The sequence below is a fragment of the Python bivittatus genome, unplaced genomic scaffold (genome assembly GCF_059951505.1).
Source record: "Python bivittatus isolate LINGU-HERP-01145 unplaced genomic scaffold, Pbiv_v1 ctg000700_np1212, whole genome shotgun sequence".
Taxonomy (NCBI): domain Eukaryota; kingdom Metazoa; phylum Chordata; class Lepidosauria; order Squamata; family Pythonidae; genus Python; species Python bivittatus.
In genome coordinates, this window is record NW_028277098.1 from 9,014,140 (window position 1) to 9,250,075 (window position 235,936).

The window sequence follows — 235,936 nt, forward strand, 5'->3', positions numbered from 1 at the left end:
CGTCCAAGCAGTCACTGCAGAGTCGGTAACAACTGAGCGCAGATTAAAAAAAAAAAATCTAGTGCAAATATTATTCTAGGATGTATATATTTCTACTATTATTATATTTTTTCCTTTCTTTTAAAAGAGGAAAAATGGAGTCGAAGGTGGGGAATGGAGAATGACAAAATGATGTGGGGAAAAAAGTGATTCCTCCATGACAGACTGGGTTTAAAAATAGGGTGTGGATCTGATAAAGTGAAAAAAAAAGGTTGCTTTGTCATGGACAGGCTAGTGAAATATTGCCATTTCAGCAATCTGGCAAGACAGTATGTTCATTGAAAGCATTTATTCTATTCTTTATCTGGAAAAGCTCCAACAATGATTTACAGATCAATTAAAGATGAGACAGTCCTTCCCTTTAGATTTACAGTGAAACAGGCAGATAAAAAATCATGCACTGTTCTTACATACACAAAATTCTTATAGAGTAATGAGTATTCGGGTGGAAAGAGTTTGGGGAGACTTCTCTATAGGGTAGAAGAAGTATGTCAGATAAGAAGCAACTGGATATTGCTTTTTTGAAGTCAGTTGCCATTGCTGTGCTGGAATACTAATGGCTGACATGGAACAAGTATTGCCCCAAGCCCAGAATGTGCTGGATTTATTATCTCCATCATGCCAAAAAGTATCCTGTCTGAGCCGGTCCCATTTCTTCATTAAAGCCACTGTACAGCCTCAGCAAGAAAAAGTATTAAGAGCAGGGATGTATCACTGAAGGTCTCACCTATTCAAAGCTTGGCTACTTTTTTTCGAAATACTATTGTGTGGTGTCTGGTCAGGAGCAAATTGTTCTATAAACCTTCTATTCAGTGAACAGTTGGGAATGTTTCATGAACAGGTGTCAGCCCCACTAGGTAGACCAGACCAGGAAATCAACTCTACTGGAAGGCTAAAACTATTTTTATTGAGATTGGCTATAATAATAGAACCTTACAAGTCTGCTTGTTCTATACATCCCCCTCCTCTTTCTTATAATTCAATGAATTATGGAGGCATCTGCCTGATCTACTTCTGACTGTTATCTCTTTCTGGACCTTAACTATGTTTCAGCCCCTTTTGCCTAGGCAATGGATCCTGCATATCTCCATCAAGGTCATCTTCCTTACTGTCTACAATAGGCAATATGATGAGTTCTGAGGCCACATTATTTGGTTTGTAGTGTTTGCCTATGCTTGTGCAAGTGTGAATGAGAAAAAAAGATTAATTCTCTATGTACAAATGAAGAGAAGGAAGCAGTTAGCAATCCCACCGTAGTGGGAAATAAATGGGACTTAATTTTGCAGATGGAAAGGAGTTTCCATTTGGCAGTTAGATAGATCAATAGATAAGTGTCACCGCAAATGCCCACTACATTTCATCCAAAAGGAAACTAAAATCTATAGCTTCTTATTGTTCTGGGAAATAACAAACTTTTCTAACTTAAAGGTACTTTCATTTGGAAACAAAGTCACTTTACAACTGACTAGACTGCACACACATTAGGTTGTTTGGTAGGTTTGGGCTGATAAACTTCATCTTTTCAGTTTGTAGATCATAATTTATGGCTTCAGACAAAAAATAATCCTACGCACACAAACCAGCACAATAAAGGAACCCAGTCACCAGGCAGTGGAAAGACAAGATTTCCAGCACTGATAATTGAATCCCTGTCATATCTATCTATCTATCTATCTATCTATCTATCTATCTATCTATCTATCTATCTATCTATCTATCTATCTATCTATCTATCACATTTATATAGCTGCCCATCTCACACAAAGTGACTCTGGGTGGTGTACAACAATTGTGGCTATCTTGGGGCTGAGTTGTACCTAGGCTACCCACTGTGGCTTCAATACTTGTCACAGTTCATTTAGTTCTGTATACCTCACCTACTTCAGTATTATGTTTGTATCACAGCTTTCATCTAAGAAGCACAAAGTGGCTTACAAAGTTCTCTCCCTCCTTTTTTTTGCCTCGAAACAACTAGGTGAGGCAGGGTAAGTCAGACCAGTGAGCTTTAAATCAGAGAGTGAACTTGAACCTAATCTACTTATCACATCATACTGTCTCTTAAATTACCTTATCTCATTAATCCTTACCAGCCTTTCAAGCAGGCCAACATTGCCATCCCAGTGAATTCACAGCTAATTTGAATTGGGGTTGTGGGCTTCTTGACTTACAGCATAAATTCATTGTCTCTGTACTATACCAATACACGCATCTCTGTATACCTATATGTAGTTTTGACAGCAAGCATTGAGATATGCACTAAATGCCAAACTCGCTCAATTTCAAGCAATCTTTCTCATGAAGTAAGATCTCTTCCTTCTCTTTTCTACCTTTATAGATTGCTTCTATGAGCAACACAAACCTTATGTGACTGACACCAGCTAAGTGACACATTTCCTTCCAAAAAGCATTGTGCCACTGAAAAAAGAGAAATCTGTCAGGGAATTGTCACAGGAATATTCCATGCCAAAGCTATTTAGGAATGATCCAACTGTTCATTTCCAGTTTAGAAAGATGGAGCTATCTGAAATCTGCATATACTTAGGTCTTGAACTTTTCTTTGCAGCAAACTTTCTGACACTTTAGTTGCGTAAATCTCCAATACATTTAAGAAATAGTAGGTTGTTTCCTTATATAGTATAGCTGCAAATCAGAGAAGGAGACACTGTGAGGTAGATAATATTGCCACATGATTTGAAAAAATTAAGGCCATGATAGTATTCAGATAACAAGAAACTACAGCCAAATAATGTCATTACTTGCATGGAATGGAAATGCCAAATATGTATTACTTCACATGTTAAAATGCTACAAAACAGGCCAGCCATGTTTCCAGTGTTTGTGGGTTTCAAACTAAAAAGAAAATAAAGTATGTTGAGGATAAAGGCTGTAGTTGTATGCAGATTCACTAATAGCACCCATCAAATTCATACAAAACTTTGCAAAATATCATCATCATCATCATCATCATCATCATCATCATCATCATCATCATCATCATCATCATCATCCATGACTGTTGTAACAGAGAAACAAGTATGGATAATTGACATTGGTAAGTGAGAAAAAATATAGAGAACTTCAAATAAAGATTGAGTGAATGTGTGGAAAGAATGTAACAGTGGTGCCAATAGCGGTTGATGCACTCGGTGCCATACCAAAAGATCTGAAAGAGCATTTGGATGCACTAGGAATGGACAGAATCTCAACTCATCAATTACGAAAAGTTGCATTACTGCACTTGAAACAGCACATACATTATGATGATATCTTTTGCTATCGCAGTTCCTTAGGAAGGGTCCAATAATTAAAGTACCAGATCCAGTCAGAACTATCTGATGGCACTCACAGCAACCACCACAACAACACTTTCATCTCCATTTTTTCTCTAAAGTAAGGCTAGTCCTTCTGAGAGAATGAATGTCCCTATTTTAAAAATAGCATTGTTTGGAAGGCTCCATAGACTGAACATATTGTTTCATACATGGTTCAGGGGTGGGCAAATCCTTAATCTTCCTTTCACCCCACTTTTCAAGAAAAAAGATGGTAACCTCTTTCCCACAAGACAGCTATATCTTTATTATCCCCCCCCCCCAAACAGATGCTCTTTATTTAGAAAAGGTCAGTTCTGTATAGGGTGCCTTTCTCTGCAGTGGAGAAGACAGAGAATTATGACTCATCACATTCTCCTGAACAGAGACAAATGCTCCTTTATCTGTGCAGAGAGCATTTTAAAAATGAAGCAATGCCTTCCTTCCTCTTTCTGTAAAACAAGACGCAGGGTAGGCACTTCCTTACCCCAAACGCCCCAAATCTTTTGGAACATAAGGGGGTGGGGAAAATCTTGAACAGACGACTTTGTGCTACAGAAGCACTTTTTTCCTGTGATGTAAAGCCTTAGTTTTTTCTTTACTAAGATGTGTAAACTATCATTACCCCTAGTAAGATGCAACTTCTTGTTTGTTCTGTCAATCTCTCATTATAAACAGCCAGTTCTGAATCTAGCAACTGAGTCACAAGTTGTCTTCTACAAGATTGCTACAGCAACTTTGAGCAATTCAGAGGGAACTGCAGGTCTGCAAACTTCATGAGGCTGTTGAAAGTGCAACACCCAGTATGAATGGAGCAACAGAAAGAAGAGGGGGAGTAAAGAAAAGTCATGTGAGTATAACCACTCCTTTGCAGAGCTCTGTTGACACCTGGTACAATAAAACCAATGTATATTTTCTTGTTACTTTGTTATAGAATTTTATAGCTCATCTTTCCAATTTCTCAATCTAGGATGTTTCAAGAAATTTATTTTGCTACTGTGTTCTGTCTTCCTGCCCACCAAATTGCCAATAAAAAATTAAGAAGTTGCAATCTCCCAATCCTACTCTATGCTGACAATGCAGTTCTTCTCTCCCTGCCTTCTGTAGGTATGAAGCAGGCACTAAGAATCCTGGCATCCTACTGTAATGAGGAACATTTAGTTATCAACTATGATAAATCTAAAGTTTTAATTTTTTCCAACAAAAGTCAAAGGCACAAGTGGACAATTGATTCCCATGAATTAGAGCAAGTCAGATGTTTTAAATATGTGGGCATAGTATTTCAGGCTTCTGGGAAATTAACAGCCCAGGTAAATTATGCCACTTCTACTACCCAAAAGAGCGCACTAGTAATAACTAAATTTTACAGGCAACATGAGGCAAATACATTACAGCAGCAATCAAATTGCTTATGGCTAAAACAGTTGCCCAACTATTATATGGGATAAAACTTGGCCCATATACAAACCTAAGGGCTTATGAAACCATTCAATCGAATTTCCTTAGGACTTTGTTCGGTACCCCAAAATGCACCCTTAATGTAGTCTGGAGGCTTGAAGCGAATGTGCCAAGCATTAAAGCCCAGGCCTGGACCAGGATTCTAATCTCAGGACTCAGAATCATTTTGACCCCACAGGCCTGGTGTCCCTGCTGCTGTCAGACAGCTACCAATCTCACTGGCACTGTACCTGTATCGAAGAACTTTGCAGTCTTGGCCTCCCTCCTGAATATTTAAGCCAATTAACCCTTGAGAAGGTCAAGTCAATAGTAAAAGAAAGAATTAGGGACACTGATCACCAAAATGATATCACCAGTGCTCCTGAATTCTATGGCCAAATGTTACATAGCTGTAAGCCCTCTACTGCAGGGTATCTGTGTAATCTAACCCCAAGCAAATATAGATGGGCCTTTTCCAGGGTTTGATGCCCTCCCTTCAGCACTGCTGGCAGGAAGATTTCATGGGACTCCTTTGCCCTTGTGGATCCAGGGAGGTAGAAACTCTTGCCCATGTCCTCACACGGTGTCCTTTTTATGATGCCCCAAGGTGTGCTCTGATCTCCCCAATCATCTCTAAATTTCATACATAATCATACTGATAAATGTTATGTTTATTACTTTTTAAGGGACGCTAATTCTACACTTGCATACCAGGTGGCCAAATAACATCATCAAGTCATACAATTGTGCAAAACTTTTAATTAGATATGCGGTCTTACTATCTTACTGTTTTCTTTTTTTCCCCTGATAATGAATTGCTGTACCAAACTATTTCTCTTTTCCTACTGTAAAGGCTGGTGAAAGACTGTAATAAAGATATTTGATTTGAAAATTGCAATACAAGCAGGAAAAGGCTGTTTTTGGTTGCCCTGTTTTACTATGAATCTTCAGACCAAACATCAGAAATATTGTCTGAAAGCTACATGTAGAAACACAAGAAAGCTACATGTAGAAACACAAGAAGCATGTCTCTATTTTCAGGTCTCTTCAATGGATCCCAATAGACTTCTGTGTCCGATTCAAGGCATGGGTTTGAATCTTTAAAGCTCTATATGGCTTGGCACTCATGTACCTGTGGGATTATCTCTCCCAGCTAGAATCAGCCTATGCTGATTCATCCCACGAAGCGTTCTTGAGGGCCTCCACTGCACATGGAGAAAAATGATTGGGGGCCCAAAGATGCACCTACTCAGTCCCATGCTATGGAATATACTCTGCTCTGAACCACATGGCACTCTCATCTTATCTGCCTTTGACAAAGCTGAGAAAACCATCCAGTTATAGCAGGATTTCAATGTGAATGGCAGATTGGCTGTCTTTGTAATTTATTGTGGAATTTATGGTGGAGTGATTTATGAGTTTATTCTGTTATTGTAATGGTCTGTGAGAATAACCTTGGGAGACAGGAGGAAGAGCCACAGCCTAGACAATGGTCTGATAAGAGAAATCTCAGTCCAAAGGAGGGATGGGGGTGGAGAAAGCATCTCAGAAGGGACCTACCCTAGTTCTCTGGAAAGTAAAGGCAGGGGAGGGGGGAGTGGTTTCAGAATTGCAAGATTCTATTACTGTAACCTTCCAAGAAATGTAGTGTTAGTACTCATAGTTTTGGTTCTTGTCGGGACTACCTCTTAGGACTAACATCAATCCGGTTGAAGTAGGGAGGTACAGAATTGTAATAAATACATATATACATAAATGTGCTATCAGTTCAGACTAAGATCAGTTTCAAGATCTGCTAATCATAATCTGGAGTGCATAAGCAATATTGTTTCTGTATATGGAAGTTCCAATTAGCTATTATGGTAAATAATACTGCTGAGCATATTTTTCATAAAATGTATCCAGCTAAAAGCCATTTATTCAAAAAGTCACAATGTATGTATCCTTAATTATGTATTAATGAGGAAAATTGCTTATATTTTTCCCAGTGAAAGGACCACCAGTTTTGATGATCAAATAATAATAATAATTTTAAAATCCTGATCATGTCCAATTAAATGATTGAATATTTCCAAGGTTTTTTGAGGGGGGAGGGGGGTTAAACTTATATTCATAGTTTTATTTCATTGTTAAAATTTGTATATTATTCTTCAGACCAGGCTTTCTCAGCTGGCTTGCAAGATTCTAAAATGTCAAAATAAAAAATGGACAAACAAATAAACAAAATAATATAACCAATCAAACTATGAAAGGAACAGCCAGTGAACTGAAAATGGGTTTTAAACACAGGATGTGTTTAAAATGAAAACATAAATGGATAAAAATTTCTGAGAGAGTAAAAACATATTTCATCCTGAAAAGGCGATAAGGGTGGTGCCAGGCATACTTATAACATACAAGGTTGTTTCAGAGTCTTCTTTGTTCCTATTACAGTGGTACCTCTACTTACGAACTTAATCCGTTCCATGACTCTGATCGCAAGTTGAGTTGGTCGCAAGTTGAAGTAAATTTTCCCATAAGGTTCAATGTAATTACCGTTAATCCGTTCCGGCATCCGCGGACCACGCATCAGGGGCAGAAAAACGGCCGCTGACCACGCGGCAGGGCGGAAAAAATGGCCACGGACCACATGTCAGGGGCGGAAAAACGGCCGCTGACCACGTGGAACGGGCGGAAAAATGGCTGTGGACCACGTGGAATGGGCGGGAAATGGCCACGGACCACGTGGAACGGGTGGAAAAATGGCCGCAGACCACTTGGAACGGGGCGGAGAATGGCCGCGGACCACGTGGCACGGGCGGAAAAATTGCCACGGACCACGTGGAACGGGTGGAAAATGGCTCGTAAGTAGAGGCGAATTCGTAAGTAGAGGTAAATTTTTGGGGCCGGAGCTGATTGTATCTCGAAAATTTCGTAAGTAGAGGCGTTCGTAAGTAGAGGTACCACTGTATTTCCTGAAAAGAAGTACGAGAGCTTCAACTCAGCAGTTTCTTTTTCATGCAGTGTGATCCCCTGCTAAGTTTTTTTTGTTTTGTTTTTTGCCCTACACTAAGAAAATCATTGTTTAAAGTGGAGAACTTGCATTCTAGTTTTGGAAAAAAGTAATCATTCAGATTCAACTATCTACTTCAGATGAGTCTTTATGAGACTATGAGACACTTACAATTCTATACTTTAAGGCGTAATCTATACCAGTATTTCTTGGCACTCTACAGAACCTCAAAGTAGTTTTCTACTCTCTTGGAAATAGTTAAGAAACATTCAGCAAAAATCTGATCTGTGACAAAACACAAAGGGAGCCGTTTTCTTAGAAACAGCATTCCAGTATTAAATTCCACCTTCTTAACTTCAGTTCCATTATGTGTATGATATAGTGCAGTTTTTATTTTTAAACATTCTGGCTTTTAAGTTGTTTTTTGTTGTTTTTATTGCTTGGCTAAAAAGACAATGGAAACCAATTCAGTGTTGCTGCCAAAAACAAAACACAAAAAACCCCTATTATTACATGCTGTGAAGTCACTAAGAGTTGATCTTAACTTGAAAGAGATTTTACATCATGATCTCTTTCTCTCCCTCTGACTTTACACCTGTACCTCTATTTCTATTTCATGTATTTTGAATGGTATTTTGATTTATAAGTCGATGTAAACATTAAAGAAAGGGAATGGGACAAAACAATACACAGAAATCTGGAGTTAATATTTTTCTGGTCCCAGTTGTTTTGAGCAAGAAGCTTCCTGTCCCAGGAAAATGCCTCTCAATGCGTGGAGAATGTATTTCCCCTAGCAACAGCATAATCTTAACCTGTTGCAGTTGTCTGATGTGATAGACTAGAGGGTAAGACTACTAGTAAGTGTGGTGGAAGGTAGGAAAAGCCAATGAATTAACCTAACAAATCAACAAAGTAGATAAGGGTAAAGCTGATTCCAGAGTGATTTACAATAATTTTATATCACAAGAGAATAAATTCTAAAAACCCATTAAAACTAGTCCAACCTTATCTATTTTGCTAGCTTTATTACTGTGATTGTTTTTGCTGATGACTGATATCCTTTAATCCAGTGTTGTGCAAACTTGGCCACTTTAAGATGAGTGGACTTCAACTCCCAGAATTCCCCAGCCAGCCATGGGTCTCATCTTAAAGTGGCCAAGTTTGGACAACACTGCTTTAATCTAAGCTTTATACTGAAAAATCACTGGGCTACATCCAACGTTACAAAAGCTGACTTCTATATTTATGTTCTAATCTGCAGCAGAACCTTGCTCTCCCCACTTCCTTTGTGCATACCCCAGTCTGGCTTGGATGGTCACCCAATGCTCCGAGCAAAAACTGGGGGTATCCAGAAAAGCGAATAAAGAATTATTTTGGTGGTAGGTGCCATTCCAACTGTGGAACGACTTATTTGGATACAGCATCTTGTAGCCAAAAGGTTAACTTTCATTGCCCAGTGCAACAGCTTAAATGATATCCTGCTTTGTTAATACCAAAGACTGCCTAGTTTATTCCTCATCTTTTTCCACTAGCCAAGGGAATTGTGTATCTCACATAAGATGGAAACAGGTTTGACAATGGCTGAAATTTGTATCTCCAAAAATGGGAATTTGCAAATATTTACTTGTAAAATAAGCAAACTCCTGAGTGCAACCTAGCACTACCTGGTGCCTTATAAGGCCCAGTTTGCGTAACTGGAAGCTCTAAATAATTTCTCCATCTAAGAATGTAACCTGATTCAAACAAAGTTCTAATATCAGTCATACTTCTCCCTCTTTTCTGCCTGCTAATGATTTTGCCCAGATGAGTTCTTGGAAACATAGATCCTAATGATGATTTTGACAAACTTCAGCTGACTTAATAAAGATATTGTCTTTAAGGATTTTGGATCTCTTTTTCATCATCAATATGCTTTCGATGGCACTTTCATAAAGTTGTTGTTAACATAACGTCAGGCCCATTCCAAGAACAACAGTGAAACAGTCCAGTTGAGTTAAGCTCCTTTATTTGCTTACACCATATAGACAGAATCTTGCCAGATTAAATCTATGCTACTGCAACTAGTGGACATACCCTGGGAGATTCTAGGGAGTGGCTACCCTGAACCTCTTATGCTTCTCATGCTCCCCTGCGGACTATGTTGTCTTTTGTCTCCTTTCCTTTCCTGGAATGCATCCCCCCCCGCTTCCTGATAGCCTTGCTCTCTGTTGCTATCCCCCACATCCCCTTCCTCTTCGTAGATACATACCATCACACATAATTCCCCTAATTTGATTTACTTATTGTACACATTTTCCCTTGATAAATTGAAGGTTATGGAAAGGATCTGTTTGAGGGCTGGAATTCAAAACTCTTTTATTCAACAATTTTTCCCTATGAAGCAATTTCTTCTGTAAAGGGTATGTGATATCACAGGATGCTGCTAGGAATGCAGAGGGAACAAGAGATGGTGTGAAATATACATTGAGACTTTCCAGCTCTCCAGTATGATGGGGACCCCTCTTAGTTCTCACCCACTGGACCTGTCTACTATCTTCTGTCTACAAGAGGCAGCCACTGGCCAGATTCACACACTAATAAGCCTGTTCATAAGCCCCTCTGCCATGCATGAGGTCACAATAAACTAGATGAAAGTGGCAGATACACAAAAATGCTTACCATTTTCACCAGATTCAGGCCTCTGTTTAAGCAACTGTGGATATGAAAAGCCTAGACAGATAGATACTATAGAAAGGGGGGGGGGAGTGGGTGAGTTTGTGCAGGAGTAAGCAATTGTCATTCCTCAGAACATTTTCTCTGCAGCACACCTGATTTTTTTAAAAGATTCTTTAAAGTAAAGGTGGAAAACGGGAAGCTATCACCCTGCAAAGCAAACCATCAGGATTGTCTTTTGAGTGGCTGCTGCTCAGAGCTTTGTTCTTCTACCCATAGAGGGGGAAAAAAGCCAACGTTAAACTGGGATGCTTACCTGACGCGTTAGGGAACTAGATAAAATATTGGGGAGCTTTCTGGTAAATGACTGGTCATAGCATTCATGTTGTGAATAGGGAAGTTCCCCAAGGCAGCTATTTTGCAAAAAGGCCGACAACGTTCAATTTGAAATGGACCGTCCATCCTGCCCAGGCCTAGCATAAAAACTGGCAACTAATTAGATTTACTTTGCTTTGTTTCATCTTAATCCCATATAAGGGAAACCTTCCAATCTCCTTCCCAGGAGACCAGATTGTTGTCCTTTTAAAAAAAGTTTTACCCAGGCAAAAGCCATTTTAGGTGGCTCCACATGACTGATTCTCTAAATTATTCTAGTAGCAGCAGTAGCAGCACACCTCTGAAAGCGTACATCTATAAGCAGATTGTAAGATCAGTGGTAGTTCATGCATATAACGTTAGGAGTCAGACATGCTGCTCCTTATAAAAAACTTCCAAAATTCAAAGTTTGTTATATGTTAAAAAAAATGTTAAAACTGAAAGCTTGCTTGTAATTTTGTGCTTTTTGCCTCACCAGATGCTTTTCATACAGGCCTCTTTATCCTTGCATATTTTATCTGCTGTTATGAGCAAAATCTTATTTACACAAGTAATACTTGAAGAAAAATTCCATGGATAGCAACAATGTGGTATTGATTGACCAGATCTTGTCTCTGTTCTGAAAAAGGCGGCATGGAATAGAAATAACTTTGATATCTACAGGCCGTATCAAACTCTATGAATATGCAGATGTTCTTTCTTGACAGCTGCATTTCAACCTATGTAGATTTTCCCAGATAAATGCATTCTCCATTAACTAAGAAAAGGGGAAAGGTAAACTAGCTTTATTTATTTTTTTACAAAGCTATTTCATAGTTACAGGGTATGCATATTCATCTGTTGGTGGTATAGACATGCAGCTTTGTGACATTTTCCAATAGGTACGTCAACCCACTAATAGGAATTAACACTGGATAACTTATCCATTAGAGAGCCAGTCAGGTGTAGTGGTTAAGGCACTCAGGCTAGAAAGTGGGAGACCGTGAGTTCTAGTCCCACCTTAGGCACGAAGCCAACTGGGTGACTTGGGCCAGTCACTCTCTCTCAACCCTAGGAAGCAGGCAATTGCAAACCACTTCTGAAATCTTGCCAAGACTTGTCCAGGCAGTTGTTAGGAGTCAATGCTGAGGCACCAAAAAAAACAAAACAAACCCAAAACAAAACAAAACAAAATAAACAAAAAAACAAAAAACAACCACCAACTCACAACTCAAAAAAACCACCCTTCTCAATTGCCAATAAGCTATGATAAAAGTAGTTCATGTTTTTGTTCAAATGCACAAAATTAGTCATCCCCATGCTGGAATTAATAAGAGGGGGTTATCCTACTGCCTATTTAGAAAGGTATGTTACCCATCTATACACCCAAGAGTCCAAGCTGATTAAAAGGCACTATTTATTTATCAATCCTGGCCCCTCCCCATTTCAGGAATATGGAGTTGGTTTTCTATTGTTAAATATCTGAAGGGTCCTTGCAATGCACATACTGATTGTTTATATAGTTGTCTAGTGCTGTGGTTTCCAACCTTCTGTATCTGAAGCTGCACCACTCTATCAAAGAAAATGGCTCCTGCCTTCAGAATGACCATCACTTTTTCCAAGGACACGTATATATTTATATACATTATTTACTTTGTGTTGTTCAGTTGTTAAGTCGTGTCCGACTCTTCGTGACCCCATGAACCATATTGCGCCAGGCCTTCCTGTCCTTCACTGCCTCCCTGAGTTTGCTCAGTTTCATGGTCATTGCTTCAGTGATGCTATCTAACCATCTCATCCTCTGCCGTCCTCTTCTCCTTTTGCCTTCAATCTTTCCCAGCATCAGGGTCTTTTCCAAAGACTCCTCTCTTCGCATTAGGTGACCAAAGTATCTGAGCTTGAGCTTCATTATCATTACAGTAGGTTTTAAAGATTTAGTTTCACTGACTTGCCTATGTCTCACCTAGACTATTTCCAAGTCTAACTCATGGTCCATGAACCATCAGATGAGAACCTCTTTTAGCATATGCACATAACTTAGAATGATTGTATTTTATTCTAATTTCTTCCATACCTTAAACTAGGGATCAACCGGCCAATTTATCATTGCTTTCAGGTCCCCTCCCAAAGTTGCATCCACGTTAATTTTTAATGTGTAAGAAGGAGAAAATTGTTAAACACATGGGAAGTAACTGTATGAGCCGTACTAATTACAGTTAATTTATATGTAAATTAAATGTAGTGGTTGTGGTAGCTTCATCCACCTTTGGGAATGAAAGGCTAAATGCAGTCTTCAGCCTGCCAAATGAAGCACATTAAGCACAATGACACCTCATCAGTCTTTCAGATCAGAGCTTCTGGTTGACCAAGTGTTGTCCCATTGGCATGCCAGAATAATACATCCACATTACATCTGACTTGTGATCTGCAATGAATTATATATTCTGCATATTCTCCTACTTCAAAGCAGCGCTAGCACCAGAATTTCTTAGTGGTACTTTTCTTCACATGGATTACTGACAAATTTTCTTGCCATTTTTTAGTGTTTCTGAAAAATATTTTGTGAAGATTAGAGGGGCAGTTGCCCATGATATTGGAAACATGTTTGAATTCTGGAGGAGAAAGAATCTATGCACAAGTCAAGCTGTAACACCTAAACACTGCCCAGACTTTCACGAATTTTCTGTAGCTGTTCTTTGCAAACCAAAAGCAATGATGGTTTTAGAAAAACTGTATAAATTGGACATCTCCTCCTTTTTTTTTAATGCATATTACCCATTCCCATTTGTAGCTCTTTATGGCTTACAAATATTTGTATTGTAAAACAATACAAATTATTACAACCTAAGAAATAATCCTGTGACAAGTTGTTCAATAGTCTAGGTCACCACAGAAAGGACAGAATTGTTAAAAGAAAAGCATATCTGTGGCAAGACTTGCAAAAAAAAAAAATCCAATTAAAAGAATTCAGAGAAACTAGACACAATTTATTTAAATGTCTTAATTTGTAAAACAATAAATAGTAATCCTGTTTCTTTTCCATTATGTGAAGCCATATAACTTCAGTATGGCATCTGTGGGGATCAATATCCTTCCAGATGCTTTGACTGATGCCCATCTGGCTCTGTGTTCCACTTTTATTTGACAACTCGATTTAAACATTTTAAATGGGAAGCCAGCATAGTGCAAAGCACAGCCTCCATCATTATTTTTAGTTTCTAAAATGCCATTGGCCCCACAAATGCCTTAAGTGCACTATTAGAAAATAAAGAATGGTAGGGGCTGCAGCCCAATACTTTGTTTAGATAATGTGTCAATTACTCAGAAAAAGGAGAAAGGTAAACTGGATGTGAGATACCCCTGTGGAGTCAAAGGACCAATATTTGTACATGAGTACTTTGTGACTGGCCATAAAAAACTCACCTTCTACAGCAGCTATTTAGTGAAAGCGCTCATAATATGCTTAAACAATTCTAAGTATGTCCACTGAGGTCCTTGCCTTGCTACACAAGGAGTTGGACCAACATCCAGTAAAAACATGCTTAGACTTGTTCTGGAATGGCATGTTTTTCATTCATTTCTTATCTGCATGAGGAAAAACTTGTCCTGTAGTTTACACCTTACAAGATCTTTATTCTCTTTTCTTGGGGGTTCATTGAGTAGAGCTGTGCAGCAATCTGCATTCAAGGAGCAAAATTTGATTTACAGTGTATGTGAGCAGGCACCAAGCATATGTTGGGAACATTTTAAAACATTGGCAATTCTGGCTCTGCAACTCCTGTGCAATCTCAGGAAGGATGTGCATTGTTCAAAGTGTCCCTTAAATGCTGTGTGCTGACTAACCACACTGAATCACATTATTTGCTCTCTGAACCTGGATTACTGCACATCCCTATCATTTATTACTCTCTTCCAGCTATAAGCATATATTAGTAGCAGACAACAAAGCCACACTTTGAAAATTAAGTAATATTTAACAGTGACCATTTTATTATTTTTCATTTTACAAAAAAAGCAGATATAAAAATGAGCAAAATCTTCATAATTCCTTACCAATTTTGTGATACAAAATTGGCATCAAATGTAAATGAAATATACTAGTTAGCTTTGCTCCAAAGTCACATTCAAGCTGCTTTCACTCTGGAATGCTCTACGTCTTTTAGGAAATTCATGCTTTACTGTTATAAGTGATATTTTCTCTCCCTGATCAACGTCATCTTACTTAATACAACATGGAACATGACCATATTAAGAGCAAAATTCAAGATCCTCTAGGTCACAGTACCTGAATACTGATCAAGGAATGTCTGCATTTTCAGATAAAACTATACATTAAATTGTTAGGGGGACAATACCAACTAAACATCTCTGTGTGACATTTCTCTCACTGCTCCCATATAACATAGAGAATCTGTCGTCCCACATTCTGATATCATGACAAATTTTTATGCTCATTGCAAAATTTATGTCTTGTTATGGAGGCAGGAAAACAGTATCAGAGGATGGTGCAAGAGGTAACTCAAGTTAAGAGACTGAGGGAAAATCTCAACCCAGAGAAAAGTTCTTTGGCAGCAGCCCCAGTCAAGTGTAATGTGTAGTTTTGCCCTAACACTCCTCTACACTTATTACATTATCAAGAGGCAACTGTTAAGCTGAGCTCCCCCCAAATGCCCTGTTCCTTTCCTTAAATAACTCATCACAAAAGCAGTGATTGTAATGAATGGTTGCATTCGATCGTTATAAAAACATTTACACAACAATGCATAAACCTTTCCACAGACCTTTGCCAAGTGGTGTAAGTTTTAGCATTGGACTAAAAAATGCAAGGTCCTGTTTTTTTTTTTTCAATTTTAAGTGGTCCCACCTGCAACAGTTTACATGGAATGTTGCCTGACTAGCTAAGGAATTTAAAACATTGACCTCAATCCCCACCATCTGCTCAGAAGATTTATCTGAAGAGGGAAAGGCAGTGTCTTGTCATGATTTTCTGAAAATGTAAATCCAATGCAAAAACTTGCATTTGTTATTAAAATGCTTTGTGGGTATCTTCTTAAAAACAAAAATTTCTTTTCTATATTTATCCAACATTTAACAAAAAAAAAATTGATATGTCTATTAAGCCACAGATATGAAAAAGCAAAAAGGCAAGCCGAGAGAGACAGATGCTACCCACAGGGCAGTGATGGCAATTGGTTTTTTGGTCTTGTACCAGCATTTCCCACACCCATGGCAGAAGGGGATTTTTCGCTGGACTTAAACTGTTTTCCTGGCAGTTAAGACACGGACAATGGAACCTACACCTCCAGCAGCGAGAGCCTGCAAAGAAGAAAAACAACCATACGCATGGAGTAAGAACTCTATAGAAGACAAATATAATTATGGATATTTATGAAACGTTTAATGTGGATACTACAAAGAGGTTTAGATAACTAGAAATATCAGCAGTTCACACAAGGAATATAGTATCATATGGGATGGGGGCTGAGGCATACAGCTCCACAAACAACTTGCATTACAATATAAATCACAGGCATAATCATGTTCCCTTAGTTTATATTCTCAGCTAAATCTCTTGCTTTAATGCATATTGTCTTAGTTCACTGTATAAATTGCTAACTGGAGAAATGCCAGCAACTTTTAGAGCACAGAACATGCTCAATGGCTTAACTGAAAAGTTTATTTTACTTTCTCTAGATTGCAGTCCCTGCCACTTTTATCCAAGTCACTCTTAATGTCCTTTTTGTAAAAAGTATATAGTTTTGTAACTTTTGTAAAAAGTTGTAAAAAGTATAATGAATATACTTCTTACAACTGTGAGAGGCATTTCCATCCTCCTTGAATTCCTCCCTCCTTTATTTTCTAAAAGCTGAAAATTAATTATTTGTAATAATTTTACATTGTTTACATGCTCTTTTCATTGATAATCTCCTAGGATTGTTCCTGTTTAGAAATTATTTTTCTCTGCTTATGCAAAATATTTTCTTTTTAAAGTTGCATAATTTTGATATTTTTAAAGTTCTTCAACCCTTATGTGTATTTCTTTTTGAAGTTCTGGGCACCTATCTTTTTAGTTCTTCTATGTGACTTTTCCAGCTGTATCCTCTGGGTATCTGTGGCTATTCCTTTTTCTTAAATGTATGCTTTATAAAGAAATCCAGAATAACAGAACTTATGCTTTAAGGCATGACCTGTTCATGTGAGGACTTAAAAACAAAAAAGAAAATAATGAGATGAAAACAAATCCTGTCTTCAACCTCACATATTCAATCTGATTTTCCACTGTTGAGCAGAAGTCTTTATACAAGTGTTTGCTTAAACACAAATTAAAGCCTCAATATAATCAGAACAGCTTTATTTATTTATTTTACATCACAGAAAGGCTTTTACTCTTCTTCAGGCAAATACAAGATGCCCCTTCTCTCTCAATAAAAGAAATTGTGATGGTGGGAATGGAGGTACAGGTAGTCCCCAGTTTAGGAATGAATTCTGTTCCCAAGGTCCTTAAGTCAGATATGTATGTAAGCCAGAACAATATTATTGTATAAATCTGTATAAGTAGTATTGTGTAATTAACTTGAACCATTGTGTATTTAACTCGAACCATTGCGTATTTAATTGAATTCTGGTACATTAGGCTCCGTTCTTAACTAGAGGTTGTCTTTAAACCTGGTGTTCTTAACCCGAGGACTACCTGTATTGATGATAGGGCTTGCATGGCTATCTATGTCCCCTCGCCAGTTTTCACAGTTAGTATGAACAAGCTGAATATTTATATAGACTTACCAACTCAAGAAAGTACTTTAAGGGGTTCATTAATAAGAATAAAGAAACCTGTCACCTCTGTAAACATACCTTTTCATGCCACTGCAGCAAGACAGCGCTGCTGTTGTCAGATGGACTCTCAAAACCTTTGTAGATATATTTCATTAATAGATCAACTCCATTTTTATCCAAAGATTGCACTGCTTTTTCAATATCATTGGCTTTGAAAGAGATGAGCACCTTCAGGACAATGCTTTCTGCACGATCCTGGAGACAGAAGGAAAGAGTCACAGAGAAAGCATAATGAGCCAAAAATGAGTCTGTGTCTGGAGATACAAATTGTCAGGTTCGGTCAGCACGAGGTTTCAGGGAAGCACGGGGCTGCAGGGAAGCTCGCAACCAGACCACGCGGAATCCACCGGCGGTAGCTAGCGGGGAAAAGAGGAACCGAAAGCGCCGCTAATTAACGAGCCACCTGCGGCCAGCTAAACAGGAAAACCGCAGCGGAAGCTTTTAATTACGAACTGATAACGGCGCGAGCAAGCAAGGAACGGGGCCGCAGGGCAGCGAAACAAGATCGCAACGCAGCACAGAACCCGCGGTCTGCACGTAGCAGGGAGGGGCCAACCCAGCCGGAGGGGGACTGGCAATCAAGGACAATGGACTCTGACCGACCCTGCCATCATGAACGATCAGGGGGGACATTGGGGGGCCTAATAGCCCACAGCCGCAACGCGATCACGAGGCGGGAAAAAGCGCGGGAAGGGGGGAATATAACAAGTGATGCAATTGTACCAAGCCAGTCCTGGCTTTGCTTGTGACTACTACGTTACGCATGAGTAAACCTTCTTTGTGAACCACACGTGTCACGAGAGTTTCTCTGTCGAACGGGGCAAATCTCACATAAAGCCAGGACACACCGTCAGCGCTACCCGGTACCACCGAGGAGCGTTTTCTTTCTCAATACAGGCATGACCAGCGGCGAGGAATCCGTGGGTCAGCTGGAGCGCGAGGGATCCAGGCTCGCGGAAGGGCGGTCGGAGCCGCCCGGGAGCGACGGGGCAGCGGCCAGGGCCGGGCGCACTCCATCCGAGCGGTGGTCGATGGGCGTGAATCAAGGACCAGACGATTCGGGCGTTACGATGACCCGGGGTTCGGGGTTCCGGGACCGTGAGTGGAGCGAGAAATTCGCCCGACTAGAGGAGAGAGTCGAGCGACGCCTAGACGCCGTGGAGGCGATGCTCCAGACCCTACTGCAGAGAGTGGGGCCACCGGCGGTGAACGAGGAGGCGAGCGACAGGGGGGGCGGTCCGACACCCCCGCCGGCACCACCCACGGCGCCCCGGTCGGAGGACCAACGGGCGGCAGACGCCCTGAGACTTCGAGGTATCACTGGGAAGTTCTCAGGGGACCCCGAACAGCTGCCGCACTTTCTGACGCACGTCAGGGGGTTCATGCAGAGGGGTGGTCACCTATTCGCTAGAGACGAGGACAGGGTATCCTACGTGGCCGAGCTGCTAGATGGCCAAGCCGCCAGCTGGGTGATCGGGCTGTACGATGCCAACGCGGCGGAACTACGGAGTTTCCCGGACTTCATGCAGGCGCTCCGGGACAGATTCGAGGACACATTGAGCGCCAAGCGGGCGGAGGACGACATCCTACAATTCAGGCAGCGGGGCAAATCGGTATCGGAATATGCCCTGGAGTTCCGGAGGTTGGCCGAGAAGCTCGCGGACTGGCCGGAGTCCCTGAAGGTGAAGTATTTTAAGAGGGGACTCAACCCAGAGATCCTGGAACGGGCACTGGGGCGGGACGACCCGGCCACAGTGAAGGATTGGATCTGGCTGGCCGGAACGGCGGAATCGGCGTGGCGGCAGATCCAACAGAGCACAAGACGACGGGACCAGACGAGGGACCGGCCGAGGGAGAGGACCCCCGAGGAGAGACGGAGCGGTCGACGGCAGTCCACCGGGAGGCGAGAGGCGACCAGAGCCCCGAATCTGTGTTTCCGATGCGGAGGCAGAGGCCACCGAGCGGCGCAGTGCCCGACGGAGCGGGAAGGCGCCCCACCACGGCCCGAAGTCAAAACCCCGCGTGCGAACGGGAAAAGGACCGGTGACCGACCGCGGAAGGGGGCAGTGGCGGCGGTGACCGAGAAAGGACGCGGGGGGTGGTCGACCCTGGAGACAGCATCCTCCGGAGAGGACTCGGAGCCGGCGGGAAACGAGGCGCGCTCGCACTGAACGGCGTCCCAGTGCGAGCAGGGGAGTCGAGGCGCGCGGACCCAATAGGAGACGAGGACTGCCCACCGTTCCGGGTGAGGATACACGTCCGGGGGGTGAGATCCGGAGGGAGGCGCAGCTACGGGCGCTACTGGACTCGGGCTGCACCCACTGCTTGATGCACCCAGCGGTGGTCTCGGGGCTCGGGCTACAGCTGAGGCGCCTCCGGGAGCCCATTTCATTCAGCCAGTTAGATGGCACGCTGGCAGCGGGGGGGCCAGCTCAGTATTACACCGAGCCGGTCCAGATGACGATCGGGAGTCACCGGGAAGAACTGAGGTTCGTGGTGGTCCCGGTGGCCGACTACGCGGTGGTACTCGGCTTGGCGTGGCTGCGGCGGCGGAACCCACGAGTCGACTGGACGGCGGAGGCAGTGCGGTTCGGGGTCGACAGACCGGCGAGGGGCGAGAGCAGAGGGGACCGAGCCGTGGAGACGGAGGCAGCCGCAACCACCGGCGGACAAGCGGAGGGTCCGGGACACCGGGAGACGGGGCGAGAGCAGATGGGGCCCGAGACCCGGGCGGCAACAGCAACAGCAGCAGCAGCAGCGCCGGGACCCCGGAGACCCGCCACGATCCCGAGGCGAGGGGAGGCAGCGGCGACTGGCGAGGCAACCGCAAAGCGAGGGGCCGGACCCGGGGAACCCCCGACGGGCGGCGGAATCCCGAGGCAGTATCGAGACCTGGCGGCAGCGTTCGGGGAGAAGGAGTCTGACCAGCTCCCACCACACCGGCCCAGTGATTGCGCCATCGAGCTAGAGCCAGGAGCGACCCTGCCTAAGCCAAAAATGTACTCCCTGTCGAGGAGGGAGATGGGAGCCCTGCGCGAGTTCATAGACAAGAACCTAGCACGGGGATTCATCCAACCTGCGAAGTCACCATTAGCGGCCCCGGTGTTATTCCGGGAGAAGAAGGACGGCTCGCTCCGTATGTGCGTAGACTACCGGGGGCTGAACGCAATCAGCACGGAGTACAAATACCCCCTCCCCTGATGAAGGACTTGATGTCGCATCTGTCGAAGGGGAGGGTGTTCACAAAACTGGACTTGCGCGAAGCCTACTTCAGAGTTAGGATCCGCGCAAAAGATGAGTGGAAGACGGCGTTCAACACCCCGCTCGGAAGCTACCAGTTTTCCGTGATGCCGTTCGGATTAAAAGGGGCCCCGGGGGTATTTATGCAGCTAATTAATGAGGTGCTGCACGACCTACTCTACCGGGGCGTCCTGGTCTACCTGGACGACATCCTCATCTACACCGAGACCCTGGCGGAGCACGTGAGCCTGGTGCGCACGGTGCTCCAGAGACTGCTGAAGGCACAGCTGTACGCAAAGCTCTCGAAATGCGAGTTCCATCGAGAGCAACTAGACTACCTCGGCTACCGAATATCCAGCCGGGGAATTGAGATGGACCCGGCGAAAGTAAGGGATGTCCTGGGCTGGGAAGCGCCGCGAACCCGGAGGCAACTCCAAAGCTTCCTAGGGTTTGCGAACTTCTATCGTCAGTTCATCCCGAACTTCGCCCAAATCGCCCTTCCCCTAACCGACCTGCTAAAAACCAAGGGCACTGGGAAACCCCAAAGCCCAGCATGGCACTCGCGTGGACTGCAGAATGCCAGGGGGCGTTTGAGGAACTAAAACAGCGGTTCACCGCGGAGCCGATCCTGCGCCATCCCGACCCAGACCGGCGGTTTATAATCCAAGTGGATGCATCAGACGTGGCAACGGGAGCAGTCCTGCTCCAACCCAGCCCGGAGGGGGCCATCCACCCGTGCGCCTACGCCTCCCGCAAATTCACCGAGACGGAGAGGAGGTGGATGGTGTGGGAGAAAGAGGCGTACGCGGTCAAGTGGGCGCTGGCCACGTGGAGGCATCTACTGGAGGGGGCAACTGAACCGTTCGAGGTGTGGACGGACCATAAGAACCTCGAGGCCCTGAAGACCCCGCGTAAGCTATCCCCCAAACAGGCACGGTGGTCCCAATACTTCGGGAGGTTCAGGTTCACACTGAAACACATCCCCGGGAAGCGCAACTTCTTAGCGGATGGACTGTCTCGCATGCCCCAACACGCCAGCCTACGGGAGGAGATCGTGGACTCCGTCATCCCCGCCAGCAGGCTGGCTGCAAAGGCGGTGACCCGAAGCCAGACCAAGGGGGAGCGACGGGACGCGGCGTCTGAAGTAAGGCAAGGGTTCGCGGAGGCAGCGGAGCGGGACGGTTGGCTCAAGCAGAACCGAGAGGCGCTAACCGGCCAAGAGGGGTTGTGGTGGCACGAAGGAAAGCTGTACGTGCCCGAGGGTTGCCGACGGGAGGTCATGGAAAGAGCCCACGACAGCCGGAGCGCGGGGCATTACGGCTTCGTAAAGACACTCCACTTAATCCGGCGGCAGTTTTGGTGGCCCACGCTCCGGAAGGACGTGGAGGCGTACTCGGGGGTTGCCCGGTGTGCGCAACGGCGAAAGGAGCCAAAGGCAAACCTAGAGGCCTACTCCAGCCGGTAGCGGAACCCGACGGCCCTTGGCAAGAGGTCGCCATGGACTTCATAGTGGAGCTCCCGGAGAGTAAGGGGAAGACCGCCATTTGGGTGGTCACGGACTTATTCTCCAAACAAGCGCACTTTGTAGCGTGCCGGCGAGTCCCCACGGCCGAGGGGCTGGCGAAACTGTTCGTGCAACATGTCTACCGACTCCACGGCGCACCTCGACGTATCGTCAGCGATCGGGGCGGCAACTTCATCGCGCGGTTCTGGCGGGAGTTCCTGAAGCGGGTGGGGACGAAACAAGCCCTATCCTCCGCGGCGCACCCGCAGACGGACGGAGCCACGGAACGCCTGAACGGGGGCTCGAACAGTACCTGCGCTGCTACGTGGGGCACCAACAGGACGATTGGGCGGAGCTACTACCATTCGCGGAGGTGGCATACAACAACGCCGTCCACAAGAGCACCGGGTTCTCTCCGTTCAAAGTAGCCACCGGGAGAGAATTCGTCCCCATGCCGGAGCTGCCTCAGCCGGAATCCCAGATCAACTCCCTGGACGCCTGGTTCGCCCAAATCGACGAGACCCGGCGAGCGGCGCACGCGGCATTGCAAAGAGCCAAAGCCGACTACAAGAAGCACGCGGACCGCAAGAGGCTCCCCGAGGAAAAGTGGAAAGTGGGGGACCAGGTGTATCTGTCAACCAAAAACCTAAAGACGCACCAGGCATCGAAAAAACTCAGCCCGAGGTTTGTGGGGCCGTTCCCCATTTCGGAGATCATCAATCCGGTGACCGTCAGGCTGACGCTCCCGAAAAGCCTCGGGAAGATCCACCCGGTGTTCCATTGCAGCCTGCTAAAGTTGCACCAGCCGGGGAACGCCTGGCACAAGGCGGAGGGAGTACCACCACCCATCATGGTCGGGGGGGAGCAGCATTTCGAAATCAACCGGATACTGGACGCCCGGAGGCACAAGGGGCAGACCCAGCTCCTAGTGCAATGGAAACATTTCCCCAAGTCCCACAGCGAATGGGTGAGTAAAACCCACATAAGGGCGCCGGACCTAGTGCGGGACTTTTACAGTAAATACCCCGGGAAGCCGAAATAGGACCGAGGGGGAGTTGTCGTCAGGGGGGCGGCATGTCAGGTTCGGTCAGCACGAGGTTTCAGGGAAGCACGGGGCTGCAGGGAAGCTCGCAACCAGACCACGCGGAATCCACCGGCGGTAGCTAGCGGGGAAAAGAGGAACCGAAAGCGCCGCTAATTAACGAGCCACCTGCGGCCAGCTAAACAGGAAAACCGCAGCGGAAGCTTTTAATTACGAACTGATAACGGCGCGAGCAAGCAAGGAACGGGGCCGCAGGGCAGCGAAACAAGATCGCAACGCAGCACAGAACCCGCGGTCTGCACGTAGCAGGGAGGGGCCAACCCAGCCGGAGGGGGACTGGCAATCAAGGACAATGGACTCTGACCGACCCTGCCATCATGAACGATCAGGGGGGACATTGGGGGGCCTAATAGCCCACAGCCACAACGCGATCACGAGGCGGGAAAAAGCGCGGGAAGGGGGGAATATAACAAGTGATGCAATTGTACCAAGCCAGTCCTGGCTTTGCTTGTGACTACTACGTTACGCATGAGTAAACCTTCTTTGTGAACCACACGTGTCACGAGAGTTTCTCTGTCGAACGGGGCAAATCTCACACAAATTACAAACCAGTATACATTTACTTAAAATTAAGTCCCACTGAACTGAAACAGATTTATTTCTACATAGAAATCCATAAAACTATACTATTAATGTTTATCCTAAAATGTATAATGTACTGTATTGTGGAAATTCAAACAAGCTGCAAGCTACCAATTTTGGCTTCTTAACGCAGAAATAAGTAACATTTAGGATTCATTCAAGGCCATGTCATATTACTGTTAGATTTCTGATCATGATGTGTGGGTGGATGGAAGAAGATAATCCATGGCATATTAAGCCATAACACAAATTAGGCCACTGTGATAATCTATTATCATAAAAACAGTTTAATAATATGCAAGAAGATTAATATTTCTGATTTATTTCTCTTTTTGTCTTTCAAACAAAACTTCTGTGCACTAGGTATTACTTAATTTCAAAATATATTTTAATTTAACTTCTAGTGCCATTCTGGCTATGTCCTTGCTGATTCCTGGATTAGGTGCACGGCCTTTAAGTCCCGCTAAAGTCAATGATACACACTTTCATTAAGTACATATAGGAGAGTGGAATGGAATCTCATGGTCACAGGCTGCATCCAAGACACAGAGGCCCTTCCTTCCTTCTTTAAAAAAGATGGGCCTTACAGTAAGAATGGGAAAGCAGTTCTTCCCTACTTCCTGTATTGAGAAGCTCTTCTGGCCAAGAAAAAGCAGTGAATAGTCCAACAACATTTATATTTCAAAACTGGATGCCTATATTTATCATGCAATATCCTCACTGCACTTGGCTATAGCTCATTAGACATATTTTAATGTGCTATTATTATAAATTATTTATGATGCCAAAAACTTTCATATTCCCACTGCAAGTATTGTCAGTAACATCACCTATACTTCTGTAATTCTAGGAAAACCAGACATTCACTGCAAACATTCACTGCAAAGTTATTGTCAGTGCTACCCATATCAGCAAGACTGTGAACTTAGATTATGATTAAATACAGAATTTCAACATGCCACTAAGAAAGAACAGACAAATGAGAAACTACATCTGCTCTCTGTTCATAATGAAACTTTTTAAAAATAATGGTCATGTCTAATATTAAGTCCCAGGTTCAAGTACATTTATTGAGTATTAAATCTGCTTGTTATTCTATTTCTCCTTAAATTAAAGCTGTGAAACCACAAGTCAACCCTGTGTTCTTTAGATGTATTATGAAACAATTCAGAACTGCAGGAATGGGCTACGGTGAGTATCACATAGTTTAAAAAATATCCAGTTGCCATACCTTTACAGCTTGACTCTTTGTATTAATTGGAGGATTCTTCAGAGCTGCCTGTAAGGCTGCCATCATGTTTCCTGTGAACAGCAGTTAAGGTAATCTTGACAGGCTTTAGAATAAATGTAACAATATAACACATTTCAAGTATCAAAAGTGCTTCAGACATATTAACTGGAATTCTTGTAAGAGCCATGTAAGGTAAGTGATAATATGGGTTTTCCAGAAAATGGAAAATCCCCGTCCCAGATCCTGCACAAATCATGCTAATTTCCTAGAAAATATTATATCACATCACTAAATTCAAATCAGTATTACTTTGTTAGCAATCCTGAACTGTATTCTTCTTTGGTGGAAAGGCGGAAAATAAATTTAACAAATTATTTTATTATTATATTTATTATTAACAACTTCATGTTGCAGTGGAGACAGGAATGAGACTGAGAGTACAGTAATTTGCCAAATACTGTTTTGTGAATTTGTGGCTTTCGGTTCAAATTTCACTTGATAGTTTTGAAAAGTGCCCTCCTATGGCCCATTCTAAAAGCAGCACTAATTTATTATCATACTTAGGTAAGTGTTCTCTGAACAGTGGATCAAGCAATAGTATATTACTTAGATGTCAAAACAAATTTGGGCTGCTTTCAAACACTACACAGTATGAGTTTTTATTTGAAAGTCCACAATGCAACAAGATCTATAGGACCTGAACTAGCAAAATACCATTGAACTACAACTCAGCTATTAAACACAGAGAACATGCTGAATATATTTTGCTCCAATACCTATTATTACTTTTATTTATGAAGCCATATCCAAGCATAAGAAATGTTACTAGTATGATTAAAAATCAGCCTCAATAAGTAAAGACAAACAACTCTGTACAAGAGATACAAGAAATGAGAACCAAAATGTCCAAATAAGATCATATCAGTAGGCTCTATTCCTACATATATTTAAAATGTCAATGTCTGCTGTAGTATTAAGGAGTGCTGTAGATGCAACTGTTTCTATAAAAAGAAAACCCCTAAATAAGTCATATATTTCCGTTTCTGAGAAGAGGAAATAGGGAGACTATAACCCTCAAGACTCCTTCCTACTACTTCATTACATTAAATCTATTAAATGCGTCCAAAAGTAAGCTCCACAAAAGGTTGTCTTAAAATTCAAATTTAATAATTTGAGATCAGACTTGAACATCCATGTCACAAAAACTTTCTTTCTATACACTGCTTTCTTTCTTTTCTTCTCTGAAAAAACTATGATGATGAACCAAAACATTTGCAGATTATTGGGTTGGGTTAAATAATGAACGGGGGACACGGTGGCGCAGCGGCTTAATGACGCTGAAAGTTGCCGGCCGGCCAGAAATGGTCGACGCTTCAGCGGTTCGAGTCCAGTCTTCGTGTTAAACAGGGTGAGCTCCTGTTTCCTCCCCAGTTCCTGTCAACCCAACAGGTCGAAAACTCACGTGAGTAGATAAATGGGGACTCTCACTCCGGTGGGAGGAAAAATGCTGGTGGCGCCTTGCAAAAAGGAGTTGGGAGCAGTTGCCAGTAAGCGCGAAAAACCGCGCGCGCCCAAAAAGGGCGCGGAGCAACGGAAACCCCGCCTCCTGTGTTCGCCAGCTGGGCTCTGCTCTAGGAAGGAGGCTCTGGCAAACCACTTTCGAAAAACGATTGCCTTGAAAACTGCAAGGACTCGTCCAAGCAGTCACTGCAGGGTCAGCAATGACTGAGCGCAGACAAAAAAAATAAATAAATAATGAACTGCCCCAAGCTAGATGCAGAATATCCACAAGGTTTTCTAGTTCCCAAGTACTAATAACAACAAGTAAAAGGATGGCTTAGAGTACCATCCAAATTCAAAGCTCCAAGCAGCAATCCTTGCTCTATTAATTCAGCAGCCCCATCCACACTGCAATTTAGATGGGGTGAGGCAGGAGCCGAATGAACTTTCCAAGTCCATTCAGAGAGCTCGAACTTCAGGAACAAAACCTATCTAGGTTAAATAAAGAACTCTTAAAAAAAAAAAAAGCCAACAGCCATAGCTACAGTATTGGGACGACCGCAGCTGGGCTGCAAAAATCCGGACGCCCCAGGAGTGCAGCCAAGACCCAGCCGTTTCTGTGCTTCTTTGCTGCCCTCTAGAGGTCGTACGCACGGGCGGTGGGGAGGCAGATACGGTCGCCCTAACCCGGGGAGACCTATTGTCAGTGCTGGGGCGAGCTGCCCTCGCGGTCCGCAATCACCCTCCTGCTTCCTCGCGGGGCCCCCACCGAGATGACCTGCCCCGGCTGCCCTCCCTCCTCCGAGGCAGCGGAAGGATATTGCCTCAGGCACGACTCCACCTCGCCCTCGTCCGGCCCGGCCTGCCCGTCCCCGCCGTCCTCCTCGTCCACGAACTTGTTCTCGTCGTACTCGTCCACATCGACGCGGCGGAAGCGCGCGGAGGAGACCGTGTGCTTCGCCATCGCCGCGTCCACCTCAGTCCGGCAAAGGAAGCAGCACCCAGCACCCTCCCTCCCAAAGCGGCGGCGGCGGCCGGAAGGAGGAAGTAGCGGAACTGCCGACGCCGGCACCACGCATGCGCGACTCCGCCTGTGCCGTTTCTTGTCTCGTATGGCAAGCGGAGAACATGCGTTAAGAAGTGTTTTTTGCCGTCTCCTCTCTTCCCCGGTTTTCGCGTCGTGTACTACTAGATATTTATTTTCCTTTGTTAAGAAGGCAGCTACCGCTTCGACCGCTTTGGGTTTTGGGTGTTCCGGGCGCGCATGCGAAGAACAGCCATTTCAGCCCCACCCCATGGGCAGCCGCGTGGCGCATGCGCAGAACTTTCGGGAGAGGTCGTGGGCGATCGTGTCAGCGTAGTGCGATGGAAGGGGGGAGGTTGGCCGGTTTCCATAGAAACTGGGGCGGCGGGGGAGCGGTTCGGGTCTGCCGTGGTTAATCGGAGTAGAAGCGTAGCTTGCTGCTGAGCGATGTTCCTGTTGGCGCTGGATGAAATGTCATTGCAGAGGAAGAAAGCTTTTTCCCCTCGTCTGACGAAAATTGGAGCGGGTGGTCGAGCGACAGGGTCCGCTATAAAGATAGACTTTAGATAGCCCGATGTGGTCTCTCTTCAGTTCAAGCCACGGGTCGTCTTTTCTCGAGTATCCCCCTCGCTTCTAATATTGGCAAAGAACTGCAGCTATTGCTCGGGTTCACAGGCAGTGCTAAATCATCGTTTGTTTTAGCCTCTGTTGAATATACTATAGTGACTGAGTTCATATTTTGTGCTGAGCCGTATGTGAAATAATGACTTAATTTGATGTGCAGTCGTGGTTTGTAAGGGATAGTTTAGAACATATATGCACTAAGCTGTTACAGTTTGTTCAGCGAAGGATGGTGAAAAAGAGCTGATTTATTATATGAAAAAAAGAAGGCTGATCCTGTTGTAATAGGAAAACAGTTTTCCTCTGTCTTTGTAATGCCTTGGTGTTATGTATCCTATCTGGGGAAGGTGGTTACCTCATGAGGGCCCCCAGAAATTATTTATTTATTTATTTATGGGTTTCTCAAATTAATATAGCTGCTTATCTCACAGATGTGACTCTGGACAGTGTACAATAAAGCAACCGGTTAAAACAAATAAAAAACAATGTAAAACAATTTAAACACAAATAGAAATAAGACCATGGGAGAATGGACCAGCATCCTACACACAGTGTAACCATCAATACTGTTCATTTATTAAATATTTTTAAAAAACAGCTATTGTACTGTGCTTACATGTAAGCGCATACCAAATACTTAATCTATTTGTATGCCCAGAGGGAGATATAATCAGCAGAGGCTAGAGTACAAATGAGCCTGGGTTGCTCAATGATTTGTGATGGCAAGAGTGCAGTGAAGAGCAACAGCCATGGAAGCCGCACCCTTTCAAAATTTCAAACAGGTCAATGGCATAACGCAGGGCATCCCAGTGGAGATGCTGCGTGTGACATTTGAAGCTGTGATCTTCATGGCAGTGCAGGTTGGGAAGCTGGGGACTCTCGTCTTGGTGGAACCTGGGTTGTGTCTGAAAGAAGCAGCAGATCTTTGTTCACCACAAAAGTTTTCCTTGGCATCGAGGAACCTCTTGTCCACATCTTTCCTAAGCATCTAGCGACCTCTGAATATCAGGAAGCTGGGAACAAGCCAATTTTTCCCCCCATAATGGTCTTGAAGCCATTGAAGTCATCCAAACTCTGCAGGAAGTAATTCACCAGTGTCCAGTATGGGAAAATCCACAAGAAATAATGTTGAATCTCTTAAGCAATTATAATAGGCCTTTTAATGTTTTTCATGGATGATCACCTTAAGTTCAATGGCAGGATGTCCTGTTGAAATGTTCTCCCACTATTTTTTTGTTATTGCCATTCAAAATGCAAATTCGTGTGCTTTTCTCACCAAACCCTTCTGGTTGTAATCTGCCATTTAAAAAAGAAACAGCAAAAATATGTAGTGATTTAAGGGGATTAAGAAATGGATTAAAGTTAATAGAACAAATACATTAGTTTTAAGTTTTAAAACTATGAATGATATGTGCTATGCATAAGAAAATGGGAAACAAACAAAAAATGAATTGCTCTGTTTTCTAAGGTTCAATGCATTTATGGAAAGTCAGAAGAATTAACTATCACAAACTTAAGGGCAGCATGATTGCTGGCTTCATTGAGATTTTATTCATTAAATTTATTCTCCAGTTGTCTTTCATTATGGTCAAGATTAGTTCATAACACAACTACAGAACAGTCTACCAAAGCAGTATAAAATGATTATAAAAAAGAGTAACTTATAATAATATTTTAAAGGAAAAGAAGATAAGCTATCATGATACTTTAATTCAGAGTGGGTAATCTACGGCTTGTGGATCAGTCACATAAAGCTTGAGGGATTTTTCTGCTGCTCCCAGAGCAGCCACCTCTCTTGCTGCCAAAATTTGTTTCAAGCAGAAACTTCCTCTCATTTTGTTATTTCTGCCCTAGGGAGTTTGTATGGATTTCAGTTTTACAGGAATCTTCACAAGCCACTTTATTAATTAACACTGATTAACAGAAGCTGGAAATACACTTTACTGTGGCATTCTTGATCATCCAGAAATGCTTTTTGAAAAATAATTATGTGAGGTTCTATAGGACTTTGCCATGAAAGGTGTTTTTGCAATAAAAATGTTCAGTTTAGTATAGTTTGTTTATTGCAGTCCAGACCAGAAAATAAAAACAATAAGAAAAAAAATATTACCCAGCTCATAATCAACTATAGCAGTGTCACAAGGATGGCAAATGTACAATACACGTAAAAGAGCATTTAAACTATACTACTTATTCCTGCCCTTTCCCCTTTTTTTAGAGTGGCCCTCACCTCAGCCATGTTTTTTGTCCTAGTTCTGCCCATTTTTTAATGCACCCATCAACATATCAACAACATCAAATGGTACCCTTAGCCTGAAGGAGGTTGCCGACTGTAACTGAAAACAGAAGGATGGTATCAAGCTGGTGACAGCTGCCTGAACCAAAAATAAAACTTTTTCACATGCATGAATCTCACAGAGTTCTCATTGGCAAACTTTATTAAGATGAAAGTAAGAACGTTACAAGATTCCACCAAGTAAACTCTTTGTTAGAACCAAAATTTATCTTTGTACATTAGGGACTTCTGATTAATTTTTTCATAGCATAGTTGTGATATGGCAAGGCTGATATCTTCTCAGATTCGGGGGCAGGGGGAAGGACGGTCCACACTCTGACTTTAGGTAGCAGTCACTTGAACCCTTATCGGTTTGAGAAACAACCTTTATAGTTGCCTATTGATGTGCTGTTGTTACTGTCAGTGGTTCCGGTGGAGAAAACAAAAGATTGCCTTGGCATCTCCTTGTGCTGCTGGCAGTTGTTATTCCCTGTCTTTTTCCAATATATATATTACATGTGAGGAAAAATGTGCATGTTCTACTCCATACTCTTATCTCACTGCTGTAGCTGTTCCTTCTTATGAATTGTCCAGTCCTGCATTCCATTTTTATATAAGCTGGGTTTAATCCTTTTTCTTTCTGTAGCCTTCAGGCTCTGCAGATTTGCTGTTTAAAAGATGTTCAGTAATTTTTTCCCTGTGAAGAGATCTTCCCTTTGGAATTAATTTGCTTAATGACTCATTTGGCATGTTTAAGTGTCTGACAATGTTTCTAGGTTTGTTGTATAACAGGGGCAAAGTATTAATGGGAGGTGTGAAATGAGATGGTGGCATTCCCACTGGGGGCAATCTGCTACTTGTCACTTCTGCTGGGTAATATGAGGTTGTTAAGTAATAGTTTTGCAAACTTGGTGCAGCAATTGAAGTTCCATAAATTGGCTGAGACAAGGTGTTAACAAAAGGCAATTTCATTCCTGTTATACTGCGAATTTGTGCTGCGTTGTTTTTATCAGCCAGGGTTCTTACAGGCAAAATTGGGTGGTAGAGTCTTGCTTGTGGCATAGTATTCACAAAATTATGGAGGAGGGAATTCCAAAGTCCACCACAGAGAGGATTCAAAGTCACCCGAGGCCACATGCTGGCAAGGCTCTGCAAGGCTTCACAGTTCCAGGTGGACACAGGGAAATCCTCCTCTGTGTGATACAGCTGTGAGAAATAAATGCAGAGTGTGATGTCTTGATACTTCATCAAAAAACTGTAAATTTTGCTTATGCAGCCATGCTCTGCCTCATTACAAGGAGAATAATTTGAATAAAGAATTATATATGCACTGTTCTCCCAGTTGTGTACAACTGAGTCTAGATAACCACCCATTTCAAATAACATTGATTCTGGATGAATGTTGTACTCTATGCAGTTTGTAACATGGCCTTTTTGAATTAATTTACCTGATGCATGTCTCAACTCATAAAAGAGAAGGTGTTTATTTTGGTAATACGTTGGCCCATATGGGAATCCAAAAGCCTTCTGAAATTCTGTGTAAGGAACTCGTGCTTCTTCCCCTGTTTGTATGTGATAAGGACATTTAGTGCAGTTTTGGCTCATTGTTAGCCAATAATATGGCTTCACTATTGTACCTTTTTGTGCTAGGTATTCTTGGCAAAATGGTTTAGTTTCTAGGTCCATCATGCGTGAGAACCTTGAATGCTGACAGTCCTGAAACACAGAGAAGAAATTCCCGAGTAGTTATTTCCCTGCTTCTTTAGAAGTTTTGAAAATAAAATCACATCTACATTACAAATTCAAACCAACTTGATATTGGACTCTACAGACTCTACACGAGAAAGAGCTAAGAACAGTTCTGATTTCTATATTAATGAAGGTGTTGTTAGAGAATCCTAGGCTCTATGTAGTTGACTTTCCATGGAAACTGAGAAATATAAATTACTGTATTTTGTACTTTAACGTATGTACTGGAGCTGCACAGTGTTTCTCATCTGATTACAAAACAGCTTTGGACCACATGACACAAGCGTAGCACCTGCTTGCAACTCTTTAAATCAGCTGTGTACTTTTGCAGGATTGTACACCTGTCCAAATATATCCATCCCAAGAAAACTATAAAAACTTTACCTTGAATTTTACTGGCTTACCCTGATTAAAAAGTTATTCTTTAAAATGGTCAGAACTGGGTCAGAATTTAAGACTGTTTTGTCAAAACAAAAACAAGGAAGGATTTACCAGCAGTGGCCATAGGAGGCATTTATATTCTGTGTAATGAAGTCAGGTGTGTGTGTGTGTTTCTGCTCCCTCCTTGTGTTGGGCGTACATATATACTGGAAAGCACAGGATGGACTGCATATTGTGGAGTCCTTGGTGCTCTCTGAGCTTGGTTGTTTGCTTGCAGATGTTTCATTACCCAACTATGTAACATCATCAGTGCTAGTGAGTGTGGAGTTTGCTCCCTATTTATATACAGTAGCTTGCCCTGACAGTGTTGGTGGGGGTGTGGTTTTCTCCTTTGTAGTTCCTTGATTAAAGTATTGTTTTCTGCTTGATTGTTTTTCTGGTGTAAATCCCTGCTTATCTGGCTGTTGGCTGATGGAGAGGATGGGTTCTGGTGTTTTTGTTTCCTTCTTACCTTTTTTATTGTCTGTTTGAATGGTGTGTAAATGTGGTTTATCTCTATGTGTCTATTGATGGCTGATTTGTCTGAATGCCAAGCTTCCAAGAATTCCCTTGCATTTTTGGATTTAGCCTGGTCTAAGATGCTCACAGTTTCCCAGTTGAAACTGTGGTTGAGTCTGTCCATGTATTGTGAAATTAAGAAGTTTTCATCATGTCTTCTGACTGCTAGTTGGTGTTCATGGATGTGCTCTGCTAGTCTTCTGCCTGTCTATCCTAGATAGTGGCTGTTACAGTCCTTACACTGTATGATGTGGATGACTCTTGTTTTTGCTTTTTGGGCTACTGGGTCTTCTGGTTTCCTTAAGAAGTTTTGGAGGGGTTTAGTTGATTTGTGTGCTACAGTGATACCATGTGGTTGTAATAGTCTGTTGTTAGCAGAGCACATCCATAAGCACATGAGCAAGATCCAAAGCTTGTCCCTACTGCCCAACTTCACACACATAGGCATTCACATCCTATCATCCCTGCCTAATTTCACACACACAGGCATTCACATCCTATCACCCCAGGAATAGAGTTCCCGGTTACAGGCAGTGTTTCTTTTACAATCATTTCTACCTTTCCTCTACATCCCTAAAGTCAAGACTGTTGAAGAATTTAGGTCTGGAAAAGCCTCCTGGACCCAGAATTGAGACATCTGGACTGGAAGAGGAGTCCAACACCAAATTTTTGGTTGCCTTTTTCCTGTCACTGCTAGGCCTACATCTCCTGCAAGGTGCATTCTGCAAGATGCATTCAATGAAACTGCATACATTTGGAGGGGGGGGATGGTGGTTCCAGGCTGCCCCATGGGGGTGACTAATGGTTCCCTCATCCAGACCATCTCCCATCTCCTTTTACTGCAGTAGTTGCAGAATCACTGTCATCCTAAATAAGTTTACTGAAAACAAACACAGGAAATGTGGTAACCAATTAAGAAATACAATCTTCATAGAAAATGCATTTTACAGATTTCTGGAGACATTTTGTCATTCAGTTTTTCTTTGAAGAATAAGAACTTCTTCCTATGCATCACCTCTTTACTCAGTAGTAAGTTAGTGTTTCCCAGATATCTGAAACTTTTTAGGATTAAAATCAGAAGACAAAGCATTACTTTACAAGGATTGTTTTCCTTGACTTTTCTTTGGTTTTGGATCAGCAGCTATCAGTACAATCTCCTATATGTCTGTTCACTAATAATTCCCCTGGAATCCCTTAACACTGATTCCTAGAAAAGTGGGAATAGCATTGCAGCCTAGCTTTTTTTTTTTCTTCTTTTCAACCTATTAGGCCTCTGGGTTGGCGCTCTCCTCTTTTGGACACGGTGATGCTTCTGGAATTCCTTATGCTATTTTCTCAGCAATAGTTCTGGCTCCATTAAGGGATCCTGGGGCATCCTTATTCTCTCAAATGTAGTGCTACTCACTGTATATTTATAGGACTGTGAGGCTGGGAAAGAAACTAGGGCTCAGTGTGACCCCTCAGCCCCAACTGGACTTCTATGGTAAGACTAGTATATCCTGTCACATGGATTGTAACATTACTATCTTGACGAGTTGCATTTGTATATTTTTCATATGGTGGAAAAATACTGGAAACTTACAACTTTTCCTCCATGGATTGTTAAATTGAGCAGATAAAAGCTGGCAAAGGAAAAATTAAGTAGCCCCTTCTTCATCCACCTCTGAATCCTACTGAATGGGAAGCTACCTATGAATCTTTTTTTTTTTCATACATTAATGTAACTATTTGAAAGGTGTTGTTTAACCCTGAATTCACTTGTAGTCTTAAAAAGCACAAAACAACAAAATGCATGTAATAAAGTCAAAGCTTGCTTCCCAGAAACAAGATATGATTTGTCGTCCAGAAACTAAGCATAGCCAATTATATTTGTAATAACTGAGCTCTACTTACTGTCAAAGTGTCTCGAGGCCAGAATACCAGTAACAGTTAATCTCAGCCACAGCCTTCCTTGAGTTAATTACTGTATCCTATTGTCAATGTTGTGAGAGAGAGAGAATTCTCTTCAAACTACTTTTTATTTCAGAAGACCTTAACTTGTTTCTAGTAAACTTTCTTGTAGCTTGACGATTTACATGTGCAGTGAATAAATGCGTTGTATTGACAATTTCAAGTGCTAGGATACCCATATATAAACAGGAGACTTGCTCTTGTTTGTGTTTGAAAGACTTGTTAGTTCAGTTCCTGTGCCTGTTAGGCACTTGATCACTATTGCCATTAATGTATTCAGTAAGGTCAGTGTACATGAAGAATCACAACTTTAATTTGAGCTATGGGCCATAAATGACCTTTCAGTGCCCTTTGAGGAGGGCACTTTCTAAATAGGAGGTGGGAGCAGGACAAGCCCTGAATTTAATTTAATATCATGTAATTTACAATATTAGAATTAATGAGTTCAATATAATTAATATGACTATTTCTCACAAAGTTAATAATACACTTCTCACATGACATTAAACATAATTCAGAGTCAGGTTTTGGAGGGCACTAAAGAAACCCAGGTTTTTGAAAGTCATATCTTGCCCTTCAGATTGTTGGCTTCTAATTTATCTGGAAGAGCCAGTTTGGTATAGAAACCCAGTCTGATGTGTAGTGGCTGAAGTACCATACTAGAAACCAGGAGACCATGAGTTCTATTCCTGCTTTAAGCCTGAAGCCATCTGGGTGACTTTGGGCCAGTCACTCTCTCTCAGCCCTAGGAAGAAGCCAATGACAAGCCACTTCCAAAAAGGCTGCCAAGGAAGCAACAGAAACTAGTCCAGGCAGTTGCTAGGAGTCAAGACTTTGAAGGCTATATATACATACGCACACATACATAATTTTTAAACATTATTTTTGTAGAAAAAAATACAGAAAGATGCTCAGTGATGCTCAATTACCTGGAAGTAACTCCATGGACATAGGATGAATTTGGGGGGAGATATATATGACTACAATAATTTTGCCAGATAAATCAGTAGAATTGTATGTACTGACTATTTTTTTTAAATAGACCGTGTCTTCATCCAAAATAGAGTTTTAGGGCAATGTGTATAAATGTCAAAAACAAACAAAAGCAACAGATATTTAGTACAGTAAAAGCAGGATAAATACGAAATACCAATTATTTCAACCAGTAAAAAATAAAAATTTCTGGGTAAAATCATCTATTAGGTACCAAAAAAAGTATGACTTTGTTGCAAGAATACCAGGAATTGAAAGTCAAAAACTGCAGGGACTTGTCCAGTCAGTCGCTAGGAGTCAACTTGAGGGCACCAGGAAAAAAAAAAAAAAGTAGTATGGGAAAAGGTGGCCTTTTTTTTTTTTTTTTCATATTTAGGATTTTAAAAGTTCAGGACCTTGAACTGGGCTTAACAGCAAATTGATTAACTACGTGCCATCAGATTAGTACTGACTCTTCACATAATGTGTCCAAAATAGGATAATTTGAGCCTGGTCGTTTGTGAGAACGCTGGGTTGAACCTTAAGACAGAAGTTATCCACCATTTCAATATCTTAACTCTCAATTCTAAGACTGGTTACTGTTGTTGTTAGTTGGGTATCCTTTATATTTAATCTTAGTCCCATTTTTTCCACTGTGCACCCTGAGTACAGTTTGCAGTTCACTTCAGCTATCAGATTATGTCAGCAGCATAGTGCAGGTTTTGAATGTTTCTTCCTCCAAATTTAAAACCACACTCATCTTCTTCCAATCCTGCTTCCCTCAATATATATTCAGCATAATAGGTTGAATAAATAAGGGAAAAGTATATAGTGAAATATTATAAATATTTGCATGACCTGTTATCTTGTAATATTCTTGGTAGTGAAATATAGATTGACCTCTTCCAATCTGTTGGCCATTGTGATGTTCTCCAGATTAGCTGGCATTGTTTGGTTATAAGCTTTTCTGATTCTTGTGTGGCTTGGCATATTTCTTAGATATTCCATCAATTCCTGTAGTCTTCCAACTTGGTAATGACTGGAGTGCTGATCTAACTTCATCTTCTATGGTTCCACTTACAAGTAGGCAGAAGTCTAAAAGCTGAATTTGGTACTAGTTGAAGCATCAAAACTGTGTTTGAGGATAACATGCAGGGCTGTAATACACACTATAATGTTCAAAGAGAATAAAATGTACCCAAGCTATCCCTATTGAGGAAAATCAGCAGCAGATGACACAACTGATGCTAGTCAAAGGTATCCCAAGTTCTAAAACCTTTTGGGCCTCAAGAGACAGTGTTGTGTCCAAGGACATCAAAAACTGCAAATCAACTCTTTCAATCTCATCCATAGCAGATTATATAACAAACTGAACCAACTACATACTGTATAGTGTTTTCATTTAGTTTTATTTAACTGGCTGTCATCCAGCCCATTATTGAATCTAGGTAATAATAAAGAACTCCCACAGCCACGCTTGACTCTCTTGACAAAGAGAAATAGTGCTTCCTATCACCAGCATTCTGGTGACACCTTACTCCCACCCCACAAATTACTATCTAGTGGTTTTATTAGTAATGTTAAAGAATAGGGGAATGCATAAAATGGAAAATACGTTTTGTTTCAAGTCTAAGTCAAGTCTAAAACCAAATATTGCACCCCCAAAATTCAGGCAAATACTTTTGGATCAGTTTTGTTTTGACAGAACAGAACTTGAATCAATTAGTTGATCCATATTTACTGAAAACTTAAAACAGTTTTGTGTTTCAGCAATGGGAAGTAGTGGGTACTTAGATCAGGCCTCTCAGACTACAAAAATTTGGATGACCACTAGATAGCAGCAAAGAGATACAGATTAGTAACCTTTTTTCTAGCCCAAGTCTGGTAGCATTAGCCCTAGTCTTCCTTAAATTCAAGAGTATGACAATAATTTGTTCTGTGGATGTAGGTGTTTTCTTGCAAGGAAAGTGAGGACGTAGAATGACATTGCTTTTGAAGTCTCATGGGAGACACAAGCATTTCGGTTTAATTATCTCCTCCAGGGCAGGAAGACATCCTGGCAGAAAATTTTAAGATTAATTCTAGTCAGTACATTCAGTGATTAATTTAAATTGTTTTAAAAATGAATCTCTTCTAAATCCTGGTTGCATATGCCAAAACCTAACTTTGTAGACAGGAATATGAACTGTTTCCCTCCACTGTTGTATTTAAATGTTCACCTGCACTGCAGATTTACTATGGTTTTCCTTTCCTTTTCTTTTTGGCTGCCAAAAAACAAAAGCAAAAAAGGAAGAACTGTTTCTGCCTGGTGGAATGAAAAGATTTGGGGAAGAAAGAAATCCCCCTCTGCCCGGTTTCAGGCATTTACATCCTAAATGTAAAGTATGTCGATCTAATAGGACAAAAGAGTAATTGTGAGCGATGCACCTATTGTTGCTCAGCAGAACAACTTTTTTTTTTTCTTAAAGCATGGAGTGCTTAAGGGCTACTTCCATAAACAAGACCTCTCTCCACCAGGGAGATGGTCAGCAAAGACAATTGCCCCCTTCACCCTTGGGTCATACAGCCTGACAAGCATGAATGTTTTCTTGGACCCCCAGAGCTGCTGCAGTGACCCAGTATGAAATCAGGTTGCCCAGAGGCTCCCATTCTTGGAGTACAGCTTTTATATTTCACCAAGGACTTTTGTGAGAAAAGAACTGGGGCAAAACCTGGTTCAGCATGTTTGCCTCTAAACCTCTAAGAGGTTCAATGTGGAAAAGAAAAAGAAAGGTGCATGCACAGAGTATGCCTTGGCCATGAGCTTCTGCTCCTGGGCATCATGGAGACACATGACTGACCCTGTCAAGTCATACACAATCACCTGCTGTCCAAGGTGGATATCCTGAGAGGTCAGCTGTTGGATAGGTAGAGCTTGACCTGCTGCAAGTCTAGCCTTTGCTTCTCCTTCACACTCTAGTGGAAATAACTAGTGACTTTATACCACTTCTCTGTAACAATACTGGTGGCGTTTTTGATGCCAGCTGAGTTTATCCTGATGCTGGCTCTCTCCAGACCAAGACCATCCTGTGCAATCAGATGCAGTTAGTGAGCAGTGCAGATGGTGCCAACAAACTATGCCTAACAGTTTATTTTTGTTTATTGGCCCACTATCCATGATTACAAAGCTGCCCAGTTAAGATGTGGCTACTCCTTCAATGAGCTCTCAACCAGGCAGTTCATGACCATGGTGACATCACCCATCGTATGAGCCACATTGAGCATCTTGGCCTGAAATAGCACTGATGTATATATGGGACTTGCACTATGGGATGTGCTGGAATGTATGGTTGCAGACATGCTCTCATTCTCATCCCATATCTACTGGTGCATGGTGAGGGAGAGGTAAGAACATATGCTCCACCTTGACTGAGAATTTGGAGCCTGCTGGCCCTTCTTCCCTGCAACAGTGGTATAAGGAGGGCTCCATCTGCCAGCTGAAGATGATGATGAGGGGATCCGGTAATCAGGAGCAGCCAGATGGAAGGAAGTACTGAAATTCATTATCCTTTCCATTCTGAATGTCTATTCTTGATAACATGCATCACATGTTGGATGCTCCTCTCTCCTTTGCTGCCTGATGGTTACTTCTACCACTGAGTGGTGATCTTGCTTTATTGAGAGTAGGCACTCTACTGCTGGTGGGTAACAGTGCTGTCTAGAAGGAGGAAGAACACCTGGTTGATACATAATAGGTGCTTAAGATTATTCTGTCCCACTCTCTCCACATTCTTCCATTCTGTTCTTATCCCATGCTGCCTTCAGACCTACAGCAGGTGGTCTGCTGGCACCTTTGGGTCACTATTACCACCAAATGCTATGGACTTCCTCCTGACATTGCTTCTCAGTCCCTGAGTTGCTAATGAGGAGAGGGGTTGATTTCCTTAGGTGTCAGCACCTGCAGCTTCTGTACAGGTAATACATATTTAACCCTATCTGAGGCCCAAAAAATTAGTAGGATTGGACCTAGTTAGTACTTGGATTGCAGACCACCAGAAAATCCCTGATCTATATACTAAAGAGGGAGATCAAAATAACATCCCAGAAGAAAGCATTTTTATTGCCAAGAAAACTATCTGGATCTGCCATGTGTTCACCATGAATCCAGCTTGATTCAAAGGAGCATTTACCTAATCATAATGATTACAAAAATGTCTGTAGCATTCACTTAAATATTTCCTTTGATGTTAGTAATGTTGCAATGATTTATTTGGTTATAGTTTTTATGATGATGTTCACATATCATTTTAAACCAGGGGTTGTTAACTTTTAACAGCCTCTTGTCTTTATAAAGAGCTGCAGAAGACAGTCTGGTGGTATTGTGATGTCACTGGAAGTGGCATTGCCAACATCTTCTGGCCCTTTTGGGGACTTTAAAGAATGGGGAATGGGAGCAGGAGATCTCCCTGGGACAACCATCTACACTGTTAAAGCAATCACAAAATTCTCTACAGGCCTTTGGAGCCCATTTTTGTCAGGTTTTAAGGACAGGAGAAACAAAACCAAACCCCCACCCCCACCAACAAGGGCAGGGCATGCCACTGTATATAAACAGAGAGCAAACCCCGTTCCACTCTAGCACTGAAGATGTTACCTAGCCGGGTAACAAAACATTTACAAGAAAACAACCAAACTCAGAGAACCCCAAGGACTCCACAGTTCAACCCTGAGCTACACGTATTCTCTTCTATAAGGACAGGAGAGTTGGGAAAAAAACCTTATTTTTGTCCCAGAGACCAACTGTTTCCACATCAATCCTTAACACAACACAAAACCTCAACAAATGAGTAAAATCCTATTGCTAATTTTGAGGCATTCTGCCATCAACTTTCAGCAGTGTAATCTCAGGGTGTTGGGGAACCTGCATATGAGACATAGGTTGCCCACCTATGCTCTGTTGCATGATTAACAATCGTGTATTGAATAAATCAAAACCGGATGGGTTCAGTTTTCACACACCAAACCAAAATCAAACAAATCACATAATGGCTTATCACTATACATAAATCCAGCCTGTATGTTGCTTGTAATATTCTCTTGGCTCTTGCTAGTTGCAAAAGTAACTGACTTAGGCTGGTTTATTCACACAGGACTTCCTGAGGTCTCTCTCTGCATTAGACAATACTGCACAGCCACTGTGATACATCAAGGTCAGCATCAAATTTTTCCTATTAAAGAAAAGGAAGTGATATTATGGAAAAGTTTTCCACTTTTTCCCCTTTTAATAAAGCAAAATAGTTCTTACAATAAAGGAAGAAGAACAAGTCAACAGATAGCATGACATTGAACAGCCACACATGGAAAAGCTACAGAAAAAATTAAAAAGCAATATCATTCTTAGACTTACTTAATACCGACTACTGAGTGAAGTGGCTTAACCTTGGGAATATGTTCAATATTGCATGAGTTTAAATGGCCAGAATATGGAAGCATAAAAAAGTGTGAGTTTCTTTATTCAAAGACCTAGTAATTTAAAATTTAGGCAATCTTAAATTGGTATCTTTTTGTAAACCTTAAATCGTTGGATCTATTTTTCTATCATAAAGCAGATTTTCCTCTTAGGAAGGCTGAGGCTCTCTTACTACAGAACAGGAACCTTCCTGCTCTGCCAGCCTTGGCTCCGCTGCCAACTCCGTCCTTGCAAGCTGGCAGGAGTGAAACTGAAATGGATCCTGCATTTCAGCCTTTCAGAATGCAGCTTTCTCATCCAATCAAATCCCCTCCCAGCTTCAGGAATGGATCCTGCAGGAGAGTGGAAACCAGATGAATGGGGGAATACAGGCAGGAGATTTTGCTTTCCCACTTGCCGTATATGCTGTATGAGTCAAAGGAAGAAAACTGACAAAAATTTGTCAAGTTCATTGAACCACTACTGATCATTCATTGGTTTTGAGGAATTCGGTCTTTTATTTTAAGGTGTTTTGCAAGCAGATCATGTTTTCCCCTCATAGTTCATTCTGAAACATTTTATGACCATAGTAAATTATCTCTAAAAATAACCCAAATCAATTATACCTCTGACATTTTAAATTTTAATGCACAATATCAATGTTAATTCATGGTTAGTGGTTTTCAGATTCCCTGTATTTATTATGTGGGGCACGTAGATGTAACTTTTTTAAACTAAAGAATCTTGGAAAATTGTAATTTTATATATATCTATTCATATGTATGTGTGCATGTATATGTATGTACATGCATACATACATGACTTGACATATTTTAGAAAGCCCTTTCAAATCCTCCATGATGTTTGTTTGAAGCTTCCTGCTGTTCTTCCACACTAACTGGAAATGTGCTCTAGAATCCATCATTCCATGTAGTTGTTAATTGCACTGGGAAATTAATAATTATAGCCAATACTTTTGGGTGAAAAATGAACTATCGCTATAAAATGAATGGACCCTTTGTATGAACTACTAGTATAACAGTTAAAACATAATCTACGTAGAAAAACCTTGAAAGTAGTTTACCAATTTGGGATAAAAGTAGTATTTTCTTCAAGCTATTCAGCCATATGTTTTGTTTAAAGCATACAGATATGTTGGTGTTCAACATATCTAAAACATTTTACTCAAGGGTACTTGAACTGTAGGCAATCAAATGACAGAGTTTGTCTATTAATGTTTTGTTTAAATTAGTTCTAAATCATTTACTTCCTTTAGTTTTTATTCTTTTTTCTGTTGTCTTAAATTTCCTAAAGAATTCTTCTGTTATATCTTGAAAAATCAAGAGTTTATGATGGTTGCACAATCTGCGGTTCCTTCAGCAGCACTCTCAAGGGTGCAGTCAAATTAACAAGTTGTTCTAATATCTCAGGTGTCTCAGAAGCTGAAAATGCTGCTGGTTCCAACAAGGTTGTTAACAAATGTTGTAACTGTAAATATTGCCATTGAGTTACATGTGGTAGGTGATATTTATCTCTTAACACAGAATACGTTAAAAATAGGTGGAGTAGTAATTTTACTTTTCTCAGATCAACGATTTACAGGGATGATGACTGTAGCCCCAAAATAAAGAGACTGCCTGCTACTTGGGAATCGAGACCATGACAGTTCTAAACAAAGTGATAAAGTGCAGAGACTTCACACTGACAGTAAAGGTATATACTTCAAGGCTATGGTTTTCCCAGTGAGTCATATGTCTGTGAAATATGAACCATCAGAAAAGCTCAACCAAGGAAAATTTATGTCTTTGAATTGTAGTGCTTAAGAAAATTTCTGAGAATGCTTTGGAATGGAAGAACAAATCTTTCATTGCTAGATGAAATAAAAATCAGGCTTCACTAATAATGATGCTAAAGCTTAAATATTTTGCAAAGTTGTTGGAGAAGACTCTGATACTTGGAAAAATCCAAGGTCATAAAAAAGGAAGCCAGCAGAAGACATGGTGACCAAATACTATCACTGATGACACAAGCATAAGTTTGCAAGTGCTTCAAGAAGTTGTTACTGAAAGACAATCCTGATTAAATTATGTCCATCAGGCCATGAAGTGACTGAATGACTGAACAATATCAAGATAAAAGGATAAATTAGTACATATGTGAAGAATAATAAGAATACTGTTTTTAATCAATTATGTTTTAATTACAGGTAAATTTAAATCTTGCCAAGTTTCTCTCTTGATCTCATCTATATTTTGCAGTGTAGGCACCCAAACCAGAAGTTTCTACAACCCTGGTTTATGAGATGAGTTCGTACATACATTTGAAAGGTACTGAGTAAGTTTGAAATGGTAGCTTCACTATTTCCAAGCATCTGGTTATCTAAAATAGGCCAAAATCTGGAAATTTGAAATATCCCAGTTCTGTATTAGATCAATATTGACAATTGTGATTTTGACACAAAAGATCCATATTGACACTTAGGAATTTGAAATCTTATTTCTTAACATCCCATGATTGAGACCATCTGGTCTCTGAGGAAAGGCAAAAAGGTTGGCTCTTTTAGTTTAGAAAAACAATGAATAATATTATAGGAATCTTTCAAATTATGAATGATGTGACAGGGCTGGATTGGTGTCCTGAAGTATTATACTTGATTTCAGTAGTTTCAGAACTGAAAAAGAGAGAGTACTATTATATACCATATATTATGTAAATTAGGTGGGGATGATATAAGTGATAAACCTATAGTTTTAAAAAATTATAGATTGTAAGAGTAACATTTCTGTGTATTTTCCTCAGGGTAGCAAATCTTACCTTCATATTCAGGGGCATTATGCCCCTGATTACTACTCTGTGTTGGCAAACAATAGAAGCTGCTAATATTCTTGGGCCTCCAAGTGAGATTCTATGGCAGACTAGACATCCCTGAAGGAGCGGGGATGGCATTGCAGCAAAGATCGGCAGCCAGACAGTAAATTCTGGCCAGCACAGTCTTTCTGGACAAGGAGAGATAGCCTACCTGTACTCTGGACATCTGTTTCTTGTGAAGTGAGTGTAGGAACTGAGGTTTTTGCAGTGAACTCATGAGTTGAGTGGCTAGGGGTTGAGGGATTTCAATCAAGCTCACACCGTAATGCAGCCTGTATGGACACAAGGTTTGCAAAAGCCTCGTTTTCTTAATCACTATCGGATGTAATCAATTTACAGTTAAAGAGAGATTTTCTGAGGAGCAGGATAAAAGAAATCCACTTGGTGAGTAAACATTCTTTTTAGATTAAAGAAGAAGGGGGAAAAAGGCTTTAAAGGCTTTACATTTTCAGCAAAAAGCTTAACAAGAATTGGATAGAAAAAGTTTAAAATGGATAAAGGGGACAGTAATTTTGGAAGGTTTTGAAAATTTAGATTTTGGTGAAAGTCCTTTTGAAAATATTGGAATTAAACAGATAAATGGACCTGTTCTTCATGGAAATATTATTTGTTTAGCATTAAAGAGTGTAGACAATTGGTGAATTTTACAAAATAAAGATAAAGGTAGTATGAGCCAGATTGTGACGGTTACTATAAGTACAGAGTGCCATTTGAGATGGAAGTATTAAGGACAAAGAAAGACAATTTTTTTTTTTTTTTAAAAAGGGAAGCCTGCCTTTTACTTTCCCTCTTGTAATTGAGACACTTTCACTTTTGGATTACAATATTACAATGGCAACCATGAGAAACGTGGCAAAAACAGGAGAAGGGAGGAGGGGATCATTAGAGCAATGTGCAGAAAGAGGAATGACACCAGAATTGCTTCAGAAAATGTTTGAGGAATTAGGCAAAAACACTTAATACTCACTTAATACTAAATTGACTAAATACTAAATTGACTTAATACTAAATTGACAGCTTTTGCAGAAAGAATGGACAAAAGACTTGTAAAAATGAAAGAGATGAAAGAAGAAGTTAAGAAGATGGAAAACGGTAAAACAAGTGACTGGAGATGTAAAACAAATTAATGACAAAGTGGAAAGACAGAAGTTATAAATAGAGAGGTAGAGATTTAGATAATCTGGCATTATTAGAGTTGAGAGAGAAGGAATTTTGCTTGAGATTCAGAGCTATCTCAGAGGATTCAGAGGACATTAGAGGAAAAGTAATTAAAGCTTTTATCAAATTTTTTGGAATGGGATGAGGAAGATACAGAGGCAGAAATTGACAAAGTCTATAGAATAAATACAAGATTTGCAAAATTAAGAAAAGTTCCAAGGGATGTCCTGATGTGTTTTCTCAGGAAGAAGACAAGAGACCAAGATTTGCAGCAGCATTTTAATACAAGATTGAAGATTGATAATATAGATGTAATTGTGCTTAAAGAAAATCTGATTAGAATATTGTGTAAGAGAAAAGAGTACTTCTTTCTGACTGATAGACTTAAATAGAAAATGATTCCATTTTGATGGGACAAACTGGAAGGAGTAATACTTTCAGACAGCAGAGGTTTCAGCTGAATTCTATGTAGAAAGTGAGAGAATTTCTAGAAAAAATTAAAGTACTGGAAACAATATAAATGGATGTGACAGATAAGACTACACAGAAGCCTTTATAGGTACAACAGGAAAGTGAAAGGTATGATACTGAATTAGGTGCACAGGTATTGACTTTTCTAAAATTTTGGCTTGATTATGGATTACAAATGCTTAACATGAAATATAAATGGAGCAAATGCTCCTCAAAAGAGGAAAAAAAATCATTATTTGAAAAATTAAAGCAACATAATTTGTCTACAAGAAACACATATTAGAAAAAAGGATATAAAATATTTGACTTACAAAATCTTGGGTGAAGAATTTATGCAGCAGGAAGAAAAAGAAAAAGAAAAGAAATGCAGTTGGTTTGTATATAAACCCCCAACTACAATCAGAATTTATATTGACTGATAAGCATGGTAGATATGTAGGGGTAGAAGTTAATTTACATAGGGTTAAGACTTTGATATTGGAAATTTATGCAATGTGGGTTTTTATCTAAAAAAACAGTTAAAACATAAGACAAGAAATGTGTTGAACATTTTGGAATACTTGGAGCAACATAATGAAAAACAAGCCACATTGATTTTATTAGACACAGAAAAGGCCTTTGACAATTTGAACTGGGCTTTCCTGTTTAAAATTTTGGAAGATATGAATTTTGGAGAGAATTTTACTAAATGGGTAAGATCGATTTACACGTCACAGAAAGCACAAATAATTGTCAATGGAGATCTAACAAAACCCTGTGAGATACAAAGAGGGACAAAACAGAGATGCCCATTGTCTCCTGTCCTGTGTATTTTAATTCTTGAAATATTTAATAGTGATATGAGACAAGATGAGAGAATTGTGGGACTAAAGATTAAAAAAGAAACATATAAGTTAAGGGCATTTGCTAATGACTTGGTGTTGGTTTTGGCAGGCCCCTTAAAGGGAATTGAACTTTTATTGAGTAAATGAAAAGAATTTGGGGCATTAGCAGGTTTCAAGATTAATAAACAGAAGACAAAGATGTTAACAAAAAACATGAAAATAGAGGATCAAACAAAATGGATGAAAATGGGTTTTAAGATTGAGAAAAAAGTAAAATATCTGGGTACCACCATGACAAATATGAATTATATGTTATTTCAAAATTATTATTAAATTATCAATATTAAGATATGGAATGGAATGTAAAAAGATATGTTAAGATGGGAGAAATTGCAATTGTCATTGTTGGGGAGAATTTCTATGATAAAAATGAATTTTGCCTAGAATGATGTTTTTGTTTCAGACAATACTGGTTTTGACAACTGATGCACCATTTAAACAGTGGCAAAAGGATATATCTAAATTTGTATGGTAATGCAAAAAACCAAAGTTAAATATAAGGTGTTACAAGATGCAAAGGAAAGAGGAGGATTGGGTTTACCTGATCTGAAATTGTATTTTGCACCTTGCTGTTTGGTTTGGACGAAAGAGTGGGTGTTGCTGAGAAGTAGAAGTCTTTTAGAGTTAGAATGCCATGACCTGAGATTTGGGTGGCATGGATATTTGTGGTACAATAAAGTCAAAGTTAATGTAGATTTTAAAAATCACTATGTTAGATGTGCCATACTGAGAATATAGAATAGATACAATTCCAGGCTGTGCCCGAAAACACCTTTGGGGCTCTCATCACAAGAAGTATTCTATAGATGAGAATGAATAGATTTCAAACACAAATAGTTAACATACCGTGAGATACTAGAATTCTGTCAAGGGGAATACAAAATAAAATCAAGAGAACAACTGATGGCAGAGGAACATAATTGTAAATGGTTTTCCTATTTACAGTTATCAGAAAGACAAAAGAATTTATGGTATTGAATATTGTAAGACTGAAATGGAATTATGTACAAATAATGAACATGTGATTGCTAAAATGTATAAACTTTTATTTAAATTTGAAACAGAAGAAGTGAAAAAATGTATGATAAAGTGGGCTAAATTTTTTTTGTTATAATATACCGATGGAACAATGGGAAAATATGTGGTTGAAAGGATTGAAATTTACACTATGTTATAATCTTAAACAGAACTTTTACAAAATGATGTACTGTTGGTATATAACAACAGAAAAATTATTTAGAATGTATGAAGATACTTCAAATCTATGTTGTAAATATGATTAACAAGAAGTGTCATTTTATCATGCTTGGTGGACGTGCAAAAAAGCTAGATCTTGGGTTCAAATGCATATACACATTCAGAGGATTTTAAAGATTAATATACAACTGAAACCAGAACTTTTCTTCTTGGGACTGATGGATAAACAGTTAGAAAAATGTCATGGAACTTTGTTTTTATATATGATAACCACAGTGAGATTATTGTATGCACAAAGATGGAAAGATTTGGCAATACCTACAATGGAGGAATAGTTGGTGAAGATGATGGAACTTGCTGAGATGTCTTTTTTCTTTTGGCACTTTAGTTCATTCCTTTTTTTCTTTCTTATTCTATTTTAGTTTGACTTTTTGTGTAAAAGAGAAAAAAATGAACTTATGATCTGTGGTTTTGACAATTAGATAGGACAGATTATAGAAAGAAGAGAATCATGGTGTAACTTTAGAGAAGGAGGTGAATCTGTAATTGTACTTATAACTGCCGTAAAGAAGCCACTTCTTTATATCTCTTTTCTTTCTTTTCTACTTTTTCTACCTTTTTTCTTTTTTCTTTTTGCACTTTAGTTTTTTCTTTTATTCCTTTTTTCTTTCTTATTCTATTTTAGTTTAATTTTTGCTCTTGCTTGTAAAACTTTTAATAAAATTATATTTTTTTAAAAAGCTGATAATATTCTTTATACTCTGCTTATGAGTTTTTGAAGGAGAGCTACTTAGCCTTTGTTGGAGAGTACCTGGACCTTTGCAAATTCTTAATGACTTGAAAACATACCTAAAATTTATGGATTTAGCTATGACATACTATTTTAAAGAAGGTAAGTATTGAGCTTGAAGTGATTTTGCTTGAAGTCCTTTACCCGTGAAACTGCGAGATCATTTTAGGCCAATTACCTTCTTTCAGCTTAATGTATCTTACAGGATTATTTAAAGGATAAAATTGGAAGGGGGCAATGCAGATTATCCTAGAGTTTTTCGGAATATGGGTTGGATTAAAATATGTACAAAATATTACACATTATTAAAATATGATAGTACTGAAATATGACAGCATTCTTATTTTCAGAACAAGTTCTAGACTGTATCAGTGCCAGGAAATTTAACTATTTTAATTCAATCTATCATTAAAGCCCTCTGTGCAACATAATCAGGAAATTTGTTTGTAAAGCAGTCTTCTGACAACCTAGTAAATTGACATAACTGGATATAAAATTTCCAAGCCAAATCGTTTTATTAATTTTTAATAATTTTTATTAAACGCCATCATATTTAACACAGAAATCACTTCCTCTGTAGTTTCGTAGAAAGATCAGTTTTCACTTAAATAACATATTTAGAATAAGAGTTTATTCAGAGCAAGGCAGAAGTTTAAGGTAGTTCAGCAAGGTGAAATATAACTTTAGCTGTTGAAAGCATGTAATATCTTCCCTCAATTAAAGTTATAAAGATTATGTTTTGTAAGCAAGGTGCTGAATGAATGAATGAATGAATGAATGAATGAATGAATGAATATATGCCATCAAGTTGATGTTGACTTTTAGTGACGACATAGATTTCTTTCCCCAAGATGATCTGTCTCCAATCTGGTTCTTCTGGTTTTCTAATGATAGACCCATTGCCGCTCTAATTGAGTCCATCTGTCTTGCTGCTGGTTGTCCTCTTTTACTCTTTCCTTCCCCCTTACTTAGCATTATCAACTTCTCTAGAGAGCTAGGCATATTAGCACTGTCCCTACACTAAACTATCCCTTTAGCACCTCACTCTAAGAAATAAAATAACTCACCCATATCAAATAACGAGCAAACATGAAATGGTCACACTACCACAACTGCATTATCTGCAGCAGGAACCAGTACCCATTCCAGTTGAGCCAAGCAGACCAAACAGACATTGATGCCCCATTTGTTATAGAAGTGATGCCCACACTCAGCCTCACTTGTGATACAGTCAGAAGGCCTTTCATCCAGACCATCCTCCAGCAACAGAATGAGGTCTTGACCCGCAGGTTCCCCAGAGTACCCTTATCCACACATTAACTCTCCCCAAGCTGTCACTAGGCAGCAGATTACCAGGAGGCACATGATGGAAAGAGCTTCCTGCTGGGCAAATGCCTTCTCTGCTACTGTGATTCTCATTAAAGGATAATGTCAAAGGCAGCACATGGTGGCAATATGTAATCTTTTACTTACTTTGAAATGTGATAAGGACATCTGGACATCTGTTCAAAGTCCTGTCTTCATGGGCAATGTTAAGCACGCCCAGCTTTTGCAGACCAACAGCCCCTCAAATGATGTCATTAGCCCCTAACAATAACACCCCCCCACACACACACACACCCATTAAAGCCAAAAAATCTCTAAGTTCATTGCAGAAGCAGCTGCCCTAGAAAGACTCTGAGAGCTAGGTCTAGGTAAAGAAGATAAAAAACTTCAGTTCTTGATGACAATCAGGGATTCTTTTTCTTCATGCAGATCCTCTGGACAACCTGAAGGGCTGTGGCATCTGATGGTGACATCAGTAAAATTATATTGCTTTTATTTAAATATACAAATACAGAAGTTTGATTTGTCTGCCTCAGCAAAGCATTCCATTGTACCATGGGAAAACTGATTCAGGTTTGCTTGTCATTATAAATCATGTTAGTGCTAGAGGGAAAACAGTCCTAAGGAGATAGAAATCTGGTTTTAATGTGTTCACCAATTGTTAGAGAAAAGCATTCTTAGGTCTTCTGTTTAAAAAATTGGGTGCCAATATCTTGAAAAATAAACTTCTTTGATGTTGATCAGCCTAATTGTAGAGTGAGATAGAGAAAATAGAGAGATTTGCTTTTCATTTATTAATATTTTGACAAAGAGAATTCCAAATGAAATACATATTTATTAAGGCAAGTTTGACATACTGTACAACACAATGCCAATTCTTTAAGAAAGTAATAGACATTGTGTTTATTATATTTCATTTAATTTGTTAGATTATATTCTACCTTTTGTTCCAGAGCTCAAGGCACGGAGAGATTACTTCCTCCTCCCATATTTCCATATGTCAACAAGCTGTGAGCTGGGTTGGCCTGAGAGATGGTGACTGTCCCAAAGTCATCCAGTGAACTTCATTGGCTGAGGGTAGACTAACTGGCATTTCCCTGGTGCCAGTGGATCACATTAACTATTACATCACCCTGGCTTCAGGTGGGATGAATTTGCATATGATAACTTTCATGGTTTTCATGTTCCAGGAGCCTACTAATGTTTCAGAATTTTGGCATGTCCATGTATATAACTCCTGCTTGTAGAGATCCTGTAGGCTTAACTGAAGTAAAATATTCAAAGATTTAAAGTGAAATATTTTCTCAGTGAAGATCAGTACATCCAAGCTAGAGCTGATCTAATATCTGCCTCCTCTTTCACACTCAGGTGGAAATAACCAGCAGTTCTTATACCACTTGTCCCTAAGAGTATTGGTAGCAACCTCAGGGCCAGTTGGGATGATCAGATTAAGACCACCCCACACAATCAAAGGCAGTTTGTGACCAATACAGCCAATGACAACAAACTACATCTGGTGGGTCATCCTTCATGTGTTGGGCCCATTGTCAATGACCAGAAAAAGAAAATACTCTAGTTGCATGGATGCATGGTTTTCTAGCAACCAGCAGTGCTATCCCCACCAGTGTATACTGTATACATAAAACTAATTGCAAAGAAGAATTCCCCCAAATAAGCAAGCAGCTTTGAGCAGGGAGAAAGAATTGGAAAATGAATACAGTGTGCACTGCCTTCCAATCCCTACCATTTTGGGATTTGCCCAGGATCTTACGCTCTTCTTGAATGCCTCTTTGTTAGAGATCCTTTGGAGCAGCTGTTTGTGATTTTATATTTTTATCTCCTTCACCATTAATCCTTTTAGTATGACTACCTTTGGCTAAAAAGGAAGTGTTATATTTTCCTTTTCCTTATTTTCAATAAAATTGATTTTGAATTATGGATTGTGCTTGCCGGCTGGGGAATTCTGGGAGTTGAAGTCCACACCTCTTAAAGTGGCCAAGAGATAGTGATATAGATCCTAAGATTTTAAAGTCAGGGAATTAAGATGGTATGAACAGTGATCCCTTGGTGAAAGGATGGAGAATCTGCAGGCTACTTGTGGACTCTTGCCCTTTTCTGTGACTCTCTACCAGGATCAAACTACCATATCTTTTTAATCAAGTATCTTTTTATGGGTCAGTGAGGTTTTTTTTTCCCTTTCTTTCACTGGTCTGCAGATTTAGTGACTTAGATATTTTTATACTTTACAAATTAAATATTGGGCATACCTCAGCTGCTCTATATTTAGCCTCTATGACTGCAATTAAAGCACATCAGTGAGGAACTGCAGTGTATGCTCACTCCTTTGACATTCTTACTGTGGTAGAAAATGTTAAAAAACCTTTGACGTGTCAGCATTCTCCTCTGCTATTTTCATCATGGTGTTCTTTGGAGGAAAGCTGAATAACTACTGGCCGAGCTCCATTTTATACATAATTTACATCTTTTCTTTTTCCCTGAATTACCTGTCAAAATAGTCACCAATTGTATTGCTACTTAAGCAGTGCATTTTGCAATTTCTAGTTTACATTATAAAAAAGTAGGGTTGTGCTAAGTGGTTTTCTAAATTTGTCTGAAATGAGCTACAGGATGTTTTACTGGGCTTCTTCATGAATGTATACAATGGAGATTATAGAAAAATATAATATGTTCTCCTTGGAATGATTGATGATTTGCTACATGGTTTGATGTCCTACTTTCAAGCCCAATGTAATAACTGTACAGAGCAAATGTGTGGGAGATGTTTGCAAATGCTAGGATCTATAATGGTATGTTCCCCCTTGCTGGCTGGGGAATTCTGGAAGTTGAAGTCCACCTGTCTTAAAGTTGCCAAGGTTGAGGAACCCTGTTTTAAACATTTCCCTGCAAGTGATGAGTACAGATATATTGAAATTTGAGGTGAATTCCATCAACATCCTGAGTGCATTCAGTGTATTCACTTCTGCTGTGACATACAAGATGGGCTAATAAATGAGTAATATCATAATAACAATGTGGAATCAAGTCTATAATGTACAATTTATGGAATGCATGAGATAGGATATCATTCCACCCCCCCCACCCCCCGTAAGCTGTATGTTGTAGACTTACATTAATTGAGATAGCTTTTGAAGGGAATTAGATCTAGCTTCCATGAATTTATCCATCCAGGGGCTGTTGGGCATGATGATTATGTGAAACTTCCATGATCAAAGGCAGTACAGGTAGTCCTTGTTTAGTGACCACAATGGGAGTGGCAACTCAGTCATTAAGCGAAGTGGTTGCTAAGTGAAACTGTGACTGTGCTTATGACCTTACTTCACTTTCCTTTGTTTTACAGACTTGCAAAGGTCATAAATGTGAGGACTGGTCGCAAAGTTACTTTTTCATCACCTTCCTAACTGCGAATGGTTGCTAAATGAGGCAGTCACTAAATAAGGACTACCTGTATCCTAAGGAATACCAGTTGCTGGAGAGATTTCAGATCTTCCTTACATGCTTCTTCATAGTCACCTGACTGATTTTTCTGGATAGTAAGATATCTCAATTCAGATGAGAAAGTATCCAAATACTGGTTAAAATCTGACTGTCCCAGGTTAACCTTATTGCAGTTTCCAAATATTTTCCAAGGACAGTTGTTACAAGGGCTCCCAGGTTTGGCTTACGGTCACTTACTCCCAGACTCACAGCCTGTTGGCATGCAGATCTTGTAAGCCCCCCTTGCTTTCTACCTGAGTTTTCCAGATAGATGCGGCTGGAGCAAACAGACACACAGCCCTGGGCAACAGGAGGGAAGTAATTAGGGACATGCACACATTGCTTTTAACCAAACACTGAGGTGCAACAGGTTCTTTGGAATACACAGAGACCCAGTGAATTTAAAGTAACAGCAAAACTCTACTGGTTACATTATACATTTGTTCTTCCATACGTGTGCGTACACACTCATCCACACTTACCCACATTCTTCTCAACTAGGCTGCCAGCCACTAGCTAGAGGGATGGAAGCCCCCAAGTCTGGATCCAAAGACAGCTCAAAGATGACTCAAGGAATGGGCAGGCTTCAAGACCCCTTTTATCCCCAAAGGTTCTTGCTTAGCTGGCGGCTGCTCTTGCCTTGTTAATTTATACGTCTGGTAGCTGTTGATGGGATTGGGAAGAGGTTTCCATGTGTTCAGGCCCAGCTTCCTTTGTCTGGTTCAGGTGACATTTTTTCCTTTATTTCCTTAACGGCTTGTTTCCTTCTTATCTACCTCCTGAAAGGATCTTTTGGATAACATTCCTGGTTTTTTGTCCTCTCTGCTTAAGTGCCATGCCTGCTTCATCTTTTAGTTATGGCAGCTTCAGCCTGGTCTCACACAGTCTCAAACGATGCACTTCAGTAATATAATTCAGCAGTGCATGACTACAGCTAGATTGCCCTTTTGCAGAAAGAGACAGGTTGCTCTGACTACTGGTTTATTTTGAGGACTAAGACTTTTAATTGGCAAAAAGCTAAAAGTAAAAACAGAAAAAAAATCAATAGTGTGATAAAATATAGAAAAATGACACGTTCTGAATTTTGTAGTTCTACTCTATAAAAGAGACACAGAAATCATCTGAAGAATAATTGCTGAGGGAATAAAGGGAGAAAATCCAAGACTCAGAATATGTATTTTGCAATGTGAAATACTGTAGAATCAACCTTGTGTAATATCCCTATATCAATAGTTTTTATTTACTCTAATTCTTTATTTTTATGAGACTATCTTCTCTACCTTTCACTTGTGCTTATTTTATGGTTTGATGTCAATATTTTCAAACATAACCCAATTTCCAAACATAACCCAATACTAAACATTTTATATAAAATTTTAAACAGAAATATTAGGAAATACATCATGATCCTATATGCATTGTTTAAAAAAAACAGTCAAAAGAAAAGGAATGGGAAAAAAGTGGGGGAAATCTACACTTTTTCTAGTCTTTTAATGGGCTTCCACATTTTGAGTTAAGAGTAAATTTTAATGCTTTCTTTTTCCCTAAATTGTGCATCTAATGTATCATTGGACTTAAATTATTCCTTGTACGCTGCTCTTCATGATGAAATAGACTAAACTGGAAGATGTTTTTGATAAATTCTGCTTCAGGAATCTATCCTTCCTAGTTCTTAATGGAAATTGTACCCATTTTCAATACCATCTGTTCACCTGACCCAAAGAACAGCTCAACTTTCATTCCTGTCTTCAGGCCACCATGTTCAGCTGTATCATCTTACTTTCAGCCAGCTTTCTATCAGTTTGCCCTTAAACACTTAGTGCATAAGCCAAAATGGTTACCATGAACGCTTTTTCTTTTTTTTAGTATAGAAAACATTATGATTAGGGTCATCCGTGTACCTGGAACTGCAAAGGCAGTTCTGCAAGCATATAGTTCATTTCAGTTGGGGATTATTAAGGAATCCCCGAGCAAAAGAATAGCAAAGACACCTTCTCTTTTTTTGGCTAGATCTTTTCTTTCCACAAGATCAGTCTTTGTTGGTTCCATTCCAGTTAAATCCGAAAAGACTATGGGATCCTGCATATAACTTGTTCCCTTGTTGCAGAGAAGCCCAACTTATCATCATGTCCTCACAACAGAGCTTCCAACTAACAGGCAGCTTAGTGTGGGGATAGGCTGAAGCTGGTTCAGGGTATTCTGGCATGTCTTTAAACATTTCATTGGCTTTTCTTTTTTCACTGTCTTACTTTTCATGGCACACCACAAGCCCTTCTCTAGGTGAATATAGGTGGCATCCCTCAGTTAGGAAACTGAGATCCTCTAGATGCTTGGTGTTGAGAAATGCTGGCTGAGAAAATATACAGTACAAAAGGTGTTATGAAATTAATTCAATGAGGATACTGCAGAAGTACATCTGGCATTTTTAAAATGTCTAATTGCTGCATAAGAAATTCTTTTTACTGGGCTGGCTCTAGGTTTCTCATCAGCTGTAAGTACCTTAGATGATTCATAGAAGTACTTTCAAAGGCATCTCGGCATACTTTGGGCATGTCTGCTATCTGTCTGTGTTTGATCCTAGGTGAAAATTTTGGCAGATGTGTACATAGATAGAAAGAGAATTAGCGAGAATGTCTCCATAGCTGTATTGCTATGAAAGGCAATGGATGGGAATATCTTCAGCCTTCCAGTTTTTAAACCTCTAACCGCATGAAGAAAGAAACTGCTGGTCTGCTTTCAAAAGCTAGCAGCCAGAAAGTGCCTCTTAAATGTTTAATCTCTTGCTCAACCAATGCTTTCTCAGCAATATGGACAGAATACTGAGGTATCTGGCAGTCACCAGAAGGATTTCGGAGATAATGCATGTGCAGGGCTTTGAAAGCTCTCATAGGCTAAATAAATAAATAAAAGAACTGGATCCAGAATTACACAATAAAAAGGCCAATGGGGTTTTTCCATCTTCCACATCCCACAACAGCCTGTTGGTACCCTATGGAAAGCCTCTCTTTAGGATTGGGAGATGTGAAAGTGCAGATTGGTGCATAGGGCTGCGGTGGACATAGAGAACTGCTGTAAGGGAGCAATGGGGTAGAGTCATTTTGTCCAAATGAAGAACCTCTGCTTGAATTTGGAGGAGAAGGAAGTCAATTCCCAGGGGGATTGGAGGCCCTGTTCACAGTTTGATGGGAAGAGAAGAAACAAGGGAGAATGCCTGTCATGCTAATTCATGATTTAGCACATGGAAAAGCTAACCTTTTAGTTGACAGTTATTTGGGTGGGGGGAGAGACATGATATGGTAATGATACAAAGGGAACAGGGCTGTGCCATAGATAAGGATGGGGTGTTCCCTTCCAAGTATTTTGGGATGTATTTTGGGAGATTTCCTTGTTTTTTTTAAAACAATGTAAAGTTGATTTAGGACTAATGCTGCCATTTCCTGCTTCAAAGTGCGGGAAACAGTGCTCTTGATTTTAGCAGATGAGTTTCAGGGGTTGCATATGGCTTAAGGAGATTAGCTAGCTAACTCTGATTTAATGGGATGGTGAATGCTGCCAGTAAGAACATAATAACCAAAATGGAATACATCTTCTATGAACCCAGTTGTTATTAGCTATGTCAGACATTCCCACCAGACCTTAAGCTGTTGAGTTGTTATATCTTGAATATTTCATGTATTAGAAAAGAACAAAGGGGGGGGAAACATCACATGCATCACGTAATAGCCTGCCTCAATCAGAGTATCATGATTTCAGATTCAGATCTCCCCACCCTGTGGTGAGAATTACTCCCGTGTATCCAGCCCTGGATTAACTCTTAAGCAAAATAAGCAAGTGCTTATGGCACCAAGGGAAGTGATACACCACAAAATGTTTTACCCTAGCTATCATGCCCTTAACTCTTTCACTGCCACATTTGACTTTTATTGAATTTTTTGTCATCATCCTTTCCTGCCATGTTCAACTTTAATCTCTCCTTCCTTCCTTCCTTCCTTCCTTCCTTCCTTCCTTCCTTCCTTCCTTCCTTCCTTCCTTCCTTCCTTCCTTCCTTCCTTCCTTCCTTCCTTCCTTCCTTCCTTCCTTCCTTCAGCATGGTGAGTGACTAAAGTTTAAAAGTTTGGTTTGAAGGGGTCATCAGATATCACATTTATCTCCACTTCATGGCATGAGAGTTTTGCTGCCATTGAGAGGCACCATTGTTGGGTTGTGCTTAGGGCACCCACTGGCCTTAATCTGGCCCTGTGTGTATCTAGTGCAATAATGTTTAAAATGCTGTATTTGCCAGGAGCTTTGGGACATGCTTCCTTTACCCAGCATGATTTAAAAATACAGCTTTGGAAAACTTATTTCTAATCAAAGAGGTACTGTTTGCGGGACCACCTCTCCCTAAGGACATCTGCCCGTGCTACCAGATCAGATGGAGTAGGCACACTCCTAATCCCTTCCCTTACATGTTGCTATCTTATGGGAGCTAGGAAGCGTGCCTTTTCCATGGCAGTCCCTGCCTTATGAATCACCCTTCCCCCTAAAGTTCAGCAGACCCCCACCTTTTAGCCTTCTGAAAAGCACTCAAGATCTGGCTTTTCCCCCAAGTGCTGGGATAGGGTGAGATTGGTGAAATGAACTTATTCTGGGCTGCATGAGAAAGTTAGGCTGTGGTGCCAGGTCTTTGGTTTTAATGTTTTTTTTATTGCAGATAGATGTTGTTTTATTTTTTGGTTGTGAACCGCCTAGAGTTCAGTACAAGATGAGCAGCTATATAAATGTTTTAAATCAATACAATACAATACAATACAATACAATACAATACAATACAATACAATACAATACAATACAATACAATACAATACAATACAATACAATACAATACAATACAATACAATACATACTGTGTCTTAATGCACTCTTTTTTTAATGTAATTTTATTGAAACTTTTACAAACAAAACTAATACAAACTAAAATAGAATAAGAAGGAAAAAATAAAAAGGAAAAAATAAAAGAGAAAGCTAGGGTGCAAAAAGAAAAAAAAGAAAAGAAAAGTAGAAGAAAAATAGAAAAGAAAGAAAAAAGATATTGAAAAGTGGCTTCCAATCCTTACAGCAGTTGTAAGTAAATTGTAGATACACCTTTTCCTCTAAAGTTACATTGTGACTCTCTTCTTTCTGTAATCTATCCTATCTAATTGTCAAAACTATAGATCATAAGTTCATTTTTTTCTGTTTTATGCAAAAAGTCCATAAGAGGTTTCCAGTCAGCAGTAAATGTAGATATTCTCTTTTCTCTAATCAGACAGGTCAATTTGGCCATCTCATCTTCACCAACTATTCCTGTGTTGTAGGTATTGCCAAATCTTTCAATATTTGTGCATACAATAATCTCATTGCAATTATCATATATAAAAACAAAGTTCCATGAATTTTTTTCCAATTGTTTATCCATTAGTCCCAAGAGGAAAAGTTCTGGTTTCAGTTGTATATTAATCTTTAAAATCCTCTGAATGAATGTATGCATTTGAACCCAAGATCTTCTAGCTTTTTTGCACATCCAGCAATCATGATAAAATTACCCTTCTTGTTGTTCACATTTCCAACATACATTCTAGTTAATTTTTCTGATGTCATATACCAATGGTACATCATTTTATAAAAGTTCTGTTTAAGATTATAACATAGTGTAAATTTCAATCCTTTCAACCACATATTTTCCCATTGTTCCATCGGTATATTATAAACAACATTTTTAGCCCACTTTATCATACATATTTTCACTTCTTCTGTTTCAAATTTGAATAAAGGTTTATACATTTTAGTAATCACATGTTCATCATTTGTACACAATTCCATTTCAAAGTCAGTCTTACAATATTCAATACCATAAATTCTTTTGTCTACTTTAAATCTTTCTGATAACTGTAAATAGCAAAACCATTGACAGCTATGTCCCTCTTGATTTTATTTTGTATTCCCCTTGACAGAATTCTAGTATCTCATGGTATGTTAACTATTTGTGTTTGAAATCTATTATTTCTCATCTATAGAATGCTTCTTGTACTGAGAGCGACTAAGCTGTTTTCGGGCACAATCTGGATTTATATCTATTCCATTTTCTCAGTATGGCACATCTAATATAGTGATTTTTAAAATCTTCATTGACTTTATCATACCACTGATATCCATGCCACCCAAATCTCATGTCCTTCTAACTCTCAGCAACACCCACTCTTTCATCCAAACCAAACAGCAAGCTGCAAAATACAATTTCAAATCAGGTAAACCCAATCTTCCTCTTTCCTTTGCATCTTGTAACACCATCTGTTTAACTCTTTTTAAATCTTTAGTCCCACAATTCTCTCATCTTGTCTTATATCTCTATTCAATATTTCAAGAACTAAAATACACAGGAGAGGAGACAACGATCATCCCTGTCTTGTCACTTTTTGTATCTCACAGAGTTTTGTTAGATCTCCATTGACAATTATTTGTGCTTTCTGTGAAGTGGAAATCAATCTTACCCATTTAATAAAATTCTCTCCAAAATTCATATCGTCCAAAACTTTAAACAGGAAGGCCCAGTTCAAATTGTCAAAGGCCTTGTCTGCATCTAAGAAAATCAATGTGGCTTGTTTTTCATTATGTTGCTCCAAGTATTCCAAAATGTCCAACACATTTCTTATCCTTTAACTGCCTTTTAGGTAAAAACCCACATTGATCCTCATGAATAAATTCTTGCAAAATTATTTTCAACCTCTGAGCCAAAATCATTGTAAGCAACTTATAGTTGTTGTTCAGTAATGATATTGGCCAATAGTTTCCTGTTAAAGTCAAATCTTGTCCCTCCTCAGGTGCTATATTATGCTATATTATGCTATATTATGCTATATTAGCCTCTTTCCAGTTCTCTGGCATCTTTCCCCTCTGTAAGATAGAATTCATCGTATTTTGTAAAGGTTGTAAAAGTTTGTCCTCAAAGCATTTATAGTAAGAAGCTGGTAACCCATCGGTCCAGGCACCTTTCCTGTTCTAACCTTTTTTATAGCTTCGCAAACTTCCCTTATTATTATGGGTCCATTCATAATCTGTTTCTATTTCTCTGTAATCTTTGATAAACTTTATTTCTTTAAATATTCATCTACTTTCTCCAGGGAAATTTCTTGTCCTTTATATACATTGGAATAATATTGATGAAATACTTTTTACATAAGCACATTATCTGTTATTACAGTATCTCTCTTTTGTAATTTCAATATCATTTTCTTTTCTTTTTCTTTTTGTAATTTGTATGCCAAGCACTTCCCTTTCCTTGTTTTGCATAATTCATTTTTATTTCCATTTCTCTTAGTGTTAACATAGATATTTGTCACTGTAGAAGCTTAATTTATTGAGAAATATTTATCTTCTCTAGAAACTTCTTTAATTCCTCTTCTTTTCTTTTTATCTCATCCAAAATAGCTTGTGTTTTCTCCTGTCTCTTCTTTTTAAGTTCACTATTATGTTCTATAAAGTAACCTCTCATGAAAGCTTTACTTGTGTCCCAAACCATTCTTTCATCTGTACTTTTATTAAATTATTTTCAGAAAGCTCTTTAAATTTACTGTGTTTTTACAGTCTTCCATTATTGCTTTTTTCTGAAAAAATTGGGTTTTCCTTTAAAAACCAAACTCACTGGATTATGATCTGAAAAGGCCTTTGGTAATATCTCTACTTTATGAACCTTAGTAGTCAAATTCTTTGAAATCCAAATCATGTCTATTCTCAAGTATACTGTTTTGAATTGCTATGTTTATGTCTCCATGCATCAACAAGCTCTAAATTATGCACTGTGTTTTGGAGGGCTGGTCAACACTTCTGAGGTGGCAATGGTGCTTTTCCAAGAGGTTGAGGAACACTCACTCTTGTTCTTATATATGCTACATGAGCAACCAGACTTCAAGAAAAATCAGCAAACTTAAATTGTCCCATTATGCTCAGTCCATGGAAGAAACTCTACAGTGATGACGGAGTCACTTTGTGCCCAGATTACTCTCCCAGTTATGTCTAAGTGTTCTCAGACAGAAGGGTCATAACATTATGACTCAAAAGCCAAAGCCAAAACATTGTTTGGCTATTTTGCCTTTATCTCCTTAACAGTTTTTTTTTTCCTGAAAAGAAAAAAAGATGGAAGAAATACTAGAGGATTACAAATGGAGGGCAGTTTCTGGACTCCCATAATATACAGTGAAGGAGATAGCTGCACAAAGACACATCCTCCAGAAGCAGCCCCAGTTTGATTGTAGAACTGGGGATCATTTCCAACATCTTGGCTTTTCTTTAAATAGGAAAGCAGCAGTTATGACAGAGAAGGTTTGCCAAGCACTGAAGTTAAAGGAACTACTTCTCATAAGATGTAAATATATGAATCTTACAGAGCACAAATCACAGCTACTTATCACTCCCCATGCACCTACACTTTCCTTCAGCCTTTCAGGCCCAAATCTGTAAAAGTTGTCTATATTTTCCTGGTCCTGTGCTACCTTACTAAGCATTTGAACCATTTATTGACATTGCTCAACATCATGAACAATTACAGTGCATATCTGTTAAAAGCTTAACTTTATTGTCCAATTCCCAACATTTGTGAAGCTTCAGATTGCCTTAAGTTTGGTCTTGACTTTTTTTTTTTTTAAATTACTGAATAGAAGGTCAGCCTAAAGGCCAAGTCGGATGAGACATGGAGAGATCTGTGAAGAAATCTAATTTGATCTTTCCAAAGGAAACCGTGAGAATCTTCTAGTTTGATTGCACCAACATTGTAATTGCAGGGTTTTTCCCCCAAAAGCCCCATTCCCCCATCCCGCCCACCCCCATCCCATTTTCCTTTAATTTACTCTGCCCTGCTGCACATGACTGTTGAAGCAGAAGTTGCTATTTCTCCTACTGGAGTCAAAAAACGGATTTGACACTCAGTAACACAGTCACCAGGACCAAATGGTGAATGGGCAGTTACCGCAGTTGTTTTCTTTCTCCTGGAGCTTGGTGTAGAGTGGGAATTGCTCAGCAGTGGATATAAATCCCCAAAAAGACTGAGTAGAGCACTGTAAAATAGTCTGTTTCTATTTTTCAAATTTAATTCCAGTAACAAAGATGGTTGAGTGATGAAATACGTGAAGCCTCAGGAGAAAAATCTGTCTTAGAAAGCCATGGAATGGAAGATTCCTCTCATCCCACACTCCAAGTTTTGAGTATTTAACTGCAAAGTCAGTAAAGGCATGCATGTGCACGCACAAAGCAGATTTTTTTGCACTGACTTTTATTTCTCAGTAGAGACCAAGTTGGAGAAGAATCAAGCAACACATGGTTTTGGAACAGCTGGTGGAACAAAACCCTAAGCAGAATTCCATCTCTAAAACTGTTGCCAAATTGTTGATTTTATGTATCAGGCCAAGTTATGCTTTATTTGACACTATTCCCCAAAGTCACTACTCCAGTGTATATCATCAGTCGGGCTGGTGCCATTCCTGTGTCTTAGCAGGGTTAGCTCTTTTGCTGCGCATTCAGACTAGTTTCTGGAGTCTTTCCTCTCCTCTGTCCACACATGGAACCACTCCCAATAAATGAACTGGGGAAGGGGAACAATTAACAAATTAGAAATTCAATATTTTTGCTTCCTTCTGATATAGATATAATATAACCCTCAAGATGGGTGTAAACCTATAGAGTTGCAAACTGACATTCTGCTTTTTTCACACAGTGCTGCGCAGTGGCTGAAGAGCAGTGTATGTCTTCTTCACTGTACGTCTTTCAGCTTCCCGATCTTTATCCCTGTTCAGAACAGATGACTGGATTCAGATGCTGAAATGAAAATGCATTCCTTCTTCAGTGTTACAGTGGACTTTCCAGCTGGGGGGAAAAAAAAATAAAGTGACTGTTAAATTGCTAGTGTGAAATGAATGGTGTCAGTAATATTATAATATAATATAAATAATATAATCTCTTTAGATATCATTCATGGGCTCTCATTTGCATTGTAATCAGAAATCAGAAGTTACTGCGGGATGAATTCTGGAGAGGTTATATGTGAGATTATGAAGTTCTCTTTGCGCTTCTGCCGTGGATGCATGGAATGGAAAGTATTCAGAGAATAAAAACTGCCCCCCTAAAGTATAACTGCTGTGTATAACAGTATAAAATAAAATTGCCCACTGATTTATTCTGAAAAATCACTTTTCTATTGAAATTTTATAATGTACTACTTATGAATAATCTGTTATGTGCAGTTATGAAACATATTTCCATCTTTCTTTCTTTCTTTCTTTCTTTCTTTCTTTCTTTCTTTCTTTCTTTCTTTCTTTCTTTCTTTCTTTCTCTTTCTCTTTCTCTTTCTCTTTCTCTTTCTCTTTCTCTTTCTCTTCTTTCTTTCTTTTTCTTTTTCTTTCTCTCTCTCTCTCTCTTTCTTTCTTTCTTTCTTTCTTTCTTCCTTTCTTTCTTTCTTTCTTTCTTTCTTTCTTTCTTTCTTTCTTTCTTCCTGCAGATATTAAATTGGCATCCTATGAAGAATTAGTTTTTTTCCACCAATTTTTCCCTATCCATTATAATTTTCCTACCGCTTTCCCTTCTGCATTTAATCATGGCTTGGCTTTTAACACATGCATGGCAACCAATGTATTGCTAACTCTGAATTTTGCAACGTGGTGTTACAGCAATGTTGAGGAATGTTTTTGTCCTGAAAACCACATATCGCAATTAACAGTGAGGTCATGGGTCTTATTTCTCAGATACGCATACTGTATGGAGGCAGGCAGATCCACAGATCCACTGCCTGTATCTGGTGGTGAATGCTGAGAGTTGTAGTTGAACAATAATTAGATACCTAGAGATTCTCTGCCCTCATTGTAAAGAATTAACTCAGCACCCCTATTAGGTAAATAATCAGTGACAATAACAGCGCTTTCCCATGATCTTTTCAGTTTATGTATTGTTACGTTACAGGTTCTGTTTTTCCACTTGTTCCTTCCTGCATGTAATATTCAACATTTAAGCTTTATTCCAAGTATCACTGCAAAATATTACATGACCTGCTGCCATTAAAGCCTTTTCTTTAGAGGCCACTGTGTTGTAGGACATATTTCTAAGAAAGGTTTTATTCTGTTAGACCTTCTCTTCTCTTCTTTGGCCAAGCTTATCTGTAAACTGTAAACCCCAATCGACATGCAGCCACATGTCCCCTTTTTTCATTCTTCAGAATCCGTTGTGACTAACACTGCTGAAAACTGATAGTATAGTTTTCTACCCTCGTAAGAGTTTTGGGGTTTTGGGGGGCATGAACATGGAAGAAGGGAGGGAGGAAACCCTTAAACTCTCCCCCAAAGTAACTCAGTATGAGATAGCACCATTCATTTTTGTGACCCCATTCTTCCCCCTAAATGGTAAGTGCAGCTGTTGGCTGCTAAAAGTTTGCCTTCTCCTGAGCTAGGCTGTGAATTGGGTACTATTATTTCCAGATCTTTGCTATTTTATTTGGGTTTTGTCATTTTTATCAAACTGATTTTTTTTAATTGATGATGACTATTTTTCTGAAAACTGCTTTGATTTCACCTTGTGAAAAATGTGGGCTCTATAAATTCTGTACATTTGTTGTATTTCAAAAAATGATACAATCATGCATTAGAAGTATATAGGCATTTTATAAGAACTTGACTGAGGTAGGGTTTGTTTTTATGTTGATGCCTTGATACATGCATTCCCAAATCTTTTCAGTGAGGGCCACAGTGATTTCTTCAAGGATTGTCTGAGCAAATTACCAACAAAGAACTATGATTATTTTCTTCTGTTCCTTAGATTGTTTGAAGAAAGCCTCCTACAAAAGCCAAACATTGCATCAGAACTGTTCTTGTGAAGCAAGAGTTCTGCCCATTCAAAAGCTGGAAGACTGCCCTGTCTTAATTTAATAGTGAGAGTTTTTATTATCTCATCCTTCAAAAGCAAAAAAGTTGAATCTGTAGTCATTGTTTTATAAACATATCATTTCTGTTAAATTGTTCCCTAAAATAATAGTAAAATAGAAATGTGGAAGACAGTGTGCAGACATCAGTTTTACATAGTTAGGAATGTCATTTCGTCTCAGAATAGGTTTGAGGGTTTTAAATTGAGGTTCTCTCTTGACTGTGCTAACATGCTCAAGACACAGCAGGTGGTGGACCTAAGTGATCTGAAAATGGATCCCTGGGATTTTAGGGAATGGATTGTTGCTGTTTTCAAAGCAAATGGTTAAGATTATCCCTTGCCAGCTTTATCTATGTTTTAGAATGGATTGCATTTGGAATGTTGCCTGTCTAAAATTGTTCGATGTGATCACAGTTGACTTCATAGATAAAAGTGTCCATTGTAACAACAGAAGTGGCAGCAGGAAAGCTAGAGGCTTTACCATATGATGCATTAATAACTCCAAGGTGGAGATAATATATATGTTTGGCAGGTAGCTACAGCTGATCCTGGTTCTAGGAATACTATGTATGGTGGAAGGAATGGAGTTGGCCCCACCAGAAGCAGTAGGGGTGGAGTTTGTACACGGCATTCAGAAGTGCACCCCATTTTAAAACCAGAAATGGAGCTTGTCAGCTGACACTCAAAAGTCCACCCCCAGGACACTGGAAGGGGCAGGAACTACAAAATGATGTCATAGATTCAGCCTATGTACATATACTGTAGATTCATATATATAGGCTAATGTAGCTTCATTTTTTTCTGTTGTTTTTTGCTATGTCAAGAAATGTTAATTGCCATTTTGAGTCTGCTGCTTAAAGCTGTAATCCAGCTAATCCAAAAATTCATCATCATTTCTTGTCCTGTACCTATTAAGGTGTATCAAATCAAATGGCCCCAAGAACCAGGGCCATGGAGGCCAGGCCTTGAGAACAAGCTCCACTATTTCTCAGGTGATGAATGATCGAAGGTGCGTGGTATGAGCACAAGTGGCCTCTGAAACTGAATAAGAGTTGTGAGTGAAAGAAGGCAGGCGAGTCACATGGATGCTCAGGGACCGAAGAGACAGGCAGCTGGACTCTGCAATCTCATCCTCAGTGGTTGCTCAGAGAATGAAAGAGTGGAAGACTGGCAAGGAGAAAATGGAAAGTGGTTCTGTGTCCTTTCCCTTAGGGAATGGTTCATAGAACTCTGTATGATTTCATATTTTCATGGAAGCGTTCGGTATTATGCTGAACAATGATATTTGGATTGGAAGAATTAGTTTTCTGTTTTTTCGCAACCCTACCTAATTTTGCACTGAAATTCAGTTTTCTTTTGATATATGCATTTATATAAATTTGATGTTGCAGTTCTGCAAGCCAGAAAGAAAGGTAATGGCAGAAAGGTGAGCAGACCACATGAGAATTACGATATAGAATTGTCTTCTGCTGGACCTGACGTAGAGCAACGTCTCAAAACCTGGAAAAGGACTCACTCACCAGCCTTCCCAAGGCATTTGCAACGAAGTGGAAAAAGTCAGGTCCTGGACAGCAGACAAATACTTTGAGGTGGAACAAAAACACGCAAGCCACCAGCCAAGTACCTGCTGTTGCAAAAGCGATGTTTGCATGAGAGTGATAGCAGCTGGCCTCTGTTACACAATGCTGGCTTGTGCTGATGAGGAGTCATCACTGTTTAGCAGCAGCAAGTGCAAAATTGCAACCACATCCTATTGGACAATTAGCAACAATAAAAAATTAGGAGCAATAAAGCTGGTGAATTGCCTGTCTATTCTGCAGTGTTCCCTGTCACTTTGTGACACTAATGGGAAAAAAATGAAGAAAGTGCTTAACCATATGATTGAAAAAATTGAAAAGCTTCCATGGTAAATGAGCACATGATCTGGCTATAATGCAGACATTTGTAGAAAAAACCCAACAACCTATTGCAGTTAAATCTCCTTAGTTGCACCTGTCTTAGACTAAAAGGCAGTGAGAAAAAGTGAAGACCTAACTTATCCAGGCTAAATACTGAAGGCAGAAGCAGAATTGACTCTTTTGTGTCTTGTCTTTTTTTTTTAAAACTCTCTCAGTTCTTTGGTGAGCACCGTTTGCATGAATGGCAAACGCAAACAGAAATTCTCCTCTCCCTATAAAGACCTAGCATGGACCTCATACAGCAGTAAAACAGCGCGCAGATAAATATTTTTGGCATTGAGGAGAAAATGGATCAATGAACAAAAAGAGCCACACTAAAAGTAACCAAAGAAATAATGAATTTTAATTCAAAGATGTAACTTGTGTACATAGCTTGGACCCTTCTCCTGTTTCTTCCCTCCCTCCAAAATTCCACTCAGAGTAGAAAAAAATGCAGATGTTACAGCCTGATGACGTGAAACCACTGGTTGCTGCATTCTCAACACAAACCTTGCTGTTTCTCCAAATAATTTTTATTAATTTGATTTGGGTTAGTAATGTGGATCCGGTTCACTTGGGTTAAGAACTGAACTGTCTCTTCTTTCCAGTTCCAGTTCAGTGGGATTATATGGTTGTGTGGAAAGTTGCCCCCTGTTTGTCCATAGGTTTCCAACCACTAGTTGGGATCAGAAGTGTCCAGGGCCATGATCATGGCTCCACGGTTACCATCCTCAGGCCACTTTTGGAGGCCAGCATAACCATGGACAAAAAGGTTTTACGATCAGAGGAATCACCTTAAAAGGTTACAGTAGTCAACCAACATCTTCCTCAAGCTTTTTTAAAATATTTTTTTCCAAGTAGCCTGATATTATACCACCTCAAAATAAATGACACACCTCCTGTAGGGAGCTATAGAAGACCTCAAGCCAACACAGTCCTATTCAATTCAAACTAACACTAAGGTTTAGCACCAGAGTTTCTACCACTGTAATCCCTCAAATCTCTATTTTGGACCTCCATAGTTAAGGAGGCACAAATAGGTTTCAGAGGAACAGCATTAAAAACCCAGCATTGCCAAACCCTAAATGTACACAAATTTTTTATATTGCTTTTATAGCATTTGTCCCATCAAGCCTGGTTTTGTACTCTGACAATACTCCCTTTTCACAACTGACTATAAATCTACTTGGTGAAGCAGAGATATGCCAGCTTTAAGAATCTTACTGTGCTATTTTTTTCCATTGGCCATGTTTATACATGGTCTGTTATAAATAGAATTCTCTGAAAGTCTTTAGGTACAAATGGGACTTGACAATAACAATTTTCTCCCTTTTTAAAAAATAAAAAGTAAGGTTCACTCATGTGAAATAGCTCCAACTAACCTAAATGAGACCTTCTGCGGAGTGAAAATCCTAGGATCCCATTTTAATAATCCATTTTCTTTCTAAAGTTGTTGGTTAAATCGGCTTAAAGTATCCTAAATAGAGCCAGAGGTATGGTGTTTTTTTAAATATATTTTTTGTAAATCCTATACTGAAAAGCCCTTGAACTATATACCTCCTTAATATGGAGATATAGTTACCCTCTTAACCATGCCCCCATAATGATAGTTAAGAAGGTGACTATGTCTCCATAATTATGGGGGCATGCTTTAACTGTGGGAATACAAAACCCAGGACCGGTGTTACAGGTGGTATAAAATTTAAGTTGATCTGTGGAAACTAATTTTTGGTGTTAGTAATCAACACAGCTCTTGAATATTGCTCATTCAAAGACCGTTCATAATTTATTGTCCTATTATAACTGTGATAATTTGCATAGAAAAGGACATGGTCTGCAAAACTAATTATTTTTTAAATTTCATATGCCATTTAGGACCAGAATATTCTTAGTGGTGCCAAACAATAGAACATTAGAATACAGTGACACCAAAAATATATAAAAAAATACTATCTGAAGACACCAAAACCATAAAAAAAATACTACCTGAAACTACTGTTTTGCAGATGAGTGCATTGCTCAGTTTAGACCCACTCCTGAACTTTGGAGGGAACAGCAGAAGTAACTGCCCAGAATATACCCACATACGGTGCTCCTACCCCAGTTGTTGAGCAGGAACATCTACATCAGGATGCTGCGTGTGAAGCTCTGGAGCTGCTGCAGTTCCCCAAAGCCTTGAAGGCTACCTTGAAGGAAATCTCCAGAATTTATTACCCAATTGTAATTTGTCATGGAAGAAGAGGGGAAAATGGTGTGTAATCAGATTAGAACATTTAGAACAAGCATGTGAAATGAGTGCAATTGTGCGATAGTTTGAGCATTCTTTGGCATTGCCCTTCTTTGGAATTGGAACATAAACTGACCTTTTCCAATCCCGTGGCCACTGTTGCGTTTTCGAAACTTGCTGGCATATTGAGTGCAGCACTTTAACACCATCGTCTTTTAGTATTTTAAATAACTCAGCTGGAATACTGCCATCTCCACTAGCTTTGTTGTTAGCAATGCTTCCTAAGGCCCATTTGACTTCACTCTCTAGGATGTCTGGCTCAAGGTCAGTGACCACACCAGCATGGACATCAGGGACATTAAGATCTTTCTTGTATAGTTCTTCTGTGTATTCTTGCCACCTCTTCTTAATCTCTTCTGCTTCTGTTAGATCCCTGCCTTTTTTGTCCTTTATCATGCCCGTCTTTGCACTAAACATTCCTTTGATATCTCCAATTTTCTTGAAGAGATCTCTAGTCTTCCCCATTCTATTGTTTTCCTCAATTTCTTTGCATTGTTCATTTAAGAAGGCCTTCTTATCTCTCCTTGCTATTCTCTGGAAATCTGCATTCAGTTGCTTATATCGGTCCCTTTCACCCTTGCTTTTTGCATTCCTTCTTTCCACAGCTATTTGTAAAGCCTCATCAGACAGCCATTTTGCTTTCTTGCATTTCTAATGTACAACAACAAAAATATGAACAAAAACATTTCACAGTCAAACTTGCGGTTGTTTTATTCTCCATTTTTAACACATATTGTATATCATTTTGTAGCATAGGAAATAGATTAAATTCCTGTCGTCAGCTGCTGGGTTGTTATTTTAAAACACTAGAACATCTTTAATTAGATCAGTAATATTTGAAAACATGGGGAAAAGTGTTAGAACTGAAAAATGAACACAATCAAAAGGGTTTGAAAAATTCCAGTTACAATGAATCAACTCTAGTCACTGTTTTTCAGCTAATTAACAGTGTATTTTCTAATAGATTACTTTTGTCCATGCAAATATCACTGTGAGTTGATATATTGAATATGACTGTTTAAAATCCTGTAAACTGTTTAGAGTTATTTGGATAGAGGCAGGGTATACATTTTATAAAAATATGATACAATGCAATACAGTAGTGTTTCTCTTCATAATCACATATGAATTCATAAATATATTTGTGTGTGTGTGTGTGTGTGTGTGTGTGTGTGTACTCCTATTTTTTTACCTTTCTTTTTAATTTACTTTGGTTTTTGGTTTTTGACTTTTGATTCATATTCCTTTTTGTCTTCATGTTTTGCTCAATAAAAATATTGAAAAGTAAATGAAATGAAATTATCTTTTGGCTAGTCCCATGCACTATTTTTGTAAAGTGGCCTCTGCAATGTCACTTAGAAGTTGGGCATTGCTCATCTACAGGAGATCTGTTGAAAGAAATCTTTTTTCAGGCCAGCCTGGAAAAGTCAAGAGAGGGAACCAAAAGTGTGTAGAAAGCAAGGCACATTTGCACAGACTTCAAGCAATAATTATTGAATACATTTTCTTTCCATTTTGTAATACAACAATTTATTTATTTATTAAATTTATTAAAGAATTTACAGTTTATAAAACAACTGTACTTCAATGTACATATTATAGGAAGCTCTGTACAAAGTTAGATATATTTGTGAAAATGTATATTTTTGTTAAAGAAAATTGCAAAAGCACACACATTAAGCAAACATACACAAAATATTCGGAGAAATGCATATTGAAAGCTTATTTTTTAAAACCAAAACGTAAAACAATACAGAAATGGAAAGAAATCAACTGAGCATTGAAATTTTCTTCTCATAAGTCATACCCTTTATTCTGCAAGGAAGAAAGGAGAAATGTCTTTATAAAATGGTGCTTGCTATATGAAGTTTATGTATGTACTTATGTTAAAAATACTGAAATTTCACAACCTCCATTGATTAAATGAATAAATATAGAGCTGGGGGGCTTCAATTAGTTAAAAGGTGCCTGAACAAATTGATCAACTGATGAATTGCACCTTTATAAATGTTCATAAACACAATGTGTAGTGATGCCAAGATCAAACATTATTTATACTGCTGAAACCATCCAGTCTGCAAGTTGAAGTACAAGTCCATGTTCCCTCTAAATCAAGGAAGCAAATGCACAAGTCACAATGCCTTCTGAGTACCAGTTGCGTTGGCCTGAGCAACCGTAGGCCAGGGAGCAGCTATTTTTTTAAAAAAGTGCACAACCTAATTTACATTTACTGTATAAGCTCCCAAAATTATTTAAGAACTTGATAAGTTAGATATTTGTATTCAACTGAAAATATAATTGTACATCACATATACACATACATATCAAGTCATATCAAACAATCAAACAAAACATTTAAAAAGTAACTTAAGTAGGAATGCCTGAGTATAATACTATTTCTAATCAATTTCATCCCTCATTCATTATTTTCATTAATAGCGTGAGCTGTATGTTATATTCCAATTAATGATGATACTAGAAGAGTCGGAGATAGGTTTAGGGGAAAAGGGTCTGAATAAATGTAACTCAGAGGTAAAATTATTTTGCAACATGACTTGAATAGATGGGTGGGAATGAGGCAGGAGAGTACATAAAAAGTTATCTCTACATTTGGAGAGCCAAGGATGAATGAGAATGGTGAAGTATAGTTTAGTGAGAAAGGGATCTTAGAAAAAGATCTGTGTTTTGAGTACATTCATGCATATACATGGGAAATGAATCAACATGTGTGATTTATTTGGTTGTTTATGGTGAAACATTGACTGAATTAGTGAAGAATACAAGGATGATGAGAGGTTCTTAGTGGGACAGGCCATTTCTTGAAATGTCAAGAGTGGATCTTCAGTGACAATGGACGTGGAATAAAGGAAAGAAGTGAATTAAGCTAGAATGATAGGAGAATGAGAAAGAAGAGCAGAGAAAGGATGAGTCCTGTATGAAACAAATATTAGATTAATACAACGAATAGAAAGTGGACATAAAGAAATGTGAAAGCTGCTTGGAACGGAGTGAAAAGAATCAAGTTACATAGTAGTATAAAAGTATGTGGTGTTACACTAATGGGAAGGATGAAAAAGAATGCTTCATGAAATAATCACATGAAAAAAGCTTTGGATCAGAAAAAAATGTACAGTATATCAGAGAATTATTCCTGCAAAAATGATGATGGGAAAAACATATTGTACTGTATAATATGTATAGAGGGAAAGGATAGTTGCAAAGAATGTAGTCAAATAGAATAAATAATTTTTAAGATTAATAGAAGCAGAAAAACTGCAGAATGATTTTGATGGAAATAATTGTTTTGGAAGTGCATGAAGAAGGCTAAACAAGCCTCTGGCAGAATGAACTGAATTAAAAATAAAAATAAAAGTGACAAAATAATTTGGGATTAAATTTAAAGACAGTTTTAGAGCATAGGAATGATAGTAATATGCCGAAGAATGGGATTGAAATATTACTTAAATGTTACTATTTAAGAAAACAATTGATGAAAAGCATTAAAAAATTGTAATGCTGCAGTATAGATGGTGCAATTGGAGACATGTTAAAATATAGGTGTGATTTGTATATTTAGTAGTAACGTGAATCATTTAACATGTGTGAATACTACATCTGTGTCTGAGGATGAGAGGAATGCTCTTATTGTTCTCCTGTACAGAGGGAAAAATGTTTGGCAGAATCTACTTGAAAGAGGTAACGATGAGCAAAACTGAGAAGTACAGTGTTGCTTTTTTTGAGAGCCAGTTTGGTGTAGTATTTAAGGCATCAGGCTAGAAACCAGGAGACTGTGAGTTCTAGTCTTGCCATAGGCACAAAGCCAGCTTGGTGACCTTGGGACAGTCACTCTCTCTTAGCCCTAGGACGCAGGCAAGGGCAAACCACTTCCAAAAAACCTTGCCAAGAAAACTGCAGGGAGTCCAGGCAGTCACCAAGAGTCAAAAAACTGACTTGAAGGAACCACCCCCCCACACCAAAAAGTGTTGCTTTATGCCATGAAGATTGAAATTTTGTTTTTCAACAGGTCATTAAGAAATGTCTGTGTGTCTGTGTGTCTGTGTGTCTGTGTGTAGAAGGCCACCTGACTCCAACGTGACCCTGGGTAGCTTACATAGTTAAAGGGCAACAGAGAAAAAAAATCAGCAAAATATGGATATAAGAAAGAAAGTTTATTCTGTTATTGATTTATATAAAGTGTATGATAAAGTAAATTGGCATAAATGATGGAATGTTTTGCATGACAATGGAGCTGGAATTTAGTTGATGAATGATGAAAGTAAAGCATGCATGAAAATAAATGGAATGCTTAGCAAATGTTTCAACACTGAGCAAGGAATAAAACAAGGATGTGTGATTTCACTTTGGTTGTTTAATATATTAATGGATAAATATATAAGCAAATGATGGTAGAGGTGTGTTGGCTGGGGATCTGAATGTATGAGTAATTTTCTCCATAAATGATGCCATGTTTCTGATTTGAGGACTTGCATGATTTGCAAACAATGTTAGATAGATCATATGATATAAGGAGGAGTATGGTTCTGAAAATTAATGTATCAAAGACCAAGACTGTTGTGCTTCACAAGGAAAATGGAGTAAATAATTGCAGATAACACATAAATGGCAAAAAACGGTATACTGTGGCAGAATGGATGGAGCAAGTTTAAGATGTCTAAACGCTAACAGAAAAATAGTAGGTAGTTGTGTTCTGTTGTTGAAAGAAGCAAAACACTGGCTTCATTTAAGAGCATGCTTCTGCCTACTTTGTTATATGGAAGTGAGAGTATGTTAGGAGAACCATAAAAGTTCAATGCAGTGGGAAGAACAGTGTGGGAAAACAAGAGAGTGTTGAGAATGAATGGTCGCTGTATGAATGTAGGTTGAATACAAAAGTGAATTACCAGTATGAAAGAAGTACACTAAGGTTGTTTGTTCATACAGAGAGGATGAATAATGATCAAATTGCAAAAGAAATATATGAAAGAAGAATGAATGGACCTAAAGAAAGAGAAGACCGAGAAACTCATGGTTGGATAAAGTTGGTGTAATCCTGAAAGAGAGAGAGGAGAGAAGTTTAAAGAACAAAAAGCAGTGCATGAAGCTGTGTATGGACATGATGGAAGCAAGGATGTTTTGCAAGAACAGAAAGATATGGAGAGTTTTGGATTGATTGACTGATCCATTGATTACATATATTAATATACCACCCAGCTCCCAACACTCTAGCACCTCACTATTATCCACCACTAGAAACATAAATCAATCGCAACAGAGCACAAAATTAGTTATTAAATTAGCACAATCAATTCCTTTCCAGCCAAAACAACAACAGCTAAATCCAAATAGGAAATAGCAGCCCAGACTTATCATAAAATCTAGGATGAAAAACATTAAAATATCATAATGCAAATGTCTGTTTAAACAAAATAGACAGCAAGGCAATTTGTTCCACAGCTACTCCTTGATCTCATGCATGATTAGGGCCCTAACATCCCTTCTGAACACACTCACACAAATTGGTTTGAACAAGATGGCTGCTAAGGTATCCTGGAGCCATAAAGGGCTTAACAGATTAAAATCAACACATTGAATTAGGCTTTGAAACCTACTGGTAATCAATATTGCATTATATGACAATAGCAACTCTCTTCTGCTAGCAACCTGGCTCCTGCATTTTATATCACCTGCAGTTCAAGTTGTCTTCAAAGGCAGCCCCATGTAGAGCAAGAACCAAGCAGTCCAAACATGTGATGATGGGGGTACAACTACCTAACTATCACTGGAAGTGACTTAGAGGCAATATACGTATTTCTGGACAAACACTACCTATGTCTTAGGATTTAAGCTTGTTTCATCTCTGTCCAGTCTTTCATAGTCCCCAAACACTGACTGAGAAGTTTCACACCATCTCTGGTCCAGCCTGAAGCAGCAATAGATACTCATACTTTTTATGAGTAGCATACTAATGATATTTCACCCTAAATAATTGGTGACATCTCCCAGTGCTTTGTATAGAAGTTAAAATAGCATAGGAATTAAGGTTAGCCTGTAGCATCCCACACTGGAGCAACCATGGGCTCAACCTCCCCCATGATGGTGGTGCTCTCTACTCCTAACCCTCCTAATAGTCCAGCAGGATACCATGATTAATGTCACTAGAAGCTGTTGAGAAGTCTAAGAGGGCCAGGAGAGGCATGCTCCCTCCATCCAAGTCCTGTCATCCACCATGCCATTTTTACCCATTAACAAGATCTGAATTCTGATTGGAAGGTATCCAATCTATATCTTCTAGCATCTTCTGTAACTGATTCCCCACACTTTCTTCAGAACCTCCACCCTACAGGGAAGATTGAAGACTGAGAGAAAGTTGTCTAATACAGCTGGACAGAGAGAGAATCTCTTTAAGTGACAGTGCGCCACCACCTCCTTCAGGGCTAATGGCACCTTGAGTCCCCTCAGAGACATGAACCAGGTCTCAGTAATAGAGTATAGGATGACCCTATTGCACCATCGTTTACATGTATAATGGGAGAGGTAAGTTAACTGAAAGTCGTTGACTTTTAACATGTATTAGTTTAAACTAACACATTTTCATTGTTGGGAAACCAGCAACACATGTGCAGGACGTTTTTATATAATTCACAGTCCCATTCCTCGTCTCTGCATTCTTTTCTGACTCTAGCTTCATCTGACAGGGTTGCAGAATGTGCCCAAAACTTCCCCTGAAATGTACTATTTCATAATCTGAGCATTTTCTATAATAATAAGGATGACAATTATTCTGTGTTACTCTATGTTTAATTTAAATTAGATTTTGGTAAAAAGGTATTAGAGATAGCTCTGACTCAAGCAAATGTTGAATATAGAGGGAGTAAATATGTATCCAGAATTGAAATAGCACCAAAGCTCCTGAAAAGACAGTTCCCTTTTTTGTGCTTGTTTGTATGTAACTGCATAAATGACGGACCGTGGTTATTGATGAATCCTTAATAAAGTAATAATGTTATTTGTATTTCATGCTTTAATAAAATATTCAGGATAGTTCACTATAACATTAGTCACATTAGCTTAGTATTGAGCTGCAATTGATGTTTATTGTTTATTTATTGCATTTCTATTTCAACCAATAACTTTTATAGACCATTCTATGAACATTGACTGAAATCATAAATACATGAATAAAATGAAACCATGTAAATCTAAGCCAAATGAAACAGCCATAAAACCAAACCAGCATCAAAGGTTACAGCAGTATTAATATAAAGCAGGAGCTGGCAACCTGTTGCCCCAAACTTGTGTATAGACCCCGAGTCCCTTTTTACAGCCTCCACAGCCCTTCACTGTCAAATGAATTAATGCAATTGCCAACATTCATGAATGTGATTTCCTGCCTTTTGGCTACAATTCTTGTAGAACAGAAGCTGTAGACTAACAAATATCTCAAACTGTGGGTCTGGATCCACCACTAGATCTGGGCATTGCTACAGGGGAGCCTCATCAGTCAAATAATTTTATTAAGAATTATAAATGAAAAGAAAAAAAGCCAATACAGGCTACAAAAAATACAAACAGAAAAATACAAAAGGAAAGAAAAAAGTGTGAAAAAGAAAAAAAGGAAAAACATAGAAAAAGAAAAAAAGAAAGAAGTAACTTCCTCCTTCATCCCAGCAAGTAAAGACAATCTTAATAGCTTATCACTATCTCTAAATACAACAATCTCTTTTCACCCCATATCTCATCTATGAAATAAGAACAACAACGAAATCCAAATGCTTTGTCATTTGTTCTTTATCAGCAAAAGTCCAGTAAGGGCAACCAGATATGACTATTTTTCTCATTTAGCCCTGGCCAAATAAGCCAACCTTGTATTCCTTCCCTGAGTTTTTAAAAATATATTTTGACCTCTTCAAAAAGCATCCGAGAGCTAGTTTTCTGTTCATCTGTGTTTCAAGCCAAAAATCTTTCAGAACTTTAGCAGAATTCTTTTGTATACCCAATAAGTAAAGTTTCTCTTTTGGTTTGTCACTTCTAATAAAGTCTTTCAGAACCTTAACAGAGCTTTTTTGTATATAAAGTAAAAACAAATTATCCAAGTCAGTTTCCTGGTTTAATATTTGTATATCTCCTTTTGGGGATAAGTCATCCATTGGTTCCATTTGTGTGCCCATATCTTTCTCCATATCTTTCTTATTACTTGTTACATTTAAGTCCCCCTTCAAAGTAATTTCAGAATGCTTATATAAGAATTTGCCACCTAAGATACTAGTTAAAATTAAATTGTGGAGTGTTTCTTTAGTCCAATCTCTAGTCAAATATCTAACACATCTGGAGAAGGCTTCTTTAGAATGTGAATGACAGGTGTTAACTCAGAATGTAAAAATGGAAGCTTGGTACTCCTTTATGAATGTTGGTTGGTACCATCTACTCAACAGTAAGTGATCACGTTCATGTAGTGTGGTAAGCCACAATTTTAACCATGATTTGTTGACTAAGCTACAGTGATTAAGCCAGACTTTGCAACCCCAGTTGCTCAATTTGTCCACTATACTAAGCCATAATATAGTTTACTTGTTGGTGGCTTAGTGCATTGTGTGAATTCTGATCATCTCTCTCTTTGCAAAGCATACTGAATCAAATATTTGCTAATCACATTTTAGCTTAATGGGCTGTAAGACCAACCAAACTATGTGGCTTGTTTACAGCAGAATGTCATGGACCCCTTCCCCCATTGGACTTAATTACGTGTGGGTAAATTTGTTGTGTAAACATAGTGTCATTGCATGTTTTAATCTGGATTTCCTAATTTAGGATGCAAAAGTTAATTTCAGAACAAACTACAAATCTGTTATATAACTTGGAAAAGCCAATAGAACCTAACATGTGCTATAGTATCATAAAACTAATATTTTGAACAAATTGACCTTTTTGGAAGGAACAACACCATGTAGCTAAATTAGCTCCTTTGAAATCAGTGATTACTGGAATGGAATGACTAAAAATTAAGCCAAGTGATTGTACTTGGAGGAGGGGACAAAGTCCCTGTCCTCTGAGCTAGCTAAATATAAGGAACTCAGAGGAAGGGAATGAAAATTCATTCTTAAACAGAGAGGGCAAGACAGAAGAATTGCTAAAAATTAACTTCCCGTTGTGTTTGCAATATGAACAGAAGTATGGCCTGTGTAAGAATATAGCACATACTAACTTCTTGCATCTGTGGTTGGGTATGTTAAAACAGAAATATTAGGCTTTGGTTTACTCCAGGGGTGAGTGGTGAAGGAGGGGGCTAGAAACTGCACTTCATGAATTTCTGAAGCTGGAGATGAACCTTTCTTTTAAAGGGATAGATAAGTAGGTTGAGCTATCACTGCTTATATATACAGTCATTTCGTCTGTCCTATTATCATCTGTAGTCAAACAAGTTTTACAAGGATCGGTAAATGAATCACAACCAATAGTGGCTTATCATACCAGCTTTACTTCTGGGAAAAACAACTGTCTTTTTTCTAGTTTCAGTATTAAATGCATCAGAGAGTTCCTGTTGCATCAGAGCAAAGGCTGATTTAATCCAGGGTTCTGTTCCTATCATGTCCAACCAAATGCTTATAGAAAGTCCGTATGCGGAAGATGAACATAATAACACTCACGCTCCTTACCAACTGATATTCAGAAGCATGCTGGAATTGGAGATAATATAAAGATGTCCTGACTAGAAGCATCAATATCATTGTTCTCCCATGATTTTCTCTAATTGGCCACTTCAGTATCAGTGAATGTCTGCATAACTTGCATTGTTGGCCCCACTTAAGCTCCCATCTGCAGCACAAGCTATAATAAGTCAGAACTTCAAGTAGTGAAAAATGCAATAACCAGATGAGTCACAGAGGCACATCCAACTCCATGCATACTGTATTCATGTGGAAATAGATATATTTAAGAATATGTATTAATGCAAGCAGAGGTACCATTCCCTTGAATGAGCTCTGTAGTTTTCTTGGCAACAATATGGACGTGATTTGCCTACTTGTAAATAATTCAGTCTTGTGTAATGCATTCTTGAAAATATGCTGTTTAGTGGAGAAGTAGTATAATCACCCAATCTTCTGCTTACTATTTTTATTTCTGGCCTGGGTCCTATGCCTTCAAGAGTTCCTCTGACATGAAGAAAATAAGTTGTTTAACTTTTCTTATTCTTTCATCTCTCTGCTAAATTCCTTGTGTCCATTTGCTGTTCAAAGCACAGGACTGGGGCCAGCACAAAGCTAACTGCTCTTGCTCTCAGAATCATCTGAAAGTGTCTGCTTTTCAAGATAAAATCCTATGGAGCAATTATGTGAAAAAAAATGATATACTCTAACCTCTGCACAATCTTCAAGGGTACCATTAAGGTTGCCCATGTTTCATTTTACAAATATCAGTCTTCTTTATGCTAAGTGCACAATACTGTAAACACTTGTGGTCCGGCATGTTAGCTAACTAAATATTGGTTTCATAAAAAGTCTTCATTAATCTTGCCAAGTTCTTTGGTGAGTTTGGAATGGAAATTCCTGCATCCAACTGCAACTGCCAGGTAAGGAAACAAGCCTGGATATCTGGATATGGTACTTTTTAGCCCTGGATCCCAATTATTTCCCAGAATATTCCTTTTTGAATTAGATCACATGAAACAGTAACCAGCTGGCATATCAGTATAAATGCTGTAAATCTGTGTTTCCCAACCTAGTCATCTTTGGGGATGTGAACTTCAGATCCCAGAATCCCCCAGCCAGTATGCTGAGAAATCTGGGAGTTGAGGTCTATACATCTGGAAGATGTGGAAGATGTCCAGGCTGGGAGACATTACTGTATATCCTTTCTTCCTACCTCTCTATTATACACAGAAAGAAAATATATGCCAATGATTCATGAAATATTTAATGATATAATTAATATAATGTCAATTTTTTTTTTAATCCGCTCTCAGTCGTTACCAATTCTGCGGTGACTGCCTGGATGAGTCCCTGCAGTTTTCAAGGCAAGGTGTTTCGGAAGTGGTTTGCCATTGCCTCCTTCCTAGAGCGGAGCCCAGCTGGTGAGCGCAGGAGGTGGGGTTTCCGTAGCTTTGCGCCTTTTTCAGGCGTGCGCGGCTTCCGCGTTACCGGCAACTGGTCCCGTCTCCCATGCAAGCACCGCCAGCATTTTTCCTCCCACTGGGGTGAGAGTACCCATTTATCTACTCACATAAGTTTTTGAGCTGCTGGGTTGACAGGAGCTGGGGAGGAAGCAGGAGCTCGCTCTGCTGCGCGGAGCTGGGCTTGAACCGCTGAAGTGTCGACCATTTCTGGCCGGCAACTTTCAGCGTCATTAAGCTGCTGTGCCACCGCGTCCCCTCTATAATATCAATTAATATATAATTAATTTCATATCTATGATTCAGTCCAAAAGAATAATGAAGTTGAGTGTATGTATTATAATTAAGTCTATCATTTCTAGATGTAGCTTAGAATAAAGTCAGGTAAGTGGCAGCCTGCGATGATGGACTGAGAAAAAAATATGAACGGAGATGTTTTTCTCCATTTTTCAGTATATTAAACTCAGTATCAGCTACTGAACTTAAAGACAGGGGGAATTCAAGATTGATGAAATAAATACTTCTTTACACAGAACTTATTGAAGTATGGAATTTGACTATAACGGCTCCAATTTAGATTTTTATACATTTTTATAAATTTATTTTTATAAATGTTTATACATTTTTTTATAAAAACCATGCCAGAGAACATTAGCAGACTTGGTGGCCGAATGTTATCTCCAGAGTCAGAATGTCTTAACTTCTAGCTTCTAAGGGGCAATAGTGGAAGATAGCTATTAATCCATGATGACCAATTTATGGTTGGTCACTGTGTACCACATAAATGTTGGACTAAATAGGCATCCGGCTTGATCCAAGAGATCAAGCAATCTTCATTTTTTAAAAAATAAATCAATTTATAGACAAATTAAACATTTTGTATTTTGTTTTGGTCGTACATTTCTATAGCAGAGAAATTTCATTGTGATTGCTATCCCAGATCTTATTGAATTAATCAGATGGCAGTGGTGGGTGTATGAAAGAAGATGGTCTTTCAGTACAAAGCTATACAGATTTTAGCAGCTGTTAACATTAATAATTTCAAGGTTGTTTTTTCTCCATGAATCTATTCAAATAATTCTAACAGGGTATTACATCTGATATGTGTTTTTTTCCCCCCCCAATACATAAATGCTGGAATTTATATACATTTTTACAGTTATATTTAACATAACAACTTCCAAATTACAGTTTACTTTTTAAAAAATAATTCCTTTAAAAACTGCAGAGTTGGACTCTGGCATGTCTTTGGAGCAGGAGTTCCGTACTCCTTAGTCATATCATGTCCTATGCCTTGTAGAGTAACTTTAAATATAATAAATCAATTCTTGCCATTATCTTCTGGCTCTTTGTTTGGAATAGGAAAAATGGTTCTGAAATGTCCTTGTACTCAACTTATTAGTCACCATGTAATGGGCTTTAGATCTAGCAATTTTGTTAGATATCTATTATTACTAACTTTTCCCCCAGGTTATCATTAACATTAATTCTAGGAAGTGGATAAATCAGAGTCATCTAAAATCCCATTTCTAATCAAGTAAACATTTCAGATTAGCAGAGAAAACTATTATATTGTTGTTCTGTGTTCAGCAGTTTCCTGGCAATGCTGTAACTATTATAGCAGACCCTAAGTTCTTTCTCCAAGCCAATTTGGTCACTTCCTTTAGGACCAGATAATTGAGAGCATTTGGAAGCAAAGACACAAAATATTCTGTCCCATGTTTCCTTTTAAATGCTGGTACACTGAACTTGCCTAGAAAGCCATTAGGTCAAGAAATACCTGCTTTAAACAGCAGTAGCAATAAATATTTCAGATGTGTAATTTACATGAAGCCAGGGAAAGCAGTAAAGTAAAATATCAGTATCCTTGATTTGTACCACAAATTTCCATTTGGCCACTTTAACAGAGTTCATAATTGTTCTGCATTATAGTAGCATCTACATTACAGTACATTTGAGCATGATATATTGCTTAACCTAGGAAACCATGGTCTTCCCAGTTAGGTATGTTGGACTACAGCTGCCAAGGGAGTTAGATTTGTTGGGAGTCGTAATCAAATAACTGAAGGCTGTAAGCTTTGGGGAAGAATGATCTATTTCAAGGATCAACAACCTTTTCAGACTGCAGATGCCATTCCGTGACCTCACACAATGGCAAGACTGAACGTCAACCTTCTGTGAACACTGACCCATCTTGCAAGATTCTGCCCTTTTTCATTTTAAACAACTTTTTTAATTTTTGGATTTCTCCAGACTAATTCTGGAGATGAAGATTTCCATTGATAGGTATACTTAAGTATAATAGACGTTCTCTGTGTATTATATGGAAAGTAATAATTGGGAATCAAGAGTTTGGATTTTAAAAGGTCACTATAGATTGAGCCTGGAAGCAAAATGATAGCCACTGGTAACCATGTATGGCAGGAATAATATGAACCAATAAGTGACCACTAACTAATACTCTCACTGTGGTATTCTAGATCAATTGCAGTTTCTAAACATTCTTTAAATGTAGCCTCATGCAGAAGGCATTAGAGCAGTGCTTCTCAACCTCAGCAACTTTAAGACCTGTGGACTTCAACTCCCAGAATTCCTCACCCAGCATGCTAACTAGGGAATTTTGGGAGGAAATCTATACATGTTAAAGTTGCTGAGGTTGAGAAACAGTGCATTAGACTAAAAGAATCTCAATGCAGGTTTGATCTTACAGTACATGGAATGGATACAATTGGCGTATCAGCCCAGGCTGGACAAAGTGGGGTAAGCAACATGCAGCATAACCCTTCCTGTGCCTGCAACTTTTCCTCTTAAACTCTTCCCCAGCTACATTTCACTTTATAACTAACTGGACTAATATTTGGGAAAATGCTAAGCAGCCTGTCTGCTCCTATAAATATTTCAAAATTGGTCTCTCTGAATACAGCCTCTAATGGCTTTAAGTTTTCCACATTTTCTTGCTTCATCAGCTATTTTGCCTGAGAATTAGTAACATGCCATACAGATAGCATTTTAAAACTGAAAACATTTCTCTCTGAATTCCTTTTTTGACCAAAGTTGTACAAACTCTCATTATCCTTTTCCTTAATCCAAAATGTTTCTGTAACATTTTATATCTACTATCGCCATTGACTGACAGATGCTTATAGGACAGAAACATCAACTATTTAACTAAAAGGTAGACATTTTTAAGCCAAAGGGCATTTTATGGGTTCATGCAATTGCTGCCATGGGAAAATTTCCTATTCATAAAATGGCTGTCATTATGTTTGTCAGTGGTTGCAAAATATCCATTTATTAAAAGGGACTTTGCTGAGGGTGCAAATTTAGTTTACTCATTTTACTTTTGCCCACCTCTGAGACGCTAATCAGCTTTCAATTTACTTCTTTATTTTTCATGGGTGAGGGGTTGCTAGTCACCCACCTTGTTTATTTTCAGTTTTACATGCCTCTAGTGCATGTAAATAAACATACTGCAGGGAGCTGGCACTATGCATTGTTGTAGACATGTTGTTACCTCTTGTGTTACCGCTGCCACCCGAGGTGGTGAAAGGGAAATACAAGATTCTCTGGCACGCAAGTTAAAGAGTTTTAATTCAGGATAAGTCTGAGCCTTATTTGAGCTGCACCATAATGAAGTAGGCAGCGCAGCTAAATCTATTGAAAAATATAATCTATCACTTGATGATGGGGCTTTGCAAAGGTCTTTACAAACTCCAAATTTTTAATAAAAGTATCCAAGTTGCTATCATATTAATTTCATAGCTAGTGCATCATCTAAAATTAATCGCTATTTTTATGAATGTAAGAGTTTCCTCCCTCATTTTTTTCTTCCTATTCCTTTTCAAAAGCCTTAGAACAGTATTTTTGTTTTTGTATTTTTAAAGCAAAATCATTCACCCTATTTCTCACCTAGCCACTTAACCAGCTTTATCTAAGTCTGTATAATATCTTTGCCATTCGATTCTATAGCATAGAAACCATACACTTTCATCAAGGTCAGGAGTATATATATTTTTTGGTAGGTTCCCTTTATTTTCAGGGTGGGGATGGGGTTACCATCCAGTTGGATTGGAAGAAGAGATCCACAGAACTCACAAGCCTACTTGTAACCTTGCCTACCTGGAGTAGGCTAACAAGAGTTTAAGGCGTTTCAAATGGCAGAGATCTTGTCCCATCCTTCAGGCAGGCATGTTTATTGTGATACAGCTTTCATTGAGTCTCCTGGATCAGCGTTCCTATTTTGGTGACCACCAGATCTTTTGGACTTCAACTCCCATAATCCATGCCCAGCCTGGCAGACGTGAGCCATTGGAAGGGCACCAAACTGGTGCTGTCTGACCTGAGTCTACTTAGCTATGTCTTCTGGGAGGAGCGGCCGTCCCATTGTCAATTCTGCTCTGGGTCATTCGGCTGCAATTATTCAGAGAGGTCTCTAGCTCGCTCCAGACAATGGCAGTTTATCTAAGCCTCTTCTTTCACCACTCGGCTGCCTTTGTCGCTTCTGGTTAAGGAAAAGTGGAGGGGGAGGGGGAGATGCCCACTTGGGCACCTCGTGTTTGTCAGGAAATGTGAGGGACTGGATTTCAGAAAGTTTGCACAGCCAGCGAGGGCTCGCAGAGCTCATTGGAGGATGCTTACGCTGGCTTTATTCGAAGCCTAGAAAGAGTTCACAAGCATAAACAGGAAAACCTGACATCACTCTGTGTCTGTGTGTAGGGGAGGAGTCTTGGGCTCTGGCTGTTCTCCACTCGCCACTCTTTGTGGTCATGAATTGAGCGAAGAGCGCAAGGAAGAGAGGTGCCTTCAAGCGAGGCGAAGAAGTGCCTGTGAGAGGATTATTAAAGCGGTTCGTAGGACTCACCATGCCCCTCCGGAGCGCTGAGGAGAAATCTAAGGATGAAATTGCTTTGGAGAGCTAAAATGGTAACACCGCCACTACCAACAACAGCAACACAAAGCTTCCTTGCGTTTCTAAAAGGCTTCTCACCTAGGCAGAGGATCCCTCCTTCGGGACGAGGTTTACTTTTGCGAGAGGAAACTGCTTGGCGAATATATGTTTCTTCCCGCCCCCCAGTGCTGGCTTCCCAGCGAATGATCCTGAAGTATCTTTTTAAAAACTGCGACTTAGTGTGAATTCGAATTGGGAAATGACGCCGCCTGCAATCTAATTCTCCCACTTAGTGTGGGAAAGAACGGCGAGGGGTGGGAAGAGAGGAAAGGAAACGAATGGGCTAAGCTTTTCTACAAATCTCGGATACTTTATTCCTTGGTCAATCAAAAAGAGTTATTTTCCTATATAAATGTCTTTTAGGATTTTTTAATTTTTTTTTGCAGTCACTCAACTGTAGTATAGGAGATGTTACGTTAGCTTTCCCCTCAACTTTCCGAGATGCCTAATTAAAAAAAAATCTTTAATGGATTTCTGTGAAACCTTATCTCACTTTCTTCTCATGTCCTGATTTTTTTTAAAAAAGCACTGAAATAAACTCAGCTAATTGTTCTAGACTTACTGTAATCTGAAATGCCTGTTTAGTGTCTGCTTGAATAATTCAGGGTTTTAAAAATGCAGCTATGGCTGCAGTTTAAATGCTAAGGATGATAGTTATTGGAGATACGTGGAGGGGTATTTCCTTGTGAAATGATACTGCAAAACTATTTGAAATATGTGTAAATCCTGGGTAGGGGGCCAGAGAAGTTAAATGGAAATGCAATTATCTTGCTATGTATTCTAGCTTTGCCTCCATTGAATAGCTTGTAGCTTTGGGGTATTTTTTGTATGCTGGTTGTCCTATGCAAGGAGCCCCTTGACATAAACTGTGTAGCAGCTGGCCTAAACTTGAGGCAAATAGGAAAATGACTTTATTTCTATTATTGTTTTAAGAAATCCAAGCATTTCCTTTCTTCCTGTGGCAGAGCTCAATCCAAGACTGGGGTGAAGAGGTAGAGGAAGGAGCAGTTTACCATGTCACCCTCAAAAGAGTACAGATTCAACAAGCAGCCAACAAAGGAGCAAGATGGCTAGGGGTGAGTGAAAATGCCACTTTGACATCTTGTCCAAGTGCTTAGTGGACTTTGGAGTCCCAGCTGAGAGCTGCATTCCAAGCTGCTGCCTGTATACGATGCATTGTGCTAAAGCTGGTTTTTCACAATAAAATACTTCATAAAGTTCTTCATACTGTGCAGGAGAAGTGAAAAGTAAGGGTTTGGGCCAGCGGTAGTTTTGGTGTATATAATAACTTACCAAAGTTTCAGATCAAATAGAATTGAAACTTTTTTTTTTTTTTAAAGAAATTGGGGGGCTCATCCTCAATAGTAGCAGAGAGGCTTTAATGCAGATGATCTGAGGTTCAAACTCGAGCATGTCCAGTTAAACTCCAATGGCAGGTGTGGGAAAGCATTTGTGAATTGCTGCCCTTCCAAGTCAATAATTCTGAGCTAGGTAGACCAAATTTCATTTGTTTTGGATCCGGTACTATGTTCTTCTAGATAATTATAGAGGACACATTGGTAAAAAGCTGGTTTTAGTTTGCCAGTGCCTTGGTGGGAAACTTTCTGTGAGTGCTCTAAGCTTCTCTATACCAAGAGTGGATATGTGTCTTCCTCTGATTTGGTACCTGCATTGGTAGGCATAGTTATGTTGTGTTTGCTTGCTAGCTTTTATGCCACTAATATGTTTCAAAATGGGCAAGGTTGCACTTCCCTGGTAAATTAAACCCAATTTGTATGTTTAGTATCAGGTTGTGCTGAATCCTACTCACCTTTTACAGGAGTTGGGATTAAATGGCAACAATTCCACTGGGGGCAATGAGATATAATTTTATTAGATATGGCAGTATATTTTATAGTTGGGCCAATTTCCCTTTAGTACAGTAGATCAGAAGTTACTCAGAATTTACTTGCAGACAATGTGGCATATAAATATGAATGATAGACTATGACTTGGGAAACCCATACAAATACTTACATAGCTATGAAGCTCCCTGGGTGATTTAGATTATTCATAAGTTTCAGTCTAACCTACTTGGCAAGGTTGTTTTGAGGAGAACATGGAGACACCTATGTATGTTGTCTTGGCCTCCTGGAAGAAAGGCAAAATGTAAATGTAAGATATATTGGTACTGACTCAGAATCCTGATTAATTCAGGACTGATGGAAAGTTGCTTAAGAGATTTTCAGTATTAACAAAGTATTCAGTATTAACAAAGACAGTCTTCTGATGAAATGTGTCATCTTACTTTCTTGCTGATTCCAACAAATTAGGATTAAGAAAACAGCATTCTTTCTGCACTTTAGTGACACTGATGATTTATAGAAATTAAGATTGATTTCTTTGGAACTATTACTGCACCCTACTTGAATCATGACTCTCAGCAAAGATGGTCTGTACCAAGGATCCCCAGCCTGGTGGGCACAACTGAGATTTTAAGAGCGCATGTGGGCACTCTCACAAAATGACTTCTGAGGAGGCTTGTCCATTCACAAAATGGTCATCATATCTAGTTTTAATACATACATTACGCAGATTACTACCTGCCATTCCTTCTTCCCACTTGATACTATTGCTGCTTGTCTTTGTCCTCTTTTGGTGCAGGTGGGTATACTTCCAAAGAAAGTGCTGGGTCCAGCTGGCTTTTTTTCGTACAAAACTTGTAAACCATTATTGGAAATATAGATGATGTTAAGAATTTGGCATTTTGCTTTGCAGCATACCATTTCCTATTGTTAAAAAATTAAAGTAGGAAACCTGGCGTGAATGCAAGTTGCATACACAACAATTGAGATATCTTGGTGCTCCTAGATGCAGGGTCTAAAAACAGGGGAGGATTGGGATCATGCCTTACTCCCACAGCAGCTCTGAAACCATGGGATGCATAGATGTCAAACTTAAATAATGCTGTGTAGGCTTTTATCCTTCTGTTGGCCCTTCTGGAGGGCTGTGCACTTTGTGTATTACTATAAAAAAGTGTCCAATATGGGAACCTCATAGAAGTAGCCAAATCCCAAACTGAATATTTGATTCTATACACAGCCATCTCTGAGTAAGTCTTGTATGGTAATTGTGGGATTTACATTAATTATCTCCCATAACAGACACACACGTGTGTGTGTATGTTTGTGTATGAGAAACAAAATCTTGGGTTTTTTATTATCTTATATTGACAAAGGAATAGGTTTTCTTGTGAGTAAGGACAGACTAGGTAAAGGTAGGCAAATGTTTTGAGCTAGTAGACACACTTGGAACCTTGAACGTATTTTGTGGACATTCTCATTAACCACTTGTGATTGAAGAACTTGTAAATTTATGGCAGCTGTGGCAGGTTTGACTACTCACAAAAGCCTCATTTACCAAAAGAGAAATTGGGGTTGCTTCCTGACAGTCTGTCTTGCTCAGATATGCATTATTGAAAATAAGATGATCCTGCAAGCTAGTTAATTTATCTATACCTGTCAAATAATTTAATAATTACAGGCACTGTCTTGAAATATAACTTAAATAACATCTTAGAAGTTGTACCATGGTGCAGCCAAGTAGGATCAGCAAATTTTGCAAACCTTATAGACTGTGTTACTACTTTCTCCTTTTTCATATTCTCAAGAAGTACAAAGTGTTCTCAGCAGAACGGATGACTTCAAATCTGCTTCCTTTGGGTGGCAGATTTCCCATCCATGCCTTCTGTTTATAGGAAAAATGAGTTAAAAAAAAATAAAATATTTGAATATTTTTCACAGATGGCAGTTTTTGCTAGGGCACAAGGCCACCAAGAGTGCTGGTATGTCCAGTAGGTTAGACTCCTTTTTTGTATGAAGTTGCAGGACAGAATTTGAAAAGACTTGTTATGTCTGATTTTGGGTATGAAGAATGCCAAAATGTTTAGCTAATTCAGCATTAAGAATCATTTTGGAAGAGCATCTTGGTTTTATTGAAGGCAATTCAGCCCAATCATTGTGAACCAAGAGGAATAGTGCTACTGGGAAGAACAATCCTCTCTCCCTCTTTTAGGAGAAACTTTATTTGGCTCTACTGATTTCTCATTCTGGGCTGGAGAAACAAAATGTCCAGGGAGGATGCATACCTCCAGCCAGATTGACTTGTATCAGCTTGTAGAATTTGTGTACAACATGCCAAATCCCGCTGACTCTGGGTGAGATAAAATAGTGAAATAATAGCACATTTGTATGAGACTCTGGAGTAATTGGTGGGGAAGAGGGAGACAGCAGCAGTGGAGAGAATAGGGGGAGAACTGCATGTCAGATGCAGAATGACATGACAGTGGGGAAGCAAAGTTAAAAGTTTGTTTCTAGAAAAAAATTGCCATCTAGGACAGTTTTCTTTATACTAGGGCCACTTCTGCTCTCTACTGAAATGTGACTGTTTCCTTCTTGTAGTTAGCTTTAATGGAAGCATGAGAATTTCAAGATAATAGCTAGTTCTGAGATCAGCAATTCATACTTCCTGGCCTAAATCTAATCCTTTAAATGGTGCCACTTTGTCTCTGATCCAGAAGCAAGAATGATATCTTAAGTTGGCTTAGGACCTGCTGGAGCTTACTTTGGAGAGCAGTAACATGAAGTCTGGCCCAAGCCTTTCCATACATTTCTCAAAGCAGCCCACTGTAAAACTAATCACAGTTCATAGTGATAGTGCAAGGAGTTTGTTGCTCACTTAGTTGATTTAACTCAGTGTCAGCAATACTCAAAACTGGGAACTGCTAGTTTCCACATGGGTCAGCAAGGGATTTTTTTTTTTAGTATACTTTGAAATTTAGCCTTGTTTCTTTGGAAGCTTTCATTTCCTAGTCCTCCATAATCTTCTGTTCCAGGAAAATAACTGCTTTTATCTGTTAGCGTTGTGAAGTTAGACGTTTCTCTTTCTTTTTCAAGTTATATGCAGAATAGCTAAGCTGTGTGCCAGCTCTATCAATAGAGCTATATTTTAGTTACACAAAACTCATGAGGAAAAAAAAGATCTACTTTTCAGTTGAGCAGAAGAGTAAAATAAATAATGATAGAAGGGTTGGTAGCTTTAGAACACTTGGTAGTGCCTCGGTAACACTTTTTTGTACAATAAATTATTACTGTAGCTACTTTTCACAGTGTGGTATGAAGAGTTATAATTTGAGAGCCTGTAGAGTCTTGTATGAGAGTTGATCCACAATACTAATAATTGGATTCTGTATTCTATTTATTACAGCCAGATGCCAATAACACAAATGCTTTCTTTCTAATTGTGGTATTGTTCCTATTGTTGAGATTCAAAGGAAAAGATTATGGGTGGTCTTCCTTTTCATCATACATTCCAACTATCTTTTTTTCCCCAGAGATGTTCTTTTTTTCAGATACCTTTGCTTCATAAGGTCCTTATTTTGCCTTTCAAGAAGTGCTGTGACTGTCCCCTCCCTCTGACACACATAAACATGAGTTCTTCAGGTTTCACTTTCCTGTTGTCTAGAAGTCTCTCAGTGGCCCATTGACACATTCATTCTAGATGAATATCCATATCAGTCCATGCACATATGTCACAAAATATCAGTGTCCTTCCCTCTCGCCTACTTAAATAGTTTGTGGTGCTTAATTTGATTGTAAAAATATTATTTGCTTAGCCTCGCTGCATTGCAAAAACCACAAAACATATTATTGCATTATTATACAGTAAGGAAAAGCTAGCCATGCATCATAATATATACACACCATAGACAGCTCAATAACTCAAATTCTGATCCATCCTTTTCCTAACCTGCCTATTTGCTCACACAAATGTAGCAGAAATAAGTTTGCTTTGTAGAATTTAAAATCTCTCTTTGGGTTCTTTGATATACTGACATTAAATGTGGTTGAGTTGAAAGTATTCTACAAATATAATCAGTTCCGTTATGATATTAAATAGTTTTATACAAAGGAAAGTGTTGTCACCTTGCTAATACATCCTTGCTTTTGAAACCTGAATAATTTGTAGAGTAAATAGAAGGAACAGGAAAGGGAGAAGTTTGTAATGCGGAGAAGACACTCATGCTTGTTGTGAGGACAAAGAAGTTTATACACATACATGAGGGTTCTTGTTTTCATTTCTGAAACTCTATTTAAGGCTGTGCTTCCCACCACAGTCCCTGTTGGCTCTTTTCTGGCCTGTGTGGGACTCCTTTGATCCTGACTGATAAAAATAACAATCAGATTTGTTTGTTAGTGTGTTTGTTTTTCAAGATTTCCTGGGCATACCAGTTAATCATGAATTGAGCCTTGCTCTTTGCTAAAACAGACACATTTCTTGCAGTTTGACACTGATGGTCTGAACCTTTTGTGACTAGAAGAGATAAACATAGTTGAGTAGATATTAGATATTTGATGTCATTTTTCACAGGCATGGAGGAAAATTTTCTCTATGAAAAGTATACAAGCAGATTAGTTTTGCCACATTTATTGCCACAACATTTTAATTCTCCAAGACAATGTCATGTAGGGAGAACCAGTGAAAGGCCAGTCATCACATGAATGAAAGGGAAGGCTTCACCTTCCTTGTTCCATTCATTTACAACTTTTCTTACCTTTGTCTAACCTCTGTTTAGCTTTTTTGTCCTATATCCCTTGAGAAGGTTGAAAGTGTTTCCTGGTTCTGAAGCATATTATTTTAGTTGTTTCAAACAGTTGAGAGCTGGTTGTTGCCATTAAGGTATTGGACTAGGGTTGATGAGTACCAGGGTCAAGTCTTCACTTAACCAAGGAAGATCACTGGATGACTTCAGCTCAGTCATTTTCTCTCAGCCCAACAGACCTCATTAGGATGCTAAATTATGGATAAATTGGAGGAGGGAGTGCTATGGCTTGAGCTCCTGGAGGGAGGTAGAATACAAAAGGAAGAAATAGTTTAGAATAAAGGGTAAAGAACAGGGGACTTGTAATTCTTCCTTCCTTTCCTCCTCCTGTTGTGTTCTACTAGTTCTCATTCTTGTCTAATATCATTTTAGCACTCGGTTTCTCATCTCAACCCTCACCAAAGTAGTTCCATATATACAACTTTTCTAGTCCCCTATATGCCCCTTTTTTGCATTCACTTTGGAGAAAATAAGAGTTACTTGGAGCAAAATTACAGGGGGGAGGGCCTGTCCCTTGTTTTTAGTAACCTCAGGAATTAAGATTCAAGCTGGCTGCTATCTGCAGAACTCCACCCTTGGCTCTGTTTCTTGGACCTGCTAGCAACAGGGTATGTTGGAACTGGTTTTATATAGTGCCACAGTATATTTAATCACAATAGGATGCTTCCCATAAACAGCAAAGCTTTTAATTGAGAGATGTTTCATCCCTGGAGTGAGAAAATGCATACTTGTAGCATAATGGCCATGTTTGAATTTGAAATTGTTTGTCTATTTGCTCTTGGATATAGATATTTTCTTTATTCAAAATTGTTCCCCGCCTTCAGAAAACATTGAAAGAGATCTGTCCCAATGGTCTCATTATAGCCAAAGGTCTGTGAAGAGTTCATGGAGAACTGTTAGCCACTTTTGCATCCATAGAGTGGAAGCCAGCTCCCCAATCCCTTCGCTCCTTATAAGACGTCTCCTTAGCTGAGGTCATGTAACTATAAAGCCTGCCAAGAGCAAAAATGCTTGCAAGTTATAGCAATTCCCCCCTCTCCTAATAAATAAGTTGATACATCAATGCTGAATTCCTGAACTGTTGTTTTAGCCACAGTGTTTCTGGCTTTATACTGTACTTGTAAACTCCTCCCTTCATATTTTGTTGTACATATGTAAGGTTACAAAAAACTCTTGTCTTCTCTCTGGAAGTTTAGCATGGGGTAGAATTCACTTTTTCCCATTCTGGAATGACTTTCAAGAGCAAAATGTCCAGATAGTTATCCCAGAGAAATAAAACTTCTCATAATGTTCTTTGTTTTCAGGAGGATAAAAGATCTACCCCGCCCCACCATCCCCTAGTCTTTAGCAGCAATAAGCTTATGTTTCTTTGGAGAGGTGGGCATGGGACATAGACTACCCTTTCCCTGACTGGGCAGGAAAGTACATAATGCACAGTTTTGCACAAGCCTTTTATTAGTAAAAAAAACCAATAGAAGAGAAAGAGGAATATCCATTAACTTAATGCCAAGTCACAGATCTGCAGCTCATTCCTAGCATTGAGTGGGGCAGAAGTAGGAATTCTAGAAATCAGTGGGCCATGTTTATATGGATTCACCAACTCTTACATTCTTGTTGTATCAAGGAATCATGATGCATCCAGGTCCCTTTCACATCTCTCATACTTCCCAGAATGCATTCCCAGCTATGTTATGTTTAGGCCTGCGATATATCCCTTCCTTTGGCATGCCCTATCCCTAGCTTGGCTTTGCCCAAATCTGTTGTAGGGTTCTACAATCTGGCTGGAGGCACCATCGGCAGGTGTAGGAGATGGTATAGGTATAGGTATTGCTGCATTCTCATAGATTATGCTGGTATGTGCCGAGCACAGCTGTTTCTTACTGAAGGAAAGCTTTAGCACCATTTCTCATGGGGCATTTGATTAGGTCAACAGTGCTATTTATTCATTGTGCAGTCTGTTTAATTACACGGAGGTTTCCATGCCCTGCTTTTTAGACTTTGTCACCATGTGCAGTAATGTACATGGAGGTGTGTAATAAGGCACAAAATCTATTTAACTGTGTAACTATGTTGCTTGTCCCAAGGGTGAGTAAAAGCAGCTACACGTTATTATAAATAAAAAATAATAAAGGTCTTTGCTTGCTTTGATCCAGTATCAGTCCTAGAACTTCAGAAAGCCTTAGGTAAAGCAATCTGAATGAAAATTAGATGCATGAAAATGCAGGATTCTGTTCTGTTGCTGCTGCTGCTGCTGCTGCTGCTGCCTTAGGAGCTCTGCAGAAACGGAGAATGGTAGTTTTGTTGCAACAGTACATCATTAATTGATTTTGGAAACTTCCAGCAATTTCCAGTCTACCCACACTTAGGACTCCCCTCCTCATGCACAAATTGAAAAAAAAAAAATGAATACCAAATGTGTCTAATTTATTCCTCTGTTCTCCATCTCCTTCCATATACACTTATTCTCCTATCTTCTAAAGATCTCCTATCTTCGGCACCATTCTTTCCCCTTTTATTTCATATATTCTTTCCCCTTTTATAACTCACCCAATATTCTTTGCTCCTTTTGCATTTCGTATTTCAATCTCCAGTGCTAGGATGGCATGTAAGAGCAAAATCAAATTACATTACAGAAGTGCAGGCTTGTATCTAAAGATTTCTGCTAGTCAGTCATTGCTATATTTGGTTTATTTCTTTTCAGTGTCTTGTATATCCTTCCCCTCCATTCTGCGCTATGTGTAATTGTCCCATATATGTCAACATACAAGTTGGCTCTGGTTTTGAATTGGACAGTTTTGTTGGAATAACATGAGAAAATAAGTATCTGAGGTCTTTTTAAAATTTCAGGTTGTAATCTTCCACAGCCTACTCACATTCCTTGGAAGCAATGTGCTCCTTAAGGTTATAGCAAAAGCCTACCCTGAGATACACTTGATTCCTAGAGAATTTGCGAGGTTTTGTTATCTGATTTCTTTGCAGTGGACCAGCATTAAAACCTAGCAGCACAGTCCTATACATGTCAACTCAAATAGAAATCTCGTCCAGTTTGGTGGGGTTATAGTATTATTGATTAGATCTATCAATAGTTCATAAAATAAGTATCCAAGATAGTAATAACAACGCAAAGAGAAAAAGTGGGCTAGAAGATAAATCCACTAAGCCTTTCTTGTGGGTGTTCTGATTTGATTGTGTTTACCAGCAAATATCTAGTGGAAACATGTTTAGAATCACATTCATTTCATTTAGATTTATAACAGGCTTGCAAACAGAGTTTCCCATGGAAAAATGAAAACTGGCTAAGGCAGTTGTATAGAAATTGGAAACTCAGCTTTATGGCACGACTTATTTCTTTATTTCAGTTATACTTTGTACCCTTTCACTGCGAAGGGCTCCATGTAATATGTAACAATGTAAATAAATACTTATAAAACGTAATGCTTAGAGGAGCAAATGATTGAAACAATATTAAAATTATAAGCATGGTGTAGGGAAATATTGGATTCATGGGAAAATAAACACTTGTTTGCTCCTAATCTTTGTAAAGTTTTCTCCAAGGTTGATCTATAAAATATCTAAGGTTTCAGGGTAGGACAGTCTTCTCCTGCCTGATTCTCTTCAGATATGTGGGCATGGAATTCTGGAGGTGTAGCCCTCAAATATCTGAGAGAATCAGGTTGGGAAAAACTGGGTTCAGGTTTACTTAAATATATACTGTAAAATTTAATGATGATCGTTCAACTAAGAGTTTAAATGAGAGTAATGTAGAGCAAGAGTCAAGAGGAGAAGTACATGTTAGCAGGAGGGCAACTGACTTTCTGTAACAGGCATAGTTGGCTTTTGCAGTACCTAGGAGAATTCCTAAGGAAGACACCTCAAAGCTGAGTAGATCTTAACTGTGAAGCCAGCTTCTGAGTGCCCAAGTTAGTATTCTCAGTTAAAGGTAGCTTAATAGCACAGAACATTGTCTTAATCTATACGTTCTGGCATTACTGGAATAGTCTTCATATAGACTATCCATCCTTTTTAACAGAAGTTTACTGGAGAATGCATCAGTGAACCTTAGAGCTTAATGAAAATATACTTTATACTTAAAGTGCTTCCCAATTTAGTATAGTGGAAAACTGCACAGTTTTCAGCATTATAGCTGCCTGACAGGTGGCATGGTTGGAGGAGGCTCTAGGAATTGTAGAAAAGGGGGTCAGGAGGACATATGAATCCGTGGCTGCAGGTTGCCCATACCTGATGTAGAAAGCAAATGGATATATAGTGACAGTTCTACCAATATAGAGATGGGAATATGAGTTTAAGTTCAGTTGGGAATATAGCTGATTAGAACCTAATTATTTTGAGGATGTTATAGCCCATGTCTTCCAAATCTATATTAAAAACCAGAATATTTTAATAAATAGAAGAGGCAAAGTTGTATCTGCGATTGTTATCATATTATGGACTTGATTTTCAACTGACTTGTCATTACTTTTTTCTTAAATTCAGGATTAGCCTTAAGAATGCTTCCAAATACTAGGGCTTCATTTCTTTACCTTTAAAACAACCATTTAAAATGTTTTTGGTTTTTGTTGTTGTTAATAAAGTGTAGCATTAATGTAGACTCTAGATGTCTGTCTATATATTTAATTTCATTCTCTGAAACTATGAAAGGTGGTGTCTCAAATAACCCTCTAGTAAAATAAATAAGAATTTTAATCATAACTTGTTTACAACTTAATTCTTCACTGAATTGTTCTAGAATTTTATACTGTTCTCCAGAAAGCCCAAAAATGGTAGCCAAGTTCTTACCATTTTGGTGACTCACTTTATCTGTCTTCACCACTTCCATAGGTTTTTCCGTTGTAGGCATTTTGTGCCACATTTTTAAAGTGGATTGTTGGACCAAACTCCATAATCCCTAACTAGCACGGGCTAAGGATTATGAGAATTAAAGACCAATATCTGGGGGGCTCCAAACTGAGGAGGGTTGAGTTCTGGCCTTTCCCCAAATTCAGAAAATTCATAATTATATCTTTTACCCTTTGTTTTATCTTCTGAATGATCTGTAAGATACAGTTCTGAAAAATATAACCACTAGTTTGGGAGCCATTTCTTAAAAATATCAGGCTATAAATAAATAATTTAGAAGTAGCAGCTGGAATTGAGCAGAGCATCCCCCTCCCCATGTGACTTAATGAGTCTCTTGTGCTACAAAAGGATTATCTCCTTTATGGTACGTGCAGTGACTTCCTTTTATAAGTTATGGGACTGTGTGCTGCAGTGAAGCATGCTTGCAAGATTTAAAAGGACACCTGCTTTTTTTCAGCTACACATGACCTTCTGTGGGTAATACATTATTTTTGGACAGTATTCCCTGAATCCTTTGATTTCTCAGCTTTTAATTATGAAACCCATAGGTTGCCCTTTTTCCCAGTTTATCAGAATGTGACCACTTTTTCAACTTGAATAGGAATGTTTGAAAGAAACTAAACAGATGGAGTAAAATTTGATAAATGTGTTGCCATCAAGGTGTGAATTCACTGTAAGGCTAAGGTGTAAACTACATCCTTTTCAGTGCAGTAGTGAATCTTGAATCATTCAGCTGAATGTTGCCTTTAAAAAAATATCTACGTATATTGATAAATAAAGCCAAGCACCTATATTGAATCCTATCCCAATTTTGGTTCAGGAAAGCTCCAATTTAAATGTCCTTTTGGATTATTATATTTTTGTCATGAGAAATATCTACCGGACAAAAGAAAATAATTTATCTCCTATATGTAAATGCTTATTTGAGCTTGACCAGAAATTATTATAAATATTGCATGCACCGATTACATTATCCAGAGAAGTTAATGCTCCTTCTGAATGCTAACTGCTGGAGGTGATGTGCAAATTGCTTTGTCCTTCCAGCTATCTTTGAGGGAAACTACTACATGCATCTGCTGTGTATGTCTCATTTGTAAACCATAATATTTCCTCTCTGGTTCTGTTGGTCACCTTTATTAGCTGTAGTTGTTTATTTCTTTGATTATTTATATCCATGCATACAGTATGTTTATATCCACTGTTATTTGTTTATTTTTTAAATTAATTGCTAGAGACCCCCTTAATGATGCAGAAAACCAGCAATTGTAAATTTGTCATTTTAGCTCCTTAGTCTTTAAAGTCCTTTTCATACAATTTTATATCATACTATTATAGTTCTTATAGTTACAATATCAATATTACATAGTTTACCTGCAGAGTTTTGTGATTTTGTGTTTCACATTAGCTGTTTTTATTTATTTTCCTTTATTATTCTATAGGTTTACCCAACTTATATAAATTTCTACCATATTCACTTTCATCTTTAAGACCTTAAACATACAGTCTTAGTGGTATTGGTATCATGATTTTATAGCGTGTGCCAGCAATCTGAATTTATAGTACTTAGGTTAGACTGCTACACAATGGGATGGCTGTAATTTTATCCTTTAGTGATATGTTATGCTGGCCAATAACCAAAATAAAGAGACTACGATTACTACTACATCAGATTGGGTATGAGTGCAGGATTCAAATAAATAGAACAAGCATTCTATTTATAATCACAGAAATGAAACCATAAATTTACATATTACAGTTTAGTATGCACTAATTTTCATACAATCATACTTCATACAAGCAGCAATCAGGTGTGTGAAGTAATAAAACTTCAGTGTCTGTTGACAAGGGAAGTTCTAAAATATATTTCATGCATAACTGAAATAGATGCTGATGAATTTCAAGGGCGTTTCAGCCTGTCCCCATTTTTATTCCCCATTCCTACCCCACCCCAATTTTCAAAGCCAGATGTAACATCAACTCCACTTCTTCTGATCTCAGTACTATTATTGGCAATAGTCTGGGTTCGACAGCTTTGGCTCCAGTGGTGTTTCAGGTCCAGTTTTAGGCTGGGTTTGGAGCCAGAAGAGGCTCCCAGCTTCAGCTGCAGGCTGCTTGAGGAACCTCTGCTCCAAATCCAGAGCTGTTCTGAGCAGCTTCAAACTGCTGTTCCAGCTGAGGCTGTTTTTACCAGGTTCCAGCTCTGTAGTCACAGGGGTGGGAGTGGGGATGGATGTAAACTAAATGTAATATCGTTATAAGCTTAGTAACATTTTCTAACCAAAGTTACTGGATAATAAATATGCCAAAGATAATTTAGTACCAGTTCCAAGCTCTGTTCCAGCTCCAACATTCCCAATTTCAGCTCCACTTCAGCTCTGGAGCATAGCAAAACAAACAAAATCAGCCAAAATCAGCCCAATAGTCCCTTATTTCAAGGAGACACACAGAACCACCTTATGCATGCAAGAACTAGAACCCTACTAGTTCTGCTCTTGGTCCAAAGCTTGGAGCTATAACCCTGGCCATACCTACTCAGAATGGTATAACAGGCAGGGAATGCCTTGAACCAATTAGTGCTGCTTTCAGCTAATCAATATAATTGTTCAATTAGTGCTCTGTGAATTAGAGCAGCACCCAAGTTAATAAAAGTGCAGGTGTGATCAAGGCATACAAAATTAGGTATGTTGCAGGAAAAGGGATGAACTCTTTCTCTCTCTCTCTCAAAAAAAAAAAAGAATTGCAGGGCTAATTTAGCTAAATTATAAGTGATTCAAGACTGATCAAAGTGAGAATTTCATCTCACAGTTAACCTATGGATGTCACCACTTGATGATGTAGGTATTGAACAGTTTTAAAAGAGGATTTACCAAATTCACAATATGTAAGACTATTAACTAAGAATGACTATAGCATCCAACAACAACAACAGAGGCAGTGAGTCTGTTAGTACCGATTTCCGAGGAACATGAGAGAGTGATTCTGTTGCTTTTGTGTATTTCCCACTGGCATATGGCTATACCACTTTGAGAACAGATTACCAGGCTAATCCAATAACACAATTCTTTTTTCCCCATGGTATTTGAGTAGCCAGCCTTTTCTAGCTGGATCTCTGGCTTTTACATGTAGAGATGCCAAAAAAGAGACAGATCATTTGGCTCTCTTTTTTCATTGATTCAATAATCTAATTATAACCCATTCAGAGATTTAGCATGTCCCCATGGAAATGGATTGTCCTAGCCTTGTCTCCTTCTAGTAAATCATATAGAGGAAAACTTCCTTCATGGGTGGTGACTCTGGATTTAAGAAACAATTTCATTAAATTTTATCAATTGATTTAAATTAATTCTTATATACTAACAATTCATTCAAGACATGGGGTTTATTTAATTTATTGATACTATTAGGCTGCTAATAATATCTGTAGTAATTAATAAATTACATTACTGCCCATGTAAACAGACCACTTGTAAAATATTGGGCCCCCAAATATCAGTGATCAGTGACTCTCCATTGTAGATACTGATTGATTGATTGATTTTAGATATAGGTCCTGCAGTCCACTTTGAGAACTACTCAGTGCGTAGAGGGCCATAGGATGGAGCAGAGGATAATTGAATCTTATCCATCTGCCTTCATCTTTCTTACAGAACATTGGGGTTGGGGTGGGGAGGAATCACTCGGTTAGAACAGGTACTTGGCATTGCTTTTGCCAGCCTGACTCCCATTGTTGTTCCCATCACATTTTGTGGTTGAAATGCACCAATTTATTAGAAATTGGTAGCTTATATTTTTTGAATTAGAACCAAACCACAGTTATTTATTGGTCTGATCCTCTGCCATGGAATGCTGACAACAACAGTAGTAAGCAAGGAGTTGCTAATTCAAGGCAATCATTTCCATAGTACAACTGTAAATGAGTTCGTTGCATCTTTTATAACAAACATGTTTCAAAATAATTTCATCCCTTTCTACATGACCTCTGTTATAGAAGGAAAGTAATTATCCCATAATAATTATCTTCATGTTATTTATGATAATGTATGATTATAGAAGTATCTCCAAATGTATAATAATACATTTCACTGAATCCATCATGAATTTCTTAATAAAGGCAAAATGTAAACCAAGCCAGACATTAAACTGCCCATTGTGAGTAAAATCCAGCTCATCCTCAATGTCTCAGAAATTTGTCATGATAATATGCTGAAATTAGCTCCACATTTATTAACTTAAAACTGACTGACGTGAAGGTGAAATGGGGAGTTAATTAAAAAAATCCCTTTTCTTCTGAAATGTCTCTAAGGAGGTCAAGATCTATGTAGTGAATTGTAGCAGTGTATTTTACTCACTGAGATCAAGGTAAAATGTGAAGTTAATGAAAAAAAAAACTTTTTTTCTCCTGAAATAACCCTAAGGAATTCAAGATCTACTTAGTGAATTATAGCAATGTATTTCTCATCTACATAATTTTTAATTATCTGTGTCCCCTCCATCCACTTTCTTTAACAAGTAAAATATAAAGTACTCTTGGACTTTGTTGCACTAAGTTTTTCTACATGCCATACATCTCCAAACCCCAGAATAGCATTTCAGCAAAAACATATTTTCTGAGAAACAGGAACTGTCGACTCAGCAGCTGGGATGAAATCAAGGTGCTGGCAGAGGATTTGAACCCACAGCTTTGGAGTCTAATGCCAAGACTGCTATCTGTTGAACTTCAGTTATGTTAATTAAATGTGGGTATTCCAAGTACTTCCTTAGAATAATATTATTACTTCTGATCCTTCTATTTTTCTTGAGCAGATTTAGTGCTATTCTGCTTCTTTTTTCATGAACTGAGTGCAGCTGTTTTCATTTCCTCCTTAATTTCTGTTTCATGTATTTATGCATAGTTTCTCTTGCAATTCCATTCCATATTACTCTTATAGTGGTAGCAAGCAAATAGCTGTTCCTGTCCAAAGTACTGCCTGGTGTGCAGGTATAAGTCATCTGTTGGGTTACAGATTTCCAAAACAATATTTTAGTATTTGGACATTTAGCAATAATCTTGCCCTGGGATTGGAAATCCCCTGCACTGTAGTTTGTCAGCTCTATAAAGAGCTGAACTGCACATTTTAAAATGTGTGAGCTTTGTTTTGTTAAGCGGCTTGATTGAATTGGTACATGGTAAAGGTTTACTATATATCCTGGTTGCCAGAACACCTGTTATCAAATTAAATGCAAGAAATACTGTAGGTAAATCTTTCAATAACTTCCATATATAACTGCTTGAATTCCCCCTAGGCCACTCACAATACTACCTGGGAATAGCTGCAATGGAAATAATGCTCAAGAACTAAAAGATGTATTTCTGTAATGGTAAATATACATTTATATTTACCAATATACTAAGGATTCCTAGAAGCATTTTGTATTTGAGCAATTTGGGTTAGTTTGATTTGATCTTCAGTTAGATCTTCAACACCAGCTAGGTTGGGATCTTACCTACAGTGACCATACAAGTAGCATCATCCCCATCTCTTTGGGAGAAATGGAAGAGGAGATAAAAGCAGAGGGAGAATTGGAAAGAAATTAATGGAAAGGGGGAAAGATAAAAATATGAAATACTAAAATTAGAGGTAGATGCGTTGGTCTTATAACTAGTTCTTGGCTTTGAAAAGATTGAAGGCTATTGCTGTGAGTTGTTTTAGAGTACTGAAGTTGGACCAAGATCACCTGAACTGTTTTCAGGCCTGGGGTATGTATGGTTATAATGGGATTAGCTTCTTGAAGGAACAGCATGATCCAAATAATTAAAAAAAAGTTTCTCACCTTTCGCTTTCACTGAATAGTCCATCAGAGACAAAAACCTCCTGTTGTTTTGTACTATGAACTGTTTAGACAGACTTAGTTGTGTGGTGCCTAATTGTGTTCTTGGAAGCACAGACATGTTTCAGTGCTTGCAGAGTCCACTTATAGCCTCTTATTGAGTGTTTCAGCCTGCTGTTGAACTGGCCATCGTTCTGCTTGGCTCATTTGCATGTTTAATCAAGTGATGAGAGTTCCATCCTTCTGCAGACACAAACAGCTTTTTATTTTGAAAAACAACATCTGGTAAGAAGGAGCTAGAACTGAGAAACCAAACTCACGTTGCCAAATCCTGCATCTTTTGATGATGAAATACTTAAGTGTATGTATATGGCTTTCGGTGGTGACATCACTACAAGGAGCAAGGCCTTCTTTTCTTTTTGGGGGAGGGGTGATGGGGATTGGGATTTTAAAAATCAAGATGTCCTACCAGAAGCTTAGAATTATGACAACAAAAATAAATGTTTTCCATTAAATTTCAAGGTGTGATCTTGGGAGCTTTGAGGCTACAAGTGATTCAATGTTTTACAAATCAATCAATCCATCTGCAGATAGAAGAATAAAAGTCAGGGAAAGGAGGTCTAGACAAATATTGTCTTTGCATGCCAGTTTTCTAGGTGCCTATAGGGTATTCATTTGTTTATTTTAATTAATAACTGCTTTTTTTCCTTCAGATTCCTTACAGATAAAGATAAATGAGAATGAAATAATTTGAAATTAAACTGAATATCCATACTGGAAGATTTTTGGGGAGTTATTCTAAGCTAGAATTAACTTAGTTTATCACTTCTCATGGATGGAATTCTGGTTCTCAAAATTCTGAATTTGAAATAGGAAATGATTTAACATCTCTGGCTTTCTCAGAATTGAAGTGGCCATCGAAGGGGATGCTTGTCAATTTTGTTCAGTCCATATTTTAAAGTAAATTAATCTGATTATAAAGTAAACTAATTTGGGTTGGAACACAGTTATCCTTCTTATACTGGCTCACCAATCAGATTAATAAAACTGGAGGGTGCTAAAGACTGGATGTTTTCAGTCACGCCCCAACCATTCACTTCTACCCCCTCTATAGCATTGCAGTAGGTCTGTCCATACTGCTAGCTAATCCAGCTGTACCAGATGGCGAGCAGTTAGGCAAAGCAATGTCCCTTCTTTATTTCCTGGAGGCAGTTTCAGAGATTGGAGGCAATATAATAAATTCCAAATAATCTGTCCTGTAATAACATTTTTGCTAAATGCAAAATTGCAGCTTCTGTAATGCCTAATCTACAGAGATCCAAAATCTCACCTGAATTATAGGGTATAGAAATAATAATTTCATTAGTTGTTTTTGCTTGCATTATGTTGCCTTTTAAATGTAATCCTTATAATAATGAAAGAAGATTGTAATCGTTCCCAGTATCATACTCGAGGAAAGTGCATCTGGGTAAGTGCATATGTATTCTCTCTCTGTTGAATTAAAACAATGCAAGCAGGAATTGACAAGACTACAGAGAAATATCTCAAGAACTAGATGCTACTTGCCTGTCTTAGAAAAAGAAATGTGGTAGTGGTAGAGATGGGAATGTCTCTGTTTACACAAGTCCCAGCACAATGTCAATACTGCCCTTTATCATAAAGCAGATTAAAACAATGCATCTGATGGAAATTTTGAGCAACAAAATATCAGTTTTGTATATCTGTTAAGCTTCCACTGGCCGCCTTGTATATTGAAATGCCAAAGCCCTATTAGTGTTAGAGTGCCTTATCTGTTAGTTTTTATCTCAGATCCATGTGATGCTTAAGTGTGTGATGGTCGTCATATGTCTAATTCCCTAATTCCCTAAATCTTTTGTATTTTTTCAATTACATAAATTAATCCTTCTGTAATGTCCAGTGCAGCCTTTCCTGGCCTGGAGCTCCAGCTGACACCTGAGATCCCCCAGTGGCACTATAGGAGCTAAACCATCTGGAGGACACCAGGTGGGAAAAGGCTGGTCTAGTAGAATGTGCAATGTGTTATAGCAGTATTGTGTTCTGTAGTCACTTGTCTGCATCATTGACACAGAACAGGGACAAAGAATGTCTTGAAATCATGAACAAGTTTTACTGATTGCACTACTGTTACAAAGTGGGAAATCATGGGATATGCAATGAGTTTTGTTGATAACTATAGATTTACCATAATATATAATTTGGCTGTATGATGGTATGAGCTGGTAAGAACATTTCTTTATCATCTACGATTATAATGAAAAACTATGAACAGTAAGAACAGATTCCAGAGTGAAAGCCAGGTTAGTCACTTGCAATACCACCAAGAAAGAGACCTGGAGTATTTTAAGTACAAATGCATTGTGCAGAAAGCTTTGGAAGGCAGGGTCCAAGATGTCAGGTGCATTATTCTGGCTGGCCAATATATAAACACATGGCTACTGAGATGAATGGGATGTATCCATCTATTCTCTTGGCAAAGAAAATCATTTGTATTTTTTCAATTAAATAAATGCACTTAATTGGTTAGTTTTATTATTGATTGATTATCAATTTATATGCTGCCTCAATCATGAAAGTAACTCCAGTTTTACGTTAGGAGGAATGAATAATATCCTTAAGGAATGAACCTTTATTTCTGTTGCAAAGTCTATTCTAGCTACCGCTCCCTTTCTGCATCTTCTGAATTCAGAGGAAATCTCTTATCTTTCACGGGTTAAACAAATTGTTTCTGAAATTCCTCAGTAAATCTTTTTCATTGCTTTTCTCTTTTTTAAAAGCTTTTTGGCTTTCTTATTACAATGCTTTCTACTGTTAAAATAAACACACTAATCTCAAGCCAGAGTCGTTTTTCCAATCTGGTTGACCCAAACTGCAATAGGTCTGTGTAATACAAGTTTTGTGCTCTTGTTATGCAATGTAATTAACATGAGCATCATCTTTTAAAATCTGTTTTAAACTCAGGAGACATGTTTACTCATCTGGAATTACTTTCTCTGTTTCTGCGGGCTTTACAGTAGGTGAGCAGCTTAACTTGTACTGCATTCTTTGAAGGGCAGAGAAGAAATCTTGCAATTTTCAGTAGAGAATGGAGCTGAACTTTTACAACTCAAATATACAGTAAGTTGACATATTCAGAGTTTGTCATAAGTGTAGTGAAGTAATGCTACTCAACTGTTTCATAGGAGTGGCACTGAAATAATAAATATAAAGTAATTTAAGGAATTACTTAAGGAATGTTTCTGTCCTCTTGGTTTACATAATGGTTTGCTTCAAGGCTGTCTCTTTGATTCTCTACACTTCCCTTGTTTAACCTGATAGAAAATGAAACTCTGTTGCCTTCACTGAGTTTGGCCTCAGAGGCTACCTCCCCATTTCTTATTTAGCAGCCCTCTGTACCTCTGTCATCATCCAAATCAGATTTTGAGTGGGGAGCTGCAAGGATGAGATTAAAGGGACTTTCCATTGCATATGCAGACTTCTGGTTACATGACAGTGAGATACCTTTCCTATTGCCACATACCTCTTAAAGCAAAGCCTTTATAGATGTACGTTTGCCCACATATGTGAACAAAGGCATGGGTGATAGATTTGGTAACTGATTCTTCTTAAAAATGGCTAGTATATTTCAGATGCTGACAACTGCAGATTCAATTTTGTTTTTTTGTTTTTTAAGAGTTATTACTAACAGCTAGTTCTGACACATTTCTAATTATTTCTGTCTGTAAAATTTCTAGGCCATCTCAAGATTTATGTATTATCTAGTGAGGATTCTGAAGCTAATGGCATTACTGCTCTTACTCTGTAATATTACAAATACATCAGTATCCTTCCCATTCACACTGTCTTAATTGTTAAACAAGCTGTCTGGTGAGATCTAAGTAGTCTGTATTTATATTGTAGATGCTGCTTCCTGTTGTACTCAGCATGCCCTGTTCTACAGATATGGTGCTTTGGGTATTCAGATTAGCTTGAAAGACCTAAATTCTAAACTAAACTATGGGGTTTCTTTCAGACTCAAGGTAGCTTTCAAAAATTATTAAAACTCTTTAAAAGAACTAAAAATGCTATCCATCAAAAGAGAAAGAAAGAAACCATGCCAACCTTTTAAAAGTCAGCAAGGTGTGGGAGAAATACATCTCTGCAGAAAATGTTATGGGTTTATCTAAAATAGCGTTTAACTGCTTTAGCGGTTAGCAGTCTCCCCTTTTCCTTCGGAGACACATAGAGAATATAGAGAAAAGATTCCATGCTAAATCTCCCATTATTCTTTCGGGGAAAAGTTATACAGTAATTGTTTCACCAGTGTGAATTGGGAACTGATCACGGTTATTACTATGGTTATACCTTACATTTCTTTAATATCAGATAAATCCACATATTTTTCCTTTATCATAGCAGCAGCTATTAAGCAAATGTATTCTTTTAAAAAAATAAACAAGTAAAATTCCTTGATATTCCCATTAACCTTTCATAAAGTAGCATTACATTTGAATGCTATTATTAAGGATACAAAATGTATTTATTTTATTTCTTTGACAGTACTTACAACCCACCTCAATCCCAAGGGCTCTGGGTGGCATGCATCATCAAACAAAAAGAAAAAGTAATACATAGCTAAATCAGAACAATATCCAAAACAAAAAACAACCCCAAAGAGTAGGAAGAATGGAACCCCAAATAAGACCTAGGATAGGCATCCAGTACCCCCAATGCAATTCCAAGGTTAAATGAATAAGTAGTTTGTTGTGTGGACAGAAACCTGTATCCCCATCCAAGAGTTGCTGTGTATAACTGGAGATAGAGTACAGCCATGAAATGAATACACATAGCCTCTTAGACCTCGATGAAATTACCCCATAACCTTCAACAATACTAATTAGAAAACAACTTGCTTTCTATGCATTGTTTATATACGCAGCATAGGCTGACCAGGGAGTAACAGGTAGTAAATTTAATAAATAAAATAAAATAAATAAACTGACCAGACTGCGTGCATCTCACTGATCATGCGTTATGGCCCAAGAGGCACTTAAGAAAACTCTCCTACATTCTTACACATGTAAGCAAAACCATTCGTGAGAGGACATATACTATTAATCAGATGCGTTTGCTTTCATGAAGTACATGTTCTGCATACAGAACATTTTCAGTCTGAGGTGATTATCATCAGTGATTACTCCATATACTTCAAAGATAGAACTACTTGTTCCTTTGGGAAGCATGTGTTCTCATGCCCTGTTTTGTTGATGCAAGATGAATGAAGGGATGGATATGTAACAAAGGAGATGAAAGTGTTTAACCCAGTGTTTCCCAAACCTGGGTAAATTACCCAAAATTGGATAAAAGTGGTTTAATGAGCCCATTACCCAGTCACAATAGAGACATTTAAATTGACTTAAAGATTGCCATGTGTACTAAAATATATTCAAAAATCCCCCAAAGTATTCCTATTAAGATGAAAATTGATTAAATTATCAGTGGTAATTTGTTGAAATGACATAAAGCTCATTCAATGATATTGTTTTTATAACAGAGGTAGTCTTTGAGTTACGACCATTCATTCAGTGACTGTTTGAAGTTAGGGTTTTGGGTAATGAAGGAACAAGTTTCAGAAGTACTGATTTAACCTCTCTTTGACCTGCTAATCCTCTATTGCAAATCTTCCTTCCCCAGAGTCTGCCGCTATATTTCTCTCTCTTCATCAGTTCAATCTACTTCCCAGTATCACTTCTTGGTTTGTAGAAACAATTAAATTTGCAGAAATTTGTAATTGTGTTCAAAAAATTAAGACTCACTTTTCCATCATGATTTCCTTGAGGGAGAAACACTGACAGATTCCTGTTTGCGTGGAGATGTGAGAAAGTATGGTTGAAGTTAGAAGGATTTACTTCTGAACACAGATTCATAGGGTTGGGATACTCATTTACAGGTGTTTTTTTTTACCCTGAGGGACAGTCAGGATATTTTTAATAAAAGAATAACTGTATATCTTTCTTATGTTTATATAGACCTGAGCAGACAACCATTTTACTACTAAAGGCCACATTCTTATGGGAAGTAATCTTTTGGGACAGAATATATCAGAAATGTTGAGCCAGTTTGGTGCAGTAGTTAAAGTATCAGGCTAGAAACCAGGAGACTGTGAGTTCTAGTCCCAACTTAGGCACAAAGCCAGCTGGGTGACCTTGGACCAGGCCCTCTCTCACAGCCCTAGGAAGCAGGTAATGGCAAACCACTTCCAAAATCTTGCCAAGAAAACTGCAGGGACTTGTCTATGCAGTTGCCAGGAGTCAAGACTGACTTGAAGGCACTTAAAAACAAAACAAAGGAAATGTTACTTGTAGACATTGATTTGGAACAGTAGAAACTCATACAGGTGAGGGGCATCTCTGTGGAACTTTTAGTTAAATAACAGTGAAATGTGCAAGTAAGAGGATAATCCTTTAAAAGCAACATGACTTTCCTTGACCTTCAATGAGGTATCATATGTTCTTCATTCTTAAGTCCTGCTGATGGAAAATTGTCCTTTAGCTATAGAAGTACCCTTTGAAAAGCAATCAATATGGTTTACTTGTAGGTGGACAGTTGGCCAAAAAGCAAACCCAAAAATCTCCCCTTGTTTTCAGGAATCATGTCAGAAAAGAGACAGTCTCTGATTGAATCCAGATTGAGCTGTTTCCTGTTAGCGTGCTAACTCAGCCTGCAGTGTCTTATTCCACAAGTCAGTGTTATTGAATGGTTGCCTGCCAAGACTCTTTTAAAAATTTGGGGGCAGAACTGCTTTAATAATGCAGACCAAAATTATGCCTCAGATGTTCCTTCAAATGACTTCAAGCATATTGTTGTTGGTAGCTGATAAATGTGCTTTTATTTTTTTAAACACACAAATGCAAAGAAGCATTCTTAATGTCTCCCCCACAACTGGAGAATTCCTTTCCTCTAGAGAACCATCAAAGCCCAAGTCTGAATATTTTCTGGAAGAGCTTTACTCAAGTTTCTGTTTGACCCTGAATTGAATAACCAGGTGTGGTAACTAGTATTCCATTAGGTATTTTGGGAGGTGTGCACAGGGTGGGTGTTATTTCTAACTGTTAACTACTAAGCATTATTGGGGGAAGTTATAAACTGAACTAATGAATTAAATGTGAATGTAGAATGAAGTGTGTTGAAAACTTGTTGGAATGTTAAAGCCACATTCTAATTTTTATTTGTACAAAGAAAAGAAATAGGGAAAATAGGGATAAGATTGAAAAAAAACCTTCACAGGTTAGTTGCATACATATTTAATCACAGGCCTAATGGCCTGATCATTTTTATTGGGATTGTGGCTTGCAAAGAAGGAATCTTAACTCTTGCCTCTGCTGCAGTAACCATGACTGTCTGCAATACAGCTTACCGTTGGGAAGCTAAAAATCAGAAAGAGCACTTTTTCAGACTAATAAATTTTATTAAATGGCATTCATCAGATCATGGAATGGCTAGACTGTTATAGGATTTAAATTGGGATGAGGTGGGAGGAAGGGAGGGGAAGACAGGGTGATTAGACAGATGCAAGTTACTTGTGAGACGGATTACAAGTACCTTATAAATTAACAATTGTAATGTGTTAAAAGCCCATTGTTTTTATTCAGACCTTCTGGGATTGCCTGAAAACTTTTGATGTATGTGAGTTCAGCAATCTCCCATTTGATTATGCTGCTAAAATTTTCCAAAATGGTTATTTTCAGGTCTGCAATAGAGTGTCCTGAGGGTGTTGAAATGCTCTGATATTATGTTGTCCTTGTTTTGAGTCCTGATGTCAAATTTGTGTCTGTTAATTCTTTTGTACAACGTTTGCCCTGTTTGTCCTACATAGAATTCAGAGGAGGATTGTTGGCAGATGATGGCATATATCATATTGGAGGAAAAGCATGTCTTTAATGTTGTATATAAGTTGTTGGGGCTGTTAGAGCTGTTGGTGTAAATGTGGAGGCAAAATAGACATCTGGATTTGCTGTGAGGACCCGTTCCCATGTTAGCACCATTGTCCTATTTCTTATTGCTTGTTAGAGTCTGCTTCAAGTTGGATGGTTGTCTGTCAACTGGAGCTTGTATTCTTTTTTCCTCAACTATGACAGAATAGGAACTAATAGTTAATTAGAAGCTTCCTAGTTTAGTTGAAGCTTTCCCAAAAGAAGGAATGAAGAAATTGAGTATTCAAGGAAGAGTTACTGGTGCCTTTCAAAATATTAAGACAAGATGTAGTTGTATGAATTTGCAGATAATTGTAAAATGTGGAGTGCTGCCTTCTGTGTTTTATGCTTTTATGGTGAAATGGGGGAAAAATCTTACATGGTGCTTTCCCCATCTGTGCTACCACTTTTACATTAAAAAAACAACAACCCTGAAATATTTTGCAAAAGGCTGCAATGGTTTAGCTGCAACAAATAGCTGGGAGGAAGAGAAAGAGCGGTAGCTAATGGCAGTGTTGTACTTTTAACAACCAAGGATGATGATAAGTGAAATTGAATTCGGGCCAGCATAGGATCCTCTGTACCAGAGTGATGCGATGTGTTAAAGCTCTACCATCGCAAAGACAGATCTGTATGGTGACTGTATTTCACAGCAATGAAAAAGGCCCTTTCACCTCCCATACCTTGATATTGTAACAGAAATTGGAGAATAAACAACAGTGAGGTCACTGAGCTTTTCTCAGTTGGATTACTCTCTGTAACATATTCATGGGTGCTTTTCACAATCTTAAGTGCAAGTGTTGGAGTTCCTCTTTTGCTGGTGTCTTCTAGACCTCACTGCCTTAAAATACTGCCTGATAATGTTTCTTCTGTGAAATCTGTAACCAATAAAGGGATGGGCATATGCATCCTGTCCCTAATAGTATGATCTTGCAATCAGCTGTATAAAGTAACTCAATACAAGTGGTGAAAAAAATTAGATATGTCTCACCACCACCACCCCTTGATATTGTCTAAGTACCTACCTTTTTTTTTTCTTTCCCCATCCCTCTTTTGTTCTCAGTTCCCATCTTCCTAGACTGGTTTATTCATTATCTTTGTGGAAACTACACTGCTGGAAAGCTGATTTGCACACTAACTTAGCTACATGGTTAAGTGTTTATATGAACAGCTGCCATGTGGTTTTGCCCAGCAGTACATAAGCTAGGTCAGCTTCTCTATGGATACATCTGTAAGCATCCATTTAATTTCTCTCTCTCTCTCACGCGTGCACACACACACACACACACACACACACACACAGAGCCATGCCCTCTCATATTCCCTCTTACAGATATAGATATATTGAAATACATATTTCACTCAGATATACATACACAACCTTTGTTTCACAAACATGAAGTCATCTTTTTAGTAAAGATAGATGAAAGAGGCTATTGCAGTGAGCTACCTCTGCCTGCTAATGTTTGATGAAGTATTGACTTCTCCTTTTCCCCATATTTATGGGCAAGGTCATGCCCACCACACTGCTGGTTTCCAGTTTTGCTAGATGCTTAAATATGGAAGACTGTCCTCTGCAACCTTGTCAATAATTTGCCAGCTTCCAAAAGAATGATTGCTCTATTTGTCTACAAACACCTTATTTGCTGGGAATGAAGAACTTTTGAAAGTCTTTCATGCCTGATTATCTAAGTTATAATCTTTGATTCCTTCAGGACAATAATGTAATTCTTTTGCACATATTCTAATTAGTTATGCCAGCTGAATAATTGCTTTTATCTGGTGAAATACACCCATCCTATTTGTTAATAGGTTAGCTTTCTCTTGACTTTTTTTTCTTTAACAATCCACTGAAATGCAGATTCCTCAGTCTATCTACCTTTTTGAAATGAGATCTTACTATGTTGAACCACTGAGGAAAAAAATGCTTGCTAATGATTTAGCAACAAGAGTGAAAGTAGATCTAAAAAGTTCAGTGTGGTGTCTGATCCCTGAAATACAAACAAAGGAGGAATGTAACAGTGCAACCATAGGTTTATTTGGATTATCTCAGACCTGGGGGTGAAACCCCAGGTGTCTGGAAAAGTAGTAAAACAATAAACCCTTAGACTTATTTAAAAAAGAAAAAAAGCTTGGGGGAAATTTAGCTACTCAAGAAAAAAAAATCATAATTAAAACGTTTCTGCCAGGTTTCAAGCCAGCAAACTTTGCTGTGTTAAGCAAAGTTCTTAACCATTCTGATATATAAAATATGTGTGTGATAGAATTCAGCAGCTCAGGCAGGGATGTTGCTACATGGTAGGGAAGTTGGTACAGATGCAACAACCCTATCTGCTCCCTTGAGCCCAGCTTCAACCACAGGGCCTCACATCTGGTTAGTTATGGTACAGGGCCTCTGAAAGCTGTTAGGCCTCCCTGACTGTCAACTGCTATCCCACCTCCTATGGCCCACAAAATCTGCTGAGTCAAATTCGATATTTCAGAATTCATAGTGATCAAAAGATTGATTGAATTGGTCTGTTTGTGTAATTATTTGTTGTTTGCTTCCCTGTATGAACTCAGCTGCTTTGACATGATTTCCTCTTATCCAGGTGTTCTCAAGTACCAGCTCTATTTTGTAAAGCTGTAACTACTTTAAAGCTTCAGACCATTTCATCACCCATGAAAAGATATTTTGTGGCAGTGCTATTTCTACCAGTAAAAGTTAATTCTCCCCCCCCCTTTTTTTTCTTAAATTGTCTATTAATACAGGTTGAAGGAGACCAACTTCCCCCCGGACACACTGTCAGCCAATATGAAACCTGTAAGATCAGGACAATAAAAGCGGGTACCCTAGAAAAGCTTGTGGAGAACCTATTGACAGCATTTGGGGACAACGACTTTACCTACATCAGCATATTTCTGTCAACATACAGGGGATTTGCATCTACAAAGGAAGTTCTGGAATTGCTCCTCGATAGGTAAGAAGTAATGAAGAAAGGAAAAGAGAATTGTTTAAAACAATGGTGTGTTTTAAGAGATTATGATGGAGTGCATATTCATAGATTTGAGTTGGGCTCTGAAAATTCATTTTAAAAGTAAGGGTATGTCATTTGCTATTCCAGTTCTGTAATCCAGTCTGTGTCTTATTCTGTGCCCAGTATTAATTCACTATGGGAGCTAAACACTTGGTAGACAATATTTAGCATCTCGAGTATCTCAGCATTTATCCCTCAAAGAAACTACAGGGTTCTTGTTCTTTGAGTAGTAAGAAGATAGAAAACAGGTATGGTTTTAGAGTACAGCTTTAGTGCTCCTTACATCTGTATGACTCAGTCTTTTTATATGTAGTATTTTCTGTCATGCCATTAGTCTTTATTCTACATCCTTATTTTTTTCTTAAATGTCTTAAGCCTCATGCCAATGAATTCAGCAGGCCATTATAGACAGATCTGTCAGCATATCCACATTTCTGGTTTCAATAAATGTAACATGTTTGAGTATAATTTGCAAATAGTGGGTTAGGCAGAGGTTCCCAAACTTTCTTGGTTCATAGTGCCTGTAAGCACTGTTATGATATGGCAAAACCTGGCTTTGGAGATGGATATTGCAAAAATGTAATATTCCACAGCACTCCTGTGAGTTTGCTGTGACACCCATGCGCTCATGGTGTATGATTTGTGAACTGCAGGATTAGAAGATGTCTATAGATGAGCTAGTAAGAGTCTAGCTAAGGGAACAAGAATCATGCTACATTTACTTGCTTGCTTAATCACAAGTGTAAGTCATTCTATAGGTAGTCCTCTTTTAATGGCTGCCTCATTTAGTGACTGAGTGCAGTTACAGTGATGATGAAAAAGTAACTTTATGACCAATCTTCACATTTGCGATCTTTGCAGGTCTGTAAAGCAAAAGAAAGCTGAAGTAAGTTCATAAGCACAGTTGCAGCTTCAGTTAGCGACAGCTTCGCTTAATGACTGAGTTGCTGGTCCCAATTGTGATCACTAAACGAGGACTATCTGTATTTAAAAAAGAGGATATTATCAGAATTACTTTCATTATGTTATTTTATCCAGGCTGCAAACAAATTTTAGAAATGTTTAGGATAAAAGGTAAATTTGGAAGCTAAAATCATCAGCTTTACCCACATTTTTATTATTTGATTCTTCCAATCATTACCTGAATAGAAATGGCACATCTCATTTTTCCATTCCATAAAAGTTAATGCCTTAATGGAGTTAATATGGACTTGTATAAAATATGCAAGAATTATATTTTCATGTATGATATTTTAGTGCAAAGCTTGATTGCATATAATGCAAGTGTGTGAAAGAGAAAAATGCATTTGTAGTTGCTTTTGCCCCCCCACTAAATTCTTTCCAGAAATAATTAGAAGTAAACTGATTCTTTTTACTTATTCTCTACATTGCATCCAGAATGTACCTCAAACCCCTGGTTCATGGCAATGTTATCACAGTACTACACCCTAAGAGTCTGTGGCACTTGTATTTTGCAAGTCACTCTCTGTTCTTCTCATAAATCAATGGAGACTTACCTTACTGAGCTGTGAGGAAGGCTGATCGCTCCATTTGAGGCAAGTCTACTCAGAAATCAACCCTGGCAGGAGTACTAATTCCTGGGTATGTGTCATCCCAACACACCTGGAGAGTATTAAGCTAGGGAAGGCCGGAATGTACAATTGCTTGCTAAAATATCGTTGCCTGTTTTAGATTAGAAGATACAGTGAGTTATAAAAGCCAAGTCCAGCAAACCTATCAGTGTGGTAAAGTAAGTTGTTTTTTCACAGTTACACTGAAAAAAATGGAATCATCGGACACAATCACATTATTTCTCTTTCCTTTTTCCCAAGGAATTGTGGTAATAGAGGGGTGGGTGGGTGTGTGCGAGAGAGAGAAAGAGAGAGATTCTTAAAAAATTACCATTTTATTCCCATAATGTTTTGCATGTATGTATATGTGTGTGTATGTATATATGTATACATATAATTTGTTGTTAAGTCGTGTCCAACTCTTCGTGACCCCATGAACCATATTGCACCAGGCCTTCCTGTCCTTCACTGCCTCCCTGAGTTTGCTCAGTTTCATGCTCAATACATATAGTTACAGTATGTGAAACCAAATCATTTTATATTCAGGCTAGAACTTCTGTCTCCTGTTTTATGTTCTGCCAGCATTGATTGTTTTGGAAATTAGTGTCTTCTAAACAATGGAAGAAAAGAGTTATGTTGTCTTACAGTATTCACTTTGTCCTTGCAAGGAAATAAACTTTCCGGCCAAGGTAACTAAAGCAATTTCTTCATACAGCCTGCTTTGCTGGTTTCACATAACTCACGTGATTTCCCATGGTTTGTAATGTAAAACTAGAGCTGAAAGTTATTTTGAAAGCAAAACAAAGTACCAGCAAGTATAATAATATTATCAAAGAGCTCTCTGGTAAGAATGGCTTCTTTTTAAAAACTGCAGCTTTCCGTTTTCTTGAAAGGCCATCTTGTATTGCAAAGCAACGGGAGTGATCTCTATGCTGTCCTGACAGGGCTTGAACTTCCTGTGGGGAGGCTTGCCTTACTCAGGGCTGACTGACTGAGGCACAGGATTGGGGGTGGCAGAAGGAAGCTTGTACTGCAGCTGTGCATTGTTGTTCTTGCTTTGTAGTTTAACAAAGAACATCAGTTTGCAGGCTATCAATCCAGCACTTTTATAAAACATGAAGCTATATATAGTATGTTCACTCCCTTCAGAGGGAAGCTTAAGGAGTGTCAGTGGAAACATGACAAGAGAAACACTTTTCCAGTAACTGGGCAGGAACCTACATGGCTAGCTATCAGCTGTGACTTGGAATGCTTTGGGGCAAACCAGAGGTCTTAGAGTGGCTTGGAGGTGATCTTTGTAATTAAGAAATGCAATGAAGCAGTATTTTAAGATTGGGTGGAAAATACATGGTTTCCACAAACAGAACTAAATTCTAGCTCTCATCGGCAGTTGGGGTTATTCTTATCAGTTGAGAAATTATAAAAGGTCCATTATTCTACTTACTTCATCTTCCATTTCCTGTTTTTACAAAAAGTATATAACTTTAATAACGTGAAAAAAGTAGAATGAAAATCCAAACATACTGTTGTATCTTTGATATCAAAACAGAATTAAACCCTAAAATCACTTTCTCTTATTTTCCCTGGCCCTACCATAGGACATCCTGTGGGGACGGCATACTGTTTCCAGTGGAAAGTCAACAGATACCATCTTTGCTTGATGTTGCCTTCAGTTGCTATTGTTTGCAAATCATGGGTTGGGAGTCAGGGTTTATAGTAGGAAATCAGCTTCCCTAACCGAGAAGGGAAAGCTGGGAGACTTTCATACCAATACATATTTCTCCAGAAATAGAGCTCAGGGAAGCAACTAATTCATGGAGATTTCTGAGCAGCTAATTTTTGGCTCTTTCTAGAACCCCAAGGCTGATCTGTAACTGGTATGTCTTGTGTTAGACACACAGTTTTCTGTGTGAGCACTAGGAATCCTTGTTATTATTTAAATTTCCCGTTATTTATTCAGCCATACCTTTATCAATATGCATTCCCTAATCTTCTGGCAATTGAAAATAACTAACTACAGAATCAATATTCTTTTAAATAATTCCTCTGTAATGCTCAAATATTTATGGAAAAATTCAAATCTAAGTCTGAAATCCAATAAACTGGGGGTCCCAAACACATGCAGTCCACAACAATACCCTGTAGGTTCTGAGTGCCATGTAGATGCTTAGGTTGAGCCATGGGAAACACTCCTGTAGGAGGAACAATGTATGTTGGAATGACCAGTGGTCTCCTAGCAACAGTGGACCTTCATTGGCTAGTCTGTGCAGTTGAACACTTGGCACCTTGAGGCTTCTTCTGCTGAGCAGTGCTACCCTCTGGGAATGCACACCTGTTCTTGCACTCCATGGCAGATGCCACTTCTCAGATGGCATCAGGCTGTTAAGGCAACAGAAAAGCAAGGATTGGCTAGGGAAGGCAAACCAGGAAACTGGGGTTCCTTAAGGAAGAGAAGAAGCAGTGGTAGTGGCTGTTGAAGTTTGCCAGCCCTGGCCACCTCACCACAAGAGCCTCTGCCAGGCAAGAACTGCCTCCTAGGCAAAGAATTAAGAAAGGAAACTGCCTGATGGGGAGACTGAAGCAGACAGAAAGCCAATGAGAAAAAGACCGAAGGTGAAATGTTCTCTCTGTTCAGCAAGCAGAGAGTAAAAAAACTAAAACAGGGTTTTGGCAGCTATAGGATGGCTTTCCTAGGTTATATCATCTTAGGTACGATCCTGAGCAAAATATTATGTATCAACCCAACCAAGCATTCTGTTCTGGTTTATGAAAAATGCTGCCAGTTGACTGGCTAGAGTGAAATGGTTGGGTTTCAGAGCTATTTCACAGTAACTTATTTATGAGATGTATGTTTAATGGTATATCATGATCCTCCTCACTTTCTCAATTTTGATGCTAGAGACTTTTCTATCACTGTGTGAAAAGGCTCCTCTGTTGTAGCCAAGGAATGTGTCCTCATGCAGCTCTTTTGATGATCTCAGTTTGAGACTATGTGCATTACCTTGGAAGTAACTTTAATTAAATTCACTGGTTACGCAAAGGAGACAGGTATTCCTGAAACACAGTTTGCTTAACATGGGATCTGCTCATAATATGATGTTATTTCATAAAATTCCTTTATTAGGTCTGGATTAGACATTCTCTTTATGTGGTTTCAGTGAAATTTCTCTCAAAAACAAGGAAAATCATTGCTCCCTTCTTTCTTAAAACTCAGACAAGATAAAAAGCCTTGTTTAAAGAGGCTCAGTTATATCAAAAGAGAAAGTGTGTTTACAGACTTTTACTGGTTCTACCCCCTTCATGGATCACTGCCTTGTCGTGGTGAAGGGGCTTGCGTAACTCAGTGAAGCCATGAGCTATACCGTGCAGGGCCACCCAAGACGGACAGGTCATGACAGAGAGTTCTGACAAAATGTGGTCCACTGGAGAAGGAAATGGCAACCCACTCCAGTATCCTTGCCAAGAAAACCCCATGGACAATGTTAAAAGGCTAAAAGATATGACGCCGGAAGATGAGCCCCTCAGGTCGGAAGGTGTCCAATATGCTACTGGGGAAGAGCCGAGGGCAATTCCAAGTAGCTCCAGAAAGAGTGAAGCAGCTGGGCCAAAGCCGAAAGGACGTTCAGCTGTGGATGTATCTGGAAGCGAAAAGAAGGTCTGATGCTGTAAAGAACAATATTGTATAGGTACCTGGAATGTAAGATCTATGAACCAAGGCAAGCTGGATGTGGTCAAACATGAGATGACAAGATTGAACATCGACATCTTGGGAATCAGCGAACTGAAATGGACGGGAATGGGTGAATTTAATTCAGGTGACCATTATATCTACTACTGTGGGCAAGAAACCCTTAGAAGAAATGGAGTTGCACTCATAGTCAATAAGAGAGTGGGAAAGGTAGTAATGGGGTACAACCTCAAAAACGACAGAATGATCTCAGTGCGTATCCAAGGCAAACCATTCAACATCACAGTAATCCAAGTCTATGCCCCAACCACTGATGCTGAAGAAGCTGAAGTTGACCAGTTCTATGAAGACCTACAACACCTTCTAGAACCAGCACCAAAAAAAGATGTCCTTTTCATCATAGGGGATTGGAATGCTAAAGTAGGAAGTCAAGGAGTAATCGGAATAACAGGCAAGTTTGGCCTTGGAGCACAAAATGAAGCAGGGCAAAGGCTAATAGAGTTCTGTCAAGAGAACAAGCTAGTCATAGCAAACACTCTTTTCCAACAACACAAGAGACGACTCTACACATGGACATCACCAGATGGTCAATACCGAAACCAGATTGATTATATACTTTGCAGCCAAAGATGGAGAAGCTCTATACAGACAGCAAAAGCAAGACCAGGAGCTGACTGTGGCTCAGATCATGAGCTTCTTATTGCAAAATTTAGGGTTAAATTGAAGAATGTAGGGAAAACCACTAGACCACTCAGGTATGACTTAGATCATATTCCTTGTGAGTACACAGTGAAGGTGATGAATAGATTTAGAGGATTAGATTTGGTAGACAGAGTGCCTGAAGAACTATGGACGGAGGTCTGTAACATTGTACAGGAGGCAGCAACTAAAACCATCCCAAGGAAAAAGAAATGCAAGAAAGCAAAATGGCTGTCTGATGAGGCATTACAAATAGCTGTGGAAAGAAGGAATGTGAAAAGCAAGGGTGAAAGGGAAAGATATAAGCAACTGAATGCAGATTTCCAGAGAATAGCAAGGAGAGATAAGAAGGCCTTCTTAAATGAACAGTGCAAAGAAATTGAGGAAAACAATAGAATGGGGAAGACTAGAGATCTCTTCAAGAAAATTGGAGATATCAAAGGAACGTTTAGTGCAAAGATGGGCATGATAAAGGACAAAAAAGGCAGGGACCTAACAGAAGCAGAAGAGATTAAGAAGAGGTGGCAAGAATACGCAGAAGAACTATACAAGAAAGATCTTAATGTCCCTGATGTCCATGCTGGTGTGGTCACTGACCTTAAGCCAGACATCCTAGAGAGTGAAGTCAAGTGGGCCTTAGGAAGCATTGCTAACAACAAAGCTAGTGGAGATGACAGTATTCCAGCTGAGTTATTTAAAATACTAAAAGATGATGCTGTTAAAGTGCTGCACTCAATATGCCAGCAAGTTTGGAAAACGCAACAGTGGCCACGGGATTGGAAAAGGTCAGTTTACGTTCCAATTCTAAAGAAGGGCAATGCCAAAGAATGCTCAAACTATCGCACAATTGCACTCATTTCACATGCTAGCAAGGTTATGCTCAAAATCCTACAAGCTAGGCTTCAGCAGTACGTGAACCAAGAACTACCGGATGTACAAGCTGGGTTTCGAAGAGGCAGAGGAACTAGAGATCAAATTGCCAACATTCGCTGGATCATGGAGAAAGCACGAGAGTTCCAGAAAAACATTTACTTCTGCTTCATTGACTATGCAAAAGCCTTCGATTGTGTGGATCACAACAAACTGTGGCAAATTCTTAAAGAGATGGGGGTACCAGACCATCTTACCTGTCTCCTGAGAAATCTGTATGCGGGCCAAGAAGCAACAGTTAGAACCAGTCACGGAACAACCAATTGGTTCAAAATAGGGAAAGGAGTACGACAAGGCTGTATACTGTCACCCTGCTTATTTAACCTATATGCAGAGTACATCATGAGAAATGCCAGGTTGGAAGAATCACAAGCCGGAATTAAGATTGCAGGGAGAATCATCAATAACCTCAGATATGCAGACGATACCACCCTAATGGCAGAAAGTGAAGAAGAACTAAAGGGCCTCTTGATGAGGGTGAAAGAGGAGAGTGCAAAAGCTGGCTTGAAACTCAACATTAAAAAAACTAAGATCATGGCATCTGGACCCATTAATTCCTGGAAAATAGAAGGGGTAGAAATGGAAGCAGTAACAGACTTCATTTATTTGGGCTCCAAAATCACCGCAGACGGAGACTGCAGCCATGAAATTAAAAGACGCTTGCTCCTTGGGAGGAAAGCTATGGCAAACCTAGATAGCATATTAAAAAGCAGAGACATCACCTTGCCGACAAAGATCCGCATAGTCAAAGCTATGGTTTTTCCAGTAGTAATGTATGGCTGTGAGAGCTGGACCATAAAGAAGGCTGAGCGCCGAAGAATTGATGCCTTTGAACTGTGGTGCTGGAGAAGACTCTTAAGAGTCCCCTGGACTGCTAGGAGGTCAAACCAGTCAATCTTAAAGGAAATCAACCCTGATTGCTCATTGGAAGGACTGATAATGAAGCTCAAGCTCAGATACTTTGGTCACCTAATGCGAAGAGAGGACTCTTTGGAAAAGACCCTGATGCTGGGAAAGATTGAAGGCAAAAGGAGAAGAGGACGGCAGAGGATGAGATGGTTAGATAGCATCACGGAAGCAATGACCATGAAACTGAGCAAACTCAGGGAGGCAGTGAAGGACAGGAAGGCCTGGCGCAATATGGTTCATGGGGTCACGAAGAGTCGGACATGACTTAACGACTGAACAACAACAACACTGGTTCTACAGACTGTCTGCAGCAGGGTTAGACCAATACCACAGTGGCCTAGGGTTTAAAAGCTATTGTAAGCCTAGTATTTTGGTCCAAACTCAGAAGGTATATGCATATTTGCCCATGCTCAGTTGATGAAAGCTATAATATCAATAACATATTGTATCATTCATCTTTTCTTGGAAGCAAAAGATTCTAAGTCCTTAACATGCTAATCAAGTGACCAAGTGCAAGAATGGTAGAGTCTTGTTGATGATGGTCAGTCTTTCTCTGTGTGCTTTCTGCACAAGAGCAACAAATGTAGAAAAGCATGAACAGATAGTAATTTATGGCGTCCTTGGTACTCTCTGAGCTTGGTTGTTTGCAGGTGTTTCATTACCCAACTAGGTAACATCATCAGTGCGACTAGGTGCAACTAGGTAACATCATCATTTGCACTGATGATGTTACCTAGTTGGGTAATGAAATGCCTGCAAGCAAACAGCCAAGCTCAGAGAGCGTCAAAGACTCCACAATTCAACCATGAGCTACATATATTCTCCTCTATTGGAGGCAGTAATTTAAAAATATATTTCCTTCCTTCTCTATCATTTCATGAATTTTAATCTTGTTCTTTAGTCAAGAAAGCTACACAGGCAGCTTACAAAGGACTACTACAGGTAGTCCTTGTTTAGTGACCATAATTGGGACTGGCAACTCAGTCGTTAAGCAAAGCAGTCACTAAGTGAAACGACTGTGCAAAGGTCATAAATGCAAGGATTGGTCACAAAATTACTTTTTCATCACTGCAAACAGTCACTAAACAAGGACTACCTGTATTTGTAAGATAGTAAAGTCATGACACACCAGAAAAAGTGGTAGGGGTTGTTACTATTATTGTTGTTCTTCTTGTTATGTGATAGAATGTTGTTGTGATCTTTGGGCCTGTGTTGTGGATGAGTTAGCCCATGCTTTAGTTCAGCCTTGCAACAGATTATGTTTCAAGTAATTTTGGAGAGAGAGTTTTTACTTGCTCTGCCTCTTATAAGCAGCTGCTCAAGAGCCGTTCTGGTTTTCAGTTTCTATGCGCTATTTTGTTTTTTGTGATGTTGATATACTTAATTATCTCTTACTGATTTTCCCCCCCTAAAAAGTAGTAATCAAAGGTGTGAGTCACTTTGGGAAGATTTTTGGTTGAACATAGAAATCCAAGTCAGTGAAGCAAGCTTTTGTTCCCTCCACTAAACTCTAAAACACAGTTTGGATGCTGCAGTAGCAATGCATGTGTGATGAAATCAGCATAGAATATTCATAGGAGGCCCTCAAATGCTCCTTTGCTCCTTCCCCCAGACCTTCTAACCAATCTTATCATCTTGAGGCAGGATGCATGTGAAAATGCTCATCTAAGCTTTTAAAAAGAAGAAGCAATGCTCCATTTCTCAACCCAAGAAAGAAACAGAAAAACCTGGCCCGCATTACTTTGCATCATTGCCCTGCCTACTGCAGCACTCTAGACTAAAAATAATGATTGAAAAATGTTAGATGCAGACCTTTTCTTAATTTGTGGGTCGAGGGTTGGGGGTAAGACATTTTCATTAAAGATGCACTGAGTTTACCATGTATACATGCGTGCTTGTGTTTGACACAGCAACTGAAGTGAAAACAGGGTAAATTAGATTTCTGTTACTGTAATAAAGTTGGATTTGATTGATTTGATTTGACTTAGATTTCAACAAATGCCAGAGTGACATAGATCTAAGATTAATCTTAGAAATATAGTAGTAATAATAACTGACTGCATTACTTCTACGCTATCTTCAAAACAGTGCAGTTTGTAAAATACTGTAAATACAATGAAAAATAAGGCAATTTTAAAAAGCTTACAATTAAATTTTAAAAAAAGGAAAAAGAGGAGACAAACAAGAAAGAAGGAATTAAAGAGAAATCTCCTAATGGGTAGCAACCAGTGAGAACAAAGATTTCTACTAGTGGAATTTAAAGACCAAAACTGATGAAGATATTTTGATCTCAGGAAGCAGGGGATTTCAGCAGTAAGGAACAAGAAAATACAAGCACAAACAAAAAAACCCACTGGGATTTAGAGAAAGAGAGTGAAACTTTAAACACAGTAAATAAAATGATTACAACAGAACAATATTGGGAAGTTTCATTTCCTGTTGTAAAACGAGAGCCACTATAAAGCAGAAAAAAGGGGGAGAAAAATGGGCAATAAAAAAATCAACAGATATATAATACTTCAAATAAGCAAAAACAATTGAAGAGATGTATAGGAAGGCTATAGGAAGGCTATACAATAACTGGAGATAGAAAATATATGAAAATTAGGTAAACACTGAAATTTAATTGGATGTTTCTGTCGATGGTGCGCTGCTCTCAGCAGAAACAGGACATAGACGGGAGTGGTGGGCTTTTAAGAAAAATAAATTGGGGATGGCTGCAGTTGGGAAAAAGGGTAGGAGATGTTTTTTTCGGTAAAGATTTCCTGATTTGTTATATGTCTGTTTTTACCCCGGCTGCTGTTTCTATGTGTGTTGTTTTTCTGTTTCTCTTTTTCTCGTTTTTATACTTTTTAAAATGTTTAGCCACCCAGAGTCATGAATTTGAGATGGGCAGCCGAATGAATGAATGAATGAATGAATGAATGAATGAATGAATGAATGAATGAATATTTCCAGTTACCCATTGTTAGAATCTGTTCTCAGCATATTTCTCATTCATAATGCTTCCTTTTTTAGGATATATTCAATTGAAACTGTCTTCACTTTTCTAGGCTAATGTATATCCATGAAAGTTTTTTTCCCCTTCCTTTTGTGCCTTGTGTTGACTCCTGTCGATTGCCTGGACATGCCCCTGCAGTTTTCATGGCAAGATTTTGGAAGTGGTTTGCCATTGCCTGCTTCCTAGGCTGAGAGAGAGTGACTGGCCCAAGGTCACACAACTGGTTTCTTGCCTAAGGCGGGACTAGAATTCAGGTCTCCTGTTTCTAGCCTGATACCTGAACCACTACACCAAACTGGCTCTAATACGAAGCTTACAAACATGTTTTCAGTTTTAAATACTGTAAGTTCTTGCAGTTCTTATTTAAGTTCTTAAGAACTTAAATTAGAAGATTCTGTGTCAAAAGATAAATTTTACTACAGTATTCTTCATCTTCCTTTTAAGAATCACAAATATAGAAAAAGATATATGAAAAATCAGGTTGAACATAGAGTATTTTTCTTGTTTCTGTCTGAACTCTTTGATGTATAACACCACATGAATGACATGTATATATGTGACTTCTATAGAAATATAATTTTCTCCAGCTTTCATAATAAACAGAATCTTTAGAAAATCCTAGCAAATTATCTCTTTCATGTCTCATGAAGAAGAGATCTTCAACTCTGAGATCTGGTCATCAGAGCTTCAGAGGCCCAGTATTTTGGCTATTACTGCTGCTGAATCCCAGGTCCATCTGTAATAAGGCCTCTCTCTACTATGATGTAATCATGGATGAGAGGGCTGACCTGCAGTGCATGATTGACATCTGGTTGAGCACAAGTGGGGGGATGCACCTCTGGGAGATGTACCCACCTGGGTCTTGAGTGTGGCATCAGCTGAGACTCCAGGACAGGGGTAAGTGTGTAGTCACTGTTGACTGGGAGACTCTGGTGGCTTGTGGGGTTGCTTTTTCACAAGCAGCTGGATGTGAGACCTTGTTTGTGAAATTGGACCGTAAGGATCAGGTGGGATTGCTGCTTGTGTACCACCCTCAATACTGGGCAGCCTGTCTGCCTGAGGTGCTTGACTCTATGGTTGGGCTGGTGGTAGAGTTTCCCAGGCTCATAGTTCTGAGGGATTTCAGCCTGTCTTTGCTGGGCCTGGAGTCGCAGGTAGCTCAGGAGTTCATGGTCACAATCCAGGTTATTGATGGTTTTGTTTGATATGTGGATAATGTAATCTTTAGGGGCCTCAACCCAGTTTCTTTTGAATTGGATTTATTTATTAATTTTAAGAATGTATACAGCCACCCATATTATATAGAATAACCTTAGATGACTGACAACCAAATATGCAGATAACAAAATTTAGAACTATTAAAAAAAATGTAACTTTGGTTATGTTTTATTTCTGTTCACTGGATGGGCAGCTACATAGTTTTGTGAAATAAAATAAACTTTTGGATGATCTGTTTTAAAACATTTTATATTATGGATTATCTGTAATTCTTTGGAACAAAAGAAATAAGAACTCACATCGCCGGGCTAAAGATATTTTTGTAGAATGTAAATTTGTGGAGAAGGTAGGGGATACGCATTTCCCCCAGGGCTTAATGGTACTATTTGAATTAATTCTCAGGGAACTATGTATCTGGAATAGAGTGGGCAGAATATATTGCAAATGGACCACGGAGGGTCATGGCTTCTTTAATTGCAATGATAGAATTAGCAAGACAAAGTACTTTCTCAAGGCACAGATATGGTCACAGTGGAGGTGACCATATTTTCTTGGAAAAAATAAAGGACAACCCTGAAAAAGGGGCAAATCTGAAAGAGGTTCATCAGGATAAAAATAATTAATGGTTTATTTTTATAACTTTGCTTTACGAAAGAAAATTCAAGAGCAAAACCAAGAAAATAAATAATTAAATTAAATAAATCTAAAGGGCAGCTTTCTGAAATAAAGGACACTCCTTTATCATAAAGGACGTTCGGTCACCATAGTTATAAGAGAAGCTGACTAAAAGTACTTTGAAGAACTAGGGGCACCAAGACGGATCAATTCTTCATCTGCTCCTGTTATTGCTACTGCTGCTGCTGCATTTTGTATGGATCCCACATCTGCTTTTTAGGAGGAAAATGGGTAAGTGCTGTTATCCTGCTTTGGTCACTTGAGGGATCTTGCCCTGGAATTGGCTCCTACCCAATTGCTTATCCACTAAATTCATTTTCATATCCACCATTCCATAAGCTTTCCCCCATTCTCCTTTCTTTTTGCTTGCTTCCTTTCCTGTTTAATACCAGCAGTGACAAGGGTAAGCTATGAATATTGCAGAAAGGATCTACCTTGGATGTTGCAGTAGGAGGGGAAGACGGGGGTGGGGGGAGCGGGAGAATTCCCCCATGACAGAGAAAGTTACTGGGAGAGAATTCACATCATTTTGTGCCAAGGCTAAAGCTTTCTCCTAGTGCCACGGCTGCCAAACAGATGATCAGAGTTCCATGGAGTCATGCGCAAAACGCCTTTCTCACACAGCCACCATGCTTACATAACTATCTAATAAAGAACATGAATTTCCCCATTAGAAATTAGAGATTATTTACCACTTGCACTCTCGGTTCACCTGTTAAATTGCCAAAGGGCTTATTACTGGGTTAGAAACAAAGTGCTTCTGCCTCAGTAGGTGATTACACACCATGTCCATAATCATTTTTAAATCTCAGAAATATCCAAAGGATGCTTTTACCGATTCAGTCAAGTTGTGGGCTTGTAGTACTATAGAGCACTCCTTTGAAAGCATATGCTAGGTGAGGTCACGTAAGTTGTGAAAGTCCACACTGCTGGTAGTTATAAGGTAGCTGGAGAAAGATGCCATAAAGTATAGTTGACATATAATGTTTCAGTTCCTCACTAATTCTGCTCCCTCTCTTTAGCGCAAAGCCTGAGCATTTGTCACACAAAAGAATTCCAGGTAATTTCCACTTCTGGTTTATTGTCATTCTTTCCATCTATTCTGAGGCTTCTTGGTTACTTATCACATAGCTGCGTTAAGCATTATTGCACCACTTATAAAGTTTGTAGTTTCACATTTGTGGAATGCAAAACTACTCTAGGTAATATTACAATGGATAAGCGTCACTTCTCAGTAGACTTAACAGCTCTAGGATTTTGAGTGGCGTTTGGGCATCTGCATTTATAATCTCATTAAAATTCAACAGATAACAGAAGGCTACAGTCCTACATTCATGTATCTACAAATGAATTTTGTTGTATTTAATGGGCTTATTCAGTGATTAATGCAGTGTTTCTCAACCTTGGTAACTGGGGAATTCTGGGAGGTGAAGTCCATGCTGGCTGGGGAATTCTGGGAGTTGAAGTCCACACATCTTAGAGGTGCCAAGGTACACTGCATTAATGGATTTATTTGAGAGTAGACGTTTATATGAATATATGTGTTTCATTAAACGTATCAGACTCATATATAATGGGGTTTTTAAATTTTATATTGACTTACACATTGACCATCCCTTTCTCCAGCAAAAATGTCCTGATACAGACCATTTTTGTCCACATATAAAGCTTAATCTACTCTTAAAGAAATCCCTCAAAAATAAGGCTTTATTGGATGTAATAGGCATTAGAGAAAAAAATATGAATATACAGTATGGATGTACTTTTTTAAAGTTTTAAGATTGCTCTGCAGAGTTGTTATTTATTATTTAAAAGACTTATGCGGCCACTCATCTTATGTACCATAACCGAGGGGGGCTCCCGGAAACAGACTTCTTTCCAATGACATTGATCGAGACTGAAATACTAACTCAGTTAGCAGTCCTTTCTTCCCAGTGCTTCCGAGTAGGCTTTCCATCTTCTAAAAGGTATTTCTGAAAGGGTCATAAGCTGCCTGCACATTTATGACGATTTGAAACTTATGTATTCCTGAAAACCAAATTGCTCTATCCAGAGACGGGAAGAATGTTCGTAATACCAGAGAGGCCAACCACTAAATGCTGTGTAAAGCTGATTTCTGCTTCTGAGGTTGACCTGGACTAAACTGAATGTGTATTTGTATGTCGAAGTAGGCACTGATGGATACATGTCCATAGCTGCGCTACCTCTGAAGTACTATCTCATTTCATTTCGTCCTAAAGTAATTTGGTTGCATCTTTTCCATCACAAGCCTTTTATTAAGCATTCACACATGATGTAACAGGCCTGGTATTTTATTGAAGATATTCTTGGCAAAGAATATCTAAAAGGAATCTGCAGTCAGATCGCAGTGTCTGAAGCAATCCCTCATAAAAACAATGTTCTGTATGTTTTCATCAGGCACCGGTTTTGAAAACAGTACATTTCTGACTGCATATTATATTCTTTGTGTTATATACAGAAGTGGTGAAATATGATATTCCTACCAACTTCAGTGGTAAAAGCAAAGGATATCATTTTGCTTCTTTTAGTTTTGTACAACAAGCAAAATGTAGATGATGTTGTCAGGAGAGGATGTGCCAAGATCAAATTCATATGGACACTACATATGGTATGAATAATAATAAAGACAATAAAACACAATTTACTGTGAAAATATTAACATTATTGCCACTCTGTTCAAATTCTGCATTGGCTGAAACAGGCAACAAGTTTAACAATTCTCAAGCATGTAATTTTAAATACATAATGTGTGAGAATGGCCTTGACAAGTTTTAAACCTTTGTTACCATGGTGGATCACTTGGCTTTTAAAAGTGTGTTCTAAATCAGGATTTTACTTTGTATAGACAGTATTTTTACTGGATTTCATTTATGTCTTGCTTTAAAATTGATACTTGTCTGTATCCCTTGAAATAAACTAGGTTTTACTATATAAATAAATGCAGTGTGGATTTATTGAATTTTTCCTGAGGATCTATTTGCGCAATTCTCTTTATTTTCTGATATTTGATCATAAGAAAAAGAATGACCATACAAATGGGGCATAACTTAGGTTCACTGCAGTAGTATCAAAATACTAAATTTGGACTCCATTTACATTTTCTTCTCTAGCTTATAACATGAGAGCATTTTACCTGTTATCTAACATTTCAATTGCTCTGGAAGTAAATTTGTTTGCATGGTTGTACTCTATCCGTTTTCACATTTAAAAACTCACACAAGTCTAGAAGAAGCTTTATGAGTTTAGGTGAGGATAGAGATTTGGTAATGGAAATAGGAGGTAGGGAAAGGTAAGGTCAGGTCTATAGAGGAAAAGGTTTCTCATGGAATGAACTTGTGGACTGGGAACCAGGAGTCTGAGAAAGAAAGCTTTGAGAAAAACAGAGAGCTCTGGGAACTTAAACAAAAAAGGACTAACAAGAAAAAAAAAATATTAACTTGGAGTGGGCTGTTTGTTTATGCCAGCGGGAAGGAGACAGGGGAGTTGAAGTTGATTCAGGCACTGGGTATGTTAAACAAGGATCCAAAACAAGTTACATCTTGGATGCATGCTGAGGAAAGGAACTGTGGCAAAATCTTCCCTAGATTCTTAGACCAGCCTTCTTCTGTTTAATTCTGTTTTATTTTCCCAGATAGTTAATAGCCATGCTCACTGGGAATTCCAGGAATTAGTTCTAACACATTTGGAGGGCACCAGATAGAGGAAGATCACCATAAAGATTGGAAGAGATGTTCACTGCTGGAAGAAAGTGGAAAAGAATAAGTAGTCTTCAGGACTGACAAATAAGAGTTAGCCACGCTTCCCTGCTAATTGTGGGTAATGGGATTGGAATCCAATACATCTGGAAGTTGTCAGATTGAGGAAGGCAGGTCTGGACAGAGCTGCTGTATCCTTAAGAGCTGTATATAAGGAAAATGCCGTTTATCCTCTTTCTTAAACCTAAGGATGTAATGAGGCCCAGGAAGTTTATGGTGCGGGATGGGGAAGGAGAAGAGAGCAAATTCCATGTAGTAGTTCTTCTACTACTGTTAAATTCTCTGTTACAAATTAAGTACCGAGTTCAAAGCACTTCCTAATATCTAAATCCTTAGGCATAGCTTTCCCCCCTTTATTTTTACTCACTGCCTGACATGCATATAATTCTCTTGCCTTTAGATATGGAAATTTGGAGATCTCAAACTGTGAAGAAGATGGGAGCCAGAGCAATACCGAGACCAAAACAGTACTCAGGAAGTAAGTGTTGTGTTTCTTTGAACAGCAAGAATCACAGCCAGGGTTGAATACTGAGAAAAGGATGTGGTCAGTATTCATCTGGAAATTATACACAAGTTTATTAGACAAAGGAATGTAAGAACTTTGTAACAACTATACAAAAGATCAACATCTTAGGAAGATGAGAAGTTAAATGCCAAAATAAAGCCAAGCACAGAAACTAGAATTAGTAGTTAAAATACTTGTGGGCATTATCCAACCAAATTAATTTCCATAGGTAGGTTAGAAAATGTATGCTTCAGTGTCTCCCACTGAAATAAGGAGCTTCAAAAGGGCTTAAATACGACTGGATTGGTATTTCTTTTGCCTGTTCTTCACAATAATCCTAACTTTATTCTTTATACATCTACTTCATTAAAAATTATCTTAAATTTTAAGTTTCATTTAATATGTGAGTGATTTTCAACGTTTTGCTTGTAGGATTTTAGTCATCTTGATGCAGAATTTCACTGATACACAAAGTCATTGCATTCATGACAAAATCGAGCTAGAAGGAATTTTTAGCCATCAACCTTACTTAAAGCATATCAGGTTGAAACAGAAAACATTTTTAGTTTTAAAATGTACTAGGATTCTTTCCCTATCATTGTGTGTGCTGCACAGGCAGTCATCAAAAGGATGGTCTATCCAATAAGCATAATGTCAGGGTCACTGTTGCTAAGAGTGATTTCATCCTCACTCATCTGCTGAATAGGCCACACTATGGTATTAATGGGAAACAGAGCTTTAGCTTCTCCTGTTCCCCCCAAATATGCATGTTTTCAATGTAAGAGTGATTGCTCTGAGATATGGGACAATATGTAAGGTTGACAAGATGTGAGATGCTAATGGTGTTCTGGTCATATAGAAAACCTAAGTTGCTTTGGTGTTCTGCTCTCTCTGCAACACTATAATTTCCAAAATCATTCTCAGTGTGCATAGTGCTCCTTTCTTGTCCCATTTATTGTGTCTAATTTAATTTGATTCACGTCACAAGTTAACAGTGTAACATAAGTGGCACATATGTGTATATATATATATATATATATATATATCTCTCTCCTGGGTACTCCAGCCCACATTCATCCATCTGATAAAACAGATTGCTATTTTCAAAAGCTCATAGCAGAGTCTCTTCCTTTAGAAATTCAGGGGAGGAGACTTGTGCTTATTCAGTTTTCACCCATAACCCCATGAATTTAGTATGACTGAGGGAGGAATAGTTATTAATTCAAGGTCACTCAATGAGTCTCATTGCTGAGAAGAGTTTTTAACCAATCCAAGTTTCAGAGCACCAATCTAAGACCGACAGTGTACTGCCTATAAAACTTAAACTCCTTACAATAAACAGAAACTTGAGGTTCTTGCTGCAGCATCTGAAAAGGCCCACAGTCTGATTTCTTTGTCCCTTCAGAAAAAGTAGCATGACTCTGAGCTAATTTATTAACCTTTCAGGTCTTGAGAAATGTCCTGACTTGGCATCGACACAATGTCTTTTTGGGTTAGACTTTCTGATTTTTCAATGCCTGGCAGCAAGTAGTCCTTGCACTATTCTCTCCCTCTGCCCTTTTGTCATGAAGTACTCATTGTAGCTTACAAGATAATTTAAGCTATCTCAGATATGCCAAGGGGGACTTTGGCATAATATGGTGGATAGATAAACTAGCTGGGCTTGGCTGCAACCTAAGCCATTGATTCCCTTCTGGTGTTGGGCAAGTCTCTTGATCTTTGTATAATTTTGTAAATCCAGCTGTAAAATTGAACTGAATTGTTGTAGATACCTGTTTTTCCTTCTCTGAGATACAGTGGATATTGTATTCCTTCCCTCTTGTCTCCTGTGATTGCCTTCCTTCAGGAAATGGTTTAGATTTTAACTTTTTCAGAGTACAGGTTGTCTTTTTGCACCTCTGTGGACATCAGTTATGCTATGCAAATGATAGTGTACTGTAAATAACTATTAAAAAAAAAAGACCTATGAAACTGGCTTTTAGATGTGGTAATTAGTTTGCCAAATATTAGAACCTTTAATGCTAAAACTGCAGCATCACTCTGATTTTCTTGCAGTGTCATTGCCTTTGGTTTTACTTTTAATAATGCACTTTCCAGTTTACTACTTCTTTGTGATCAGGATTTTGTTGCCTTTGTCTCCTGTTAATTATTCCTCCAGTAAAGCAAGGTGTCCTCTTTCACTGTCATACAAATAATTGCATCAAGGGAATGGAGTTAGTTGAAGCAACCACTGAATGAATGTGAAAGACTTTTTTACTGCCTGGGAAATCCACAGTGAGATGCGTTTAAAGTTTTGTTTGTGTTGAGAACAATCACCCTTCCTTCTAGTAAAGGGTAAAATAACAAAAGAAACCACTGTGGCTGAACTAAGGAGAAAAACGGCTAAATAGTGACAATTAGGAGAACTGAAAATTGGGGAAGGTTACAAAAACAAGCCAAATTACTTGCACAATGGGAAAAAAAGTGAGGTCAGAGCGGTTTAGCATATTCCACATAAATGCCAATATCATGAGGCCTAGTATAACATGCATCCTTTCATCCCAGGATCCTAAGTATATTGTCAGAGTAGGACAACAGCATGAAATTTTTTGGTATGGAGCCACATTCTGGGGTATCTCCTTGCAGAATATTTACTGATTTAGGCAGCAGACGAATAAACATCCCCATAGGACTCACTCGATAGGGCTAGGGTTTTATATTCTGCAAAATTACGATCTGATATGCTATCATAAGATGTGATAGTTTTTAGGTTTCTCCACAGTGAGTACCAATATGTGCAGCTCTTGATATGTCACAGTTTGACCAAGCTTCTGATTGACTAGCTTAGCCCTGATAAACATGGCTATCAAATGGGTGATTATACCTATATTTTTAGTCCCAACAAAATGGGTATCAACAATAGTTGGGGTACAAGCTTTTAGATCTTGGCTTTTTCTCTCCTTGGCCTGGATTGTGATGTTTATATCTGTATAGACTTGGATCACAGAGGAGCTGGTGAAAGATTCTAAACTTGCCCTTACAAAGCACATTTTTCTGAAAGCATGACTATGATTCCACTGCATTTTTTTCAGCCAATAGGCAGGTAAAGTGTTCAAGAGTTAAAAAGTCTTCCCCATTAAAGAAAGACTTCATTTGGTTAATTTTCTATTTAAGATTCTGGAAACTATCGAGCTTGGTCTGTGTCTTCTGCTGGCAGAAACAGGGAGCTACTTTTGAGGGACATTAAACACTGAGGCTGCTACAAGGTTTGGCCTTCAGACCGGACTTTTTCCAGAAAGCTTCCCTCCCTAAAGTGCTGATTAAACAGTCAGCTGATAGGAGGCCAATAAGTTATAAGGGCAGTCTGCATAGCTTGTCTTATTGCCTCTGTGTTGACTGACGTTATTTTGTAGGAAACCCAGAGCTTATTGTAACTTTGAACTCTGCTAAGAGTGCAGCCATGTGTCTTATGGTTGGTAACAGCCACATTCTTTCTGAGTGGAGTACAAAGGGAGAAACTGCACATCTTCCAAACAGTAAAGTATGTTTAACTCTGCTCCATATTGAAATGCTTGTACTGTGTATGTTAACTGATAACATGGGTACTACACTGGGTTAGCTGGAATCTTATCTGCTGGAGAAAGACTGTCTCTCTTACTGAGTAGAGTGGTCACTTACACATTTCTGAAAAAAAAGATTCACGCACATTTTTGTTACAGTGATTTCAATGTTTAGTTGTGTGCAAATAATTGCTTGTAAATCTATACATAAAAAGGTTACATACATAGACACAGTGTACCATGGTGAAAGACAATGACTAGGAGACCTTTGTGAATGCTCAGCCTGTTCTTTGTTAACTGTTGGTAGACAACATCCAAGCTTCTGCTCCCCATTTTTATGATTTTCTGTCTTTAAGCAAAACAAAGATCAGACAGATCTTCAAGCTGACAGCACCTTTAAAAAGGAAAGCCTGCTCTATAAAGGACACAACCATATGATTCTAAAGAGTCATTAAGAAAGACTTAGTACAGAAATTCAATGTCATGTAACATTCATACCCACGTCCTTAAACAAATAGGTTTTGCAGATTTTTGAGAGAGACAGGATTAAATGTCTGTTTACCAGAGGTGAAATTTATACTGCATGAGTCAAGTTCCTTCCTTCAAATCTTTCATTAATGCTTTTTAGAAGCTATAATCTTTCCCAGCCCTGTACATCCCCTTCATTAATGTTAAGCCAAATGATTGATATTTTGGGGGGCTGTCAGAATGGTTTGTTACCAAAATGTTTAGAAGCACATTAATATGGTGCTTGCTGATCAAGGAATTTCCAGATATCTGGACTTCAACTTCTAGAATCTGGAGCAGTAACTTTGCCGGCTATTTAATTTTGGGAGATGAATCCCAATGTTTGGAAGCACCCCGTACTGGAAAATACTGCATTCATAAATGAGAATTGGGGCACAGCATTAAGATTCTCATTCTCATCCTTGGACAACTTTCTTCAGCCTTGTGGCATCCAAATGGACAGGATTACACTTCCCAGTATTCCCAGCAGCATGGGCTTTGTCCAGGCTGCCCAAAATTCCTAAGTGTTGTACTTTAATGTATCAGGAAGTTGCTATATAAAGGCTGTGCTAAGGCAGAGTGGTCGTGAGTGTGGAATGTGCATACCGTAGAGAAAGAAAACAAGACAGAAGTGTTTCCCATCATCATGTCAGCAACAACTTGTTGATGGGACATTTGTTTGACTAGTACTTTTCTGCTGCTCTTTGCAGTGCATATATCGTCACAGTGAGGTGTTGAGCTTAAAACTACAGGATTTATATGCTTTTTGTTTTCATTCTGGGTTTCCTTTTCAGAGAATAACAAGAACAGTCAGTCTTTCAACTTCAGTTGTACTTGCCTGCTATTATGCGTAAGAGACCTTAGTTACAGACAGAAATCTAGGAAAAGCCTCCACTTGATATTGATGATGTGATTCAGCCCTGAAATTCTGCAAGAGAACTGAGATTTTTAGCACAGTGTATTGGAACAGAATGCTGTATAGTGTGATGCTTAAAAGTTAGTTTTGTGTGAGAACGGAGAAAGGAGGTTTTTTTAGTACTTCCCTTATTCCTTTTCTTTGGATAGCAACTTTGGGGACATGTTTACATAGCTGATTTGTATCAGTTTCATGGTTCAGCTGACATAGCTTTCCTCAGCACATCTTATAATTTATTTATTTATTTTACAATATTTATATCCCGCCCGAATCCTGACAAGATTCTGGGCAAGTAAGAACAAGATAAAACATACAATCTAAAAACTAAACAAAAAAAGTAAAACACAGGACAAGGCACCAAGAAACAACTAAGGGCCAAAAGCATGCTCAAACAAAGTTTTAACTTGTTTGAGAAATGCAAACAGGATTGGGGTAATATGTAGTTCTGGGGAGATGGTATTCGGGGGGGGGTCAGAGGTTCAGTCTGAGTTTGACCCTATCCAAATCCTCAAATATACTGTTTCAGGACCTCCACCCTGGCTTGGGTTGGCAGTATATAATTGATTGTCATCAGCATAGTGATGACATCTCACCCCAAATTGATGGATGATCTCCCATTGTGAGCACTGAGGATTGAGACTGAAGAGCCCCACACTGGAATTCTCAGGAGCTCAAGTGTTGCCATGACCACTGGCTGGAATGGCCCACTCAGGTAGGAGTGAAGCCACTGTTAAAACAGTACCCCCAACTCCCAGCCTTTGCAAGCAGGTCAGAAGGATATCATGCTTTATGGTATCAAACACTGCTGAGAGATTTAGTAGGACCAAGAGGGGTGCACTCCCCCTGTCTAGGTCCTGACAAAGATCATTCATCTGAGTGATCAGTGCCATTTTGTTTCCATGACTGGCCCTAAATCACGACTGGAAAGGATCTAGGTAATGTGTATTCTCTAGGATACTCAAGTTGTTTTTGCCACCACCTTCCCAACAACCTTCCCCAAGAAACAGATGTTGGAGACTGAGTGAAAGTTGTCAAGCATGAATAATAATTCGGTCAATTCACTGAATGTACTGAAAAATTCCAGGCTTCCTCCACAAAGCTATAGTTCCCAAGTTCTTTGTGTAGAAAGAAAGACTATTAATCTAGCTTAAGTGGTTCATAGGTATGTTCCAATAGATATTTGCACATATTGAACTATCACATCCCGCACCCATAACTGGGCAGTGCCTTAGTTAAAAACCAACCAAAATTTCAGGAAAAAAAAAAAGAAGAAGAAGCTTCCAGGTTATCCAGACTTCTTCACCAGGTAAGATAGTTTAAAAAGCAGGACAGAAGAAATAAAGTCTGAAGACCGGCTCTTTTAACCATGATGTTGGCAGTGTTAGAATCCTCCTCAATATGGAGTGCATAGACTGAGTGCAGTAATAGTCAAATTAACATGAGGCATTCTGGGACAAAAAACTAAGTTCTCAAAATGCAAAGGCTGGCAGATATTCAGATCTGCCTCCTTTCATGGGCAAAATATACATGCTCCTGGACTGACAGAGAACAGAAATAAAAAGCAGAAGGGCAGCTTATATGAGGAAAGCTGGGTATTTATTTTACATATAATGGACTTGCAGTTACAAAGTGTATATGTGTATGTATGTGTACATACACACACACACATGCAGTATATAGGTTATTTTCAATTTCTCATTTAACTGGAGATAATCACTACATTTTAATATCTCCAAATGCATTAAAATGTCTTGTTAATAAACCATTGTCTTTTTCTTATATTATTTTCCTATCTGTTAATTCTTTCAAATGTTTTACAAGTAAAAAGAGCTTGGCAATGGCAGGAAAGTTAATCAGTTCAGTGGATAATATTGAGGCTTATACACTCCCATCCATGTGCATTTGCCTAAAGAAAGCAGATAAGCTAGTGTAGATTGGAAACACCGGTGCACCTTTTTATGCCAATTTTAGTGGCATCTGCAGTTTTTATTGATGATACGGCAACTCCTTCCCTATTCTCTACAAATATACACAAGCATATATGCACGCTGGTGTAAGGGTTAAGTAAGTACTGTAGTCTTATTAAGGAAAAGAACATTTCTATTAGAAATCTTGTGTACCAACATTTTATACAGTCAGGTACAGAAGTGAGACTAGCAAAGGACATATTATCACTAGTAAGTGATAAAACACAAAACCCCACATGCAGTTAGTATTAGCCACCCCAGTTTATTACAAATGATTTGTGAGGTGCTTCATTCAGGGCCTCAGAACCATAATCATTTGAGATATTTTTTAATTTCACCATTTTCCAAGAAAGCAGACTTGCAAGCATTCATAAGATAGATAATATGTATATGTTCCTTCATGAACACACAGAAGAATGTTAAAATGCATGCTGTTACTAAAATAATAGCAGACTCAGAGAGCAAGCCAGGAGAAGATCAGAGTTTAAAAAGTGGAAAGGTATTTCTGAATAGTGGCTCATATCAGAAATGTATCCAGAAAACTGAGAGCATTTTTCAAGGATAAAACATTTTTGTAGATGACTGGTTGATATTTCATTATTGATGGCCTAGCTATGCATCTGTCATAAGAGATGCTAGTTCAGTTCTCATAAGAATAATCAATATGCATACATTTTTGCCACACCCTTGCATTCATAAATGCAAAGCTAACCCCCATTTCTCTCCCCCCCCCCATGACTAACAGAAATGCAGGTTTTGGCTTAATTGATCAGTAAGTCTTTACAGCGGAGATATTCCGAATAATTTTCCACCAAATGTTATCAATGCTAAGTAATATAATACAACAGAATCTGCAAATACAGAATCTTTCATTCTGAGGGAATATTTCAATAATGGCTCTCCGAAAGCATAATAGTAGAAATAGTAAAAGAATCATGCTCACCTAATTAGATATTTGGTAAGACGGCTCTCTTATTCCTGATAAAATTTGATCATATAGTAGTTATTATATTGGTAGTGTTTGATCAAATATAAGTAATAATGGTTCGGTATTATTTAACCTCGCAGATTTGTATGTATGTCTTCAACTCTAGTTTAAATTTTTCTTTTAAAAAATGTTAATGGCTCTGATGGTTAGGCTTGTAAACTATACACAGCTCTATTTTTTAAAAAAAACATAAACATTTAAAATTTTTAAATTTTTTAAAATTTTTAAAATTTTAAATTAAAAAAAATTTTAAAATAAAAATTTTAAAAAGACATAGAAAAGGATATTTGTTCGTGAGGGCAATTGTAATAATTGTAATATTGTTTCTTTCTGTTCAATTGTAATAACTTCTTTAACCTATTTGGGGGTTTTAGGTTATGTTGCTTCCTGGAATATGCTGATGCTGATGTAGCTGACTGTATACAATGCGTTTCTCTTGCAGTGCCATAGCCTCAATACTGAGAGCCTGGTTAGACCAATGCTCTGAAGACTTCCAAGAACCACCTCATTACCTTTGTTTGCAGAAACTGCTGGATTATCTGACCAGGATCATGCCAGGCTCGGACCCCGAAAGAAGGGCGCAACAACTCTTGGAGCACTTTCAGAAGCAAGAACGAGTAAACAACAGTAAGGATATTCCGCAAACATTTTAACAGCCACTTTTTATAATGAAGCCGGTTACTGTATATCATTGGGCTGTTTGGGCGCTTCTTATGCTGTGGTATCAGTTAGAATAGCGTGGAACCAAAGGAAATGTGGATTGCAAACTTTGAATTTAGTGTGCTTGGTGAATCCATTTCCTGATTTTGCTCCACAGGAGGGTGAGAAGCCAAGCACTCCTGCCAAGTAAGCTCCCTTAATGCTTCCAAGAGAACATTTAAAATGCTGCTCTGAGATGACTATCGGCTTCAGTGCAGTTTGCAAGTTTTCAAAATAAATTCACTGTTGCTCTGATTTTTCACTTTTAAAATTGTTCTCTCCTGTGACCAAACAGGGATTTTTTTTTTTTAGTCTTACTTTCCTTTGCTCCTGTCATGACAAAGGAAGCGTCTGTGACTGTTTTTTCCTATCTGAATGGTCTGTTGCTGACATCCGAGGACAAAAGGAAAATTTACGTTAGCAGGTCAAAATGCCACTGGAACAATTGTGAACAGTAGTGACACTGGAATGCTGTGTGCAGTGTCAGGCCTGATAAATAGCGTTTCCCCTTCCCCCAAGACAGAGAGTTTCCTATGGGCATAATTAGCATAGCTAGAAAGCCATTGGAACTTCCCCCATGAACACAACCAAATGAATGTCCAGTTTTCACAGAAAGGCAGTAGGAAATGGATAGGAAGTGATAGCACACAATAAGGAATGAACACAATAAAGATCAGGATTTTTTTCCCTTTGAATATCATCTACTTGAATGTTGCAAAACTTATGAGTTACGCAGTAGTCAGTCTTGGCACCAAATAAATGTACTTTCTTTCCCCCAAAGGAAAGCTGCATTAAACCTAAATGGTTCTTCTCATCTGAACTTCTAAAATCTCCTAAGGTTGTTCATTTGTGCCTAATGTTGTTTTTTTCTGGATATGGTTCCTGCATATCAAACAAAGGAAGTCTAAATGCTAAGATCTATAATTAGCTGTTTACAGAGTGAAAAGTTCCCACAGAACTTCTAGGCACAGTAGATAGTCTAGGCCAGTGTTTCTCAACCTTAGCAATTTTAAGATATGTGGAATTCAACTCCCAGAATTCCCCAGCCAGCATGGCTGGTTGGGGAATTCTGGGAGTTGAAGTCCACACATCTTAAAGTTGCCATGGTTGAGAAACACTGGTCTAGGTACAGAAGTCTTACCTTTTAATATCTCATTGTAAAGATGGAACATTACCTCAGCTGAATCTAAGATGTTTCAGTGAGGACCCTCACACCAGATTTTCAACACATTAAGGAAGTTTAAATGCAGATACAGGTTTCACAGGAAAAATACAGGAATTGCTGTAGCTTGTGTAATATTTGACAGTGATGTTCATCTCAGAAAACAGAAGCTATAGAACAAGTAGAAGTTGTTTCCCTATTAATAATGCTTTCTAAAACTTCAGAAATGTTTACCAATTTAGGCAGTCTGCATAAAATAGAGGTCACATTTCAAATGAAATTAATTCTCTGAGATGAGGGAGGAGCTCTCAACAATTTTGTACTTTGAATAGCAGCACTCAGCTCATTGCCCCAAGCAGAGAGGGTTCTGAGATACTGTAACCAAGGTAGCTTTTGATATAACGTGCAAGTTGGCTATTTAGAGGAAGCAAGAAATTAAATTCCACTGGGCCTGAGGAGACCTCTCACAGAAGCTCAAATAACTTGTCGGATCTTAGTTACCGCTTTGACGTTTCACTAAGTTGAATTGGTTAAGGAACTTTTCACCACATACGCACGAGTAATATACTTCACACATGGTCTACTTGAAAAATGTTTCTGTATCACAGTCATAACTGTGCTACAGAAGCATAGGATAAATCAAAAGGAGAAGTCTGTGGAAGTTTAAAAGAAAAAAGAAATAAAAAGAAACTGATGTATATATTTGGGACAAATATAAAAAGATGGGGCTGGATTCATGAACGGGAGAGGAATAGTTGAGAAATAAGTATTCATGGTCCTGCAATGGAGAATTAGACTAAAAGTCACTTTTGTCCATTTCCGTTTTCTTTTTCTTGGCAAAATTACAAGACCATAGTAATTCTCTATGAACTGTAAAAGAGAGGAATCTAGGGACAGTATGATATTGTGGTCATAATATTGAATCTAGTATGGGAAGAGATGGTTTCCTGCTCTTATTGTATTCATATACCCTATTCTTTCACAGTCCAAAGTTAGACTGAAAGATACTCAAATTCTTGCTCAGCCCTGAGGTTTATTGACAGGTCTTGAGCAAGACAACATCACTTTCCCTAAGGTATCTTGTAAGTTTTGGGGGAAAGTAGGACGATCTCCTGCCTATTCCATGGAATTCCTTAAAGTCAGGGATGGATACAACAATAATATGCTTGGTTCTTTTTAGAAGCAAAGATGTTCTGAAACCCTTCTTTTTTTTAAGGCATTTTTTGACTCAGTAACAGAAAATATACTTATTTTCTGACTCATAAGCCAATTTTAGCAAGAAAGATTAACACTGTGTAGTGATTCTGAATTTATCTGCCTCTATCCATTGTCTCCCCTTCAACTTACCAGATTCCTGAAAACTCTATCCTATGTAAAATGGAAGTCAGCATCATATTTACTAAGGCATTCTACTGACCTGATCAGCATCTACTTTATGCAAGCATGTTTCCTTTTCAGCTGTCATGGATTATTTCCTCTCATGTGTTTTTTGCCAAATTCAGGGAGCTTCAATAGACTTAGAAAGCTGCCCGTTGTCAATTGCCAAATATGAATGTGCTAAAATAAATTGGTTAGTCTACAATTTAAGGGCCCTAACTTTAGGCTCTAGGGCAGTTTGTTTCTCAACAACTTTGCCTGAGAGAACAGGCTCATGGAACAGCAAATTAAGGAGAAAGCTAAGTAAACAAAACTAACTGGGGGTCCTTTATGTTAAATCAAGGACTCTAGCAATTTTCTCTTCATATGTCTGCTCTTGCTAGAAGAGCTGACACTGATTTAAGTAAGGATGTGCTCAGGAAGCCCTGCATAGATTCCAAGCCACTGGCTTGTCTGCTATCCTGGTTATTAAAAATTAAGTGTAAGGTAGGGAGAAATAAAATGACTTTTTCATAAATTAATGCTCTGTAGTGTTTCTGATTGTATGTGCATGCCATTGACTTCATTGCCTCACTCAATTACTTCCTCAACCCATCTGATTTCTAGAACGGTTATTTTCAGGCTGTTTATAATCCTTTTGGATGTTCTGAGCATACTCATGTAAAAAAGTATAAATAATATAAAGATCATTGCCACCATGCACTCACAGTTTCTCCCTCTAACACCTCTCTGCTGCTTCCCACCATCTATCACTGGAGGTGGCCCTCTCACTCTGCCTAGTAGCCAGTCTTCTCAGCAGATTATGTACAAGTGCTTGATGGGTGATGTTTTATGTTCTTTGGGCAGCTTGCTCCACTTAAGCAGAGCTCTTTACCTGTTTCTTGAAGTGAATCAGTGCAGGATGAAAGAAGTCCCATCTAACAGCATTCTTCTTCTACGCTCCTGCTTTGCGAATGTATGATTTTTTTTTTCTTTCCTGTTTAGGAAACATTCACCTAGAGAAATGGGTATTCTCATTAAACATTTAAAATGATGTGTTTTGTTTTCCTACGCCAACAGTCTCCTGGTTTGTCCACGCCTTTTCTTTCCCCTTCCACTCTTTTTGTGACTGAAACCATAAACTTGCATTTTGTCTCAAACTAGCTTTCAACACAAGATCCAACTTCAATTAGACCTACATGAAGTGGGATCAGAAGATAAGTTTTGTCAATTCTCACAATATTATTATATCCTGACAGGTGAGATTCACGATATATTTGTGACTGAAGAAAAAACAGAGATTAGTGGATCAGAAGAATTTTCTTCTTTCCCAGAAGACCTTGTAGCAGAACAGTTAACTTACATGGATGCTGTAAGTATAAGTAGATGTATACTTATGTAAGTATAGGTACAGTACAGACTATGATTCTGATGTGTTTTATTTATTCCTTAAATTTGTATCCAGCTTTGCTACCATATGTTATCTAAGACAGTGAACAGTTGAATATAAACCAACTATCAAAATATAAAAGCAGGTTGATGAAACATCAAAAAAATAATGTATACAATTTAAGTTGATCAAAACAGCTGATTAACCACATGTGACATTTAGATTCCTCTCTAGAACCGTGCTGTGGTTATTACCTTTGTTTTCATTACCTGAGATAAAATTGCCCTTTATTGACACTGACGGCATGGTCAAGTAGGTTGTTAAATTGCTTCATCAGTTTTCCTGGCATGCTCGCTGAATGAAGTAATAGCTGAATTTTCTTTCATTTGGCAAATTTATGCATCCAACTTCTCTTCAGAATTTTTTGTGACTTTTTTTAAGCAATCTTCTTTAAAAGTGCAGTTATTATGTACCTTTTTTTTTTAAACTCAGCATCAGCTTATGACATCCAAAATACTTGAACAGCAGTCAACATTTGATTGTAACTATTGATCGAAATACTGTACATAATACTGGGGGGGGGGGGAAACAACTTTTTAAAACTTTTTTTCCCCTTTTTCCTTCTTTTTTTCTTAACTTGTATTTTTAATTTTTTTAATTTTCTTTTTCTTTAAGATTAAACATTGTCTTGATTAAATATGTATGTATAAACTAAATAAATATTTTTTTAAAAAAATACAAATACTCATTTATAGCGCATTTGACAAAATCAGCTAAGTTACAGTGGAAGATTACTGACTTTTTGTATTTCAAAACATTGCAAAGCTTAAGGCAAATAGTGAATCTGTTAAATGGCTCCTTAGACACAGATCATTTTCTGTAAATATTAATTAAAGCAAATTTCTTTGTACAATATGTTTACCTGAACTGTCATCTGTTACTAATTGCTGAATGCTCACCAATCCACTTTGCTGTGCTAGATGTTTTCTGCAATTGGAAATTGATAAAGGCTTTGTGTGAAAGCTTAAGTGGATATGGTTTGATCCATATATAAGGGCAGTCCATGGCTTGAACAAATATAAAGGCAAACCATGATCTGAATCTGTTTTTGTTCTGCTTTTTTCTCATTTGGCTTCTTTGTTGCAGCTGCATCCAGATGTGGAGTGACAGCCATAATGATGTTTTGTTCAGACTTTGTTACAGGTCACAATTAGTGCAAGCCTTGGTTTGCAAAACCACTTTAAACTCTTTTATTGCTCTGGTTATCTGATTAACTGTTAGTCTGTTAATTACAGTAAACTCACAGACTAATTATGTTTTACCGTATGTAAAGCCTAATTAAGCTTATGTAGCTATAATTAGAATAGCATTCAAATTAGGTGAATACAGTATATTTTATTTCCATATAGTATATTTCAGGTAAAGCTTTTTCCAAGGAATGCTCTGTTTTCAAATATGTAGAGCAAGCAATACTCACTCATTATTCATGCTTTAAAAAGCCTCATGTCCCACTTACAACAGCCTGTCCAAAACCATGTCAGACATAGTAACAGAAATAATATTTTAGATGTGCACATGTTTAATGTGTGTAACAGCTATAATTTGCAGATAGATCAGAATTCAAGAATCTACATTTCCTGTACATTCGTCAGCAAAATAAAACTCACAGATTAGATATTGTCAGTTTTAGCTATCAGTGATCAGTATCTGGTTGTATATGGCCAGCTAAAACATTACCATGTTTATGAAATCAAACTGTTTCTTTATGAAAGTAGATTGCCAGAAGCTTAGTTAAACATGTTGAATTCTTACTATTTGTCTGATACTTTATAAAGCAGTTTGACCTTTCTTTCTGTGGTGCTAGTAGATGGAATGAAATAATAAATAGCATTCAACTGTTAAATTATTCCTAAACTAAACTGCCAAATATTGAACTTGGCTATTCAATTCCAGGCAGGCAATTATTGTAGAATATTTAAAAAGCATCAACTGACCACCCAGAGTCCCTGTAGAGTTGGGCAGCCTTATAAATTTAATAAAATTAAACAAACAACAAATATTTTCCCAGCAATATAATAGTCTGGATGAAATTAGCTAAAGGAATACATACATACATATATACATACATACTGTACATACAAAATAGTTCTTCAAATCCATGGTTGAGAAACCAGTCCCCACTGTCATACTTCTAAAGTTTTTCATTGACTGTGGGTCATATAATTCGAACAATGTGTATGTGTACTGTTCTTTCCCTTTTATGCAGTGCAATGCATTGCAGTAAAATAACATTAACGTTGAAGGGAGAGCTATGCCACATTGTCCAATCATACATGGGTTGCTAATGAACAGTCCATGGATTTGTAGTGGGAGGTAGTTATTTATCTCCCTAACCATTGCTTTTTCCTGTTTTTACTGTACAGCATGACCAATTCCCAAGCAGTGCGCTATGTGGAAGCTATGAGCTCTAAGAAACAAAGGAGTGAGTTACCACTAATAGAGGATACTGCAACCCCTCTGTGTGATTAATCGTCAGGATTTCCCCTTTCAAACTACCCTCTGCTCAGACCTATTTGCTGCATTTCTGTATCTGATCCTTCACAAACTAGAGCCATGGCAAAATTACACTATTTCAAAGAAAGTTGTTTGTTGCATCTCTACTTGAGTCATTCCTCTGGGCTTATCCCCATATGTTGAAAAATGGAGTGGGAGAACTCCTTCTTTTGAACACGTAAAAGTAGACAGTAGATGTTTTAAAGTGATTACTGTATTGCTTCACTGTTGATTCTGGCTTATATTGTCTCATGATGTTTATTGTTTGCTTATACTATGCTTGAATGTAAGTGCATACCCAATAAATATTACTGCTGCTACTTCTGTTATTATTACTACTAAAAAAGACTACTGCTGCCTGTCAAATTCAAGAAAAAAGGATGTGTCTGTTGTCAGAAACGTTGGGAATGACCACCATGTTGTGTATTTCGACACAATACTTCTAATAGAAATAAAGAAAACTCCTCTTATCACCTTGACATGATGTTTTATGTGTTGTTCCAGAAACTGTTTAAAAGAGTGGTGCCACACCACTGTTTGGGCTGCATCTGGTCTCAGAGAGATAAGAAAGAAAACAAACACCTGGCTCCCACCATCAGGGCTACCATTGCACAGTTCAATGCAGTCACCAAATGCGTCATCAGGACCGTTTTGAATGGCAAGGAGCTGAAAACACATCAGCGAGCCAAGATCATAGAGAAGTGGATCAATATTGCCCACGTAAAGACTCATTTTGTTCCATTTGTCTCCTTGCTCTTTATACAAATGCTAGATTGTGTATATGTCCATTACAGCATGCATAAACATCAGGGTTTTTCTAACCCCTGTCTTTCTGGGTGTTTTTTCAATAATATTGGGCAAGGGGTAGAAAAGCTTTGGGCACAGCATATCAGACATCCTTGAAAGTGATATAGAACAGAATCAACTTTCCCTGGATAGTACAAAGGCTTCGACATTTGTTAATCGATTTAGTTTGGGAAGTAATTCCAATCCTTTCCAGGCCCGGTACTTTCTGCGTGATCAATAAAAGTGGTCTGTAATTTGAATACTTGCATTTCGTGAGGTAACAATATTTTGTGTAGATTACATTCATCTGTCTGTCTGCCTGCCTGCCTGCCTGCCTGCCTGCCTGCCTACCTACCTTTCAAATTTAGATACCGCCCATCTCACAAAAAGTGACTCTATTTAGTTATTTTATTTAGTTTAAATTAAATTTAGAAAATTTAGTTATTTTCACTCTGATTATGCAGATTTTTACACATTTTAGTTGTGAAAGATGGAAACTATAAAATTGATTTAAAAATCACTAAGTAAAAGATGAAGAAAGCAAGAATAAAGTAACCCAAATTCTACAAAGTATTTTCAAAACCAGGAAAGACAACACATATTTTTTAAAGAATTGGTCGTTGTTTATGCAGGTGATAGCTTCTTTGTTTTAAGTAAGAAATTAGAGCAAGAATGCTCCTAAAAGAGTGTAAAAGATCACACTTCAGTGATATTTAACCCTCCTCTGTTTCATTTTCATTCCCTTTATAGGAATGTAGGATCCTTAAGAATTTCTCCTCTTTGAGAGCCATTGTTTCAGCACTTCAGTCCAACTCCATCTATCGGTTAAAGAAGAGCTGGGCATGTGTTGCAAAGTAAGATTTTCATCAATTTCCCACCTATTCTTTGGCAGTTGCTAGTCACACCACCCTATAAGCATCCTTGGCTTTTGGGGCTTCAGTCATGGAAATCTATAATTTACAATTCCTGTAGAGTTGATGCAGATGGGAGAAAACTGAAAGCAGTCAATAACCAGCAAAAGCAAGACTTTTAATTAGTGACTAGCAGTCTGGCTCAGAAACTTCTTTAAGGATGCCTAATTTAGCTGTGGTATGACTGTCTCTCTACAGTTCCTCAGATACAAAAGTATCTGAATTCTCTCCAAGTCTCCATACTGAAGAAGCAAACAGAAGTTAGGAAATCCATTATCAATGAGAGCTAGTGTGGTGTAATGGTTAAGGAATGTGACTCAGACTGGGGAGATCCAAATTTTAGTCCACCCTCAGCCATGGAATCTCTTTGGATGATTTTGGCCAGTCGCATTCTCTCAGCCTAGTCTATTTCACAAAATTGTTGTGGGAGGAGGAACTGCTATCTCCACTGCTTTAAGCTTCTGAACAAAAAGTAGAATATAAATGCCTGCGTGTTTCACACTTCAGAGAACATAGCAGCTTGGGGAATGGATTGGGCTATTGCATCAGGAAAAATATCACGGGAGTACAATGAACTTTCTCTCATTTAACATTCTTCTTAGAATGTTAGAATCATATTCTTAGATGAATCATATTCTTCTTGGTTATACAGTTACCTAAAAAAGGAAGTATAGTTGGGGATTTCCCTGGGTCCTAAAACAAACATATGTCTTGACAAGATGATAGCATCATTACAGCCTAATTTTAATTAATGGAGCAAATTGTCATTTAGCTTACTTTAAAATCATTCCATTTTCTTTTGTACAGAGACAGAATGTTGATGTTTGAAGAACTGTCAGAAATTTTCTCAGATCATGATAACTATTTGACAAGCCGGGAGCTGCTAATGAGGGTAAGAAGCAACAGATATTTCAATGATAGTGTAATACTTTACAACCGCAGTGCTCAACTTTGGCTAAATAACTTCCAGTATATACTGATATATTACTTGTGAATAGGTATGCTGGTAGAAGTCCTTTGAATGCCAAAGATTATCTTAAGTCTTGAGTAAGCAGTTCTCTCTGTGTGAACAGATAATTTATGACTGGAAAATAAAAGTTTCATGTATTAGCAGCAATATCAAAACAGGCAACTGCCGATTTAAGATATTGTAAAGTCCTATTTTGGCTTTGCTGAATGGCCAGTCTGAGTGGCCCTTCTTGGCTTATCAAATCTAGTATGAAGGGTCTGTCCATTTGGGTCCAGGAGGTCATAAATGCCTCATTGAGAGAGAGAAAGTGGTTTCAAGTGGTGATCAGGCTGCTCCTAAAGAAGCCAAATTTGGTTCCAGAGGATGAGAACAGCTATAGGCCAGGTGCCAATATTCTCTTCCTAGGTAAGGGGCTTGAGCAGGTGGTGGCTGATTAACTCCAGGCTCTCTTGGATGAAATTAATTTTCCAGTTCTATTTCAATCCAGTCTCAGGCTGGCTATGAACCACTTTGGTCACCCTGACTTGGGCCAGGAAAAAGACAAATTGAGTGTGACTCTATTGTTCCTCCTGGACCTCTCAGCAGCTTTTGATACCATTGACTATGGTATCCTCCTGGGTAGGCTGTCAGAGTTGAAGTTGGGGGGCACTATATTACAGTCGTTCTACTCCTACTTGGATTACTATTTCCAGAAAGTGGTGCTGGGGATTACGCTCCTGCCTCATGATGGTTGGGTTATGGAGTCCCTCAGAGCTCCATTTTATCCCCTATGCTCTTCAAAATCTACATAAAACCACTAAGAGAGGCCATCCATGGATGTGGGCTGTGGTGCCATCAATATGCAGCTGACCCCCATCTCTCCTTTTCATCTAACACAGGTGAGGCAGTTGGTGTTCTAAACCAGTGCTCGGGCAGGATAATGGACTGGATGAGGGCCAGTAAATTGAGACTCAATCCAGACAAGTCAGAGATATTGTTTGTAGGTAGTGCATCTGTCCAGCTGACATCCACCCTAAAGAAGCAGGTTCATAGTCTGGGGTACTCCTAGATCCATCAGTGTTACTACAGACCCAGGTGGCCTTGGTGGCACAGAGTGCCTTTTATCAGCTTTGACTGATTAACCAACTGCAACCTTACCTGGATAAAAACAGACTCACAACCATTATTCACACACTGGTAACTTCCTGTTTAGATTGTTGCAGTGTGTTGTACATGGGTCTGCCTTTGAAAATGGTCTGGAAACTTCAGTTAGTTCAAGATTGAGTAGCTAGACTGCTTACCGAGGCTGGCTGATATGACTACATTATGCCATTATCTCAATGACTTAACCATTTTTCTTTACCTACTGTTTCTTTCCTGTAAAATGCTTCTTGTGCTGAGACGCATAAAGGCATTTTCGGGCACAATCTGGGGTTATATCTATTGCTGTTTTTGACCTTTAAAGCCCTAAATGGCTGAGGACCAAGTTACCTGAAGAAATCCCTTTTCCCATATGTCAGACCTTAAGGTCATCTAATTAGGCCCTCCTCCAGGTTCCTTCACCAAAGGAGGTGACGTGGGCTTTGGTGACATACCATTTATGGAATTCCCTCTCCAGAGAGGCTCAACTAGCACCCATACTTGCATCATTTTAGTAGCAGGTGAAGACCTTTTTATTTTTCTAGGCTTTTTAATTGACTTTTAATTCTTAATTTCTGAATGGCCACCATACCGCTGCCTAATTTATATAGTGGTTTTATTTTGTATTTTATTTGACATTATCTATATGATTTTATTCAGATTTTGTTTTTAGTGTCTTTTATTGTAAACTGCCCAGACAGCTTCAGCTATTGGGGAGTGAGTGAGTGAGTGAATGAATGTCTAATAGAAAACATGATAATGCCATGCATGTTGTGACATCAACATGCAGATTATGCAAATTGTATAATTTGTATGATGTCATGATATGCACTGTTACTTCCTGTATCCTCCAGATGCCCATGGCGGGAGAATAATAAGTGAAGTGTTTATGGATTCAGTCAGGCCACCTATATTCTGTTGTTTATTCTGGGGTAACACAAAATGTCTGTCTAAGGTCCAACATGAAATGATATACCAATAATTAAAAACAATGAAGGGAGAATGCTAATGGATATATAATATCATATTGTATAAAATGTTATACATATGCAAGCTGATTTTCTAGAGAAAAGGCATGGGTTATACTTAGAATCATAGAATTGTAGAGTTGGAATGTACATTTGAGACAACTGAGTTCAAGTCCTGCTTAGTTGAATGAACTCTTCATTCTCAGATGGACAGAAACATAGACAATAGATTTGGGGCTTTACTGAGAGTCTCACTCGTGATGACAACATAAAAGAACAAGGGCCTCTATAAGGGTATTTGTGCAGGAAAATATCATATTGAAGACTGGGAAATAATAACTGCTCAGTATCATATCTTCCAATCCTGTCTAGTATATATATGTCTAGTATATATATATGTCATACTGAGGAAATTCATCTCCGGAGCTGAGCAGCAGTGGGCCTTCATGGAAAGAGAGTAGTTCACAGCAATCAGTTTGATTTCTTGGCATGCTATGCAAATCATAGTTGCTGCATATCATCTAGGTGAACATGTTAGAAGACAAATTTAAGCTGCAATGTGGGAAAATCCAGGATTTCCATGCTACTGTTTTCAGGATACTGTAATTGTATACTTAAAAGCAGATGGCTTTCAGTGTGCATGCATTTAAAGTAATAAACGAGGTTTAGATTAGCTATGCAAAGGGCAACATTTTGAGGGAAGAGAAGGCTCCACTTGATTCAAAATTGAAGCAGACTGCTAATACTGAAAACCGAAAGGTCATTTGAACGATTTTTAAAATGTTTTGTTAGAGAAAGCTGGCAAGGATTTGAGATGCATCTGGTATGAGATAACTCATCCCATAGGAAATTATCTGAATATTCTGTGCTCTTCCAGTGAGATAAAAGATGACAATGAAAAGCCATTAAACTATTCAAAGGTACTATAGGAAAAAATTACATGTAAAATGACATAAAAAGTGGTACAAAATACATACATGAATATAAGCTATTCCTTGAAAAGCCAAAGACAATGTGAAGTGAATTATTAATGGGGGGGGGGGGAAGTATTCCAACTGTGGAAGAATAAGTGAAATGATTGCAATACTTCTTCTATGTTGAAAAATTCTTCTATGTTGTTCATGACTGTATAGATTTCTTTAGTCAACTGAATTTAAAAGCAACAACCAAACAACCAACATAACAATAAAAAATACAGTTATATACAATTAGAACTAATTCAATCTATAATTAAAGTAAAGTATTGTAGTTAATCACAATAAATAAAAATAATAATATTGTTCTTGGTGTCTAGAGCTTAACAATACTCAAATCTCAAAGACCTTCTGGAATGGCCCAAATTTAGGAGGCACAAGGCCATGAGAGTGGGAGCCATCCTTGCCTTGAGAGGAGTGGAGCCCCCACAGAGAAAGTTCACTTTTGGACACTTCCAGTTGTACCTCCTGAATGGTTGGGATCTTCATCAGGCATTCTCTATGCCCACAGACTGTGTGAGCAATGTCTATATGGGATAGGTAGTCTTGAAGATATCCAGGCCCTTTATAGGTGATAACCAGGACCTTGAATTATATTCAGAATGTATGAATAGCTAATATTGCTCCTGCAGCAATTGTGTTACTGGAAATATTGAGACTCTCTGATGACTGTACGGGCCACTGTGCTTTGCTGCAATTGAAGTTAGCAGGTGGTTTTCAAAGACAATCCATGTAAAGTGAACTACTATACATAGTCCATACAGGAGATGTCAGGGGTGTGAATGACCAACTTCAGCACCCCTGAGGTATGTAAGGCTACAATTGGTGTACCAGCCAAAGCTGGGCAAAGACTCTCATGGCCATGGCCTCCACCTGCTTCAAACAGGAGCTGTGATTCCAGGAAGACTCTGTGACCTGTTTACTTCAGCAAGGAACAAAGGTGTTTATAATTCCAAAATCAGCGAGCTTCTCAATAAATAACCACTCCATCTTTCTAGGGTTGAGACTGTGCCTGTTTCTTCCCATCCACACCCTGACAGTCTCCACATACTTTCACTGCATCTTTCATTCAGCCCATGGTGGGGATGTACAGCTGAGCATCTTCCACAAATAGACATTACGTCTCAGTATTAATCTGTGTTTTAGATCATTAGGTGCACATCTGATAAAAGGGTAAACTACCTATGAATTAATACTGAGTTGTATCTGAGATTTGGAGCTGCAGAGATTATTGAAATGCTTGGGAGCAGTAATCACAGGACAATGAAGTTCTATCTATATATTTATAGAAAATTACCTTGAATATCTGGAGAAGTCATGTTTAATTTTAGAAAATGTAATTTCTAAAAATACAGTGATTTATTGAAAGAGAGGGTCAGAAGGCTATTTAGTCCCCTAAGGAAGTTTGGGAGTCATTTAAATGTATGCAATTGATTGGAGAGGATATGAAATTTTCAGGAGGATGATAGCATCGTTAAGTTAAATAGCAGTGTAAAGGAAGCCCATAAAAATCAAGGACATTTCTTTAACATCCTTATTCAAGTGAAGAAAAAAGAAAAGATAAAAAGTGACAAAGTCAAGATAATAAGACAAGGAAATTAAAAAAAAAAAAACTTACTAACTTTTTTTCATCATGCATCTGAGGAGCTATGGCAAGTTGCTGGCCTCTACATTTGTGGAGAAAAACAACTTAGAAGAGAATATCTGTAGCTCAGGGTTGAACTGTGGAGTCCTTGGTGCTCTTGGAGCTTGGTTGTTTGCTTGCAGACATTTGCTTGCAGAAAAATGACTTAAAAACATGGCAGTAGGTTAATTAGCCTGTTTCAGTGGACCAGATCATATTGTGAAATATGGCTCCTGAAATCATAGAGTTTCTGGTAAAGTGATCCCCAAGGCCTGAGTTGTTGGAACACATAAACGTTTTCATTTCCTGACTGTCTCCTTGTTAGTCAGCAAACCAAAAATATTAGTCATATCACAATGTAAGTGTATAAGGAAAAAAACCCAGAGGATTATATAATGGAAAGGAAAATGTTATTAATAACACATAGTAGTTTGAAATAAATTAGAAACAAGCTGTTTAAGAAGGAAAAAAGTATTAATTGTCCAGAAGCAGTAAGGTTGTAATCCAGATGTGTCCGATTCAGAGCACACTGAAAATGGGCGAATACTTGATTTGGCTCAGAGATATTTTGCAAGTCAAGTTTATTTGTGTTTTGGAGCAAGCATTCCTCGCGTTCAGGAAACTCTTGAAATATGTTTGTTTGAGCTTTTTAATTTATTTTTTTACTTACAAGATGAGCCACATGTTTTTTCAACTTGAGAGAAGGACGTAGCATTCAGTTAGTATGGGAAATGTTTGTGAGCCTGTTCTATGGCCTCTTCCATTCATTGCCCTTTTATTTTCATCACAGGAAGGAACATCTAAATTTGCAAATCTGGACAGCAATGTAAAAGAAAACCAGAAGAGAACCCAGAGGCGGCTTCAGTTGCAGAAAGATATGGTGATTCTTTCTTTTTCATTTTTATCATGAGATAGTCCTGATAAAATCCCGCATCCTCAGGATGCAGATCAGACATTATTCTCTTTAAGAAATGTAGAAACAGAGCAATGGCACAGAGAACTGTTTTAGGAATTACCTAGGTACAAACCAAATGGTTTAGTTCAAATAAAATTAAGAGATTACAGTTTCCCACTTTGTGAACAAGTATGTTCAGCCAAGCCTTGCACTCACTTCCTTCCCTTTTTTCTTTCACATCTTTGTGAGGGAAAATACAATCAAAAGATAAGAGTGAACAAGTTCCTTAGATCAGTAATAGCGGATGAGTTCCTTAGACCAGAGCTTTTGCCATACACACTTGTGATTTCTTGCAGAATAACAGTTGATCCATTATCTTTGAATAATGCCTTAGATTCTTCAACCATCGAGTTTGTGTGGAGAAAAATTGAAGTTGAAATTACAGCCGAAGCAAGCTGCTTCTTCCCTTGAGCTCCATTCCATAAATTTAAAAATAAAAGATTTTAAAGAATGTATTAGATTTTTTCCCTGTTCTTCAGGGACTTTTAAATGGCACGTTTAAATCTTGTTTGTGTATTGTTTTTCTTTTTCTAAAAAAATTGCATGTTTTCCTGTATTACTTTTTCTATAAAACATCCTAAATACAATTTAGAAGAAAGAGGAGACTTATTATAATTGCAATAATACATTACCAATTTGATCATCACTTTTTCTTCCCCTGTGGAAATAAGATGACATAATCTTACAAGTGGCACTGGCATAATAGGAGCCTTCTTTTCAAAGTTTTATTTAGCCAGTCATTTTATTTTTATGTATATACTACTTCCCCAAAGCAAATTTCTTATGATGGCAAACAATGTAGTGTGTAAAGGAAATAGTATGCTGGTATAAAGTATAAGGGAAAAGAAATAAGGAGATATAAAAACATAAAAGTCTCTTAATGAAATAGTGAGTAGCGCCAATAAACCTCTCAGGAGAGGCCATTCCACAGTATCGTGTACTATTGAAATAGCTGCATTCATTTTCTTGTCGGATCACGTTTGCTGTATGAATGGTTCTTACAGCACAGCTCAACCAGCCAGAAAAGCAGCCACAGCTAGGCCAGAATCCAACTGCTCCTTCACAGATGGCCATGTCAACATGGAAAAGATCTTGAGTGAATATACGTAGGAAAGCAGTTAGTATAGATCCCCGGGCTGTAGAAGACTAAAGATCGCTGAACCACACAGGACTTGAACTGGATCCAAAGTCAGCAGGCGCTGAATGAATCTGAACTAGGTTGGTTAATCTCTTTGTGCTTTCATCCTATGCAGGGTGTAATGCGGGGCACTGTTCCTTACCTTGGTACTTTTTTAACGGACTTGACAATGCTTGATACAGCTCTCCAGGACTATGTGGAGGTAGGTTTGTAACACTTGTGCATCTGAGTATGAGGAATAGCACCACTATAATAGTTTTGCATTTGGCATATATATGAAAGCATCATCTCCATTGGGGCGGACCAAACACAGGATTTTAATTAGGACATGGAACAATTACTACCAATCATGAAACTGAGTTTACGTTATTAGAATTCTCCCAATCTAAATTTCATGCCTTGAATGAAAACAGATTCACAGGTAAGTTTGTATAGGTTGTTCCCCTGGTTAAAGCCTCATCTATGTATACAGGGTTTACAGATATCAGTGTGTGTTGTTGTTTTTTTAAAAAATGTTTTTCAGGCTAACATTAGCAGAATTTCTTCACAAATTCCACATTTTCTTTGGAATAAGGTATATTTTGATTGTAATGTATGGAATCACAGATGACTTGAAGAGGGACTTTTCTTGCAGAAGGAAGAGTAACTGACTGTGGTTTTGGTTCAGTGGGAGATGTTCATAAAAAATATTTTAACAAGTAACATGCATAGATATTTAATCGTATTTGAAATAATCACTAGATTTTTCAATTGGGATCATTAGGAGAATGATCTAAAATGTCATCCAAACTATGAGAAGAGACATATAGAAAATGAAATTGGAAAGATGTTTCAATAAATATATTAAATAAGCAGTGGAAGGAAGAGAAGAGGTCGTATGCCATGTGAGAGAATTTTTCTAAGATTAAATATTTATGGGTATCTCAAGACTTTATAGATTACAAAGATATGCAAAAATGCTCTAATGCAGTGTTTCTCAACCTCAGCAACGTTAAGATGTGTGGACTTCAACTCCCAGAATTCCCCAGCCAGCATGCTGGCTGGGAAATTCTGGGAGTTGAAGTCCACACATCTTAACGTTGCTGAGGTTGAGAAACACTGCTCTAAGGCAACATGTTAGAGCTATGGTCAAATTCTACAAATACGGTTATAGATGTAATTTTCTGCCAGTAACTGTGGTTATCATTCATAAATGATGGACTCACTGGTTTGATTATTAAGTGGGGTCAAAGGAAATTAGTAGGTGTAAATACTAAATAATTTTTTAAAAAACTATGGCAGAGGACCCAAAAGGGTAAATGCATGAAAGTTTGGAAATACTCATCTTACTTTTGTTGAAAGAACTGCATTGGTTTCTGATCAGTTTTTAATTCAGTTCTGGGTGTTTACTGCAGCCTTTCCCAACCAGGTACCCTTCAACATCATGGGCTGTTTTGTCTGTCCAGGAGGGTGAATGTGGGTTATGGTTGTTCCATGGTGTTTGGGTAATTTATATTGTTTTTTGGTTATGTTTTTAGTTTTTAATCTCATTCCTGTTTGGAGGTCTGACTCTGAGCCTCGAATCAGACATAAAGGACTGAGGGATTCTTGAGGACACCAAGTTGTGGAAGGCTGTCTTAGTGCTTACCTACAAGCCCAGAATAGCTTTTACTTTATTTTTCTTCAGAGACATTCACTCCTGCATCAGTCTACCCCTATGCTCTGGTATTCTTCATTTGGAATTATCCCAAGAAATTTGCCTGCTGCTTATGCTGCCAGCTTTGGGACGACAGCAGAAGTTGTTCTTACTGTTCCAGGCTTTGAAGATCTGGTTTTATTAGTGCTTTTAACTAGTGTTTTAGTGTTTGATTGTACTTGGCAGATGACACTACACAAGTACATCCTCTCTATTTAATGAATTCAGTAAAAATGGCTTTATTCAAAGAAGTTCTGGATCCAGTTTTAATGACAGTCCCCACAGGAGTGCAGCAGGAATGCTCATTGCTTAGATAATTTCATGGAAATGCAGTTTGTAAGAATCTGCTGTTTCAGTAGATCAGGAATAGAGAATTGCACAGAACGTTTTGGGAGGCCAAGTAGATTGAATCTAATCACACACGTGGGCAGAATTTTTGTTTTTCCTGAACTGGAGTGTACATTTTCGAGGTAATTCCTCCTCCTCTTCTTCCTCCTCCTACTCCTGCAATGTTAAATTGTTTCAGGATTTCCACTATAGTTTTCATGTGCTTCCCATCTCAATATGTTGTGAAACAATGCTGATGCTTTATGGTAGTTTTGGACAGAAGGGGCTCTCAGGACAGTAGAAAAGGGATTTGTAACTCAGTGATTCAAGCTACCCATTCTTGCACTTGAGCACGCTCTATAACTTGTATAAATTTGTGTAAACTGTGCCACATAAGAGGCTACAAACCCAGAGCTAATTAATGTCTTCAAGCAAAATTGTTCCCTGCACAGTCCAAGTCATCTGTGGGAAGGGAAGGGAAGGGAAGGGCATCCTGCAGATGTAAAGAAAGCAGTTGCTTCAGGCTGATAGGCATGTTATGTGGCTGTACATCAGCGTTAGCATAATTAAATCGCTGTAAAGCGTGGAGAGAATATATGTGCTTCCAAATTATTTAAGGAAGGATGGCAGAGAGGCCATGATTGATCGCAGAGTGAGATTTAAAAGCATCCTCATGGAACCAATCTTGAAAGTTTTAGCCTTTTGGAAGAGTAGATGAAGTTTGAAAATTTATTCCTTTGTAACCATTTTATTATCTCCAGTACCAATGCAGGATTTTGTAACTATACAGTACATTCTTTATTTTTTGCAGGGAGGGCTAATAAATTTTGAGAAGAGAAGGCGGGTAAGCTTGCATTTTCTTTCCACCATTCAGTGGCATTTTAATGGTCCACAGCAATCTGAGGATTTATTTCTTCTCTTTAGAGAGAAACAGGAGACAATGTAACTAGATTGCTTAACATTTTCAATTAGAATTGTAAAACAAGTCCCAGGAGGAACAGACTATTGGTGTATCGAATATGGTTCCTCTCAACTCAGATTTGAGCACAGTTTGTGTTTTTCCTCATCTGTTCTGATTGGCTGTACAATATGCCATCACATAATGTGTGGTGGCTTGAGCACTCTAATTTGGTGCAGGAATGTTTCAAGATTGCCAAATTTTAAGGATTCTTATCCGCAGGATTTTGTGCTGCTACCTGAAATCTCACAAGACTTTCACATTCTCTCTGAAACCTCACAAAATCTTGAGCAACAAACCCAAATCTTGCAAAAGATTACTCTTCCGTGAGATTTCGCCCATTTAATTTTTTGTAAATGTGGATTGATAGATGCCATCTAGGGAGTTGCATGATGTCATCACCATAATTATGATATCCAATGTAAAGATGTTTTCAATGAGATTTTCTAGGATACACCATTCATTTAAAATATTGATGTTAGAAAGATGCTTGTTCTGATATATATTTTGGCCCGGTTTATTACAAAAGCATTATGGCCAGCCACATGGATTCATGTTACTGTATTTATTTTTTTAAAAGAGTTATCAATGCAGGGTCAATGCATTTTGAAGGTTTCAGTAGTCAATGGAAAATGTCTCATAGTCGGGATGTGCTTTTGCTCTTGTGAAACTTCTCTGAAATGCAACAGGGCAACAAAAACAGGGCTACTTCTTGCTGGCCCACAGCAGGTGAAGGGCAGTGCAAGTCCTTAGGCTTTCTGTGCATGCCAGGCACTGGGTTCCATCTGCCCTGCAAACCCATAGACCAGTCATTGTTGCTCAGAGCTAGCAAGGAGAAGAGGAGGCAAACAGGGCTTCTTTGCCTCTGGTGGCTGGTTGGAGTTCCCACGGGTGGAGACGATGGCTCCAGCATCCAGCTTGTTTTGGCTCTTTTTTGCATCCAGCAAGGGCAGAGTTAAAACCAATGACTCCTACCCATGCTGAAGATCATCCCTCCCTCTCTTTAACTCAGGTATTGGGAGGGGGCAATCGGCTTAGTACACTTGCAAGAGCGTGGCAGGTCTCCTGACATAGTAAGTGGGCAAGTCAGTTTTGAACCCTGCATGTTCTGCCATTCAGAGCTTCCAGAGCAACAAGCAAGGAATATCCTTCAGGTTCATGAACTCATTTGAAAGTATAGAGGCTTAGTGCCATTCAGAACTAAATTGTATTATGCTTGTAGGTAAACTTGTCATGAATTCTTCAACATCTCTAACTGTCCTGCATCCTTCTGCTGCGGAGACAGTATGTATTGGGCTTCCATTTTCCTCATTCAGACTCCTCCTCTTGTTCATTATTTTTTCCAGGAATTTGAAGTAATAGCTCAGATTAAACTCCTACAGTCTTCCTGTAATAGCTATTGCATGACTTCAGACAAAAAATTCATCCAGTGGTTCCAGAAACAGCGGCAATTAACAGAGGAAGAGAGGTAAGGTAAAACTTGGATTTGCAACAAGAAGGAAATTGTTTGCATAATCCAGCTCTTTCCCTGTCTCTCCATTATCATCCGAGATAAAGGAACAAAATTATATTTTGTGGAGTCCTTGGGGTTCTCTGAGCTTGGTTGTTTTCTTGCAGACGGTACAATATGCCAGTCCTCAACTAGATAACATCTTCAGTGCTGGATGGGAATGGAGCTTGCTCTCTGTTTATATACAGTAGCTTGCCCTGTCAATGTTGGAGGGGGTGTTGTTTTTCTCCTTGGTACAGTAATTCTTTGATTAGGCTGTTATTTACTGCTTGATTGTTTGTCTGAGTTGGTATTTCCTTGATTAGGGTATTGTTTACAGCTTGATTGTTTGTCTGGTGTTAATTCTGGTATTAATCCCTGCTTATCTGGGTGTTTGCTGGCGATGAGGTGTTTCTAGTCTTTTTGTTTCCTTTTTATTGTCTCTTTTGAATAGTGTGTAAATGTTGTTTATCTCTATGTGCCTGTTGATGGCTGACTTTTCTGAATATCAAGCTTCCAGGAATTCCCTCCCATTTTGGGATTTAGCTTATAAAATATGATAAAATGTAATAAATAAAATAATATTATATTATATTTTAAAATTGCTGTGGAATGTGCAAGACACTACAAGCAGTTCTGAAATGTATACAAGGGCATACAGAGAGGGATAAGTACCCCTGTGCTAACGTACACTGCACACACAGACACACACACACAGACACACACACCCCAACCAGGCAAAGCTTTGATCACATTGTTGGGGCCCCACCTTGACTTTTTTGACCATACCCTGTGGACAGCCCTGGAGAAGTCTATGTAGAGCTCTTCACATCATGAAGCAGTGAGGAGTTCCAGGCATAGTACCAGAGAGGCTAATTCTAATTTGGGTGAAGCTACCTGGGAGCCTTGTAGCGGCTTTTTATTATGAATTTAATAACCAAACGTACTGGAAACAGTGCTGCAGGAGGCAGGAAATCCACTAACCCTGTGGTTCTTTGCACCATGTAAGTCTTTGTTCCTCCCAAGCCTTTTTCACCTCTCTCCCAAGATCTGATAGTTTCACCAACTAAAGCAGCCTGCCTCAATCTTTTTACCTTGGAGGAACCCTTGAAATAATTTTTAGGTCTTGGGGAACCTCTGCATAAAAATGTTTATGTCGACAGCTGTGTTTTGCAAAAAATACAAAAACGTCACAAGACAACAAACTTTTAGCCTACCCAATCCAGGTTTTACAATGTTTACCACAACAAGTAAAGTGGCAGGAAAACAATTGAGTCGCAGCACATAAAAGTTCCCATCACTGCAAGTGCTAGCATTGCACAGTGTGTAAAACTAAAAAAAAAAAATAGTCATGATCTCTCACAAAACCCCAGCTGAGAAAGGCTGAACTAAAGATTTATTTTAAGCCTTCCAGACACTTCAGAGTACTTTTGTTAAAGCCGAAATGATAGACCAAGGTAGTATCTGTTAATAATTTCTGATTCTTGGCTTATCCAAAAATAGCCAACCAGCATCTACAGCAATATTCAGCTATATATAACATGTGAAGTTGTCTGTTATGTCAACTTCCTTTTCCTGTGTCACTTTGAATTTCACTAAGCAGGTGCAGAGCTTGCTTTTCTCTCTTTCCCTACTATTTTCAGGTTTTGAATTTTAATTGTGAGCCCTGAAAGTTTAAATTTGAGTAGGCAGAGTAGCAATTGCATTTTATGGATTTTATTTACAGATTTAGCACATAACATAAAAGTATACTCTGTGTCCATGTCTGTGCTTCTGGGTACTGTTGGTTCTCCTCTCTTCTTAGTGCATGCCTTGGAATATAAGGCCTGGGGTACATGTTACTTGAGCATTTATTTGTTCCCGCTCTATTCTGGTACTCAGAATTTTGTCTGCTCATGGAGTTAGAATATATTATATTAGAATATAGAATATTTTGCAGGTACCTTGAAAAGCACCCATCCTGGCTCATACAAAAATGGGAGCTGAGGAAGAAGAATAAACCCAAGAAGTATCCTGGTTTCTATATAACTCAAAATGCATCTCTGAAAAGGAAAAAAAATGCAGTTATTCAGAAGTTATTGAATAACTCAGTGTTTCTCAACCTGGGCAACTTTTAAGCCATGCTGGCTGGGGAATTCTGGGAGTTGAAGTCCACATGTCTTAAAGTTGCCCAGGTTGAGAAACACTGGAATAACTCATAGTAACATAGCTACTTAATTTGAAGTAATGCCTATATTAGATTTAAAACCTTGTTCAGAAGTACAAAACCCAGTTTTGGATCTAATTCCATGACTTCATTTTATGGTAGCAGTATTTGATGTAGTTCTAATCAGAAGGTGGTCTCTAATCTCGCAGCTATGCGCTTTCCTGTGAGGTTGAAGCAGCCATCGACACGACCACCACATCACCAAAACCACGGAAGAGCATGGTGAAACGACTGAGCCTGTGAGTTTGAGTGGGGAGTGAAGGTTGGGAGCCAACTGGCCTGAAGAACTGATGGTTGTTCTCTGGAGAGAACATTTGCTAGAATATTTGAATATTTGAGAATATTTGAAAGGAACTCCCAGTTGATGGGAGAAGTCTAAAATCATGTGCAAAATCACATTTATACCTGTGGAAATGAAAAGAAAGGTGTTTCGAAGCATAGATGCTTCAAATGCTTCCTCCCTTGTTTTAGAGGCAGGTAAACAATTCATTCTATTTAAAATATAAGATGCTTTGTCCATGTCTCTTTAAGCCTCAGGAGGGCTTATAGTGTTTAACTTATATCATCGTAGCCGACTGAAGTTCATTTGCATTTCAACATTTTGAATTTCCACTGCTCTAATCTGCTTCATGCCTCCAAATCTAAGGGAATTAATAGTATAATTTCAACATTCATTAACTGAAGCAAAGTGTTTTTCACTGACTTAAACAAAGAAAAATGAGTGTGAATAACCAAGCATTCTGCTAGAATCTCCTTCACCTGCATTAAGCCTTGAAAAGCGAGATAAATAATGCTTCCCTGACGGTATCTATATGGCAGTTGTCCAAGCCAGTATATACTTTGTTTAAAGGAATTTATCCCAATCTCACTTCACTGTCATGGTTAGATATTGAAGTAAAATGCCTTTTTTTCCTCTTTCTACCCCATACTGTATTAACAATAAGCAATCTGCCATTGCAGTCTTCCTCATAGGAATTTAAATAAAACACTGAAAATGAAGAATATTTGAAAGGAAGCTCAGATGCTGTTTAGAATAATAAAGATAATCTATATTAAAAATTTGATATAAGGCATAAGTATGGGGGTTTTTTAAAGATTTTTTTACCCTGCCTTTATTATTTTTTTTATAAATAACTCAAGGCGGCGAATATACTTAATACTCAGCCTATTTTCCCCACAACAACAACCCTGTGAGGTGAGTTGGGCTGAGAGAGAGTGACTGACCCAAAGTCACCCAGCCAGCTTTCATGCCTAAGGCAGGCCTATAACTCAGTCTCCTGCTTTCTAGCCTGGAGCCTTAACTACTAAACCAAACTGGCTCTTTTAGTTAATTAATTAATTAGCTTAATTAATTAAAGCTTTAATTATTTACTCTAATTAAATAAACATCTAAAACTCAAATAATTAAACTGCAACCACTGTGCATGTCTACTCATAATTCCTCTTGAGTTCAGTGGGAAGTTGGTCTAGCTTTATAGCTTTCATCACCTAAGACTGCAATAATATATTGGCTTCCTTGAACAAAACTGTATACCTACCACCTGCTTTTTCTTATTTTTTCAAGAATACAGACAGGGCAGCCATACACTTCTTGTGACCCACCAAGCCTCCTGCTTTCTTTCAGGAGCACAGTAAAACTCCAACACTTTCTACTTGCTGGGAACTATAAATAAAGAAATGGTACTTGTCTAGAAAGAGGATATCTTTCCTGGATACGTAATAAGTTGACTGGTCTGGATACAGGCCTTCAATTCACATCTCTTACCTCTCTCCTCTGAATTTACCATTTTGAAAGGAATGTGGTTTGCTTGATTTGGGAGGTAAAGAATAACATTGCAGCCTTGTTAAAAGAAACCTGCACTTCAGATCTAGATTGTCTTTCTGTGCGGCATCTCTACTCTTCGCCAACGTTCTGCCCCCTTTCATTTGTCACTTTGTTGTTTCGGGACAGATTGTTTCTGGGACCTGATGGAATTGCTAATAGCACGCCTACCAAAGATCAGCCCAAGTCCGTACCAAGCGGAAGTTCTGGGGAAAGCATGGATTCCGTCAGCGTATCATCCTGCGAGTCAAACCATTCCGAATCAGAGGACATCTGTGTCACTCCTACAGACACTCCTGATGAGGCCCAAAAGAAAGTATGACCCGCAAAGACCACTCTTTATTTCCACGAGGAGATGTTGGGATTAGAGCAGGAGTTCTTAAACTTTTGGCCATCACTCCTCCCTTTAGTGTAATCTTAATGTACACACCTTCCCAAACACCAAAATGAATACAAATGAAAACAATACAATGAAACTTTGGGAAAGGTGGATTTATTGCAACAATGTACAACCAAGAGGTTCTTCACACCTCCCCTGGACTCTGTCTGCACCTCCCCAAGGGAGGTACACCTCACAGTTTGGGAAACCCTGGATTAAAGTCTATCTGAAAAGACTGATGCAGAAACTTTTCTACCCAACATTCTTCCTGGTCTAAGCATGAGATATTCATTTGAAACCCATTTCTGATTTTTAAACCTTGGGCATTATGAGATGGGGATTCGGATCCTCATGGGAAGTGAATGGAGTACCCCCACCCCACTAGGAATCACACTCAATGGGTGGAAGCCTTGTTGGAGTGTTTTCCTTTATGCCATGCTTCCCTTTGCTGCAACAGTGATACTTTGTGCAGTAGGAGAAAGCCAGATCCTGGTGCAATGAAAGTGCTCAGTGACTTTTTCAACTGATTTGCAGAGGACCCAATTTGCCCTCAGTGTGGTTCTGAAACCATGTCTGGTAATGCGGTTTGTCTCCATTCATCTCCTCTCCCTATAGAATCAGAGTTAGCAACTGTGAAACTCCAGATATTGCTGAATTGTAATTCATAGCATCTCTCACCATTAGAAGGGTATTTCAGTAATTATTTAGAGGGCCAGAAGTTTCTCCACCCCTGGATCTAGTTACCACCTTCCTCAGACAAGAACAACAATGGAGTCCTTGATGCCCTCTGAGCTTGGTTGTTTGCTTGCAGACGTTTCATTATCCAACTAGGTAACATTATCAGTGCTGGTGAGTGTGGGGTTTGGTCCCTGTTTATATAGAGTAGCTTGCCCACACAAGCAAGTGGTGGGGGTATGGTTTTCTCCTTAGTAGTTCCTTGATTAGGGTATTATTTTCTGCTATATTGTTTGTCTGGTGTTACTCCCTGCTTATCTGGGTGTTGGCTGCTCTAGAGGATGTGTTCTGGTCGTCTTGTTTCCTTCTTAGCTTTTTTATTGTCTCTCTTGAATGGATTCAGCCATCAATAGACATATAGAGATAAACCACATTTACACAATATTCAAAAGAGACAATAAACAAACAATCTAGCAGAAAACAACACCCTAATCAAGGAACTACCAAGGAGAAAAACACCCCCCACCAACACTGGCATGGCAAGCTACTATATATAAACAGGGAGCTAACCCCACACTCACTAGTTGGGTAATGAAACATCTGCCAGCAAACAACCAAGCCCAGAGAGCACCAAGGATTCCACAGTTTAACCCTGAGCTACATATGTTTTCTTCTATTGGAACAAGAACAACAAATAAATGATCTTGGAAGAAAAATAATGTTTCTGTGTTAAATGTAATCCTTAAAAACTTCATAAAAGGCCCTCCTGCTCTGCAGGGGAGAGAACCTTCAGTTTAAAAAAAGCAAAAAATGGGGGGGGGGTTCTAAGACTGTAGTTAGATATAGCTGTTGTTGTAAAATGAGCTAACAAAAAATGGTAGATTCTGCCATCTGCTGGTCAATTCTAAATTAAGGAAATATTATTATGATTAGTTTGAAGGGAACTTGGGCTATATATAGTTCTTCTCCAGAGGGTATTAATACTAATATGCAAAGTAAAAGAAGCTCGAAAGAGCATATCTGTCTTAGCTCAGACTAATCTTCAGTTCTGCCAGTAGTACAATCCAATGTACGTTCCTTCAGTGGAACTTATTTCAAGTATTAGTGTATCAGATTGCTACTTCCAAGAGAGAAGAACATTCTGATCATCTGCAAGCAGGACAACAGTTTATAGTGGAGGCAAAGTTGTACTGGCTGAGGGTTATGGAACTTATTGTTCTGAACCTTTACCTTCAGCAAGATCTAGAAGAGATCTCAGGCTTATGCACTGCTCCAGATCACTAGATCTACAAGATTATATCACAGAGAGAGTCTGCTTCCCAAAAGGTTATCTACTCTTCATCTCCAGGTGGTGCTGTGAAAATGACCCTGAAGTTCAGCTGCCAGCTTCAGCTGGTAGCTAGTGGTGGTTTTGAACAAATCCTCAGTTTAGAAACGAAATTAAATGAATATTTTGATTTGTCTTTTATGGCTTCACTCCTTAGCTCACAGAGTCCTCCTCCTCTTGTTCCTCCATCCACTCTATGGACACGTCTTCATCAGGAGTATCATCCTTCACCAATGTTCTTGTGTCTCCTCCTACACTGGCCAGCAATCCCAGAATCCACAAACGCTCCGTCTCTGTCACCTCCATTACCTCAACAGTTTCATCTCCTGTTTACAATCAACAGAATGAAGATACCTGTATCATCCGTATCAGTGTTGAAGACAATAATGGCAACATGTATAAGAGCATTATGGTATGTCATGAGAACTGTGACTAGTTCTTTACAGGTGGCTGTATCATTGAGATACCACAATTTGAGAGATGAGCCATAGCTCAGATCCCATGTTGTTCACACAAAAGTTCCCAGATTCATTTTCTATTATCTCCTGGTAGCTGCAGAGGACTCCTGTCAAGAATACTAGAGCTCTTCTACCAATCACTGTAACAATTTCTGACATGCTGAATAATTCTGGTTGCATTTGCTTCTTCTGCATGCATTTCTTCCATGGCTCTTCCAAACAGAAATTCTAGGGCATTTTAAAATGTAACTGTTCTATCTTTTTGGTCCAGTGCTTTAGCATACAATTACAAGTAGTCAACCTAAGAAAGAAAAGTAAAATGCTTTGTTTAAGAATTGTTGGAGCAGACTAGAGTTTTTTAATCCAATAACCAATCAGTCAAGTTTCTCTAATCTGTTCTCTTCATTAGCTATGCTAGCTGAGAATTCTGGGAATTATAATCTCAACATATCTGGAGAACACCAGGTTGGGGAAATTGATCTACTTGGGTGTATCTATTTACACACACACACTGTCTCTCTCTCTCTCACACACACACACGTTTACATTCAACAGAATGAAGATACCTGTATCATCCATATCAGTGTTGAAGACAATAGTTAATAGCCATACACTGCTTGACAAAAAATGGCAAAACTTAGAGTAGATAGTCAGTTAAGAGAAAAAAGTTTTTCCCGTTATTTGTCCTGTGATTACTGCACCATCAACTTTTTGTACCACTTTTTTGCAAGATGATTGTACTAGCTATCTAGACCACCATAGGACACTACAGATTTGTGTGTATGGGCAGAGATTATTTACACTGAATTAGCACAAACAGGTGGAAAGAGAATTAAGCCTTGTTGATTAACAGTTTCTGCCCTGCCTTTTATTCAAGCAAGGTTTTGACTTGCATGGAATTGAACTTGAATGAACAACATATAAGACCTACTGGAATCTCTCCTTTTTTTATATTTGTCTGTTTGGGGAATTTGTTTTTAATGTCACACCTCTTTAAACAATGATGAAATGTTCTAATTAGGGGCTGTTGAATCAAATGCAATATCATCACTCCTGGTTGTAAAAGCAACATAGCAGTGCCTCAATTTTCCCTTGTTTGCTGTTGGTTTGTGCAAATAGCTTTTCTACTGGTGCAGAATCCAGGCATACCAAGATGGGAAAACCAAAAATGTAAGATGGGATCTCTCTTTCTTTCTCTTTTTACTGGCTAGAGGTGCTGATTGTTTTTTGGAAAAAAAATAATACATATTGCATTTCTTTTTGTCAAGCTGCTTGAACAAACATAACCTCTTTTTTTCTAGAGTGAACAAACTGTAGATAGTAGAAACTCTAATTTAAGAAAGAGATTTCTACAGTGGTCATAAAAGATGGCTTCTCCTCAGTGTAGCAATACAAATTTGTCAGAATACAAAGCCTCATGTTGATTAAAAGTATGTCACATCCCTAGAAAAATACATAAATAAGCCCAAGAATTAAAACATTTAATTAAAACTGGTTAATTGTTGCTCCCAAAGCAGCAAAAGTAAGCTTTTCCCAGATTTTAGATGTCAAGTGCTTTTCTTTTCTTTTTCCTGGATTAAAATTGGAGATATCTATTTTCTCCGAGAACAAGGACCAGATGTTCTTCTTCCCATCATCTGTTGTTCCCCTTCATTCAGTAATGCAGTCAAAAGTCCCAGGTAATACTTCTGGGAAATCCTCAAATTCCTTGCTCCTTTCCACAAACAATATTAGGTCCCATAATAATAAGTGCGAGCTCCAACACGTAGCAACAAAATGGGTTTGTTTTTCAACACCTACTTCAGTTCCTCTCACATCACACAGTTTGGTATGTAACTCACAGCAGCATCAAGATTGTACTCTTCCATAAATACTAACTCAAGGGGGAAAAAAACCTTTGACAAACAGTTTATCTAAACTGCAAAAATAACTGTTTCTCTCAGCCAACTGTTTTTGTAGGATTTTTATCTGAAGAGTCCATACAGCTGATATTTCATTCCAAAAAGAGATAGCTCGGTGCACTAAGACTAGGCAACCGATAAATAAAGCCTGCCTGGAATCCAGATGTGGAAAAGAGAAAGGCCTCATTGCAATCTGTTCTTTCTCTCCAGTTAACCAGCCAAGACAAGACTCCTGCTGTCATCCAGCGAGCAATGTTGAAACACAACCTGGAATCGGATCCTGCTGAGGATTATGAACTTGTGCAGGTCATTTCTGAGGACAAAGGTAAGAAAAACAGGACTTTTGTTACTGCTTAGGTCATTTTTCTGAAGGCAAAGGGCTCTAGCCACTTCTCTTGGCTGTTTTCATTTGCAAATGTAGCCTGAAATTAATCTATTCTATCAGATCTGAAATTTAATATCTTAAAGATAGAGGGAAGAGCAAGGCCATAGGTAGGGTGGAATTGCCCTTGATAAAGAAAACCTTTCATGCCATGCAGACTTAGACTAGGAGCATGCGCAGAGTGCAGTAGAAAAAACAAAAGTCCAAGCTCACCAGCCAATCAAACCAAAGCAGTTGGGGGAGGGTTGCATTTTTTAAACAGAGACTGAGATCAAGAACATATACAGAATGCCATCATCATCATCATCATCATCATCATCATCATCATCATCATCATCAAGATATTGAATCAATGAGCCAAATCATATTTTTGAAAATTGAAACAGCAGCAGCAGTAGTTTACCTTCCATGCAGGCAGAGGCACCATGTAGTTAAACAGACCTTCTCTCTCCACATTCTACTTGCTGTGTAGTCTGCTGGCCAGACACCCATGTTGCAAGGGACAGAGTACCTGTAGAGTCAGTGCACCCTGTATGATCTAGCTAGTTCAGTGCTGGGGCCCAGCAAAATCATCCTTGACAGTGTGCAGGTGGGCCATGGGACTAGGGTTGTTAAAAATCACTCAAAAGTTTTTCTTCCATGTTTTCTATGCTTTCAGTTATCTTTGGAATATCCAGCTTTCTTGCACATTCATTCCCAATCAAGAATGGCAGCATGTCACTTAGGCACTGTTGTGACAAGTGGCTTTGCAGTCAGTTTCTTACAAGTTTTTAGGTTTACTGAATAACCTTGTTGCAGCTGCAGTCACCCAACCAATCCTTTTGTCCCTAACTGGAAAAAAGCCAATTTTTAAAAATTAATTAATTAATTAATTTATAGTATTCTGTATAGTGATTTACAGAAACAATAGGTTCTCATTTTAGATTTTATATATATATATATATATATATATATATATATATATATATATAAAAAATGAGAACCTATTTCTGTAAATCACTTCTACTCTTGATGGAATGAGTATTTCCCTTTTATGTGCACTGGAAAGATTTACAGAAAGTCACTTTATCAAGTTTAGAGTAGAGCCCCTGAATAGGTCTGTCAAGGCAAAAAATACTTTCTATGAAGAAGTCTAAAGAAACAGATCTGAGATAGAAGACATTCAAATAAGAGCAGCTTAAAAAACTGATGTTCTCATTGTAGACATTGTAGAATAGCCAGATTAGTCTATGGTAGCCAAAAATCAGTAGTCTAGTAGCATCTTTTCCTACTAACACATTTTATTAAAAGGCAAATGCTTTTGTGAGCTGAAGCTGATGAAGTGATTCATCTGATGACATGAACTGCAGCTCACAGAAGCATTAACCTTCAAATTTTTAAGAACCTAGCTGTTGCCACACCCACCACCTCATAAGTAGGTGCTACTTTGCTTACTGAGATAGGCTGGGAAGATTGATAAGAAGAAATCCAAAAAAACAGAATGACAAATTGGGACCATTACTCAGCCTTCTGCCTTTTCTTGCTTATGTCTGATGTCTCCAGATGTTTTAGGTTACAATTCCCACAGTCCTTGAGCATTGGCCATGCTATTGGAAAGTATGTGAATTGTTAAAAATATCTGGAGGACATCATTGGTTATCCCTAGTTTCTTGCATTTCTCTGTTAATGGCTAGCTCACCTAGGGCTAGGTGAGCCAAGCTTCACAAGAGAAAAATTGGGTGTAATGGTTTAGGTGCTGAACTAGAAACTAGGAGACCACAAGTTCTAGTCCTCTGGCATGGAAGCCAGTTAGGTGATATAGGGACAGTCAGGCTCTTTCAGTCCAACCCACCTCACAAGGTTTTTGTGAGGAAAAATAGGAACATAGAGTGCTATGTATGCCACCTTGAAGGGTGGGTTATAAATCTAATAAATAAATATGCTGCTGAAATACAGTTACAAAATCAGCAGCTGTTTTCCTTTAAAGAGAAGGACAACCCTGCCCACCCCCACAAACCAACCAAGCAGGGCTGATAGCCAGTATATGGTTGGACTAAGACTGGGGAGGTCCACATTCAAGTCCTTCCTCAGCCACAGAAGCTCACTGGGTGACTTTGGGCTAGCCAGTCTCTCAACTCTGTTTACCTCACAAGGTTGTTGTTGCTGAGAAAGAACATAGAGGAAGAAATGTTTTCTTCCTGGAGGAAAGGTGAGATATAAATCTAACACAGGTAAGATATAAATCTAACACAGAAAGAAAATGTCTCTGGTGACATCGCCTTGCCACTGCATAGTGTAACCTTCAAAGGCCATAAGAATAATGATGGTGAATCCAGTAAGCACAAAAAAGTTGCCGTCTCTAGCCTAGAGAATGGTAGAAGGCAGTAACATAACAAGTAGCCGAGCTCCTGTTCCCTGGCAACTCTTTTCAATTCTGTAATAAAACAAATGGGAAGAATGTTGGGAGAGAGCAGAAATTCGGCCCACTTCAGAAATGCATCACCAGGAGTCCACTCAGAGTCAAACTAGCTCTATAAACAGAAGTCTCTGCGTAGATTAATTTTGGAGTTGATGGATAGGGGTGCTTTCTAAAGTGTGTTGGTGTAAGTGAACCCTTTCCCCCACATATACACACATCAAAGCATTAAATTATTTGCAGTCTCTGGAAGAGTTGGTGAGGCTGCTTCAAAGGACTTCTGTGATTGACTGTATATGCTTGTGCACGCAGAGGAAGTGTGGCCTACGTGGACCTTCTTGTGCAGGCAGACAGGGAAGCTCGCAGAACAGCTACGCCAAGCATTCAGAAGATGTGGCTGTTTTAATGCTTGGAGGAGGGGTGGGGTGGGGTGCTTTGCTCATTCAACATGTTTTGGGTATGCCCTGCTGGAAGGTTTTGGACAACTCTATTGGTTTTCCTTCGACGAAGGAGGAAGCTGCTCTGGAAGAGCTCCAGCCTTAACAGTTGCCCCAGCATGCCCTAATGACATGAATATAAGATAGAAGGGGCCTATCCACCATTTGTCACCATTGTTTCTGCTCTTTCCAGAACTAGTCATCCCAGATAGCGCAAACGTCTTTTATGCCATGAACAGCCAGGTGAACTTTGACTTTGTCCTGCGGAAGAAGAACTCCCTCGACGGACAAGTGAAACTGAGGAGCCGTTCCAGCTTGACTCTTCCCAGGACCAACAGGAAGGGCTGCTGGAGCAACAGAAACAGCAAAATTACCCTTTGAGAGTGGATCAGCCCAGCGCCAAAGAGGTGGGCTTGAAGGACCATTGCAGAGACTACCCAACGTGACAGAACCTTTGGAGATGAACGTGTCAGTATTCAGCTTTGGGGAGTACAAAGCTAACACTTGCTATAAATAGGCACACAGTTAGTTAGTTAGAGAGAACAGACAAAAGACCTGAATGGAAATGCACCCTGTAGGCACTTTTTTTTCCTTTTGCACCCAGTCCATGAATTCAAAGCCACTTTCTATCAGGAAGAGGAAGAATATGCAACTGATCTTCCAGCCCTACTATGGACTATCTAACTCTTCTCAGTTTTGACAGTATTAATTTGGAGCATTTTAGATTTGCTTTTATAAATGGAAGAGGCATTTCCATCCCTTGTGTTCTCACCAGGGAGAGAGAAGCATCAGACTAACCACTGGCTGATGATAGCGCTGTTAAATGGCTGGTAGAGACGGGCTGCTTTAGTAGAGGCAGCACCGCTTCTGAAACAAGGAGAATTCGCCTTCTCTTGGAATCCCCCCCCCCCCTGCAGTTTTTGAAGCCATCCCAGCTTCCGGTCCTATTAGACATGCTGGAAAAATCCATTCCTTCCTCCAGGGGCCAGCTATTCACCGATGACTATATGAATGCACACTACTGCTCTTAATGCCACTATGTTGTTTTCCTGATGCTTTGCTGTTTTTTTTAATGGTGTGTGAGTGTGTGTGCGGGTGTGCGTGTGTATATATATAAATATATAAATATATAAAAAATCAAAATATATTTCCTTGGAGTGTGCAGTTTTACTCCCTTTCAGCTGTGGAGCTGTTTACCTGTATTCAGCCATATTGGCATTATAGTAAACTATATAGTTGTGTTTTATACTCAGTCTGAGAAACAAAGCAAAACAAAAAATAAACCTGCTTAATAGCCATCATCTGAAAAGAGCCCAGATATTTTTTGTGATTAAAGAACATTTAAAGAACCTCCTTTTTTTTTTAGAATTCACCCATTAATTTAAAAAATGACTTATGGTACTACTTTAGTCACCTCGTTGCCTCACGAGCCTGGCTTTGTAGGAAGATGCTGAGGGAGGATGGTATTGATTTTTTGGAGGGTCAGCTTTTCAGTGATGACATTAACCCTTCAGAGCCTGCACAACAGGGGTGCAATCAGGGAAGTGTTGAAATTAAAGTAATAATGATGGTACTGATTATAAACATTCCAAAGGTGGACGGTAAAGAAACTTCCTCCTCATTACTTTTCTCTGATTTTCCCCTTTGGTGAGCAGCAGTGACCTCCCACCTTCTTCCCACCTTCCCCTTGCAGTCTGTGGCTGTATCAGCCTTTTCCTTTTGAAGACCAGGTCACGTTCTTCACCCCCACTCCTTCTGTAGGCCTCTTATAAAGGCCAAAGAGAGCTACAACTCTTCACTCAATTACCATGAAACAGACTGTACTAAATTCAGTAGAATTTTACTTATTTATAATAATATTTATGACTGTAACTTTACATGGAAGAATTTTTCTCTTGTAATTTGTAATCTCAACTTGAATGTATTAACAGGTTTAATTGGGATCACTAAAAGTCTGTCATACCCCAAATCAGAGTTCTTTGGATCCTCAAATATACCACTGTACAAAAAGTCATGCGTAATCATAGTCAGGGCAATTTGTAGGTTATTATTTTGCACCACCATAGAAAAAGTAGGGAATTGACCCTAAGTGCAAAAGAATACTTCTTAAATGCTTCCAACAAAACATGTTTTCAAGCTTTGGCCATGTAAAATGTTGGAAAGGGGATGGATGGTTGACGCAGGGTGAGATCTGGAAGCCAGAGAATTAGCTAATCAGGATTGAGCCAGCAAAATAGATTTTCTTGGTTTTGAAGTAGAATGGGATAAGATTCTCCTGCAAGTCCCACTGATGTGTGTGTGTGTGTGTGCACGTGTGTAAGGGGTGAGTGTGGGGGTGGAATTAGGATTGCTACATAGCAGAGTAGGATATACCAAGCCTTTTTGCTGAAAATGGTTCACCAATTTCAGCTTTGTAAAGCTAAATTTGCTACAACTAATCAGGAGCTTGACCCAGTCCTGACAATAGCTTACAAACATGTATGTCTTTTAAATATACACTTATCAGATTGTGATATACTTTGCACTATGTACAACTCTCAATTTCAAATTTTGTATGTTGAGCCACGTACTTCAACTCTCCCTGTTATCGTCTAAAAGAGATTGTGCGTGTGTGTCACTACACTGCATATGCCTCCTTGTTAGTGAGATACAGGCAGCAATTTGTTACTTTGCAAGGTAGTCTCTAGATTAGAGATCCTGGTTTGCATGTAAGAGCATGAGCTTGCTTGGAGTGAAATTGGGCTTTGAGCTTGTGGCGTACCTGTGAAAGTGTGTAAAACTGACTGCTCCAGTTCTTGCACTAAAAGGGACTGCTGCTTGTGGCATGGTGCCGCTAAGCCTAGTATTCTAGTCTACACCTTCTCTGACTTACAAAAAAGCACTGGCTGAAAGCTTTAATTGACCAATGCCACAATAAGCAAAAAGTTCATTATGTGCAGGCCTTTCTGATGTTGGTTATGGCATATAGAATATTGCAATTTGGATGTAAAATGTGTAGGTAGGAAGAGCATGAATTAACAAATGAAAGACAGCTAAGCATGTTGTGTGTTTGTGAAACTAGGAAAGGGGAAGATGTAACAGGTTTGAATGGAGGTATTCAGATCTTGCAAAGTAGAGTTGATGAAGCCATGCAGGGAAGGAAAAGAGCTAAAATGTATGTCAGAAAGTATGAATTGGTGTCATGTTAGGTTGTGGATACATATGAAAGTAAGAATCCATAGACTAGTAATAGTTGCATGTTATGCTCCAGGTTCTCCAGAAGAACCAGCAATGAGTTTTGAGAATGAATGCAGTCCATGGTGTGATACAAATGGGTGGGAACAAGACAAGATAGTACAGCAAAAGTTATTGGATTGTTTGGAAATGCAGAAACAAATGAGAAAAGTAACTGGTGAGTATCTGCTTAGAAAATGGTCCATTTTGAGTATGTGATTTAAGCACAAGACTGTACATGCACATGGCAAGGGAATGATGAAAAATCTAAAGTTATGATTGATTTGGTAATGTCCACAATTTGTCTTTGGAGAAAGTGGATAAGGAATGAAAGGAAAGAAGTGAAAGAAACTAGAGTGAAAGGAGAAAAGGAAGGAAGAGAAAGTATAAATCTACTAACAAAATGAACGGAAAGGAGAGATAAGGAAAGAGGATATGGAACCTGCTCAGGACAGAGTGAAAATAATGGTGATTGTAACAGAAAAATGTGTGAAGACTAATGGGAAGAATGAGAAAGAATGCTTGGTGGGATAATGAGATGAAAAAGGCTGGGGATGAGAAAAAAAATGCATGTAAAAGAATGCTACAAAAATGATGAGAAAAATTACAGGTGGTCCTCAGTGAATGACCACTTGTTCAGCAACTGCTCAAACTTGTGACGTGCAACAAGTGGTACTTGCGACATGTGACAAGTGAGGTCCTCGCTTAACGACCTGCAGCGATTGCTTAACAGCAGCAACTGGGACTGCCGGAATTGTTGCTAAGTGGTGTGGTCATGTGATGTCATTCTTTACAACTATGTCACTTAGCAATGGCAGTTCCAGTCCCTATTGCCATCGTTAACTGAGGACTATCTGTATAGAAAAAGATAGTTGCAATTTTTATCTAAGAAAACAGAGAAAGGCTAAGGTTAAAAAAGACAGAGGAAATGTAGCGCAATTTAGATGGAAATAAAAACATTGTTTGAAATGACTGAAGTGGGCAAAATAAAGAGCCTCAAAGAGAGTGAATGGAATTAAAGTTGTGATGAATTGGTATGGAACTGAATGGAGGAAATGGTGAAAATAGTATTTGAGAGATTTGTATGGGAATTACTGTACATCAAAGAGTGACATTAAAATGGATGCTGTAAATGTTGCATGCAAGAAAAAGTGATGAAAAGTTGTTGTAAATGCTGTGAGGATGTTGAATAATGATAAGGCTTGAAAGTGTATGGGTATAATTGGAGAAATATTAAAATAACCATGTGATCTCTTTATAGTGGTCGTGCAACTTTGGTAACATATTTGTGAAGACTGCATTTGTGCCTGATGATTGGAAGAATGCTGAAATTGTTTCCCGATACAGCAGTGAAAATAGCAAGAAATAATGCAGGACACACATAGAAAATACCAAACAAAGCAGAATTAATTTGTTGTTAGGCAGGTGGATGGCAGCATTCTGACTGAAGACGTGCAATAGGTGACAGTGAGCAAAAATTGGGGAGTACCATGTGGCTATGTTGGGCAGGAAGTATGCAGATCAGATTTTTCTTTTTCAGCATGTGTAAGAGCAATACGTGACAAATGTAATGCCAGTGTTTCATCACTGAGCAGGGAGTAAGACCAGAATATGTGACATCCGCTTGGCTGTTTGATGTATTTATAAAGGATGCTTGTGGTGATGGGAGGGATGTGTTGATTTGAGACCTGAATATACATGCACTTTCATATGCAGACAGTGTCATGTTGGGTGAAAACTTAAATTATATGATGCAACAAGGAGCATGGAGCTAAAAATTAATGTGACAACAAACAAGGTAGCTGTGCTCACAGGGAAAATGGAGCTAACAATTGCAAATTATGCATACATGGTGAAAAACTACATCAAGTGGACGAATTTGCCTACCTTGGTAGAAGGTTTATTACAGATGGGGAAATGGATGGGAAAATGTTAGGAAGTACAAATGCTGGTAGTAAGATAATAGATGGTAGGTGATCTTTATGAGGAATGAAAGAAGCAAAAATAGCTGTAAGACTTTGTTTTTTGTATGGGAATTGGATAGGTCAAGAGAAAAATTAAGCTGAATGCAATCGGAAGCTTTACTTAGCAGTACCAAAGGCATTACAGGCTTTACAAGAGTAGATAGGATCAAGAATGAATGTTGATCAAATATAAAATGGATATAAGGCTGAATGGCCAGTATGAAACAAGTATTTTGCAGTGGTTTTGTCATGTATGAATGAAGATCAAATTGCAAAAGAAATAGGTGAAGAATGAATGAGTCAAGAGGAAGGGGAAGATCAAAAAAGTTATGGTTGGATTAATGATAACCTTAAATGAAACAGGTGAGAAGTTTAAAGGCCATTGGGTTCTTGGTGTTCTGTGAGCTTGTTTCTTCAGGCATTTCATTAATGGGCTAGGTAATATCACCAGATGTTCCTAGCCTGGTTATGGAATGTCTGCAAGGAAACAACGCTCAGAGAACCGCTGGAACCCAACAGTTCAACCCTGAGCTACATATATTATTTACTGTTGGGAGTTTAAACACCAAAATACAGTGTGCAAAGCAGGGTACATGAATATGGAGGAAATAAGAATGGTTTGCAAAGACAGAAAGATATTGTGAGATATAGTGGTATTAGGGTAATCTAGTTTTAGTTATTTCTTTTTCTTAATCCGTACATTTAACTTATTTGTCTTACTATTTCTTATTCATTTTGTGTTCAGCATAAGGTTGCTTACTCTGGGATAGAATAGCTTGATGGGTATGTATGTATGTATGTATGTATGTATGTATGTATGTATGTATGTATATACATATTTATTTAAAAGTGAGCTTTAAAAGTATCCAGAACCTGGATGAATATTCAAAAAAGTCGAGGTCCATTCTCTATGTTTTCTGGAGAAAAATAAGCAATACACAAAAGTGTTATGTGGGTAAGTATATGCACATACTCACACTTTGTATTTATCTGTAGAATTAGCTAGATTTTTATATTGTTATGCTTGTGTTGATAAAGTTTTTCTAAACAAAGACAAGAATGATTAACACATGTAGTCTTCTTTTATTTATCCCTATGATTTAACCTATTCACAGTGGATCTTTATCAGAAACCTATCATTATAAAAATAAATGATTCCATGCACTTTCACTATCTAAATTTTGAATATAGAATTTTAGGTCTAACACTCAGAATGAGTAATCATTTCACAATTCCAGTGTTTTAAGAATTAGAACCTCTTCATTTGGTAATGCTCTGAATAAAGAATTCAGCTGGGCTGTCAAGTACTAAATAGCCCTGTATCACAGAATTACAAATTTGCAGTCCTGTGGGGCAGGGTGAGAATGAAATAGAGCTCATCAAGGCTTACAAAGCCTTTCTAGCTCCTGAGTGCTGGCATTTGTTGGACTCTTTTTTTCCTCCCCACTTCATTCCCTCCTTCCCCCTCCTTCCCAGTTTCAATTACTATTGGAAGGAGGTTGGATACCTAAGCCCCAGTCCACTGTAGAAGATGAATCCAATTCTGGAACTTACTTAATGGATGAAAGGTCTTAGAACCACTTGATGAAAGGCTGCCTTTGTCCTGTCCTCTCCCCCCCAAACATTTCCACACCTCCCTACTGCTGGCATCAGATTTCTGCCCACTGAGGTGACCATGTATTGAGGTCTTCCAGATATGCTGAAACCAGCTCAGGGAATTTTTATCCAGCCTCTGGACAAGCTGACTAGGAATTGAAGTTGCAATACATATGGAAATCTGAAGTAGATTTTTATGCTAAAATCAAGTACTTGCCATATATCTAAATAATAAACATATCTAACTTTAGTTCTGACTGATGACAGGTTTATGAGTTGGTTCAGGTCCCCCCAGAACAAGTCATCCATTTGCACTGTACTATACAGGTGGTTTTAAAAATGCCCTCCATTATTTCAGTGATTTTTGCTGGGATAGCAATCTTCTCTACGCCCCAGTCATTCTCTCCTTTAAGAAATTGGCTATTCATTTCCTCGTATAAAACACATTGTGCTAAAATTGTAGGGACATCATTTGTATAGAAAACAACTGCTTCTATAAACAAAAGGATCAGTGTGATATGATGTAACACCCTCTTCTTTAACACATATCCTCTCCGCTAATACCTCCTGATGGCAGTAGATTTTATGTTCCTTCTTTCCCCATTTTATTTCTATAGACCCGCGCTGCTTTTACATAATGATGAACTGTTTCAGAAAATGTATTTTGACCCACCACACTCCTCCACCTGCCTTGTTGTAATGAATTGTAATGGAAGAGGAAAAGCAAAACCATAGCATACGTGAAATATGCTCAAATCATATTTTGCCAAGAAATAAATGTATAAATCCCCAGGTACAGACTTGGAAATTCAGATTTTTTTAATCGCTCTGCCTGTCATTAACTTTTTGTGTTGCAATTCCACCTAACTGGTCCCAAATTATATGTCCCATTATTCCTGTGATCTTTAGGATTTTTTTAAAAAAAAAATGTATATAAAGTATAACGGGGGACGCGGTGGCGCAGCGGCTTAATGACGCTGAAAGTTGCCGGCCAGAAATGGCTGACGCTTTGGCGGTTCGAGTCCAGCCTTCGCGCTAAACAGGGTGAGCTCCTGTTTCCTCCCCAGTTCCTGTCAACCCAACAGGTCGAAAACTCACGTGAGTAGACAAATGGGGACTCTCACTCTGGTGGGAGGAAAAATGCTGGTGGCGCCTTGGAAAAAAGGAGTCGGGAGCAGTTGCTGGTAAAAACACGAAACCGCGCACGCCCGAAAAGGGCGCGAAGCAACAGAAACCCCGCCTCCTGTGCTCGCCAGCTGGGCTCTGCCCTAGGAAGGAGGCTCTGGCAAACCACTTCCGAAACACTTGCCTTGAAAACTGCAACGACTCGTCCAAGCAGTCACTGCAGGGTCAGCAATGACTGAGCACAGATTAAAAAAAAAAAAAAAAAGTGTAACAAAGAATGCCCATGAGAGCTTTCCTTAATTTTTGGCATGGTAAAGAAACACTGGAAAGCACTAAAACCAGGTTGTAATTGTTGGATACAATGAAATGTAGTACAATGGGAATTGTTACAGGGCAGCAAGAGATGTTGAAGATTCAACCACCTGTAATGTAGGTTCAAGATTCAAAGCATTTTATGTTTCTTTAATCTCGACAGATAAAGCATTCAAACCAGTTTCTTGTTCCCACAGATCACTCCAGACTACAATGCTACATTAAAGCCACAAATAAATGACCAAGACACCAACTCATTGCACTCATTGCTATATATATATTATCAGACCAGCTGATAAGCTGCACATGTCCCTTTTAGAAAAAACATATAACCCTACTGTTATTTCATCTAAGAATAGCAATTCTTGGGTAGAACATCTGTACAGTAGCAGGTTAAACACATACAGATTCTTTTGATTGTCTTTTTAAATGTTTTGCTTCAGAATGTTTTTCCCCATCCAACTCTGAAGTCTACATTAGCTGGACAAAACCCTTGAAGTAAATGACCACGGACTTTTATGGTATGTTATAAAAATGTAGACTTTGCACACTGAGAAGTTCTCCAGTGGAGCGTATATCACAGCTCATCCCAAATGATGAAGTTTGAACATCATACAAAGAAAAAAATGGCCACATGTCCTTCAGTATAGTTCATGGGTAAATGAGATCAAACTGTCAAAACTATTAGATCAAAATGCTTAATGCTGTCAGATTTCTCAGCCTGAATCTACAGATGTGGGTTGAAATTCCTCCTCGGTCATAAAAGCACGAAGGATAAACCGAGAGCCTTACAGCATGCAGCAATGACATTTGTGCCCTCATGATGTTCCTAGTCAGGTAATGAAATGTCTACAGGCAAACAACCAAGCTCAGAGAGCACCAAGGCCTCCACAGTTCAACCCTGAGCTACAGATATTCTCTTCTATTAGGCTGTGCATCACTCCCAGCTGCTGGCTGAGGAGGGTGTGTGGTTTACTTCCAGGTCTCTCAATTCTTGGTTCTCCATCTATTAGACATCTTCATTAACTTTCATGAAGGTGTGGTAAGGATGAAGATGCAAAACTAGGAATAAATGTTAAAAAATTGTGAACTCCAGAAATTCTTAGTGACAAGTGAATTGTTGTTCATAGCTTATGATTAAAAAGGAAATGAAATAATTAGTATCATTGGGAATTCATGTGATGAACAAAAGGGAAATCTATTCCGTCGTCTGATAATTTCAAGACAGGAGATGCTATTTGGCATTTATCCCTTGGGAACTGGGAGAGTTCCTAACATTTTTGCTTCAGAATATGGTTCACAAAACCAAATCCAGTAACAGTTCATGCAATGCAGCAGACAATAGACCAATAATTAACATGGAAAATCTTGTAGACCTTTCCTAACTCTTGTATATATTAATTTTTATAAATACAGTAACTCTACACCAAGAACTGTAGAAAGACATTGCTCAAGGAACCTTTGTCCTGAGTATAACCTCATTTCCTATTAGATTCCTCCACCAGCTCTATAGAATTTCCTATAATACAAGCCAATCAGCAAAAACTTGGGCTCCTTTCAATACATTTTTTAAAAAAAAGTATACCACCCTTGATTCAGTCAGGTTCACCCACTCGCCCTGCAAAATGAGACAGGCACCTGCTTAGTTCAAGTCAGTCAAACAATTTTGCCAATGAAGACAAGTGCAACAGTATCTCTCAAAGTTCTAAAAGTCCCATTGATGTTTCCAGTAACTCGTAACTGATCCAGTTAACAGTCATAGCTCATCTCTGGCAGATGATGCTTCAAGAGAAGGTTCAGGTGGCAAGGCATTCTTGTTCTGGGCATCTCTGTGGATCTGGCCCTGTCGTCGTGACTTCCGGGAGAGTGTTCTGTCCCAATCGGTGGCCACAGTCTCATTGTCCCAGATTGTGGATGTCTCTGTGTCACTGAGGTAACCTGGTTGCCCAGTGTAGTGGGTTGGATAGATCAGCAAAGGCTCTGCAGAGAAAGCTTTCAAATCTCTAGGTTCATAGTGTTCCATGTACTTGGCACTAAAAAAAACAAAAGATGTCCAAAAAAGCCACAAAGAAGAAAGGGGTTACTTTATTGCCACATGACTGCCATTTTATTTCTCTTTTTTGATATCTTTTGTATCTCACAGCAGGACAAATATATAATGGCTATTAAACTGAGTGATTCATTAAACATTCTTTTATCTCTGTCACGAACCCATATTTGCCTACCTCAACTAGTGATAATACATTGACCTACTTTATGTAAGTGTAGGGAGGACTGATTTATTTTCTACAATTATAAGCCACCTTTTAACATAAAGGCCTTACAGACCAGTATCATAAAATTATACATGCCATGTGGGGTCAATAATTTTAAAAATCTGAGGAACAAGAAGAGGCAACTCCAAGTCAGTAAGTTAGAAAGTATTGGCAAAATGTTGTCCTCATCTAGTTCTTAGGCAAAGGTATAACATAACTTAGTGCACAACTATCAAGAAAACCTTTTTCCCAATATAATTTCCCTTATTTCAACTTTTGATTGAAAAAAATGTAATCAAACATGAATATGAAAGATACTCACCAACTAAAAGGTATCAAAAGATATATGAAGTTATCATTGGTCTCCTCATAAGCTTTCTTGGCCTTATTAAAGCCGTTGCAGCTTCAAATATATCTGGATGACACAATTATTTGAGCTTCCAGCTGGAATATGCTGGCAAGGCCATTTGGGTCATCTTAATAGATGACTTTTATGGGAAACGGGATGGAACGAATGCAGCCCTCATAATTCTCTTTACTGTTTTAGATTCTCTGGGGAACTAGGCCTTGGGGAGGAGTGTTTTGCAGCAGTTGCTATTTTTAATGTCTGGCCAGCTCTAGAAGGAGATGTTGGAGAACAACAGCTCAAGATCTAGGTTATTAACGTATGGTACAGTGGTACCTCGGTTCATGAACTTAATTCGTTCCGCGACTCTGGTTGCGACCCGAATTGGTCGCGACCCGAATCAAATTTTCCCATAAGGTTCAATGTAATTACGGTTAATCCGTTCTGACCCCTCCAAATTTGGTCGCAACCCGATTTTGGTTGCGTCCCGAATCAAATTTCCCCATAAGGTTCAATGTAATTACGGTTAATCTGTTCTGAACCATATGTATTTTTTTAAAAAAACCGCAAAAATATGAAACAAAATACAGTACGAAGAGAGAGAACGCTAACCTTGCTCGACGCGACTTCTAGTGTGGAGGACAGGAAGGCGGGTGGGGAGGCAGTTATTGTTTGGAGGGAGAGTCCCCCTCCCTACAGGAAGCCACGACCATGTGTCACAGCAGGGAAAATGGCCGCGGATCCTGTTCATCACCCGATCCGGCGTTCATGAACGGAGGCAAAATTTTGCGAACGGAGCTGTTCGTGACCCAAATTGGTCGTGAACAGAAGCGTTCGTGACCCGAGGTACCACTGTATCTCAGATAATAAAATCTTGACCAACTTGCTGGCCAACAGTTAGGAAACCACTGGGAGAAGGTTCAGATCATCAGAGTGGGATTCATCAGTACGCTTATCTGTATTGTTCCTTATTGTTCCATTCCAAGAAGCATTCAGTACTCTTGAATGTTGCTTACATTCCATAAGCTGCAAATTTCCCTGAGCCAGTTACATTTAGCCACAGGTATTCATGCCTTGGCTTTGTCTAATCTTTGTAAAACATTCCATGTAGGGCTAACCATGAAAAGTGCCTGGAAGTAACAACTGGCGCAAAGTAAAGCAGCAAGGCTGCTAACCACTGCCAGGTATAGGGATCAAAGACCCACAGCGGTTGTTAATTGCTTAACAGGAACAACCAATCTATAAAGCTGTAAACAGCTCTCTGTCTAAGATAAGTGGGAAAAGCTCTTCTGAAAAAGCTGTGCTGTCAGAAGCCCATCTACCTGGGAAGATGCTTTTGGACCCCTTTTCTTAGCATGTAAAAAAATTGTAACAATGCATCCCTTTTGTCATACTTTAAATTACTAAACTAGAATTAATATTACATTTAATTCAACTTCAACTTTTTGTTAAGAAAAGTCTTAATTTTGTCAACTGCCATGACAGCCTGCATGACAGAAAATGGATATACATTTATTAAATAAATAAAAATTCTTTGTGACTTGGGGCCCACATTCCCAGAAGCAATGTGCACAATACAGAAGGGCCCTGCCCACAAAGAATTCCCCGATTCCCAGTCATTTCCTAGTCATTATTCGCATTATTCCTAGTCATTTCCAATGCATATAAAACAGCAGCTTCCAGAAGGATTGCCAAACTGATAATGTAATCCACACCAGCTAAAGGAAGAGTGATGTTCAATCCCAACCAAAATGTGTTCCATAAAACTTTAAGCTTCCAATCACCTGCAGGAAGCAGCTGTTTACTGATGATAAGATAAATATTCTATTACCCTTTGGTGAATGCATCAGACTATAAACCTAGTATACGCCTAATGCAAGCTACTACAGTTATCACAGCTATTAACCTACACCGGGTGCTTGTTGTACATGACCGGCAAGAATTCATCCACAGGGAGCATCTTGCTGAAAGGCTGAGCTCCAATCAGCTTCTGAGCTCCCTGCAAGGAGATTGCATAGCCCAGGGTCCAGTAAGAGTAATCAGCTTCCACAAGATTCATCACATTGGGAACCGCCTTTTCCGGATGCTCCACCTGCATCCGTTTCCGACCTATATATCTAAAAAGAGAGAGAGAGAGAGAGTTGAGTCACTGAACCACATTCCATTTGCCTACGCAATGCAGTGTAGAAGCATATAAAATTTAGCACCTGCGGGGTCAGCTTATCTGGCTAGAAGATCACCAGGAGCTTCATGTAAACTATTTTTTTCTGAAAGAACTTGTAAGAATTAAGAAAAAAAACAGCCACATTGCAGTTAACATAAAAGCTTCCCAACCCCTGTGCTGGATCAAAGACCACCTGCTCCAGTATTCACTCACTACAGTGGGAACCTGCAAGTAGGGGACGCATAAAAAGCAGCGTCCTACTTATATACCCCAACGACTGGAATTGAGAAGGATATTAGATGCAATATACAGATGTTGTGACTAGTAATCATTGGTAGCTTTATCCTCCATGAACATGCGCCATACATGTTCACATCGGTGGCCATCATTACATCTTATGGTAACTAATTCAGAAGGTTATACTAAAACACTCAGCAAAGAAATCTCCTTATTTTAGTCTTAAATCTTTTAGCATCCTCACCATTGTGAGAGACAAACAAAAACTTCTTCGTATCTATTTTTTTCTCACTCTTCAATTTTAGACCCCACTTTCATATTTCTCCTCATTCATTTTTATTTCTAAGCTAAAATAAACCTAAACGTGTGGCCTTTTCCCTAATGGGGAGCACTCAGTTCCATGGAAGGGAAGACATTCAGAGACAGGATTAGTGGATTACTACTTACATAAGCTCCCAGTCAAGCTGTGCTCTCTCAATATCATCCATTAACTTTGTGAGCTTCTTTTTGAACTGATGTTCAAAGCGCACATCATCTTCAATGACTAGGCTCTTCTCCATCTCCCTGTTTACTACCTTAAAATAACCATTTGAAATAATTCAAATTATATTCAGACAATCATTCACGCCTTAGTCACCTCATGGCTTGACTGTTGCAAGATGCTCTATGTGGGGCTGCCCTTGAAATGCACTCAGAAGCTTCAACTGGTCCAAAATGCAATGGCACAAGTAGTGATGGCCCCGCCTTGGTGTTCCCGTGTGACACCTCTGCTTTATGAGCTGCACTGGTTGCCAGTATACTTCCAGGTGCAATTCAAGGTGCTGGTTATGTCCTATAAATTGCTACCTGGCCTAGGGCCTAGTTACTTGAGGGACTGCCTATCTCCCATAGTAGTAGCCCTGCCAGTTTGATCCGACAGACTTGGCATGCTCAGGGTCCCTTCAATTAAGTAATCTCATCTATCAAGATCCAGGAAACTTGCCTTCTGGAATAAGATTCCCCCTGATATTCATGAGGGTCTCACTCTGCTGGCGTTCCAGGAAGCCTTCAGGGCCTGTCTATTCTCCCAGGCCCTGGATTAGGGTAGGTGGGGCCCCTGCTGGATTGTGCATGGGTATGGTTAGCCAGATTCCCCATCAGTTGTTTTTTATGCTTTTTTATTTATTTCATAAGAATTGTATTATATTTTTATTCTGCTTGGTTTTATTGTACACTTTTCAGAGTTGGACTGAGGTTGGGCAGTGTCTAAACTGAATGAATTAAATAGCTAACTAGAACTGACTTTGTCTAAGTTTGTGTCATCTGCTATGGCAGTGCCAAATTCTTTTAGATAATGTCTAAAATGTTTTTAGATTACATGCAGTCATAGAAATATTATAAGAGATAAACATTGTTTTTATTACTATTGAACGCTCCTAATTAGAAATAAAGACTTATACTAGCTGATATAAGATTCTATCCAGGAAGTTTGTCTTCCTCAAACTGGCATTGTCTGCCTATCACTCTGATCAAGATCACATGCAGAAAATGATGGGAGTTGTACTACAGTATATATATTGGCCACCAGGTTGGAAAAAGCTATAATAAAACTATCCCATGAGTTGTTTATCTACAGTAGACTTCTTTGGAAGAATGCAAGTGGACCAGTGGAAATGTCTGTTTTCCAAGAGATTCATCATCATGAGCCTACCTCTGGGGCTAGACAGAAGGACCCAAAATCCATCAGGCTTTTCTAACAGACAGACAAACAGACAGACATCCAAAGCATTTCTGTCAGTTAAAATGGAGATAAGCAAATTTTAGTTACCTCCTTCCAAATATAATAGTGGCTAAGGAAACAGCCAATCTCCCCTCTGGTCAGCACTCTAGAAGAGTATGGATCCTGGTAACCAGGAAGCATGTCTATATTTAGAGCTTTTAGTTGACTTGTATTCAGGGCCCTGAAAGAAACAAGGATTAAATTCCTTAGCCACACTTTTTCAAGATGGAAAGGAAAGCCACAGCCTATACAAAAAAATACACAAGGCTGTGTGTGTGTATGGAATGGGTAGCAAAAACTCTCTACAGATATAAATCAACACTGTGCTGGTAAAATAGGGGTTAGTACTCTTCTTTCTAACATGCTAGTTTTCAGCTTTCAAAGTATTATTTTCATAAACCAGCATTTTAAAACAATCTCTATCTGCAGTCAAAAGTGGTACAGTCTATCCTTACAACACATTTTATAATGTGTGGAAGACCTCATCTGTCTGGGACTCAATAAAAATGTGGTGGATTCTACCTTGTACAATAGGGCCTAATATGAAATGGACAGGATTTGACTACTGAAGGAGAATTTAGCTGGAGTTATAGAATTCTTGTAGGGAATTCACCAGAGGAAAAAATTCCTAGGCAAGTACCAGTGAAATGAACAAGAAAACCTGGTTTAATTTGGTTTCGAGATACTAAAAATTCCCAAGTTTTACAAATGATAATGAGGAAAGTGATGATCATTTAAGGATGACGTGGGAATCTTTTGTGTACAAAAACAGTATCGTAAATAGCCCTGGTCATATCTCGTTTAGACTATTGCAGTGTGCTCTACATGGGGCCACCCTTGAAGAGTACCCAGTTCAAAATGCAGCCACACGAGCCTTCTCTGCTGTTGCCCCTGCCCTATGGAATACCCTCCCCCTCAGAGGTGAGGCAGGCCCCTATCCTCCCAGTTTTCCAGAAGGAATTGAAGACCTGGCTCTGCCAACCTGCGTGGGGCCAGAAGAGATACAACCAACCCTGGGGGTGGCTAGCGCCTTGAACACACTCCCGGAGTTTATTAACCCCTAATGAACATCAGTCTCTTGGAAGTATTATATAGGAATCTTGTTGTTGTAATGTATTTTAATTAATTAAATATTTATGCTATTTTAATTAACATTCTTTTTTACTGTAAACCACCCAGAGTCGCTCTATAGTGAGATGGGTGGCGATAAATTTGAAGTATGAATAAATAAATAGCTGGTGGTGGGACGCAAGAAATATTTTGCTCTTTAAAAGGAGATTAAAGAAGATGCTCAATTAAGAATGATCTATCCTGTGACAAATATATGCTCCATATATCTGTGCAAAATAACTTATTAGGGAGAAAGTAAGCTTCTGAGTAGTGTGTCATGGGGAGAGACAGCAGGAAATCGTTGTGCAGAGCAAGAGCACTGTTGAATCAACCTTGATTTAATGCTCCAGTCTTCCCAAGCAGAGATGCAACAGCATGGCTCGCATTTGGCAAAGCAAGTGAATAGTAGCAGCAAGGCTGGAGCAGAAACAATCTGACAGGAAGCTTCCCTTCTCAATGTGCACATCCCACAACTACAGATACTCCCAGGTGAATAGTTGAGAAATAGTTGATAAATGTATCCATAATCACATACCTTATTTCTTACAGTCCTTAAATATGTGGCACCAAAACCCTAAACATTCTACAACTCCTTGCCCGGCAATATTTATCAGCTCAACTCACTTTCCATCCACGGCTTCTACTAGCTTGACTTCAATTTCCTGTTCGTATAAAGTCCGCAACATTCGATCCCGCCTGTCTTTTCGACGCTTCAGATTGATCATGAAAATCTAGAAGGGGAAGAGACCAGAATCTACAGTGTAGATGTAAACAGGGAAAACAGGCATGGCGGATGTTGAAAGAATGAGGGCTGTTTTTTCTCCCCAAGGTTTATTGACAGCTAACAATAAAATATAACTTGCCATCTTGGGAAGGGGAGAGGATTGCTAATTCAGTTTCAAGGAAAAGGAGATCCCCATATATGGGGAGGGGAGATGGGGTGGTTTTTTCTCCAGCCAGATTTGGTGATTTCTGTAACTGATTCTGAGACTTTCTATATGAAGATCATATTCTCTGCCCTGAGTTCCCCAAGTTCTGTTTGTGTATGGAAAAGAGAAAGGAAGTGTGTGCCTTTTAATTATTCTGCTAGACTTATTAGCAACTATCTTGTCTTAATTTTGAGGTCATTCTAAGATGAAAAGGAAAGGAAAACAGGGCATGAGCAGCAAGTAGAAAAGTCTGAGCTGCTCACTCACAAATATAGCCTGCTGAGGCAAGAGTATTACTGCACATGTGCACGCAGGCAGGCAAGAGCAACTTTGGAGTACAGGGAGTGAAAGTGAGCCAACATAAATCCAGCCTCTGCTCCCCTCTGATTGATTGAATGAATTGCATGATTGTGTGTGAGATAAAATAAATGCAAGCTATCTCAGCAGAGATACTCTTGGTGGGCCAGGGTTGACTGAAGAACCCCATACCACTACACAGTTAGTTCAAGGTAGACTGAGAAACCTAGTAAGTGTAGGAGTTCTCAGTAGAACTGTACCTGGAATTTGGAATTGAATGGCAGACCCTTGCTGCTAAATGTGGGGGCTCTAAGGATCAAGGGTTATGGTTGACTGACAAATCCACAGTAAATGTTGGATAGCTGAGAAGGGATTCCAGGAGGATTAAGATGTGCCGTGAATGTGTAGAAGAAAGAAAGTATGCAGATGCACCCCAAGCCCAACTAGGCACAATATGCTCCAGTAGTTTCCTCCAAACAAGGTTGGCAAATAAAGTGTGATCACAAACAAGAGCACTTTTTTATAAAAAAGTAAGCCAGACAGGCAAGGTTCCATATATGGCGTCTGGAGGTTGAGTCATGGCAACTGGACTTCTTTTCTTTTTGGTTAGAGACGTTTCGCTACCTGTCCAAGCAGCTTCTTCAGTCACTGAAGACTGAAGAAGCTGCTTGGACAAGTAGCGAAACGTCTCTAACCAAAAAGAAAAGAAGTCCAGTTGCCATGACTCAACCTCCAGACAATTCCACCTAGATGACTGAGAATCTTCATAAACATATTCCATATATGGTGTAGCCACCACACAATCAAACAGCATCCCTATACTTAACCATATAAATCAGATCAACGGAGACCTCTCAGAAATCCAGATGCTTAGAGTTAAAGGCAAGTAGCCATGGTTGGGTTTTGTCATGCCCTCTCCCTATTACCCTCCCCAACTTAAATGCCTTGTGTGACACAGGTTATATTCAGTGCACAAAGAGTCATGCAGAGTATCTCTTCATCTAGCTATATGGTGTGTCCCTGCATCAATGGCTTTCAAACTGGGTGGTAATCCTCAGACTAGAATGTAGGTACTTGGAGCATGTGGGCTCCAGGAAGAATAATTCATAACCAATGACATAACCTTTGCAATGAGGAATTGCTGGAAAGGGATGGATTAAGTATCATCATGCTATCAATTCTTCCCCTAAGTGCCTTTCTAGACCTTCCCATAGCACATATAAAAGAAAAAGAAGTTTAGAAGGTTGATTTTTGTAACATTTAATGCTACTCCACAGTAGGTATTAAATCTCTGCTTGCTCTAGAAAAAGAAGCAAGTATTTTGCATTTTACATTCACTATGTTCTCATGAACCACCACTGATCCCTGATATATTCTGGGATGTGTTGGTTTCCATCTCCCATCATTCCGGACCAACATAACATTTGCCCACATTTTCTAGGAATGACAGTAACTGAAGTCAACCATCTGGAGGGCCCTAGCTTGGGGAAGGCTGGGTTAGTCATTCAGTACTGAAAGTTAATGAGGTCTGTGTCAAATTCCTACTAGATTTTGCCTCAGCCTTTTTCACTCTTGTAAAAGTTGGCATGCTAAGTGAAACGCCATTTTCTCTTTTATTACCTCATCAAATCCCATCTTCTCAGGGTGTTTTGGAGGAACTGTGACAAACTTCGAGGGTTCAATTGGAGGATGGTCAACTGGAAGAGATTAAGAACATTCATCCTATTGCATTAATACTGACATTTTTGAAATGTACTCACACTCTTGAGTAAAACAGACTTGTACAGAGCTGAGCAACATAGTTGTGAGGCACTACTCATTAGCATATAGCAAGAAAGATTCTCCCTTAGTTTTAACCTACTCCTTTTTAAGTGTAATTAGGATATTGCTACAGCAAAGGAATAAAAGTCTGTGAATAAAGCAGACTGTGCAACTTTTTTTTTCAAGCTAAGGGCTGTTCTTGATTTTGAAAGGCTGCATTTCCAGAACTGGATATAAGAATTAATTTGGTTTAATTAGCATTAATTAAAATTGGTTACTATGTTTACTTCCCATACATTTAATTGTTATATTACAAATTATGATTTAGTGATAACTTTTGGAGGAGTTCTAAAGACCTGCTTGCTAGGTGTCTGGGGGCTACATGTATTGCTATGAGTACAGGCTGTACTTCCTTATGATACAGAACAGCTGCCTTATAAAATTTTGCCTACGGCAGTGGGCAGGTTCACAAAAGATTGAATATGAGGAAAGATGATGATGATGATGATGATGATGATTATTATTATTATTATTATTATTTATTTATTTATTAAATTTATCCCCGCCCATCTCCCCCTAATGGGGGACTCTGGGCGGCTTAGAACTGATTAAAACAATAAATAAAATACAATTATATAAAATCTAAAGCTATGTAAAAAAAATTCCAGGAGTGTACCATTTAACCTGCCACCTGCAATCTGGCACTGTGATTGGTTAAGACAAATGAGATGTTCTTGTGGCTAAGATCTAAGATACATCCATCAAATGGGGACCCCAAAACTCTGGTCCCCAGTTCAAATTACAGCATCAGTTCCAATTAAGATTAATCATAGTTTAGGATTCTATAGTATTTTTGATGTATATGTCAGTACCTGTGAAGCACCTGTCAACACCTTTAACCAAATGCATCTTTTCCCGGGATCACAAAGCAGCTGTGCAATTCCAGGAAAAGACATAGCTGTTTCAAGGACTTGCCAGTAGGTGCTAACATGAATAACCCTGTGTGCTCCAAAGCTCCTCTTCCCCTTTAAATCTGAAGAGCTACACAGCCCTTCCATGGTTAGCAATGATGGAGACTAATAGCTGGGTGCACATGTTGGGCCAAGCCATGTTTGTTTGATCATGGCATGTAAAACATGCTTTCCTTAGTTGCATAGCATGCTAAGTCAATATCAAACAAACTACAGTGTGGCTGAACATGGGTCTACTTAGCCCCTGTTCTACCACAGTTAGAAGAGTGCTTGAAAGCAAGGATAGAAATTGAGCCAGATGAATGGAACATGTGAGCCAATGGCACTAGGCCCATTGTTCAACACTGTGCATGTTTCTGGGCCAATAATAGATGATACAATACAGAAATATTTATTTCTGTCCTGGTCAATTGGCACACAAATAATAGGGCTACTGTATCTGGGCTGCAAAACTCCAGTGGATAGATTTATTGTTTGCTGCCATCTAATGGCTGACCAGATTTAATAGCTAGTTTTAAAATCCACCTAAAAATGAATTAGCAGTTTACCCAGAAATATAAAAAAAAAGTTCTTCAGATAATCAACATGCATTATTCTGCATGCTTTGAATCCATTCAGTTCTAACCTATTATCTAAGGAACTGATATCATAACTGGAGAGGGAGGTGGGAATGTTTATAGGAATCTTCTGTGATGCGTTTCTGTTAGTTTATTTCTAAAATGTATTCACTGCCCAGTCGCTAACTAGAGTACAATAAAAACGCAAATAAAATCCAAATCCATATAACTGGAAACCAAAAACAGCAGTGATGTGAGGCCAAAGATGGCACTTACTCATTGCTTCACTCAGCATGTGAACAATATTGTCCGCCTCATCTTCCAGCATCTGGTGTGGCTTCAGTGGCACAGGAAGGTAACCATAATGTTCTCTATTGCAAATGTACATCTGAATGTCTGGAAAGAAAGAAAGAACTGTAGATATAGGAGAAGAACCATGCTCATAAAGAAATGATGTCGCCATGGGAATCCCATCAGGCTGCTTTGGGTTCTTGAGTCTTGAAGAAGATGGAGTTCAGTCTCTTTCTACAGGATCAGAAGCTGTAGAGTCCCTACCGTACGGCTGAGCCTTCCCCTCCATTATTTATATACATTAGGCATGAGACTGAACACAGTGACCAGATCTCTGCCCACTGCCTCACCGATGCAGGCAGAAGAAAAAGGCAGCAGGAGGAAAAGAGTTCCAGCAAGCCTATGAGCAATTACTCTTTTAATAGATGTGCTGTGTTTTTCATTCTGTATTTTGAATTTTATAAGCAGCTTAGAGTCAGTCAGAATGAAGTAGCACAGAATTAATTAAATGAAGAACATCCCCAAAAAAGCCTTAAAAGAAAGCAGAGCGGATGAAAAAAGATGGGTGAGTTTTTGATCATCTCTTGGAAAGAAGGCAAGGCTTCCCTCTCGGGTTGCCTCTGCACAGCCACACTGGCTTTAACTCTAGGAGGACACAAATTAAGAAGAGAACAAGCAACTGAGCTGCCAACAGGACATGTCTGGAAATGGTCCTGTCTGTTTCAGGAGGCTTGCTCAGAAAAAATAAAATCCTATCTCCCCACTTCTTTACACAAGATGACTGCCACAGTCACTGAGTACTGATGCATCCGGACTACTATTGAGGAAAAATGGTTTTAGATCCCCTGACCAATGACTTCAATTAGCAAATGATGTTTTAAGACCTCAGGGTGGAAAGTTCATAACTCTTAATTTGAAAGCAGAGCTCCGGGGAGAACAGGCATATTGACCTACATGGGCAAATAATCTGGTTGGCTTTCCTGTAGCTTTCTACGGGCCAGACTTCCAGCTCGCTTGTAATGCCAAATAGAGAATTACAACTAGATTAACCTCTGTGAGGAGCAATAGTCTATTTTAGCTTCCTAATGAATGTGAATGCATTGACCCTATTTGCACATTGAAGTTGGCCTTGGCTTGTTCAGGCTTTGCATCTTCCACCTGGTGCCAAAATATAACCCCGTGTGAATCTCCGGGACTACCAGAACACCAGGCACAGGACTTATCCCAGTGTCATCATCCCCAACCCAGAATGCAACAGCCCACAGAAACACTGGGCCCTTGATGGAGAGGGCTGGGCTAGGAGCCAAAGAACCAGCTGCAGCCTGACATGCTATTTTTGCCCCATGCGTCTGCGTGATGAGTTCCAGTACACACCTGTCCCTTCTCTGGTTCTTGGGACTTGGCAGTGGAGCCAGAAACCACTGAAACCAACAGGGGAAAAATAAAGCATGTCCCAGTTACTTGCAGTGGGCTGAAAATCAAAGCAGCCGTTAAACTGCCAGAAGTCTTAAGAAGCTGCAGACATTCAGGAAAAAAAACAAAGTGGCTCCCCAGTATGAAGCCGAAAATAAATTCATTCCGTCTTTTTTAACCAGCGGGGGAAAGAGGGGAGAAGACGAATTCAAGCTTAGACATCCGAGGCTGTGGTCCAGATTATTAATAACAGAACCACTTCCTGATATTTTTAATACCATAGGATTGCTTGTGGAAGGAGTTATTGTATGTGTCTGCTTCTTTATGACCTCCATACTCCAAGCCAAGCAGCTGACTGCAATTCTTGTCAGTCCTCAGTTCATCTGTCAAATGCCAACAATGCCACAATGGGGAGGAGGTGAAAAGGTTGTTCAGGTATCCAGTCTCCTCATTCCCCAGCTTCGTATCTGCTTTTTCTTGTGAAATCATCTTCATCATCATGATTCCAAAGCAATTATGCCATAGAGTTTTGGTAGCATTTTCATCTGTCTACACTCAGTAAGTAGTAGCATCCAGGCAATGTTGGCTGATTTCAAAATGCTAAGCAGAGTTAGATCTGGTTAGTACTTGGATGGGAGACTACCAGGAAAACTTAGGGCTGGACAATGGACTGAGGCATTGAACAGGCAGTGGCAAACCATTCCATACTGTCACAAGAGAACAGGCATTTAGCCACCAGAAGTGGTCTCTGTGTGTGCAAGTTAAGTCAGTTTTTGACTCCTGGCAACTGCCTGGACAAGTCCCTACGGTTTTCTTGGCAAGGCTTTTTGGAAGTGGCTTGCCATTGCCTCCTTCCTAGGGCTGAGAGAGTGACTGGGCCAAGGTCACCCAGCTGGCTTTGTGCCTCAGGTGGGACTAGACTTTATGGTCTTCTGGTTTCTAGACTGATGCCTTAACTACTACCCCAAACTGGCTCTCACCAGGAGTGGAGCTTGACTCAGACTTTACTTTTCATCCTCTTTAATACATGACTAGCTTGTTCTTCTTTCTCCCCTCCATTTTTTTTCTATGAATGTCATGCTTTTCAAACCACAAACCCATAGCTTTGCCTCATTTTTAATCACAAGGTGCCCTCTGGATCCAAAGTAGGGCCTCAGTGGCTTGCTGCTTGCTGCTTTAAGGCCTCCTGAGAGCTTCTGAGCATGCCTTTCTCCCTAAAATCCCAGTGGAAATGTCCTCTGGTTATGCACATAGTTGCTCAAAGACCTTGGGAGAGCTTTGGAGCAGCTGAGGCTTCAATCTCTGTGCTGCTCAAATGTTCTGCCTGTCAAAGAATCTGCACAGACCTAGTTTCCGTACAGTTTTTAGGACATTTTATGTGCTCTCTAAATAATAATTGGATATTGTGATGGGCTGGAATAAGAACTCAGGTTGAAACAATTTTGTGACCATGCTGATGTTTACTTATGTGAGTATATTATTACAAATATGTTTCCTTAGGTTCACAGATGTCCTTTGCTATATTTCTCATACAACAGCTTTAAGAACGGTATTTTTATTATTGTGCTAGTTTGTGCCAATGCATTTTCCAAGATTCTGCATCTTACCCTTAATTCTTGCATTAGAATTCCATACAGAGGAATGTATGTGTGCTTCCTACTTCCATGATTGCCCCTAGGATTGATACAGCTTGATACAGACTGTACTCTCCAATTCAGAAGGATTGGCGTTGTGGAGAATGAGTGGGGAGATCAAATTGCTTAAACCCTAGACTGCATCTCCAACTGCAAGGAAAGGCTGCCTTGTCTGAATGTTGCATTGCTTTCTCACACTTGTGGGAAACGAGCACTTATATCTTTTTAATTATTACATATGCTTTTTTGCCACTTCAATCCTTTTGACTGTAAGAAAGGCTAAGAAAGGCTTGGGCTAAGTTGTAATAGCGTCATTTGCAGTAATTAAAAAAAAAATCAATTGGTTATGGGTAACAACATTTCCCTAGAGAATTTATTATCTTGATTAAGGATGCAAATTGAATCTCACCAACTGCAGCTTGTGGAAGAGCAGGGGATATCCTAACTCTGAGGAGCTTGCAACGCTATGGATTAGATTTGAAGCACATTCCAAAGCATCTTTATGGAATCAAACCTGAAACGTTAATTGCATTTGTCCATGTATATACATGCACATTAAGGCTAGATATATTTCCTACTATTATTCAGAGACTGCTGTTAACCCTTTTATTTATGAATTTTTGAAACTCTCTTATAGAATGATAATGTTACAAGCTATCCAAACTCTCCCTGAACTCACAATTTTTAAAATGTGGTTAATCAATTGCTACTTACCAGCTTGGCGACTTGAGAAGGCAAAAACAATGATATCATCAAAGGTCCAGGTATAGTCCTGGTGTGGGGGATAAAATGCCAGTTTATCTGATGCCTCTTTTCTCAAATCAATCAAGAATGTGGAATGAATCATTGGGACTGCAAAGCAACCAGTTCTCTTCCATTCCCTGATCAGAGAATAATCTGGTGTTCTCTTGTAATAGCCCTGAGAAAAAAACAGGGTACATAGCTTATTAAACTCTTTGTATAAATCTCTTGCCTATAACAAATGAACTTGATCCTGTTTGCCAACATATTCATTCAAACACCTGGACATAAGCTGAAAACTAAAACTACTGTTACATTCAAGACAGAGTATCAGTGATGGGATTCTCCTATGGTTAAGGCAAGGATTTATAGCTTCATGTCCAGTTCCCATTCTAGGCAGTTCTACCTGTCATGCACTGCCAAATACTTTTGCGCTAGCTATGTGACCAGCTCTTTTAGTAATGTAAACAGTTATCTAACAATACATCCTAGAAACACAACTTTCCAACATTTTTCCAAGATGCAAGGATATCATGACATAAACAGGGAGATCTGAATACTACTCCAAACTATGACTCATAAAGATAGTCAACTGGAAACAGAATTCTGGTGAAGAATCAAGGTGAACTCTCTCTTTATTGACCTGTCTTTGCTACCTCTCAACCATATGCTGAGACTTGATGGGGCTGTTCTTATTTCCTACGAATAGAAACCCAGAAAGTATGCAAGCCAAGTTAACTAGCCAACATTATGCCAAACAGCAAGAAATTTGCTTCCTGTTCCATAAAACAGCTGTGACACACTATTCCAACTGCACATCTGAACTTAATATGTAAGTCAGCAGTTAATCCTCAGAAGGGAAAGTCATAAAATAAGAGTGAAATCACTGGACTGGAAGTGCAACATAAAAACTGGAGAAGGAGCAGGAGAGAAAAAATGGTCTAATAAATGTAATTTTACTAATAGAAGAGGATATATGTAACTCAGGCTTGAACTGTAGAGTCCTTGGGGTTCTCTGAGCTTGGTTGTTTTCTTGAGGATGTTTCGTTACCTGACTAGGTAACATCCTCAGTGCTAGAAGGGAGTGGGGTTTGCCCTCTGTTTATATATAGTAGCTTGCCCTGTCAGTGTTGGTGGGGATGTTGTATTTTTTCCCTTGGTAGTTCCTAGATTAGGCTGTTGTTCACTGCTTGATTGTCTGAGTTGGTAGTTCTGTTTCTAATTTGCCATCATTTCCTCTGCTTCTTGGACATCCACATCAACAGAGGAAATGATGGCAAATTAGCAACAAAAGTCTATCAAAAGACAACCCACACTAACCAAGTGCTCCACTACCAAAGTAACAACTCAACCTCCCACAAGAGGAACTGTGTAAGCAACATTATTCAGATAAGCATAATGCAGCAGCACTGCAGCAACCCAGAACAGCAAAAAAAAAGGAAACAGAAGATACAACATCTTCCAACAAAATAAATACCCACAGAAGTTTATCAAAAAGTGCCTGACCATGCAACCCACTACAGCACAACCAACACAAGCTATGAAAAGGATGACACTACCAAAGATCAGAAATATCTCAGAAACAACCAACAGACTATTACAACCACATGGCATCACTGTAGCACACAAACCAATTAAAGCCCTCCAAAACATCTTAAATAAACCAAAAGACCCAGTAGCCCAAGAAGAAAAAACAGGAGTCATCTACAACATACAGTGTAAGGACTATTACAGCCACTATGTAGGACAGACAGGCAGAAGACTAGCAGAGCGTATCCACAAGCACTGACTAGCAGTCAGAAGACAAGATGAAAACTCCTTAATCTCACAACACATGGACAGACTCAATCATAGTTTCAACTGGGAAACTGTCAGCATCTTAGACCAAGCTAAATCCAAAAATGGGAGGGAATTCCTAGAAGCTTGGCATTCAGACAAGTCAGCCATCAACAGGCACATAGAGATAAACAATATTTACACACCATTCAAAAGAGACAACAAAAAAGAAACAAAAAGACTGAACACCTCCTTGTCAGCAATCAACACCCAGATAAGCAGGGATTAACAACAGACAAACAATCAAGCAGTAAACAATACCCTAACCAGGGAACTACCAACTCAGGCAAACAATCAAGCAGTAAACAACAGCGTAATCTAGGAACTACCAAGGAAAAAAGACAACACCCCCACCCACACTGACAGGGCAAGCTACTGTAGAGAGCAAACCCCACTCCCTTCTAGCACTGAAGATGTTTCCTAGTCAGGTAACAAACGAACATCTGCAAGAAAACAACCAAGCTCGGAGAACTCCAAGGACTTTAGACTCTTCCCTTAAAGAGGGGCTTAATTTCACTACTGCACAGCATTTAAGTACATCATTTGCACAAGATGTAGTTGAATGGCCTTGAAGGAATGTTAAGATAAATATGTAGATAAGGATCTCTAGGCTGGGGGACTCAAGTGAAAAACTAGATGGGCCTTCAGTTTGATTCACCAGAGTCATTTTTCATTCATATGATTTGTATCTTATTCATCTGTTAATCACATTCTTGTTTTTCCCTTTCAGACTGAAACAAATCTAAATTCTCTTGGGAGCTTTCCTTTGCTTATATATCTTGTTTAAATAAATAATAGAGTAACATTACTTGCCTGAGGTGTCATTCCACACCAGAAGTTAGAGTAGAGAGACCGAGATTCAAGCATTGGGGCCAAAAGAGTTTTATTTTCTGCTATCATTAGATTCAACACTTCTGGATTCGTCAGAAAATTGTCAGCATCTATGAACTAGAAAAACGGGGAGGAAAAAATATAAGATTTTATCCAATTAAATTCTTCTGAGAATGAAACAGTTTTCATGTCCCCTATCCAAAACTGATTTTAAAAAGTTATCACTCTTTGAGTTCTTGTGAAGCAGCAAAATGAACATAGTGCATATATTTCAATTAGAAATCTATTCTCATAGGACTTTGGTGAGAATTTTAACAAATGGGTAAAATCAATTTACACTTCACAAAAGGCAGAGATAATTGCAAATGGGGAATTAACAAAACCTTGTGAGATACAGAAAGGGAATAGACAAGGATGCCCCTTGTTACCATTGCTATTTAGTTTAGCTTTGGAAGTATTGAATAGAGACATAAGACAAGATGAGAGAATTGCTGGAGTGAGGATTAAAAGAGAAACGTATAAATTACAGGCATTTGTGTATGACCTGGTGATAATCTTGGAAGATCTTCTGGATGGAATAGAAATATTAATGGAAAAACTAAAGGACTTTGGGGTATTAGCTGGCTTTAAAATTAACAAACAAAAGACAAAGATGTTAACAAATAATATGAACATCAAAAAACAAAACACACTGATGAAAAAAACTGGTTTTAAGATTCAGAAAGAAGTTAAATACTTGGGTATCACTATGTCTAATATGAATTGTATGTTATACCAGAATAATTATGTTAAGACATGGAATGAAATCAAGAAGGAAATGTTAAGATGGGAGAAATTATAATTACCATTGTTGGGGAGAATTTCTGTGATAAAATTGATTGTTTTGCCAAGAAGGATGTTTTTGTTTCAAACAATACCTATTTTGGCAACTGATGTACCATTTAAACAATGGCAGAAAGACATATTTCAGTTTATATAGCAAGGGAAAAAAACAAAGGTTAAATATAAAATACTTCAAGATGTAAAGGATCAAAAAGGATTGAGACTGTGTGATTGGAAATTATACTTTGCAGCCTGCTGCTTAGTCTGGATGAAAGAGTGGATTCTGCTGAGAAATAAGAGGATATTAGAATTAGAAGGGTACTATCTGAGGTTCGGATGGCATGGTTTTCTATGGTACAATAAAGTTAAGGTTAATGTAGATTTTAAGAATCATTATATTAGAAGTGCCATACTGAGAATATGGAACAGATATAAACACAGACTGTGCCCAAAAACGCCTTTATGAATCGCAGCACAAGAAGCATTTTATAGGAAAGAAACAGTAAGTAAAGAAAAATAGTTAACTTAGAACAGGAACATGGAGAACATAAGATGAAATCAAGAGAGCAACTGACTGCAGAAAGATTTAGTTTTCAATGGTTTTCATATGCACAATTAAGAGAAAGATTTAAGGCAGATAATAGGAGATTTGGAATTGAGCAGCAGAAGACAGAATTTGAAGTTGAACTATGTACAAATGACGAACATGTAATTGCTAAAATGTATAATCAGTATTGAAATTGAAATGGAAGAAGAATAAGTGAAAGACTATATGATAAAATGGGCTAAGAACTTTGGACACAATATACTGATAGAACAGTAAGAAAATGTGTGGTTAAAAGGATTGAAATTTACATTATGTTACAATCTAAAAGATAATTTTTATAAAATAATGTACCATTGGTATATAATTCCAGAAAAATTGTCTAGAATGTATAAAGGCACTTCAAATTTATGTTGGAAATGTGAACAACATGAAGGGTCATTTTTTCATGCTTGGTGGACTTGTAAAAAAGCCACAAATTTCTGGGTTCAAATACATACAATGATTTTAAAGATCAATGTTCAACTGAAACCAGAACTTTTCTTGCTGGGATTAATGGACAGTCAATTAGAAAAGAGCCACAAAAGATTATTTTTATATATGATTACTGCTGCGAGACTATTATATATGCAAACATGGAAAGATTCTGAAATACCCACAATGGAGGAATAGTTAGTGAAGGTGACAGAACTAGCAGAGATGGCAAAATTGACTTGTTTGATTAGAGAAAGATCAGTTATCAGTGACTGGAAACCCCTTATGGACTTTTTGCTGAAAAAAAAGAAAATATGAACTTGTGATTTATGGGTTTGAAGATGAAAATGGGTAGCTTATGGAAAGAAGGAAATTATGATGTAATCTTAGAGAGGGTAAAATATAAATGCATTTATAACCACTGTCAAAAAGACCGGAAGCTGCTTCTTTAGAATCTTTTCTTTCTTTTTTCTTTTTCCTTTCTTTTTCTATTTCCTTTCTTACTTGTTCATTATTCTTCCTTATTTTGTTTCTTTTCTAATATTTGTATTGTTTTTATCTTGTTAAAAAGTTCTTCCATCATAATTATATTTTAAAAAATCTATCCTCACAGCTAACTAGGATGTACAGTTTAGCAAATAGCAAATATTGCAACACTTTCTAATTCCTTATCTGCTCATCCCTAAATGTGATGCTATACAGCAAGTTTGTTCACTGCTAAATTGGAATGAAGCTTATGGATTTGTTCACTCCATGAACAAGAGCGTGTAATTCCAGGTATTTTCAAATAAGTCCAATTTGGAAGCATTTAGAATGCAAAGACAACTGCAGCTGAATCAGAATCTGCTTCTACGTTTGTTTGATACATCCCAGCCTGAAGTAGCTGAAATAATAATAAATTACCAAGTTACTTGTCTTGCCAGCCACTTGATCAGTGTTTTTCAGCCTTGGCAACTTGAAGATGCGTGGACTTTAGCTTCCAGAATTCCCTGGCCAGCATGGGAGTTGAAGTCCACACATCTTCAAATTGTCAAGGTTGAGAAACACTGCGCTAGATAATTGGAATTGGAGACAGAAGGCCTTCCTGGCAAGCATGTATAACAATCAAGCCGATTTTCTCTGTGGAGAATGGGGAAGTATACATATTACCCTCAAGGTTCATCTTGGATCCTTTTATGTGTCAGGCACTGCTTCGAATCATCAAAGGGCTGGCAATATAAAGATACTGAGGTCTTTTGCTAATCTTGGTATATGTGACTAAAACAAGACAGAGTTATGGCTGGAGTTGCTGGGTTCACATTTCACACTAGGCCACAAACCATAGTTTACAAAACAAAATGATGTCCATACAATATTCTTAACTCAAAACTAAACATTTTGAACCCAATCATTAATATGAGGCACTACTTGTTTTCATATTGCATGTTTATGGGACCCTAACCCTTGTGGTGTTTAGCCAGAATTTATAGCTTAGCATTATATGTGAACCAGACCACTTTGACATGTTCAATCAGTCATGGTCAAAATAAACCATGTGTCAATTCAACTATGATCTACATGACCAGGAATCCAGGTCAGAAAACAAAGAATAACAAAGGTACAACTAAAGAGGAACAACATCTGCTAACAGCAAACATTTTTTTAAAAAATTACATATATCCACGTTTTGGGCAAGGGAGGTATTTATGCAACATAAGATGATTTATTTTATTTTTCAAATGGCCTTCTTTACCATGTCAGACACAATAATTCTCTGAAAGTTCAGTGGCTAAAAGCAAGCAAGGAAGCCAGCTTGGCTGCCCAGAAGTTTTTAATCTTACCATGATGTAGTCAGACCACTTTTCCCTCGCAGTTCTCAGAGCAGCCTGCCTCAGTTTCATCACATGTGTGAATCTGGAATTTGGCCAATGTTTCGGTCCAATTTCCTCTGGGTAAAACCTAACAATTGAAGAAAATAAAAGAAAATTGTGCTTTCTGCCAGGTTACATACTGTGGCTCCTGTAGGCTGAGTATGACTTTTCTTGGTTCAGTATTTTAATTAAAAAAAAAAAAAATCAGGCGGAACAAATAAAGTCAGTCACCTCAAATGCTCCCAAAAGGTTAGAGCAGAAAATGTGAATGATGCTTCTGAGCAAACACTTCTAAATTTATTCCTGGAGTGTGTACCAAGGACTTACTGGAACATGCAGCATTCTTGCATTTCTTGTCCTATATGAGTGCTTTGTGAATGATGGAGAACTGTACATAAACATGTTTTTTTTTTTTAATTCCATAGCCTAGGCCTCTAGGTTTGTATAGCATACAAGAGCTTGCATGGGGAATTCATTCAGGCTGCGTATGTGGACCTATACAGCTTTAACAGCTTTATAAAGCAGCGTTCCTCAGCCTCAGCAACTTTAAGATGGGTGGACTTCAACTCCCAGAATTCCCCAGCCAGATGGCTGGCTGAGGAATTCTGGGAGTTGAAGCCCACCCATCTTAAAGTTGCTGAGGTTGAGGAACCCTGTTAAAAAGGATTATGAAGTGTCACAGAAAAAAGGTTTGTTATCAAACTGCTTAAGAAGAGGGAAAACTCCACATAGAAATAGCATTGTGTGCGATAAACAGTGGGATAACCATGCCTTGCACAGCCCACATTGTAAATTTCCAGAGATCACTGGCTGACCATTGTCAGAAGCAGAATGCTGGACTAATTATCTTCTAGTCTGATCCAGCAGGGCAAATGCAGTATTTTTAGATCCCCCAACTGCTTTGATCTGCAAGCTCTACAGCTGAAAAGAATTCTTCCTGCTGCCTGTAAAAGAGGTCTGCTATCCTTTAGACCCCTTCTTTGCTCTCAGCAATTGATAAAGCAGGAGGACTTTTTTTTCAGAGATTTTCTTAAGCTGCAATTCTATCTGCATTAATCTAGGAGTTTGTGTCATTCAATGCAGTCAGCTTACTTAGGAATAGATATTGTAGAGTTAGTTGTCTTATGTTATCCCGCCATTACCTGCAAATCACAACATTGGTTAAAAAAAAACAAAAAACTTCTACACACAGTCCTGCTAAGTTAAAGTTTATCTGGCCTAGGTGGTCTTGTTTTTTACTACTGCTTTCCAGGACAGAAAGAAAACTAGTGTGAGGCAAACCTCACAAACAAAATCATGCTCACTTTCAACATTCTTATTAGGCATTTTGAACAGGAAATGTGTTCTGTAGTAATGCCAAGAACTGGCATGAAAGCCTACCCCAGCAAATTTTCCTGGCTAATTTCTTCTCTAGATTGAAAAAAGTTAAGAGTATAACCTGAGTCATGCAGGATCAAAGCAGAGGACCAACCTGAATCATGCAGGACCAATTCAGATCAGATTGAAATTCAGTTCCCCCAATGTCTTCTGGGATTTCCAAAGCAAAGACTTGTTGCTCCCAATACTAGTGACAAAATATAGTCATTGTGACTAATGGCCGTTGGTAGCCTTACCCTCCACAATAATAGCCTTATCCTCCATTTAAATAATGATCAGAATAAAAGTGTGTGTGTGTAAAAATTTCAATACCATTAGAATATACCAGTTGTAATGTAGCTACTCACTTAAAATATAATGACACAACAGAGAATTGCTATGTCAATCAGCAGCATCCACAAGGGGGCAAAAAGAGGGCCTGAGAGACACAAGGAGTGTTGCAGCATCACAATATGAGCCTCACTCCTTTCTCTATATCTGTTGCAACATTGTACTGCATGCCCCAAAGGGATGAAGCTTATGGTGCAGTTGTTTGATGGCGTTAAAGGTATTGCCGCAGGATATAAGCTGTTCCAAGTAAAGCTGCCTTTTGCAATTGACTGATGGTGATTTTGTCAGTGCTGATGGTCTTCAAGTGATGCTCCAGATGTTTTGGGATTGCACCTAAGGCACTTACAACTATCAGTACTATCTTTGATTTGTTTTGCCATAGTTGTTCTGCTTCTATTTGCAGGTCTTTATATTTTGTGATTTTCTCCAGTTCTTTCTTTTTTTATTATTATTATTATTATTCACAGCATCTTATGTATGACACATGCTTTGCTCGTGTTTTCTTCACCAGGGCCTCCACTGATACCAAGAAACTAACCACACTACTGAACACTGGCACGTATAATAGCAGAAATCCACAACCCAGGAACACTCTACTCTATGTAATCAACTCTCCAATGTCATGTGCTGAATTAGAACAACTTTCCTTAGAACAGCAGGACCAATGGAGAGGTGTAGTTTAGTGAGTTCTGGAAGGTGGCTAAGAATTTTAATCCCAACCTGCATTCCCAAACTTAATGTGCTGATACATGTTCCACCAAGTAACTTAGACATCACATTTCTTTTGCTCCAATACTTACTGAGGGTCATCCATTGGCCTCCATTCGACATAGTGATAGAGTTTTTGTACATTCTTCAGCCATTCTCTCAGGATGGCTGTTGTGTTGTCAATGTTATGATCAGTGGCCACCCTAAAGAAAAAGAATAGACATATAAAACAATTACTTGCGTTTACCTCCTTTCTACCACCTCCTTGAAAAGGCAACTGCTGGCTGGCAGCAGTTATACTGCTAAGGCTTTCCTGAGAAAAGGAGACCTACTAGAGAGCATGTTCTCCAGGGCACTAACCAGTTCAGCAGCATTTCAAAAGGATATTGACAAGAGGTAGAATCAGAGAATCCTAGAGTTGGAAAAGGCCATTAAGTCTGCTTGACACAATAATCCAAATTAACATATTCCACACAGATGATTGTCTAGCTTCTGCCTGAAAATATCCAAATCAAGGGGAGCCATTCTGGGTGATTAGTTCCAATGTTGAACTGTCCTTAGTTCACTGGATAAATTTTAGTTTTGAACATCTACATACTAATAAAGGTCAGGATGGTTCATCAATTGGAACAAAAAATAATTAGGTATTGGTTGAACATAATACCGTTAACATTTTTAACAGACACGTGCTCACATTCATATATTGTTTATACTTGTAAATGTGGTGTGAATTAAAGTAATAACCCAAAGGCAGGGCAGAGAGAGGTGCAAAGAATAAAGCTCTTGTGAGGGGTTGTCACAAACCCAGCATTTTAGTATCTGCTAAGTAAAGCTGACACAGCTCTAGGCCTGCAGCTACTCTGGAGCAATACCATTGCATTAGAAGATGAGAGGAATTCCTTACAATAGTTCCATTCTCTCAAATTACAAAAGGTACCGCATTTATCACCAATCCACTTTGCTGAGGACACAGTCCATAAAACCATCTGTCTTTCTATTCTGCTTGAGGAAATATTCCACAATATCTCTCCATATCTCTGGACCAACCAAGGACAGCCATTTATCTTTTTAAATTTGGCAGACTTTGAAGGCAAATGTGACAAGTGGGAGCCAGAATATCATTGATTCAGTTATGCCCCCCTAATTTCGAAACACCCTTCCCAGTACCACTAAGACCATTGGTACTCAGCCTGATGTCTTTACAGTGTTGAGAAAAAATATTTTTTGGTTGCCCAGGGTTTTAGATGCTTAGTCTTCAAACTATTTTTAATCTGCTTTTGTTAATTGTTGCCGATCCTGTTTTATCCTGCCCCTATGCATGTGTAGTTTATAGTATTTTAAATCTTGTGAAATCTTTCAGAAGTTATGGAAGGGAGGGAGGAAGGGAGGGAGGGTCAAAGTCACATTTGGTGCAAGTTCGAATATACAAGAAAATACATCTTGTGGCAGCGAGGAATATGTATCTCCCTACCAACAGAAGGCAGTCCATGCCTCTAATTTGTGATTTAATAGGACCTTGAAATTGAATTCTGTGGACCTAAGACAAGAACTGCTTATGAAAAGTTAAACCCTTAAACTGGGGAGAATGATAAGTTAATTTAGCCAACAACAATTCAGTTTAGAAATATAAATGCACCAATTCAAGTATGCCACCTTTTCTGCTTTATTACACTGAATTTACAAATAAAGAATGTCCCGGCTTCTTTGTTTGGGAAATGGTACATATGAATGCAGAAACTTTTGCTGAGGCAATAAAACGACATGCACATCTGTGCCTCCATTTAACCTGCCAAGCAGAGGAGAAAGATTATGTAAGAGACACAAGGCCTTCTCTTCATGGGGATGGTAGAAAGTTTCCAGGTCATTTGTGATGTTATATGAAAATGCTGGAATGGATAACAGGTCCAGGATGGGAAGAATATATTCACTGCGAACACTATGCAATCTGCAAAGCTGGTTTGATAATACCCTGGAGCAGGATGCAAAGAATGATGCATGTTGCCACTCTGGATTTTGCATCGTATCTATTAAAAAGGAATAACAGCATCTTAAACCAGCAATTAATGGGATAGCACCTTCTTTTCTCCTTCACGCTGGTTTCACATTTAGGATGTTTGCCATGTAAAGCTGCGGGTAATTAGGCACAAGATTTCAGACCTAAACTTTTGAGAGGCCATCTTTTTCTAAGTCATGATTCGAGCCCTTCTGTTAGAAAATATACTTCTAAAAAATGGAGAATGTTTCTACAAACCAGACTCTGAAATATTTTTATTTAAAGGCAGTAAGCGTAGTCTCATGTATACAAATGCATGTACTCTCTTCATATAAAATCTATACATACACACATACAAACTCTCTATTTAAAATTAATCCTTTTCCACTTTATGGCACACAATCCAGTTTTGCTACTTATTCTTGTAGCCATTGTCTCTTCTTTCGTAATCATAACTCTCTGAAAGGAAATCCCTCAAGAAGGAAGGAAGGAAGGAAGGAAGGAAGGAAGGAAGGAAGGAAGGAAGGAAGGAAGGAAGGAAGGAAGGAAGGAAGGAAGGAAGGAAGGAAGGAAGGAAGGAAGGAAATTTTCAGAACAAGCCATCTACTGGTTGAGACTGACAGCTGAAAATGTGATATCTAATCAGATCTTTATTTTACTGAAAGGTACCAAGAGAACAGGAACATTCTTATTTGACAACAAAATGGCTGACTGTAGCAATTTTGTATTTAACAAATATATAGTGTTATGACATCTAGATAATATTTAGCAAATCAGTCAGAGAGTTAACGAAAAAAATCCATCTTTCTTCCATGCGTACATCCCTGTTCTGAGCCTCTGCTTATTTGCTTTGTGACTTGTGTCAGGGAGCAAAGAACAGCCTATTTTGCTATTTTTCATCCTGGTAGGAAAACTACCCAAATTTCTACCAAAAGAAACACTGTGTGCCTCTCGATTTCCAAGATTAAGTACCACATTGTGGTTTATGCAGAATAGCGAGAGAAAACACTCCCCCAATACAAACATAAATGTTTATTCCCTGTTTTCCCAACATAATATGATATGCAATACCCTGTTAGGTTGGGTAGGATGTAGGACACACAAAACCTGTGCTTCACTAATTATTCTGGGCAGAGAAGCATTAGCAGAAAGCAAGTAAAATTAAATTGTGCACACCTACACATCACAACTATACTGTTATTCTCTCCCCCAAATAAATTCTTGAAGGTCTTAATGATATGCACAAAGAAATCACCGTGATATTTTTATGGGGTAAGCAAAAGATATCTTTTCAAGTTTTCAACCCTTTTAAAATTAATTAATATTTTGTCACACTTTCAAGATACTATATTCTTCCTCATTAAGAGAAGGGGGAAAATCAGATTTCAGGATTCACCTTCTGTACAGAACAGGAAAATGTTAGGTATTTTTTAAAAATCCAAAAAAAAGATAGCTCTTCACCAGAGGAACCTCTCTAGATTTGCTCTGCGGAATAACCCATATTCTGGGTTACTCTGGCTATTATATGGGGCACTTATGTGTACCCCATACAATTATTTGCTGAATGTTTTACCTTGCTTTAAAGGTGCTTACAAACAAAACCCTCCTAGCATTAACAACCAAAAATAGCAGCAGCTATTTTGTCTTCTCCTTAGTAATGGAATTTTTTAAATAGAAGTGAAAGGTGCAACAGAAGCAGCTGAAGTGGGAAAACACAGAAAGCTTGCCAGTGGAATACAACTTTCTTTGGACCAGCTCACACAACCCGTAAGATTCCAGCAAATACGCACTGATCGGACAAGAGAAGACTTATGGGGAGACACATCTGGCCCACAGTAGGTGAGTTTCTAAATATGTAAGACTAAAAATACCTTGAAGAAAAGATCAGCAACAGGATCAAAACTCATCATCCCCATTCAGGACAGCCAATGGCTTGCTTCATCAAAAAAAAAATGCCTCTTCAGAATCAGAAAATTGTATTGTTACTCAGCCAAAGAAGTAGCAGTCTAGTCTTCCCTACTGGACAACTTCAAGACGGGTTGCAACTGCATCTCCCAGAATTCCCAGTCAACACAATATCATCACTGGAAGTCCTAGGAGTTGTAGCCCCAGTATATCTACAGGTTTGACCATTTATTTGTTCAAGCCCAAACCATCAAACCACCTTATAACTTCATGTGATGTGTGAATCTGGTATCAGAAGCAAACTTAAAGAAGGCAGGGATTCCATTACTGTATCATCCCTACTGTTGCAAATCTTCCTGCACAAAATGAAGAAGGTGTGGTCTTACTTGTTCAGGCACACCCTCCAGTATGAGTATCACAACCAGGGGTGTCCACAGTGAGGTGGTAAAAAAAAAAAATCAAGATGACGGCTACAACTGCACAATTGAAGCCTGACCCTTTTTATGTCTGTCATGTGGCATACAAAAAGGGGTGGGGCTTCAGCTATGCAACTGCAATCACTATCCTGATTTTTTTTTTATCTCTCTCCCTGATTTCCCCAATCACAACGTCTCAGAACTATTATCAACACCGCTGCTTTCTACTAGTCATTTAAGAGGTCTAATTTTTCCAGGTTTCCCCTTAACTTTTGCAGGAACCTAACGGGAAAAAATAAGCAGCTAATTTTAGGAAACTCTTAAGGCAGATTATCAGAGCAAAAATCCTGCACTGAATACTAAGTACTAAGATTCTCCCTCCTGTGTTAAGAAATTTGGAATTCTGTGGTATATGACACCAGACAAATTATCTAGAATGTATAAAGGTACTTCAAATGTATGTTGGAAATGTGAACAACATGAAGGGGCATTTTATCATGCTTGGTGGACACGTAAAAAAGCTAAAAAAAATTGGATTCAAATAAATACTTTGATACAGAGAATTTTAAAGATTAATACAGGTAGTCCTCGATTTACAACCATTTGTCGATTTATGACAAGCAAAGTAAATGGGGAAGCCAGCAGGGAAGGTTCTCAGAAAAGAACTACAGGAAAAAATGCTAAAAAAAAAAGTCTCATAACTGCAGTCCCAAAGACCAGCCTGTCGCTATTTGCCTTCTTACCCTAAATGATACAGGTAAAGAGCATTCAGGAAGGAGGGCGAATCCTCATGAAGCATTTTCCAGTCGGACAGATTAGCTTCAGGTAATCAGGTACTTCACTGTCAGTAAATATCTGCCAGGATACCAGTCACTAGGGCTTTGGAAAAATATCTCTACAACTTGTGTTTCAAAAAAAAAAGAAAGAAAGAAAAGGCACACACTCCTTTTCTATCAGTCACGCAGCTGAACCAATAATACACACCAAGTGATTGAACAATGCAGTATAAAGATGCCACCCAGACATCTGGATCAATGTAACAATCTACACATTATATAACTGAGTAGCTACCACCAGCCAAGTTTCGAAAGGGAATATAAAGAGAATGGAGTATTTTACCTTAGGGTTTGGCCGTAGGAGCTTGTGAGTGTCATTGCAGCCACAATGAGCTTACATGACCCCACTAATCTTCAAATCTTGTAAGGTAGTGAAATTTTGCAATATCGCCATGAAATCTCATGAAAGTTTGGCCATGTTTATTTATATTATTATTATTATTAATATGATTGGTCACACAATCAGCCAGATGTTTAGACTGGATTTGACATTTTTATCCACCTATTGTGTCCTTCCCAAGGACCTGGGAGAGGCAGATGTTGTTGTTTGATGGTGTTAAAGGTATCGTCACAGGATATGAGCTGTTCGAAGTAAAGCTGCCTTTTGCAACTGTCTGATGGTGATTTTCTCAGCGCTGATGGTGTTCAAGTGGTGCTCCAGATGTTTGGGGATTGCACCAAAGGTGCCTGTAACTATTGGTACTACCTTTGCTTTCTTTTGCCATAGTCGTTCTACTTCTATTTGCAGGTGTTTATATTTTGTGATTTTCTCCAGTTCTTTCACTTCTATCCTGCTGTCTCCAGGTATTGCAATGTCCTCTATCTAGACTTTTTTGTCTTTCTTATTAACACTTGTTGTTGTTGTTATGGTTGGTCGCGCAGTCAGCCAGATGTTTAGACTGGATTTGGCATTTTTATCCACCTATCAAGTCCTTCCCATTGATGATGATGATGATGATGATGATGATGATGATTTGATATCTGTATGCATTTAACCACTTACAAACACTAAACCAACATGCTGGCTGGGGGAATTCTAGGAGTTGAAATCTGTACATTATAAAGTTGCTGAGGTTGAGAAACATTGCACTAAACTATTTAGTATCTTATGCAGATATTTAAAAAAGGGACAGAAAAGGTACAAGGAGAGATAAACAAGCACAAGATCCTTTGCAACCAATATATGTAGCCATGCTTAACTCCCTCTCCTGCTCATCCCACCCCCACCATCAAGACCACAGTTTTCCTAGGAGGCAGATCAGTCTTATAGTCAGCGGCATCCACAGGATCTGATGCTTTCTTCAAAATGACAACATCCTCCTAGTGCGCTGCAAGCTGTTGTATGTGCATGCAACATCACAGCATACATTCAAAAAGGGCGGAGCTTGCGGACACCTCTGCTTTTAGTGAACCTTCAGGTTCCCAGGCCAAGAGTGGAGCCCAAAGTATCACCTCTCCCATCAGCTCTGTAGTTGGAACAACAACATTCTCAGTGCCCTGCTTAGCCTTACTCCACAGTTCATCACAAGAAAAAGTGCACAAATTACACAAAAGTAAAAATTCTGCTGCGTTATATATCTGCACAGATGCCATGTACAATTAAATTTACAGTATTTGGAGCTACGTGAGCATACCGTTCCAACAGATAGGGCATGTGTATATCTAAGTCTGCAAGCAATTAGACCTTAGTGATACAGAATCAAGGATTTGGTAGCACAGCAAGAGGCACATTAGCAAATTCAGTCCGTTTTAATTCTGACGTCAGTTATATTCCTGTGGTGCAGCTTCTTGGAAAATTACCTTAAGATGCAGACAAGGCATAGTTAGTTCTTTAGCCTTCTGCATTTCTAAACATGACTCTGCATTTTCCTCTCTTGAAAGATATCCCTGTCTGACGAATAAAAAGGCAGAGACAAATTGAGTCCACACTGACTAAAAGCACAGGTAGAGGAGCAAAAAGGTGAATATTATGCTACTGGGAAGTGGAGAATACAATGACTACAAAACACTGTATCTAATGGGGCTTATCTACCTGAAGCTATAGTCCTTCTGATAGCAGGAGCAAGCTTTGCAAGAACCTTCAACCGAGTCAAAATTACTATCTGGAATCTTTCTTCTACTCTGCCTGAAGACCTTCCCTTAAAGGTCTGAAGGACTTCAGGACTTTGTGTCACATCAGCTTTCTTTCTTTTTTCCTCCCCTCCCCAGTCTTTGTAACATCTTGCCTATTGAAGAAACCTGGAGACTCAGGCTGAATTTGTGCATCTCTGTTTCTAGCAAAAGCAACCTTTGTTGTGGATTGAAGAATGTTAGTAATTCATGGAAAGTAGCAACTTTTTCCTCGCCCAATTATTTTGGGGCTGGGGGTGGGGAGGTTTGAGAGGGAGTTATGGGTGGGAATGAAAAGCCTCTGAAGTCCATTCTTAAAGACTCTCCCAAATGGCCTCTATACCAAATGCTGTTGAAATTTAATGGCAAAACGATTGGTGCAATTTTGGTTCTTGAAGTTGGTTGGTTGATTATTTATTATTAAAGAAATAAATGGACGTGATTTGTCTCCTAGGGCCTCCAGCTTCCATTTCCCATCTTATTTTAAAAACAAACCAATAAGAACCCTGCTGTTAAAATCAGCCATTTTGCCGCCAAATGTGGGCAGTGCTGCCTTGGTTTGCTTGAGGGCCATAATGGAGTACTGAGGGAATTGCATGCACTGTGAGCCACAAGCTGTCCACTCCTTCACAAAGCTATGAACCACTGTTTACAAACCACAATGGTAGGTTCATACAACATTCTACCAAGCAGACTTAACATGGTGTGTGAATGATCAGACTTGTAATAAGTAAGCCAGTCTTCTTCAACCCTGTACCTTCTAGAAGTGTTAGACTACAATTCATATAAAGATCTAGCCAGCATTCATAGAACTGAAGCACCATTTTCTGAATTTTGTAGACATCCACAGATATCAATCAGGAATATGAGATGTTTTATAGAGGGGTTTGCAGCTGGAAACACAAGCCAATTTCAGATCCATCCCCACTTACTGTATTATCTTCCAGAGCTGTAGCAATCCATTCTTTCAGACTCACTTTACACAGTGCAATGCACAGTTCTTGCACAGTGAGTGTGCAAGAACTGTGCATTGAGATCAAGTATCTCTAGCAAGCTTCCAGAGATTAGAGATGGACTACAGTGGTACCTCGGGTTACGAACGCCTCTGTTAACGAACTTTTTGGGTTACGACCAGCTCTGGCCGCAAAAATTTACCTCGGTTTGCGAACTCCGCCTCAGGGTACGAACAGGATACGCGGCCATTTTCCCTTCTGTGACACGGTCCGCGGCCATTTTTCCACCCTTGACACGTGGTCCGCGGCCATTTTTCCACCCCTGACACATGGTCCACGGCCATTTTTCCGCCCCTGACACGTGGTCTGCGGCCATTTTCCCGCCCCTGACACGTGGTCCGCGGCCATTTTCCGCCCCTGACATGTGATCCACGGCCATTTTTCTGCCCCTGACACGTGGTCCGCGGCCATTTTTCCGCCCCGACACGTGGTCCGCGGCCATTTTCCGCCCCTGACACGTGGTCGTAGGGAGGGGGACTCTCCCTTCAAGCAATAGCCACCTCCCTGTCCTCCACGCCAGAACGGATTAACGGTAATTACATTGAACCTTATGGGGAAATTTCCTTCGGGTTGCGACCAATTCGGTGTGCGACCAGAGTCACGGAATGAATTAAGTTCGTAAACCGAGGCTCCACTGTACTTAAATTGACTAAGCAGCAGAGATTTCATCCAGATACCTTCTAGGAGAATGCATGTATACTAAGGCTATTCAAAGCATCTCAGAGCTGTTGTATCTTCTGAAGTACGTGACATGGCTGCTCCAAAGGGCCCCCCCGGGTCATCTCCATATGCATGTGCATATACAACTGCGTGGCTGGCAGTCCCAAGCTTTCAGCAGAAATGTGGTGTGTGCATACATGTGCAGATAACCAGATCTTCAAAACAGCTGTGCTAAACCTGTGAGACGTCACTGCTTGAATGCTTCAAAGAGAAAATGCTTTGTACTGCCCTAATATTTTCCACAATTTTCCCCAAACTCTATACAATATATTTTCCACAACATATTTTTATAGAGATGCATAACAGAACTATTTACCATTGAAACAATGAAACACCATCCAAATTACCCCCCTCCCACCTCCCCATATATGACCTGACCTCGCCAGTGGGGTAGAAATGTCTATTAATTAATCCCATCCTATTTTTGGTCAAATACTAAGGCAACTTTCTAGGTGGCAGAAGTTGGTGGCAATACTGCAGTTTTTTCTTGCGTTCTTGCTAAGACTCATGCGGTCTTCAGGGGTGGTTGAGGACCTTGTCTCTATTAATTGCCAGACCATTTGGTAAGATGGAGCAGCTTACATCCGAATCACAAACACTGTGAACCATGCTGACTACTAAGGCCTGCCCCTAGATCAGTGGTTCTCAAACATTTTGGTCTCGGGACCCCTTTACATTCTTAAAAATGATTGAGGACTCCAAACAGCTTTGGTTCATGTAGGTGATACCTATTGATATTTACTGTATTAGAAATTAAAACAGAAATGTTAAAATATTTATTTACTGGATTTCACAGATCCCCTAAAAGGGTCTCGGGGACCAAGAACTACTGTCCTAGATAATTAAGCAAATCCAGGTAGGAATAGAGAGGCTATTCTTACTTTCAGTGGCAAGCAGATCCCATGATTAGTCTCATCAAACCAAGGAAACTTAAGAATGAATAGACACTAAAAGGAACTGTTTTTATCCTTCAGTTGCACAGGAATCTGGTTGCACAGGTTATTATGCAGTTCTCCAGATTAAACCAAAGAGAAAAATTGTTCTTTAATGTCATACAAAAGAGCAGCTTTGTTCAAGAAATGAATATCAATTCAGCTCTTTTGGGTTTACATGCTGTACAAGTGCCTCTTAACAATAATGGCCTGAACTGCACCTGCTTTCGGGAAAGCTGAGTTTGCCAACATCCCTTTCCACCCCGTCTCTTTAGAATACCAATAGTGTGCTGAATGAACCCCTTTGTCTATTTTTATCCAAATATTTATTTATTTAATTTATTTAAAACACTTGTATGGCCGCCCATCTTAAAACTAGAACTCTGAATATTTCTTTATTTAAAACATTTATATAGTCGCTCATCTCACTAAATGTGACTCTGGGTGGCATACGACCAACAGTTAAAACAATATCCCAACTATTAAAACGCTTTAAAAAAATAAATAAAAACAAGATAAATAAGAGAATGCCTGATATAGTCAAATCTGTATTAACTAGTTCCAAGTCAATAGTTGTATAAAACAATCAAACCGTATATATTTTATTTTATATCATTTTTTATAACCATAAAAACATTTATTGTAAACCGCCCAGAGTCACTTCCTCGTGAGATGGGCGGTGCCCAAATTTGAAATATAAATAAATAAATAAATAAAATTAGCCAATAATATTTTAGTCTGGTGAATGTGTGAACTGACCCATATGGTTAATCTATAATTTAGTGTAATGAGTAGAGTCAGAAAATTGGTTTGAGTAAACAACAAGTCCAGAGGTATATATGGCATGTAAACATAGTAAGATACCTCCTTCCACCAGCAAGCCAACCTGGGGGAGAAGAAAGATAATGGCAAGAACTGAATGGGGGCAATACAGCCCAGAAAGTACGTCTATAAGATCTTGGCAGGGGCATCTTGTTGGATCATGCCCATAGTCTGTAGCAAGCCTTCTTTTGCCTGCTATAAAGAACAGATTTGAACTCCACTAGATCACAGGAATTTTCTTAGCACAATCAATGTGAAGTAACAAGTCTGGGGAACTGAAAGTGTTTTTATAGCTTTTGACTCACTTGCAAAGACAAAAAATGAATAAGGTTTCTTTCAAAAGAAAAGAAGGATGTTAGTCCTGACATGAATAGAAATGGAAAAGCTAAATTGTCGGTTCTCTAATTTTTAAAAAATATATACATATTCCTAAAGCCTTTACCCAGTAAAAGCTAAACAACTATCACTTTTTTTTTTTCCAAATTGTATCTTTAGAGGCACAGCTATGCAAAACTCAAACTCCAGTTCCATACCCTGTAGTGCTATTAGGCAACCTCACGATTTCATCAGCCACTGTCCATGTATTCTAAATATACTTTTGCAAACTCTATATCCAGTATCACTTCTGCATTCCACACTACTGTAGAGTCCATATGTGTTATGCTGTGTGCGTGCATGTGTGTTAGCACTACTAGGAAGACTACTCTGGGGTCCCCTATATAGTGCTTTGGAAACACAAGCTCTCACCCTAAGTCAGTGTTGTCCAAACTTGGCCACTTTAAGATGAGTGGACTTCAACTCCCAGAATTCCCCAGCCAGCATGGCTGGGGAATTCTGGGAGTTGAAGTCCACTCATCTTAAAGTGGCCAAGTTTGGACAACACTGCCCTAAGTAGTAGGTATGCCACAGAGAAAAGCAAAGGCCTCCAGCCACAGACCACTTTTGTCAACCCAGAATGTGTTTGAGATCAGCGTCATTCTTTAGGAAATTAATATTAATGGATGACTGAAAGCTCACACTTTTCCTGCTATGGGCCCAAGCATACCAGATTCAAAGAAAGAAAGAGACAACAGTTATGTCATATGTTAAGAAGACAAAACTTTCAGGAGCAGGAGGGACTAGAGGAAGGACCAAGGGGCCAGCAGGAAGCATGGCAGAGAACCATCTTAGGGGTTGGGAAGATGCCTGAGTATGTTTGTGTGAGGGGCAATGGATATACATTTAGACAGAATTAAAATGTGATTTGGAAGGGTGAGTGCGTATGTGAGAGAGAGCATGTGGTTTCTTTGCAACAGGAAGGTATACTAAAGATTCAATAGAGAGGTTGTGTTGTTCAGATGAGAACCTGTCTTGTATGCAGGTTCTAGAGAAAGTTGTTTATCATTCAACTTTAACAGTATGCCTTTCTTTGAACTAGATGGTATGTGGCTGTGTCCTCCATGGCAACCATTTAGTAAACAGTTATTCTCTTATGATAGTCATTTTGTGGTAGCAGCCTCGACAAATTTTCAACATGTTCAAATGTGCTCCAACAACCCCAAAATGTTCTAAAGAAGTTATGAAAAGCTATCTTCTGTTCTAGGTTGAAATGTGGCCTATTCTGAATATTCTCTGCTCTCTCAATGTTCTGCATTCAATACAGCTGACAAAAACGACCTATTTGGGGGAGGAGGAATAAGATACTCATCTCTAGAGCTATGCATGCCTGAAAATAATTTTGAAGTACTCTGGACCTCAAGGGAGCAGAGTGCTTCTTTCCTGTTCATTAAAGCAGCCTGACAGTTTTCAGACTTTTGCACAAGTCCAAAAAAGATGCTACTAATTAAAGAATTTACTCATTACAGTTGATGAGACTTCAACTGTATCTTAATTCAGAGTCATGCAGAAGCTTGGAAAAAATCAGCCTCCCTAATGCCCAATCAGCTAGCTCAGAGTCATACCAAAACACTTCCAACTATGCACAACCCTACTCATCTCACTCAACACCAGTATTGTTTTGATGCTGTTCAGTGCACTTTAGCCTCTGGTAATCACTATTTTTAGTGCCGCTTTCCCATCTTGGCTGTAGTGACCCATTTGACTTATTCCTCAGAATCCGTTAATTGAAATGGCATATGTAACTGACAGAAATCATATGTGCTTTTATGTGTATTTTTCATTAATATATGCATTTTTTGTGCACACCCTCTTTAAAACACATTTGTATGTGAATTGTGAAGTTTTATTTTTATTTTATTTTTTGTTAATATGAACTGCATCACAGAATTCTGAAAAGAATGCACTTCAGAGCCCAGATACATTCTAAGTAGCATGTAAGATCAGAAACAGCAAATTTGGTTAATCCTTATAAATCCTGGCCAAAGAAAGTTCTCTTCCATTCCCTCTTATCATAGCAATTTGGATTTAATGGAATGATTCTTGGACAACTGAGGCAAAGGACAAAAGCACAAAATTAAAAATGGTATTAGAACAGTAATATCAAACAACAGGATGGGCAAATTAAAGGTATCCTAAGTTTTTTAGATTTAGTCCTGTGCTCCTTTTTCCCACCCAGCCTCCACTTATAGAAACATGTTTTTCAAGTTCTCGATTTTTTTTTGGCATTCCCCGTGATTTTAAATTGATTTTTCAAGGACCAGAAACATGTGATAGCTGAGGGGAACAAATACTTGTAGAGGTTTAAGCGTACCATTCACACAGTTCAAAGATAATAGATTAAATATAAAGCAGGATTACCCACTGATCCTAATTCATTGGTAACAGCTTTATTTATAGCTTTTTTTAATTAAGACATTTATTTTCCAATAACTGAGCATTAAGATCTCACTTTAACACAATAGCTACTTTGTGTGTTAACTATTCAATGTTATTCATGCCTTCAGTATGTTTTGAATTGCCAGGAAAACCACCAAACAAATGCCTCTCAGGAGACTGGTGAGATCACATAGAAATGGACCCCAATATCAACCCTCTATATTGTACTGCGTGCAAGAAAGAAACATCCTCGGTACCTTGCATATGTATTTACCTAAAACTGAATTCTTTGGGGGATAAGTATGTAGAAGTAAACTCCCAGTTTAACAGACTAATAAGTGTCCACCTAGGCAAAATGTCCATTAAATCCAAATGGGATTCTATGCACATGCACACTTGTGACAGTGATTTTATGCATGCATATTTTACCCATGTGCAGAAGCATATATTATATAGATGTATTTTGTCCGCTACATCAGAGATCTGGTAAACCATAGTCTGCTCAACTGAGGATTTACTGTATGTACTGAAATGTAATCCATCCAGTACTGGGATCAAAAATCATGCATACGTTTTACAGACTCACGGGAGATGAGCATTTGATCAAGAATAGTCAAGAGATAAACATGCTAAGGCAGCAGAAGTCATGCTGGGCTAAAGGAACAGCACAGAGGAGGCAGCCCACTGTGGAACAAAGAGCAACAAGTAGAGAAATCTTTGGGACTACAACTTTCCTCAGCAGCCAGTTCTGATGGAGACCCATTTGTAGAGAGAGGAGCAAGGGAGATGGGCAGGACTCTCAATTTCCTTGTATAAAGTGGGCTTCCAACAAGTCCAACAAACCACACATTTCCAGTGTACAGTGGAAACCTAAACAGCATTGGCCCTCCATCTTACTGTTACCAATTGTGCTAAGCAAAAGGCTCCAGAAGGGCTTCAGAGAAGCAGTAATTTCCTTGCAAAGAGAACTGTGACCAGAGAGGAGAGGACTTCAGCAAGTTGGGAGGGAAAAGACAAGAGATCTTTAAAAGCTACCTAGTCCCCTTCCTCAGTTCCAGTTCTCAACAAAGATCAGAAATACAAATGTACATCTTGTTTTTTAAACACTTGTACTCCTCAGAGACCCATATTAGGAAAATCTCCATTACAAAAGAATGATCAACCATCTTTTGACCTCTTCAAGCTCTCCTTCAAGTCTCAGGTACAGAAGATGAATGAAGGCAATAAACTCTTTTGGAAGCAGCTCCTGGAAACTGGAGGCTGCCAAGCAGACAGTTATGATCTCACCAGGCTGAAATAACAACTCCTTGGGAGGGTCAGTCTGTTTTATTGGCCAAGCAACCAATTTCTTCGGTGCCAGAAGGAACCTCTCTATCTTACCATCCCTCTCTATCTTATGGTCTACATTAACCTTCAGATGAGACCCAAAATAATAAAAATGTACTGCAACTGATGAAGGGAAGAAGATTGGAAGGTGGTGGCCCAGAAGTGTGTTGTGTTCAGAGGGGTTTGCTGAGTTTGGTGTGTGTGTGTGTTTTTTTGAGGTCTGGATGTTGTCTTTTAATTTTTTGTAAATTTTGTAACTGTAATGTTGTTGGGGGTTAATGTTTTAGTTCGTCTGTTATGTTTATTTACCCATTTGTTATGTTTACTCATCTGTAACTGTGACGCACCAGGAGCTCCTTGCATCAAGGTGGCACCACAGAGCTACACTTGGGGCCATTTGTGTAGCTGCTGGGCTCCTGCTGGTGAGAGGGGCAACGGATCGCTGTGGTGACAGGATGGCAAGAAGAGGTTGACAATGGTGGTGCCAACTGGAGGCCTTGGTAGAGGCAGAGGCTGGAATCCAGGGACCGTTGGAGTCATTTTGGCACCAGTTCCAGAGGGCCAGAGTTGGAGGGCCAGCAGGCCTGGCCCATAGCAGACCCAGTGCCTAGAGTAGCTAGAGCTGTGCAGGGCCTTCTGGGGGGTGCCCAGATGCTTCACAGCTGCACAATGCCCTGGGCCTGTGGTCATGGTGGGTGTTTGTATTGTTGGTGATTGTTAGGTGTGGGTAGGGAGTCTGTTGGAGAGTAGGAGGTATGGATGGGGGGGGGGGTAGGACAGAGGAACCCAGGGGGAGGATTGACTGGGGAGAGATATGAGGGTGGGGGGTGTTGTTGGCACTGTGATGGGTAGAGGAAGATATGGCAGGAATCTGGGGCTGGGCCATACTCGTGGGCACCAGGAATGCTATTTGAGAGTGATCCCGATGGCCCCCAGTATTCACCCTTAGCACCATGTAAACAGATCTTTGGTGGCCCCAGGCTCCAGTTGCTGCTTTTGAATGCCAGGTCAATGTGTAATAGATTACGCCATTATCCAAGATTTAATTGTGGATGAGGGTGCGGAGACCTGGATAGGCCTAGAGGGGAGAGTTCCTCTCTCAGAAATATGCCCACCTGGGTTTCAGGTTTGGCACCAGCCACCACCTCAGGTCAGGGATGTCACCATCTTTGTTCTTGGATGGGGCTGCACTTCCCCAGGCAAGACTGGTGCACAACTTGGGGGGTCCTTCTGGACTCGCAGCTACTGCTCAAAGGCTGCAGCTGTGGCCAGGAGGGCCTTTGCACAGGTTCATCCTGTGCGCCACTTGCACCCTTTCCTCAATCGGGAGGCCCTTCAGACAGTCACTCATGCCCTGGTCACCTCATGACTGGATTATCGTAATGCGCTCTACATGGAGTTGCCCTTGAAGACCACTACAGCTGGTTCAAAATGCAGCAGTGCGAGCAGTAACGGGTGCCTCTCAGTGTGCCCGTGTGTCACCACTACTATGCGAACTGCATTGGCTGCCAGTTGGCTTCTGAGTGCAATTCAAGGTGCTGGTCATTACTTATCAAACCCTGTATGGCATGAGGCCTGGATATCTGACAGACCACTTGTCTCCAATCACTTTTGCCTGCCCAGCATGTTCCAGCAGAGCGGGTGCACTCCAGGTCCCCTTCATTAAACACTGTCATCTTGCAGGACTGAGGAAGCATGCCTTCTCTGTTGCGGCCCCCACCCTCTGAAACAGCATCCCCCCAGAGATAAGGACAGCACCCTCTGTCCTGGGGTTCCAGAAAGCTCTGAAAACCTGACTTTGGTCCAGGATTTTCAAAAGTTTATTATTTGTTCAATGGCCCCTGTTTCTGTTGTTGATTTTGCCATCCATTAGATTTTTTTAGCCTGGGCTGCCTGTGTGATTCAATGTTTTTAGCTGTTTTTATATTTTTCCTAGTTTTGCACCCCACTCAGAGTTGGGTGGCCAATACATTTAAATAAATAAAAATAAAAATGAAAGGCAAGACTTTCATATGCTCAGACTAAATCTTTGTCCTCTTCAGATTTTGTACTTGCAGATGAGTCATTCAAATGGCCCACAGTTTTAGTAAAGACACCTTTGAGAAGCATAAGGATGATTGTCCTGGCGGGAGCTACAGAAAGCAACTTTAGTCAGGTTGTTCCGGTAACCTGATACTATTTATGAAAGGCACAAGGATCATTCTGACCAAAGTAATTTTCTGTTCATGGCTCATGTGATTCACAATGAAACAACAGAAGCAGCCTTGGTTAGGAGGCTAACAGCTCCCTGGGAAAACAGAAAAATTCTGCTGCCTTTTTTTCCCACTAATAATCCTCAATTGTACACTTAACATTACAGCCACACGCAGAGATGATCTGTCATACCTCTACATGATTAATTATGTTGGTCTTCATGTCCCCTGATCAGTCTACATGGAGAAGAGGTAATTCTGGCACATCTCTGAACTAAGTATTATTGATTTTTTTTTTTCATTTGAAATTCAGCATTAAAGCTCTGTTAGAGGAAGCTACATGTGGCAAAATTCCAGAAGGCCTTGCTATGGACTCATTTTCTTTCAATTAGGTTTGCCCATATTAACTCCAACAGACTCGTAGCCTCCTCTGTGGCTACCTAGATGGATTCTTGTACATTCCAAAAGGAAGTTGAAGTGAAGGGTGACTTTTATCTCTAGACTTAATTAAAAATATACAGAGAAGCAAACTTTAGGTACCAGAGTTTGGAGAATCAACCCAATATTTTATCATGAACAAAAGAAGAGACTTTCCTGAGGGCAATGCACTCATTGTGAGGTCATGTGTCACTCCTCTAAGAGCATGCCACTAAAAAGATGAGAGGACATCACTAGACAGTGAAATTCCACAACTGATTTCCTGGGTAGCTCAAAGGTTTTGACATTCATCCATAATGAATGAGCCTATACAACAGAGAAGTCTCAAGACTCTGGAATCAATCCACCTATTTTCAGATATGCAGAAAGGAGCCCTTGGCATAATCCCAAATCAAAAGACGGGTGACAAGCCACAATTTTGGCTAACTGAAACACATGGACCCCTACAGAAAACTATAAGATGAACCACAGTATAACATAGATCTGTAGAACTTCTTAAGGGGTAGAAGAAGCTAAATTTGGGATTAGCTAAAAAATTAAAGTATATATTAAGGATAAATGGCAAGAATTCTTCCCAAATGCAAAATACAGGTGAGCTCCTCTTAAATTTGGTTGTTTTGCATGGTTATTCTTTTTTCTGGATGCACATGCCTTTGTTCTGTTATTTTATTGATCTAGCTTTTTTATAATGTAAAGCACCCAGAATCATTGGGAATTAAGGTGGGGAGGGGTAGGTACATAGGTAGGTAGGTAGGTAGGTAGATAGACAGACAGACAGACAGACACACACACACACACACACAGAACCGCTGAATTAAAGCTTACACAAGAAGTAGCCAATAAGAAAATACAATTTGGCATGCTGGATGGGAGTACCAGGTGTTGTAGTACACCAAGAGGACTGGAAACAGAACTTAGAAAATAACATGAAGTTATAATAAGGAAGAGACAAATGATGAATATACAGAATGCAGATATTGCAGCAGCATCTGATGTTCTATTTCATCCTGCAAAACTTCTCACACTGGCCCTGCAGGTGAATTAGGAGAAACACTGATGAAACAAATATAAAAATTGGAGTAGCATATATCTATGGTTGAATCCATGTTCAGTGAACACACATATATACCAGTACTCTATCTGCTACTTTCCTCTCCTTTCACCTGCCTTATCAAATCTCTTTTCTCTTAACTAGCAAGAGTTTGGTGTGCTCCAATGGTTTCCAGCATCTTTGTATCTCCAAAAGACCTCTAGGACAGACATTCTCAACCTAGATGCTCTCCAGATATATGGACATAAATTCCAGAGTTCCCTAATCATCATAGCTATTACTAAGAATTTTACAGGCTGAAGTTTACCCATCTGAACATATATGTTCTAGAGGACGGAGAGACAAGCCAGGGCCTGTGTTGATTTTTTTTTAAAAAGGCATGATGCTGAATTTGGACTCATACTAACTGGGCCTTATGAGAATGAAATCCATAGGAGAAGGTCACTGGCTAAAATCACATCAGGAGACGACACAGAGGTAGAGGAGGAAAAAAAGAATTTAAGCAAACCAGCCTCTTTCCACTCTTTTGCTATAAGGAAACACTGCCACAACAACACTGCCCTATCGTACATTATTATTTTAAGGGATGCTTCAAGAATGTACTTTGTTATTATGCATACACTGATTGGAAGGAAATATATCAAGAGCCAGACCCAATATATTGGATGCTTTGTCATCAAGTCTCCCTAACCACTGCAAAAAGGCTGATATACCAAGCTCTAAGATGGTTCTGCCTGACAGAACCCTAGCTTCAGACACAGGAAGTCTGCTTTCCAAGCTGCTTGTAAGTTTCTCCTGCACCTATTTCCAGGAACAAGAGCTACCTGTTTTAGCTCTTGCTGTACTCATATCCAACTCTTTCCATCTAGCCCAATTTATGCCATCACCAATCATGAAAATAATCTACCTCCCCATGACTGTTACAACTGTGAGATTGGCAGAATTTTTTTTTCAAGGAGCTTCACTGTGAATAAGTCATGAAATCAAATGCCTAGTGGGGAGAAGAACTGATGCAGATAATCATCCAGTATCTATTTCTTGGAAGAACATTAACTCCTTTAAATAATAAACAACTGACTATTTAATGGGCACATTTTAAAACTGTTTCAAGCTAAAGTAACACGATTAATATGCTGAAGTCCTCCCCAACTATCGCTTCTGGAAATCTGCCTTCCGCAAGCACTTTCTCTCTGAAATGTGGCTAGATGAAAAAAGTGAGGCAACAAAATTAAGTCTTAAATGTGCCAAACTTACACTTTAAAATGTGACCCTCCCTTGCATACCTGTACTCGGTTTTGTGGTGGTTTAGTGAACACCCGGCCTCTCTGCTCAACGGGTCATTTTGCTCTTACTCTACCGCACGCTACAAAGAGATATTTCTCAGTCTGACTTCCTGGCTGTCTTCTGCTACGTAAGCAGCTACTGTGCAACCTAAATCAGCAGAAACGTTGATCCTCTGCGCATGTAGTTAGTGATCATTTGCCAGCCACAGCTCAGGGCAGACTTTCAAAGGTTTCAGTACTGCAGGCTATGATTTGGCCACAGCGCAATGAATTAAGAGCAGATTGCAGACATCAGCAACCTTTGTCTGCTGGAGAATCAAAGACAACATGGGAGGAGTGGGGAGAATTAAAAAAAGAAAAAACATTCCTTTAACAGAGGGGAAAGTAACAAGTGTCTGGTTTATTACTACATTTAAAAAAAATGAGTATCTTTCATTTCTTCTTATTTGTGGCAGAGGAGAATAAAACTTTCCAATCCTTAAGAATAGCTGTCTAGGTATTTGGCTATAACCATAATCCTCACATACCCTTGTAGATCTTCCAGCAGATTTTGAAGACACCAAAAGGGAAAAGGCGGCTTAAGAGGAGAAAATCAAATCAAGATTGGGACTTCATACAGCTTTGTCTAAAAAAAAAAATTATGAAACTAAAATAGAATAATTTGCAAGTTTCAGCTCAACTTTCAGAAGATGAACCAACTCATTTTTCCTTCCACTTTGGTGGAACAGAGTGGCAGTTACTTCCTCTTTCTGAAACTTCCTGCTCCTCACAGCCTCCCCTACCCGTTAGAAGCATGAAGGAAAGCTAGAAGCAGCTTCTGTGCAGGTTCAGCTCATGTGCAAAAGCCTCTCACCGCTTTTGCAAGGACTATGAAAGGTTGCAAAACAGAGCAAAATGAAGCATCCAGTCACTTTGATTTTAGGAGCGGGGGGGGGGGGGCATGCTGCTTCATGAATTCAACAATTTCAATAGCCCTGTGAAATGAATCCCACTTCAGAAGAGTATGCATCCTCAGGAGGAGCTGCACAGAAAGAAACCATGCCTGCTTCTCAAAGATCGCTAGCCATATCTGTAAACGTTCTGAAAAGAAATCAGGGCAGTTTTACAAGGGGTGTGTGTGCGTGCGTGCGCGTGTGTGTATTTACAAAAAATAGCAGGCTACTTAGCCTAACCACTGCAAATATCCCATGGCTGTAATAATTAAAACTGATCCCACCAACTCTGATGAGATGACACCTGTATAACATATTCTGAAATGATCAGAGCCTCTAATCTGGAGAAGATGCAAGTGACTTCATCCTCAATGTGTTTTGCAAACTCAACAAGTGTTTTGGCTGAGGCTGCTTCAAGATTATCCACAATAAAAACAGAAGCTCTACAAGCTATAGAGGATTAGCTTGAAGTCTGTTGCTTTGGGGTAAACTTACAACCAATTAAAAAATCCAACTCAGAGATGGCCAATTGGAAGCCTATTCTTGGATCCAGTTCCCAAAACAATTTGGGTGCTACAGCTCTACCAATGTTAAGGAAGTGTGATAAATCTATATAGGGTTCATTCATTCATATCAATGTTGTATTATCCAACTGTGCCCAAATATACATGACCCAAATCCTTAATAAATCCCAAACATTCATGAGGTGGTCTGTTTCAACCACATAACAGATTGCTGCCCTGTAGAATAAAACTATCTGGAGAATACAAAAAACCCTAAGAAAATGCAGACATTCACCAAGATTCCCTGGTTTAATCTCAAGAAAGCAATTTGGACACATCCTTCTAAAGTGCCCACTGTCCTCTCATTGGCGATCTGAGCTAATACATGCCCCCACCTTGAGTCTGATAGATGCCGTTCATGAGGAGGAGATTGAGATATTCTTATTAAACGACCAATTCCTGGGTGTTTTGAAGGCAGTAGCAAATTTTTTATTTAAAGCTTTAGCTTATAGAAACCATTTGATGCCTCCAATGAATTGCTAATTTTATAGGGTTTCTTCCTCTTATATATATTTATGTACTGTTACTTATGTATATATTAATGGTGTGCTGTATTTTAAATTTTGGGACTTGGGCCATGAACCTTAGGCCATAAATAAGTAATTAAATACTTACCTACATAAAAAAAATAAAAACTAAACTATCTGGAGGATATAAAAACCCTTAAAAAATGCAAAATTTCACAAAGATTTCCTGGCTTAACCACAAGAAGGCAATTTGGACAAGATTACTGGAGCTTGAAATAACATTGCAATATGGATCACTGGATTCTACTTATGTGACTTAGAAAAGGTCAAAAAGTCCAGGAGGACTGGCGCCCATGTGTGACTACAACAAAAAAGTCATCAAAGAATGACATATATTTAGTGATGGAAATGGAATATAATTAGCTTTTATTTGACCTTTGAGTACTATTAAAAAGGACATTCAATGCAAACAGTTAAGTTTTGTTTTGTTTTAATCATGTCATAAACATTATTCCAAAGGATGGAAACTCTAGCTCCAATTCAAAATACTAGGCTGGAAGTTTATCCATGCAGCTCACCTGAGAAGTCTGTGTTTGGCTATAGGCTTCAGTTTGGGGTAATAAAAAGGGAGAAGTCAGATTAACATGGTACCTCTTCTCCTACTAATTACTACTATTGTCCATGGGAGGGGAGATAATCGTAACAAGTTAGCAGACACTGGTAATTAACTGATTGAACGTGGATCTTCCACTTTGCTATTACGCTGAATAGCCCTTAATACTAAATTTACTAAAACATAGAAGCAATTTCTTAAAAGTGGCAAGCCCATATGTCATCATTCTACATGCTCCAAATACTTTTCTCAACTGTGAATCAACTTCACATGTATTCTGAGCTGCCTCTAATGTTCTGAAAGACTTAAAATTCTTTTTCAGTAGGGCACACAAGTTACAGGGCTACAGAGCAAGAGAAAAATGCTTCTTCTCCACTTCTTCACATCATTCTTACAAATTCCTCTATTGTATTTCACTCTACCATACCAGCCTGTAACTCTATACACATAGAAGCTCCACTGAATACAGTGGAATTACTTACAGTTTTAACTTAGGAAATAAAGGAGACATGCGCAAAGTTGCACTGCATATCACTTTTATTTCTGAAGTTAAAAAAATTCTGAATGATTTAAACCTTTCCTCCCAGGAAAAAATGTTTTTATGTATGGTCATGTTAAACTACTCCTTTTAATTTGTCTACCACCGGACTGTACACAGGTATAGCAGTCTTGTCAAGTACACCTTTCAAAATCTCTACACAAACCACTAGTTTCAACATTAAAAAGTTGGCCATTTAATATGGAAGCCTGCAAACAAATGCAAGGTAACTCAGTTAAATTCTGCTTTCAATTATAATATTTCAACTACAACCATGCATAGTGCAAATAGCCTAAGTTTGAAAGGAATTTATCTTTTCCCCTTGATAATTTTCAGAATTACTGAGATGTCTCTCAGCATGGTGTTTCAAATTCCATTAATTAACCCATATTTATTTAAAGAGTACAGAACAGAATACTGCTACAGGCAACTTAATGGCAACAGAAGTGATGTCAGTGGATAATTACAATATGTCATTGGTGATTTTCTGATATACCCACAGGCCCTTTAAGAAGAGTTTTCAGATTCCTAAACTGTTGCTCATACTTTTAGCAAAAGAATGCAATTATGTATTTGGAGACAAGACAATCTTTTTTAAAAAAGTTTGTTCTTTCTTCCCAAATCTCCAATACAAACATTTATTAAGGTTATTAAGCATCTTCCCATCTTAAAACAAGTATACATACAAATGTTTAAAAACCAGAAAACTCAGAAATATAATTTGTCCCCCTGGTTTGGATTTTATTAACCTGCATCAGTTGTTGTGGTCACATACCAGTCATATTCAACTGAGAAAATATGAATTCAGTGTCCTTTCTAACAAAAAAAGTAGATAATCATTTCCCTTCCTTGTCAACTACAAGTGATGTTTCCAACTGACACATCTATTATAGAATATCTAAAATCCTGATCATATAAAAAATAAAGTAAAATTCTGATCAGTGACTTCTGCAAAGGAGGGGCAAGCCATGTGCTATACCCTAGCTGATAGCCAATTTTAGTACTGTAAGTGCTGATTAGCCAGCCCATCTTAACTTCTGCAGAGATGTGTGGACCTCCTCTCAGAACTCCTCATCCAACAATGGCCATGTTGACAATTCTGGGAATTCAAAATCCACATATTTAAATGGAGGCCAGGCTGGGAAAGTTTAATTTTAAGGAATGGGTTTAGTACAAGGGCCAACAGCTGCTGACTCTCTTGTCTGGTTTGTGGTTTGCTGAAGTTACTCTCTAAAATAATCTAGGCTTCACCTATGTTGTCATCACCTGTAGTTATATTTCTTGAACCAGCACATATTAAGTTATACTTAACTGAAGCCCTTGCTTAGAAATGATTTGAAGCTATCTAAAAGCTAGCAAAGCAGTTCCCTCACAAAAACATGGGGAAGTGTTTTATACTGAGTCAAAACACTGTTGTACCTACCTCAGTGGTTAGGAGCAGTTCTCTCAACTGTGCATGTGCAAAACTACTCTTGACTTAGAAGGAAAAAGCATACTTTCTTTTCTGATTGGAAACCACCTTGATATGCTAAGGAAACAACAAGAACTTGCACTGTAGTCTGTTAAAAATGGTAATTGGTTCAGATACAAAAGGAGAGAAGCCATCTGCTTGACAGGGCGAATGATTCGGAATGACCTTCTGAACAAATGCTTTGCACTGCACCTGGAGAGCTAAATGTTATGGCTACATGCAAGGGATAGTCAGTCCTTTACTAAACCATCAGTGTTGGAACTGGCAAATTATTGACATCCAGACTGCAAAGCTTCACAACCTGCTCCTGTGTGCCACACTTACCGCACAGCTCCCTTCACCACTAAGCGCTACTCATCTTTTGCGTTCTCCAGTTCCGGCAATTATTTCGTTCAGAGGATAAAATACTAAATAGGGCTATTAAAACTCCAGCTGCTGGCAATTTTACATTTTATAGGATCCAAGATCTTTCCTTCAAGACTGGAAAACTTTTATTTTCAATATGGACTGAGTACAAAAAACCAAATCTGACTTATTGCTCGTCACTTTTTTTTCCTCCTTGAGGTATACCCCTGCTGAAGTGAAGAGTGCTTAACCACAGGAACTCTCTCCATAGGTTAAATCATCAAAACCTGCAAGTAGCATGCTAAAAGAGATGCCTACTTTGACTTGAATGATGTTCCCTAGCAAATACAAATACAATGGTGCACCACTGAGCTCTAGGGTGGCATGCTGGCTCCAGTCACATGATTCAGGATCACACCTCCCATTCACAGAAAGGAAGAATAAAGAATAGGAATAAAGAAAAGGAAAAATCAATTTGCCTCCCAGAAAGGAGGGGAGCAATTAAAGAGTTCTGGGGTTCTTCTCTCAGCTAGAAAGAATTCTGCTCTATTCAACCACAGATCTGGGACCGCTGAAGTGAAGGGAAGATTATTCCAGTAACCCAAGATGGGTGGTTGGATTGTATAATAAATGAGAAGAGTTATTACATCCTCTCATATAAAAGGCAGAATATCCATCTTCAATCCATTGTTCATAATGTTTCCAGCTGAGGATTTCTCTTGACCTATCCTCCCAGGAATGTCTGATCTGGCCACAGACCAACAAAGCATCAGTCACATGACTTAAAACTGCATCACCAAGAAGGTGTCCTTCATATTAGCGTAGAGACCCATATTTGGGGCTGACAAAGTAGCAGACTTAAAGGCTTCTAGGATTCTCTCTGTAGTGCATATGCATATACACCAATAATTGAAAGCTCTTTATACAGCAGCAACTGGGAAAGCATAAAACTTTGGCTAAAGAGCGGACCCAACCAGGTATTCCCCTGAGGGAGAGCTGGAATTTTTCCCTGTATTATCATCCCTGACTAGTTGGACTCAGCAGCAACTTCTACCCATAGCCTGCCAAAATGCTTTTCAGCAGCCCCCAGAAGCTCCTCCGGCCTTCAAAAATACCTTTCTCGGGGAATTTTTTTCCAAGGCAGGAAGCCATGACTTAAAGAAATGTGCTTCTCTTCTCCGTGCTTGGGGTGGGGGGAAGGTGGAGATGAAGAGAAGAGGTCACTTCTCTGCAGTCAGTGCAGAAAGGTAGAAAAGATATTCCCATTTGGTCTCCTTAAATCAGGCATATTATAGTCCTCCCCCAAATTCTATACATGTTGATTTAAACATCTTACTAAATTTAGTGGATGTTGTAGGGAGACAGCCACGTTAGCAAAAAAAATCAGAAGTCTAACAGCACTAACAGTGCTGATTTTATTAAAAGGTATAGATTCTGTGACCTACAGCTTACTTCATTGAGCATGCCTTAACTCCCCCCTTCATTTACACTTACCCTATTAAGTATCTTTACATTTTCATTCAAACCACGGATGGTCCCTTGTGCATTCTTCCACTGTACTCCCAGGGATCATTATCAACTCATTGTGACTCCCTGCCCTTAAAAACTTCATTTGCAGATTTCTGCTAGCGGGGCTTCAGAGAGAGGTAACCAGGCTGAATCGCCTTTTCTTTCTCCCCTGATCATTTCGCAACCATACCTGACACGCACGCGGCATCAACTCCTGGCCCATTGCCCAATCTCCCTTGCGCGTTTTGAGCAACTATCTGGAAATAACTTGGAGAGAGAGATTCTCCACGCGATGTCTTCAAACCTCCCCCCCGCCCGCCGCTGATCTCCACTGAATCCCTACCCGACTCTTCTCCGGCGGCGCTTCTGGCGACCTTACCAGATGGCGATCCGGTGCTTAGGGTACCGCAGCCTTTCCACACAGCCGAGGAAATGGGGCAGGGAGCGGGCAGCGTTCCTGGCGAGGATGGCCAAGAAGACGGTGGGCTTCTGCAAGGCGGATTCCGGCAGGGAGGAAGAGCTGGGCATCAGCGCTGCTTCCTCCGGAGCGGTGGCGGCACAGCTGCTGCCCTTCAGCCAGAGCGCGAAAGAAAAGTGAAGCAGGAGCGAGAGCCAGAGCCGCCGGCGCAGCGAGAGAGCCGGGATCGCAGCCATTTTTCGCGGGGATCGCAATTTCGGGCAGGACGGGAGAAGCCGCTTCTTGCGGACCGGCTGCTACGGCGAGAGCGGCCGCGGAAGCAAAGGTCCGCAGAGACCTCCCGGCGTACCTGCAGGTCAGGCTGAAAAGGAAAGAGAGGAGACCGGGCGGGAGAGCCGCTCTAGGGAAGACGCGCTTTTCCCCCAATTCTTTCTTTTAATTATTTGCTCGACCGGGGGGGGGGGGAGGGAAATGTTCTTTCTTCGCCAAAGGCGGATTGGTGGCGGCGGCAAACCTGCAGCCAATCCCGAGCTCCTTGCGACTCTTGGCGCAAATCAAAACAAACAATGCGTGCTTTCTCATTCTTCCTTTCCTTCCTCTCCGCTATCGCCCAAAGGTCCTGAGAATCACACTAATCAGAGCGGACCAATAATAAGCAAGAAATGGACCATCCCAGGCATCTGGCTAGCAGACTTGTGCAACCATTTTGGAAGTCCTGAGCAGCTTTTCATTTATTTATGCATTTATTTCATTCCATAAAGGTCAGATGGTACAGTGGACGTCTTGAATTAATAAACGGTTTTTCATTAAAAGTGTGGGAGGGGGAGCCGTATTGTTCCAAAGTTTCTGGTATTCTCCCTTACTTCCGGAAGGGCGTCTCATTAATACATATATAATACACAAATTCGTTAATATTTAATACATATATATACAGAGAGAGAATAAAATATTCACAAACAATTACTCTTTCTTTGCCAAGGATTTCCAGCTAATAGGCTTTTGCTGAATCTTATTTGGGCAGGGATATGCTCTTCTGGATGGGTTACACACTTGGACTCTGGAAAGGTGGAAAAGCTGCTTATTTTTCAGAACTCGGAGCAGAATAAGATGTGGAAAATATGAACTAGAAGAACAAGATTGCATTTAGGTCACAATCCTGTGCATCATCTGGGCAGAAGTGGCACTGAATTTAGAAGGGCTCCTAGATAAACATAAGCAGCATTAAGATCTGAATAAGTGAGAGTTAATAAATAAATGATAATGATAATAATAAATAATAAAGTTAGCAAATTACAAGTTCTTTGGGCTGAGCAATGTCTGTGAGCTAACCTTCACCATTGTGATGTAGTTCTACCTGCAGATAGTATTTCTTGTTTATTGAGGAACATGGCTAGCTGTGACTTTCCAGAGTTATCCTGAGAGTAACTGGAATGGAAGATGCTTTATTTTGTTCCTATCTTAGGTCAGGTGGAGAAGGTTAGCCTAGCCTGTAGCTTTTAGTCTGAACTGGAACTAGAAAAGGAAGCAGAGGGATAATCCATAGTGTTTATGCACTTGTGCAAGGAGACCCTCATCTTTTTCTCAGCCTGAGTGTATATCATAGAAACTATGATCTGATTCACAGAAAATTGAATGCCAGACAAGTTCAGGTTCCCAAACTTCTCATCACTCAGTAGCATGGTACACAGGCATGACAATGCTCACCTGGGAGTAATGCCATTCAACTTGGTGAAGTCTACTTAGAATTTATAAACTCATGTAACTAACCCCCTACTCACTGAAAGCAATGTCATCCATCCACTAGAACTGGTTACCCAAAAAATCTACAGGCTACAGCTCAGGCGTATACATTCAGACAACCTGATCAAATTTACTAGGACTTAAGTACACATTGACGTTGGACTGAAGCATAAATGGGCTACCGTGGAATTTGGATATGTTACCAGAAATCATCTGGACAGCATCTTCTTTTGCTTAATTCAAGCAAGTGAACCAAGAATAGCAATAAAAAAGGCTGTTTCCCTGAAATTATCTAGAATAATTAGATAAATAGATCAAAGAAAAAAATAATTCATGCAACACAATATGACAACTGGAGCAACTTTGTTTATTTTTATGTAAACAAAAATCCATGAAATCTACCTGAGGAAAAGTAGGATGGGAAACAAGGAGTTAGCAGAACAATTTTAAATCAGTATCTTCAGTATATGTTTAATATGGGGATTTTTTATCTAATTTACATAGAAAGTTGGCAAAATTTACATGACACTGTAATCTCTTCTATTCCTTACCAGTTATGACTAATGAGAACCAGTTCCAGAAAATTGTTGCATTTGGGATAGTTCCCAATGTTACAACAGCACAGGTAGTACAAATTTTGTTATATCTTATCCGTAGTATTCTTTTATCCTCAAATATCCATTTTTATTGAAATTAGGTCCCACTGCAGTAAATCTCAGCACTGACATTAAGTGTGAATTGCTTTCAAGTAAATATATTTTAAAATACAGTATATATGGCATAGCAAATAAACAAAGTTCATATAAAACCTTAAGTCATGGTTTATTTAACCATGATATATTGACTACGGCACAAATGGCTTGATTTCCACGTGTTAAATCATAAAACCACGGTTTACACAGAATACCTGCATTCACATTACATACTAAGCTAAAACTAATCAGATCATAGCTTAGTGAAATCCAGCCAGACTGTTAGGATACTGAGATTCAGATCACTACACATCACAAATATAATAGCCCCCACAATTAGCGGTGAATTTAAATATATGTAGGACCGTTTCTCACATATCTTCTCAAATTATGTTTTCAATTAATATTCTTTCAAAGCTACAACAGAGTCTTCTCAGCATTGCCAATTGATAGGATTAATTTTAAGAAGCATTTAATAAAACCACACTTCTAGAATTTCATACTTGTAACACAAGATTGAAATAACTGAACACTCAGCTTCCATTCTTGTAAAAGTAGTAATGACAGAGCTTGAACAGATGTTCTTTATTTATTACTTTTTTCCTCCAGTTGAACTCAGAGAAGCTCCCAAATTGTTTCCAGACAGATTTTCATCATCCAATTTCTATTCAAGAAAAGTATGATTTAGGTTCAGTGGTAGAGCTGCTATAGTGTAAGGACATAAACAGCAAAAATATTTGTAACACCAAGGGTTTTTAAAATTGGTTTTCTGTTTTGGTTTTAGTTTTTTGCATTAATGTCCTTTAGTTGATGTAAATGAATTCATGAAATATGAAGTCGATTTGAATCAAACATCAGCATTATATAAGCATTACATTCAGGTCTACAACTGTAATACATTTGATTTGATTTAGTATCAGCACCATTAACAAATATGATGTTCCCAGATGGATTAATGGAAAAGTCGGTAAAGAAGAAGTGTGTGCAGGGAACAGAAAACAGCCAAACAAAACCAGACGTTTAAGAAAAACTCTGAAATATCATGGCTACTTATATCTGTTACTGTACAACTATCCA

The 235,936-nt window shown here is 39.0% G+C and overlaps 4 protein-coding genes across 7 annotated transcripts; 1 reads left to right on the forward strand and 3 right to left on the reverse strand.

Moving 5' to 3' along the window:
• Nucleotides 1-14,749: 14,749 nt before the first annotated feature.
• Nucleotides 14,750-27,941, reverse strand: ARPC5 (actin related protein 2/3 complex subunit 5). Its single transcript, XM_088153620.1, has 4 exons — nucleotides 27,596-27,941; nucleotides 25,276-25,347; nucleotides 17,635-17,811; nucleotides 14,750-16,098 (listed from the first exon to the last, which is right to left on the reverse strand). Exons 1-4 carry the CDS (start codon nucleotides 27,737-27,739, stop codon nucleotides 16,036-16,038), a joined length of 456 nt encoding a protein of 151 aa, XP_088009746.1. The 5' UTR covers nucleotides 27,740-27,941; the 3' UTR covers nucleotides 14,750-16,035.
• Nucleotides 27,942-31,319: 3,378 nt separating this feature from the next.
• On the reverse strand, nucleotides 31,320-32,381 carry APOBEC4 (apolipoprotein B mRNA editing enzyme catalytic polypeptide like 4). The gene has a single exon (XM_007437852.1). The coding sequence runs from the start codon at nucleotides 32,379-32,381 to the stop codon at nucleotides 31,320-31,322; it is 1,062 nt and encodes a 353-aa protein (XP_007437914.1).
• A 53,508-nt stretch (nucleotides 32,382-85,889) lies between these two features.
• Nucleotides 85,890-179,920, forward strand: RGL1 (ral guanine nucleotide dissociation stimulator like 1). 2 transcript variants are annotated; one of them, XM_088154392.1, is made up of 18 exons: nucleotides 85,890-86,092; nucleotides 87,083-87,193; nucleotides 114,144-114,352; nucleotides 131,277-131,354; nucleotides 139,741-139,925; nucleotides 143,775-143,887; nucleotides 146,963-147,178; nucleotides 147,995-148,098; nucleotides 148,963-149,047; nucleotides 154,601-154,690; nucleotides 156,019-156,105; nucleotides 158,717-158,749; nucleotides 160,210-160,331; nucleotides 162,708-162,797; nucleotides 164,510-164,696; nucleotides 167,105-167,173; nucleotides 169,331-169,445; nucleotides 172,528-179,920. In XM_088154392.1, exons 1-18 carry the CDS (start codon nucleotides 86,066-86,068, stop codon nucleotides 172,713-172,715), a joined length of 2,109 nt encoding a protein of 702 aa, XP_088010518.1. In that variant the 5' UTR covers nucleotides 85,890-86,065; the 3' UTR covers nucleotides 172,716-179,920. The 2 variants fall into 2 exon arrangements, with proteins under 2 accessions (XP_088010518.1, XP_088010517.1); XM_088154391.1 differs by having other exon boundaries at nucleotides 85,891-86,092; nucleotides 166,919-167,173.
• A 612-nt stretch (nucleotides 179,921-180,532) lies between these two features.
• COLGALT2 (collagen beta(1-O)galactosyltransferase 2) lies at nucleotides 180,533-233,738 on the reverse strand. 3 transcript variants are annotated; one of them, XM_007426293.3, is made up of 12 exons: nucleotides 232,389-233,738; nucleotides 205,874-205,984; nucleotides 203,337-203,454; nucleotides 199,659-199,793; nucleotides 196,983-197,187; nucleotides 193,207-193,326; nucleotides 191,262-191,338; nucleotides 189,040-189,146; nucleotides 187,354-187,486; nucleotides 185,994-186,121; nucleotides 185,056-185,262; nucleotides 180,533-182,577 (listed from the first exon to the last, which is right to left on the reverse strand). In XM_007426293.3, exons 1-12 carry the CDS (start codon nucleotides 232,661-232,663, stop codon nucleotides 182,301-182,303), a joined length of 1,893 nt encoding a protein of 630 aa, XP_007426355.1. In that variant the 5' UTR covers nucleotides 232,664-233,738; the 3' UTR covers nucleotides 180,533-182,300. The 3 variants fall into 3 exon arrangements, with proteins under 3 accessions (XP_007426355.1, XP_025021238.1, XP_025021237.1); XM_025165470.2 differs by having other exon boundaries at nucleotides 231,995-232,530; XM_025165469.2 differs by lacking the exon at nucleotides 232,389-233,738 and adding an exon at nucleotides 225,572-225,670.
• Nucleotides 233,739-235,936: the final 2,198 nt, after the last annotated feature.

Coding starts and splice junctions, on each gene's coding strand:
- ARPC5 (XM_088153620.1), bottom strand. CDS start 27,739: ATGGCGAAGCACACGGTCTCCTCCGCGCGCTTCCGCCGCGTCGATGTG. Junction 17,812..25,275: donor CAAAGAGTCAAGCTGTAAAG/GTATGGCAACTG, acceptor TTCTGTCTCCAG/GATCGTGCAGAAAGCATTGT. Junction 16,099..17,634: donor TGCTGCAGTGGCATGAAAAG/GTATGTTTACAG, acceptor TCTTCTTTGCAG/GCTCTCGCTGCTGGAGGTGT.
- COLGALT2 (XM_007426293.3), bottom strand. CDS start 232,663: ATGGCTGCGATCCCGGCTCTCTCGCTGCGCCGGCGGCTCTGGCTCTCG. Junction 189,147..191,261: donor AGAAGATGGGATTTGATGAG/GTAATAAAAGAG, acceptor TTCCCCTTCTAG/ATTTTCATGATCAATCTGAA. Junction 186,122..187,353: donor ACTATTATATTTGGAAGGAG/GTAACTAAAATT, acceptor GGTTATTTTAAG/GTAGTAAACAGGGAGATGGA.
- RGL1 (XM_088154391.1), top strand. CDS start 86,066: ATGAAATTGCTTTGGAGAGCTAAAATG. Junction 86,093..87,082: donor TGCTTTGGAGAGCTAAAATG/GTAACACCGCCA, acceptor TTCCTGTGGCAG/AGCTCAATCCAAGACTGGGG. Junction 169,446..172,527: donor GGTCATTTCTGAGGACAAAG/GTAAGAAAAACA, acceptor TGCTCTTTCCAG/AACTAGTCATCCCAGATAGC.
- APOBEC4 (XM_007437852.1), bottom strand. CDS start 32,381: ATGGACCTAGAAACTAAACCATTTTGCCAAGAATACCTAGCACAAAAA.